Raw genomic sequence first — 288,358 nt, forward strand, 5'->3', positions numbered from 1 at the left:
TGGCGTGGCATGGAGGCGATCAGCCTGTGGCACTGCTGAGGTGTTATGGAAGCCCAGGTTGCTTTGATAGCAGCCTTCAGCCCGTCTGCATTGTTGAGTCTGGTGTCTCACATCTTCCTCTTGACAATACCCCATAGATTCTCTATGGGGTTAAGGTCAGGCGAGTTTGCTGCCAATCAAACACAGTGATACTGTTGTTTGTAAACCAGATATTGGTACATTTGGCAGTGTGGACTGGCGCCAAGTCCTGCTGAAGATTGAAATTTCCATCTCCAATAAGCTTGTCAGCAGAGGGAAGCATGAAGTGTTCTAAAATTTCCTGGTAGACGGCTGCGCTGACTTTGGTCTTGATAAAACACAGTGGACCTACACCAGCAGATGACATGGCTCCCCAAACCATCACTGATTGTGGAAACGTCACACTGGACCTCAAGCAGCTTGGATTGTGGCCTCTCCACTCTTCCTCCAGACTCTGGGACACTGATTTCCAAATGAAATGCAAAATTTACTTTAACCTGAAAAAAACACCTTGGACCAATGAGCAACAGTCCAGTTCTTTTTCTCCTTGGCCCAGGTAAGACGCTTCTGGCGTTGTCTATTGGTCATGAGTGGCTTGACACAAGGAACACGACACTTGTAGCCCATGTCCTGGATACATCTGTGTGTGGTGGCTCTGGAAGCAATGACTCCAGCAGCAGTCCACTCCTTGTGAATCTCCCCAACAATTTTGAATGGCCTTTTCTTAATCATTTCAAGGATGCGGTTATCCCGGTTGCTTGTGCACCTTTTTGTACCACACTTTTTCCTTCCACTCAACTTTCCATTAATATGCTTGGATACAGCACTCTGTGAACAGCCAGCTTCTTTAGCAATGTTTTTTGTGGCTTACCCTCCTTGTGGAGTGTGTCAATGACTGCCTTCTGGACATCTGTCACGTCAGCAGTCTTCCCCATGATTGTGGAGCCTACTGAAACAGACTAAGGGACATTTTTAAAGGCTTAGGAAGTCTTTGCATGCATTTTTTTTTTAAATTATTTTAATTTACTGAGATAATGACTTCGGTTTTCATTGGCTGTAAGCCATAATCAACATTAACAGAAATAAACACATGAAATAGATCACTCTTGTTTGTAATGACTCTACATAATATATGAGTTTAACTTTTTGTGTTGAAGAACTGAAATAAATTAACTTTTTCATGATATTCTAATTTGTGAAAAGCACCTGTAGATGTTGCAAAATGTTGCTGTCTTGTTCATTTCATGCCTAGAAGAGTTGGTGCTGCCCTTCATGGAGGTCATAAACAATACTAAAGGTAGTAATTTTTGATGTGGGGTGTATTAATTTTTGCATCAATTAATTTGGGTAAAGATGAAGATTTTGTATTGAAAGTTACATAACCTTACTTTCATGTGAAGGTTAAAAAATGTTCTATAAAACTCAGTTTTATCAAAATATTGGAAATTGTTCTTGCATTTCGAGAGATATTAAAATCTTGTTTTTTTCAATGTGGTGTATTCATTTATGTGGAGCACTGTATGCATTTAATATGTAATTTCTGGGAAAAAAATTCTGATTAGGTGAGGCATGGAACAAGATTGCCCTCTTAACACTCATGTTACTTCCAATTATTATATTGGAGAATTTTAATGTCAGTATCATAGCCGGACCTCCCATGGTTCAACTCAACCTATCCTAATTAGTGTTAGTATTCGGAGATTTAGTTTTTGGTTACGCAACTGCATGATTTACAGCTATTAGGTAGGCTGAGTACATGTGGGGGTTGCCAGGGAATCCCCACATGTAATCAAGCTGTTCAACAGACGCAAATCATGCAGCTGCAGCAAATGAAAACAATCTCCGAGCAGTCACAAATACTCGGAGATCACCCGAGCAACGAGTACACTCACTTATCACTAATGTGCTTCAAGTCAGGTTATCCCACATTAATGATTCCGTTAATGGGAGTTTCAAGAGACTTAATAACTTTTTTATTCATAAATCTATAATAGCAGTGAATGTTAGAAACCTACACCTCTTTCCTCAATGAAAGTGGTTGGCCACTAATCGGACAACCCTTTTTCAATCTGTATGTTTCCCCCCTAAGGCCGGGGTCACACTTGCAAGAAACTCGCACGAGTCTATAACCGGTACTTGGACCGGAGCGCTCAGCTGCATAAAAATACATGCAGCTGCACACTCCAGTCCCGAGTGCCGGGTATTGAGACACGAGACTCGTGCGAGTTTATCGCAAGTGTGACCCCGGCCTAACACTTAAACTAACCTACGGTGTTAGCACTGTTCCAGCGATGTCGGCACTGTCTCTTCCGGAGATCCGTAACAGTTTGACGTCACGCACACCCTGCAGCCAATCAGAGTCTACTTTACTCTCCCCCCTTCGGACACGTCACATACATCCGGAGGAAGAGAGAGCAGCATTCACTTCCTATGGATGTAACCGATTTGTCGTAAGGCAGGGAGAGTGAAGCGGACACTGATTGGCAGCAGGGTTTGGCACGATTGGCAGTGCCGATGCCGCTGGAACAGAATGCAGATTGAGAAGGGGTTGTCCGTGTATTGGACAACCCTTTTAACAGTCACTTCTTGGATTATGCGCTTATGATTGGGAAGGAGGAAAAAAAGATACAAAGAGAAGCTACTGCAGCTGTTAATGACTAAAGCCAGGAGAAGAAAAAAATGCTAAATAAGGCCAGAAATAAAGCCTTGTACAGTAGGAAATACAGCTCCGAGGGGGTCTAGGTACTCAGATAGGGTCCAACCTCGTACATATAACCGGTATGAAAAGAATCTGGCTCTCAAATGCAAACATGATGGATTATTTATATCAGCAATAAAAAGTGTAAAAGTGGAGTTTTGGTCTAACGATCTTTTATCAGATACTCGGATTGTGGGAGGAACAAAAATATTTCAGTGAATTGTGACATCTGTTGCTGAGGAGCTGGTGTCTGCGCCTCACTGATGGATGATGCAATTTACCGTACTTAGCTTCATCTTTATTACGGTATATTTCTTTTATTCCTTCTACAATCCATAAAATTATTTTTCTACAATACACCAAGCTTACCTCTACTCACGGATACAGAATATTTGCATAAAATTATGGGCATGTTGCAGATTGAACGGCCATGGGATTCCTTCTGGTCTGCACCTTTTTGTCCAGCGGCTTGTACCCAATGTATGAGATTTATCACATTACACGCAAAGTACAAAGGAGTCAGGGCTAACTTCTGGCCATGTGATGGATGATCATGGGATGTTATTAATGGACATACTTATGTTTTAATAGAGCATCTGCTATCATAAAGGAAGCCTGAGCGGCCACAGGGTTTATATACGAAGACTGCAATGAAAAAAAATCCAATTACAGCAACACTTTTAGTTTTAACCTTCCTCTACTTTTGGGTTATTTGTAGTAAGGACTTGTTCTGGCAGAAGCAAACTCTGGCTACATTGCGAGGCAATGACAGTATGTCACAGCACAATAAATCCACTTATTTACTTTGGTATTTGAACAATTATATTTCCAGATACATTAGGTACAATGCATGCACTTTTGTCACATTGCGGGTGACAAATCGAATGTCGGCGCTGTCAATCAGTCTTCTATGGAGGGGAAGCTATTCAGAACCTGTGGAGCGTCACTGATGAAAGCTGCACCTTTCTGTATTCTTCTGTTGTTCCAGTGCAGATTGACAACTTACACAGGCAACAATGTTTGTTCTGCACATCCCCAGCACAATTCTCTGCTTCTGTTAACAACTCAGGATATGAAAGGTTGGCACACAGCTTATTCAGTTTATACAGAGGATGTAGCAAGTCAAGATATAATGTGAAGCAATTCTTACCTCCAGCTGCTAGTATTATCAAATGGGTTACATACAACATTTGTAGCAATTAATTTCAGAATAAACAGTATTTTTTTATAAGGGACAAAGCATTTTTTTGCCCCAAAACATCTCGAGTACAGGTTTTATACAGCTTCCATACCAAACCCTGCATGCATTAAGGTCCCAGCTGCAGTCCACAATATATTTAAAGGGGCATCTCAACAAGACGATCCCAATCCCTATGCCTGTAGAGCCAGCCCAATCATACAGCTACTGTATAAGGCCTCATGCAGAGGTGCTTTTTTTCTGGTATTTCAGAAAAAAAAAAAAACAAAAAAAAACAAAACACCTCACTGGATTATCATTCATGTGTTGGGTATGATTTTCAGTAGGGTCTGTTTTTTTCCCCCCATCAGTTATTTTTTTGAATGGGAAAAAAAAATGGAAAATAAAATAAAACGCTTCTCCTACCTATTACATTGTTAAATATAGCGCAGCACATGGCCTGCAAAAAAAAAAAAAAAAAAAGGCTCAATGTCACAAAGACTACAGAGATCTATGAAAGAGGTAGGGGCTAAAAACAGCACAGATATTCACTAACATTCCGGGCACAACACATGGGAGAAATTCAAGGAAATGTTTACATCACTTTTCTGTTGTACAAAAAAAGGAAAAAACACCGGATTACGTACCGGTAATGCTCTTTTATAGAGCCACGACAGCACCCACTTGAGAGAGGGGATCCGCCCCTAGGAACAGGAAACCCTATGGAGAGATAAAAGGGGCGGTCCCCCTCGCTCCCACAGTTGGGTTACAGAGATTGCGAGGAACCGCCCACCAGATTTAGTAGGCAATATGATTTCATCAATTATCATTAGTTAATTTAGTATGGCTAACTATAAGAACCAAAAACACCCTTAATCGTGCTTTTATAAAAATAACTTAATAGGGTGGGAAGTGAAGGGGTGCTGTCGTGGCTCTATAAAAGAGCATTACCGGTACGTAATCCGGTGTTTTCTCTTCGCCACGACAGCACCCACTTGAGAGACTTTCAGAGATAGTCATTTGGGAGGGATCACAGTGTTAAGAACTGATCTACCAAAGGACAGGTCAGATGAAGAAGACAAATCCAATCTATAGTGATTATAGAATGTAGTAGAAGCCCAGGTTGCGGCCTTACATATCAGTTCTATTGGAACTTCTGCTCGCTCGGCCCAGGATGATGCTATCGCCCGAGTGGAATGTGCTTTTACAGTCTCAGGCGGGTTCTCCCCCTCGGATGAATAGGCCAGACATATTGCATCCCGAATCCACCGAGATAAAGTACCCTTCGTGATTCCATCTCCTTTCCTATGGCCCTGGAAGGAAATAAAGAGAGCCCTGCTCTTCCTCCAGGTGCTAGTTCTGTCTAAATAGGCTAATATGGCTCTCCTCACATCTAATGTGTGGTATTTTTGTTCTTCCTGATTCGTAGGGTTATCATAGGAGGGAAGAAAAATTTCCTGTGACCTATGAAATTTAGTACATACTTTGGGCAAGTAGGAAGGGTCTGTTTTCAGGACAATTCTATCTGGATATACAGACATAAATGGTGGATCTATCGATAATGCCTGTATGTCGCTTACTCTTCTAGCTGACACCAAAGCAACAAGGAGAGCTGTCTTGATGGAGACATGCTTTATGTGAGCTGAATGTAGTGGCTCAAAGGGGTGGTCTGTTAGAGCTTCGAGGACCAAATTAACATCCCAAGGTGGTACATGGGGAATTTGGACTGTTTCTGATCTTTGGCAAGCTGTGATAAATCTAGCTACCCACCTGTCACCTGCAATATCGTGACCATATAAAGCACCAAGCGCAGAAATGTGTACTTTTAAGGTACTGACTGCCAGACCTAAATCGCGTCCTTTTTGAAGAAATTCTAGAATCATAGGGATATGAATTTTGTTTGATAGTGCTGTTGGGTAGAGGTTTAAAAATTTTTTCCACACTCTCACATAAATGGATGTGGTGGATTTCTTCCTACTCAGTAGCAGAGTGTCAATTACTTTGTTAGAGAACCCTCTCATTTTTAGCAGCTGCCTCTCAAATGCCAGGCTGTCAACCGCAGACCCTTCACCTGAGGGTGGTTGAAGGGGCCTTGAGAGAGAAGATCCTGATCCTCCGGAAGGATCCATGGGTCTGAGATTGACATGGCTCTCAGCCAGGAAAACCATGGCCTCTTGGGCCAAAATGGAGCTATTAAGATCACATGAGCTCTGTCTTCCCTTATCTTCCTGATTACCGTTGGAAGAAGTATTAGAGGGGGAAAGGCATATGCTTTCTGGAATGTCCATGGGACTTGCAGAGCATCGAAGATATCTGGATTGTCGGATCGGAACAATGAAGCGAACCTTTTGACTTGTCTGTTGCGTCTCGTCGCAAAAAGGTCTATCTCGGGAGTGCCCCATTTTTTGACTATCATTAAAAAGATACGTCGGCTGAGAACCCACTCTCCTTGGCGAAGAGTGTGGCGGCTGAGGAAATCCGCTCTTGGATTGTCGACTCCTCTTACGTGCAGTGCTGACAAGGATAGAAGGTGCTCCTCTGCTATGGATAGAATGTTGCCAGCTATAAACATGAGAGCTTCTGATCTCGTTCCCCCTTGGTGATTTAAGTATGCCACCGCTGTCATGTTGTCTGAAAGGATTCTTGTATGCTTTCCGTGTAGCTGTGGAAGAAATTTACATATGGCATAATAGATAGCCTTCAGTTCTTTTTTATTAGAAGAATCGTTCGATTCTTCAAGAGACCACAGACCTTGAGCTATTTGATCTCCTAAGTGTGCTCCCCAACCACTAGGACTGGCATCGGTAAAGATTGTTTTTGAAGGTTTAATCACCCAGGGAACCCCACTGGTAAAATGATTGTGATCTAACCACCAGGTAAGGGAATTTAACACGTCTGTTGGTAAAGATAATCTGCTATCTAATTGGCCTTGTAACCTCTCTTCTTGTTGCAGAATGTTGTACTGTAATTTTCTACTATGGTATTGAGCCCATGGGACAGCTGGGATACACGATGTGAAAGAACCCAGAAGGGACATCCCTTCTCTTAGGGAAATTAGGGGGTTATTAATCACCGATTGTACTTTGTTTATGATTGCTATTTGTTTAGAGTCAGGAAGAAAGCACCTCTGACTTGTAGAGTCTAGAATAAGGCCTAGAAATGTTTGTCGAGTTGTGGGGGATAATCTGGATTTTTCCCAGTTTACTAACCACCCTAATTCCTGCAGGGATGAAATTGTATCAAGTACTCGCTGATGGCATTGGGAAAAGGAGTTACCCACTATCAAAAGGTCATCTAAATATGGTATTACAAGTGTGTCTTTTAATCTCAAGTATGACATTACTTCCGACATTAATTTTGTGAAGACTCTCGGGGCTATCGACAGTCCAAAGGGCATTGCTGTATATTGATAATGCCTTACTTGACCTCCCATCATAACTGCCACCCGAAGATATTGCTGATGCTCAATGAAGATTGGTAGATGATAATACGCATCTTTAAGGTCAAGCACTGCCATAAAGCAATGGGGAAACAGAAGCTTAATAGTTGATCGTATAGATTCCATTTTAAAGGTTTGGTTTTCTAGAAAGACGTTTAGTCTTTTCAGGTTAATTATTGTTCTAAACGATCCGTCTGGTTTCGGAATCAAAAAGAAAGGGGAATAAAAACCTCTTCCTCTTTGATGAAAAGGGACTTCCACTAGTACCCCTTTGGACAGGAGATTTATTATTTCTTGTTCCAAGGCCTCTTGTTGTGATTGAGACCTTAAGGAAGTCAATAGAAATGAGTCCGGAGGGACTCGGGCAAATTTCAATTTTAGACCTGTAGAAATGAGGCTAGTTGCCCACGGATTAGAAGTTATTGTCAGCCATTGTGACGAAAAGAAAGACAACCTACCACCAACGGGTAGATCTGTCCTAACGGGGTTTATCCTCAGGCTTAAATGGACGCTTTCCGAAGAACGCTCCTTTCTGTTTAAAGTCTTTATTAGCCCAGCGGTCTTGGTTTTTATAGTCCTTTTTCCTATTAAACATGGGCTTTCGGAACGCTCTCCTGTAGGATGGAAGATAAGTGTTATTGGGGAACGCCTTCTTCCTCTCACCTGCTTTAGTTAATATTTCGTCTAACTTAGTACCAAATAGGTACTCACCCTGGCAGGGAAGACCGCATAACTTAGACTTTGTTTGGGGATCTCCTTTCCACCCCTTTAGCCATAAGGCTCGACGAGCCGCGTTAGTCAGACCTGCCGATTTGGCCGCTAGCCGTATGGAATCAGCTGAGGAATCCGCTAAAAAGGCTGTAGCTCCTCCAATTAACGGCAAGGAAGAGATTAATCTATCTCGGGAAAGGCCGCTTTTTAATCCTTCTTCTAAATCGTTCAACCAGACCAACATGGACCTGGCAGTGCATGTGGCTGATATAGCCGGCCTGAAGGCTCCAGTACAGGATTCCCATGCCCTCTTTAGGAGGGTATCGGCCTTCCGGTCAAGCGGGTCTTGCAAGGAACCGGAATCTTCCACGGGTAATAAAGATTTTCTAGAAGTGGAGGCCACTGCTGCATCCACCTTCGGGGCTTTTAACCATATGGAGAAATCTTCATCGTTAAAGGGATAGCGTCTTTTTGATGAAGACGGTAATCCTCTTTGTCCCTGGCTTTCCCACTCCTTTTTAACTACATTCTTTATTGCTGGAATCACAGGAAAAGAAGGTTTTTTCTTCTCTGACAGGCCTGCAAACATCACGTCCTGTGGAGTTTTAGGGGTTTTTGTTTCCTCAATACCCATGGTGTTACAAACTGATCTTACTAAATTATCGATACTATCTGTGGGAAAGCATGTATCTCTCTCATCATCTGAGGAAATGATCTTTTGGGAACCATCCGAATCTTCAATATCAGAGGACTGTTCAGACCTAGGGGAATTATATTTTCTCCTACTCTCGGGAATTTTTTCTGAGCTTTGGAAGGCCCGCAATTCTTCTCTAATCATACTCCTAATATCTTCCGACCTTACTGAAGATTCCTCACGTAAGGTGGATTCGATGCAAGGTTGGCACAGTTTCTTTAAATAATTATCAGGGAGCGGCTGAGAGCATAACGCACATTGTATGTGTTTTGTTTTCCCCATTCTTTTTGCCTAGGAAATATAGACAAAGAGGGGAAGTGTAATCAGCGTAAAAGGGCACAGACACACACTCACCCAGTGAGGTTGTTTTTTACAATACCGGCTGATGAGGAGGAGACGGAGGCACAGATGGAACTGACCGGCCCGACTTTTTTTCTCTGGCGCTTTTAGAAGAAGACCTGCGGCTGCTGCTTGTGCGGCTGACAGGTGTAATAGCGGTGACTTCGGATGAAGCCATCGCTGGGTCCTGTGGAGATGCCATGATGGACGGCGGAGGATCAGTGCCGGCATCCTTTTCTAATGGGGGCCGCCATCTTGCTTCCTGCCGTACCCGGAAGTGACTGCTACATCCGGGTTGCGGCCATTCTGTATGCGCCTGCGCAGCCACCAGCATCAGCGCAGGCGCCGTCTCTCCTGAGTCACCCCGGAAGTTTGCGGTACTGCTTCCGGGGGATAATACACCGGACCCACGCTGCCTGCGCACCATCCGAGATGGCGCCGCAGGATCACCTTACCCCAGCGTTTCGGTCCCTGCAGGTCGGCTGGGTGAATTTTCGTGAGCCAGGCGACTCCCCGGACCTGGCCTCACGGTACCTGCCAGCAGAGGGGGGAAGCTACCATAGGACCCCCGACGCTGCTTCCAGCTTCTGGAGCCCTTGCCGTCCCATAAAGGTAAACCGCGCAAGCGGCATCCAGGCTGGGTATCCTCTTCTCTCCACGCGTCTCCCGTAGGAACAGGAAACCAACTGTGGGAGCGAGGGGGACCGCCCCTTTTATCTCTCCATAGGGTTTCCTGTTCCTAGGGGCGGATCCCCTCTCTCAAGTGGGTGCTGTCGTGGCGAAGAGAAAAGTTGCATAATTTGTTGCAGACATTTATGCAGTTTTGAGCTACTCTGCATACTATTTGAAACAGCTGATAAAAGTAGGCAGAGTTTTGTGTGAGAGGCATCCAGAGCCTGAACATAATTTGCACAAATCCACACCGTTCAATGCAATTTTCTGTTGCACAAAGATGCACCATATTTATTACAGATGGCTGTGTTTCTTCTTAAAATTTGGCACAACTAACTCCAGGACATTACTGGTTCTGAATGGATTATGAAATTAATTGTGCGTTTTCTATCAGGAGAGAGGAGGGGGAAGAAAAAAAAAAAAAAAAAAAAAAAGACGCTGCCAGGATTGTTATTCCAATGTTTTTTCTGCCGAACAACAGAATTCAAACTACCAGGCAATAATCTTCCCCGACATCTGTCAGAGGAGAGTAACAGTGGGTTTACTCCACCTGGCTTGCAGAACATCGCCGATCGGGCTAGTTTGCTGATAGGCAGTCGTTTAATATAGTACATGTGCACAGTCAGACGGCATTTAATATGCGCACACAACGATTAGTAACAGATTGCTCATGGCGCATAGGCTGCCATTGTTCTCAGCATTGAATGTCCTCTCATCTCGGAAACACAGGATTATGTTGCGTAGAATCGCTATCCAATAGGAAAACCAAAATATAATTTCATCCAACGAATGAGCATTTTGATCTGCAGCTAAATAGAAAAAAAGGATTCTTTACAGTTAGTGTATGCTGTGGCTTGCTCTACCACAAGAGGCCATAATGACAGACACTACAAGAGCATTTGAAAAAGGGCTGGACGATTTCTACATAACAAATGGTATTGTGGATAAATAACGATAGCGATAGAGAACGTATAACTGGTGGAGAAAGGTTGGACTTGATGGACCTATGGATTTGTTTTCAACCTACAGTATGTAAATATTTCTGGTGAGCGAAGCCTGGTTACTATGCCCAATTATTGGTTTGTAGGAGTACTTCTCCCTGATAATCGTGCAGTATAAAGGCGCCTTTAGAAGCCCCACGCACATATATATGGTTGGCTGGGTTGCACATATATATGGTTGGCTGGGTTCTTGTTACTTTGTGTCTGGTGTCAGTACAATAATATTCCAGTGTGAAGACCCTGTTGGATGATGAACACAATAAGTTACAATCTGCACTCCCCTTTAGAAGAAAAAAAACATAGTCTTGTACAGTTTATACTGAGTTTTATTTGCACAGAAAGCAACCCTGCTCAAGAAGGTCAGCACTGCTGTAATGGCATAACATTTCTGACGCCTTCTGCTGCTCCAACAATGAAAGTGCTACCTGTGACATCTTACAGCTTCTGCAGAAAAGAAGCAACATATGGAAACAAAGAAAAACAAAAGAAATGGATGAAAATGTAACTTAGGAAGTGTTAATTTGATTAAACAATTTATCTTTTATCACTTGTGACATCAAGCCATGGATTGCTTCAATTGTTGTTTTGCAACTGAAAAAGAGGAAAAAATAAATAAATTAGTGATCAATAAATGTTACAAGCTGAAAAGTGATGACTTTCAGTCCATCAACCACCTGACCAGCAGCAGCCATGATCCATAATGCAATCACCACCACTGCGACCAGTGATTGGCTGCAGCTGTCAGAAGACTGATGAACTCAGTCATCATTTCGATACCTGTGTGGCAGTGCTGGACTATTGGGGTATTTAATGGGCATAAATTCAGCAGATGTTAGGATGGCACACACAGGCATGACAGAATACCTGTCTCGTGTCGCTTTGGCTAGTTTGTCTTCAGACTTTCTATCATGTGTTTCTAATCCCAACATGAAGCTTCCACGGCCAAGCTGGGCTTCAGATTGCTCTAGTTTCTCAGACAAGTCAAACACCTGTCCTGTCGTGTAATCGGCGTTCTGAGGGTGGAAAACAAAAGAATTAAAGGTTGAAAAGAAGCAGATAAGCCTAAAAGGCAAGAATATTTTATAAGGATTCTATGGCCCATAAGAAACGTTATATAGTTGTGATTTTCTGCTCAGCTGGACAGTCAGGTCTTCACCCAACACACACAGGGAGAAAGCGCAGTCAGGCCGATCGCTCTGAGAAAAGAAGCCAACAGGGTCTGGCCTCTTGGAATCGGCACTTTGTACCCAAAAATGCTTTTATATTTTTTCCCCTTGAACACCACAGCACTTCATAGCAAAATATCGATATTGCTGGTCTCTGATTGATGCTGTCCGTGGCACAGGCAGCATGAAATCAGCCAACAAGGTTGCCTTTAAGAATCACTGTGGCTTAAAGGGGTTGTCTACTAATTGGAGAACTCCTTCAGCAGGATTTCACCCCTCTCCAAATTATTTATATACACAGGTAGCGCTTGCAAAGACAGCTCAGCCATACCATTGGCTAGACAGTTGGTTCCTTGGCTAGCAAGAAAAGGGTGTTTGGACATGTAAATGATGCTGAAGTGCTTTCAGTGAATGGAAGTTCTTCTAAAGTCTCTGCTCTCCAGTGCTAATCCATACCGAACGCCTCCTTCTACTGCTTGACTGACAACCTCTATGCGGTATGAGCCCAAGCAAAGGAGCTCAGTCACTCAAGCAGGAGAGGTCAGCGCTAGGCAGGGAATAGAGCTGGAGTGACCGAGGCTCGGGAAAGCACTTCAGCCTCATTTGCATATTGATCCAAATACAGATTTCTCAGTAGCGAAGGAACGGACTTGTCTAGCTGAAGGCATTTGTGACATGTCTTTGCAAGAGCTATGTGCATGTAAATAGGTTAGGCGGGGGTGGGGGTTAAATCTGCTGACAGATTCCCTTTAAAAGCCTAAGCTTACTGATTATTCAAATAAGAAAAGCCCATATTCACCTTCTTGTTGATGCCGGATCTCCCGATGCTTCTGTTACATTAGGTCATACGAGCACTGCAGCCAATCACTAGTAAAGGCTGCAGCTGGTCAATGGCTGCGGCGCTCCCGAGACATAATATAACGCGAGCACTGGGAAATCTGCGGCCAACATCGCTGGAACAGGTGGGGGAGAGAAGTACTGGGACTTGGGCATTTAAGAAGGGGCTGTCCAACTATTCAACAAAGTGAAAGTTAAAGCTTTAAACTGAAAGATTTTTGTTTGAAAAGAAGGAAAATTATATTTACTGTATATGCAAAAAAAAAAAAAAAAACACATCTGAAATTTTACTACAAAAGCTGCAATCACTCAAAATACTCAAGTCCGTACTGTACCTATAATCATTGCGATATTAAGATGGATTCAAGTTCATTTGTTGTATAAGGAGATAAATGGGTTACAGATCTGACAGAATACAAGTTTACCCGGACACTAATAGACTCCAGGCCAGAGAGAAAGCATTACCGAACACTCACTGTTTGACAAGTACCAAATTAGCCGAAGTGTCTCCTCCCGTCCCTCTGCTGCCCACAATTGCTGCAGTGACCAGAACCGCTCAGTAAACACTACGGTCACTGCTCCCGCTCCGCCTTCAGGCTTCTGCTTTTTAGAAACCTCTAATTTTATTTGATTTTGTCTGAGAATACAATAGTATAGCCGTGAAGGAGGCCAAGAGAAAGACAGAGGGAATTACCGGTGTTTACCTGCCCCTAGAGTTAGTGGCCCGTACACACAAGTTTCCCCCAGGAATGTAGAACAATCCTCGGCGAACTACACCCCGACCTGTCGCATGAAAAGACATCAAATACGGATCACAGAGTTCTCCTTCTGACATCTGTATTAGTATTTGTTCAGTTTTCCTGGTAAATGTTTAGCAATTATTTTTGTGAAGTAGCAGAATCACGGATGATAAGAACAGGACAAAGTATGTACATGAGATCTCATCACTGGACTTATCGACTTAAAGGGAATCTGTCAGCAGGATTTCAGCCCCCTAACTATATGTGTATGTAGCTCTATCAAAGTGAGGTCCAGCAATCCCTTTACATGGCCGGTCCATTGCTCCATCTCTGAGAATCAGCGTTTGCACGGGTATGCACAAGGCAGGTTAGTGTGGTCATGTAGAGAGGCGCTCAAACACAGACCTCAGCAGCTACGTCAGATGGCAAGTGACTGCTTTGTGATTGTCTGCAGCGCTTGTGTGCTATAGTGGGATTGAAGTGCTGCAGCCAAGTCAATGAAGACTGCAAGCAGCAGCAGAGGCAGGTTCCCATTTTGTCATACAACCATATTTTAGACTTGTTCTCTCGTCTCCCCCATCCCCAACAAGATTTTTACAAAAACTGAAGTGGGAAAAAAATAGAACATATGAACATCAAAGTGGTTTTACTGTAGAAATAAGCAGGAAGAGTCACAAGCAGTTTTTGGATCTACAAAAGACTGTGTGCACATAGCTTAAGGCGTTACGTTAATCCATCAGAGAGACATCTCCATGTGACCCTCGTCAGATCATTTCGATCACTTCTTTTGGGGTAACATGAGGAGATGGGTTTCTGGACTAGACAAGGAGAAAACCGAATATTTCTACAATAACAAATTAGGAGGATATGCTCCAAGAAAGGAACAATTAGACAAAATGCACATTTGAGGTACCTACCGTCAAGAGACTGGAAGAGCTCAGCGTATTCACCCAGTACTTATTCCACAGAAGCTCCAGCAGTTTGCGGTCAAGTGAAGACTTGAAATATGTCACTTCCAAAGCGTAATACCTAGGCGAAGGCAAAAAATAATTGGCTTTCAAAGTAAAACATTTAAAATAAATAAAAAAGTAGTCAAACAGAAACGAGGGCCGCACTGCCTGGATTGGTCAGTGGTTGACATGGGGCAGAACAGTGACAGATCGTTACTTCAGGAGTAAATCGGTATATTAGGTAGGCAATTAATGTCATTACAATAGTGTACTACAACGGTTAGATTGTTAGTGCCGTTAAGAATGGACATATGTTCATCAGTGTTATTCCCATCTTCAAAGATGGGTATTGTTGGATGGGGTTTGTTTACTTTTTCAATTTACTGCTTAATAAAATTATCTTTTCTTTACGAGCTTGTAAGCACTGCACATTCTGCTATTTAGCAGTAGTGGTCAGCCTACAAGGCAACAAGCTTTAAACAAAAGTGTCAAAAGGAATCTATCAGCAGGGTTTTGCTATTATTCTGCTCTCAGAGCACATATAGAACAACAGACCCTGATTACATGGATGTGTCACTTACTAAGCTGTGTTGTAATACAATCAATGTTTTATCAGCAGGAGATTATCACTGTCTGAGTAGGTCTCACATGCACGGCAGCCCAGCCAATCTTGTAACCCCACCACCACTTATGATTGGGAGCTTGCTGACAATGTACGCAGTAAACTGCAAATCAAAGGTGTGGGAGGGTGACATGCCGTTCAGTATTCCAACCACTGCTACATTTTGTCAATGAACCTGTGTGAGGGGTTATTTTTTTGTGTGGCAAGTTTATCTTTTCACAGATACCAGTTAGGGGTACATGCAATATTTTCAGATTTTGTTTTTGGTAAGAGGTGTATTGAAGAAGGGAAAAAAAACCCGGAATTCTGGCTTTTCATTTTTTTTTTTCTTATGGTGTTTATATTTTGATTGATATTGTTGCGTCCATTCTAATATGTTTGTCCTCTTTTAAAATAAAAAAATAAAATAAAAACTGGGGACATTTGAATGTTTTTTTTCTTCGTATTATTAGTTTTCTTAAACCTATGTTGTTCTATAAAGAGCAATAGCACAAATATTGCAATATATAGTCAAAACGATTTTCTCCTTTTAAGTTCAGCCTCTGGCTGTAGCGCCATGTGCATGCCACTGTCAGTGTGAAGATGCAGGCTGTGCAACATATCGAGTAGGTTTGATTTGGTAGAGTTGCTTTCATTCGCTCTCATTAGTCCCTTGGAGTTGAACTTGCGATCACTTGCTTTCTACAGAACACTACAATACTGCATTATTGCAGGCTACTGTGCAGTTACCCATACCCTATGAACCCCAGCCTGTAAGCCAACATGTCAGCCATCGATGCCTTCAGTAGTCTACGGGCCGTGGTGGGGGAGCGGATAGGTTTCTGAGCGAAAGCTGCCCCACATCCACCCTGTGCCTAACCTCTCCAAGGGAAGGTACCATGACTTTTTGTTTTGTATTAGTAGCTATTGATTATGGTATCAATTTGTAATACAAAATGAAATACACTGATTTAATAGGTTTTTAATAACTTTTTCTTCAGCTAATGGGGCTGCCATTTGCTGGTATGCGAGTGTCGGAGCACGAGACTTCACACCTCAAATACGGCAGCCCCTGTACATAGGAGACAGCGAACGCAGTCTCCTGCACTGTGGCTGCCTCCAGCTGTGACTTGGGCTGCCCAGGTCACCGCTGTGGGAGCAGATGGAAGACATTTTTTTTTTTTTTTTTTTTTTTTTTACGCCTGCAGTTATGTTGCGAGCTACACTTTCCCCCTGTCACCACCAACAGTGCTCAGTACGAGCGGTGACAGGAGACGACGTGATGAGGAAGTCCGGGATAAGGCGAGTATCTGTTGTGGTGAGCTGTGTTCGGAGACTATCACTAGTACAACACCAGGCTGCTGATCACCGCTCCCCGCCGCCATGTTCAGAGCACAGCAGACATGTGCTCTGAACATCTAATGCCATCACGTGTGGTAGACCCCAGAGACATGTATCTAATGCCACCATAGCCATGTATCTAATGCCCATCACATTACACCACTGCTCCCACTGAAGTGGATGGAGCGGTGCCACACATTAGATACACAATATCTAATCCCATCCTGCGTGATACTGTCTGCTGAGCCTTATATGTGATCGCATCATGTGATACACTACACTGAGCCCCCAGTCTAATCCCAGCACGTGTTACAGTCTGCACATATAACGGGAGCACATGATACAGGCCGCTTATGTAACCCCAGCGCATGATACGATGAGCAGCAGCAACTAACAGAATTGGAGCTGCCAGCAGTCCTTGGTGACACTGTGCACATCTCCGCATCACTTTGGACTCACCAACAGAATTGTTCTGCACTGTCATCCTAAACTTTAAAGTTGAAAATATCAACACCTTTTAAATTATTTTTTATATTTTACTCCTTTTTAAAAACAAGTATTTTTTTTTTATTTAAACGATTAATACTTTACATTTTTTCAGTTGCTGAAAACTTTTTTTTGGGGGGAGGAGGGGCAATTATTTAACTACACCTTCCCACCTGCTTTGTTTCCCTCTACCTCCTCTCTTCTCTGGCTCTATGAAGCCAGTACTGTGAATCAAATAGTGAGATGGTGAAAACAGAGAGAAAACAAGCAGGGGGGCATGGGTATATAAATGTTTGGTCCCACCATGAAGCACAGAGCGGAGGGACTCAGTTTGAACACTCATTCTGTGCAGACACTCGCTTTAAATGCTTTCATCGCGACTGACAGCAGAACTTAAGATGTTATTCTGATCACAGCAGTTAGTGTTGGCTTCCTGCTGTGTAACACAGCCGGCACCTGTGCTGTACAGAGCGAGCTCAGCTCCTGGCACAGCTCCATGCTAGCAGTATGCACAAGAATGTACGGGGGATGTTAAGATTCTCATTTAAATTAATGGGAGTTTAAGAAATTTCACCAATATAAAACTGTTTGATTATAACCAATATACTGATGATACATTAATCAAAATGCTTACTGTTTACAGTGCACACCGAAATCTTCTATTTTATTCAAGGGGATCGTCTGGTATTCTGATGGCCCTTCATCTGGAGGCTTGTACCCCTAATGATCAAACATAAGGCAATATTTGTAAGATCACATATCTAACATATACAGACATATGCTTTATAGCATACAGTAAATGCATAGCACATGTATATATACAATATATAAGTCAGACGACACTGTGCTCAATGTACAGCATTTGCTCTTAAACAGATTACCTTTGGGTAAGTCCTGAAAGCTCCTAGATTGACTTTGCCTGCAGATATTGTCCTGGTTGGATCAATCTAAGAAAGAATTATCACTATGAGTATGTATGTATATTATAGTTTGACAGTTTCTATTTTAATTAAAGATTTCTTCTGAGGGCTTTTCAGCACTATAGGGATGTAGATAGCATCCGAAGACAAGAATACAATCGTTTTCTCACAATTTCTTCCTCGATGTGATTTCATTATCAAGCGCATGATACAATACTCACCACAACAGCCACAAAGGGTTCCTGGAATTGTTGATTTAGCATCTGAGTGCTGACGTCTATTCCTGACAGCCAGCAGCCATAGCCGGGGTGACTGTGGTACCAACCAATTGCATTTTCAAGTCTTCCAACCTGAGGAAAAAAAAAAAAAAAAGAGATTATTAAAGCCTATACTGCCCTCTTGTGGCACAATTATTGTACAGAAAAAAGAATAGCTTATTCTCCATTATAATGGGTTTTCCCCATGAACAGCTACTATGGCATATTAATAGCACTGCTTTGGACCCCTCATTCAAAACAGAGAGGTGCTTTGTATGAGCAAGTCCTGGTAACGGGGATCAAGTACTACATCTCTTACATGATTGGCCACCTCATGTTATTACATTTGCTCTGTAGAATAGGCTGGGATAATCCCTGGCTAGCTGCAAATCCCTGGAAATCCAGATGTCAGATGCTTTGCTGCTGCCAAGTTACTCACCTTCCCCAGGTCCAGCGCTAACGCTCCCCTGGTCTTTGTTGACAGGCTGCAGTGGTGACGGATATAAAGACTACAGCAGATGCAGCCTCTCGAGCAGATCACCACGTCATCTACACTGATAGGACCGATGCCCAATGACTGGATGCAGTAGTCGTGACGCCACCACTGCAGCCTCTCAAAGACCGGGGCAGTGGCAGAGAGGCATGACGTGATCTGGGAAGCACTAATAACCCTTGAGCTTATTATTTTAACCTGGCGGAAGTTGATGGGGATGACTTATTTACTTTTAAATTGGGATCCATTTGCTCATTCACTTCTAGAAACGCATTTTTATGTCACATTTAATGCAAGTTTATTGCATAGAAACCTATAGGAAAATTTACAAACCACAGAAACATGGTTCGACCAGAACCCAATGATGGATATACCACAGTCAAAAGAAAATAAAAATTAAAAAAAAGTTCCCATATTTTCACCCTACATAATCTTAATAGATGCAGATACATTGGGGTTTTACAGAACTGAAGTGCCTATTATTGGGCAATGGAGCTGGGTATTATTATAGACACAACAGTACCTGCTTAGCATTTTCGATGTATGCAGCCATGTACTCGTAGGCAGCCGCCTGGGCGTTCACTCGGGTCTCAGTTCCTTCCACTGGTAAAGCAAAGCTGTCCATAATAATCATGGTTTCTCCATCCACCTTTCCCAACATCAGACCCATCACCTCCAGGTTTCCTCCCGATCTGGCGTGCATGACCATCTTCAGCAGTGCCAGAGCGGAGACTTTGCAATACTTAAAGTAATGATTGCTGGAAAACGAAGAAAAGTTACAGAATCATCAGGAATGATACATCTACAAATCCAAAAACTCTCAGAAACTGATGGCAAACTGTTATTCTAGAACTTTTTCTATTACTAGCATTTTCCCATGTTCACATTCGGGTGGAAAAACCAGATGGTACACTGACTTAAAGGGAACCTGTCGCTAAAAAAACCCCAACAACCACCCACTATTAACCTGCAGATAAGGGGGTTAATAGTGTTGTGAACCTACCCACTGTCTGTACTGAGCGTCCCGCTGCCAGGAGAAAATCAACTTTGTTCAGTCAGTGCAGGGGGCATGGTTACAGCCATTGCCCTCTATATACAGAGCAGTGACTGAAACAGCACCCACGCCGTCCCCATGGCTGAACCCGTATCTGCGCTGAACCCACATCTGCACCGTCCCCGTGGCTCAACCGGCATCTGCACCGTCCCCGTGGCTCAACCCGCATCTGCACCGTCCCCGTGGCTCAACCCGCATCTGCACCGTCCCCGTGGCTCAACCCGCATCTGCACCGTCCCCGTGGCTCAACCCGCATCTGCACTGTCCCCGTGGCTCAACCCGCATCTGCACCGTCCCCGTGGCTCAACCCGCATCTGCACCGTCCCCGTGGCTCAACCCGCATCTGCACCGTCCCCGTGGCTCAACCCGCATCTGCCAGGAGGGATAAAGTTAAATTTCTTCCCAGCAGCAGGTGTGTAAGTGCCTGTCAAGTTCAGAACGCTATTAACCTGCAGATTAGCCTTATATCTGAAAGCCTTTTTCCATGTGACAGGTTCCCTTTAATAGATACGTCTGGAAAACACCATCAGTGACCTTGGGAATCCAGCACAGTTATGTGAGGGTACAGTGGTCTCGTGAAAGTCACATTACTCTATGTACAGAGTCAGGATTGCCTACTTCTGTACACTATAGCAGTCACTGCAATAAAAAAGTCATTTTAAGGGAGTTTCCACCACGTTGCAATACTCGGCACAAGGAGAGAAGCTTCGCTGTCCCAGCGCTCCTACACATGGTCTCTGCCGAAACATCCATCCCTTCAGATACCTGTCTGATTGGCTCCAGGTCAGGTGACTACTGGATGGGGTGTCAGAATTACTGATTCCAGCAGAGACTACAAGAGTAGTGGCGGTCACTGTCTGCAGCAGATCAGCAGCTAAGGCCACGTTCACACATTCAGTATTTTACATCAGTATTTGTAAGATAAATCCAGGAGTGGGACAGTCAGAGGAAAAGTATAATAGAAACATATGCACCACTTCTGGATTTATCACCCACTCCTGGTTTTGGCTTACAAATACTGACTAAATACTGCTAGTGTGACCTTGGGCACAGTGCGAGGCTGGCCTTGGCGGGCTGAAAGAAATGTGATAAATATCTTTGGTGTTAAAACCCCTTTAAAGCTTTGGTGCTCCATCACTATAAGGAGCAGGCTCAGGTCGGCCGTGTTATACAGCAGCCGAGAATCCCTGCAATTATCGGCATTAGCTCTGACTGTTTAACCTCTAAGACACCGCTGTCAATTGTGACGGCAGCACTTAAGAAGTATGGAGGAAGCGTGGAGGGGGCCATCACTGCTGAGATCCATTGCCACATCCCTCTGCAATGGGTTGCCCTCTGGGCATCCTCAGCGCCACCCTAGCCCTCCTGTGAAGCCTAGCCACAGGCTGGAATACATAGGAAACATGATTTTTTACTACATACTGCAATAAAAATAATTTCAATTATCCCTGTTTAAAAAATAAAAAGAGCAGCACTGCTCCTGTGTTATTTCAGCGCTAGAGTGGTGCCACTAACGTAAGTTACTTGTCCATAATCTCATACTGAGCAGCCGCCATCTTTATCTCATCAGCGCAGCTCATGTCGGTCTCCCGCAGGCTGTGACCTGGAGCTCCAGTGTTTGCTGGGAGAGGCGGAAATCATTCCCCAATGTCAGTCTATGAGCGGCAGCACGAGGCCAGAACGCGGCTCTCATAGACGGACACTGAGCGCTTGTGACCGTCACGGTCAGTTATAAGTTGAGGTGACAAGATGGCAGCGTGGGATCGGACTGGTGACGGGGAGAGCAGAAGATGGCAGGTATAATATGAGGGGCACTGATCATACTGCAATGAAGAAAAAAAGGCAACGCTGGAGCGGAGCTTTAAAGAAATAGTAATTTAAAACTAATAAAAGTTTAGGATTTTGTAAGACACTAAAATAATTATTATTATTATCCACCACGATTGCTGTTCGGTATTGCTGGGCTCATACAGACCTGAGGAATCCTACTTCCAGGTCAATGAACATCGTTAAAACAAAACCCCAAAACAACAAACGTGGACTTGCTATCTTTTTTTTTTTTTTCATCTCACTTGGGAATTTCATTTGCTGCTCTGCATTATATGGACGGTGTCATCCAAGACTACAACTCAAAGCCAACAAGGGTCTACTGGAAGAAGGGGAGGAAGAAACGAAAACCCAAAAATGGCTGCAACTCCAAGGGTTAAACGCCCTAGGGCCACAGACCTCACTGTGCGGGGATAGGGGCGTCCACGTCAAAGCCAGCCACGGCCAAAGTGGATCTGACCAGAAAGGTGGATGTGACAGGGGGCAGCTGGACGGGGGCACTGACCAGACACAGGAAGTGATGCCCCCTCCACACAGACAGCAGTGCAAGCAGGGGGCATCTCATGGAGTCCGTGGTCACTGCCCACCCGTCACCATACCAACCCTCCATTATAGAAACCCCTGCCACCCGTCACTGTACCAACCCGCCACTATAGAAACCCCTGCCACCCGTCACCATACCAACCCGCCACTATAGAAACCCCAGCCACCCATCACCATACCAACCCTCCATTATAGAAACCCCTGCCACCCGTCACTGTACCAACCCGCCACTATAGAAACCCCTGCCACCCGTCACCGTACCAACCCGCCACTATAGAAACCCCTGCCACCCGTCACCGTACCAACCCGCCACTATAGAAACCCCTGCCACCCGTCACCGTACCAACCCGCCACTATAGAAACCCCTGCCACCCATCACCATACCAACCCTCCATTATAGAAACCCCTGCCACCCGTCACCGTACCAACCCGCCACTATAGAAACCCCTGCCACCCGTCACCGTACCAACCCGCCACTATAGAAACCCCTGCCACCCATCACCGTAGCAACCCCTGCCACCATATAATATCCCGCCCCCTACCCAGCCTCTCAGACAGCAGCCGCCATCCTCCGCCCTCCGCGGTGCCAGCACTCACTCCTTAGTCCACGGCTTGGCGGCCAGGATCTCCTGCTGCTGCTTCTTGTCGTACTTGTAGATCTCATCAATGCTCTGCACCTCCTGCATGTTATTGGACAGCTCCCAGGTCTTCTGGGCCACACTACCGCCGGCCGCCATCTTACCGGAGGCGAAAGCACCCGTTAGTGCGCATGTCTGTTACCGGAGCAGGACACCAAATATGTAGGGGGATTCTAGCATAACCCGAATGCTTTATTCCATTCGGTATGGCTATGGATACCACACTATACTGTGAAGAACAGAAGCATGATGTAGCTAGACAATGTAATAGACTTGCTGACAGATTTAAAACAGTGTTTACCAGTATTACTACCCCTTGTTACATAGTGGTATGAGCCGTAACGCCACTAATAGAAGCAATTGTGAGAACAGCGCCACCTAGTGACAATCCTGATTACTCGCTGTGTATTGTATATCGTACACCGCAGGAACACACTGGTGTATAGGAGAACAGCGCCACCTAGTGACAATACTGTGTACTCGCTATATATTGTAATGTTACACTGCAGGTACACACACTGGTGTATAGGAGAACAGCGCCACCTAGTGACAATCCTGAGTACTCGCTATATATTGTAATGTTACACTGCAGGTACACACACTGGTGTATAGGAGAACAGCGCCACCTAGTGACAATACTGTGTACTCGCTATGTATTGTAATGTTACACTGCAGGTACACACACTGGTGTATAGGAGAACAGCGCCACCTAGTGACAATACTGAGTACTCACTATGTATTGTAATGTTACACTGCAGGTACACACACTGGTGTATAGGAGAACAGCGCCACCTAGTGACACTACTGAGTACTCACTATGTATTGTAATGTTACACTGCAGGTACACACACTGGTGTATAGGAGAACAGCGCCACCTAGTGACAATCCTGAGTACTCGCTATATATTGTAATGTTACACTGCAGGTACACACACTGGTGTATAGGAGAAGAGCGCCACCTAGTGACAATCCTGAGTACTCGCTATGTATTGTAATGTTACACTGCAGGTACACACACTGGTGTATAGGAGAAGAGCGCCACCTAGTGACAATACTGAGTACTCGCTATGTATTGTAATGTTACACTGCAGGTACACACACTGGTGTATAGGAGAAGAGCGCCACCTAGTGACAATCCTGAGTACTCGCTATATATTGTAATGTTACACTGCAGGTACACACAATGGTGTATAGGAGAACAGCACCACCTAGTGACAATCCTGAGTACTCGCTATATATTGTAATGTTACACTGCAGGTACACACACTGGTGTATAGGAGAAGAGCGCCACCTAGTGACAATACTGTGTACTCGCTATGTATTGTAATGTTACACTGCAGGTACACACACTGGTGTATAGGAGAAGAGCGCCACCTAGTGACAATCCTGAGTACTCGCTATATATTGTAATGTTACACTGCAGGTACACACAATGGTGTATAGGAGAACAGCACCACCTAGTGACAATCCTGAGTACTCGCTATATATTGTAATGTTACACTGCAGGTACACACACTGGTGTATAGGAGAAGAGCGCCACCTAGTGACAATACTGTGTACTCGCTATGTATTGTAATGTTACACTGCAGGTACACACACTGGTGTATAGGAGAACAGCGCCATCTAGTGACAATCCTGAGTACTCGCTATGTATTGTAATGTTACACTGCAGGTACACACAATGGTGTATAGGTGAACAGCACCACCTAGTGACAATCCTGAGTACTCACTATGTATTGTATATGTTACACTGCAGGAACACACACTGGTGTATAGGTGAACAGCGCCATCTAGTGACACTACTGAGTACTCACTATGTATTCTATATCAGGGGTCCCCAACCTTTCTTACCTTGAGAGCCACATTCCGCTATGAAAGTTGGTCGAGAGCCACAATGCAGATAGTCATATAAAAACCTAGAGAAGGCACAAGTAATAACATGCAGATTTTCGCTTTCACTCTATCCTTATGTATTTTACATTATTGTTATGCAAATTGAACTCTAGTGCCACCTATTGGAAGTAGCAATCTTAAAAGTCAATACCCTTTAACAGTCCCATAAGATGCTTCATATATTATTGGCCCCATATATTGCTCCATATGGAATTGGCCTCATATACTGCTCCATATTAAATTGGCCTCATATACTGCTCCATATGGAATTGGCCCCATATACTGCTCCATATGGAATTGGCCCCATATACTGCTCCATATGGAATTGGCTCCATATACTGCTCCATATGGAATTGGCTCCATATACTGCTCCATATGGAATTGGCTCCATATACTGCTCCATATTAAATTGGCCCCATAAGATGCTCCCTATATTACTGGCCCCATAGGATGCTCCCTATATTACTGGCCCCATAGGATGCTCCCGATATTACTGGCCCCATAGGATGCTCCCTATATTACTGGCCCCATAGGATGCTCCCTATATTACTGGCCCCATAGGATGCTCCCTATATTACTGGCCCCATAGGATGCTCCCTATATTACTGGCCCCATAGGATTCTCCCTATATTACTGGCCCCATAGGATGCTCCCTATATTACTGGCCCCATAGGATGCTCCCTATATTACTGGCCCCATAGGATGCTCCCTATATTACTGGCCCCATAGGATGCTCCCTATATTACTGGCCCCATAGGATGCTCCCTATATTACTGGCCCCATAGGATGCTCCCTATATTACTGGCCCCATAGGATGCTCCCTATATTACTGGCCCCATAGGATGCTCCCTATATTACTGGCCCCATAGGATGCTCCCTATATTACTGGCCCCATAGGATGCTCCCTATATTACTGGCCCCATAGGATGCTCCCTATATTACTGGCCCCATAGGATGCTCCCTATATTACTGGCCCCATAGGATGCTCCCTATATTACTGGCCCCATAGGATGCTCCCTATATTACTGGCCCCATAGGATGCTCCCTATATTACTGGCCCCATAGGATGCTCCCTATATTACTGGCCCCATAGGATGCTCCCTATATTACTGGCCCCATAGGATGCTCCCTATACCACTGGCCCCATAAGATGCTACCTATATCACTGGCCCCATAAGATGCTCCCTATATTACTGGCCCCATAGGATGCTCCCTATATTACTGGCCCCATAGGATGCTCCCTATATTACTGGCCCCATAGGATGCTCCCTATATTACTGGCCCCATAGGATGCTCCCTATATTACTGGCCCCATAGGATGCTCCCTATATTACTGGCCCCATAGGATGCTCCCTATATTACTGGCCCCATAGGATGCTCCCTATATTACTGGCCCCATAGGATGCTCCCTATATTACTGGCCCCATAGGATGCTCCCTATATTACTGGCCCCATAGGATGCTCCCTATATTACTGGCCCCATAGGATGCTCCCTATATTACTGGCCCCATAGGATTCTCCCTATATTACTGGCCCCATAGGATGCTCCCTATACCACTGGCCCCATAAGATGCTCCCTATATCACTGGCCCCATAAGATGCTCCCTATATTACTGGCCCCATAGGATGCTCCCTATATTACTGGCCCCATAGGATGCTCCCTATATTACTGGCCCCATAGGATGCTCCCTATATTACTGGCCCCATAGGATGCTCCCTATATTACTGGCCCCATAGGATGCTCCCTATATTACTGGCCCCATAGGATGCTCCCTATATTACTGGCCCCATAGGATGCTCCCTATATTACTGGCCCCATAAGATGCTCCCTATATCACTGGCCCCATAGGATCCTCCCTATATTACTGGCCCCAAATAATGCTCCATATTTGGGCCCCGACTGATGCTCCCCATATATTGCTCCAAATATTTAAAAAAAATGAAATACTCACCTCTCGTTGCTTGTCGCTGCTCTGGACTCTTCACCGTCGGCGTCTTCCTGCTCTCTGTGCTGCGACTGCTCAGGCAGAGGGCGCGCACTGGTGACGTCATCGCGCCCTCTGACCTGAACATCACAGTCACAGGATGGAAGACGCTGCAGCGCTGGAACCGGGAGAGGCAAGTATCGCAAGTGCCGGGGCCCGGAGCAGGCGGGGGGTCCACTCACGGGGGCCGGCACCATAGCACGCCAGTGTCCCTGACGGCGAGTAGGCCCCCTGCCTGCTCAGGGCCCTGGCACTTGCCCGGGTGCTGACGCCCGACCTGGGTGGGTAATACAGGCAGTGGGGCGGCTCCCTGGGGACTTTTTTTCTGTGATCGTCGGCGAGCCACATGTTAGGGGCAGGCAAGCCACATGTGGCTCGCGAGCTACGGGTTGGGGACCCCTGCATTAGGCATCCAGTACAGAGCAGTATGGACATGTGTAAGTGGTCCACAGCGTACTGATCTGGCACAGCTCCGTGTACCAGGGTGCTGCAGATCAGCCCCATCCATTTCATTAGGAGCGGAGCTGCAGAGCCGAAGAATGGCCTCTACACTGTATTCAGAGCTGGTCCCTGATGTGGAGCCCCCACTAATATCCTATCCTAAGGATATGGCACCACTGAGCAATAAGGAGACCTGTGGCCATGTAATAACAGTATAATATATAATCGCAGGTAGCTGTGGAAGGGCAGAAGCCGGCACCACACACACCATTGGTAGCTCTGTTGTAGCTGACATATGCCGTCACGTTGTGAGAGGTGTGAGGCAGCGGCCAGTGCCCAGGGTCCTAGTGCCCCGGGATAGTGCAGATCCTTGTGAGTTACCTCTTTTAAGAACTCTTCAAACTGCTCATCCAACTCCTCCTTAGACAGCCGGTGAGACATGGCTCCTCTATGCAGATATTACACTGCGGTCAGGAACAGCCCCACCATAAGACCAACTGAGAAGAAGTAGAGCGGGAAGCCTCACAGAAGAGGCCCGCGTCACTTCACGTCGGGAACACCGGGCGAAACAACATGACCGGCGCGGGACAGGTAACCGGGACAACGCATCCCTGCCGCTCGCGTTCCCGCCCACTGTAGTTGAGGAACATCCAATCGCTCGTCTCCGCGCAACCACCAATAGCAACACGGGCTTCCTGTAAGCAAGAAGAAGAGTGGGGAGAGGTGATTGGCTGGAAGCCGTAGGCCTTGTGGGTGCCGGTTGGGTTAATGTCAAATGGAGCTTCTCCTGAGCGGCGAGACGTCACGTGAAGAGGCGGGGCCTTACAAATAGCGCTCCCGCGCCACTGTACAGTCCCTAGGGACTTTTTTTCTGTGATAGTCGGCGAGCCACATGTCAGGGGCAGGCGAGCCACATGTGGCTCGCGAGCTACGGGTTGGGGACCCCTGTTCTATATCATACACACCACTCAGTACTCACATATACACATTCAGCGTTGACAACTTCATGTTTTATTTTTTTCTGGACAGCTTAGGATCCCTCAAGCATCCACTCCCCTTTGAGAAAGCAACCACACGAAACTCACGTCAGGGACCGCAAGGAGGGCTTTAGCGGTCCAGACTCACCATGGGTGAGCAGGTGTTTTTTCTGATGGCAGCCTACTCTATCGGTATATAGGTTATATCCTACAATTATTCACAGTGTCTACCACTAGGTGCTGCCAGCACTTCCACTGTGATCTTTTGATCCTGCTTCCCCAGGTCTTAGGCCGGCGTCACACTGGCGTGTTTTACGGACGTATGAGAGGTGCAGAAAATACGGATTGCACACAGTACAATGATTCTCTATGGCCCAGCTCCTATCTGCCGTATTTTACTGATCCGTATTATACGGTCTTGTATGGCCGTAGAAAATCGCAGCATGCTGCGTTTGTCACCGTATTGCGCAAAAAAATCCGCCAATGAAAGTCTATGGGGGAGAGAAAATTACGGATTACACACGGACCAGCAGTGTGACTGGCGAGAAATACGCACCGGTGTTCTAGAGAAAAGCCGGCAATTCAGTGCGGTGTACAGTAAAATCACACTGACAGGATAGAATAGAATAGGTAGAATAAATGTCTACACATAGAATAGGTATATATATATATATATATATATATGTCAGTAAGACACATATATATATTTATATTTAATTCAGCGCTAGATAGCAGAAAAGCCGGTAATTCAATTGCCGGCTTTTGCTCTCTCCTTCACAAACCCGACATGATATGAGACATGGTTTACATGCATCTCATATCCCTTTTCTGAAAAGTTCCCACAGTTGAGTTCATATAAGTTCATCCAGCAGAGGGCGCATCACAGCGACTCGAGGTAACTACAGTACATTCCCCTGCATTCCATTCATTCACCAAGTTTTACAGGCAGGAGCACAGCTGCATTAGCAGAGCTCCTGGGTGTAAAATGATTTAACCCCTTCAGATGGATTTACAGCGTGGGACAAGACTGATCGACGGAAGGTATGGAATATTGTTGTTTGTTTTGTTTAACTTTCAGGTGACAAGGGTCTTCAGGTGGATTGAGAGTATAATAAAATATTAAAACACCCTGTGTCTTTATTTCATTAAAATACTTTTTAATATTGTGTGTGTGTTTTATTAACCATTTCGTACTATTGGATTAATAATGGATAGGTGTCATAATTGACGCCTCTCCATTATTAATCTGGCTTAATGTCACCTTACAATAGCAAGGTGACATTAACCCTTCATTACCCCATATCCCACCGCTACACGGGAGTGGGAAGAGAGTGGCCAAGTGCCAGAATAGGCGCATCTTGCAGATGTGCCTTTTCTGGGGTGGCTGGGGGCAGATGTTTTTAGCCAGGGGGGACCAATAACCATGGACCCTCTCTAGGCTATTAATATCTGCCCTCAGTCACTGGCTTTCCCAGTCTGGCGGAGAAAATTGCGCGGGAGCCCACGCCAATTTTTTCCGGGATTTAACCCTTTAATTTAATAGCTAGAGCTTCAAAATTTTACACACAGACACTTGTTACATTACTAAAGAGGAATATGTAATAAAAAAGGGATATGAGATGTATATATATATATATATATATATATATATATATATATATATATATATATTATATATAGACTGTATATATGTTTTTAGGAATATTTTAGTCGATGAATCCATGATTTGTCCATTTTGCAAGCCTGCGCAAAAAAATCGCCGTACGGAAGACATACGGATGACGCACGGAAGCCATACGGATGACGCACGGATATACATTTGTCTGTAAAAATCGCATCCTCGCATTGAATACGGAACAGTGTTTTGTGAAAATTACTGCGTATTACGGCCGTAAAATACGGACCGTATTTCCCTACGCTGAATGTGACGCCGGCCTTACTCTGATCTCTGTCCTCTCCTTTGCCTACGTTCATGTCTCCTCCATTGTTTTCTACATTTATGCATTCTGTAAAACACCAAAAAACGGAGTATATAAATCCCAAAACACATTATTAATATAAATAATATACTTTTATTAATTTAATCAAGACAGTAACACTCAAGTGAGACAGTACTACAAAATATCTATCACAGGATAAAATGCCAAGGAGGAACCAGATGACAGTGGGGGAGCAGTTAGAGACCATATAACACCACAGGAACTGCTAATATATAATTCATAATAGTTTAAGCATACATATATCCATAGTTAGTTTAATAAAGTAAAGTGCCATAGTGCCAGCCTACACTAAAAAGTGTCACAGTGCGCCCTTAGGCTAAGTGCCTCAGACCGGCAATGGCGAATAAAACTATGTATACCAGAGTACAATTGTCAACACTCCACTATACCAGGTGAAATGCCATAGTATCAACTTATATCCACCGATAAAGTGTCACAGTGCATCTTAAACTAACTACCTCATACTAGTTAACAAATAGCAGCTTACCCATCAGGTTCCAAGTGTCTCAAACCGCTCCGCTCACCGCCCCTTAACGCACGTTTCGCAAATATGCTTTCTCAAAAGGGGTTTGACTAAAACCTGATGGGTAAGCTGCTATTTGTTAACTAGTATGAGGTAGTTAGTTTAAGATGCACTGTGACACTTTATCGGTGGATATAAGTTGATACTATGGCATTTCACCTGGTATAGTGGAGTGTTGACAATTGTACTCTGGTATACATAGTTTTATTCGCCATTGCCGGTCTGAGGCACTTAGCCTAAGGGCGCACTGTGACACTTTTTAGTGTAGGCTGGCACTATGGCACTTTACTTTATTAAACTAACTATGGATATATGTATGCTTAAACTATTATGAATTATATATTAGCAGTTCCTGTGGTGTTATATGGTCTCTAACTGCTCCCCCACTGTCATCTGGTTCCTCCTTGGCATTTTATCCTGTGATAGATATTTTGTAGTACTGTCTCACTTGAGTGTTACTGTCTTGATTAAATTAATAAAAGTATATTATTTATATTAATAATGTGTTTTGGGATTTATATACTCCGTTTTTTGGTGTTTTATAGTTTAGGGAGTATCCTATGCTGTCTCATATGTATAGACAGAAATACGGGAAGAGACTTAACAAATTTGCGCTCTTGGCCACCAATAGATGTTAATCTTTGTGAGTTTTGTGTTGAATTTATGCATTCTGTGTTTAGTCTGATTTTAAATGTGATTTTCTAACAAAATTTATTTGCTTCATTATTTTTAGTGGACTATGTGGTGCCCATAATACCGTATGGAGGACTATGTGGTGCCCATAATGCTGTATGGAGGACTATCTGGTGCCCATAATACTGTATGGAGGGCTATGTGGTGCCCATAATACTGTATGGAGGGCTATGTGGTGCCCATAATAAAGTATAGAGGACTATGTGGTGCCCATAATAAAGTAAGGAGGACTATGTGGTGCCCATAATACTGTATGGAGGACTATGTGGTGCCCATAATAAAGTATGGAGGACTATGTTGTGCCCATTATACTGTATGGAGGACTATGTGGTGCCCATTATACTGTATGGAGTACTATGTGGTGCCCATAATAAAGTATGGAGGACTATGTGGTGCCCATAATAAAGTATGGAGGACTATGTTGTGCCCATTATACTGTATGGAGTACTATGTGGTGCCCATTATACTGTATGGAGTACTATATGGTGCCCATAATAAAGTATGGAGGACTATGTGCTGCCCATATGCTATATGGAGGACTAGGTGGTGCCCATAATACTGTATGGATCAGTATATGGTGCCCATTATTCTTTATGGAGCAATATATGGGACTCATTATTCAGTATGGGGGACTATGTGCTACCCATAATACTGTATGGAGGACTATACTGTCCGGTTTCTGAGCTATTGTAGAATTTACAATAGTTATCACTCATGTAATGTAAGAAGTAAGTGAAATCTTTGGCATTGTTCTATACCTATATCTCTCTACTGTCTCTGTGCATCATGAATCCTGGTAGGTGTTAAAGGGACCCACTGAGATGCTTTCACCTGGGGCCCATGAAAACCCGGAGCTGGCCCTAATTCCTGTACTGACATCACTGTGGGCATTATCCTTGTGTTATACCGATCACACCCCAAAGCACAGTCGATCACACCCCAAGCATAGCCGATCAGACCCTGGAGCACAGCCGATCACACTCCGGAGCAGAGCCGATCACACTCCGGAGCAGAGCCGATCACACTCCGGAGCAGAGCCGATCACACTCCGGAGCACAGCCGATCACACCCCGAGCACAGCCGATCACACCCAGGAGCACAGCCGATCACACCCAGGAGCACAGCCGATCACACCCCGGAGCACAGCCGATCACACCCCGAGCACAGCCGATCACACCCAGGAGCACAGCCGATCACACCCAGGAGCACAGCCGATCACACCCCGGAGCACAGTCGATCACACCCCGAGCACAGCCGATCACACCCAGGAGCACAGCCGATCACACCCAGGAGCACAGCCGATCACACCCCGAGCGCAGCCGATCACACCCCGAGCACAGCCGATCACACCCCGAGCACAGCCGATCACACCCCGAGCACAGCCGATCACACCCCGAGCACAGCCGATCACACCCCGGAGCACAGCCGATCACACCCAGGAGCACAGCCGATCACACCCAGGAGCACAGCCGATCACACCCCGAGCACAGCCGATCACACCCCGAGCACAGCCGATCACACCCCGGAGCACAGCCGATCACACCCCGAGCACAGCCGATCACACCCCGAGCGCAGCCGATCACACCCCGAGCGCAGCCGATCACACCCCGAGCGCAGCCGATCACACCCCGAGCGCAGCCGATCACACCCCGGAGCACAGCCGATCACACCCCGAGCGCAGCCGATCACACCCAGGAGCACAGCCGATCACACCCCGAGCGCAGCCGATCACACCCCGAGCGCAGCCGATCACACCCAGGAGCACAGCCGATCACACCCCGAGCACAGCCGATCACACACAGGAGCACAGCCGATCACACCCCGGAGCGCAGCCGATCACACCCCGAGCGCAGCCGATCACACCCAGGAGCACAGCCGATCACACCCCGAGCACAGCCGATCACACCCCGAGCACAGCCGATCACACCCCGAGCACAGCCGATCACACCCCGAGCGCAGCCGATCACACCCCGAGCGCAGCCGATCACACCCCGAGCGCAGCCGATCACACCCAGGAGCACAGCCGATCACACCCCGGAGCGCAGCCGATCACACCCCGAGCGCAGCCGATCACACCCAGGAGCACAGCCGATCACACCCCGAGCACAGCCGATCACACCCCGAGCACAGCCGATCACACCCCGGAGCACAGCCGATCACACCCCGAGCGCAGCCGATCACACCCCGAGCGCAGCCGATCACACCCCGAGCGCAGCCGATCACACCCCGGAGCGCAGCCGATCACACCCCGGAGCGCAGCCGATCACACCCCGAGCGCAGCCGATCACACCCCGAGCGCAGCCGATCACACCCCGGAGCACAGCCGATCACAACCCGAGCACAGCCGATCACACCCCGGAGCACAGCCGATCACACCCCGAGCGCAGCCGATCACACCCAGGAGCACAGCCGATCACACCCCGAGCACAGCCGATCACACCCCGAGCACAGCCGATCACACCCCGAGCGCAGCCGTCACACCCCGGAGCACAGCCGATCACACCCAGGAGCACAGCCGATCACACCCCGAGCACAGCCGATCACACCCCGAGCGCAGCCGATCACACCCCGGAGCACAGCCGATCACACCCCGAGCACAGCCGATCACACCCCGGAGCTCTCAGCTCAGGCAGAAGCAGGCTGAGCTCCTCCTCTCCACTAGGGGCGCTCGTACACACCTTTTCCCTGCACTCAGCTGAGCGCGGGGGGCGGAGCCTGTCACCACAGAGACACAGCTAACGGCAGTACGTACACATAAGCGGCGGAGAGGAGCAGCTGCGGCCGGAGGGCTCGGTAATACCGCTGTGTGCATGCGTGTTCCGGTGTCCGTGCTGTGTGTGAGCGGAGACGGCTGTGGGGCGGGATATGTAGTGGTGTTGTGTGATATGGAGGACGTGTCCCCGGAGCCGTGGTAACCGGCAGAGCAGTGCTGCCTCTCCTAAGCCGTGATAACATGGCCGCTCCCCGTATCACCGGCTGCAGCCCCGTGCAGTGAGGTCACTAGCTGTGGACATACACGAGGGCCGGCTTTACAGTAACCGGCTATTTCTGACACTTAGTAATTTAGAGGGATTTTCTAGTTTCAAGTAAATACCTTTTAAAAAGGGTTAAAATGAACCAAGTCCCCCTGACCATTCTGGTGCTTCTTGGCCCCCACAAGTCTCTGTGCTTCCAGAAAAGTTCCCTTTTTAAATGATATTTTCTCATCAGTTTTCATGATCTCATGGGAAGGATTCTGTGAGGTATAGACGAGGGACACGCACTGGTGTTTATGGCTGTGTGCCCCTCGTCCTGTGTGTGCCCCTCTAGTCAGCAGCCGGTACCGGGAGACAGTTTGTGTATCGCAGGCAGTCACATAAATTCCCTGCAGACAGCACCTTAATTCTGAAATTGTTGAAGCAGATGTAATGAGCAACACTCCATTTAGACGAGAGACAAAAGACCCGGTATGTACAAAGAGAAGATCTAAATCCTCCTGGCTGCCGTTTAACACCCAATTGGTGTCCATAAATCACAAAGCAGGGACTGGATCGGGGTGATAAAGGCCCCCAGTTTAAAGGGTCTCTCTCAGGACAGAAAGACTGTTCTAACAAAGCACAGGCGCTCGGTGCTTCATGGTGTGGCCAATCATTTATACACATTTTCTATCTGCATGTTTTTCCTCTATCTCCGTCCCCCTCTTCTTTAATAGCTGTGGCTTCATTGGGCCAGAGAACGGTGACCATGAATGGAAACCAAGCAGGTGGGAAGGAGTATTGAAGTGATTGGCCGCCATGATGCACCGAGTGCCTGGACTTGGTTTGAACAGTCGTTCTGTGCTGACAGTCTCTGTAGCCACGTTGATGCAATGGCCGCTCTCCATCACAGCATCCAATGGGTTATGCTACGATCAGAGCAGCTAGCTTCAATCACAGTAGATACTAGCTGTGTAAAACAGCCGGCACCTGCGCTTGTGACTGCTCCATTCACATCCTCCCTATTTCTGCAGTTCACATGGGGATAATGTTGGTAGAAGTAGACAGATGACAGGAGGGTGGGCTATATGTCACCGTGCTCCCCCAACTCATAGGCCACAGAGCAATCATATGGTCTGTTGGCTTTCGTGGTACACTGCTGCACGGGACCCTCAATCTCATGTGAGTGTGGCACCCCAGTGGTCTTACATATATCACACATTCATTTTCTTGACCACAAAAGGTGGACTTGTATAAATTGTGTTTCAATGTAAAATGTCGACCTCTGAAACGAATTCACGGTTGACCGGTAGTCATATTGTATTGTAGAATTCAATATCCCTCCATATTCCTGATCAGTAAATCTATCTATAGTGACACTTTCTCTTCTTATCTCTTGAGCTCTAGAACTTGAGAGATATGAATCTTGTAATACAATACACCATACACCAGTAATGAGCCACACAATGGGGCCGATTCACCAAGGCCTTGATTAGGGGTCGTGCTGGAGTCCTGGAGAGGTGCTTGTCTGTTCATGAACCTGGAGCATCTGATGAATCAGGTACTGGAGTGCGATTTCTGGTGCAGGGAACCATAGCTCATCAGGAATTAGACGAGCCCGCTGCGACCCTGTCCTGCCAGAAACCCGACACTTTTGATCGAGTTGGAAGAAACTGGCGCAAAAAACACAAAAAGTCGCAACAGTTTCAAAACTTTTATGCCAGAATTAGAGTGAAAGCTTTGAATCAGCTAAATGAGTTCTCTTTTCTGTGCATTGGATTATCGCTGTGTTTTGCATTCATTGTGTTAAGTTATTTCTAGATTTTCATTTTTTTTCTATAGAGAGCTATAAACCGGACTTACTCACATTCTTAATACCTCCTGTCGTTTTCTTGTGAATATTGTTCTAACCTTCTGCGGATTTTCTGAAACCTGGTCTGCAATGACAATTACTGTAACACCTACTCATAATTGCATAACTACTTAGAGGGGTTGTCCAAAACTTCTGATGGCTTATTCTAAGACATGTCACCAATATCTGATTAGTGAGGATCTGACAGAATTCCCCCCAACCTAACAGCTGTTTGCAGGTCCTGCCGGATGTAAGCAGTGTATGGCCCCAGTGCACCGCATCTCCTGGATCATGGGAGTCTATTAGTTTAGGATGACTGGTCAGACCAAGTCCAGGTGCTCGAGGCCCCCTTGGCATGGCCAAACATTTAAATGCCACACCCCCCGGCCCCGACTGACAGCCGGCCCCAATGCAGAGCCATTGTCAGTCACAGCCGCTGCTCTGTATACACAGCGGTGTCTGACCCCGCGCCGACATCCCCCCCGTGACTGACACATTGTACTGCAGGACCCCCCAGGGAGGTTGCCGTTCTGGAATATGACAGCACTAGAGGATCATGGATTCCTGGTCGCTTCATGTTTGATTCTTCTCCCATCTTTGGCAGTTAATTTGCATCTTTGTTTCTCCACATTTTTTTTTCTAACTTGTTCTGTGATTAGGCTCCAATATCAAGAGTGCTACATCCCTCTGAAATACTGAACAAGAAAAGAAGAGACACTGCATAAATGTGTGCACACCTATATATCAAAAAAATGAATAACAACTTTATTATAAGACAAGAAAACATACAGAATGCAAAAACATTAAAGACATATCCCATAAGGATCAAACAACAGACACATCATTCTGCTGGATGTATGACAAGAGAGCCACAGCCTAAGATGATGGAAAATACTAGTACAATCCTATGCGTGAATGCCTGGATGAATATGAATACAATCATATAAATATATAAAGGCCGAACGTTTATAACTTGTGCAACTGCAAAACCACAGATCCCGATAACAAATGGGCGTCCCCAGAGTTATCACACCATAAGCCAAATCCCAAACATGTGAAGTAATCACTATATAAATGAAACCCTGTGACTAAGATGGACCATGCATCACAGGGGAAAATTAGGGAAAACGAAGTATATAGGCTGCATCAGCAATGGGGTACATAAAAGCAGGCCACTATGGATGTGTATAAAAAAATCGCAGCTATAGCAATAAAAATGCTACGAGTATGGCTAAGAAGTGAAGCAGCCAGAGACACAACCAAAGGCAGCAGACCGGCTCACAACAAAGAAGGAGGAGCCGAAATAGTAAACTGTCTTACGGCTACCACGGAGAAGACCCCAGTGCTGGCGGTGGGGTCTTCTCCATGGTAGCCGTAAGACAGTTTACTATTTCGGCTCCTCCTTCTTTGTTGTGAGCCGGTCTGCTGCCTTTGGTTGTGTCTCTGGCTGCTTCACTTCTTAGCCATACTCGTAGCATTTTTATTGCTATAGCTGCGATTTTTTTATACACATCCATAGTGGCCTGCTTTTATGTACCCCATTGCTGATGCAGCCTATATACTTCGTTTTCCCTTATTTTCCCCTGTGATGCATGGTCCATCTTAGTCACAGGGTTTCATTTATATAGTGATTACTTCACATGTTTGGGATTTGGCTTATGGTGTGATAACTCTGGGGACGCCCATTTGTTATCGGGATCTGTGGTTTTGCAGTTGCACAAGTTATAAACGTTCGGCCTTTATATATTTATATGATTGTATTCATATTCATCCAGGCATTCACGCATAGGATTGTACTAGTATTTTCCATCATCTTAGGCTGTGGCTCTCTTGTCATACATCCAGCAGAATGATGTGTCTGTTGTTTGATCCTTATTGGATATGTTTTTAATGTTTTTACATTCTGTATGTTTTCTTGTCTTATAATAAAGTTGTTATTCATTTTTTTGATATATAGGTGTGCACACATTTATGCAGTGTCTCTTCTTTTCTTGTTCAGTATTGCATTTTCCATGCATTGTGTAGCACCCTAGTTGATATAGTCTCATATTTGTTGTGCTCCCGACATACTTCTTTATTTTTTTTTACATCCCTCTGAAAGACTTGTAACAATTTTTGACTTGAGAGTCAGATGAATCTCTCTTTTGGCCCATTTTGCCTGAGAAAAATAGACATCACCTGATCTGCTTCATCCAATAAGATTCAAGTTTATACATCTTGGAATTGGAAAATCTGCCTAAAAATGATGATATGGTCCAAATACCCACTTGCCTAATAATTGTACACACTGTATACTACGGTCACGGTGTGTACCAACCATAAAGTCAGTATTTATGGCATGTGACATAAAAGGTTACTGTTGTCCTGTATATTTTCTGCATATGCCTTATGTTTCTCGTGATCTCTGCTTGCAGTCATATAGTAAAACACTTCATTTCTGTGACATCTTCATCTCATCTCTCCAGATCCATGGTCTCAAAGATTAACATTGGCTCTATATTATGGACAGAAAAAAAATCATAAAAAACTGATGTCCAGTCTGCTGATGTGAGCTCGGCTTCGTTCCATCATCTGAACTGTGCGCGGTCCTTGGACTTTTCTTCCTATGCTGGATGGAAGATCACCCCTGATACAATAGTGCGCTCACCTCCATGTACGTAATTGTTCTCTATTGAGTTTGCAATTCACTAAAATATGTTTAATTTATCTTGTACACTTATTATCTGCTATGATACAATTTATTTAGGGTTTTCTTTTACCCATATGTGACTTCTGTGACGAGAAGTCTAGTATTGAAGTCCATGCTTTTATGAAATCAATGCATATCTTCTGATTATTGGAGAGAAGGGACGGTTTTATGGGAAATCCTCCCTTCTGTCCAGTCCATTGATGTTTTGTAAGGTTTCCCACTTGTTATGCATGCAGTCGTCCTTTTTGTTGTGCCCTGTTGCCTTGGAGTGTTCGGGGCCAGGAGCCAGCTGCATGCACGGCTTCCCCTTGTCCTAGCAACCTCTGCTGGATGATCAACACTCCCGGCTTATAGGTGTTTGCTCCTCGCATGGCACATGGTACAGGTCCTTCTCAAAAAATTAGCATATAGTGTTAAATTTCATTATTTATCATAATGTAATGATTACAATTAAACTTTCATATATTATAGATTCATTATCCACCAACTGAAATTTGTCAGGTCTTTTATTGTTTTAATACTGATGATTTTGGCCTACAACTCCTGATAACCCAAAAAACCTGTCTCAATAAATTAGCATATTTCAACCGTCCAATCAAATAAAAGTGTTTTTTAATAACAAACAAAAAAACCATCAAATAATAATGTTCAGTTATGCACTCAATACTTGGTCGGGAATCCTTTGGCAGAAATGACTGCTTCAATGCGGCGTGGCATGGAGGCAATCAGCCTGTGACACTGCTGAGATGTTATGGAGGCCCAGGATGCTTCAATAGCGGCCTTAAGCTCATCCAGAGTGTTGGGTCTTGCGTCTCTCAACTTTCTCTTCACAATATCCCACAGATTCTCTATGGGGTTCAGGTCAGGAGAGTTGGCAGGCCAATTGAGCACAGTAATACCATGGTCAGTAAACCATTTACCAGTGGTTTTGGCACTGTGAGCAGGTGCCAGGAAGCATGAAGTGCTCCAAAATCTCCTGATAGCTAGCTGCATTGACCCTGCCCTTGATGAAACACAGTGGACCAACACCAGCAGCTGACATGGCACCCCACACCATCACTGACTGGGTACTTGACACTGGACTTCAGGCATTTTGGCATTTCCTTCTCCCCAGTCTTCCTCCAGACTCTGGCACCTTGATTTCCGAATGACATGCAAAATTTGCTTTCATCAGAAAAAAGTACTTGGGACCACTTAGCAACAGTCCAGTGCTGCTTCTCTGTAGCCCAGGTCAGGCGCTTCTGCCGCTGTTTATGGTTCAAAAGTGGCTTTACCTGGGGAATGCGGCACCTGTAGCCCATTTCCTGCACACGCCTGTGCACGGTGGCTCTGGATGTTTCCACACCAGACTCAGTCCACTGCTTCCTCAGGTTCCCCAGCCTATTTGTTGAGAAATTTCTTTCTGGGTCTTACCCTCTTGCTTGAGGGTGTCAATGATGGCCTTCTTGACATCTGTCAGGTCGCTAGTCTTACCCATGATGGGGGTTTTGAGTAATGAACCAGGCAGGGAGTTTTTAAAAGCCTCAGGTATCTTTTGCATGTGTTTAGAGTTAATTAGTTGATTCAGAAGATTAGGGTAATAGGTCGTTTAGAGAACCTTTTCTTGATATGCTAATTTATTGAGACAGGTTTTTTGGGTTATCAGGAGTTGTGGGCCAAAATCATCAGTATTAAAACAATAAAAGACCTGACAAATTTCAGTTGGTGGATAATGAATCTATAATATATGAAAGTTTAATTGTAATCATTACATTATGGTAAATAATGAAATTTAACACTATATGCTAATTTTTTGAGAAGGACCTGTATATTGTTAGGCAGATGCTTGATCATCCTCACTGGAGGTTTCCATGGGTCACACCACTCATTTACATTTACTTTGTGAATTCTGAGGGTTATATCATCAGACCATTAAGAGGTCCAGTTAGCACAGAAATGTTTTTTGGCAAAAATCGAAAAGGCTAAACAGCAGCAGATTTTTTCTTTGCTAGCATTGCACTTCCTTTTCCCATCCATTTATTTTGCCTTGTAGTCATCAGTAAAGCATTAGAAATTTCCAAGTAAGGGTGAGGTCCTAGTAGTCCTCAGAGTAAGTGGCCAGGAAATAAATTGCAAAAGGCTGACCGATAATTATTGCCTGCACAGTTTTGCAGAACCAGCATTGCCAGTAACAATAAGCAAAGCATATGCATTACATTTACAAAAATGCACTGTGACATTTAGTCCAGGGCTTCATGGCAGCCGTGACACAAGTTTGCGAAGTGTCGCCGCTACATATCAGCGCAATACAAGTCAGTGGGTCACATTGTGAACCTGAGGGTTTGTCAACAAGCAAGTCATGAAAAATTTTACTTTTCATAACTTTCTTGCTGCACCCACAGTACGCTTTGGGTTGCAATGTGACCCCATTTATTTCTATTGCGCTGCAATGTAACAGCGACACTTTGCAGACGTTGGTCGTGGCCAGAGTCGCCGTATAGCTGCAGCCTTGGGAAGCTACACCTCAAATGTGCCCAACCCTACGTAGGACCCACCCTGATCACATTTCCTTTCACTTATTTTGTACTTACATTTTCAGAGCTCATTAACAACTTAAGGCTAAAGAGACTGGCCAGAAATATATGTGCACACCGATCACCGTCAATGAGATTTTTGAAATCAAATTAATTTTTCTGTTACTGTAAGGGTGCAGGCAGTCAGCCAAACGTATAAATGAAACCGAGATCGGACCTCAATGTTTAGACTGGCCGGCGGGTCTCTCAACATGAGCGTAACAGCTGCATAGAAATATATGAAGCTGTCATGCTCAAGTTGGGACACCACCTGCCAGTCCGAACATTGCGGTCCAATCTTGGTCTGATTTACCGTATACGTCCGTCAGAGTTTTCTTTCTGCATGTAAAACGTAAAAAAAAGCATAAAAAATACAATGTGGGAACAATCCGTTACCCCTTGTGTATTGTTACTCAGAGATTGAAAATGTGGCAATTAATGGACAATTTTCATCTTCAGCACTTATGACACATGCATAATATATCCCATAAAGGGTTTGCATCACTCCTCCTTTTTATGCCTATTTTGACATTGCACCCTTTCCCGGTCGCCTGTGTCTGAACCCTGAAGGGTGCACCTTGGAGACTTTAGACTGTGTTATTGAGAAGTCTAACATTCAGCCTTATGTTTCTGCGACCTCAAGATATGTTATAATTTTTGTAGGAATCCCTTTGAAAATGGGGGAAGAACTTGACCATTTTCTTGAAGAGCAAAGAACCAAACTAGCGCAAGACAAGGCTGAACTGGAAATAGATCCGCCATACATGGAAATCAGGGTAAATCTGCTTTATGATTTTTTTTATTTTGCTTGATCAGTAGAACATGAAAATATTCCCGGAAAACAAATAATTTAAAAAATCCCTTCAGATACAAGCTGATTTAATAAAAAGTATTATTTTATTTACAGACATAATAACCTCAGGATTTCTGAGTATTCAAGATGCTATGATCAAAGAGGTTATCTTATTGTTGCAACCCATTCTATACTGAAGGCAGAGCGGCAATCAGTGCCGAGTCTAGCTTTAAGGGGAATTTGTCAGTATTCTTAACCCTACTATAAGCCGTCTACATGAGCATGAAGCTGAATAGAATTATACTTTGATATCTGCCATCTGATGTCTTATTACAGAGAAATCCCTGTTTCTTATAAGTAAATGAGCTGTTAAGATCCTTGGGTTGGACATAAATCTTCTGAGAATCTGCCTCCAGAGCTTATTGTAATTAAAAGAAGGTGTTACCAGTGTGAGACATGGAATGACTGACTGTTTGCTCTCATAATCATCTCTGCAGTGAGATCAGAACTAACACAGTACAGAACAAGTGAACATTGTCTCATTGCAAAAACATTTTCAGCTGCAGTCATGTCACCTTTCTTCATCTTCCTTCTCACAGGCAGCCGGTGTAGGGGAGAGGCAGTACAGCAGAGCTGCCAGCACTGCGAGAGGACAAGTGCTGCTGTAAATGTGTGTACTGTGACAGTAACTTCTGCTGTACTGTGTTAGTTCGGATCTCACTGCAGAGCTGTGTGTGATTATGGAAGCAGACTGTCAGTCATTACTTGTCTCACACTGGTAAAGCCCCCTTTCATTAAAAATATCCTCTGGAGACAGATTGTCAGGGAGATATATAGATCCATCCCTTGTAGATAGTGAGCCTTCGCGGGCAGGGTCCTCTCTCCTCCTGTACCAGTTATGACTTGTATTGTTCAAGATTATTGTACTTGTTTTTTATTATGTATACCCCTCCTTAAATGTAGAGCGCCATGGAATAAATGGCGCTATAACAATAAATAATAACAATAATGTTAACAGGTCACTTGCATATTAAGAAAAATGTGGAATTCTGTGAAATACGTCATCTCATATATCAAGGTATAATTTTGTTCAATTTTCTATGACCTGCATGCAAATGTACATGGCTTAGAAGGGCGTATTGTGCTGACAGTTTTCCTTTGAAGGGAATCAGCAGGTTTTTGCTATTTAATCTGAGAGAAGCATAATATAGGGGCAGAAAGCCTTATTCCAGGAATGTGTCACTTGATGAGGCGCTTACTGCAATTCAATCTGATAGGTGTTTTATCTGCAAGAGATTATCACTAGAGGACTAGGTGTACCATTCCAGCTAGTCAGGCCAATCTGTGTACCCTCACCACTGATTGGCAGTTTACAGACAATGCACAGTGTACACAGGAGTCTGTCAATTAGGGTTGCAGAGTTATACACGGCTCAGCATTCTGACCATTGCTACATTTACAGCAGAGAAAACAGGGCACCAAGCAGCTGAGTAAGTGATACATCTCCTGAATCAGGCTCTCTTCCCCTACATCATGCTGCTCTCCGATTACATAGCAAAACCTGTTGACATATTTCCTTTAGTGATCACTGTTGAAAATCTGTTTTTAGTGTGGGAAGCTTTTTTTTATACATTTTCCTTGCTTTTCAAGCAAAGGATGGAGTTATACCCAGTGCCATAGCTCTGAGGATTTTAAGGGGATTGGTAGCCTCAAGCACCAAAGTTTATGGGGCGCTAAATTTCAGTGCAGCGTACATGGTTCAGTACAGTCTTCATTTATTATTAAGCTGTGAAGGGACTGTAGTTTGATATCCTGGGGATAGGGGCTCCTTCCCTATCCCTAAAGCTAGGGGCAGCCTAGCTATCCATACTCTCCGGATTACTTCTAATGGTGAAGATGCCGGGGACAATTATCTTGCTGAGCTCCCTAATCCACCCTTATCTGTCCTCCTCCCCCACCCGGGGATGTGGGGAGTAGTTGTATACAAGAATACACAAACCAGACTAATAAGGGAAGATGTACAAGGATAAATAAATATACCAATCATACAAATATGCACTCATAAACAGCAGAGTGGAACAACCAGAAGTAAAAGGAAGGAACTACCAAATTGGAGAGATGAGGATATGCACACAAATAAGTCACCAAGCAACAGTCTTTAGAACAACACTCCAAATGCCTCCTCAACAAACACCTCAAACTCCACACCAGGCAGTATAAAACTATTGCTGGCAATTCTGATTGCCAGAGGCAAATATATATAGCAGAGGGGAGTGGCCAACACTGAACATCTGAGATCATCAAAGCAGGAAAGCTTCAGAGACTCTCAACTGAGCAAATTAAACCTTGCACTGCTTGCAGAAACCTGCACTGTTTAATATGATGGAGAATTGCTTCTAATCAGTGCAGGAGTAGGAGAATTCAAACATTGCTGTCTTCTGGCCCCGCTCTGTCACCGTAAACCCATGGCATAAGCTCTGTACTAAGAGCTGATTCTATATTTTTATTCTTTTTTCTGGGGCAATAGATTGCTTTAACCTCTTTCTGACCTCGGACGGGATAGTACGTCCGAGGTCAGATCCCCTGCTTTGATGTGGGCTCCGGCGGTGAGCCCACATCAAAGCCGCGACATGTCAGCTGTTTTGAACAGCTGACATGTGCGCGCAATAGCGGCGAGTGGAATCGCGATCCACCCGCCGCTATTAACTAGTTAAATGCCGCTGTCAAACGCTGACAGTGGCATTTAACTACCGCTTCCGGCCACGCGGCCAGAAATGCGCTCATCGCCGACCCCCGTCACATGATCGGGGGTCAGCGATGAGTCAGGATAGTAACCATAGAGGTCCTTGAGACCAAAAAAAAGGATTAACTTGATCGCTAAACGGCGTAGCGAGAAAAAAATTAGAAACGCCAAAATTACTTTTATGTCGCTGCAACATTGCATTAAAATGCAATAACGGGCGATCAAAAGGACGTATCTGCACCAATATGGTATCACTAAAAACGTTAGCTCGGCACGCAAAAAATAAGCCCTCACCCGACCCCAGGTCACGAAAAATTGAGACGCTACGGGTATGGGAAAATGGCGCATTTTTTTTTTGTAGCAAAGTTTGGAATTTTTTTTTTCACCACTTAAATAAAAAATAACCTAGATATGTTTGGTGTCTATGAACTCGTACTGACCTGGAGAATCATAATGACAGGTCAGTTTTAGCATTTAGTGAACCTAGCAAAAAAGCCAAACAAAAAACACGCATGGGATTGCACTTTTTTGCAATTTCACCGCGATTGGAATTTTTTTCCCATTTTCTAGTACACGTCATGGTAAAACCAATGATGTTGTTCAAAAGTACAACTCGTCCCGCAAAAAATAAGCCCTCACATGGCCATATTGACGGAAAAATAAAAAAGTTATGGCTCTGGGAAGGAGGGGAGTGAAAAACGAACACGAAAAATGGAAAATCCCAAGGTCATGAAGGGGTTAAAGTTAGGCCTGAGGCAAGTATTAAGCCTTAGGTTAAGATTAGGGATGGGGCTATTGTTATAAAACTGTTACAAAAGAAAAACATATAATAAAAAAAAATACTATATATATATATATATATATATATATATATATATATATATATATATATATACATACATACATACATACATACATACATACATACATATACAGTTCTGGCAAAAATTAAGAGACCACTGCACAGTTTTATAAAAATCAGCTTCTCTACATGTCTGACAGCCATTCCATTCCAGTGTCTGTTGAATTCCGACCAGAGGACACCTCATTCTACTTAATGTGCTTCTGATTAGGTGATCACCTGAACCAAATCTTATTTAAGGACGGAAAGTATAAAAAACACTGCTGTGGTGTTCACAATCCTCTTGCAATAGGACAAGCAGGATGGCAAAACAAGTGCTAGTAATATCTCAAAAGTAATAGGAATGAAAAAATAACTTTTAACCATGCCAAATGAGTTGAAAAGAAAAGTCTTGAGTGAGGAAAAGAAGGGTTCAATTCTGGCTTTACTAGCAGAGGGACACAGTGAGCGTCATGTTGCCTCCATCCTTAAAACTTCTAATATGGCAGTCCATTACAACCAGGTCAAGCAGCAGACATTGGGGACAACGAAGCTACAGACCGGCAGAGGGCAAAAACGACTCTCCACTGACTGGTATGACCACCATCTTATTAGAATTACACTCAGGAACCGCAGGATGACATCAAGTGACCTACAAAAGGAATGGCAGCTGGGGTGAAGTGCAGGGCAAGAACAGTTTGTAACAGGCTCGTAGAGGCAGGGCTCAAGTCATGTAAAGCTAGAAAAAAGCCTTTAATCAATGAGAAGCAAAGGAGAGCCAGGCTGAAGTTTGCCAAAGACCATAAAGATTGGACCATAGAGGACTGGAGTAAGGCAATCTTCTCTGATGAGTCTAATTTTCAGCTTTGCCCAACACCTTTTGGTCTAATGGTTAGACGGAGACGTATGAATCAAGCCGCATACAAGGTTATCCTGGAAGAACTGTTGATTCCTTCTGCTCAAGCAATGTTCCCCAACTCTGAGGACTGGTTTTTCCAGCAGGACAATGCGCCATGCCACACAGCTAGGTCAATCAAGGTGTGGATGAAGGACCATCACATCAAATCCCTGTCATGTGCAGCCCAATCTCCAGACCAGAACCCCATTGAAAACCTCTGGAATGTAATCAAGTGGAAGATGGATAGTCACAAGCCATCAAACAAAGAAGAATTGCTTACATTTTTGTACCAGGAGTGGCAGAGGGTCACCCAAAAGGAGTGTGAAAGACTGGTGGAAAGCATGAAAGCTGTGATTAACCCCTTCCCGACCCATGACGCCACGTAGGCGTCATGAAAACCTGTGCCAATCCGACCTGTGACGCCTATGTGGCGTCGTGGAATGATCGCGTCCCTGCAGAGCGGGTGAAAGGGTTAACTCCAATTTCACCCGATCTGCAGGGACAGGGGGAGTGGTACTTCAGGCCCCCCCCCGTGGCTACGATCGCTCTGATTGGCTGTTGAAAGTGAAACTGCCAATCAGAGCGATTTGTAATATTTCACCTAAAAAACTGGTGAAATATTACATTCCAGCCATGGCCGATGCTGCAATATCATCGGCCATGGCTGGAAACACTGATGTGACCCCCCACCCCACCCCACCGATCGCCCCCCAAGCCACCGATCTGTGGTCCGCTCCCCTCCGTCTTTTGTGCTCCGCTCCCCCGTCCTCCTGTCCGCTCCCCCCGTGCTCCTATGCCACCCCCCCGTGCTCCGACGCCCCCTCCCCCCCCCCCCCCCCGTGCCCCGATCTCCACCCCCTTATACTTACCAAGGCTCCCGGTGTCCATCCGTCTTCTCCATGGGCGCCGCCATCTTCCAAAATGGCGGGCGCATGCGCAGTGCGCCCGCCGAATCTGCCGGCCGAAAGATTCGTTCCAGGTATATTTTGATCACTGAGATAGGTTATATCACAGTGATCAAAATAAAAAAAATAGTAAATGACACCCCCCCCCCCCCCCCCCCCTTTATCACCTCCATAGGTAGGGACAATAATAAAAAAAAGAAAATATATTTTTTTTCTTTTTCCACTAGGGTTAGGGTTAGAACTAGGGGTAGGGTTAGAGCATGGGCACACAGTGCGGATTTGGCTGCGGATCCGCAGCGGATTGGCCGCGGATCCGCAGCGGATTGGCCGCTGCGAATTCGTAGCAGTTTTCCATCAGGTTTACAGTACCATGTACACCTATGGAAAACCAAATCCGCTGTGCCCATGGTGCGGAAAATTCCGTGCGGAAACTCTGCGTTGTATTTTCCGCAGCATGTCAATTCTTTGTGCGGATTCCGCAGCGTTTTACACCTGTTCCTCAATAGGAATCCGCAGGTGAAATCCGCACAAAAAAACACTGGAAATCCGCTGTAAATCTGCAGGTAAAACGCAGTGCCTTTTACCTGCAGATTTTTCAAAAATCGTGCGGAAAAATCTCACACGAATCCGCAACGTGGGCACATAGCCTTAGGGTTAGGGTTGGAATTAGGGCTAGGGTTGGAAATAGGGTTAAGATTAGGCTTGTGGTTAGGGTTACGGATAGGGTTAGGAGTGTGTTGGGGTTACAGTTGTGGTTAGGGTTGGGGTTAGGGTTAGGGTTAGGGTTGGGATTAGGGTAACGGGTGTGTTGGGGTTAGGGTTGTGGTTAGGGGTGTGTTGGGGTTAGGGTTGTGATTAGGGTTATGGCTACAGTTGGGATTAGGATTAGGGGTGTGTTGGGGTTAGTGTTGAAGTTAGAATTGAGGGGTTTCCACTGTTTGGGCACATCATGGGGTCTCCAAACGCAACATGGCACCACCATTGATTCCAGCCAATCTTGCGTTCAAAAAGTCAAATTGTGCTCCCTCCCTTCCAAGCCCCATCGTGTGCCCAAACAGTGGTTTACCCCCACATATGGGGTACCAGCGTACTCAGGACAAACTGGGGAACAACTGTTGGGGTCCAATTTCCCCTGTTACCCTTGCAAAAATAAAAAATTACTTGCTAAAACATAATTTTTGAGGAAAGAACAATTATTTTTTATTTTCACGGCTCTGCGTTATAAACTTCTGTGAAGCACTTGGGGGTTGAAAGTGCTCACCACACATCTAGATAAGTTCCTTGGGGGGTCTAGTTTCCAAAATGGGGTCACTTGTGGGGAGTTTCTACTGTTTAGGCACATCAGGGGCTCTGCAAATGCAACGTGACGCCCGCAGACCATTCCATCAAAGTCTGCATTTCAAATGTCACTACTTCCCTTCCGAGCCCTGACGTGTGCCAAAACAGTGGTTCCCCCCCACATATGGGGTATCAGCCTACTCAGGACAAACTGGGCAACAAATATTGGGGTCCAATTTCTCCTGTTATTCTTGTGAAAATAAAAAATTGCTTGCTAAAACATCTTTTTTGAGGAAAGAAAAATGATTTTTTATTTTCACGGCTCTGCGTTGTAAACTTCTGTGAAGCACTTGGGGGTTCAAAGTGCTCACCACACATCTAGGTAAGTTCCCTTGGGGGTCTAGTTTCCAAAATGGGGTCACTTGTGGGGAGTTTCTACTGTTTAGGCACATCAGGGGCTCTGCAAATGCAACCTGACGCCCGCAGAGCATTCCATCAAAGTCTGCATTTCAAAACGTCACTACTTCCCTTCCGAACCCCGACGTGTGCCAAAACAGTGGTTTACCCCCACATATGGGGTATCAGCGTACTCAGGAGAAACTGGACAACAACTTTTGGGGTCCAATTTCTCCTGTTACCCTTGGGAAAATAAAAAATTGTGGGCTAAAAAATCATTTTTGAGAAAAGAAAAATTATTTTTTATTTTCATGGCTCTGCGTTATAAACTTCTGTGAAGCACTTGGGGGTTCAAAGTGCTCACCACACATCTAGATTAGTTCCTTGGGAGGTCTAGTTTCCAAAATGGGGTCACTTGTGGGGGAGCTCCAATGTTTAGGCACACAGGGGCTCTCCAAACGCGACATGGTGTCCGCTAATGATTGGAGCTAACTTTCCATTCAAAAAGCCAAATGGCGTGCCTTCCCTTCCGAGCCCTGCCGTGTGCCCAAACAGTGGTTTACCCCCACATATGGGGTATCATCGTACTCAGGACAAACTGGACAACAACATTTGGGGTCCAATTTCTCCTATTACCCTTGGGAAAATAAAAAATTCCGGGCCAAAAATCATTTTTGAGGAAAGAAAAATTATTTTTTTATTTACACGGCTCTGCGTTAAAAACTTCTGTGAAGCACCTGGGGGTTTAAAGTGCTCACTATGCATCTAGATAAGTTCCTTGGGGGGGTCTAGTTTCCAAAATGGGGTCACTTGTAGGGGAGCTCCAATGTTTAGGCACACAGGGGCTCTCCAAACGCGACATGGTGTCCGCTAACGATTGGAGCTAATTTTCCATTCAAAAAGTCAAATGGCGCGCCTCCCCTTCCGAGCCTTGCCGTGCACCCAAACAGTGGTTTACCCCCACATATGAGGTATCGGCGTACTCAGGAGAAATTGCCCAACAAATTTTAGGATCCATTTTATCCTGTTGTCCATGTGAAAATGAAAAAATTGAGGCTAAAGGAAATTTTGTGTGAAAAAAAAAAAAGGTACTTTTTCATTTTTACGGATCAATTTGTGAAGCACCTGAGGGTTTAAAGTGCTCACTATGCTTCTATATAAGTTCCTTGGGGGGTCTAGTTTCCAAAATGGGGTCACTTGTGGGGGAGCTCCAATGTTTAGGCACACAGGGGCTCTCCAAACGTGACATGGTGTCCGCTAGCGATGGAGATAATTTTTCATTCAAAAAGTCAAATGGCGCTCCTTCCCTTCCGAGCCTTACCATGTGCCCAAACAGTGGTTTACCCCCACATGTGAGGTATCGGTGTACTCAGGAGAAATTGTCCAACAAATTTTAGGATCCATTTTATCCTGTTGCCCATGTGAAAATGAAAAAATTGAGGCTAAAATAATTTTTTTGTGAAAAAAAAGTACTTTTTCATTTTTACGGATCAATTTGTGAAGCACCTGGGGGTTTAAAGTGCTCACTATACTTCTAGATAAGATCCTTGGGGGGTCTAGTTTCCAAAATGGGGTCACTTGTGGGGGAGCTCCAATGTTTAGGCACACAGGGGCTCTCCAAACGTGACATGGTGTCCGCTAGCGATGGAGATAATTTTTCATTCAAAAAGTCAAATGGCGCTCCTTCCCTTCCGAGCCTTACCATGTGCCCAAACAGTGGTTTACCCCCACATGTGAGGTATCGGTGTACTCAGGAGAAATTGTCCAACAAATTTTAGGATCCATTTTATCCTGTTGCCCATGTGAAAATGAAAAAATTGAGGCTAAAATAATTTTTTTGTGAAAAAAAAGTACTTTTTCATTTTTACGGATCAATTTGTGAAGCACCTGGGGGTTTAAAGTGCTCACTATACTTCTAGATAAGATCCTTGGGGGGTCTAGTTTCCAAAATGGGGTCACTTGTGGGGGAGCTCCAATGTTTAGGCACACGGGGGCTCTCCAAACGCGACATGGTGTCCGCTAAAGATTGGAGCCAATTTTTCATTCAAAAAGTCAAATGGCGCTCCTTCCCTTCCGAGCCCTGCCGTGCGCCCAAACAGTGGTTTACCCCCACATATGAGGTATCAGCGTACTCAGGAGAAATTGGACAACAACGTTCGTGGTCCAGTTTCTCCTTTTACCCTTGGGAAAATAAAAAAATTGTTGCTAAAAGATCATTTTTGTGACTAAAAAGTTAAATGTTCATTTTTTACTTCCATGTTGCTTCTGCTGTTGTGAAACACCTGAAGGGTTAATAAACTTCTTGAATGTGGTTTTGAGCACCTTGAGGGGTGCAGTTTTTAGAATGGTGTCACTTTTGGGTATTTTCAGCCATATAGAACCCTCAAAATGACTTCAAATGTGAGGTGGTCCCTAAAAAAAATGGTTTTGTAAATTTTGTTGTAAAAATGAGAAATCACTGGTCAAATTTTAACCCTTATAACTTCCTAGCAAAAAAAAAAATGTGTTTCCAAAATTGTGCTGATGTAAAGTAGACATGTGGGTAATGTTATTTATTAACTGTTTTGTGTCACATAACTCTCTCGTTTAACAGAATAAAAATTCAAAATGTGAAAATTGCGAAATTTTCAAAATTTTCGCCAAATTTCCGTTTTTTTTCACAAATAAACTCAGAAATTATCGACCTAAATTTACCTCTAACATGAAGCCCAATATATCACGAAAAACATTCTCAGAATCGCTAGGATCCGTTGAAGCATTCCTGAGTTATTACCTCATAAAGGGACACTGGTCAGAATTGCAAAAAACGGCCAGGTCATTAAGGCTAAAATAGGCTGGGTCATGAAGGGGTTAAAAATCATGGTTATTCCACAAAATATTGATTTCTGAACTCCTCCTGAGTTAAAACATTAGTATTGTTGTTTCTAAATGATTATGAACTTGTTTTTTTTCTTTTTTTTGCATTATTTGAGGTCTGCAAGCAATGCATTTTTTTGTTATTTTGACCATTTCTCATTTTCAGAAAATAAATACAAAATGTATTGCTTGGAACTTCGGAGACATGTTGTCAGTAGTTTATAGAATAAAATAACAATTTACATTTTACTCAAAAATATACCGTATATACTCGAGTATAAGCCGAGATTTTCAGCCCATGTTTTTGGGCTGAAAGTGCTCCTCGGCTTATACTCGAGTCATGGGGGTGGGGGGGGTCGGCGGGTGAGGGGTAGTGACGACTGTCACATACAGGGACCGCGCCAGGAGCAGGTGAGTATGTCCAGTGGTCTCCGGCGGCTTCTTCCCCTGTTCAGCGGTCACGTGATACCACTCATTAAAGGGACACTGTCACCTGAATTTGGAGGGAACAATCTTTAGCCATAGGGGCGGGGTTTTCAGGTGTTTGATTCACCCTTTCCTTACCCGCTGGCTGCATGCTGGCTGCAATATTGGATTGAAGTTCATTCTCTGTCCTCCGTAGTGCATGCCTGCACAAGGCAATCTTGCCTTACGCAGGCGTGTACTATGGAGGACAGAGAATGAACTTCAATCCCATATTGCAGCCAGCATGCAGCCAGCGGGTAAGGAAAGGGTGAATCAAACACCCGAAAACCCCGCCCCTATGGCTAAAGATTGTTCCCTCCAAATTCAGGTGACAGTGTCCCTTTAAAGTAATGAATATGGACTCCACTCCCATAGGGGTGGAGCTGCATATTCATTACTGTAATGAGAGGTACTATGTGACCGCTGAACAGAGGAAGAAGCTGCCGGCTCCTGGAGAATGTCTGTCCGGGAGAAGCTGCCAGGGACCGCGCCGGGAGCAGGTGAGTATTTCATATTCACCTTTCCCCGTTTCACCGCCGCTCCGTCTTCCACGTCCTCTGCAGTGACTGTTCAGGCAGAGGGCGTGATGAGGTATTAGTGTGCGTGCCGCCCTCTGCCTGAACAGTCCGTGCGGAGAGACGGGACGCTGAGGGGCAGCGAGAGGTGAGTATGTCATTTTTTTTGCAGCAGCATCATTACATGTGGCACATTGTTATATGGAGCATCTTATGGGGCCATAATGAACTGTATGGAGCGTTACATGTGGCACATTGTTATATGGAGCATCTATGGGGCCATAATGAACTGTATGGAGCGTTACATGTGGCACATTGTTATATGGAGCATCTTATGGGGCCATAATGAACTGTATGGAGCGTTACATGTGGCACATTGTTATATGGAGCATCTTATGGGGCCATAATGAACTGTATGGAGCGTTACATGTGGAACATTGTTATATGGAGCATCTATGGGGCCATAGTGAACTGTATGGAGCGTTACATGTGGCACATTGTTATATGGAGCATCTTATGGGGCCATAATGAACTGCATGGAGCATTATATGTGGCACATTGTTATATGGAGCATCTTATGGGGCTATATTGAACTGTATGGAGCATTACATGCGGCACATTGTTATTCAGTTGTGGCCAAAAGTATTGACACCCCTGCAATTCTGTCAGATAATACTCAGTTTCTTCCTGAAAATGATTGCAATCACAAATTCTTTGGTATTATTATCTTCATTTAATTTGTCTTAAATGAAAAAACACAAAAGAGAATGAAGCAAAACATTGATCATTTAACACAAAACTCCAAAAATGGGCCAGACAAAAGTATTGGCACCCTCAGCCTAATACTTTGTTGCACAACCTTTAGCCAAAATAACTGCGACCAACCGCTTCCGGCAACCATCAATGAGTTTCTTACAATGCTCTGCTGGAATTTTAGACCATTCTTCTTTGGCAAACTACTCCAGGTCCCTGATATTTGAAGGGTGCCTTCTCCAAACTGCCATTTTTAGATCTCTCCACAGGTGTTCTATGGGATTCAGGTGTCTGGACTCATTGCTGGCCACCTTAGAAGTCTCCAGTGCTTTCTCTCAAACCATTTTCTAGTGCTTTTTGAAGTGTGTTTTGGGTCATTGTCCTGCTGGAAGACCTATGACGTCTGAGGGAGACCCAGCTTTCTCACACTGATCCCTACATTATGCTGCAAAATTTGTTGGTAGTCTTCAGACTTCATAATGCTATGCACACGGTTAAGCAGTCCAGTGCCAGAGGCAGCAAAGCAACCCCAAAACATCAGGGAACCTCCGCCATGGTTGACTGTAGAGACCGTGTTCTTTTCTTTGAATGCATCTCTTTTTTTCTCCTGTAAACTCTATGTTGATGCCTTTGCCCAAAAAGCTCTACTTTTGTCTCATCTGACCAGAGAACATTCTTCCAAAACGTTTTAGGCTTTTTCAGGTAAGTTTTGGCAAACTCCAGCCTGGCTTTTTTATGTCTCGGGTAAGAAGTGGGGTCTTCCTGGGTCTCCTACCATACAGTCCCTTTTCATTCAGACGCTGACGGATAGTACGGGTTGACACTGTTGTACCCTCGGACTGCAGGGCAGCTTGAACTTGTTTGGATGTTAGTCGAGGTTCTTTATCCAACATCCGCACAATCTTGCGTTGAAATCTCTTGTCAATTTTTCTTTTCCGTCCACATCTAGGGAGGTTAGCCACAGTGCCATGGGCTTTACACTTCTTGATGACACTGCGCACGGTAGACACAGGAACATTCAGGTCTTTCGAGATGGACTTGTAGCCTTGAGATTGCTCATGCTTCCTCACAATTTGGTTTCTCAAGTCCTCAGACAGTTCTTTGGTCTTCTTTCTTTTCTCCATGCTCAATGTGGTACACACAAGGACACAGGACAGAGGTTGAGTCAACTTTAATCCATGTCAACTGGCTGCAAGTGTGATTTAGTTATTGCCAACACCTGTTAGGTGCCACATGTCAGTTAAGGTACCGTCACACTAGGCGATATCGCCAGCGATCCGTGACGTTGCAGCGACCTGGATAGCGATATCGCTGTATTTGACACGCAGCAGCGATCTGGATCCCGCTGTGAAATTGCTGGTCGCTGCTAGAAGGTCTGCACATTATTTGGTCGCTAGGTCGCCGTGTATCGTTGTGTTTGACAGCAAAAGCAAGGATACCAGCGATATTTTACACTGGTAACCAGGGTAAACATCGGGTTACTAAGCGCAGGGCCGCGCTTAGTAACCCGATGTTTACCCTGGTTACCAGCGTAAAAGTTAAAAAAACAAACAGCACATACTCACCAGCGCGTCCCCCAGCCTCTGCTTCCTGACACTGACTGAGCGCCGGCCCTAAACTGAAAGTGAAAGCACCGCGGTGACGTCACCGCTGTGCTGTTAGGGCCGGAGCTCAGTCAGTGTCAGGAAGCAGAGGCTGGGGGACGCGCAGGTGAGCATGTACTGTTTGTTTTTTTAACTTTTACGCTGGTAACCAGGGTAAACATCGGGTTACTAAGCGCGGCCCTGCGCTTAGCAACCCGATGCTTACCCTGGTTACCCGGGGACCTCGGCATCGTTGGTCGCTGGAGAGCGGTCTGTGTGACAGCTCTCCAGCGACCAAACAGCGACGCTGCAGCGATCGGCATCGCTGTCGCTATCACTGCAGCGTCGCTTAATGTGACGGTACCTTAACAGGTGCTGTTAATTACACAAATTAGAGAAGCATCACATGATTTTTTGAACAGTGCCAATACTTTTGTCCACCCCCTTTTTTATGTTTGGTGTGGAATTAAATCCAATTTGGCTTTAGGACAATTCTTTTTGTGTTTTTTTCAGTTAAGACAAATTAAATGAAGATAATAACAAAGAATTTGTGTATGCAATCATTTTCAGGAAGAAACTGAGTATTATCTGACAGAATTGCAGGGGTGTCAATACTTTTGGCCACAACTGTATAGAGCATCTTATGGGGCCATAATGAACTGCATGGAGCATTATATGTGGCACATTATTATATGGAGCATCTTATGGGGCCATAATCAGCATTTGTGCAGCATTATATGGGCCAAATATCTGTATGGAGCATCTTATGGGGCCATAATCAGCATTTGTGCAGCATTATATGGGACATAATAGTCTATGGAGCATCTTATGGGGCCATAATCAACATTTGTGCAGCATTATATGGGGCATATTTTAATATGGAGCATCTTATGGGGCCCATCATAATTTTTATGGAGCATTATATGGGGCGTATTTTGTATGGAGCATCTTATGGGGCCCATCATGAACTGTATGGAGCATTATATGGGGCTCCTGATTCAATATGGATATTCAAAAACACTTAACCTACTGATGTCTCAATTAATTTTACTTTTATTGGTATCTATTTTTATTTTTGACATTTACCGGTAGCTGCTGCATTTTCCACCCTAGGCTTATACTCGAGTCATTAAGTTTTCCCAGTTTTTTGTTGCAAAATTAGGGGTCTCGGCTTATACTCGGGTCGGCTTATACTCAAGTATATACGGTACCTATAAAGAGATAAATCAGACAAACTGAAAATTTTGCAGTGGTCTCTTAATTTTTGCCAGAGCTGTATATATATTTTCCTCAAACTACAATATGTGTGTATGAGGGATAGGAAGTTTTAACACTGGACTGGTGGAAGGGTCAATGTTAATGTGCATACCCCATAATAAAGCAGTTACCCTAGTTGTACGGATCACAATTTCCAGCCTGCATTATATTTCAGTGTCACATTTAGGCTATGTGCACACCTATTCTGGTCCACTGCGGATTTTTCCGCAGCGGATTTGATAAATCCGCAGTGCAAAACCGTTGCAGATTTATCACGGATTTACCACAGTTTTTCTGCGGATTTCACTGCGGTTTTACAACTGCGGATTTCTATTGGAGCAGGAGTAAAGCCGCTGCGGAATCCGCAGAAAGAAGTGACATGCTGCAGAATGTAAACCGCTGCGTTTCCGGATGTTTTTTTCTGCAGCATGTGCACAGCGTTTTTTGTTTCCCATAGGTTTACATTGAACTGTAAACTCATGGGAAACTGCTGCGGATCTGCAGCGTTTTCCGCAGCGTGTGCACATACCCTTACAATATTTTAAGTTTCAGGGCTAAAATCTCCCAGTATTCCATGCTTGCTTATTGCCTACACATAGCTTGCTCTGTCAATTTATCAACATGGAAAGGTTAATATTTTGCACCAGGCACTATACACAAATTTATAGGGGTTGTCCCCCTTTTCAGTATAATTTATTCTCCCCGGATTCAGTCTCCGCTCTTCACTGCTTCCGTGGTCTCTGTTGTTTGGCTGCAGCACTTACGTCAGGATATCTGGTAGGATATCTAGTTTAGACAAATATTCCATTAAACGGAAGGTGCCACCAGTTTTCTTGTAGTTTGTTTTTTTGTGAAATTAAGCTTAAAATAGTAAATAAAATGTACTAAGGCAATGTTTGCACTGTTTGCAAACAATTCTATATGAAAAATATTATATATTTTCTTACAAATATATATATTGACCACTAGGGGGAGCATTTTCCGTTTTAGACCTCAAGCAGCTATAGTGAGACTTGCCAGCTTTACTGTTAGCTGGAAAATTGGGGCAGTAACTGCTGACATCAACATTTCCCTCCCCTTTTGGGTGGTCTAATATCCCTGGGGCAGAATGAAGAGCAGCATCACAGGGCAGAGCCATTTTGTGTGTGACTGCCCTGTGATCTGCTATCACCAGCAGTTACTGCGTCAGAAGCACAGTTAGTTTATGTGGTGTGTATGGAGCAGCATTGTCTGTGCAGAGCTGTCTGTGACTCATCCCTCAGTAAGATAAGAAGGAGCTCCAGGTCTGCAGTGAATCGCCAGGCAATGTGGAGGGAGGGGAGAGATACACTGTATGGCAGAGAGAGGTGTCAGGTGTCACCTCTCTCTGCTGGCTGTGAATAATGCATGGAGCTCCTGTGATAGAGAGTAAGTGGAGCTGGGCAGAGAGCACTGGGCTATAATAAAATGGCGGCTAGTCACACCTACAGCAGTGAGTTGTGCAGCCCACAGAGGCGTGCCCAGCTCACTGCTAACACCTCTCCAAAGATAGGGTCAGCGCTGGTCTATTATCTCCTATGTCCATGGGGTGCTGTAAAATGACACTGATAGTGTCGTGAACTGCTGTGAAACCAAGATGTCAGCCCCCAGTTCCTTCTTTAAACACATATAACACACGAAATCTGTTTCACATGCATTTAAAACTTGGTTATAGCAGCATGTTATGCTACATTACAGTGATTTATTAATGATCCACAAACGCGGTACCTTACCTTTAAAGGAGTATTCCCATCTCCAAGATCCTATCCAAATATTTAGTAGGTGTAATAATAATAATAATATTAGCAAATACCTCCAATTAGAAATGTAGTATAGTTTTTCAGATTTACTATGTTTCTTTCCTCATGTGCAGGCATTGCAGGACTTTAGCTATCCATGGTTACGACCACTGATAAAGAGATAGCCAGTTGCTTATGGTTGTAACCACGGATACCTAAGGTCCTGCAATTCGTGCTTATGAGGAAAGGAGACCTAGCAAATCAGAAGAACTATACTGCATTTCTAATTGGAGTTATTTGCTAATATTATTACACCTCCTACATATTGGGATAGGATCTTGGAGACTGGAATAACCGATTATGTACTGCTTTCCCTTTTGCACATTGCTTTATGTAGCTACTTTGATTCTTGACATCCAACAAGAATATATGTGCAGTATGTGTATTTTTCAGAGCAAAAGATTTGAGAATTTTCAAGTAGCTGATCAGCCAAGGACTTATGCCAAGGAAAACATTCCACCCAACAGGCAGTCTCAAAAAGAAGCGGCACAGAAGCAAATACCAGGTATGATGGGAAAGTCTGTGCACTCTCCCGTCTGATCATTGCTGTAAGCTTGGTGTATTCAGGTTACAGCTCTTTGGGACAGTGATGCCAAGCTCATATTTCCACTTTTAATTACAGCATTACCTAATTAATGCATTATTGCTATTTGGCAGGAATTTAGGTATTTGTTTTCTTGCTTGTAGCTTTACACTAAAGTTATTCCAAAACTTTCAGATACAGGCTATGGACTGAGTTTACCTCTGGGAGAGGATTATGAAAGAAAAAAGCACAAACTAAAGGAAGAATTACGACAAGATTATCGACGATACCTCAATCAGGTAAATTACATTCTTCTTTATGACACTAGTTGTACACTGGAAGAAATTGTTAAAGGGAATAAGCAGGTATTTGCTACCACATCTGAGAGCAGCCTGATGTAGACAAAGAGACCCTGAATCCAGCAATGTATCACTTAGATTGCTGGGTGCAGCCATTCTGAGACAGAGTTTTTAAATTTAGCAATACAGCAGAGCTAAGGAAGCTGCCCCCACCCCCACCCCCACAAGGCTCTATATATCCAATGTCCATAGACAGTGAGGAGCCTATCACAGGAGGGGCGGAGTCAGACTGCCAGGCACAAGCTGTGTCCAGTAATGATAAGCTCCTGGAGATAAAACAGTCATTGCAAGCTAACAAAACCATAGAGCTTGATAAGAGAGGAATCCCTGAAATCTGTGTTTTAACCCCCACAGCATTCTGTCTTCAGATTACATAGCAAAAACCTGCTGACAGATTTCCTTTAGGGTATGTGCACACGTCCGGATTTCTTGCAGAAATTTCCTGAAGAAAACCGGAAATTTTCTGCAAGAAATCCGCATTTTTTTATTGCGTTTTTTTCCCGTTTTTTCGCGTTTTTTTAGCATTCTGCAAGCGTAATTAGCTTGCAGAATGCTAAAGTTTTCCAAGCGATCTGTAGCATCGCTTGGAAAACTGACTGACAGGTTGGTCACACTTGTCAAACATACTGTTTGACAAGTGTGACCAACTTGTTACTATAGATGCTGCTTATGCAGCATCAATAGTAAAAGATAGAATGTTTAAAAATAATAATAAAAAAAAAAAAATGGTTATACTCACCCAGACGATCACCTCAGCGGCGTCCGTTCCTATAGATGCCGTTGTGGTTCAGGACCTGTGATGACGTCGCGGCTTGTGATTGGTCGCGTGAGTCACATGAGCGGTGACGTCATCACAGGTCCTGAACCACACCATCTATAGGAACCGAAGAGAGAGCATGCACCGGAGAGGCGGGAACACTTCGGGGTCCATCAAAGGGTGAGTATAGGACTATTTTTTATTTTAATTCTTTTTTTTGACCAATTATATGGTGCCCAGTCCGTGGAGGAGAGTCTCCTCTCCTTCACCCTGGGTACCAACCGCACATAATCTGCTTACTTCCCGCATGGTGTGCACAGCCCCGTGCGGGAAGTAAGCAGATCAATGCACTCCTAGGTGTGCGGAATCCCCGCAATTCCGCATTTTTAATGAACATGTTGCTTTTTTTTCCGCGATGCGATTTTTTCGCGGAAAAAATCGCAACATTTGCACAAAAAATGCTGAATACCCTGTAAATAATAGGAGGCATATGTAAGCGTTTTTTTCGCGTTTTTATAGCGAAAAAACGTGAAAAAAACTCGAAAAATTCTGAACGTGTGCACATGGCCTTAAAGAAGCATTCTCCGATAAGGTAGAAATTATCTCCTTGGTTGGTGATGACTTCTAGATCTGTGGCCTTTCAACCATTGAGACCCCAAAAGATTGGCAGAACGGGATGTCTTTAACCTTGTGTGCGAACACAGGTGACTGAGAATCCATTTGCACTGTTGTTCAATTTTACCAGGGATAAAAGTGCTTGATCTTGATGATCGGCACTAAAATGGTAATTGGCACCTATTTCCTTGGATAGGTGAGATTTTCTTCCTACCGGATTGCCACAGTAATAAGTACTACTCTGTCCTGTATTTATATACATACAGTCATGGCCATTGTTGACATCTACATGGATTGGTCTGTTTTAGATTAGTACTTCTGCACTGTTCAAAAGTTTGCACACAGCAGTTCATGCAATGGTTTTCCTTGTTCTTATTGGAACGTGCACATTGTAGATTCAGACTAAAGGCAGAAAACCACAAAGGACATATATGGAAGCAAGGAATAAGGAAACACGTGAAAAAATACAGAATGTGTGTTAAACCTTTGATTCCCCAGAGCATCGCCATTTTACTTTGATGGCAGCTTTTACACTTCCTTGGTATTCTCTCAATTCGTCACCTGGAATAGCTTCCAATGAACAGGTATATCTGAAGAGTTCATTTTTGGAATAACTGACACCATCAGATGCCAGAATATGGCAAGATCTACTCAAGTGGGGGAAAATGACAGCCCAGCATTACTTTGTCAGGCCTGCACAACATATGGTTTGTTGCGGCCTGCAAAAACCGGGAGATGCCGGCTCCCTTCTTCCTATACTCAAATATATTCACATTTTTCAGACGTGAATACATTTGAACATTTGAGGACTGGGGCAGGGGAGTGACCGTCTGCCTCCGCCCTGATGTGCAGTGGCATGATCAGGTCTTTTTTTTTTTGCAGCCCTTGAGATTGGTTCAGTATGGCAATGTGGCCCTTGGATCAAGAAATGTTTTGCGCCCCTACTTTAAGACATGAAGGTAAATTAACCTGGAAAATTGTTAGAACCTTGAAAATATGCTTAAGTGCAGTCATGACAGCCATCAATCACTGTGATGAAATTGGCCATCATGAGGACTTCCTCAAGAAAGGAAGACCAAGAATTACCTCTGCTGGAGAGGAAAAGTTAACCTCAGTTAAAAACCTGAGAAACTTTGAATTAACAGCTGTCATAAATGATGACGTCAAAAAGATATCAAGTAGTAGACACATCTCAACATGAACTGTCAGGAGGAGACTGTGAGACCCACATCTGTATGGTCAAATTGCTGCAGATAAGCCACTACTGAGGACTGTAAAAAGAAGAGATGTGTTTGGGCCAAGCAACACAGGGACTGCTCATTAAATCAGTGGAAATCTGTACTGTGGTCTGTTCAGTCAGAATTTGATAATTTCTCTATCGCCTCTCATTGGGGGACACAGGAACCATGGGGTGTATGCTGCTGCCACTAGGAGGCTGACACTATGCACAAAAAAAGTTAGCTCCTCCTCTGCAGTGTACACCCCACCGACTGGCATTATGCACTTCAGTTTAGCTTAGTGTCAGTAGGAGGTGGACACGGGTCTTTTATTAGACCCTTATCTACCTCAATGTGCGTCGTTTCTCTTTCAGGTTTTTCCGGAGGGATACAGGGTGAACAGTCACACCTGTAATCCCACAATACGGACTATGAGTACGGCGTGTACTGCCACCCCGTATCCTCATAGATCCAACAGCCGGACCAAGATCCTGGCACACAAGCATGCTCAGAAGTCCGGTTCTAGCTCCGTCCCCCACCCACTCGCCCACCAGAGCCTGTCGGTTGGAGGAGACGACGAGGACGTCCATCACCAGTTCCATGGACGTCTAATACCTTCCAAGTTTTAAGGTTAGTACCGGACGGCGTGGGATGTTTAGGTGAGTATCCTTTTCCCTCCCTATCAGTCTCTCCTTGGGGGGTCTCTGCGGATTCTCTGCTACAAGAGTGGGGAAATATGGGCGCTTCCACACTACTTTGCCTGCGGCCGCATCTTTACTCGGCGCGGTGCGGTGCCCTACAGGCAGCCGCGCTGCTGTTACTGCGCCCGCACTTTTTCTGGCACAGACCTCCGCAGTAGCGTTTGCGCGGCGGCCCTGGTGACCGGCCGCGTTGCTTCCTCCACGGCAGCCGCACTTTTACAGGCATTCGCACTGCCTTGCCTGCGACCGCATCCTTGCTCTGTGCGGCGCGGCCCCCTACAGGCAGCCGCGCTGTTTTCCCCGGCGGCCGTACCTTTCGGAGCTGACTCGTGGTCCTCTCCAGCGGCCGCCGGCTGCTAATTTAGTTCCCGGCTTCGGCCGGGGCCTACTTCCGGCGCCGCGACTCCGCCACTTCCAGTTTGCTCGGGCAGGCTTTTCTCCCGCCCGACGACCTTCTCCCCACATTCTCCGCCCACCAGCGCCATCTTGGTGCTCCTGGGCGCTCAGCAGACTCCGCCCACTACGCTGACGCCACACACCGCCGCTCCACCACCTTGCAGAGCGCGCAATCTGACGTTTTTCCTGCGGTTCCTCTTGAATTGCGGCAGGAGCTCTTATCGCCTTCCTGTCAACAGTCTTCCCCGGAGGTCCACCCGCAAGCCGGACGACGTCCTCCACCTGAATTCAGTTTTCGTCTGCCGTGAGTAGCTCTGCACTGCAGACTGACACTCCCCTCTGCCCCTCTGTCCCTTAACCCTCTGGCATTTCTTCAGGGATCCTTCAAAATGTCTACCTCTAAAGGGGGCCGCTTTCGTCCTCCTACTTCTTCCTCTAATTCCTCTGCCTTAGTCAAATATTTTGCATGTTCGTCTTGTAACTGCAAACTTCCCTCAGGTCAGTCCTCTCCACTCTGTCAGGCCTGCAGCAACCCGATTGTTCCCACCACCCAGTATCCCCCGGCTACTCCGTTTGAGAGCGATACCGCCACCCCAGGCTGGGTTTCCTTTCTGTCACAATCGGTGGCGGATCTAACACGGGTGTCTCAAACTCTGGTGTCAGTGCTGGACCGATTACCCCTGCAGACTCGCAGGAAGCTTCGTCCGAGCCCTCCATTGCAAGCCGCAAAAGTTCCAGACAGGAACACCGGTCTGAGTCCTCTTCTCGCTCCATCTCACCACATGGTCCTTCTCTGCGGTCGACTTCCCCCCGGTCCTCCTCCCCTGAGTCAGGCGAGGCGTTCTCAGATGCGCCTTCGGTGGATGTTTCGGAGCTGGATTCGAACCAAATCGCTACCATGAGGGATATGGTTCAGAATCTCATTGGAGCTATAAATCATACCTGTGGCATCAAGGAGTCCTCTACGGAACCCGCATATCAGGTGGTTTCGTTTAGACGGGCTAAACCACCTTCCAAGTTTTTCGCTCCTCACCCGGAATTCGAGGAGATTATGACCAGAGAAAGAGAGAACCCGACCAGACGCTTTCAGAGAGGAAAGCGACTTGGCGTTTTATATCCCTTTTCTCCGGAGCTCACCGCTAATTGGACTGCTTCTCCTTCGGTGGATCCTCCAGTTTCCAGACTGTCCACCAACACGGTCCTTCCACTGTCCGGCGGAGCATCTCTGAAGGATTCTAACGATAGGGTCATAGAATCTTTCGCGAAGTCAGCCTTTGAAGCGGCCTCAGCTAGTCTTTGCCCGGCCTTTGCTTCCACTTGGGTTTCAAAATCTATATCCAAATGGGCCAAACAACTCCGTCGGGGCATTCTGGACGGGGCTCCTCCCGGACAGCTGGCGGAACTTGCCAACCAGATTTCTCACGCGTGTGAATATCTGGTCTCAGCCTCCCTGGATGCCGCGTCTTGTGCAGCTCAGGCGTCCAGCAACGCGGTTGCCATCCACCGGACCGTTTGGCTTAAGGCTTGGCAGGCGGATTTGTCTTCCAAAAAGTCCCTTACCAGCCTGCCTTTTCAGGGGTTTCGTCTCTTTGGTTCTAAGTTGGACCAAATCATTAAGTACACCACCGGGGGCACAAGTTCTCTTCTTCCCCAGGCTAAACCTCGTCGTCCTCCTCCTAGACGTCAATTTCGGTCTTTTCGTCCTTTTCGTCGCTTCGCGGCGTCAAACTTCTTTCCCCAGCAGCAACAGAGGCAACAGGCACGTCAGGAGAAGACGACAGTATCCTTTAGGCCCACTCCTTCCTGGCGTCCTCGCTACTCCCAGGGTAGATCCTCCAGGTCCAGGACTGGAAGATCCCCCTCGGCATGACTCTTGGCAAGACCCCAGCACACCTCCCAGGCTGGGGGGCCGTCTCCTCTTCTTCAGGGTCGTCTGGATCTCCTTAGTAGAGGATGCATGGGTCAGGGACGTTGTATCCTCGGGATACAAGATAGAGTTCGTTTCACGACCCCGGGATCGTTTCTTTGAATCTTGACCTCCAAGAGACCCCGCTCTAGTTCCGGGTTTCTTCGCAGCCATCGCTTCTCTCCTCAAAGCCGGGGTAATCGTTCCCGTCCCAGAAAAAGAACGGTTCACAGGTTTCTATTCAAACCTTTTTATGGTACCGAAAAAAGACGGCAAGGTTCGTCCCATTCTGGATCTCAAATTACTGAACAAGAGAGTTCGTCTGAAGCACTTCAGGATGGAATCCCTTCGTTCAGTAATTGCTTCCATGGAGGCTGAGGAATTTCTGTGTTCCATAGATATTCAGGACGCCTACCTCCATGTCCTGATATTCCCGGGACATCACCGACATCCTGCGCTTTGCGGTGCTCCAGGAACATTTTCAGTTCGTCGCCCTACCGTTCGGTCTTGCAACCGCCCCAAGAGTTTTCACGAAGATCATGGCGGCGCTGATGGCCATCTTGAGGGTCAGAGGCCTGGTTCTGTTTCCATACCTCGACGACATCCTCATCAAGGCTCCGTCCTTTTCTCAAGCTCACAAAAGCCTGTCCATCGTTCTCGACACCCTAGCCCGTTTCGGGTGGCTGGTCAACCGGAAGAAGTCCTGCCTTATTCCTTCTCAGTGCATCATATTTCTGGGCATGGTCTTCGACACTCGTCAGACCAAAGTCTTTCTTCCCGAAGACAAGAGATTCATCCTTCGTCGGGACATACGCTTGCTCCAGGGTCCTCGGCCCCCGTCCTTCCGATCGGCCATGAAGGTTCTGGGGAGGATGGTGACAACATTGGAAGCGATTCCCTTTGCCCAATTTCATTCGCGACCCCTTCAGCAAGCCATTCTGTATCAGTGGGACAGGTCTGTCTTCTCCCTGGATCGTCCGATCCGACTCTCTCCCCGGGTCAAACGGTCTCTCAACTGGTGGCTGACGTCACCTCTCATCTCCCAGGGCAGGTCCTTCCTTCCAGTTCACTGGCAAGTGGTGACGACGGACGCCAGCCTGCTCGGCTGGGGTGCGGTGTTTCGCCACCTGACTGTTCAGGGCCGTTGGTCGGCGCAGGAGTCATCTCTGCCGATCAATGTCCTCGAGACTCGGGCCATTTTTCTGTCCCTCCGTCACTGGGAAAGGATTCTCAAGGGCCTACCAATCCGTATCCAGACGGACAACGCCACGGCTGTGGCTTATGTCAACCATCAGGGGGGGACTCGGAGCTCCTTGGCCCTTGCCGAGGTATCCAAGATCCTCCTCTGGGCAGAGGCAACGGTTCCGGTGATATCTTCGGTGCATATCCCCGGCATGGACAATTGGGCCGCCGACTTCCTCAGTCTCGAGGGTCTCACGGCAGGAGAGTGGTCCTTGCACCAGGAAGTATTCCATCAGATTTGTCTTCGATGGGGGACTCCGGATGTGGACCTCACGGCGTCTCGTACGAACAGGAAGGTTCCTCAGTTAGTCTCCAGGTCTCGCGATCCTCTTGCAGTGGGCGTCAATGCTCTGGCCATTCCTTGGTCACGGTTCGTGCTGCCCTACCTGTTCCCACCCCTTCCCTTGCTTCCCAAACTGTTGAAGAAGATCAAAGCAGAAGGGGTGCCGGTCATTCTGATTGGCCCAGGAGAGCTTGGTTCGCAGAGATCGTCAACCTTCTCGCGGACGCCCCCTGGCGCCTTCCAGACAGGCCCGATCTGCTGTCTCAGGGTCCGATCTGCCATCCAAATTCTCAGTCGCTCAGTTTAACGGCTTGGCTGTTGAGACCGCGGTTCTAAGAGCGTCCGGCCTTTCGGACCGGGTGATTCACACCATGATCCAGGCTCGGAAGCCTTCGTCTTCCAGGATCTACTATCGTACCTGGAAGGCTTTCTTCCGTTGGTGCGAGTCCAACCGCGTTTCATCTATGTCCTTTTCCCTGCCTTCCATCTTGGCCTTCTTTTAAGCAGGACTGGATTCGGGCCTTGCTCTTAGTTCCCTAAAGGGCCAGGTTTCTGCGCTCTCCATCCTTTTTCAGAAGACTTTATCTTCTCGGCCACAGGTTAAGACCTTCCTTCAAGGAGCAGCCCATGCTGTCCCTCCATATAGGGCCCCGGTGGATTCATGGGATCTAAATCTGGTACTGGACGTTCTGAGGGTTTCCCCCTTTGAGCCTCTCAGGGAGGTTCCCCTGTCAGTTTTATCGTGGAAGGTGGCCTTTCTTGTGGCCATCACTTCTATCCGCCACGTTTCCGAGTTGGCGGCCCTCTCTTGCCGACCTCCGTTCTTGGTCATTCACCCAGACAAGGTGGTCCTCAGGCTTCCGCCTTCCTTCCTTCCTAAGGTGGTTTCCACCTTCCACCTCAACGAGGACATCGTTCTCCCTTTTTTTTGTCCAGCTCCGACTCATCCTCTGGAGCGATCGTTGAACAAGCTGGACCTCGTCGGGGCAGTGAGGATCTACCTGGATAGAACGTCCGCTTTCCGGAAGACGGATTCTCTTTTCGTCATTCCTGATGGCACGAGTAGAGGACTACCGGCTTCTAAAGCGACTATTGCTCGCTGGATTAGAACGGCAATTCTGGAGGCTTACCGGGTCAAGAACAGAGTGCCCCCTCCTGGGATAAAGGCTCACTCTACCCGGGCAGTCGGCGCCTCCTGGGTGGTGCACCGCAGGGCTTCCGCCCTACAGCTTTGCAAAGCGGCAACCTGGTCTTCCTTCCACACGTTCGCCAAATTTTACAAGGTCCATACCTACGCTTCGGCGGACACCAGCCTAGGCAGAAGGATCTTGCAGGCGGCAGTGGTGAGTCCTCTGACCTGATGGAAGTCTGTTTTTCCCACCCTAGGGACTGCTTTGGGACGTCCCATGGTTCCTGTGTCCCCCAATGAGAGGCGATAGAGAAAACAGGATTTTTGGTTGCTTACCGTAAAATCTGTTTCTCGGAGCCTCCATTGGGGGACACAGCACCCTCCCAATGTTTCTCAGTTTCTGTTGTTTTATGTTCTATGACTGTTCTCACATTTACAGTTCTCATGTTTGTGGTTATGTTTCAACCTTGTTGTTTTTCTCCTACTGCTTTCTCACTAACTGAAGTGCATAATGCCAGTCGGTGGGGTGTACACTGCAGAGGAGGAGCTAACTTTTTTTGTGCATAGTGTCAGTCTCCTAGTGGCAGCAGCATACACCCCATGGTTCCTGTGTCCCCCAATGAAGGCTCCGAGAAACAGATTTTACGGTAAGCCACCAAAAATCCTGTTTTTGATGCCAATCTGCATGTCTTTAAGAGACGCAGAACAGGTGAGGGGATGGTTTCTTCTTCTCTGGAGCCCACAGTGGAGGGAGAGGTGTGAGATGTGAGGATGCTGATCCTGTTAGTGAGTTATTCCAAATTCAAGGCGCTATCGCAGCATTCTGCACTGGCATCCCATCCCATCTGGTTTGCACTTAATGGGACTGTCATTTGTTGCAACCTTCAAAACATCTCCATGCTATGAATGACCATGGCGGAGACCAGAGGAATTGGACTGCTATGCTTAGTAACTCTAGGAACACTTTCAAGACTATTGGATGCCTTTCCAGGTGATGACCTAATGAAGCTGCTCTAGAGAATGTTAAGGGTTGGTAAAGCTGTCATCAGATTAAAAGAATGGTACTTTGCGTAACTAAGGTTGAACGCATATTCTGGTTTGTTTTACTTGTGTTTTTTTCCCTCTTGTTCCCATATGTGTTCATTTGTGATTTTTCTGTCTTGATTCTGAATCTACAATGTGCACATTCCAATAAGCACAAAGAAAACCATTGCATGGAGAGGTCTGTCCAAGGTTTTGACCTGTGCTGTATTTTGACCTGAGAAATGGGGCTTTCAGCTGCTTTCTGTGGTCCCAGTTATTTCTATGGAGAATGGGTGCCCAATTATGAGCTAAGGCCAAATTTCTAGTCACAAACTTTCAGTAAATTTTCAGTAATACAGAGAATAAACACATATTAAAGTGAACCTTTCAGCAGGATTGCGCTCAGTAACCTACACACAGTGTCATGTCAGCGCTCTTATACTGATTACAATGATACCTGGTGATGAAATCCGTCTTGTGGTTGTTGTGTAATCTTTATTTGTAGTTTTGAGTTAGTGATATGCTCGTGTTCCAGGGCGGCCTGTGGGGGGTCTTCATGTGGTGCTCTGCTTAGCTATTCATGCTGATGGCTTCTGACAGGTCACTGGTCCATTTTTTGACCTGCCCCCTGTTTTACATACTGATTATTATATGATCGCATGTATAATATGTATTAAATTGTTTTGCTTAGTCTTTTACATTGATTCTGAAAAGAAAATGAAATATTTCTCAAAATGGCGGCAACCACGCCTGCACAGTACCATCTATCTATTGGCGATATGCTACTGCGCTGGCTCCATTTTGCTAGAGGAAAAAAAAAATTGTCTCCATCAAGATGGCGTCACCTGTGCAGTAGGATCTATCGGATATAAAATAGGGAGCAGGTCAGTGAGGGATCAGTGACCTGTCAGCAGTCTGTATTATGAATACCTAAGCAGAGCACCACATGAAGACCCCCACAGGCCGCCCCGGGGCACGAGCATATCATTCACTCAATACTGAAAATACAGATTACACAACAACCACAAGACGGATTTCATCAACCAAGGTATCATTGTAATCAGTATAACGGCGCCGACCTGACACTTGTCTGTACGCTACTGTGCACAATCCTGCTGACAGGTTCCCTTTAATTGATTTAGCATGTATGTGAAATAAAATCAGAAATCTAGAACGATAGGCCTTGGCTAAAGTCAGGAGTTTAAATACAGAAATGTGCAAGTCTTTCGATCTTTTGGTTGTTTTTTTCCTCCCTTGCTCTGGGTTTGGGCTTACAAACGCTGATCGAAAATACTTAGATACATTATTGCTATGTATAAGTGGCCTTATGCCCTTATCAAATCTTATGTCATAACCCTAGACTAAATCTACAAAAGTCTTGCTGCTCCATTCTGCTCTTCCTCCCCAATATCACTGTGGCCAAAGCAAAGAATCCTTATTGTGACCTGTCTTCACAGTAAAGTTTCATTTCCATGTAATAGTTTGCTGTATTTTCATGACTTCTAGGGAAATGCTCAGGCCAAACGAAAGGTAGGAGGCTGGTGTCTGCTTCACCCTGGTGTCTGCGCATGTGCCACAATACATTAATGAACATTTAATCCTAATAACTTCTTTTACTAACCTGATCTGCAACCAGAGTTGATTTATATAGTTTTATAACCAGCCTTTGCTTTTATTAGCCGGCTCACACAAGGCAGTTTAGATGCTATAATATTTTTAGTATTATTATTTAAAAAAAAGAGAAATTAAACCTGCCCCGTATGAGACTTGATGCTAGTTTTCTCATTGTGTGGCTTATTATCACCCGCCAATCAATGCTCCGTTGCTCACAGTCCATTTTTGCTGAAGCATTTCTGTCTTCTACTGGCTGCGCTTTCTCCAGTCATTATATAATCATGTAATACATTGAAATTTGCTGCATGATTTCATAGCCGATTAGTCCTTGCCTGCTTATGTATGGATGTAAATATATTGATTTTATTTATCCACTTTTTGTTGGCAATCAATAACTATTGAGATTTGTGCTACTTTAGCATTTTTTTGTATATAAAAAATATAAAATATAGCCTCGAGCAAAAAAAATTCTGATTGCTGTAATGCTAACGGGAAAAATAATTGTTCTGGACCGCAGACCTATTGGCTCGATCCTTAATGGTATAAGTGTGATCATAAAGGAAGTAATACTTGGGTAATGGAATTAATGTGTAGGTTTTGGTACCATTAATTAACATGTTGCTTAAAGTAATATTGGTTAGTATTTTATTATAGCATTCTCTTCTGATTTAGAAGCACCTGAGATCTACGGGTGAAGTGGACCCAGTCACCCATGGATTGTCTCTGCCCATAGGTGAGCGGCTGTCAGCCCAGGTAAGTCGTCTTCTTAGAATCATCTGAGCAGCACCGACTACAGGAGAAGTGTGCACTGTCACCAAGGAACACTTGTCACTGATAATATATTATCCCTTTCATTCTCCATGACGTGTATATATACATCATGGAACGTGTCATGGCTTAGAAGCCCGCGCCACAGTGGGTAGATGCCATTTACCGCTAACATCAGTGATCGGCACACCTGCCTATCTCTGCTTTTAACCTCTTATATGCTGCTGTCAATCACTAACAGCAGCATTTAAAGGGAATCTGTGAGTAGGGTCATCACTTTTTAGCCATCTATATAGGCATGTTGGTCATAGGAAGCTGAAAAAAATTATTCCTTGATATCTGCGGTCTGACATCTTATTTCATAGAAATCCATGTTTTTCTCATATGTAGATGAGCTGTTCCAGGACTACAGGGCAGACACAGGGGGGAGTTGTTGTCAGTGTGATGTGTGATGGCCGCACTCTGCTCTCCTGATCTCACTGCAGAGCTGTGTGTGATGATATCTGACACATCTGCAGGTTCTTCTCAGCTTCTTTCTCACAGGCAGACAGGGCTGCAATATTGTTACAATTCAGCAGAGCTTAAGAGCTGCAAAATATGTGTTTACAAGAAGACAAAGTTCAATTGGACTTTTCTGTGTTGGTTACATGTCTCACCCTCCCTCATTCATTTAGAATAATCTCTGGAGGTAGATTCTCATACAGATCAGTAACGTGCCAGAGCCTGACACAGCTCATTTACATATAAGGAAAAAGTGGACTTCTCTGGAATAAAACAAAGTATCGCAGATATCAAGGTATTATTTTATTCAGCTTCCTATGACCTACATTTCCATACAGACATCTTAGGAGGGTTCATTCTACTGACAAGATTCCCTTTTAGCACTACTATCTGACACAGACATAATCTGGGGTGCCCATCAGCAGTGACATGTTCACAGGAAGCTGATAGGTAGCTTTGAGAGCCGGCTGCAGGACCCTGTGCCTGTCATGTGAGCTCTTCTGTGAAGTCTGGCCTGTCGCTGGGCATCATAGCAGACTGTCATTTTTACAATGTACAGCAATACATTAGTATTGCTCTATATCACACATGTTAAAATCTGGCCACAGGGTGATTATATTTGGCCCATGATGCCGGCACGGTCCCCCATCCTCTGCCCAGCATCACACTTTCAACTGTCAGCATTCTGTATGGAAGGCAATGTGGGGTCCATAATACTGTATGGAGGACTATGTGGGGCCATTATACTGTATGGAGGACTATGTGGGGCCATTATACTGTATAAAGGACTATCTGGGGCCCATTATATTGTATAAAGAACTATCTGGGGCCATTATACTGTATGAAGGAGTATGGGAAGCCAATTAAACGTTATGGAGGACTATGTGGAGCCCATTATACTGTGTGGTGGGCTGTGTAAGAATCACAGTTGGGGCATCATACTGTGTTGTGGCCACCATACCGGGGAAGTTGAGGGAGGGGGGTACAGGAGAATCATCATATCACTGTGGTGATTTCATATTGTGTTGGGGGGGGCATTTTTATTGGCAATTGGCACTTTGAGGACAATTGTTACTGTATTGACTTAAATAGGAGGAAAATTATTTTGTAAGGTCTGCAAAGCTGTGGGTTATGCTCTCCTGTGACCCCCGCTGAATATAACGGTTTGGTTTGTATTTTTTTGGGGGGGAAGGTGCCCAATTAGAACTTCTGCTAGGGGGCCTTATAATTTCTATGTATACCCCTGCCTGCAATGAAATACCCAGTGCTCCAGTCATGTACTTTGTTCATGGTTCACCGTTATATTTGATAAGGAAAAACTTCCTCAATTGTACAAATTTTTTTAACTAAATATTAAAGTTGCATGTAATTTTGTACTAGTTTTTAATTTTGACCTTCTTTGTATTTGAGTTTCACATCCCTGCCGTATCTAGTACAAGTGATCAGATGATCACAGGTTCAAGTCCCCTAAGGGGAATAACAAAGTAAAAAGTAGGGAAAAACGTTTTTCAAAAATATAAACCTTTGAATTGTCCTCCCCACCCCCTTTTTCCAAAGTTAAGGATAAAAAAGGGAGATATTTGGTATCAATGCTTCCTGAAAATTAGACCTTTCAAAATTAGATTAGGCTGATCAGTAAACACTGTAGAGAAGAAAAAATAAAAACACCAGAATTGTGTTTTTTTTGGTTATTGTAATAATGCAAAAAATGAAATAAAGAAGCGATCTAAACATAGTGTGTTCCTCAACATTGAATGAATAAATACACCATCTTCCCACACAAAAAAACAAGGCATGACACAGCTCCATTTATGGTAATATAAAAAAAAGTGTGGGGTCCCGGAAAATGGTGACAAAGCAAAATTATTACTTTTTTTTTTACAAAGCTCTGAATGTTTTTAAACTAACAAGATAATTAGAAAAAAACGATACATGTGTCTCCGTAAACTTACTGACCTGGAAAATCATGTTTCCAGTTTGAACTTTGCATACATATTGTTCATCTCTCTCTTTATTCTTTTAGTCATAAGCTTTTCCCAGTTTAGGATCTTGTGTACATTAATGTATGACAGTGTCATTTTTATTATGCTTATATATTTTTAGGAACGACTGCGCCTCGAGAGAAACCAGGAGTACAATCAGTTCCTCAGAATGAAGGATGATGAACAGGAGAGGATACACAAAGCTGCTCTGGAGGGAGAAAAACATGTTCTGGTAATCCAAAATTAAAAAAAGAAATCACTGTAGTTCAATTATTCTACAAAACCCAGTGCTGATTTACGTGGGAAGCTCGGAGCTGATGGATCAGTGATTTGCTTTTGTTAAAACATAATATTTTTTTTTTTAGTTCTTAAATGGGATTTCCTTGCTCAGAATATTTATGTTCTAATCTTAGAATCAGCCATTATTATATGATTGGTGGGGTTCTAACACTTGATACCCATCCTATTCACTTCAATGGGGCAACTTTCCAATACGCAGCCCAACCATTATTATGTAGGCGGCATGCAGGTAAACCGCTCAGAAGAAGCTACAGCGCTTGACACACCACCGCTTGGATATTCTAAACCTTGAAAAATCCAAATATACACTGACTTCAGACTCATGGAAGCAAAACCAAGAAGGAACACACTTGGAAAAAACTGATAAAGAAACAATTGGGAAACAAACCAGAATGTGTTAACACTTAGTCGTCAAAGTACCCCCCTTTTACTTTTGTGACAATTTTACCTTCCCTCAAGTCGCTTCATATGGTAGTCACCTGGAATGGCTTCCAGTGAACAGGTATGACTCGTCAAGAGGTTGTTCATGGAGTCACCGGCGTTCAGAAACAGTTTTCAACCATCAGGTATGTTTTGCAGAGACAGTGCTGGTACACAGCTCCATACAGTGCTGATCCCTGGTCCACAACTGTACTAAGCCAAAATATGGCAAACACCACTCAACTGATCAAAGAGAAACAACAGTCCATCATTATTATAAGACTAGAAGGTCAGTCAATAAAATAAAATTGCTAAAACCTTGAAGGTATTCTCAGTTGTAATTATTTAAGTTATCAATTGGTGAAACTACTTCTCATGTCTGCCCCAGGAAGGAATACCAAGAATTACCTCTGCTGCAGAGGATTAGTTAAGTAGAGTTACCAGCCTCAGGAGCTGCAAATTGACAGCACCTCAAATAACAGCCATCATAAATGATGTGCAGACATCAAGAAGCAGACACATTTCAACACCAACTGTTCAGAGGAGACTGTGTGCAGATCTGTATGGTCAAATTGTTGCAAAGAAGCCACTACAGAGGACTCTAGAAAGAAGAAGAGACTTGTTTAGGCCAAGCAACAGAACTGGACATTACATAACTGGAATTCTGTACCGAGGTCTAATGATTCAAAATTTGAGATTTTATATACCGACTGTCTTGTCTTTCTGCCTCGCAAAAAAGTTGATCAGATGGTTTCTATGTACAGTGTGGGAAGCAAGTATTTGATACACTGCTGATTTTGCAAGTTTTCCCACCTACAAAGACTGGACAGATCTATAATTGTTATCTTAGGTAACTTTCAACTGTGAGAGACAGAACCTAAAAATAAAATCCAGAAAATCACATTGTATGATTTTTACATACCGTATATACTCGAGTATAAGCTGACCCTAGTATAAGCCGAGGCACCTAATTTTGCCACGGAAAACTGGGTAAGCTTACTGACTCGAGTATAAGCCGGGTATGCATTGTCCCCTCATCCCTGTCCTGGTATGTGTGTCTCCCCCTGTTGTGTGCATGGCTTCTCCGTCCTCCCCCTGCTGTATGCATGGCTCCTCCGTCCTCCCCCTGTTGTATGCATGGCTCCTCCGTCCTCCCCCTGTTGTATGCATGGCTCCTCCGTCCTCCCCCTGTTGTATGTATGCTCCTCCGTCCTCCCCCTGTTGTATGCATGGCTCCTCCGTCCTCCCCTGTTGTATGTATGCTCCTCCGTCCTCCCCCTGTTGTATGCATGGCTCCTCCGTCCTCCCCCTGTTGTGTGCATGGCTCTTCCGTCCTCCCCGTTGTGTGCATGGCTCCTCCGTCCTCCCCCTGTTGTGTGCATGGCTCCTCCGTCCTCCCCCTGTTGTGTGCATGGCTCCTCCGTCCTCCCCCTGTTGTGTGCATGCCTCCTCCGTCCTCCCCCTGTTGTGTGCATGGCTCCTCCGTCCTCCCCCTGTTGTGTGCATGGCTCCTCCGTCCTCCCCCTGTAGTGTGCATGGCTCCTCCGTCCTTCCCCTGTTGTGTGCATGGCTCCTCCGTCCTTCCCCTGTTCTGTGCATGGCTCCGCTCGGCTCCCCCCGTCCTCCATCCTCCTCACCCTGCTCGCGCTGTCGCTGCGTGTCCCTGCATCTCTCTGTTGTCCTAGCGAGGCAGCTTCTTCCTGTGTTCAGCGGTCACGTGGTAACACTCATTAAAGTAATGAATATGTGCTTCACGCCTATGGGAGTGGAGTCACATCCATATTCATTACTTTAATGAGCGTTACCACTTGACCGCTGAACACCGGAAGAAGTTGGCTCGCCGGGACAGCAGAAGGATGCAGGGAGGACTTGCAGCGATCGCGCTTGGAGTGGGTGAGTATGATGTGACAGCACAAAAATGTGCTGAAAATCACGGCTTATACACGAGTATATATGTTAATTAAATTGCATTTTATTCAATTAAATAAGTATTTGATCATCTCTCAGCCAGCAAGAATTCTGGCTCTTCCAGACCTGTTAGTATTTCTTTAAGAAGCCCTCCTACTCTGCACTCATTACCTGCATTAATTGCACCTGTTTGAACTCATTACCTGTATAAAAGCCACCTGTCCGCACACGCAATCACTCCAACCTCTCCACCATGGCCAAGACCAAAGAGCTGTCTAAAGACACCAGGGACAAAATTGTAGAACTGCACAAGGCTGGGATTGGCTGCAGGACAATAGGCAAGCAGCTTGGTGAGAAGGCAACAACTGTTTGCACAATTATTAGAAAATGAAAGAAACACAAGATGACTGTTAATCTTCCTCAGTCTGGGGCACTGTACAAGATCTCGCCTTGTGGGATAAGGATGATTTTGAGAAAGGTCAGGAATCAGACCAGAACTACACTGGAGGACATGGTCAATAGCCTGAAGATAGCTGGGACCACAGTCTCAAACATTACCATTAGTAACACACTACGCCGACATGGATTAATATCCTGCAGAACACACAAGGTCCTCCTGCTCACACCAGCACATGTCCAGGCCCATTTGAAGTTCACCAATGACAATCTGGATGATCCAGAGGAGCCATGGGAGAAGGTCATGTGTTCAGATGAGACCAAAATAGAACTTTTTGGTATCAACTCCACTCCCCATGTTTGGAGGAAAATGAAGGTTGAGTGCAACCCGAAGAAAACATCATACTTTGGGATACTTTTTTTTTTGCAAAGGTGACAGAACCCCTGCACTGTATTGAACGGAGGATGGTTGGGGTCATGTAGCGCGATATTTTGGTCAACAACCTCCTTCCCTCAGTAAAAGCACTGAAGATGGGTCGTGGCTGCGTCTTACGTCATGACAATGACCTGAAACACACAGTCAGGGCAACTAAGGAGTGGCTCCTTAAGAAGCATTCCAAGGTCCTGGGGTGGCCTAGCCAGTCTACAGACCGGAACCCAATAGAAAATATTTGGAGAGATCTGAAACTCAGTGTTACCCAGCGATAGCCCCAAAACCGGAAAGATCTGGAGAAGATCAGTATGGAGGAGTGGGACAAAATTCCTGCTGCAGTGTGTGCAAACTTGGTCAAGGACTGGGAAACATCTGACCTCTGAAATGCAAACAAAGGTTTCTGGACCAAATATTAAGTTCTGTTGATCTATTATATCAAATACTTATTTCATGCAATAAAATGCAAGTTAGCTATGTAAGAATCATACAATGTGATTTTCCGTGTTTATATATATATATATATATATATATATATATATATATATATATATATATATATATATATAAATTATAGATCCCTCCATTCTTTGTAGGTGGGAAAACTTGCAAATTCGGCAGTGCATCAAATACTTATTTCCCCCACTGTGTATGTTTCCCTCCCTAAGACATGGATGGGGTGATGATACGGTGTGCTTTGCTCGTGACACTGTTGGTTATTTATTCTGAACTCAAGGCACATGTATCTGGCATGGCTACTACAGCATTTTGCAACAACATGCCCTCCCGTCTGGTTTACACTTAGTGGGATCATGTTTTATCTTGCTACAGGACAATGACTCAACTGCGTCACTGCAAAAATATCATACAATTGCTATAAAAGCAAATCTGTGGAAACTCCAGTTCATATTTTTAACACAAGGTCCTCTCCCAAGTCAGTTTAGCATTTTAGGAGCAGTGATAGATTTTTGTCTTTCATTGTGTAAAAATAACACATTTACATGTTTTCTCTTATATGTGACAGAATTATAAAACCCAGAACAGAGTGGAACCTGAACAGTACCCATCGGTGCCAATATCTAATCAAGACCAAGCTTTTCCCAAGAAGGATGCATATACTTCCATGGAGGTTTATGAGCAGCTCCTTAATAAAAGGCGATCTGAAGCTGAGAGGACAGCTAGAAGAGATAATGAAACTGAAACCGAGAATCGTTTTACCCGGAGACCAGATGTGGATAATGACGTGATGGATCGTCCCCGATACCTTTCTACAGATTGGGAGCCGGAAAGAAGACCCCACAGACTTAATTTAAGTAATGAGGCTGAAGACAGTAATACTAGTAGATTGAAATATGACAGGGAAGTAGAAGACAGAAGGCCCATGAGATATAACCCACATCCTGAAAGGTACTGGATTTACTGCTGAATTGAACACTGTTGCATATAATGCTTTATTGCCCAAAATACATGTATGTAAGTGAAGGTGTCAATATCCTTTAGTAGAATATTACAGTTTCAACAAATAAAGCTTGTTCATGGTTTAATGACATGTAAGCAAATTCCAAATATACAATGGGAAGATTTATCAAGTGATATGTTTTCATTTTCTAATGATAAGAAAGTCACAAATTTTGGTGCATGTGTATTTTGTGAGCAAGTTTGCAACTTAGTTTTTACAACGCTCTTGATGCTTTTATTTTTTTTAGGTTTGTGGAGCATAGCAGGAAGGGCATAGGCTTCCTCAGACCGACAAATTCACTATCATTTATGTAAAAAAAATGGCATATAGAGAAAAATAGTTTTCAATGCTAATGCAAATAAATTGGTAACATCTCTGTCAATGTATTTCGCCAACTATGGCCAGGCTTAGTTTTGCTATCCCGGCAGAGGGATGCTACAACTACAGGTGCTTCTCACAAAACTAGAATATCATCAAAAAGTTAATTTATTTCAGTTCTTCAATACAAAAAGTGAAATTCATATATTATATAGAGTCATTACAGACCAAGCGATCTATCTCAAGTGTTTATTTCTGTTAATGTTGATGATTATGGCTTACAGCCAATGAAAACCCAAAAGTCATTATCTCAGTAAATTAGAATAATTAACAAAAAACTCCTGCAAAGGCTTCCTAAGTGTTTAAAAAGGTCCCTTAGTCTGTTTCAGTAGGCTCCACAATCATGGGGAAGACTGCTGATTTGACAGATGTCCAGAAGGCAGTCATTGACACACTCTACAAGGAGGGTAAGCCACAAAAAACATTGCTAAAGAAGCTGGCTGTTCACAGAGTGCTGTATCCAAGCATATTAAGTTAAGTGGAAGGAAAAGGTGTGGTAGAAAAAGGTGCACAAGCAACCGGGATAACTGCAGCCTTGAAAGCATTGTTAAGAAAAGGCCATTCAAAAATTTTGGGGAGATTCACAAGGAGTGGACTGCTGCTGGAGTCATTGCTTCAAGATCTACCACACACAGATGTATCCAGGACATGGGCTACAAGTGTCGCATTCCTTGTGTCAAGCCACTCATGACCAATAGACAACGCCAGAAGCGTCTTACCTGGGCCAAGGAGAAAAATAACTGGACTGTTGCTCAGTGGCCCAAGGTGTTGTTTTCAGGTTAAAGTAAATTTTACATTTATTTTGGAAATCAGGGTCCCAGAGTCTGGAGGAAGAGTGGGGAGGCCACAATCCAAGCTGCTTGAGGTCTAGTGTGAAGTTTCCACAATCAGTGATGATTTGGGGAGCCATGTCATCTGCTGGTGTAGGTCCACTGTGTTTTATCAAGGCCAAAGTCAGAGCAGCCGTCTACCAGGAAATTTTAGAGCACTTCATGCTTCCCTCTGCCAACAAGGTTTTTGGAGATGGAAATTTCATTCTCCAGCAGGACTTGGCACCTGTCCACACTGCCAGAAGTACCAATACCTGGTTTATAAACAACAGTATCACTGTGCTTGATTGGCAACTCACCTGACCGTAGTAACCCCATAGAGAATCTATGGGGTATTGTCAAAAGGAAGATGAGACACCAGACCCAACAATGCAGACAAGCTGATGGCTGCTACCAAAGCAACCTGGGCTTCCATAACATCTCAGCAGTGCCACAGGCTGATCGCCTCCATGCCACGCTGCATTGATGCAGTAATTGATGCAAAAGGAGCCCCAACCAACTATTTCAGTAGGCCAACATTGCGGATTTTAAAATCATTTTTCAAGCTAGTTTTATAAAGTATTATAATTTACTGAGATAATGACTTTTGGGTTTTCATTGGTTGTAAGCCATAATCATCAACATTAACAGAAATAAACACTTGAAATAGATCACTCTGTTTGTAATGACTCTATAGAATATACTAGATGGTGGCCCGATTCTAACGCATTGGGTATTCTAGAATATGTATGTCCACGTAGTATATTGCACAGCCCACGTAGTACACTGCACAGCCCACGTAGTATATTGCCCAGCCACGTAGTATATTGCCCAGCCATGTAGTATATTGCCCAGTTACGTAGTATACAGCACAGAGCCACGTAGTATATTGCACAGCAACGTAGTATACAGCACAGAGCCACGTAGTATATTGCCCAGTGACATAGTATACAGCACAGAGCCAAGTAGTATATTGCCCAGCCACGTAGTATATTGCCCAGCCACGTATGTCACAGGATAAAAAATAAACATATACTTACCTTCCGAGGGTACCCTTGTAGTTCTGTCGCCTGTGTGCGGTGCAGGCAGCAGCTTCTGGTCCCAGGGTGTGATGACGTCGCGGTCACATGACCGTGACGTCATGGCAGGTCCTTCTCGTGCAGGACCTGTGATGACGTCGCGGTCACATGACCGTGACGTCATGGCAGGTCCTTGTCGCACACCATCCTTAGCACCAGAACCTGCCGCTTGCATGGAGCGGTCACCGGAGTGTCGCGAGGAGCGGGAAAGGCGGCCCGAGGTGAGTATATAATGATTTTTTTTATTATTATTTTTAACATTAGATGTTTTTACTATTGAGGCTGCATAGGCAGCCCAATAGTAAAAACTTGGTCACACAGGGTTAATAGCGGCGGTAACGGAGTCAGTTACCCGTGGCATAACGCGGTCCGTTACCGCTGGCATTAACCCTGTGTGAACCGTGACTGTGGGGAGTATGGAGCGGGCGCCGGGCACTGACTGCAGGGGAGTAGGGAGGGACTAATCGGACTGTGGCCATCGCTGATTGGTCGCGGCAGCCATGACAGGCAGCTGGCGAGACCAATCAGCGACTTGGATTCCATGACAGACAGAGGCCGCGACCAATGAATATCCGTGACAGAAAGACAGACAGACAGAAGGACAGACAGAAAGACGGAAGTGACCCTTAGACAATTATATAGTAGATGAGTTTCACTTTTTGTATTGAAGAACTGAAATAAATTAACTTTTTAATGATATTCTAATTTTGGGAGAAGCACCTGTATATGGAAGGTCTGTGCCTCAATGGATAAGCTTTATCTGCTGAAACTGGAAAACATCTTAAATATTCATGAAAAATAAATCCACTTCATGGCTGTAGGTAAAAGTTAGACTTTTCAACAAGACAGTAAATTGTTATTTTACATTGCTGTTCTTTGTCCTTATGAATGTTACTAAATGTGCCTTAATTGGTTTAGGATCCTAAATAACAGAACTCTTTTTACAGAATAGTACATCAGCATGGTGATGTTAGGGAGAACCGTGAATACCGTCCAGACCGATCATCTTACTTTCAGATCGAAAGGAGTGATCTCAGGTCGGAAAACCTCATTAACTTCTGTTTTAGTTAGTTAAGAAGACATTTTTTTTACTATATGTCAATGCTGTTGTAGCTATCACATTGGTGTGAGGTTGGCTCCCAGCACCACCAGGAAGCTGTTGATTTTCTGCAGTAAAGTGCAGCTGGCTGCTCAGTTTGCCTAATGTGGCTGCTGTGTGGCACATGTAGTGGCCCAGTGCACACTGCTTCACCGTGGCTCCTTTATTTAGCTTGTCATCAGGGACCCAGAGGAATGGCCCACACCAACCAGAGAGTGATGAGGACTATATGCCACCATTTAAAATTTTATTTTGAAAATTATTATCATGCAGGACTTTGCATAATAATAGTAGGAGGCAATATCCTGCCCTGTCATCTAGGCTTTTGCTTTCAGAATGAGAACAACTAATCTGGACCTTGTTTGTGTTATCACATTTAAAGAAAATATTTTCTTGCTCACGTCATTTGTGACACAGAAGAGAATAGCCACTGCTACTAGGAGCCACACCAAGCACAAAAAATACTGATCGGTTTTATTATCTTATAGGGAATCTCTCACCAATTTGTTGCTAGTTTATCTGAGAGCAGCTTGTGATAGGGGCAGAGACCCTGATTCTAGCATTGTATAACCTAATCCTAGTTGCTGCAGTTTTGATTAAAAACTGTTTTCTCTGCTGCAGATCTAGCAGGTCACTGAACACGGAGTCCTGCATTACCCCTCCTACACCACTGATTGGTAACTTTCTGCCTATACACAGGAATCTGCCTAGTTGGTAGCCTTATTTATTGACCGCACCTTTTGACCAACGTTCATCTCTTTATTCTCAGTCCAGATTTAAAGCCTTTTTTGGAAAATGATTCTTTCCATTATAGTGTATAGTCTCACTCTGTCTTAAGTGGTATCCAACTCTCATTAGTATTCCTGGATGCCACTTGTGCTTACTGTTGTTTTTTGGATCTACTGTTTTCTCTCGGCTGACTGACAGATCATTGTGTTGGTCCTGCGCAGATCCCCAGCCACCCCGAGTCTGCTGTCCCCACACCGCTTGCCTCTGTTTCTGTCCATACTGGGTTCTGTAGGGTGCACACCTTTGCATCCTATGATGTTTTTGTTAGTCGCAGCAGATGACCAGTTCTATGCTCTTTTCCTTCCACTGGAACTACTATAAGATGTCCCATGGCTTCTGTGTCCCTCAATGACACAAGCAAGAAAATAACATTTTCTGCTTCTCACCTGTAAAAATCTTTTCTTGCTGAGTTAATTGGAAGATAAAGCTTCAACTCTCTAATTTTGTGGGCATTCTTTGGCGTTAACGAATGCGTTCCTCTGATTCTCAGTCCTTACCTATACAGAGGCTTCTTTTGGGATCATGGTTTACCTTCTGTTGGCTTCTTCTGTATACTCCTATGCACACGGATTAGCTTGGCTTCTGCAGGAGGGGTATAGTCTATGTAGAAGGAGCCAAGACTACTTGGCTTAGTGTCCACCTCCTAGTGGCAGCAGCCACAGCCAAGCTCTTCTGTGTCCTATAAAACTCAGCGTGAAAAGCATTTTACAGGTGAGTAACACAAAATCCTCCTCCTTATAGAACTCGGGTACAAATTAGACTGAGCTCTAAGTTTCCTTATTGAAATCATCCACTCTGTTATCTCCACTTGTTATATGTGCCCACTGCACATGAAATGAACGGGAAGTAGATGCTACACAATAAAGTTAAATCATCTTTTTGGGACGAAATATAGGCCACATAAAGACAGGAGAGATCGAGAATATCCAGTGGACGATGAAGATAATTTTCGGGAGCAATCAAATCGAAGGCCTGCTACATCACTTATGAGGAACAGGTAAATTTAGTCCCCTATCTAAATGAGCAGATCTCGCCACAAAGTAGAGAGGAATCATTTTACATTTTCTTACGGAATATTTATTTTGTCTCTACTTAGATTTAAAGAGGACCTTTCATAAGATCAAAATTGGCTAGTTTTTGCTCTTAATTTTTTCCTTATGCTCCCCTGAGTATTTATTTTCCTTTTTTTTTCTTTCTTTCTCTCTGTCTTTCTTCCTTTCTCCCTTCCTTCTTTACTTCCTTCCTCCCCCACCATACAATTCCAGAGATACTGGCTTTTATATTTAATGCTAATTTTAAAGGACTTTACTAAGGGAGTGTTGTTTAGAAAAAAAAAAGAGCAGGGGTGGGTAATTAATTTCCCCAAGGGGCCACATGAGAGACCGTGACTGTTGTGGAGGGCCAAACAAATAGGCTGAAATTAATTCTGCTCAATATTTGTTATAATTATTTTTTATTAAAATGAATTGTATCACTTAATATTGAGCAGAATTAAGTATGATTACTTTCCCCATATACCGTAAAAGCCCACACATGAGCCCCCCACATAGCCTCCAATATACAGCATGAGCCACACATAACTTCCCATATACAGAATGAACATCACATAGCCTCCCATATGCACCATGAGCCCCACATAGCCTCTGTATATACAACATGAACCCCACATAGCCTCCCATATACAACATGAGCCCCACATAGCCTCCCTATATACAGCATGAGCCCCACACATAGCCTCTGTATATACAACATCAACCATACATAGCCTCCCTATAGACAGCATGGGCCCCACATAGCCTCCCTATAGACAGCATGAGCCCCACATAGCCTCCCTATATACAGCATGAGCCCCACATAGCCTTCCTATACAGCATGAGCCCTACATAGCCTCCCTATATACAGCATGAGCCCCACCCACATTGCCCCTATATACAGCATGAGCCCCACATAGCCTTCCTATATTTAGCATGAGCCCTACATAGCCTCCCTATATACAGTATGAGCCCCACATTGCCCCCTATATCAGCATAATCCCCACTTAGCCTCCCTATATATAGCATGAGCCACACATAGCCTTCCTATATACAGCATGAGCCACAGTCTCCCTATATACAGCGTGAGCCACAAACAGCCTCACTATATACAGTGTGAGCCACACATAGCCTCTCTATATCCAGCACAAGCCCCACATAGCCTCCCTATATACAGTGTGAGCCACACATAGCCTCCCTATATACAGCGTGAGCCACACATAGCCTCCTTATATACAGCATAAGCCCCACATAGCCTCCCTATATCCAGCATAAGCCCCACATAGCCTCCCTATATACAGTGTGATCCACACATAGCCTCCCTATATACAGCGTGAGCCACACACAGCCTCCCTATATACAGCATAAGCCCCACATAGCCTCCCTATATACAGTGTGAGCCCCACATAGCCTCCCTATATACAGTGTGAGCCCCACATAGCCTCCCTATATACAGTGTGAGCCCCACACAGCCTCCCTATATACAGTGTGAGCCCCACATAGCCTCCCTATATACAGCATAAGCCCCACATAGCCTCCCTATATCCAGCATAAGCCCCACATAGCCTCCCTATATACAGTGTGATCCACACATAGCCTCCCTATATACAGCGTGAGCCCCACATACCTACTATGTGCATACAAACATCCCATACACATGAAAAAATCAAAACACTACACACTCACCTTGCTCCTGTTTCCCCGACACTCTGCGTCTGCTCCTGTCTCCGATGCTCTGACTGGCCGCAGTGCACAGCTGATGCGATAGAATGACGTACTCACGTCAGCTGGCTCACATGTTGATTGATGGAAGAAGGGGCTGGGGTCTCCTCCTCCACCAATCTATTCACTGGTGTCTGCATCCCGAGGATGTGAATAGTGGTGACGGCGGTGGGTGGGTGGGGGAAGGCACTGGGCAGCCCATGGGCCACTGTTTTAGCCTTTTTGCTTTTTTGGTTCACGGACTAGAACAACCAGAGGGTCGGATGTGGGTCCAAGGGTTGCACATTTCCCAGGTCTGCAGTACAGAAAGTACTGTAGGGCGATGCTCCATATGGAGTTATAAGTAAGATCTGAAGTAAAGAATAGTAAATAATTTATTATCTATAATTTCACAAACTGTGTGTTTTGGCTTTTTAAGTCCAGTTTTGATCAAAGAAATAACCTGATTGAAGCCAATTGACAATACTTTTGAAACCTTGTTTTTTTTACCTTTCAATTAAATTTGTTTTAGTTTCTTGTGAACTTTGGGAAGTTTAGGAGAAGCTTAAAGGGAACCTGTCACCTGAATTTGGCGGGACCAGTTTTGGGTCATATGGGCGGGGTTTTCAGGTGTTTGATTCACCCTTTCCTTACCCGCTGGCTGCATGCTGGCCGCAATATTGGATTGAAGTTCATTCTCTGTCCTCCGGAGTACACACCTGCGCAAGGCGGTATTGCCTTGCGCTGGCGTGTTCTCCGGAGGACAGAGAATGAACTTCAATCCAATATTGCATATTGTAGGGCCAGAGAGCCTGATTCCAGCTATGTATCACTTACTGGGCTGTTTGGTGCAGATTTGATAGAAACTGTGTTTTCTCTGCTGTAGATGTAGCAGTGGTCAGAATGTGAATTGTGTATAACCCCACCCACACCCAAGATTGGCAGATTCCTGTGTACACTTTGCATTGTTAGCAAGCTATCAATCAGTGGTGGGGCGGGGTTACACAGATTAGCCTGACACCTACTCCTCTATCGATAATCTCCTGCTGATAAAACACTAATTGTATTGAAACTACAGCAAGATGCTGAGGAAATGATACATTCCTGGAATCCGGTTCTCTGCCCCAATATCATTCTGCGGACAGTTTCCCTTTAAGGCATTTTATGGTAAGTAATTTCCCACGGAAAATTATGTTTTGTTTAGGTGATTTTTTTTATTTACTATCTAGGACAAAAATTGAACACCCAGTTCAGCAGATAGAGCGCTCAAAGTCTGCCCACATCAAGGATGAAATTTTCTCTACAGGCCTTCTACTTGGTAAGACACATTTACATACAGAAAGCAAAATTCCAATTTCACATACATTATGTTTTGTATATTTTATTCATAATGAATGCACACTGGTTAGTACCGGGGTATGGAAACCTGTGTGCTGTACAGGGCAATATTTTTTTCCAACTCATTTTAATGAAGATTTTACAACATAATAAGGTTACATCATGGAACAAAAGAACAAGGAATTCTCATAGCTAATTAATACTGTGGTAAATGTAACCTTGCCCTTAACATACTATGGGTCTAATATATTAACCAAAATCCTTGTCAGGCACCAAATATCACACACTTTAATCATGAGAGAATACTCCTCATCGCCTGGGGACTAATGAGTCCAAGGGGAATCGAACCTAGGCTTCTATACCTTACCCGATTTTTGAGGACAATGTCTATCATAGGGAGGTGCAGTATTTACTGTATTGACCCAGTGTGAGATTCGCGGAGTCTTCTTTGGTACAGGTCAATATTTCCGAGATATTTTTCGCAGAAGAAATGCTTTAACGGGACAGTACTATTTTGAACAGAAAAGAATGCATGCAGATGTAGATATCTGCGGATATGTAGAGATGTAGATATCTGCGGTCATCAACTTGGAAGGTGTATAAAGCTAAAAAACAATCTTACTCATAAGTCTCAAAGGGAATCTGTCCACAGGTTTTTTTTCTGTTTAATCTGACAGCAGCATGATGTTTGGGCTGAGAGAGAGATTCAAGTGATGTGTCACTTATTAGGCTGTGCGTTGTTGTTTCATTAAAATCAGGAGATTATCACTTCAGGACTGGCTGCCTTGTGCCTCCTAGTGAACTGCTCTGTATAACCTTGCCCCAACCAATGATTAGCAGCTTTCTGCCTATGCACAGTGTACACAGAAACTTGCCAATCAGTGGTGTGTGCGGGGTTATACAGAGCTCAGCATTCAGAGAACTGCTAGATATGCAGCAGAGCAATAATATATATTGATACCATGTAATACTGAAACTCTCCTTGTTCTACTGATCTCTTTTTGTTTGTAAAAATGTTATTGTGTAATTTTCTAAATATAAATGATCTGATTTAAAAAAAAAAAAAAATCAGCAGCGAAAACAGCGATTGTATCAAAATGACAGCGAAAAGTCCAGTAAGTGACACATTGCTGGAATCAGGGGTCATGCTGCTGTCTGATTACATAGCAAAACTTGGTGACAGATTCCCTTTAATCAGCTCTCCAAATACCAAATTAGAGATGAACTGGTTGTTAGAACATCTTCGATTCTGTGTTGTATGTATGGCCACGGTGTAGAGAGCATGTGGAGATAAGCAGTAACTGTAAATTGAGACACTATCTATAATTTGGAAAAATATTGGTCTAACAGATTGGATCGTCAGGACAGTATGACATTTGTATTTGTTTCATAGGCGGAGCAGATAAAGATGAGGCTCAGAAGAGAAGGAAAGAGCGTTACAGAGAGGAGCTAATGCAGCAAATGGCTGAACAGCAAAGAAACAAAAAGCGGTACATGTGTATTTAATGACTATACTCTAATGTAGGAAGGGAAATAGCAGCTGCCATGATGTAGTGGTCACGCACGCATTACCAACGCTGGAGTAACCTTCATTATAACTCCACATTGTGCCATATTTCTATTATCCCCTGGAAATGTATGAATATACTGACAATTAGATGTGGCCATTTTACTTTTTCAATTCTTCACATTGACTCCCCAGCTGAGCCTCAATAACCATTAAGGGGCCCCGCACTGACATTGCTTTTAATGAGCCACATGTCATGCTTCCATTTTTACTTGTAAAGGTGCAGCGGTGGGCCTGAACACATGGCCAGGGTCCGCCACAAAGTGAAAGTTATCACTGGAGTTCTACTGTATTTGTAGTAAATTGTTGTGGTCAACCTATTTACTAATAATGCTGTTCTTCTGTTATTAATAAGAGAGCCATCCTGCCATCGATTACAATTCTTTATCATGTTTGATCTGAAGTAATTATAATCCTTTCATGTTTATATTTATGGTGACATCTGTTTTTCCAGGGAGAAGGAACTGGAACTGAAAGTTGCCGCCTCTGGAGCCGTAGATCCTGAGAAGCAAGTGAGAAATTCCACTTTCCTAGTGTGCTCTCTCTCCATTTTAAGAGGATCTGTCGGTTCACCTGCTGTGAATCTTGTAGTAAATACCTGCCTCCCTAATACAACAGCAATTCTGTCTTTTCTTGGAGCTCTGTTTGTGCTGTTCCTCTTTCATTCCTCCTAGAAAGTTATGAATAAATAGACAATGTTATGGGGTTGTCCATTACTCAGACTACCCCTTCTCAATCACCATATTCCTCCACGTAATATAATAACAGCCTGTACTCCCCTCCGGTGCCATCGCCATTCCGGTGACGGCGGCGCCAGGTCCCCTGGTATTGTGCAATGTTGCTCTGTCACGTGAGCCCTGCAGTCAATCAGTGGCCGCTATGGGCCACTACACTCTCACTTCCTTTGGAAGAACTGAGAGGTGCTGCACTCTGACCTCCTCCAGATGTCATCTTCGTCTGATGGAAGTGAGGGTGAAGCAGCCCAGTAGCAGCCACTGTTTGCAGGGCTCACGCGACATAACGTCATGGGAGACCTGGTGCCGATGTTGCTGTAACAGCACTGTCACCGCGAGGTGAGTACGGACTGTTATTTTACATGGTGGAATATGGTGATTAAGAAGGTTTTGTCCGAGGAGTGGACAACCCCTTTAAGGGCTCATTTCCACTGGCGAGAGACAAATCGGCCCGTATTCTGGACTGAAAAAAGGGATGTAGCGTATGCGATTGTCATGCGATTTTTAATCGCATCATCCGTATGACATCAGTATGACATCCGTATTGCTGTCCGACTTTTACGCACCAGTGTCCTTTGAAAAGCCGGCAATTCAGCGCGGTGTACAGTAAAATCACACTGACAGGTTAGAATAGAGTAGATATATGCACATAGTATGTGTATATATACATATATACATGTCAGTGAGACACCTATATATGTATATTTATATTTAATGCAGCGCTAGATAGCTTAAAAGCCTCTAATTCAATTGCCGGCTTTTTCCTTCTCCTTCACAAACCCGACAGGATATGAGACATGGTTTACATACAGTAAACCATCTCATATCCCCATTTTTTTTGCATATTCCACACTACTAATGTTAGTAGTGTGTATGTGCAAAATTTCTGCGCTGTAGCTGCTAAAATAAAGGGTTAAATGGCGGAAAAAATTGGCGTGGGCTCCCGCGCAATTTTCTCCGCCAGAGTGGTAAAGCCAGTGACTGAGGGCAGATATTAATAGCCAGGAGAGGGTCCATGGTTATTGGCCCCCCCGTGGCTAAAAACATCTGCCCCCAGCCACCCCAGAAAAGGCACATCTGGAAGATGCGCCTATTCTGGCACTTGGCCACTCTCTTCCCACTCCCGTGTAGCGGTGGGATATGGGGTAATGAAGGGTTAATGTCACCTTGCTATTGTAAGGTGACATTAAGCCAGATTAATAATGGAGAGGCGTCAATTATGACACCTATCCATTATTAATCCATTTGTCTGAAAGGGTTAAAAAACACACACACACACACATGATTAAAAAGTATTTTAATGAAAGAAACAAACAGGTTGTTTTAATAATTTATTGCTTTCTCAATCCATCAGCAACACCCTCGCTTGGCAAAATAATAAACACACAATATACATACCTTCTGATGTCCTATCACGTCCCACGAGGAAATCCATCTGAAGGGGTTAACTAATATTACAGGCATGAGCTGCGATAAACCACTCGCTCGTGCCTGTAATCCCCCGGGTGCTGAAAGGAAAGCTGGATCTGTACTTACATTGAGTCGCGGTGATGCGCCCCTGCTGGATGTTCTCATGAACTGCAGCCTGGGAACTTTTTCCCCACGCTCCAGGTCATATGAGGACATCCACCAGGGGGCGCATCACCACGACTGAAGGAAATGTAGGTCAATGACCTACATTTCCTTCATTCTCCGGGGAATTACAAGCACGAGCACAGCTGCCTTTGCAGGGCTCCTGCTTGTAAATTATTTTAACCCCTTCAGATGGATTACCTCGTGGGACGTGACGGTTCAACAGAGGGTATGTATCTTGTGCATTTATTGTTTTGCCAAGTGAGGGTCAGCAAATGGATTGAGAGAGCAATAAAATATTAAAACAACCGCTGTGTTTATTTCATTAAAATACTTTTAAATCGTGTGTGTGTGTGTGTTTTTTAACCCTTTCAAACAATTGGATTAATAATGGATAGGTGTCATCATTGACGCCTCTCCATTATTAATCTGGCTTAATGTCACCTTCCAATAGCAAGGTGGCATTAACCCTTCATTACCCCATATCCCACCGCTACAGGGAGTGGGAAGAGAGTGGCCAAGTGCCAGAATAGGCGCATCTTCCAGATGTGGCTTTTCTGGGGTGGCTGGGGGCAGATGTTTGTAGCCAGGGGGGGCCAATAACCATGGACCCTCTCCTGGCTATTAATATCTGCCCTCAGTCACTGGCTTTACCACTCTGGCGGAGAAAATTGCGCGGGAGCCCACGCCAATTTTTTCCGCCATTTAACCCTTTATTTGAGCAGCTACAGCGGCCAAATTTTGCACATACACTCTACTAACATTAGTAGTGTGGAATATGCAAAAAAAAGGGGATATGAGATGGTTTACTGTATGTAAACCATGTCTCATATCATGTCGGGTTTGTGAAGGAGAGAGCAAAAGCCGGCAATTGAATTAGCGGCTTTTATGCTATCTAGCGCTGCATTAAATATACATATATAGGTGTCTCACTGACATATATATATGTATATATACACATTCTATGTGTATATATCTAGTCTATTCTAACCTGTCAGTGTGATTTTACTGTACACCGCGCTGAATTGCCGGCTTTTCAAAGGACACCGGTGCGTAAAAATCGGACAGAACTCGCATGGTGCGAGTGCTGTGCGATTTTTTTTTTCTCGCACCCATTGACTTGCATTGGCGAGTCTCGTCCGAGACTCGCAGCAAATCGCAGCATGCTGCGATTTTTTTCTCAGTCAGATTTCGGCAGAGAAAAAAAATCGCAAATGAAAAGACACCTATTGAATAACATTGGTCCGAGTGCAATCCGATTTTTTATCGGATTGCACTCGTCCGTTTTCCTCGCCAGTGGAAATGAGCCCTTAGGCCCTATTACACACTAGATAAGTGTGCATCTATGGAGGCCTCCCGGCGCTCCCCCTACAGATTATGTCAGGAGAGAGCTGGATGCAGCAGCTGCAATTTCACCTGTCGACACTTGTGTTTGGTGCTGAGATAAGCCGCCATCAGATGAGTTGAGCGGCCCAGTGCATGGAGGAGTCGGGAGAGGCAGCCAAGCCATCATTCAGCTATCTAATGTGTATGGTGTGAGTACCAGCTTTATTACTACCCTTCTATTTGTACTAACATGTCCTGATAGTCACACCCATTTGTCAATTTATGGATATATTTATAAGAGGAGCAACAGAGTAACTGCACAATATGGAGTTCTAAAAAACATACTGCCGCTGTCTACTGAACCAGACCCCACAGAAGAGCGCTATGGTGTACTCCTCTAGTATATTAGTGGCATTATTGGCCACACTTCCTCATTGTGGAGGGGCTCACGGAAAGAGACGCCAGGATTCCCAGGGCCACTACTGGGACCTTTATCACCTGTTTGTGGGTAGTAATTTACACTAGGGGCTTCATTATATCTCTTATATTATGTTTTATCCTAAGTGTATTATTTTGCTAATTATTGTTACGTGCTTTTTCTAGCTAAATGAAGTGGAGGTAAATTGAGCAGATTTTTTAAAACGTTCTTTCTTTTGTTTGTTTCTATTTCTCTAGTGCAGGGACGCTTTACAAATGCTAATAACTTTCCTGTGTATTCTTTTGCTTGCATGTTGTAGTAGTTTGGACGATGTAGACCTGAGCACGTTGTGAATATTTGCATGGATTTGGAATTAGTTTGAAACACTTCCACTGGAAGCAAGAGACTTGTGATTATAAGCAACTTGTTATTATACCTGTCCACTGTCCTTGTGAGGGGCATTGGTATCTTTTTTGGGAGTGTAAGAGATTGCCAGCTCTTGGCTCAGATGCTTCAGGAGTCACGGAGGTTTCACCGTGCCCTGAGAGGAGATCATGTCCTCATACTGTTAGAGACGAGATTTTCTCTCTAATGGAAACCAACCTCAGGTATTGTTCGATAGGTACCTATAGTATGGAGAAATAAATCAGAGAGACAGACAACAGTATGTCTTTGAGAGATATATCTGCTTTATTGCCGCCCCAGCCTTCTTTTATAACCCAAAAGTCACAAGGGGTATAGGTTACAAATATTTGGCAGAAAACACACTTTTCTAGACGACCTGTCACCGACTCCCAAGATAGAATGCGGGAATGTTTTTCACATATTTCTTGTCAACAAGGGATTTAGCCAAAATATGCTGATTACCTTGAAAATAAGGGTGAACCAGATGTACTTCCTTGAAAGGATATCTACTCCCAACCTATTAATGTTTCTCCCAGAATAACTGACCTTTTCCCGAGAGGAGTCTAGGGGAACAGGACTATAGGAGACTTAGATGATAATACTGACCCTTCATATATAAAGTATATTTTATTTATTCCAAGTTAACCATTTCTTTCACAATTCCCCTCTTTTTATCATCTAATTCATCTTTCCCTATCTGACCTCTTCCTACCACTAGGTCTGCAGGATAGCCCTACTTCACGAAATACACAGCTTATCTAATGTATATCATGGGATGCCAGTCCTGCTGCGCATCCATTCAGACTATACCTGGGGATCAGACCCACTTTCCCTTGTTAACCCTGATTAATACAGAAGGCACTAACTATGGGGAATTGCTATATGCAAAGATATTGGGTTAATACAGTAATACATATATGAGTAGAATAAACAAGATAAATAGATATATATTTTTAGCGTATAAATGCAAAGTTCAAGTTTATATTTGAGAAAAGTTCATTTTTAAAAGAATTCTTGTTAAGGTCTTGTAAGCATCCTTCTTTCCATTAGACCAACGGCTTTCCACATTGCATACAATCCGTCAGGTCCACGGAAGTTTGTTTGTTGCAGAAGATGCATTCACGTTGGAGTGAAGTTATAAAGGTAGTCATCATTACTTGGGTGGACTTTATTTCTGAATCGGTATCGATCTTTAATTCACGTTTACCTGGAAAACAGTTGCATTTAGAACTGAGAATTTTCTTAATCAGCAGTACAAACAGCTTAACAGCTACCACTAGGATCAAAATAGCAAACACAACTTGAATAAGAAAATGCATTATTCCTGACAACCATCCGCCTATTCCCTTGAACCAATTTAAAGGATTTAGCCAAGAGAGCCACTCAGGGAAGGGCAAATTTTCTAGTGAATTAGCTTTTCGCACTCCTTCCTTGATAAGCCTTGCTTGCTCTATATCATGGCTAACTCTCATAAGTCCAGTAGGATCTATATAGTGACAGCATGCAGGTCCCACCACCTGACAGAATCCTCCCTGTGAGGCAGTGAGATAGTCAAGGACCATAGAATGCTGGTTGGTAATTACTATGAGCTGTTTGGTATATGCGGATTCGACATTAAGTGCGTCAAATAAATATTCAGTTACATTATCAAAGATATCTCCCAGTTCTTCTATCATCTGAGCATTTCTCACAGTTCCAAACATAAGTCCAAGGGGACCTGTCATTATCATTCCTGTTTTAAGAAACCAGGGGGTTTGCATTAAATGGCCTTTTTGGTTTCGTGTAGATGGCACACTCCGTTTTATTATCATGTGGTCTGGGATATTATGGTATGGGAAATCTTTTTCTTCCCACACCCATGTAGCAGGCTCTAGTCTGGCCAAAGTACAGGCGCCTTCTGCCCCCCGGGGAATCCACCTATATGCATTGTTTCCGCATACTATATATATTCCCTTGGGCAGTTCAAACTGAAATTCACTTGTGAGAGCCACTGCTATTGAAACCAGGAGTGTGGTGTCAGAATATAGGCACCAGGAGTCATCTAAATCGGTTGTGACTGACTTATAGTATCGTAATGGTTGACATTGGGGAGTAGTATTAATGCTTATAGACATTTCAGCTGCCCCATCCCCAAGCTGGCCCTCCCTGGTCTCCTCATCTATGTGGACAGCTTCTCTTTCTTTACATAGGTTGGTGTCTCCTCCCATAAAGAAATAATTTCTTGACCAGTTGGTGCTATGCAACATCCGTTCTAGACAGACTCCCCTGTAGCATTGGAGTTTATCTTCCTTGGGGAAAGGGACTTTGGCAGCGAAGCTAACTCTCAGCTCCTGATCTGGAACCTTTCCTATATAGTTTCGGTCTACTTCTCTATTTCCCCAAGTGCCATCATTGTCCTTGAATTCAAACAGATTATTTGTACGTTTACTTGAAGGATCTTGGTTTCCCGTAAGATTGAATTGAAACCATGGTTGTCTAGTCCATCCTGTGATGGGCAAAGCAGCGGCTGTTTTACTCTGCTGTTCGGACAGATCTAAAGGCCGCATGTCCCAACATCCCCTTATGAACAGGTCTTGTTCAGATAATGGAGTTACAAAATAAGGCATAGTCTTAGCAGCTATAGGGGCATGGGAACAGATCCAACAATTAGACAAGTTTCGGGCCTGTACAATATAATTATGATACTGGACAAATTTATTAGTCCATTGTTTTGACAGATCACTATCCCAAACCTCAGGTAGCTCATTGCTTAGTTTACCATGTACCAAGGAGACAAGCATGAGAAATATAAAGGGATAGTACTTTCCTAGCATCATTTCTTCTCAGTTCTTGTGGAATCTTTTACAATGAGATGCGTGGATCCAGGCAGGCTTTCCTTCCAACTTGACTGAAGTTGGTGTGGTCAGCTGGACTTGGTACGGTCCCTCAAATCGGGGGTCAAGGCTTTTTCTCAGATGCTTTCGTGTCACCACCCAGTCTCCAGGCTTGAGATCATGTGAACCTGGCAAGGAGGAGGGATCTGGAATGGAACTAAAAACACGGGTGTGAATTTGCTGCAATATTTGTTGCAATGCGCCGACATAAGCTGTCATATTTGAATGAGAGACCTGCATCTGCTGAGGAAAATACAACCCTGTTTTTGGAGGTCCCCCAAAAAGAATCTCATATGGGCTTAGGTTGGTCTTTTTAGTTGGTGTAACCCTTACAGTGTACAATGCAATGGGAAGACACTCAGTCCATGGTTTACCCGTTTCTGCCATTGCTTTCTGAATTTTCATTTTAAGAGTACCATTCAACCTTTCCACCTTACCACTACTTTGTGGATGGTACGGAGTGTGGAATGATTGTTCAATTCCCAGGGCTCGAGTGATTTCTTGACACACCTGTGAAGTAAAGTGACTACCTCTGTCACTTTCAATGACCTCAGGTACTCCAAATCTGCAGACTACCTCTGATAACAATTTCTTTGCAACAGTGCGTGCATTGGCACAAGCACAGGGCCAAGCTTCTGGCCAGTTGGAAAATAAATCAATGCACACTAGCACATACTCATAGGTGCCTACCCTGGGAAGCTGTATAAAATCAATTTGCACTCGCTGAAAAGGGTACAATGGTCTGGCGGTGCACTTTGGCGGCACCTTCACCGTTTTTCCTATGTTATGGCAGGCACAGATTACGCATCCCTGTATGAATTTAGCAGCAGCATAGTGGAAACCTGGAGCGACCCAACTTGCTTTTACCTGACTTACCATTGCGTCTTTAGACTGATGCGTTTTACCATGAGAGAGAGAGCACATCATGGGGAACAATGCCCTTGGAAGGCAGTACTTACTGTTGACTCCCCACAGGCCATCTTCTTCCTTCACACATAGGTGCCTTTGCCATTCTTCTTTTTCTGGTGTAGAGGCCTGTTCTTGCAGGCTCTGGAGTAGTTGTAGATCCATTCCCCCGGACACCTGCACAGTGTATATTTCTGCGGGGAGAGGAAAAAGTGCAGCAGCTTTTGCTGCTATGTCAGCTCTATTATTGCCTTCGGCTTCTCTAGTGCGCTCTTTAGTATGAGCTTGCACCTTGACTATTGCAACTCTCTTTGGCAGTTCCAGTGCTCTCAGGAGTTGGGATACCAATTCTGCATTTTTAATGGGTTTACCAGAAGAACCAATAAACTGTCTGCTTTTCCATATGGGACCGTAATCATGGCAAATGCCAAAAGCATAGCGACTATCTGTATAAATATTTGCTATTTGATGTTCTGCCATTATACACGCTTCAGTGAGTGCCCTCAGCTCAGCTTCCTGAGCAGACATTCCAGGTGGTAGTGCTTCACTTTTTACTACATCATGTTGGTCAACTACAGCATACCCCGTGTGGGGTACTCCATCCTGATAAAATCGTGACCCATCTACATAGAGCTCTAGGTCTGCATCAGGAATCATTGTCTCTTGCACATTGGCAAGTGGTTGTGTTTCTGCATCCATTAGCTCAAAGCAATCATGCTGAGCTTCAATTTCTTGGTCATCATTTGTATCAGGCAACAAAGTGGCTGGGTTCAAAACCGTACATCTTTTAATTGTGACATTTGGAGGTGTCAGCAAAGCCACTTCGTATTTTGTTAGCCTGTTCATGGACAAATGTTTTGTCCTGGCTTGGAGCAATAGCTCCTGTACAGAGTGTGGTACTAAAATTTCCAAAGGATTGTCCAGTACCAAATCTGCAACTTTTTCTTTTAGTACTGCACATGCAGCAACTGCTCTGATACATGTAGGTGCTCCTTTGGCAACTATATCCAATTGAGCGGAATAGTATCCTAAAGGACGATGTTTTCCTCCATGTTCCTGTGTTAATACACCTTTAGCATGTCCTCCCGATTCATGACAGTACAAACGAAAAGGGAGGTCATAGTTTGGTATTCCTAGTGCTGGGGCTGAGAGAATGGCTCCTTTCAGGTCCCTGAACCCCTCTTTGGCTTCCGGGGTCAGTTGGTATGGCTGCCCCTTGTTACATGTGGACAAAACGTCAAAGAGGGGCTGCATCAATTGAGATGCAGCAGGAATCCACTCTCGGCAATAGCCTATCAGTCCCAGGAATGTTCTGAGTGCAGGGATTGATGCGGGTTCTACTGCTTGGCTAATAGCCTTTTTCCTTTCTGGTGTTATGTGTTTCAACTGTGATGAGATGCAATGTCCCAAAAACGTGACCTTTTCTTTTGCTATTTGCAATTTTTCCTTGGACACTTTGCATCCCTCATAATACAAAAAGATTAGTAGAGAAACTGTTTCGCTTAAGCAAACTTGTCTGTTAGGGGTGCACAGTAATAGATCATCAACATATTGAAGTAAGTTGTACCTCACCATTTTCAGGGTGCCAGGAGAGTAAAATCCCCGCCATTGCCTCAGAAAACAAAGAGGGAGATGTTGCTCCTCCTTGAGGCAGGCGCGTCCAACAATACTGTTTACCGGCATGGGTGAAGGCAAACAGCAGCTGGCTTTCCTCATCAATTGGCACCGAGAAAAAGGCATTACTTAGATCTATTACAGTGAAACATTTTGCATTACTTGGAATTTGATTTAATAAAGTGTGTGGGTTTGGCACTATGGGTAAGTCAACAATCATTAGTTTGTTAATTTCTCTTAGATCATGTACCATGCGGTAAACCGCTGGTTGTCCCTCAATCTGTTTCTTCTTTACCGGAAAAAGAGGTGTATTATATACGGATTTTCTCTCGGTCAATATTCCTGCTTTCAGATACGTTGATACCTGAGTTGAAATGGCCTCTGTCTGTTCTCTACTTAGAGGGTATTGGCGGATACGTACCGGCACTGTTCCTGGTCTTAATTTTATGGACACAGGTGATATTCTTAACAGTCCTACATCAGTTTTATCTTTTACCCATAGTGCTGATGGTACTTGCTCAAGCATCTGCTGGACTTCCATATCTTGCTCAATGGGCAGATTCTCGGCATCATTCAGCACAATCATTGACATCATAGTGGAGAGAATTTCTTCTGACAATGGGCCTGTAACAGTAATACCTTTCTTTCCAAATTTAATAATTGCATTTACTGCAGTTAGAATATCTGCACCTATTAAATTTAGTGGACATTTGTCTGAAACTAATAATTGAGCACACAAATCAGTAGTATGTGCTATTCGTACCTTCATAGGCTTGGTTTCATACAAAGGATGAGTTGTTCCTCCAGCTCCCAGCCCTGGAATTGTTTTTCCTGTCATGAATCGCTGTGGCATATCATTTTTTACGTATAATAGTACGGCTCGCCCCCGTATCAATCAGGCAGTCTAATTGCTTCCCATTAGGAAGTTGTAATTGCGTGATGGCCATTGGACCATCGCGTGGGGGAACCACTATTACAGATGTATGCCGGGGGCTGCCAAATTCCTAGTCTGAAGTATTTCCGTCCTCTTCTGTCATTACCAGTGAAACATGGGTTGGGTCTGGTTTGGTTGCTTTTCGTCGGAGACAATTTCTCTTAATATGCCCCCTTTGACCACAACCAAAACAGAGCCCTTTCTTTTTGCATTCCTCTGAGTCAGGTACCCCATATCGTCTTCCCTGAGTACCCTGCCATGTTCCTCTGTCCTGTAATCCCGCTGCCTGCACTGCAGTTTTAACAGCATTATTGAAAGCATCAGGGGGTATGTTGACCATGACTGGAGCTGGCTTCTGCTGCTTCTTTGCCTTTTTATTGTTAATCTGATCCTCCACCCCTCTAAACATGGGAAGGGACTGGTCGAGGGTGGCATAAATGCACTCTGGTCTTACACGCATTACTTCTGTACGTATTTCTTCCCTTAGTCCTGTCATGAACATATTTTTAAGAAATCTGGCTTCTCTAGGATTCTTTAAGTCATAGTCATGGTCTGTAAACACTGCTGTACATCTAGCATAGAATCTGTCAATTGGCTCATCTGCTCCCTGAAATACCTCTGGTAATCCTGATGCTAGTTCCTCTGCTTGCTTTTTGGCAACTACCAGTAATCTAGCAAGGAACTGCAGTCCTGAGTCTCTAGTTTTCTTATCTGCTGGTATATCCTGTATTGCAGCATCTACTTGGACTGCTTTTACCTTTTCAACAAGAGGCACTCCGGCAGAAATACGACATAATGGTTCTAAGTCATTCCATGCAGCATCATAATTATCAGCTGCACTTTCCATAGCTTTGTAAAACCCAAGAGGATTTTTGTACGGGTCTGGAAAACTATTGGCCATAGTAAGCTGTTCAGATCTACTCCATGGCTTATACCAAGTAGTGGTATCTATCTTTGCTTCCTCTCCCCCGTCTGGTGGTCTACTGGTTGTTTGTGTGATGACTGGGAGGGCTGTTGCCATGTCACCTTTCTTTGTCGCAGAACAGGAGTCACATTTAGAGTTTGCCTTATCATTTTGTTTATGACACTTATCACAGATCCAAGTACTGGATCTCATTGCCCTCCTTTCTTCCAAACCAACCTGTAGACCACTCACTGGGTACGAGGGTGCAATTTCTTTGGGCACCGCTTCTTTTTCACATGACTGTCCAGTGTTTGAACATATCCATCCGTTGTTTCCCCTAGTTAGAACTATCTTTTCTATACTTCGTTTGTCACCTAGGGATTCAATCTCTCTGGGAGAGGGCGTGGGGGTAGTAAATAAACGAAAATGGCTGTTGCCCTGTTCTGGAGAGACCCCCTCATGACTTGGACTATGTTGTGGGGTAGTAAAACTGTCAGGGGATCCTTTTGGCAATCCTGGATAATGATCTGCGGACGAGTATTGAGGAGGGGACAAGTCATGTGCTGGGTAATTCAACTGTACCTGTCCTAGAGTCTGTGTGCTGCAAGGTCCTAGCCTTGCTATTCCCAAAGGAGATGTAAATGATGGGGAAGAAATAAAACTGTCAGGCAAGTAAGGTATTGTGCTGGCCCCTGAAGTGTTATCTGAGGATTCAGTGAAGCCAGAAGGCATCTCTTTTTGGCACCAGGTTACTCCTTTTCCTTGCGTACTGGAATCAGGAAGAATCTGATCCCTTCTATCTGGGGGGGCGGAGGGAGATATGTGCTCCAGCTGGTCATGTAAAGGAGGGGCCGCCTTTCCCAGCTCCGATGAGACCTGTAAGGAAGGGGGGCCCAGTGCCTGCGGGGGAGCTGAGGATCTATTCACATACATTCTACCTCTCATGTGGGCTTCATCACTTTCATCCTCATCATTCTTTTCAGTATTATAATACGGATCATGACGTTCAGAAGTTCTGATCCATGCAGCCACCTGTTCTTCATAACCATGCTTGCCAATCCACTCAGTATGCTCTCTGCTAAACCGCTTCCATCTCTCAGCGTCTAAACAACCGGTTTTAGGCATTCCTGCCTTTTCTAAAATCCTTGCTGCATTCCTGACAGCCTTTTTACCATGCTCTAGAGACACCAGGTCCTTCATTGTATATCTTGGATCCATATCTTGTCCTGACCTAGTAAATCTAGCACCCATAACAGCTGTCAAAGGGAGCGACCCCTGTCTTCAGTCCTGCTATGTACTCACAAGAATCCACTGTCCTTTCAAAATAATCAGTGAATCCTGTGTCTATGGCAATTAGCTGTACTGCAGCTCTCTATTCTTTCCTAACGCTGGAATAAATCCTTTCAAACAGATAAATGCATACCCATATGAATATCGCTATTCCAAAAACCAGTGCTATATATTCATCACCCAACATTAGAGATCCCACAACAATATGAATTTGGCAAAACAATTTAAGAATTAAAATAATATTCATGAGTAACCATATCCTGCCACCGAGGCATATACCATCTAGTATTTATGATGTGTGTCCAACTTTGACTCAACGCCTGAGGATGTGGGACTATGTGACAAGAGAACACTCTATGTAACTTATTCCTTCGGCTATACTGATGTGGAAATACAGGTAACAAATGCACTTTCTTTAAAAACCAATCTTCCTCACTTCCTACTCGCTTCTTAACTATGGTGACCGAACACAAACAGTTTGTACAAGGCATACAGCATGAGCAGACGAAAAAAACTTTCCTAATTTCCAGCAACTTATGGATGACACAATTGGATAGTCACTGAGTGCTTTTCCTGAACTACTTTAGATGTTACAAGATATGTAAACAAACTTAATACTCATGGTCATCCAAACAAACAACATTACAGTAGTAAACCATAATAATGTGATCAATCAACAAGTACACAGCGAAAATAGCACTGACAGAGAGATAAAGAGAGCACATATAACAAGGCATAATAAGAATTAGTCCTTGAGACAAATTTTAGCAGTACTGCACAACAAGATATAAAAACAAAAACCTGGAACCAGTTTGAATGAGGTATTTTGTGAATGCCCAACGTGGACCATAGTACACAATGCAGACAGGACACGTAGTTTTGACAAATGACAACACTCAGCGGCAACGTTTAACGGGACAAATGGGCTTGCAAGTAAATTTGATTACAGTGCCACAATTTAAACATACAAGCAAAATCATCAGTGACGGATAACGGATTATAAAGACTATCATTATATAAAAGAATATGACAACACAAATAAACAGAAAAACAGATGTTATCACAAATAACACAGATATTTTCTACCTGAAGGGATTCCCGTTAGAAAAACCCTGCAGACTGACCTTCTACCGGCCTCCCCGTCCGGAGAGACAGGAAAAGAAGTGCGAGCAATTGCTCACTTACCCGGGTTCTAATTTTCCCCTCTCTCGGACCAGGTGGTGGGCAGCCTTTGTTCAGTCCAGAATGGTAGTCGAAGGGGAATGGAGTGGAAATCTCGCTGGGGCCTCCAAGTTGTTAGAGACGAGATTTTCTCTCTAATGGAAACCAACCTCAGGTATTGTTCGATAGGTACCTATAGTATGGAGAAATAAATCAGAGAGACAGACAACAGTATGTCTTTGAGAGATATATCTGCTTTATTGCCGCCCCAGCCTTCTTTTATAACCCAAAAGTCACAAGGGGTATAGGTTACAAATATTTGGCAGAAAACACACTTTTCTAGACGACCTGTCACCGACTCCCAAGATAGAATGCGGGAATGTTTTTCACATATTTCTTGTCAACAAGGGATTTAGCCAAAATATGCTGATTACCTTGAAAATAAGGGTGAACCAGATGTACTTCCTTGAAAGGATATCTACTCCCAACCTATTAATGTTTCTCCCAGAATAACTGACCTTTTCCCGAGAGGAGTCTAGGGGAACAGGACTATAGGAGACTTAGATGATAATACTGACCCTTCATATATAAAGTATATTTTATTTATTCCAAGTTAACCATTTCTTTCACAATACCTAAGGAGGTTACCAAGTCTGCTTCATTCTAGGCCTTTTTCAGAACTGCCCCGCTAATTTTATTTTTGATAAGTAAATTCTTCTGCCATTTTTTTTTTTTTTTAGGTGCACTGAAGCAACATGAATGTGTCAATGCCTTTTGTTTGTATTTCTCTTGTACTCAGTGATGCTGTACACATTTTACTAGCTTTTTACAACTAATGCTTGTAGGTTGCCTGTAAGCCATCTCCAATATCGGCAGCAAGGGTTAGCCGTTCAAACAGGTTTTTTAAATTCAGTTTTACATTCAATCCTATAAATCCCACTGAGTTTGTCTAAAGTGCATTAATTATACCTCTTGGGGTATGTTCACACCTTGTAAATATACTGTGATTTACTGCTGGAAAATCTGCAGCGTATTACAGAAGCAGCAAAATCTTTGCAAAAGAAATCAACCTGGCATTTATTTTTAATCCACAGCATGTCTGTATATGCCGCATATTTTCACCTGGGATTTCCTCCTTCAAATACACAACAAAAAAATCACTAGAAATCTGCTTGGAACCGTGGCACAATCCACAGCAGGAAGATGTGTTCGTGTTATTAATGCTAAAAATCCTTTTTCTAAAATATAAAACTAACCTGAAAACCTTTGCTAACATTTGTTTGTGTTTCTTTGAAAAGCCTGACCGCTTACGTCAGTTTGGGGCAATAAATCGCCACCAGGAAATGTCCGATCGAAATGTCCCCTATCGTCCTGGAATACTTGTGGACCCCCAGAAAACAAGCAGAACAGCTATGGAAGAAGAAAAGTCCCCACCGGAAAGACCAAGAGTGGCTTTTCAGACTCCTCTCCCTGAGTCCTCTGTCCCTGGTAATGCCTTTCCTACAGCTTTTAATCCCGCCAACGAAGAATACCATCGAGGAATATCCAACACCCTTGGAGAAATCGTTGCCCCCAGGTAGATCTATGTGTTGAACTATGGATCTTTATTGTGTTTTTATTGTATATAGCAATGGCTGAAGACGTAGATAAATAAGCTGTCCGAACACTTGTTTGGCCTACAGCGACTCCTGCAGTAGCAAGGTAGCAGGGATGTTAGAATCCAAGATGTGTGCATCCTCTTGTTTTCCAGTATGGCTTACGGAAGGAAAATCAAGTCCAAACTACTCCTACACTTTGCAATGTTAAACACGAACAGCACGTTAATGTGCTGTACTTTGTTATACCGACCCATAGACTTGTACCGGCTCTTGTCATTCGTGCTGCTGGTAAAAAATGGACTTGTCTCCACGTGGTTTGCAGGAACATACGGTCCATGCAAATACTCGGACATGTGTACAGTACCATAGATTATAATGGGTATGTGTGGGATCTGTGAAAAAAAAAACGTATGCCACACATACCTTAGGCACAGATATGTGAAGGAGGCCTAAGGCAGAATGGGAAACAAAAAGGGCACCATTTCTAGTTGACTTTTCCATAAATGAAATTAAATAGAAGCCGGACTGAGGAGTTGAGGGGTTATGTAATAGAAGACAGCTCAGCTTCTGTTTTATATTCAGTCCATGATGCAATATCTCCAGAGTTGAATCCTGACATGAGGTGCATTATTAGAATCTTATTATGGTAAGTCCTCCATGATATTCTGCTTACCTTCAACCTGACAGCTGATTCATGCTGCCCAAAGCTCAGGCAGCATACATCAGAGTCCGCCTGGTTATTGCAGCAATGCATGTCTTCCTCTAAGTCACTACAACGTTTTAGGTAAAATATATTTTTAACAGTTGACTGGGGACTTTGCATCTCAGATGGCTATCCCCAGAGTCATGCTTCTTCCCTCTCTGTCGCCATGACTGACCTTTCTTTCCCAATACACTGCTGCATTCGAAAGTGTAACATACATGTCTGCAATAACTGAGGTATGCTTCCCACTGTCGGCGGTATGGATCAGCTGTCAGCCTCCCTTCAAAGTTAAGTGAGGACCCCTTTGGTTTCATACTTTTTGTATTCTATCTTTTATAGGATTGCAGCCGTGCCTCCACCTCAACCTCCAGTTCTAGTAGATAACTATCGAACTCCTTACGATGATGCTTATTACTACTATGGTGCTCGCAACCCGCTGGACCCAAACCTTCCTTATTGTAAGGAAAAATCATTTCATGTGATAGGAGAAACTTATTGTTGGTGATATATAATACATTCAAAGCAAGATATACTGTCATCAGTCAATATATACTGCTCAAAAAAATAAAGAGAACACTAAAATCCCACATCCTAGATCTCACTGAATGAAATATTCCAGTTGTAAATCTTTATTCACTACATAGTGGAATGTGTTGAGAACAATAAAACCTAAAAATAATCAACGTAAATCACAACTAATATCCCACGGAGGTCTGGAGTTGGAATGATGCTCTAAATCAAAGTGGAAAATGAAGTTACAGGCTGATCCAACTTCAGTGAAAATGCCTCAAGACAAGGAAATGATGCTCAGTAGTGTGTATGGCCTCCCCGTGCCTGTATGACCTCCCTTCAATGCCTGGGCATGCTCCTGATGAGGCAGCAGATGGTTTCCTGAGGGATCTCCTCCCACACCTGGACTAAAGCATCCACTATCTCCTGGACAGTGTGTGGTGCAACGTGATGTCCCAGATGTGTTCAATCGGATTCAGGTCTGGGGAACAGGCGGGCCAGTCCATTGCTTCAATGCCTTCATCTTGCAGGAACTGCTGACACACTCCAGCCACATGAGGTCTAGCATTGTCCTGCATTAGGAGGAACCCAGGGCCAACCGCACCAGCATATGGTCTCACAAGGGGTCTGAGGATCTCATCTCAGTACCTAATGGCAATCAGGCTACCCCTTGCGAGCAAATGGAGGGCTGTGCGGCCCTCCAAAGAAATGCCACCCCACACTGTTACTGACCCACTGCCAAACCGGTCATGCTGAAGGATGTTGCAGGCAGCATATCGCTCTCCATGGCGTCTCCAGACTCTGTCATGTCTGTCACATGTGCTCAGTGTGAGCCTGCTTTCATCTGTGAAGGGCACAAGGTGCCAGTGGCGAATTTGCCAATCCTGGTGTTCTGTGGCAAATGCCAAGCGTCCTGCACGGTGTTGGGCTGTGAGCACAACCCCCATCTGTGGACGTCGGGCACCCACACCATCCTTATGGAGTCGGTTTCTAACCGTTAGTGCAGACATATGCACCTTTGTGGACTGCTGGAGGTCATTTTGCAGGGCTCTGGCAGTGCTCCTCCTGTTCCTCCTTGCACAAAGGCTGAGGTAGCGGTATTGCTGCTGGATTGTTGCCCTCCTACGGCCCCCTCCACATCTCCTGGTGTACTGGCCTGTCTCCTGGTAGCGCATCCAGCCTCTGGACACTACGTTTACAGACACGACAAACCTTCTTGCCACAGCTCGTATTGATTTGCCATCCTGGATGAGCTGCACTACCTGAGCCACTTGTGTGGGTTGTAGAGTCCGTCTCATGATACTACGTGTGTGAAAGCACAACCAACTTTCAAAAGTGACCAAAACATCAGCCACAAAGCATTGGTACTGAGATGTGGTCTGCGGTCCCCACCTGCAAAACCACTCCTTTATTAAGTGTGTCTTGATTATTGCCAATAATTTCCATCTGTTGTCTATTCCATTTGCACAACAGCATGTGAAACTGATTGTCAAACAGTGTTGCTTCCTAAGTGGACAGTTTGATTTCACAGACGTTTGATTTACTTGGAATTATATTCTGTTGTTTAAGTGTCCCCTCTATTTTTTCGAGCAGTGTGTATGTATGTATGTATGTATGTATGTATGTATGTATATATATATATATATATATATATATATATATATATATATATATATATATATATATATATATATACACACACACAGTTGTGGCCAAAAGTATTGACACCCCTGCAATTCTGTCAGATAATACTCAGTTTCTTCCTGATAACGATTGCAAACACAAATTCTTTGTTATTATTATCTTCATTTAATTTGTCTTAAATGAAAAAACACAAAAAGAATTGTCCTAAAGCCAAATTGCATATAATTCCACACCAAACATAAAAAAAGGGGTGGACAAAAGTATTGGCACTATTCGAAAAATCATGTGATGCTTCTCTAATTTGTGTAATTAACAGCACCTGTAACTTACCTGTGGCACCTAACTGGTGTTGGCAATAACTAAATCACACTTGCAGCCAGTTGACATGGATTAAAGTTGACTCAACCTCTGTCCTTGTGTGCACTACATTGAGCATGGAGAAAAGAAAGAAGACCAAAGAACTGTCTGAGGACTTGAGAAACCAAATTGTGAGGAAGCATGAGCAATCTCAAGGCTACAAGTCCATCTCCAAAGACCTGAATGTTCCTGTGTCTACCGTGTGCAGCGTCATCAAGAAGTTTAAAGCCCATGGCACTGTGGCTAACCTCCCAAGTTGTGGACGGAAAATAAAAATTGACAAGAGATTTCAACGCAAGATTGTGCGGATGTTAGATAAAGAACCTCGACTAACATCCAAACAAGTTCAAGCTGCCCTGTCCGAGGGTACAACAGTGTCAACCCATACTATCCGTCGCCGTCTGAATGAAAAGGGACTGTATGGTAGGAGACCCAGGAAGACCCCACTTCTTACCCCGAGACATAAAAAAGCCAGGCTGGAGTTTGCCAAAACTTACCTGAAAAAGCCTAAAACGTTTTGGAAGAATGTTCTCTGGTCAGATGAGACAAAAGTAGAGCTTTTTGGGCAAAGGCATCAACATAGAGTTTACAGGAGAAAAAAAAAGAGGCATTCAAAGAAAAGAACATGGTCCCTACAGTCAAACATGGCGGAGGTTCCCTGATGTTTTGGGGTTGCTTTGCTGCCTCTGGCACTGGACTGCTTGACCGTGTGCATGGCATTATGAAGTCTGAAGACTACCAACAAATTTTGCAGCATAATGTAGGGCCCAGTGTGGGAAAGCTGGGTCTCCCTCAGAGGTCATGGGTCTTCCAGCAGGACAATGACCCAAAACACACTTCAAAAAGCACTAGAAAATGGTTTGAGAGAAAGCACTGGAGACTTCTAAGGTGGCCAGCGATGAGTCCAGACCTGAATCCCATAGAACACCTGTGGAGAGATCTAAAAATGGCAGTTTGGAGAAGGCACCCTTCAAATATCAGGGACCTGGAGCAGTTTGCCAAAGAAGAATGGTCTAAAATTCCAGCAGAGCCTGTAAGAAATTCATTGATGGTTACCGGAAGCGGTTGGTCGCAGTTATTTTGGCTAAAGGTTGTGCAACCAAGTATTAGGCTGAGGGTGCCAATACTTTTGTCTGGCCCATTTTTGGAGTTTTGTGTGAAATGATCAATGTTTTGCTTCATTCTCTTTTGTGTTTTTTCATTTAAGACAAATTAAATGAAGATAATACCAAAGAATTTGTGATTGCAATCATTTTCAGGAAGAAACTGAGTATTATCTGACAGAATTGCAGGGGTGTCAATACTTTTGGCCACAACTGTATACATATAGTATTTTACATTTTTTTACCATCTAATTTGTTAGATTTCAGGTACTCTGTAAATAAATTAATGAATTTATTTTTTGTCAAGCAGATGCTCCGGGTATGATGGCCATGCAGGCCGCTGCAGGTATTAACATGCCTGCCACACATGTCACCCAGCTTTATCCAGGGGATCACCATCAGTAAGTAACTATGATCAAAATGCTTTTTTGTAATCTGATACACACATTTACACAGCAGTATAATAGGTTGTGATTGAGTGGTTAGCACTGCAGCCTTGCAGCGCTGGAGTCCTGGGTTGAAATCCCATCAAGGATAACATCTGCAAGGAGTTTGTATGTTCTCCTCGTGTTTGCATGGGTTTCCTCCGGGTTCTCCGGTTTCCTCCCACTTTCCAAAGACATACTGATAGGGAATTTAGATTGTGAGCCCCAGTGCCATATAAAAATAAAGATTATTATTATTATGCATAATTTTCAGGGCTTTCATAGAGCATTGGCTCAGTAGTTAGCATTCTTTTTGGGTTTGCTGAGGTTCAGTTGGATACTGAATTTTTGGATTTGGTCACCTATCTTATAAATATACCCCTTACAAATATGGGGAAATCTGAAGCCAGACTGCTCCTACAACAGTATTTGCAAAGGCTAACAGTGGCTGATTGATGGCACTCTTCCAGAGGCGAGGAGCCCCATCTTCCATAAGTTTCTGGAGAATTTGTTTGCAGATCTCCTTCACAACACAGTGGATTAGTTCTCCTAGGCATATGAGGATTATGAGGACATGAAGTGATAATGATGCTCCAAGTATATTAGGCTCTGTATCATTAGACCTTGTAAGTTTTTGAGAGAAATAGATGTAGATCTGTCTGCCTGGCACACCTGTATAAGGCAAATGTAGCACCGCTGTCAAATTACCCAATAAAAAGTGTCTTTCTGTCTGACCCAACTTTTACTTATATATTCTTTCACTTTTTTTTTTAATTTTTATGTTCTAAAATTGTAAAACCAATAAAAATATAGTTGGAAATTAAAAAAAAATTGTCTCCAAGGGATAATAAACAGAGGCCGGGAGCTGGAAGGGGGGCCAGTTTAGGAGTATTTCCAGAAGAAAGGCCACGACAGACCCGAGAGGCTGTTATTTCGTATCAGGAGGAACTGGAACGGCAGGTTTGTTATTTATCGCCTTAAAGGAATATTCTCAAATTGCTGTTGAGGAGTTCAGAGCAATGCAGTCTCCTTACTCACTAGTTTCTGGTAGGGAAGGCTTTCCTCCTTGAGCGACAGCTCTGGGGATTAGTAATACTGTAGAATTATTAAACCCAGCATAAGTTCTGCTATAACACGTTTAGCTCTCAGTGGCTTGTCCTGAGTCTTCACTGTTCTTCCTGTATTTACACACAAAAGATAACATCATTTGTCCAAGCACACAAGTCACAGGTCTGGACATGAAGAGCAGAGAGCGAGATTAGGAGACCTGCTGTGAAAGCTGCTGGTCTGGTGACTTATAACTGCATCTCTTCAGAAGATGAGGGTGAGAGGAGGGAGGTAAGCTGCTAGCTGCTGTACAGAAATCAGTGGACTGGAGAAAGCTGGCTGGGATGTTAAGAGTTAACCCCTCTCCTGGAGTGCAAGTACTGGGCACTAGAGGCCAGCCTAATCCACTGGTGACAGAATTGGTTGTGGATCAAAAAACAAGTTTTCTATTTTGTTAAAAATAAAAATTGTGCCAACATGTAATGGCAAATTAATCTGATGTATTCTATTAATGGGCCGGCCTTACTTGTCACCTTATAATTTAGTCTCCATAGTGAACTTGAACCTGTTATCAATGTTATGGTATAACGGGGTTGTCCCATTTGGACAATGCAGAGAGCCCATGTGTTGGTCTCTCAAATAATTTGAAGGCTCTGCAGATTTTGGAACTGCACATGTGCGACCACCTATTGACTATCAGTGGTGCACAATGGGGGCCGTACTTGATGCAGATGTATGTAACCTATCGATATGCCTTAAATGTCCAAAGTGGGAAGAAACGTTTAATTGTTCAAATTTATTTTCAATGCGTTACTATGCAAATCCTAACACTGTTCTAAGATTAATTAAAAGAATTTTTTTTATGTACAGATAAGGGAAAGAAATGACAGACGCAGAAAGGAAAAAGAAGAAAGAGAAAATTATGATGCTAAACTGGAAGCCGATATGAAGAGCTACAACCCATGGGGTAAAGGAGGTGGAGGAGCCCCACTGAAGGATCAGAAGGGAAATCTGATTAGTAAGTGCCCTTCTCCGGCTTCTGGCAGGGGTCCACTTGGTACAATTTGTCTGGCATTGTACTCGTGTATTTGTCATGGCTGTGAACAGAAGATGGTGTCTGATCAACACTGGCTGGATGATTTGGCATTTGACCACCTATAGATACCCAGTGCCCTAATCTCTTCGTGAAATTGTGAGGGCTTCTAATCGCTGGAGGTGTTTTTGGATCTGTTAATAAAATAGAATGACACACTATCAAAATTATAGAGAATTTTCAAGGCACGCTAAACTTAATAATAATAATTTTATTTATATAGCGCCAACATATTCCGCAGCGCTTTAAACTTCAATAAGTTTATAAAAAAAAAATATGAATATGCCTGTGAGACTTTCAGCAAGTGCAGGAACAAGCAGTCTTTCTATAATTCAGCAAACAGTTCTCACCAGCTGATATTAGGATGGAGCACTAACTCGAATTTCCTACTAAAACTGGAAGCTCGGGAAGGAGTGGGTGAGACTATTAACTATCGAGTCTGTTATCTGGGGTTAGTGCGGTGCACGCATGACTACAGAAGAGGGTGAAATGGTCACTGTCGTTTCAACAAACTTGGCATAAATCAATAGTACAAGTGAATATATGAAACTTATTAGCTAAATCTGCTTCTTTCCCTCCTTCCAGCCTCCTCAACTCACGATGCCTAAAATTCTTTGGTAATGCAAAGATGTGTGGCAACGTCAAACAGCTGTTATATTCCACCCATTAGTTCAGAGAGAACTGAAAACTAGAAAAAAATGCAGGATACAAGTCATATACTGGCCAGAGATAGTTATTCCTCGTGTATACACAGATGATGACTTATTTTGAAAAGTTACCTGAAATGATAGGGGCACTTTAAAATGGGATGGGTAAATGGACAGTCCACTGCAGTATGGAAGTACTGAGGAATCGCAGATTCAAGTCCAATAGTCAAAAATAAAAACAAAAATATGAGGATTAAATCGCCTACGTTTTCCATTTTTAACAAAGAGTTCTAGCAAATATACACATTTGTTATTGCTTTGTCCAGAATGGTCTCAACTGTTAAAATATTACATTGTACAGCCAACATGGTAAACCCATTCCTGTGGAAGCCATGTTTTGTTTTGTTTTTTGTGGTTTGTTTTTACCTTCTCTTTTTCTAAGATCCATAACAATTTTCTGTTTCTGTCATCATAGCTGTATGAGGGTTATAATTTTTTTTTTGCAGAACAACTGGTAGTTTTTAATTTACTGTGCCATATAACATACCAATATTTTTTTGGGTTTTGTTATTACGTTATTCAGTGTGTATTAAAAATGACCATAAACAACTTAACCCGCAAAAAACAAGCCCTCATACAGCAATAATGACGGGAAAAAAAAAGTTATGGCTCTGGGAAGAATGGGAGCAAAAAACGAGAAAACAAAAATGAAAATTGCAAGGTCGTGAAAGGGTTAATAATGTGAGCACTTTAAAAAAAAAAAAAAAAGTTTGTGTGACACCCAGGATTTTTTCTCTTATACTGATGGAATTATACGAGCGCTTGTTTTTTTGTTTGTTTTTATTTCATTGATTGAAAAAGCAGCAATTCCAGCTTTTTAATGTATTTATCTATGGCATTTGCTGTTTGGGTTAATTAAATTTATGATTTGATATATTACACTTTTACAGCTTTCTCAATATCAAATATGCCTTTTTTATTTATTTTTGGATTGTGAAGAGAGGGGCGATTTTAACCATATACATTTTTTTGATTATGTTTTATGTCTCGTGGATGGGGCTCCACAATGCCCGGCTCCTGGGTTTAAGAGCCTCATTCTTGGGATCACTGTTGGACACTCCTAGATCTGTCTTGCTTTTCTGAGAATAACACTTTAAGCTATTGTATAATTTAAAGTTCTCATATAAGTAATAATATCCTTCATTATTATTTTAGCTGATCTTAAGCAAATGCATAAGATAAATGAGGATGCTTATCAAAATCCTGAGGTTAGAGCCTTTGAAGACAGGAGGGCAGTTGTTGCAGTCGACACCAGTCTAGCTGATCATACTACTTCTACAGGTAAAATACCAGGTAAGTAATCATTCTATTTATATAACGTCAACATATCCTGAAGCAAATTACAATTAAGTGAGGACTTATAATTACAGTACAAAGTAACACATACAGTGACATGTAAAAGTTTGGGCACCCCTGGTCAAAATTACTCATATTGTGAACCGTGAAGCACGTTGAAGATGAAATAATCTTTAAAAGGCCTAAAGTTAAAGATGACACACTTCCTTTGTATTGTAGACAAATACATATATATTCATCTTTTACATTTTAAAAATTAAAAAAAAAATGGTCCTATGCAAAAGTTTGGGCACCCTTAAAGATTTGTGTTCTCAGATAAGTTTGACCAATGTTTCAGATCTTAATTAGCCTGTTAGTTGTGGCTTGTTCACTATCATCATTAGGAAAGGCCAGGTGATGTAAATTTCCCAGCTTTGGGTGGATCAGTCATGCTTTGGGGTTGTGTTGCAGGCAATAGCATAGGGAGCATTTCACGGGTAGAGGGAAGAATGGATTCAATCTATCCATGTCCCCTCGCTATTGCCCGGCCTCTCCCCTCTGTCAATCCCTTCACTGGCTCCCCATTAGCCAGAAACTCCAGTACAAAAGCCTAACCATGACATACAAAGCCACCCACAACCTGTCTCCTCCATACATCTGTGACCTTGTCTCCCGGTACTTTCCTGCACGCAACCTCCGATCCTCACAAGATCTCCTTCTCTACTCCCCTCTTATCTCCTCTTCCCACAACCGCATACAAGATTTCTCTCACGCATCACCCCTACTCTGGAACTCTCTACCACAACACATCAGACCCTCACCTACCATCGAAACCTTCAAAAAGAACCTGAAGACCTACCTCTTCCGGCAAGCCTACAACCTGCAGTAACCACCGATCAACCAAACCACTGCACGACCAGCTCTATCCTCACCTACTGTATTCTCACCCATCCCTTGTAGATTGTGAGCCCTCGCGGGCAGGGTCCTCTCTCCCCCTGTACCAGTTGCGACTTGTATTGTTCAAGATTATTGTACCTGTTTTTATTATGTATACCCCTCCTCACATGTAAAGTGCCATGGAATAAATGGTGCTATAATAATAAATAATAATAATAATTCAATCAAGTTTACACCATCTGTAAAAAAGCTGAAGGTGAAAAGAGGATGGCTTCTAGAAATGGATAAGGATCCTAAACACACGTCAAAATCCACAATAGACTGCCTCAAAAGGTGCAAGCAGAAGGTTTTACAATGGCCCTCACAGTCCCCTGATCTGAACCTCATTGAAAATCTGTGGATAGACCTCAAAATATCAGTGCATGCAAGCCGACCCAGGAATCTGATAGAACTGGAAGAATATTCCAAGGAAGAATGGATGAAAATCTCTCAAACAAGAATTGAAAGACTTGTCTGGCTACAAAATATGCATTTTATAAGGCAATGACACAACAAGTTTTGCAGTGTTCAGAAAATCTTCAATTTTTTAAAACCAAATTAATAGGAAGCCATTTACTTTATCTAGAGGCATTGTAATTTACGAGACTGCCAGGACTGGTATTTTGGACTGCACACAATAGAGCTTCCTATGTAGCACTGGTGTATTAATGATTTAGGCATGCATTATAACATGATACATACCTCACTTTCTGCTAAAATGTATAAAATATTTACAACCAATGTAACAAATGAACATGATAAATATTACTTTATACCTTTTGTACGTAAATGTCCTAGTCCATTCACCCAGACAGTGACTCTCTCCATAACTATGTGAAGTTCCATGCAGATTCTATGTAGATATAGTAATAGTTTTTCTCATTTTTACTGATGTCTTTGTGATTTTCACTTATTTTTTTCATTTATTATCAGGGTTTTCTTTTGCAAATAATTCCCAGTTTGCAAGGGGCAACATATTTTCTGAGCCAGTCACCGAACAGCAGGTACAGCAACAAGAAACCTACAAGAACTTCTTACGCCAACAGGTAACTAGTTATAAACAAAACCAAAGAAAACACAATGTGCATATACCCTAATGAAAATAAATAAGTAAAAAAGCAAGTGCATTAACCACTTAGTGACAGCCAATTTGGTACTTAATGAATTTTTACAATTCTGACCACTGTCACTTTGAGGTTATAACTCTGGAACGTTTTAATGGATCCCGCTGATTGAGACTTTTTTCGTGACATATTGTAATTCATGTTAGTGGTAACATTTCTTCGATATTACTTGCGATTACTTATGAAAAAAACGGAAATATGGCAAAAAAAATTTAAATTTTGCAATTTTCAAAGTTTGAATTTTTATGCCCTTAAATCAGAGAGATATGTCACACAAAATAGTAATAAGAAATAAATAACATTTCCCACATGTCTACTTTACATCAGCACAATTTTGGAAACAAAATTTTTTTTTGTTAGGAAGTTATAAGGGTTAAAAGTTGACCAGCGATTTCTCATTTTTACAACAAAATTTACAAAACCATTTTTTTTAGGGACCATCTCACATTTAAAGTCACTTTGAGGGGGTGTACATGGCAGAAAATACCCAAACTTGACACCATTCTAAAAACTGCACCCCTCAAGGTGCTCAAAACCACATTCAAGAAGTTTATTAACCCTTCAGGTGCTTCACAGCAACTGAAACAATGTGGAAGGAAAAAATGAACATTTAACTTTTTTTTGCAAACATTTTACTTCAGAACCAATTTTTTTTATTTTCAAAAGTGTAAAAACAGAAAACGAACCACAAAATTTGTTGTGCAATTTCTCCTGAATATGCCAATATCCCAAATGTGAGGGTAAACCACTGTTTGGGCGCACGGCAGGGCTTGGAAGAGAAGGAGCACCGTTTGACTTTTTCAGTGCAGAATTGACTGGAATTGAGATCGGACGCCATGTCGCGTTTGGAGAGTCCCTGATGTGCCTAAACAGTGGAAACCCCCCACAAGTGACACCATTTTGGAAACTAGACCCCTTAAGGAACTTATCTAGATGTGTGGTGAGTAGGGTTGAGCGAAACGGGTCGTTCATTTTCATAAGTCGCCGACTTTTGGCAAAGTCGGCGTCTCATGAAACCCGACCCGATCCCTGTGTGGGGTCGGCCATGCGGTACGCGATCTTGGCGCCAAAGTCACGTTTCGTATGACGCGATTAGCGCCATTTTTTCAGCCAATGAATGAGCGTGGGCAGAGTGATGACATAGGTGTTAGGGGAGTGAACGCCTATCGTCATGTTATCGCTTGTGCGCAGTAGCGATTTGGAATGTGCAAATCGAAATTTTCTGTTCTGGGACGGAGGGGAGAGAGAGAGAGAGAGAGAGAGGGGGAGGGGAGATTAAAAACAAACAAAAAAATATCTTCACTGGGTTTCGTGTTTCGGCCGAAACCCGACTTTTCACTGTGGTCGGCCGATTTCACTCGACTCGACTTTTAAGACAGTCGGGTTTCACAAAACCCGACTCGACCCTAAAAAACTAAAGGTCGCTCAACCCTAGTGGTGAGCACTTTGAACCCCCAAATGCTTCACAGAAGTTTATAACGTAGAGGCGTGAAAATAAAAAAAATCGCATTTTTTACACAAAAATGATATTTTTGCCCACAAATTCTTATTTTCACAAGGGTAACAGGAGACATTAGACCATGAAAGTTGTTGTGCAATTTCTCCTGAGAATGTCGATACCCCATATGTGGGGGTAAACCGCTGTTTGGGCGCACGGCAGAGCTTGGAAGAGAAGGAGTACCGTTTGACTTTTTCAATGCAGAATTGGCTGGAATTGAGATAGGACATCATGCTGCGTTTGGAGAGCCCCTGATGTGCCTAAACAGTAGAAACTCCCCACAAATGACGCCATTTTGGAAACTAGACCCTTTAAGGAACTTGTCTAGATGTGTGGTGAGCACTTTAAACCCTCAGGTGCTTCACAGAAGTTTATAACGTAGAGCCGTGAAAATTAAAAATTGCATTTTTTCTACAAAAAATGATCTTTTCTCCCCCAAATTTTTATTTTCACAAGGGTAACAGGAGAAATTGGACCCGAAAAGTTGTTGTGCAATTTATCCTGAATACGCTGATACCCCATATGTTGGGGTAAACCACAGTTTGGGCGCATGGCAGAGCTTGGAAGAGAAGGAGTTCCGTTTGACTTTTTGAGCGCTGTGGTTTAAGTACCCTTAACTGCCGCCGTTAAAAGGTGTATCAGCGGTCGTTAAGGGGTTAAATAACATAGGGTATTTAGTAGACACTGTTTTTGATCAAAAAAAGCAATAAAGCTGTCCCACCACGGCAAGGTGTACCCAATTGGCACAGGAACTACACTCTCTAATGTTAAAATCTACCTAGTGTGAACAGTGGCAGAGAGTCACAGGGTCCCAATCGGACACCCAGCTTTGGAGGGACTATATATGAACAGCGAGCTTAGTGAAATGGGGGCCACACCCTATTTGTACTGAATACAAAAATACTGAAGAAAAACAGAAAACTGTCCTTCCTGAGCGCTTTTGGTGATCCTCGATTAACCGAAAAATGTTGGAAACGTGGCCATACATGTACTGATGTTTCAGGCAGTCCATAATACGCCTATAGTAATTGAAGTGCCTGCAGTGTTTCTCAGCAGGACTTTCGGTTCAATAATAATCTACCGTGTATACTCAAGTATAAGCCGACCCGAGTATAAGCCGGGGCACCTAATTTTACAACGGAAAACTGGGTAAGCTTATTGACTCGAGTATAAGCCGGGTATGCATTGCCCCCTCATCCCTGTCCTGCTCTGCATGGCTCAGCATCCTCCCCCTTCTATGCATGGCTCCACGTCCTCCCCCGTCCTCCGCCTTCTGTGCATGGCTCAGCATCCTCCCCTTCTATGCATAGCTCAGCATCCTCCCCTTCTATGCATGGCTCAGCGTCCTCCCCTTCTATGCATGGCTCAGCGTCCGCCCCCTTGTATGCATGGCTCCACGTCCTCCCCTTTCTATGCATGGCTCAGTGTCCTCCCCTTTTATGCATGGCTCCATGTCCTCCCCTTCTATGTATGGCTCAGCATCCTCCCCTTCTATGCATGGCTTCATGTCCTCCCCTTCTATGAATGGCTCCACGTCCTCCCCTTTCTATGCATGGCTTCACGTCCTCCCCCTTCTTTGCATGGCTTCACGTCCTCCCCCTTTTATGCATGGCTCCATGTCCTCCCTCGTCCTCCCCCTTCTATGTATGGCCCAGCGTCCTCCCCCTTCTATGCAGGGCTCCGCGTCCTCCCCCGTCATACTCACCCTCCTCGCGCGGTCCTGCACGTCCCTGCATCTCCGTTGTCCGGCAGCTCTCCTCTCCTCTGCTCAGCAGTCATGTGGTACAGCTCATTAAGGTAATAAATATGCGCTCCTTGCCCATTACCTTAACCCTGCTGTTCTGTTTAGATTTCACATACACTTGTACTGTTCCCGGTCATTTTTGACCGTCCTTATAAAATAATCATTTTTAGCTAATCTAAGTGGTTTTTTTAAACAGTTTTTGCACTATTATATTGCTTGTGAAGATGGTTGTTCAAATACCAGAAAAAAAAATAAATACAAAGCTTGTTTTATATTTTTTTTATATCCAAAAGGGAACATGGTATTTTTTCGATTTTTGTAAAAATTGATTATTTTTGCAGATAAAAAAAAAAATCTTGATCTAAATGTTAACTATAAGTAATAATATCAAACATTATGTAGATATACTTTTTTCAAAGGCAAAAAAAAAAAAAAAAAGCTTTTTTCTCTATAAAATGCCAAAAAACGTTGTTTTTTATACACTTACGGTATACTGTTCCCGGTCATTTTTGACCGGACCTAACAAAGTTGTGATTTGTACCTAATTCAAGTGTTATTTGATTACCTGTTGCATTGTTTTACTGTATGTGAACATGGTTTTCAATAATCAGATGAAAAATTAAATCAAAAACTTTTATTTTTTGAATCAAATAAATTAACATTTATGTACAGTGTAATACTGTACAACCAGCAAACACATGGAAAATCAGAAAATCATGATTTACAATATGAAATGTTGACAACTGAATGGAACTAGATCTATATGAACAGCAGGGTAAATAAAAACCAGTGAAATAAATTGCGCATAGCTATACTGGAAGCGAATCCGTCGGCTGTATCGCAACTTGAAAATGTTGGTATGTGTAAATCTGTTCTGACCAAAAGTAGTCAGATACATTGATAAATAGTAGTAGATGCAATATATAGTTCAAAATGAGGTGATAGCACCTTTATTTTTGTCAAAAATTGTCTGGAGAGCTGAATAAAGGCCTATCGGTCATTTTTGACCGAACAGTACAAGTGTAAAAAAAATTGTACCAAATAAAGTAAACAAAAATTAAAAAAAAAAAAAATTCCCACAGAGAGTACCCCCCTAATGACGAAAAGTCAGGGAGCCTCAAGTCTCAGAATCACACGCTGAATTTTTATAACATTATAGAATTTCAAAAACGGTCATTTTTGACCTAACAGAACAGCAGGGTTAATGAATGGTACTACGTGACCGCTGAGCAGAGGAGAGGAGAGTTGCCGGACAACAGAGATGCAGGGACGTGCAGGACCACGCAAGGAGGGTGAGTATGATGTCACAGCCGCTGGCTCCTGCTGCTTCGCCCCCTCCCCCGCCAGCTTTCTCGGACTGTGACTTGTGTATAAGCCGAGGGGGGCGTTTTCAGCACACAAAAATGTGCTGAAAATCTCAGCTTATACACGAGTATATATGGTAAGTACAGTTCAGTAAAACTGCTATAGACCATGGGAACTCTGACAGTAATTTGGGCACCAAGGGGACGTTATTATGCCATGTAAAGTCTAGGCTGTCATAGATTCTACATGAGATTGATGATGTAGGGTTTCTCGCAGTAATGCCCTCCTAGTTTTTCAAAAGGTACATTGGAAAAACACGGTAATGAATACTAATAATACACGCATTGTAGATTGTGAGCCCTCACGGGCAGGGTCCTCTCTCTTCTTGCACCACTCGAGACTTCTATTGTTAGGGATTACTGTACTCGTTTTTATTATGTATACCACTTTTCACATGTAAAGCGCCATGGAATAAATCGCACTATAATAATAATGATAGTGAATACGACCCTTCTCCAAAACAGATTGAAGAAAAGAGACGAAAAGAAGAGGAAGAGCGAGAACGAATTCGTCTTGAAGAAGAAAGAGAAGAAAAGCTTCTAGTTGAACAGAGGGCCAAGATTCAACGAGAATTTGAAGAGGAAAAAAACAAGAAGAAAATTAAGGAAGAAGAGGTAATAGAAACTGATATTAAGCATTAGTTCAAATTGTTAATGTTAGTAACTACCGTAATAACTGTTTTATTGCCTAATCTGAGAGCTGTAATCCGACTGGCTGCAATATACTACTAACGGAATTTCGATGTTTCTCAAATCTCTGCAGCGTGGTTACCTTAAGGAGACTTGTAGATTCCTCTCACAGCACTTTATCTATCTATCTATCTATCTATCTATCTATCTATCTATCTATCTATCTATCTATCATCTATCTATTTATTTATCATTTATCTATCTATCTATCATCTATCTATCTATCTATCATCTATCTATATCTCATTTCTATGTATGTATGTATCTATCTATCTATCTATCTATCCCATATCTATCTATCTATTTATCTATCATCTATCTCATTTCTATCTATCTATCTATCTATCTATCTATCTATCTATCTATCTATCTATCTATCTATCTATCTATCTATCCCATATCTATCTATCCATCATCTATCTATTTATCTATCATCTATCTCATATCCTATCTATCTATCTATCTATCTATCTATCTATCTATCTATCCCATATCTATCTATCTTCTATCTATCTATCTATCTATTGTCCAGAGAAATGAAGGCAGCACTCCAATAGATAAAATAAAAGTGGTTTATTGGCCCATGTGCGACGTTTCAGTCCAGGATGTGGACCTTTCTCAAGCATCCTGGACTGAAACGTCGCACATGGGCCAATAAACCACTTTTATTTTATCTATTGGAGTGCTGCCTTCATTTCTCTGGACAATAGTATGAGGTTTGGCATATACCTGGAAGGATTTTTTGCACCCTTTGTTTTCTTTTGGTGCTGCTTTTTGTTTTCTTTTTCTATCTATCTATCTATCTATCTATCTATCTATCTATCTATCTATCTACCTATCCCATATCTATCTATCTATCTATCTATCTATCTATCTATCTATCTATCTATCTATCTATCCCATATCTATCTATCTATCTATCATCTATCTATCTATGTATCTATCTATTATCTATCTATCTCATATCTATCTATCTATCTATCTATCTATCTATCTATCTATCTATCTATCTATCTATCATCTAACCTTGAAAAAAGGTTCACATCTACCAGAACCGAAACATTGCTGAGATGGGCTAATAAAAGTAGCTCCTGCTTTTTCCACTACTAATGGTGTGCTGCCTCCGTTTTTTGGATTCCTACATTTGAAATTTGGTCTATGCCTGGGGGGGGGGCTCTGCACCCGACTCTATTTTTCTATTTTCACTTTTGTGTTTTTTTCTCATATCTATCTATCTATCTATCTATCTATCTATCTATCTATCTATCTATCTATCTATCTATCTATCATCAGAACAGGTGCTGTGACTGAACTAGATTCGTACCAGAGGAATACAGCAGCACAAGGTATACTCTAAGATCTATACAAACATTAAATATGTGACATTTGAACTGCATTACTGCTATAAATGAAGGTACTTGGCACACAATTTGTCCAATTCTTGTGTGCCCACCAGCCACAAAAAGGTGACCTATCTCTGCTGAGACTCCAGCCAATTCTATCAGACATCCCATTCCCAGGCCAGCAGCCTACAAATATAATGCTAGTGTCCAATGCTAATTGACAACAGCCTAAGACCGAATTAGTTTAATTTAATGCGTCTGTCTTGGCGTATCTTGGGGGCACACAAGAGTTTTACACTAAGCACCTCAGTTTTATAAGTATAGTCTATATAGCAGTAATGCCTTTCAAATATTCAGTGTTTGCATACATCTTAACACAGTGTGCTGCTGCTGCTGCTGCACTGTTAAGTTTATCTATCTATATAATCGTCTAAGGGTCACTTCCGTCTGTTTGTCTGTCACAGAAATCCCGCGTCGCTGATTGGTCACGGCCGTCTGGCCGCAACCAATCAGCGACGGGCACAGTCCGGCCACGAATTCGCCCTTCCCTACTCCCCTCCAGTCAGTGCCCCCTCCCTACTGCCCTCCAGTCAGTGCCCCCATAGCGGTTTAGCAGTCCGTTAAACAGACTGCGTTACACCGCGGCATAACGAGGTGTAATGCAGTCTGTTAACGCTGCTATTAACCCTGTGTGACCAACCTTTTACTATTGATGCTGCCTATGCAGCATCAATAGTAAAAAGATCTAATGTTAAAAATAATAAAAAAAATAAAAAATCATTATTTTCTCACCTTCCGGCGCCTTTCCCGCTCCTCGCGACACTCTGGTTCCAAGAATCCATTGCGGCAATGACCGGAAATGACGTAGCGGTCTCGCGAGACCGCTACATCATCACGTGTTATTGCCGCAATGCATTACTGGGAAGGAGCATCGCTAAAAGCCTGGGCTGGATTCGGGGGCCGCCGGAAGGTGAGTATATAACTACGGTATTTTTTATTTTAATTCTTTTTTTAACAGGGATATGGTGCCCACATTGCTATATACTACGTGGGCTGTGTTATATACTATGTGGGCTGTGTTATATACTACGTGGGCTGTGTTATATACTACGTGGGCTGTGTTATATACTAAGTGGGCTGTGTTATATACTAAGTGGGCTGTGTTATATACTAAGTGGACTGTTATATACTACGTGGGCTGTGTTATATACTACGTGGGCTGTGCTATATACTATGTGGGCTGTGCTATATACTTTGTGGGCTGTGCTATATACTACACGGGCTGTGCTATATACTACGTGGGCTGTGTTATATACTACGTGGGCTGTGTTATATACTGCGTGGGCTGTGTTATATACTGCGTGGGCTGTGTTATATACTACGTGGGCTGTGTTATATACTGCGTGGGCTGTGTTATATACTGCATGGGCTGTGCTATATACTACTATACAGGTCCTTCTCAAAAAATTAGCATATAGTGTTAAATTTCATTATTTACCATAATGTAATGATTACAATTAAACTTTCATATATTATAGATTCATTATCCACCAACTGAAATTTGTCAGGTCTTTGATTGTTTTAATACTGATGATTTTGGCATACAACTCCTGATAACCCAAAAAACCTGTCTCAATAAATTAGCATATTTCACCCGACCAATCAAATAAAAGTGTTTTTTAATACCAAACAAAAAACCCATCAAATAATAATGTTCAGTTATGCACTCAATACTTGGTCGGGAATCCTTTGGCAGAAATGACTGCTTCAATGCGGCGTGGCATGGAGGCAATCAGCCTGTGACACTGCTGAGATGTTATGGAGGCCCAGGATGCTTCAATAGCGGCCTTAAGCTCATCCAGAGTGTTGGGTCTTGCGTCTCTCAACTTTCTCTTCACAATATCCCACAGATTCTCTATGGGGTTCAGGTCAGGTTGTGGAGAAGGACCGATTCCAGACCTTGGGGAACCTGAGGAAGCAGTGGACTGAGTCTGGTGTGGAAACATCCAGAGCCACCGTGCACAGGCGTGTGCAGGAAATGGGCTACAGGTGCCGCATTCCCCAGGTAAAGCCACTTTTGAACCATAAACAGCGGCAGAAGCGCCTGACCTGGGCTACAGAGAAGCAGCACTGGACTGTTGCTAAGTGGTCCCAAGTACTTTTTTCTGATGAAAGCAAATTTTGCATGTCATTCGGAAATCAAGGTGCCAGAGTCTGGAGGAAGACTGGGGAGAAGGAAATGCCAAAATGCCTGAAGTCCAGTGTCAAGTACCCACAGTCAGTGATGGTGTGGGGTGCCATGTCAGCTGCTGGTGTTGGTCCACTGTGTTTCATCAAGGGCAGGGTCAATGCAGCTAGCTATCAGGAGATTTTGGAGCACTTCATGCTTCCTGGCACCTGCTCACAGTGCCAAAACCACTGGTAAATGGTTTACTGACCATGGTATTACTGTGCTCAATTGGCCTGCCAACTCTCCTGACCTGAACCCCATAGAGAATCTGTGGGATATTGTGAAGAGAAAGTTGAGAGACGCAAGACCCAACACTCTGGATGAGCTTAAGGCCGCTATTGAAGCATCCTGGGCCTCCATAACATCTCAGCAGTGTCACAGGCTGATTGCCTCCATGCCACGCCGCATTGAAGCAGTCATTTCTGCCAAAGGATTCCCGACCAAGTATTGAGTGCATAACTGAACATTATTATTTGATGGTTTTTTTGTTTGGTATTAAAAAACACTTTTATTTGATTGGTCGGGTGAAATATGCTAATTTATTGAGACAGGTTTTTTGGGTTATCAGGAGTTGTATGCCAAAATCATCAGTATTAAAACAATCAAAGACCTGACAAATTTTAGTTGGTGGATAATGAATCTATAATATATGAAAGGTTAATTGTAATCATTACATTATGGTAAATAATGAAATTTAACACTATATGCTAATTTTTTGAGAAGGACCTGTACATATTCTAGAATACCCGATGCGTTAGAATCCGGCCACCATCTAGTGTGTGTATATTTGGATTAGAAATCTTGCAGTTTTCACAGTGGCCACCAGGAGGCTGTTTTTAGACTCATTTTTCCTGCTTCTGAGTCACAAGCAGGATTACAGTGATACGTAACAGCAGGACGGGCAGCTTATAACACAGGGTCCACCACTCACAATAGATGAAATCACAGCTGACCTTGCTGTACCTCCCGTCTCTCCCACGCTCTACCTCACATCTCTCCCGCGCTCTACCTCACATCTCTCCCGCGCTCTACCTCCCGTCTCTCGTGCGCTCTACCTCCCGTCTCACGCGCGCTCTACCTCCCGTCTCACGCGCGCTCTACCGCCCGTCTCTCGCGCGCTCTACCGCCCGTCTCTCGCGCGCTCTACCGCCCGTCTCTCGCGCGCTCTACCGCCCGTCTCTCGCGCGCTCTACCGCCCGTCTCTCGCGCGCTCTACCGCCCGTCTCTCGCGCGCTCTACCGCCCGTCTCTCGCGCGCTCTACCGCCCGTCTCTCGCGCGCTCTACCGCCCGTCTCTCGCGCGCTCTACCGCCCGTCTCTCGCGCGCTCTACCGCCCGTCGCTCGCGCGCTCTACCGCCCGTCGCTCGCGCGCTCTACCGCCCGTCGCTCGCGCGCTCTACCGCCCGTCGCTCGCGCGCTCTACCGCCCGTCGCTCGCGCGCTCTACCGCCCGTCGCTCGCGCGCTCTACCGCCCGTCGCTCGCGCGCTCTACCGCCCGTCGCTCGCGCGCTCTACCGCCCGTCGCTCGCGCGCTCTACCGCCCGTCGCTCGCGCGCTCTACCGCCCGTCGCTCGCGCGCTCTACCGCCCGTCGCTCGCGCGCTCTACCGCCCGTCGCTCGCGCGCTCTACCGCCCGTCGCTCGCGCGCTCTACCGCCAGTCTCAGTCTATTGCTGCTAGTGTATTTGTTGATCGGAAGGACAGGAAGTATGAGTTACACTGGCCCCAGCATCCTGTGTTTTGTTTAATACAGATTTTGATGTGAAACAAAACAAAACATTAGAATATTTAAAAATAAATGTAACATAACCTTATTTATATAGTAGGACATTTTCTGATGACACCTTCACTTTAACCCCTTAGCAAATATCACTTACATGTACGTGAAATCAGGGATAATTCAGGAGCTGAGCTTTCTCTACCTCCTGTCCCGTCTATGTTAACTAGCCTGCATCTGTCGCTAGCATTCTTGGCAGCTTCAAATGCGGCCGAGATTTACACTATATACTGCAGTACTGTGGTCTTACAGTATATAGTATAAGCAATTAGGTGATCACAGGTTCAAGTCCCCTAAGGGTACTAAAAGATCCACATGGTAATATGTCACAGTAATGCATTGTCTCAGCTGTATTATCTGACTATACACAACAGTATAACCACGTGTAATCTCTGCAATAATGCATAATTCATATATTTCCACAGCAAAGCAGATGTTTTTGTAATGGAGGCCACAAAATGAAGGATCTTTTTACTTTATTATTATTTTTAGCAACGTCAAAAAAATGAAGAACTGGTTCGTCTGGCTGATGACAGACGGAAAGAAGCGGAAAGGAAAAGGAAAGAAGAGGAAGCAAAACATGAAGAAGAGATGAAGCGATTATATGAGCAGGAGAGAGCAGTTAATGTAAATGAAGAACTAGAGAGGGTGAGTGGAAACATGATGTTAAAGGCACATGATGACTGAATAAATCAGCCATTATCTCCCGGGAAAGATGTCTGGGAAATGACATATTACTTAAATGGGTTAAAGGGGTTTTCCAGTACGGTACTTTGATATTGTCAACCTATTCATAAGATAGATTAGCAATATAAGATCGGTGAGGGTTAGATACCTGGTATGCCCCAGCGATCTGCTGCTATCAGCTCAGGTCAGTAGTCGCTGGCTGGGAGCTCTGGGAATCTCCCACCTTCTGGGATCCATGGCGCGGCTTTGATTAGGTGGGCTGGAATGACGTCATCTGTTCATCATTCTGCAATGATGACATCACGATAACTAATCAAAAGCCGTGTCGGGGATCCCAGAAGGTGAGAGATTCGCAGAGCTCCAACAATCTTAATTTGCTGACCTATCTTAGGGATAGGTTGTGAATATAAAAGTATTAGAAAACCGCTTCTATGTATCTTTCTACTCCTGCTATAGACTTTATTTGGAAAGTAATTCTGTAAACTTCCATTAATGACAAGTAATAGTACCCACGTACCCCTGCGCAGTCTATACGGCACATACATGAATAATGTGTGTGCTGACGGCATAGCATGTCCAGTGCTTCAGGATTCTGGTGCTGCTGAAAAGAACTGTTGTATTAAGCATTTTAGACTCCATTGGGTCCCGCTTGGGGTATGACAACATGATCCTACATTGTACCGAAATTAGCCAACCAACCGGTGCTGTAATCTTTGATAAATGAGGTGCATTTTCAGACTATTTACGTTTCCACTGAGTGAACATTTGACAGGATTGGTGAATGTGCAGTATTTTGTATCTTCTACAGCCTTCCACTTCATTAAAAATGAATGGATAATACCTCCGCTTTCCGTCTGATTAGTAATGCAGAGTGCTATGAAAGCCATTTGGTTTGGTGATCAGCACTGCATTTCTATGCCTGATAGATGCTTCCATAATTAACTGTATTTTCTGTTACAGCCTCCAAGGCAGCCGTCCCCAGTGATCCCAGCGTTACAGCACAAACTCTCATCCCGTACGCAGAGGCCACCAACGGCAGAGAGCGTCGCCTCTGTCCAATCACATGTATGTTTTCTAGACAGCAAATCAGCATCAGCTACATAAAGCAGAGTGGCTTCAGTTATTCCTAGAAAATGTTTTCTTAAATTGGTGGTTCATAGCTTATTGTCCAGAATACATTTACCTGCTCATCCCTTTATAATCCTGTATATGACACCATCTCCCAATGATGACTGTGTTGTTGGAGAACTAATATCTATCTGATTTATAAAACAGGGTGACTCGCATTCCAGAACGGGTTCCCCACCAGTCCCCGCTAGAAGAAATCAGCTCCGAGCTTATGGTATGTATAGCAAATTGTAAGAAGTAATTATCTGTAAAAGAATCATTGCATCATTAGGAGTCTTGTCCAGGTTCGGACTGGCCAACAGCGGAATGGGAGAATTCATTGGTGGGCCCCCCACAGTACAGTACACTGGATGTGCTATATACCGGCAGCATCTCCTCATTTATTTATTCATTCAATGTATTGTTATATAGAAGGCTGAAGTTAGCACATTACATGGTATTCTCCATCTTCGGGCCTCTCCTCAACTGTGCTGCAGGGTCCCCTTTACCACCAATCATTTTGCAGCTTCTATAGACAGCTTATTAAGTTAAAGGGACTCCTAGCACAAGGCAAATACCAGTAATCAGACCTAATGATGAATAATGTCTGTCCTTTCCTTCTAGGTAATTAAATTTAGTTCATTTTTATAAATTATTGTTATCACTTTCCTCTCCATGGGAAACTATAACTCCCAGCGTGCCCTGACAATGGCACACCTTTAGAACATTCTGGGAATTGTCATTTTTTTCTCTAAATTTCTCAAAGGCTCTTTTGGTAATTTGCATGTAGCAGAAGAGAGGGCCCTGGGAATCGGCATTAATATTAGTATGTTTTTTTATTCTTTTACCAATAGATGAAAAGAAGAGTGTGATCAGCGAGCTGACGGAACTGAGGAAGCAACTGCGAAGTGAGCAGAGACGCTTAGAGGGCCGCCTACAAGATACGGAGCAAGATAATGAGTCATTACCTTCCATGAGCGGGTACTGTACTCCAAAATGATTGCATTAATATACACTGCATAAAGAAGGTATACATCAGCATCCAGCTAATGGATTCATATGTGGAATGACCCATTTTATTTAATGTGATGGGAATGGGCCATAGAAATATCTTCTGTGATAAGGCCTTACTGTGCTTTAAAGTGGTAGGATTCAAGAACAGCTGTTTGGTGCAAGCGTATTTGTCATGTTTCCAGCATTCTGCACCTATAATCAGTCCTCTGGTCTTTCACTGTGTTAAAAACCATGATCTGGTTTCACACTATATTCATTTTGTACTTTAGAAGAAGAAAGGAGAAGACCTCAGCAGATGTCTTTGATCTGGCCAGACTGAGGCTGCAAGCTACTGTACGGAGGCCGTCTTTAAAGGGTCCAGAGAATGTGAACATGCAGAATATCAGAGACTTCAATGACCTAAAATATAGGGGTACGTTCATAGTCAAGACAACAGATATACATTAAACCACAGGCATTCATCAAGAGTGACGTAGTGCAATACATGGCACCAAATCCATTAAGTGGCATACAGCACTTAGTGAATTCAGTGCCTCTACTGAGTGGTGTGCGCCAGAGGGACTGGAGTAGCATTTCTGGCATAGAAGCCCTCCGCAGATTCATTCAATTGGCTGGGTGAGCATGACCTGAGTCCTCCCATTTCAGCAGAGCTGATCCAAAGTGTCACGGAAATACCAAGTCATACTTTTTTTTGCACAGCACCAGATTGTACAAAAAACTGCAAGTTTTCAAGGCGTTGACGTCACTTTTGTGGCTTAAGAAGTTTTGATTAATTGGTCCCATAGTCTTGTATTTTGCATAAAAAGCCTATAGATAGCTCTATTGAAACAAGCTATTCACATAGTTATTTTAAAGAGAATCTTTCAGCAGAATTTCGCCCCTCAAACTTTTTATATATGCATGTACCTCTTTCAAAGACAAGTCCAGCAATAGTTTTGCCTAGAGTCTATATATATAAATGATGCTGAAGTGCGCGTCCCAAGCCTTTGTCATTCTGGCCCTATTCCCGGCCAGGATCACCTCCTCCTGCTTAACTGACAGGTCATTGGCTGTGTTACTTCAAGCAAAGGAGCTGTCAGTCAAGCAGGAGGAGGCGGCGTTGGACAGGGAATAGAGCTGGAGTGACGGAGGCGTAGGAAGAACTTCCACATGCCAAAGGCCCTTCAGCCTCATTTGTATAGTGATGCAAACTCTGATTTCTCGGTAATGGAGGAACGGACCAGCCATGTAAAGCTATTGCTGGATTTGTCTATCAAAGGCCTATATGCACATATAAATAGTGATGGGAGAAGTGAAATCCTGATGACAGATTCCCTTTAAGATAGGTTGAGTTCCATATTGCACAGTGTATTGATCAATGTATTAAAGTCACAGAACCTCATGTTGTTTGATTAATTTGTGTGACACTTCGGACCTCGCCTCTTTTCCCACTAGACCATGCTCACTTCCACTTTTGAACGAGTCAGTAAAAGTGTCTCAAATGGGGTATTCTGGTAATGTACATTTATAGCCTCAGCACATGTATGGTAGATGCAGGTCCCACCAAAGGAGCCTCCATTTATGTAGAGACCGGGGTCCTGACTTGCTCTGATGCAGTGAGCTCTATTCATTCCCACCAGATTACCACCTCCTCTCCACTGTCAGCACATGACGAGACCCTGTTCTCGAGGTGGAGACAAGTCTCATTGGCAGCACCTTCCTATTCTGTGGATATGTCATAAATGTGTGACATGGGAATACCATACTTAGGCTTGGATTCTGTCACATTAAGCTGAGCCCATCTCCCACACTGGCTTTCATCACTCCACAGAAGCTATTGCAAGATTCTGAATAAAAGATCTATAAAGTTATATTTTCTCTATGGTCCTGAAATGGCAAAACCAGTGATGTTCGCACCCATCTTGGTACGTAGGAGTGTTGGAGTCAGAGGCACATGTCTCTTAATGAACCAGGAATGTCTGACAAGTGGCGAGCGCTTCTGTGCTTCTCTACAAATCTTACTCCAGTCAAGGACTGAGTAAGATTTCTGGCATAAGGAACGCGGCAGCTCGTCATACGTTAGATGATCTGTGGTGTCATGCCCAACAGCCATTTTGGCGGAGCTGGGCTATATTGGCTTGAAAGTGGCAAAAGTCGCAACAATTTTGCAAAACTGCACATTGCGCAAACATTTTCCAACTTCTCACAGTGGTTTACTTCAGAATTCTGTTGCCCTAGCTTTGATAAATCTCAGCCCATGCTTTGGCTTGGGTATTGGAAAGGAAGACATAGTTTTTCTTGGTGGCAAAATGCAGAAAAAGCGTTGGGAGGAGGTTTCTTCTACGTCCTAACGAGAGACAAAGTAGCACAAGCTCCTCTCCTTACTCCTAGTGCTCTCGCAGAAATATCCGTTCCCTTGGCTTCTGCTACAATTAAACAGGTTCTTTTTTCCCAAACAGACACTGACACTCGTGAAGGTGTTCGCATCATGTTTCCTGACCCTCCGAAGGATGACCAGACACTCGAGATCCAGCAGCAGGCGCTATTGAGGGAGCAACAGAAGAACCTGAACAAGATAAAGAGGAGAGCAGCAATCCCTGACGGTAAGAGGGGATCTGGCCAGGGATTTATATGATCAGTCCAGTATTCTTGTTCTTCACTCTGGTTTTCAGCATTCAGCTCTAAATATTGGTCTAACTATAACATTTTTATATAATTTATAGCATTTCTAACATATCTTTCAATGGAACAGATGACAAATCAGAAAAGTGTTTCAACATCAAGGTGTAGAAATCTAGGCCTAAGTGCGTCCACACTAGTGTTAGTCATTTCACATGCATATCCTGTATAATCTTACGATTTTTCTAATCGCATACACGGCTATATTGCCTGGTGGGAAGCTTTCCTCCCTCCGTCTATACAAGCCACATCTGTTAGTTGTCTCTAATAATATCAGACGTCTCTCTCACGAAACGTTCCCAGATTTGGTGAATAGAAATACTGCTGTAGAATAACATACCATCGAATCAATATATTCTGATCACTTTAGTAATATAACACCTCTGTGTCCTACCTTTTAGATTTCGGACCAGTCCCTGCGTACAGCCTCCATCGTCCTGGCATGGTAAGTGACTGTGTTACCAAAGATCTGTATATCCATGACTTCTGACACTGGTAGCTAATTATTCTTAAGAGGTTAAATCCCATGGGATCAGCTGATAAATGGAACCTTTTATAGCTGTAAGGGCCCATTTAGGCAAAGCGATGGAGGCCATATACAACTACTGATAGGGCTATGTACAAGCTGGTCGATAGTTGTGTAATGGCCTGTTTACACAGACCAAGTAGAATTATATGCGCAGACAATGATTGTTAGTACAATTGTTCTGTGCCTATAGAATATCCTCATTATATGCAGCACATCACCTCTTCACAAAGGACAATGTGCTGAGCGAATTATGATTTTAATACCGACATATATGATGAAATCGCCTTATGAACCAGCATTTTTCTAGTTCAGTGGGTGATTGCTGACATGGTTATACATGCCGATAACCAGTGAATAAACATCCTAATAAACGCCTGTTCCCAATTATCGTCTTGTTAAAACGAGCCCTTGCGGTCCCCATCCTACTTGGAAAATGGGAAAAGTACTGAACGCATTTATTCTCATTGTAGTACTAATATTCTTCTCTGACCACAGCTTAGTGACCAATCTAAAGACCTTCTGAAGACCTCGCTGCTGGAGTCTGAGAGCGCTTTCATAGGTAATAATTCCCAGTGTGTCAGTCCAGGAGTCATTCTGTCTATGCGCATGTCATATGTTTGGGGGGAGTGGGGGGCTCAGGACACTCAATTGCCCACATGTCATGAATGTCGATATTGATGCAACAATATACAGTATATGTGTGTATATATGTATATACTGTAAGAATTTATGATAATAATAATCTTTATTTATTGTGTAGCCGCTTGGAACACGAAATTCCAGGTTTTTTATATCACACACAATAATGTTTATTTCCACTTGTACAGTACCAAAGCAAAACCATAAATGTAAAATCCCTTGCCTTCTGTAGGCCCTAACTAAACAATAAAGCCCAGTTCGGTCACACAAAACAGATACTGGTATCTTCCGTAGTAGCCAGTGATACTTGCAGTTTGGTGCACACAGTCTGTGCAGACTTCTCAGAGGGATTGTGGCTTGTCTCTCTGCAGCAGCTCCCTCACAGCCCACTATGCTCCGCTTCCCCCAGCTGCCTGAGCGGGGAACAGGGCCTGGCTGTAGTCATAGCTAACCGGGTGCAGCTAATCAAGACGTGTAGTGTTAGAATTTAACCTCGGCCTACCTGACTTTGCTAATATATATATATATATATATATATAATAATCAAACTGAAGTCTATAGGCTTCTTGTCAAATAGCATAAATACAATTAAACAGGCTACTACTGAATTTCTACAATTGTAGACTAACTCATTCTAAGGGACGTTCTCTTGGCTATGTGCAGTGACTATGGAGTCACTCATCCAGCTGTACATGGCACATAGCGGCTGTGCCCTTATCAGGGCTCTCTACAGTGCCAGCTCCAGTGGTACATGTACACGTCTCTATATGTATATGTGCAGGTAATAGTGAACACTTTGGGACTGGCACATTGTGGATCAGTCTCTGTGGCAAGGCTTATTTAAAAAATAATAGGGTTGGTGTTTTCCTGAATTGCCATGTAAACAGAAATACTTTATGGTATATTTGTAACAAGTATGAATGGATATTTTATTATCATTGTGAAAAAATATTCAGCCATTTTCGTATAAAAAAAAAAATGTGCACAGCATATATAATATAGGCTCGATGTATACCACAGTCATTGTAGCATGAGCTATCACATCGACAGCTACAGGGTATAAACCGGGAAGCAGGGAATGCATACAGTGACTTTGTTGGGAGGAATGAGGGACATTGCGGCATCCGCCCTCATAGCGCGCACAGTGTATTCTGCCCCCAGCGCTGCTTGTGCTGGTATATAGCGGCATGGTGTGCAGCATTACTGATCACAGTGCTGCACTGCCCACAGATGTGCCGCGTCCAGGAAACGTGGGGCCGGTGACTCTACAGGGGGATCACTGATTCTTACAGAGATTAATAGAAACGCGGCTCTGCCTGATTGACGGGTCTCTTCCTGTACACATAAGGGGCTTGGAGATGCCGGCAGGTGTCCGCTCCTGGGACAAGTCGTCTTCCTCACCTCATTCCTACTCCTCGTTTTCAACAGTATTTTCTCTGACACAACACAGAGTTCTAGAGTAAAAGTTATTTGTAAAGAGAGGTTTGTGAATCACAGAAGAGGACCCTTTTACCTTTTTTATGCCTAGTGTAATGATGGTAGTGACATATTGTGAGGATCTCTCCTTCCTCCACCAACGACACAAAAAGCTCCGTAACAGAAAATCTCATCAGGGTCCGGCTTTTATTTCTCCTACGCCTCATTGGGGGACACAGACCGTGGGGTGTTATGCTGCTTGCCACTAGGAGGACACTAAGTGATACAAAGAAAGTTAGCTCCTCCCCTGCAGTATACACCCTCCTGCTGGCCCTCAGCTAACCAGTTCTTGCTTAGTGTCTGTAGGAGGCACTTGGGTCTGTTTTCAGACCCCAACTTTCTTATTTTAATTTTAATTTTTATTTTTCTGTAAATTTTTATTTTTTATTCAACGGAGTGAAGGGGGCGACGGATCCTTTTTTATGGGACCCGCTCTCCCCCGAACCAGCAACAGGCGAGCACGGCGAGTATACCTCCCCGTCCCTCTCCTGCGACGTTGGAGCACGCCAATTTTGGGGCGACGGTTCCCTCCTTGGTTCCGATCTCCCTTCCCCCCCTGCAAAACGGCGAGCACATAGAGCCTGGCTCTAATGTTCCTCTCCGGGGCCCGACAGACAAGGCCCACATTATATGGCGTTTGCACACTTCCATCTGGAAGAAGAATTCTCTCCATTCACCAAGGTGCATGGATTGAGAGCGTACACTCACTGTGTCAAGGGGACCTGCGCATCTGGAGGCTGTGAGTACATACTCCCCCCCCCCCCCCCTCCTCCTCCCTTTCCTCCACGCTCCGGAGCTCTTCAGGAGGATGTTCTGGCGGCATGAGGTACGGTCCGGGTCCCTGGGGAGAGGCGCCGCCAGCAGGGGTCAGCGGCGGTTAGCGGCGCTCCATCGCGGCCGACACCGCGCATCGCCGGGCAGGCCCTCAAAATTTAGTCCCCGGCTTTCCAGCCGGACTAGGCCGCAGTGATTAGATCCGCCCACGGCCGTAACTCCGCCCCCTATATCGGCGCTTCTCGTCTGGGACGAGAGGCGCCCCGCAGATCTCGGGGGCCATGCTTCCTCACGCTGCCTGCCTGGAAGATGCGGTCCTGGGGGTGCCACTGGCCGGTACGCCAGCGGCAATCATTCGGCGCGCGGCCCGCCGACGCGCTCCACCGGCAGGCTCCATAAATTTAGTCCCCGGCTTTTGCAGCCGGACTAGGCCGCAGTGAAATCCCTTTCAGGAGCGGAGGTGCTTTCATGGTCCCGATGGGCTGAACTTCGTGGATGTACAGAAGCCCCTCTCCATGGTCCGGGCAGCCTCCACCACTGTGAAAGCGGACAAGGAGGCGGACGGTTCCTCTCCACCTCCCTAACAAAGGGATGATGGATTGAGGTTTATCTCTCTACCCCTGCACCGTCCACGCTGCAATACCCGACATCCGCGGCGGCTCCATGCCGGGACGCGCACCGTTGGTAAGTGGATCCTGCCAGCAATGGGCTTCTGCAGCGGGATATTGACAGGCAGTCTCAGACTTCCCTGTGGCCACCTCCCTGAGGTAACGCTCCAGCCGGCTAACAAATTTAGCTCCCGGCTTCGGCCGATGTGTAGTCCGCACCTCCAGAAGCGCACTGTGTCGCCTCAAGGCGGCTTAGCCTTTTTTCCCGGCGCTTAGCGCCTGACGCGGAAGCGCTCAATTTTCTCGAGCAACGGGTGACCACCCCTAACTCTTACGCTGACGCCGGCTGCAGAAATTTACGCCCCGGCTGGGGCCTATCATGGAAGTTTCGAGGCTCCGACCACATCGTGCCTGTAGCTCCGCCCCCTAAATTGGCGCTTCTCGCTCGCTGCGAGATTTTACCTAAACCCGCATGACCAGTATTCCCGGTCTTAAAGTCACACGACCAGTATTCTCTGGTCTTAAAGGCACGTGACCAGTATTCCCTGGTCTTAAAGGCACGTGACCAGTATTTCCTGGTCTTAAAGGCTCGTGACCAGTATTCCCTGGTCTTAAGGGTACGTGACCAGTATCCCCTGGTCTTAAGGGTACGTGACCAGTATCCCCTGGTCTTAAAGGCACGTGACCAGTATTCCCTGGTCTTAAAGGCACGTGACCAGTATTCCCTGGTCTTAAAGGCGCGTGACCAGTATTCCCTGGTCTTAAAGGCACGTGACCAGTATTCCCTGGTCTTAAAGGCGCGTGACCAGTATTCCCTGGTCTTAAGGGCGCGTGACCAGAATTCCCGGGTTTTAAAGGCACACATCCAGTTTTCCCTGGTCTTAAAGGCACGCGACCAGTATTCCCTGGTCTTAATGGCGCACTACCAGTATTCCCTGGTCTTAAAGGCGCACGACCAGCATTCTCTGGTCTTAAAGCCACACGACCAGTAATCCCTGGTCTTAAAGGCACACGACCAGTATTCCCTGGTCTTAAAGGCACACGACCAGTTTTCCCTGGTCTTAAAGGCACACGACCAGTTTTCCCTGGTCTTAAAGGCACACGACCAGTTTTCCCTGGTCTTAAAGGCACACGACCAGTTTTCCCTGGTCTTAACGGCACACGACCAGTATTCCCTGGTCTTGAGGGCACCATGACCAATCCGAAACTGGTCATAGATGAGGAGCCCTCTGCCGCCGATCCCAGTTTATCCCAGTGTAACTAGTTCCCTCAGCCTATACTCCCTCGTAGAGCTTTTGCCATCCAGTCCGGATATGCGATTCACTGGACAGAAGCCTCTACGCGGGACGCTATGCCTGGTCTGATTTTTAAGGGCGACAGGCACTTTAAAGGGCGCCGGTCTCCCCACACCATCAACAGACGGGCACTCGAAGGCCCAGGCCTAACGCCAGACAGCCTGTCCTGTCCACCCGGAGACCTGTACTCTGTGGATGTACAGAGGCATCCGCTTTTTCGGGCGTCTGAGCACCCCTCTCTGCATCACCACTATTTAACAGAAGATGCAAGTAGGCGAATTTCCCTCTCCACTTCCTTGTTAAGAGGATGGTGGATCGAGGCTCCTAATTTTTAACTCTGCAATGACCTGATGGAAGCAGCGGCGCATTCTGCCACTCGGCAGATTAACCGGGTACAATCTCCTATGGGTTACCTACCAGTATCCCTGCCCGATATGTCCTCAATTAAAAATGCCACGATCTGTCAAATAGCATCCAGCCCTTTAACCTCCCTATCCGCCGCATGGATGCTAGAGCAACGGTCTCCTGCTTAGAGCCCTTAACTACTTTGATTCACACCAGTATCCCTTTCCTGAAGACAGTTCAGCTGGTCAATCATATTCTTGAGCGGGGGACTAACGAACAATCGTACGTTTCCGCAGCCCCGACCAACAGTGAAAGGGTTGTCCAGGACAGTCTAGATCTAAGGGATCTTGGTTACTAAAAGGTGGAACGATAAGTAGGACCGATTCCGGACCTCAAACTTCTAACAATCTTTTCACAAGGTTCTTCTTCTTCTTCGAATGGAGTCTCATCCGCTCAGCCATTACTTCAACAAAAAAGGTGCAGTTTCGGGCATCCATCGACATTCGGGATGCCTAACCTCTTCAAAAATTCCTTTGCTTTTCCATTCGTGAATAGCATTTAAGTCACGACATTGTTCTTCGGCCTTGCTACCGCATCCAGGGTGTTCGCAAGGGTCATGGTGGCTGTCATCTTGCACCTAGAGGCGTGGTCGTCCTATCCTGTTTGACCGACTGTTTACCCACCCTTGCAGGACTACGCTAAGTCGTCTATATCTCTTGCGATACCCTCTCACCTGGGCTGGTGGCTAGACTTAGACAACTTCTCATTTCCAGCCCAGCAGATATCCTTTTTGAGGATGATCCAATATTCTTCCAGAAGGGTGGTAAATCTCCCTCCGGACAAGGTCATGGTTTTTCAACAGGGAGCTCGCGCTCTTGCTCACTCATCCCCTCATTTCATTCGATTTGCTGGGAGGGTTCAAAAAAAAAAAAAAAAACGGAGACGACAATGGAAACAGTTTCCTTTGCTCCGTTAGTTTTCAGCAAGTCAAGCAGCCTTTCAGACGATAGTCTCGGAGTTCCTTCTTCATCCGGAGTTTTTTCTCCCGGTTCCATGGCCGTTAGTTTTCAGCAAGTCAAGCAGCCTTTCAGACGATAGTCTCGGAGTTCCTTCTTCATCCGGAGTTTTTTCTCCCGGTTCCATGGTTACTAGTAACTTCCAATGCCAGTCCTCTTCTCCCGATCATTGCTCTGGAGATCTCAAGGGTAGTCCTATAGTAGGTCCACTCCTTATGGCGGGTCAACCCATCAGAATTCAATTTGACAATGCCACGGCTGTGTCACACGTCAATCATTTAGCGAGTACCCACGTTCAAGCACCATGGCCAAAGTACCTCACATGGGCCGAGATCTATCACTCGGTGATATTGGCAGTTCATATCCCAGAAGTAGAACTCTGGGCTGCGAACATATTTAGTCGTCAGGGTTTCATCTCAAGTGAGTGGGAACTTCACCGGAAGTATTCCATCAGACCCGCCTTCACTGGAGCTCTACAGTTGTAGCTCGGATAGCGTCCTGACTATCGCCGGCGTACTGGAGTTGGTTGTTCGGCCTCGAGATCCAGGAGCCTTCGCACTGCTTGCTCCGGTTATTCCGTGGTACCAGTTTCCACTTCCGAAAGCTTTTCAGAAGCAGAAAGGGCCCCAGTGATCCTCGTAAATCCGTACTGACCACGTCAGTTCGCTTGCGGAGCTGGTAGCTTTCTGTATTTCTGCAACAAAACTGCAAGTAGGGACCACCTCGCAGGATGTTTTTCACATGTAGTTCTTCCCTATTGCATACCGTTAGATCATTGGGATCTATTCTATTAGGGAAGGTTGTCCTTTTCTCTCGGCTATATCCTCATCCTGACGAGTCTTCGGTGCTAACGGGTCTTTTCAGACTTTTTTCTCTTATTTCCTTCAAGGCAAGGTTGTCCTCAAGCCTTCCCTGTCCCTAGTTACCAAGGTGGTATTGTATTACTACTGTCATGAGGGCATAGTTTCTCCCTCATCTCTTTTGGCACCACTCCACAAAATGGAATGAGGTCCCCATATTCCGGACAGAGCAAGTGCTCTGACTAGGCATGTCTTGAGGACGGCGTCCTTCCGAAGGTTGGACACTGTATCTTGGGTTTCCTACCGGTAAGAGGAAGGTTTCCTGACTTTTACAGGAAGGGTTTGGCCGTCTCCATCGGCCATTTAGCCTGGTGTATTCTTTCAACATCCAGTAGTCCTTCCGTGTTAGATGACAGCCTATCTCCCCGTCTATCGTGGGTTCCAGGCACCAGGCGTCAACAAGACACGCCTGCATGTTTGCGGATTTGTCCAGTCCGCATGCATTCTTGAAGCATTATAATTCCCAGACTTCCACAGATGCGACTCTGGGCAGGCGGACTCTGCAGGCCGCGGTGGCGCACTTGTAAGTAGCGGTTACACAGAGCCTGATCTGATGTTGTCCCCACCCAGGGACTGCTTTGGTACGTCCCACGGTCTGTGTCCCCCAATGAGGCGTAGGAGAAAAGGAGATTTTTGTTTACTTACCGTAAAATCTTTTTCTCCGAGCCAATCATTGGGGGACACAGCTCCCACCCTAGTATTGGCTTATGCTTGTTTTTACAATCCGATATGCTATACTCTCATATATAATATGACATGCTGTAAGCTAATATGTTGTTACTGATCTCCTACTGCTTTTTGCACCGAACTGGTTAGCTGAGGGCCAGCAGGAGGGTGTATACTGCAGGGGAGGAGCTAACTTTCTTTGTATCACTTAGTGTCCTCCTAGTGGCAAGCAGCATACACCCACGGTCTGTGTCCCCCAATGATTGGCTCGGAGAAAAAGATTTTACGGTAAGTAAACAAAAATCTCCTTTTCTTCCCCTGTAAGCTGGTCGGATGCTATCAGCAAAAAGTCTGACAGTTTGGGTAAATGAGGTCTGGTGAAGATTCGGCCATGTTCTTTTGGTACTATATTAATGGTGTTACCTGATATCCGCGCATGTCATATACATTGCTATTACCATTATGTGTATTTCTTTTTAAGGTGAAAATGGAGAACCTTATCCTGCATTATTTGATGCATTCCCTGATCCACAAGCATTACCTTCAGCCCGGGAGCGCAGAAGACACAAGAATAAGGTTTTGGACTACGATGTATGATACTGTTACTTGTACACGTCACTTGTACAATATGGGGCTGAAAACAGACAGAAAATACATTACAAAGCCGACCTCAAACCCTGAAAACAGAGGACGACTCCAATTAAAAGCAGCCCCTCTCCCCCATTATGCTAAACTTATGGTGGTCCAAGAAGCTGAGATATGAGGAGTAGTATGTCTTTCCTTCCCTGTGACAGTATTGTAGAAGGGACATCTTTGTCATCATTAATTTTCTTATCTTGTCAAGAAAATTGTATGGTCCAAGCAATACATGAGTATAATGACATTGGGGGTATAGAGGGATATTGGGCTTGAATGCAGATGTAAAAGTTTTACAACCTGTACATTTTTTTTTCCCTTTATAAATAGTAATTGATCAAATAACCCAACTAGAACAATACAATACTATTTTAATAGCATGTAAATAATTATAGTGAATTAAATGTATCAGAGGAATAAAGTGACAGCCTTCCCTAAATGGCAAAGTAAAGCTGCCCCCAAGGGTCAGGGTCATTTCTGGCATATGCCCTGGAGCCCCCACCATAAGCAGAGCGCCTGATCCCGGTTTGGAACATCAGAACTGCAGATTGTTCCCATAACTTCCATCAGTTCAGTAGACTGCTGCTTGGCCATTTCTCCCCAGCATATGTCCTGGAGAGAAACCATGTGCTGGTATAAATCTAGAATCATTGAAGAGTTGTTAGTTAGCAAGATATAACATGGTAAAAATCCTTAGTCATTTACTGATTTATTGATCCAGGTTATCTAATAAGTTTTTAACCTTGACCAAATATGTATCTGCAGAATGACTTTCCTCATGTGCCTCCCATCCCCCTAAATCAACCAGACCGCTACTCACTAAACTCTGCTGCTAGCTTAAATGTCGACGAACTGAGGACCAGGAACGATGAGCGTCTTAGAAGATTAAGTAATCTCCAGAAAAGCACAGTCAGCATAGGTAAGATTCAGTAAGAACAAGAGGTACACACGCTTTACTCATTGTAGACTCTTGGTCCAATTCATTAATACTGCCATTTTGTATGTCAGTCTTAAAGAGAATCTGTCACCAGGTTTTTGATATGTATTCAAATATCATGATGTAGAGGAAGAGAGCCTGATTCCAGTGATATGTGACTTACTGGGCTGTCTTTTGCTGTGTCAATACAATCAGTGTTTTATCTGCAGGAGATTATCACTACAGGACAACTGTCCTTGTGCCTCCTAGTCCCACCACGCCCCCAGCACTGATTAGCTGCTCTCTGTCACTATACAATGTACACATAAAGCTGTGGTGTGGGTGAGTTATAGACAGCTCCACAACTGATCTGCAGCTGAGAAAACTGTCACTCCAACAGCTGCTTCCAATAAACTAAGTGACATATTACTGGAATCAGGGTCTGTCCCTACCTAAAGCTGTGGTCACATTAAATAGGAGAAACCTGCTGAGAGATTCCCTTTAATGAAAGAATCACTGGAGAACGATGTGCTGAACTAACTAAAAGCGTGCATCTCTTTAATGAATTGTTTGCATTTTTTTCACTGATTTGCGCTACGGCCATAAACGTTCCCCAGCCAATGTCTGGAGTAATTTTCTGGTGTAAATTAAAATGAATGTATTGGGCGGGCTTGGCATAAAAAAAAATTTTCGGCCAGCTTCGATTTGCAGAAAAATTGTTGTAACTCTCAAAGTAGTTTTCCTCCAGAAAACTCCTTTATTAATAGTGGCCATTGTGCTTGTATTGTTTAATTTCCAACAAAAAATGTCTAGCTCTAAAAGATTTTGTCTACATTTGTCTGTTTGGTTCCTAATCCATTGTTTTTCTAACCTTAAGATGATGCTTCTGATGGCTTTGAAAACGCAGAGGATTTTGTGAAACCGTTTCCTACAAAACCTAATGACAGACCCCAGTCAGTGGACACGGTCGCAACAGATCCATGGATGCGTCCTGGCACATCAGAGACTCTGAAAAGGTTCATGGCGGGGCAAATGAGCCATGATAAATCTACCAGTGACAATGCCTTACCCTTCAACTGGCAGGGGCTGTCCACGGCTCATGGGTAGTGCGCAGTCGATGCTTTCTTTCCCAATGTGATTTCTCACCCTTTATTGTGGTTGGATTAGAGGAAACGCACACTTTTACCTGTCTCAGATCTGACCTCTCCGCACAGCCCTTTGTGCCTTTTCATACAGACTGAATGTCGATCACTAATGCACTTTCCTTATAATAAAGCGTAACCCTATACATACAGATGATTGATAACTAGACTGGCGTATTTGCCGCTTTTACAGGCCGACCTGTAACGCAGACATGATTCCAGTTCAGTTCCTCAGGCTGCTATACAGCACATGTACTATACTTAGAGCATGACATTTTTTGGTACATCAGCATTTCTTTTTAAACGTCGATATCCTTCCTCTAGACAATGATGTAATGAAGAAGACTTAATCGTAACATGTACTGTACATCGTTCACATAACCATCCTTTGTGTGATGATTGTAGATTTGCTAAAAGCTGAGAACATAGGAGCATGAAGCATAAGCCATGTGTAACTCCAGCAGCTTCCTCTCTTCAGCTTGGATAGTTTATGCTAAACTACTGACATCTGCTTGGTCCAGCCCCTGTCCGATATCTTTAAAGTAATCTGTCAGCAGATTTTGTATATTTAATCTGAGGACAGCATGAAGTAGGGGCTGAGACACTGATTTCAGCGATGTGTCACTTATTAGGCTGTGTGCTGCTGTTCCAATACAATCAGCGTTGTATCAGCTGGAGATGAACACTACAGGACTACAGCTCCAGTGCATCCTTGTCCAACTCCACCCCCAGCACTGATTAGCAGCTTTCTGTCAATATACAAAGAACATAAAAAGATGTTAATAAGGGGTGTGAGCGGGGGGCAGCTTTCTGAGCTCTGCTACATCTAAAAACTCTTGCTGCACCCAGTAACCTAAGTGATAAATCTCTGGAATCAGGGTCTCTTTTCCTACATTATGCTGCTCTCAGATGAGATAGTAAAAACCTGACGACTGTTCAAACCAAGTGCAGACACTCGGTGCACCCTCGGAGGGGCCAAAGATTTTAGTGCACCTTGTCATCAACTTAGTTTCCCTCTATCTCCCTCCTTCTTCTTGATTGACAGCTTTTATTTTATAGAGCCAGAGAAAGATGTAAATAAGTGGTAAAAAAGTAGTTGGGAGGGGCAGTAAAGTCTTTGGCCACATCAAGCGCCTGTACTTGGTCTGATCGGTTATTCTGCGCTCACCGATTCCCCTTAGTTGGCTTACTTCCCCTAAATGTATTGAACCAGTCCAGTCTTAAATCTCCGGCTGTGTCCTTTCACAAATTGATCAGCTCGGCCACGCATTGACTCCATGGTGAGCATCTGTATCATTTGGGTCAGATGGTGGCTCCTAGTAGATGCATGGGCAGTGCTTAAAGGGGTATTCCATCTAATACCTTAATAACATCCATGCCTTAAATGGATAAATGATGGAGGTCCCACAAATAAAACCTGTGTTTATCTCGATTGCTTGACTCTGTCAGTGGAGATGTGGACAGAATTCCCATTCCTTTGTATGGGAATTCCACCCTACATTTATGGCATGTGCTGGGGATAGGTCATAAATGTACGAGATGAGAATAGCCCATCAAACCAATAGCTTAATAAAACTTGAAGCATTCCCTACATCTGAGCAGTATTAATGCTTGTAATTCCAGATATTACGTACTTGAATTTTAGTGAGATTTTGGCGAGGAACAAAGCTTTACGGGTACCTGCATAAGGCTGCTGTCATGCACAACCACAATCAGATTCAGCAGGGAAAAAGGCTATAGCTTGGTTTTGACACAGTGTAAAAGGAAAAAAACACAAAGCAACAAATAATAAAACGTGACCGCTAATGTGAGACAGTGGTCTAAACCCATCGGGTGTTCTGATGATAGTTTACGGGTTTCTAATCCTAGAAACAACACCAGGTGAATCATAAGCTAGTATTGGCATTACATAATGGACTTTTGTTATTGTATATACGTGTTTGTTGTTTGCTCTTGTTTGCACTGAAACTATTTTATTATTAAACTAAGGCTGTTCTAAGAAAGTATGTTTTCTAACTTAATAAAATTTATATTTTATTACCTTCAATCAGATCAATTTGTCTTCTTTACTGTTTCTGAAAACTCTATAACATAGCAAAGATCCTAAGCAGCTGATCGCAGACTTTAAGATGAGTGCACAGATTGTGTCACCATCATGGCATTATGCACAAAACCTTAAAGGGAACCTGTCACCTCTTTTGGCTGATTTAAGATACGGCCACTGCCTTTCAGGGCTTATCTACAGAATTCTATAATGTGGTAGATAAGCCCCCGGTCTGACCTGAAAGATAAGAAAAATAAGTTTTATTATACTCACCCGAGGTCCGGCCCGATGGGTGTCGCAGGTCGGGTCCGTTGCCTTCCATCTTCTTGTGATGCTGCCCTCCTGTTGCTTCATCGCTTTCCGGCTTCTGCGCAGGCGTACTTCCCTGCCCTGTTGAGGGCAAACCAAAGTACTGCAGTGCGCAGGCACTGGGCCTCTCTGACCTTTCCCGTCGCCTGCGCACTGCAGTACTTTGCCCTCAACAGGGCAAATCAGTACACCTGCGTAGGAGCGCGATCCCGGAAAGCGATGAAGCAACAGGAGGGCAGCATCACAAGAAGATGGGAGGCACCGGACCTGGACCTGCGACACCAATCGGACCAGATCCTCTGTTGTGATGGAGCCACTTATATTTCCAATCTGGGGACAGGAATCGGACTGAGTAACGCACGTCATTGGCTTGTTTCTTAACAATTTCTAGTGTGACGGCACGAGAGAAAGGGTACCGTCACATTAAGCGATGCTGCAGCGATATAGACAACGATGCCGATCGCTGCAGCGTCGCTGTTTCGTCGTTGTGTGGTCGCTGGAGAGCTGTCACACAGACAGCTCTCCAGCGACCAACGATACCGAAGTCCCCGGGTAACCAGGGTAAACATCGGGTAACCAGGGTAAACATCGGGTTACTAAGCGCAGGGCCGCGCTTAGTAACCCGATGTTTACCCTGGTTACCAGTGTAAATGTAAAAAAAAACAAACACTACATACTTACATTCCGGTGTCTGTCGGGTCCCCCGGCGTCCGCTTCCCTGCACTGTGTAAGCGCCGGCCCTAAAGCAGAGCGGTGACGTCACCGCTGTGCTCTGCTTTATGGCCGGCCGGCGCTGACACATTCAGTGCAGGTTAGCCGCCGGCGGGGGACGTGACAGACATCAGAAGGTGAGTATGTAGTGGGTTTTTTTTACTTTTACAATGGTAACCAGGGTAAATATCGGGTTACTAAGCGCAGCCCTGCGCTTAGTAACCCGATATTTACCCTGGTTACAAGTGAACACATCGCTGGATCGGTGTCACACACACCGATCCAGCGATGACAGCGGGTGATCAGCGACGAAATAAAGTTCTGGACCTCTAGCTCCGACCAACGATATCACAGCGGGATCCAGATCGCTGCTGCGTGTCAAACACAACGAGATCGCTATCCAGGACGCTGCAACGTCACAGGTCGTCGTCGTTCTCGCTGCAAAGTCGCTTTGTGTGAAGGTACCTTTAATGTGGTAGATGTTAAAAATGAAGTCTATGGCTCTGGCTATGGGGCAGTCATGATAAAATCTCAGGTTACAGCAGCTAACATATACAGTGGGTGAAATAAGTATTGAACACGTCATGGATTTTCTATGTAAATAAATTTCTCCTTCGCCTCATTGGGTGAAACAGGACCATGGGTGTTATACGGCCGCCACCAGGAGGCTGACATTAAGTAGACACAAAAAGTATTAGCTCCTCCTCTGCAGTATACACCACACACACTGACTCCAGCCTAAGCAGTTTAAGTTTAGTGTCAGTAGGAGGCACATGTGGTCTGATCTTCAGACCACATCTATAGCTTTTTTTATTTTTTAACTTCAACATCTTCAAGGATTACAGGGGCGACGGATCCCTTAAGGGCTCCGCTCTCCCCAAACCTACAACAGGCAGGAACGGGAAGTGTCGCCGCCATGTACCCCCTCCTGCAACGTTTTTTCTTCGCCATGCCTGAGATGTTTTAGGGGCGATGGGTCCCTTCAGGGCACTGCTCTCCCCACACCTACAACAGATGGGAACATGGAGTGTCGCCTCCATGTACTATCCCTCTGCATCCAGGCTTTCATAGTCGGACCAACAGCCTTGTACCATCCAAGGGCATTTAACCCCTTGGATGTATAGAGGCTCTTATGTGTCCGTGTGGCCTCCACTGCATCACCACTGACTGAACAGCGGCGATGAATGGAGGCCAGACGGTCCCTCTCCACCTCCCTGTAAAAAGGGTGGTGTATTGAGGGTTTCCTGCACCGTCCACAATGCAGCTGACCTGAAGGCAGGAGCATCTCTCAGTCTGGGTCTTGTGCTGCGGCGGTCTCCAGACCGGGACGCATACCACCAGTAAGTGTGGACCCAGGACGTGGTGTGGAGAGTGCAGCGGCACTGGCGAAGGGCTCCGGCACCAGCGGGTGAAGCACTAGCTCCATGGCCTCCACCGGGCATGTGTCGGCCGCCACGAAAAATGTAGGCCCCAGCTTGGGCCTTCTCTAAAAAAGCTCCAGCCCCTTTTCCTGAAGTCGCAGCGGTTCTCCTCCCATTCCATGAGGTAGTGGCACCAGTTCCGCCCTCCTCTTGGCGCGTCTCATTTTCCCCTGCAGGTCTCGGCGGCCATCTTTCACCACCGGTCGCATCCATCGGGTAGCAGCGCTGTCAGCGCCTTTTTTTTACCGCGTCTCACACACGGCGAGACTTCCTGACAGCAGCCATTGTTTCCCACCGGCAGCACTCTGCATCTGCAGCCTGGTCGTACATGGTGGCATTCCCCACGGCTCATCTACAAATCCGGTTGCATCGGACCCTTCTATCAGGCCGGGTCCCTGCTACAGCCTGCCTATTCCTCTGCAGGAGGACCGCTCATTCGGGGCCACAGGACCAGGGTAAGATCTGGACGGCGCCATATACATTACCCCTTCTCTGCAATTGTCACTGGGCTTTGTTTCACACTATCCTCCTTATTGGAGCATATCAGTAGCAGCAATATACTGGGGTACACCATGTCTCTCCCTAAAACATCCAAAAAAGCTAACAAAAAATAGTGTTTTTCTCCTCTTGTACCTCCTGCCAGTCTGCGTTACCACGGGGACAGAGTACGCCTCTCTGCAAGGCCTGTGATCCCAATTGCGCTCAGGAGCCCTCCGCCACCACTGAACCCATGTGTACCTAGCCCCCGAGTGGGCTTTGTCACTGTCACAGGCAATGGCTTCTCTGACTAAAGCAATTGAGTCCCTCCAAGATCTGTCTATGGGTCAGGGCATTTGTCCGCCTATCTTAGACGGTTCCTCTACCTCACAGGAGCCGCCGGCCAACAGAGACCATTCTCAATCAAAAACTCCAGAGGCATCTAGGAAACAGGTCCATAGCTCGTCTCCCAGGCCCTCTCGCGCCTTGGCATCTGTGAGTTTAGGTTTCCGCTCTCCCTCACCAGAGGTTCGTAGTAACCAGGACTCTTGAGTCTGATTCCGATATACCGCTTGACTTAGATTCCCTGGAGTATCAGGCGACAGTGGATAGCCTCATTGAGGCCATCTTTGAAGATTGACGAGGACTCTTAATTCCATCCCAGATCACGCGGTGTCCTTCAAGAGGACCAAATGCTCTCATAAGGTTTTCTCTAACCATCCCGAATTTCAAGACATTGTTCAGCGTTCAGTTTTTGAAGCATCAGGCTCAGCTCTCCGTCTTTCGCCACAACGTGGGTAGCTAAGGCTATGGTCTCTTGGACAGATACTTTGACCAGAACCATTCAGGATAGTGACCTTCCCCGGGAGGCAGCAGATCTGGCAAACCAGATATTTTTAGCTGGGGACTATTTGGTGCACGCTTCCCTGGACTCAGCTAACTGTGCCGCTCTTGCAACTGCAAGCACCATCTCCATTAGATGAGCATTGTGGCTCATGGAATGGTGAGCGGACTTTGCCTCTAAAAAATCCTTAACGTCTCTGCCTTACCAGAGTGGTCATTTATTTGGAGAGAAGCTGGATCAGCTCATCTCGGACGCCACAGGAGGGAAAAGTAAATTCCTTCCCCAACAGACTAGGCGACCATTTCGTCTGCAACAACAGACGCGGTTCTGATTCTTTCGCAACCTCCTGTCTGGTCCAATAGTTACCTCTTCCGGCTCGGGGCACTCATCCCGTGGAGACAGGGGCCCCCAGGTTGCGTATGAGTCCAACCAGTCCTGGGACGTTGGTTGCGTATGAGTCCAACCAGTCCTGGAAGAAACTTCCCAATCAATCCAGGTCAAAGAGAGCCAGGTCCCATAGATTTTCAGCTCAATGACTCGCGGCATTACCCGGTCAACACCAACCGGGTAGGCGGCAGTCTACTCCTATTTTGCCATGCCTGGCTCTCGGTCATTCACAGCGAATGGGTCAGGGACCTGGTGTCTTCCGGTTACAAGATAGAATTTTTTTTCCCACCCTCCAGTCCGGTTCTTCCCCTCTCGTCCCTCCAAAACAAGAAGCACAGGCACGGCCTTTCTTCCGAGCCATCAATTTTCTGTGCTAAAACTGAGTCATTGTTCTGGTCCCAGAAAATGAAGTTCGAGGGGTTCTTCTCAAACTTATTGTGGTTCCGAAGAAAGACGGGACGGTGGAGCCCATTCTGGACCTGAAACTCCTAAACAAGTTTGTAAAGGTCCGGCAATTCAGAATGGAGTCCCTCTGTTCTGTCATCTCTTCGATGGAAAAGGAGTTCCTGGCATCCATTGACATTCAGGACGCTTACTTGCATATCCCCATCTTTCCACCTCATCAACGGTTCTTGCGCTTCACCGTCCACGAGGAACAGTTAATTTGCAGCCTTGCCCTTCGGCCTCGCCACCACTCCCAGAGTGTTCACAAAGGTCATGGCGGCCGTCATGTCCATTCTGTACTCTCGGGGTGTGGTCATTTTACCTTACCTAGATTACCTCCTTGTCAAGGGTCCGTCTTTCCAAGCATGTGCAGAGTGTGTACGTATCACTTTGGACACACTTTTGTGCATGGGCTGGCTGATAAACTTAGACAAATCTTCCTCGGTCCCAGCTCAGATTTCTGTTTTAGGAATGACCCTGGACACCTCCCGAGGGTTGGTGCCTCTCCCTCGAGACAAGGTTTTCGCCCTTCAACAGGGAGCCTGGGCACTTTATCACCCAGGCCCTCTCCATCTGATTCTGTATGAGGGACCTGGGTAGGATGGTAGCAGCAATGGAAGATGTTCCTTTAGCCAAGTTATACCTTCAGCCATTACAGCATGCGCTTCTGGCAGCCTGGGACAGGAACCCGTTCTCTCTCGACCGGCTGTGCCGCTTGTCCCCACGGGTCAGGCAGACGCTTAGGTGGTGGACGTTGCGGTTGTCCCTCACCCAGTGAAAATCTTTCCTTCAGATCCAATGGCTGGTGGTCACCACCGACTCCAGTCTCACAGGCTGGGGGGCTGTTTCCTCAAGAGACACTTCTCCCAATCAACATTCTGGAGATCAGAGCGATTCGATTGAACCTATGACGGTTCCATCACTTCTTAGCTAGTCGCCCCATCTAAATACAATCGGACAATGCCACAGCCGTGGCATATATCAACCATCAGGGGGGCACCCGCAGCAGGGCGGCTATGTGCGAGGTGAAGCACATTCTCCATTGGGCCAAGAGAAACCACTCAGTCATTTCAGCAGTGCACATTCCGGGGGTGGAAAACTGAGCGGCAGACTTCCTCAGCCGCCAGGGTCTAGCTTCGGGGGAGTGTTCTCTGCATCCGAAGATCTTCCATCAGGTTTGTCATCACTGGGGGACTCCGGACGTCGATCTGATGGTATCATTCATAGCTCGGTTCCCGGATCCACAGGCCATTGGGGCGGATGCACTGGTCCTTCCGTGGCGTCAGTTCCGTCTTCTGTATGTGTTACCCCCACTTCCGTTGCTTCCGAAGGTCATCAGGAAGATCAAATCGGAAGGAATTCCAGTGATCCTAGTCGCTCTGGACTGGTCATGCCAAATGTGGTACGCGGAGTTGGTGCAGCTCGTCACCGACATTCCCTGGCGACTTCCGGATTGACCAGATTTGCTCTCGCAGCAACCGATTTACCACCAGAACTCAGGGGCCCTGTGTTTAACGACATGGCCGTTGAATCCTGGGTTTTAACCCAAGCCGAGTTCTCTCAAGAAGTGGTTTCCACAATGATTAGCACCCGGAAACCTGCGTCTGTGTGCATTTATCACCGTACTTGGAAATTTTCACCTTAACGAGGACATTGTTCTGCCTTCGTTTTGCCCGACTCCAGTGCACCGATTTGAGAGAGCTCTTCACACCCTAGATCTGGTGAGGGCTCTCAGAAGGTATGTCTCTTGAACGGCGTCTTTCCGTAAGACGAATGTCTTATTCGTTCTTCCTGAGTGTCACAGAAAGGGACTCACCGCTTCTAAGTCCACAATAGCCAGGTGGATCCGGTTGGCTATTCAAGAGTCTTACATGTCAAGAACAAGGCCTATCCCAGCGGGGATTAAGGCACACTCCACTTGTGCAGTGGGGGCCTCCTGGGCCATTCGGCACCAGGCATCGGCGGAACAGGTTTGCAAGGCTGCGAATTGGTCCAGTCTGCACACCTTCTCGAAACAACTACAACATTCACACTCAGGCCTCAGCAGATGCGAGACTTGGAAGACGATTCTTGCAGGCGGCGGTAACGCATCTCTAGGCGGCTGGTGTGTGAGGTTAGGTCTGTCCTGTCAGTGTCCCCATCCAGGGACTGCTTTAAGATGTCCCATGGTTCTGTTCTGGTTCTGAGAAACAGGGATTTTTGTGTACTCACCGTAAAATCCTTTTCTCCGAGCCACTCATTGGGGGACACAGCACCCAAACTGTTGGCCTATCGGCTTGAGTATGTTCTTTGGTTTGACATTAGTATACTCTAATATATTGTTCTTGTTGTTTTCTACTGCTGTCACGGAACTGGTTTGGCTGGAGCCAGTGTGTGTGGTGTATACTGCAGAGAAGGAGCTAATCTTTTTTGTGTCTGCTTAGTGTCAGCCTCCTAGTCGCAGCTGCATAACACCCATGGTCCTGTGTCCCCCAATGAGTGGCTTGGAGAAAAGGATTTTATGGTGAGTACACAAAAATCCCTGTTTCTAAAGGTGCTATTGACATGAAATACCAAGAGTCGGTAACGACCCATCCAATCCACACAGGCAAAAGAAATCACACTATAAATGTCCATAAAATAAGTTATGTATAATAATAACAAAATGACACCAGGGAAAAGTATTAATCACACTTACTGAAATTTTAATTTATAATTCGTACAAAAGCCTTTTTTGAAGCATATTAAATATAAATAAATTAATGATGTACCACCATGGAGATAAAAAGTAGCAAATATGCAGAGGACTTATTGGGGCCAGCTGCCAACAATAATTATCAAAAAGAGAACGAGAACCAAGCAGCCATGAAGTCCCATAAAATAGTATACTTTATTGAGCAATATTAAAACCACCAAATAAGATACAGTGATGCAACATAGGGGAATAAACATGCATTCCTAATGGCCATAAATAGCGGGCCAGGACACCAACACAAAACCTGCTGTAATATAATGATAAGCCTCATTGTAATAAATGCCCATAGCTACAAAACAAATATTGGATCAGTGCCATTGCTTGGGAGAAATTGATGTCAATCACCCGGCATAAGTACATACCCAGTATACGCAGGATGAATGGGTGAACGGACCAGGACCCGACGCGTTTCGGAGCGGTCAGCTCCTTCATCATGACCCCCTGATGAAGGAGCTGTCGGCTCCGAAACGCGCGTCGGGTCGGGTCCGTTCGCCCATCCATCCTGCGAATGTACTTATGCCAGGTGATTGACATCAATTTCTCCCAAGCTATGGCACTGTTCCAATATTTGTTTTGTAGCTATGGGCATTTATTACAATGAGGCTTATCATTATATTACAGCAGGTTTTGTGTTGGTGTCCTGGCCCGCTATTTATGGCCATTAGGAATGCATGTTTATTCCCCTATGTTGCATCACTGTATCTTATTTGGTGGTTTTAATATTGCTCAATAAAGTATACTATTTTATGGGACTTCATGGCTGCTTGGTTCTCTTTCTCTTTTTGAAAAGCCTTTGTTGGAGATGACAGCTTCAAGACGCCTGTGTGGAGAAACTAGTTGCATGCACTGCTCAGGTGTGATTTACACCCATTCTTCCACACAAACAATCTTCACATCCTGAAGGTCCCGTGAGCCCCTCCTATTAACTCTTAGTTCTTTCCATATATTTTCTATTGGATTCAGGTCAGGTGATTGGCTGAGCCATTCTAGCAGCTTAATTGGATTCAGAGAAAGAAAATAGAGTTTCCTTGGTTGTGTGTTTGGGTTCATTGTCTTGCTGAAATTGTCACCCCTGTTTCAACTTCATCATCCTGGTAGATGGCAGCAGATTTTTATCAAGAATGTCTCTGTATATTTGTCCATTCATCCCTCAATTATATGAAGTTTGCCAATGCCACATGCTGAACACCAGACCCACACCATGGTATTTCTACCTCCAAATTTTACTGTTGTTATGGTGTGATATGCAGTTATTTTGGCCTCCAAACATGGGGTGTATTATCGCATCCAAGGAGTTCAATTTTGATCTCTTCTGACCAGGTCTTTCCCCAGCTTGTCTAAATGTTGTTGAGCAAACTTTAAACGTGCTTGAACATGCTTTTTGTTTAGCAATGAAATCTTTTGTGGTGAGCGTGCATATAAGCCATAGAAGTTGACTGCATTACGTATTGTTTTCTTTGAAGCAGTCGTACCTGCTGATTCCAGGTCTTTCTGTAGCTCTCCACAGGTGGTCCTTGGCTCTTCCACTTCTCTTCTGATGATTCTTTTTACTCCTCTGTCTGAAATCTAGTGGGGAGCACCTGGTCGTGGCCAGTTTATGGTGAACTGTACTTCCGGATTATGGCCACAACAGTGCTCACTGGAACCTTCAGTAGTTTAGAAATCCTACTGTAAACAATGCCATCAGTATGTTTTACAGCAATAAGGTTGCAAAGGTTTTGAGGCAGCTTACTAGTTTTACCCATCAAGAGATGTTTCTTGTGTGGCACCATGGTAATGAGAAACACCTTTACAGCCCATCAGTTGAACCAGCTCATATTATTATTTTTCACTAAGTGGCAAGATTGCTGTCTAATTACTAGTATATTTCAGCTGGTGTAATGACTTTCCGTGGCTTTTTGCACCTATCTTTCTTTGTGTTCAATAATTTTTTCCGGTGTCATTTCTCATTGTTACACATAACTTAATTTATGGACATCTATGGTGTGATTTCTTTGCCTGTGTGGATTGGATGGGTTCTTACTGACATCTGGTGAGAATTTCATGTCAATAGCACCTTTAGAAATTTTAAGAAGAAAAATAGAACCCCAGCACAGGCTGTCTCATTTCTACTGCAGGCTTTACTGCTTGTACAGCATACAGCAATTATTATTCATCATTGATCCACCTCATGTTCTGAGGAAGGCCGATTAGGCCGAAACGTCAACGCTTTTTTTTTTAATGTGGATCTTTCTGTTTTTTTTTTTTTTATTTGTGCAATAAATATATTATTACAGCATTGAAAAAGAGTACCAAGTTCCATTTTTCTTCTTGTATATGGACTGGAACCCTCCTTGAGCACTCCAAATAAGCCTAATACAAACCTTTAGAAATATATTTACTTAGAAAATAGGTGACATGTTCAATACTTATTTCACCCGCTGTATCTACAGTGCAATGATTCCGTGTGGGGAAGAACTTGCAAAATTCCTCAAATGTTTTATGGAGTTACAGACCACTTTACTACTCGTTCAGGTGCAGAAGCTTTTCACTTGTGCTGATTTAGAATACAAGTAAAAAAACAAACAAACAGATCATCTACGGCATAATGAAATTTGTTAATCGGCTCTGGTCCTCCCAAATACCATCCACTGTATCTTCCTTAGGATGAATAAGACAGTGCAAAGTGGGATGGAAACAAGCATAATATAGGATCAGGGATAAAATACCAAGTCCCAAAGTCACAACTGTAGCAATACTGAGCACTGCAAATATAAAAGTACGAGCAAACGCCGGTCTGAGGAAGAAGCACAAGGCGAGGATCCCTGCCGTGCTGAAGCATCGCACAGAATAATAAACAGATATGGGGATTCTTGTTTTTGATCCTTTTACATTAAAAAAAGTAAAAACGAGAATGATTCCAACAACAGCCCTATACAGAATTTCCATTCTTTTGGTTTTGCAGAAATCCGTGTCTTGCTTCCAAGCCCAACAAAAGCCAGCGACACCTAACGATGTCACGAGACCAGCAAAAATATAAATATTGCAAGTTAGAAGGAAAACTACGCTGACGATCCAGGAGGTCAAAGTAAAAAACTTGTAGAACGTGTAGGAGAGCAAAGGAAGCCCCACACTTATTCCCTTCTGTCCTGGTAGAGATTTTCGTAAAGACATCTGGTAATCCACAGTAGACCATGAAATACTGAAAATAGATGCCACGATGGAGATATCTAAAAAGTAGAGAGAAATATGAGAATGTGAAAGACCACAGAGAAGAATATTTTCTTTTGTTTTCCTATGATTTGCAATGAGAATACTAAACTGAGCGCTCTCATAAAAAACCCACCTTTCTTCAAGGGAACCTGACACCCCGTTTTTTCCGTATGAGATAAAAATACTGTTAAATAGTGTGCTGCGCGTGTGCAGATTTTCCCGAAGCAGAGATGCGAACTCTGCTTCAGGAAAATGGCCGCCGCGATCTCCATTTGCGCACGCCGCGGCCATTTTCCTGAAGCCCCGGGCAGCAGAGCGCTCAATCTGCGCACGCACGGCCACAGGAAGATGGCCGCCCCCACCGATCACCAGGGGAATAGCACAGATCGCGCTCTTTTCCCTCCCCTGTGCAGTGGATTCTGGACTTGGGCATGCGCAAACCACTACACCACCAATGGAAAACTAAGCAAGATCTGAGGGAAGACACCACGCCCATCTGACCAGACCAGCCTGATTGACAGCCGAAAACGGCTACTTTGGTAACGTATTTCGGCAGCATAGGTGGGGAATCGGGGTCCACAAAATACACTATTGTAATGCACAGCTCAGGCCCTATTTAACAGTATTTTTGTCTCATACGGAAAAAACGGGGTGACAGGTTCCCTTTAAATGTATAAGGGTCGTCTCATCACACAACCCCCTTCATCATGTGGTCACTGCAGCAATCTGCTGATCTCTCCGAATAAAAACATTGCATTATGTATCAGCCATTAATAGGATTGTAATCTATATGTAACGTGTATGTTGGACATATCGGGGGGCTGATTTATCGAATTATTCCGTTGTAAAATGGTTTTAAATTTTACAATTCTTTTCACAAGTCATATTTGCGCAAAAGATGGCAACTGTTGGCATTTTTATACCAACCCTGGCATGTTCATGAGACTTTTTTGAAAAGTTAGAGGAACTTAGCTGGAAGGGGATGTGGTCAAGCGCTGCTGGCAAATTCAGAATTTACACCACAAAAGTGGGGACAATTACCACTGATCAGTAATCCAGTCCCTAACTTTTCAGGCAATGTGCACACGCTGCGGATCTGCAGCAAATTTCCATGAGTTTACAGTACCATGTAAGGGTATGTGTACACGCTGCGGAATGGTGTGCGGATTTTTCTGCACTGATTTTGGTAAATCCGCAGGTAAACCGCACTGCAGATTTACGGCGGAATTACAGGTTTTTGTGCGGATTCCACCTGCGGTTTTACACATGCGGATTCCTATAATGGAATAGGTGTAAACCACTGTGGAATCCACACAAAGAATTGACATGCTGCGGAATATAAACTTCTGCGTTTCTGCACTTTGTTTTCCGCAGCATGTGCTCTGCGGATTTTGTTTTCACTAGGTTTACATGGTACTGTGCACCGAATGGAAAACTGCTGCAGAACCGCAGCGTCAAATCCGCTGCAGATCCGCAGCAAAATCCGCAGCGTGTGCACATAGCCTAAACCTATGGAAAACAAAATCCGCAGTGCACATGCTGCGGAAAAAAATGCGCGGAAACGCATTTACCTACGATTTACCAAAATCAGTGTGGAAAAATCCACACACCATTCCGCAGCGTGTACACATAGCCTTATGGTGGTGCACAGCAGCTGAAAAGATGTGCCAAATCCATTTAGAGGAGAACAATTCTTAAAGGGAACCTGTCACCCCCAAAATGACTGGTGAGGTAAGCTCACTGGCATCAGGGGCTTATCTACAGCATTCTGTAATGCTGTAGATAAGCCCCCGATGTTACCTGAAGGAGTAGAAAAAGACGTTAGATTATACTCACCCAGGGGCGGTCCCGCTGCGGTCAGGTCGGATGGGTGTCTCCGGTCCGCTCCGGCGCCTCCCATCTTCATTCCATGACGTCCTCTTTGGGTCTTTACGCCGCGGCTCCGGCGCAGGCGTACTTTGTCTACCCTGTTGAGGGCAGAGCAAAGTACTGCAGTGCGCAGGCGCCGGAAAGGTCAGAGAGGCCTGGCGCCTGCGCACTGCAGTACTTTGCTCTGCCCTCAACAGGGTAGACAAAGTACGCCTGCGCCGGAGCCGCGGCGTAAAGACCCGAAGAGGACGTCATGGAATGAAGATGGGAGGCGCCGGAGCGGACCGGAGACATCCATCCGACCTGACCGCAGCGGGACCGCCCCTGGGTGAGTATAATCTAACGTCTTTTTCTCCTCTTTCAGGTAACATCGGGGGCTTATCTACAGCATTACAGAATGCTGTAGATAATCCCCTGATGCCGGTGAGCTTACCTCATCATCGATTTTGGGGGTGACAGGTTCCCTTTAAAGAGAATCTGTTATCAAGATTTTACCCCCAAAACTATTTATATGCACACGTAGCTCTTCCAGTCCAGCAATATCTTTACATGGCCGGGTACGTTTTTTGCACTTTCAATTTCTTCCAAGAGCCGTGACTTTTACTTTTTATATCTACATAGCCATCTCAGGACTTGTTTGAATTGCAGTTTTAAAATTTCACCATTTACTTTTGTGCAGTGAAATAAAACTCAATTCCACCATTGCTTTTTTTTTGTTGTTGCAACGTGATTTTTCAGGTCAATCTGATTTCAATGATAGCAAACTAATTTTTTTTTTATTTATGTGGTGAGTAAAAACTTGGAAAACTGTAAAAAAAAAAAAGAAAAATTTGATTGTGTGCCCATTTTCTGAGACCTGGAATTTTTTTTATTTTTCCAATAAGACAATAAAAAATACAGTGCAATAGCCTTTATGTGATAAGTGTCCATAGTCTTTAGATAATCTATGACACCAGAGAATTCACCGCAGAGTAAAAAAACTGCATTAACTTACACTGAAATATAGTAATGTGCCCGTGCTCCATGAGTATGTAGAGCTGAAGAATGAACTGCGGCGTACTTTCCAAATATGTTTTAAAGCACCTCAGCATGCTCAAGTCCGTCATGTCGAAGACTGCCTTCTTCTTGGCATTCTCACGATCCTGTGTTCGGTCACATGTCGCTCGATAACCATGTTTTACTGCATACCAGTATCTAGAGGTGAACACAGGGTATACATGATGCAGCAGCAGAAAATAATACAACATCTTATAAATCCTATAAAATGAACACAGGGTTATAATCATAGAAACACAGAGGAAGACAATATGTAGGTCTGTTCATGTGATCGGCCCAAAGGATGCAATATTTTCATTTCTACTTTGTACAATGACCCTGGAAATAAAGTCAAGCCACGATTCACAGGCAGTGAAGTGAGCACTATAAAAGGCATTAATCAACTGGCTGGCTAATTGCTCTCTCCACTGTACAGTGCACCATGTACACCACCTACCTGTACTATATGCACTGTACGGCTCTATTCCTTTACTACATGTACTGTGCTTCACCTATACTGAACGTACTGTCCTGCTCTCTTCCTGTACTATATGTATTGTACTGCTCTATTCCTTCACAACGTGTACTAGACTGCAAGCTACCTGCACTGCACTGTGGTCTACCTTTACTTTATGTACTATACTACACGGTAGACAATTTATATGGATACACCTAATTAAAATGGGAATGGTTGGTGATATCAACTTCCTGTTTGTGGCACATTAGTATATGGGATGGGGAAAACTTTTCAAGATGGGTGGTGAGCATGGCGGCCATTTTGAAGTCAGCCATTTTGGATCCAACTTTATTTTTTCCAATGGGAAGAGGGTCATGTGACACATCAAACTTATTGAGAATTTCACAAGAAAAACAATGGTGTGCTTGGTTTTAACGCAACTTTATTCTTTCATTAATTATTTACAAGTTTATGACCACTTATAAAATGTGTTCAAAGTGCTGCCCATTGTGTTGGATTGTCAATGCAAGCCTCTTCTCCCACTCTTGACACACTGACAGCAACACCGCAGAAGAAATGCTAGCACAGGCTTCCAGTATCCGTTGTTTCAGATGCGGCACATCTCGTATCTTCACAGAATAGACAATTGACTTCAGATGACCCCAGAATCCACTTCCAGCTTGCACCATACATGTACAGCGCATGTACATCCACCTGCCAAGACCTAAGCTTTTCCAGCATCGCCCAGAACATTAATCTGATTTTGTTGACTTGCTCTTTTTCTATTGTATGTGGCGTAGCCATTTTTCCTCAGGTAAGCAATGCTCAAGTACCCAGTTATCCACATAAAGTCGAAGAAATGTGTCAGACCAGGCCACCTATCATCGCTCCATGGCCCAGTGCTGATTCTCACATATTACTGGAAGGGTTTTCAGCAATGGACAGAGGTCAGAGTAGACACCCTGACTGGTCTATGGCTGAACAGCCGCACATACAGAAAGTTAATGTTCTGATATCTTAACCAACATTAATTTTTCAGCAATTTGTGCTACAGTAGATCTTATGTGGAATTGAACCACATTGGCTATCTTTCACTCCCAACCACATGCAGATGTCCTCACCACTTATAACTCTTTTGCCAGTTCACAAGTTCCCCTTCCTTGGATCATTTTGGATATTAACCACATGTTGAGAACACCCCACAAGGCCATATAAAGGGGTTTTCTGGACGGACCAGGGTTACCCTGGTAGGAGTGAATGATGCCAAAACAAATAAATAACAAACAGGACCATAGAAATGCATCAACCTTTGTAAAACGAGGAACAGAAGGAGCAATGTCAGACCCCTCCAAAATGACCTCCCAGCGGGATACTAATGTACAAGTCTCTGAACAAAGGCTGAAAAATATTCCATAAGGATGGCATTCAGCCTGACGTCCTGTAGTCGGACCTGTGCTCACAGCCTAGCACCATGAAGCTCATTAGCAATGGTTATGGAACATAACTTCAAGTGGTAGGCCCACCATTGGTGCTTCATTCTCTTCACAGATAAGAGCTGGTTCACACTCAGTATGTGATAAAGAGTTTGGACATGTCATGGTGAAAATAATGCTGCCCTCAACATTATCCAGCATGATTGATTTGGCTGTAGGTCACATTGCCTGGGAAGTCATATCCTCAGAGGAGAGTTGCACAAACCCCCAAGAGACCATGGTAAGGTGTCAGGATGAGATTCTCAGAGCCTTTATCAGACCTTACACTGGTGCAGTTGGCCGTGGGTTTCTTCTGGTGCAGACAATGCCTGCCCTGTAAGCCCAAGTCCAATTGAGACCTTCTGTGACATCACATCTTATCCGAGTGCTCACTGCTAAGTGGGGCCATAGGTTGCTCAGAAGCCCAATGATGTCCTGCTTCAGATTTGGAAGGTACCCCAGGGTACCACTCAACCACAATATGAGTTGTCAAGATGACATTCATGCAAATTTTACCCACATGTGATTTCAATGTTTTCCTTTGATTTTTGGAGCGATATGGAATCCAGGCCTTAATTGGCTAATCAATTTGGTTTTCATTTTCTTCTCAATATCAGTAAAGATCTCCAACTTGAATTTTTCGTTCATCAACATCCGATATGCAAGTTAACCGTTCCCTAATTTTTTTTGAGCAGTACATGTACCTTTATGTATGTATGCCTGTACATACGTATGAATGTGTGTGTAGGGACTGTGTGAGAAAAAACAGTTCATGATGTGCAGAGGTTCACTTACCTGAGCAAGGTCCCAGCCAGAAAGAGATGAATAACAAGGATGCATTTCATACTCTCATCACTGCCCTCAACAAAGTCATCTTTAAACCACGTGTAACTAAAAGTCTGTACAATTAGTGTGGACAAAAGAGCAAAAAATATGGTTAAAAGTCCAAAAAGATAAAGTTCTTGTTGAAAGTATTTAAATGAAATCCATAAATCTACTCCAATATCAAACAGAAAGGAGAGGATCCCGACTATGGTCATAATAAAATTCCATTTTGTGAAGCTCATCCTCCTAAGCCCTGGTGGGATTGTGTGTTACATCGTCTTAGCGTCACAGTGACTTCTTCACATCACAACAGCAGATATGCCTGAGAATGTTCATGATCTCACAGTCATTGTGTTGCATTTAATACGTATTTTCCGTAATACATATATATATATACTCTTGCTTTATTATGAAAAGTTCTACAGTTTTCTGAAGTCTGATAATTCATGATTCTGGCTTAATTAATTCTTTTTGATTCCATTGATAAACTGATGAACCTGAAATACAAAGAGAAAAAAGTAAGAACTAAATAAGTCCTCATTTATCAAGTCTGACAAAAAACGATCTTGATGCCCCTAATAACCAATTAGGACACATTTTGCATTTCTTAAAGTGCTCTGAAAAAATAAAAGCTAAGTTCTGGTTGGTTGTGTAAAGCAAATAAGGACAGGTCTTCTATTGGACAACTTTGATAACGTTCTACCATTGTAGGCTGAACAGTCTCAACCATAAGTATTTTGTCCTAAATTTCCATTTACAAATTCTTCTAAGTTGGGTGACGAGCACCAAAGTCAGGGAAGTGGGGTTGAAATCCCCATAGACAAGTATGGCTCTCTCCATTCATTTGCATGGGAATTCTGTCCACCGTCAGGACTCCATTCTCAAGATGGACGTACGAGATCGGAACACCCTTTTTAATAAAAATGCCTCCATATACATTTGATTCACATAATGGCTGGTGCTTATGGGGGCCTTCCGCTTTGGATCATCAGTTATTCTAAAATGCAAATAAAGAAGTTCTTACGCTTTGGACCCTCATCTACTGTGTAGCATATGGGCTGCAAAGAATGTTTCTCGATCCAGTGGACCTGGCATGTTTATAAAATGTTACACCGTGACCCATTAATATCACCAATCTGTGCATGACAGGAAAAACCTCCCAACAGATTTTCCCACAGATAAGGAGGCTCACTAGGGTTTATATTCAGAAAGACATTTTCAAATCAAACCCCTTTCTGGTGAAGGGTTTAGCTGGGAGGGTCACCGGGGCATGTTCCCCATAAGAGAGGTGCTGGGGGAAGGTCAGAAGACACTCCGCTATGAAAATTGCAACCGATCATTCCTCTTTGTGCTTTTAATGCATAGTGTACTATTACTAGGTGTGGCTCTCAGTTTTATTTTGTGTACCTAATGCCCACCTCTGTAATCACAGCATTCTGCAATGCTAATTATAATAATCAAACTCTGTAAAAAATGATGGTGCAGACACTAGAGGCACCAGTATCCCAATAAAAACAACCCCCCCAGGACCTTAAAGAAGTTCTCAACTACTTGGACTTGTTGTCATACCCCTCGCTTGGCCCTCATGAAATAATAAGGCCATGTTCACACTTTGCGGGTTTTACCGCGGATCCGCGGCGATTCTGCAGCTGCGGGTCCGCAGCAGTTTCCATTGCATTTACATGGAAACTGCAAACCGCTGTGCACATGCTGCGGGAAAAACCGCGCAGAAACGCAGCGGTTTACAACCCGCAGCATGTCACTTCTTTGTGCAGAATCGCTGCGATTCTGCACACATAGGAATGCATTGATCCGCTAACTTCCCGCATGGGGCTGTGCCCACGATGCGGGAAGTAAGCGGATAATGTGCAGATGGTACCCGGGGTGGAGGAGAGGAGACTCTCCTCCAGGCCCTGGGAACCATATTTGTGTGTAAAAAAAAAATTAAAATAAAAAATAATGTATACTCACCTCTCAGCGCTGCACGCGGCCGTCCGGTCTGGGTTGCTGTGCGAGCAGGGCCTGAGATGACATCGCGGTCACATGACCGTGACGTCACGAAGGTCCTTCTTGGCACAGCACCTTTGGAACCGGACCGCCGCGTGCAGCGCCGAGGAGATCGGGACGTCAGAGGGTGAGTATATAACCAATTTTTATTATTTTTAACATTACTATTGATGCTGCATATTGCTGCATATGCAGCATCAATAGTATAGGAGTAAACCCGCAGCGGAAACCGCAAAACAAACCGCAATAAATCTGCAGGGATAACCGCAGCGGTTTTGCCCTGCAGATTTATCAAATCCGCTGCGGGAGAACCCGCAGAGGACGCCGCAAAGTGTGCACATAGCCTAAAGCGTATACTCCTCTCCCGTGCCGGCGCAGTTCCCGCACTCGCTCTTCCCAGGGATCTTGTGTGGTGTATGACACATGACGCCGGCGCCCAATCAGCACTGGCGTCACAGTTTCCGCCTTCGGACAAATCGAACATGAAGAGGAAGTCCGGGATCAGCTGCAGCCCTGGCTTCCTCTTCATGATCAATTTGTCCGAAGGTGGAGACAGTGACGCCGGCGCCCCATCAGCGTGTCATACACCGCACAATAGCCCCGGGGAGAGCGGCTGCCGACACGGCGGGAACGGCGCCTGCACGGGAGGCGAGTATAGGATTTATTATTTCATCGGGGCCAAACATATTGATCAAGAAGCGGTTGTCCTAGTAGTGGACCACGCACCATTGTAAATTTACAATGCAGGAGAATCTGTGATTCCCCGACCCCTCTGCTGCCTCCGGTGTTTGAATGACAGGCCACTGCTGTGACTTCAGAGGAGGCAGGTGATTCACAGACCGGAGGCAGGTGGAAGGGCCGGGGAACCACAACCAGCGAGGAGAAGACATAGTGTACAGTCTGCCCCTGTGCACCAGAATCCTATGAGCATTGTTTCTGCATTTACAACACCAAAAAAATTATTGAAACTACTTTGCAATTTATACATACCCAAGAACAGTGCTAAAAACAATATAATTTGTCCCACGTAAAACAGCTTTAAACAGCCATGTCAATGGAAAAAAATAACAAAAGCTATGGCTGCTAAAATGAGGAGAGGCAAAACAAAAAAAAGTCCAGTCATTAAAAGGGTTGTCCAGTCTCAGAAGGAAAGTGAGTGCAGGCTGTCGAACAATAACAATGTGATGCGCACATGTATTTCCCGTGACCGCATGTGATTTGTGTATATGCAGACACATGCAGACTAGTCTCATCTGACTTGAGAGAAGCACAGAAGTCTAGTCGGCACCTGACCAGAAGTATACAAACCATATACATGTGAAGACGTAATCTCCCACCTGCACTGGAAATACAGGGGAATTGTGACAGTGTGCACATCACGCAGTGTCATGGTTTGACTGTCTGCAGTCATATAAAGAGACTGGACCACCCTTTATTGCCCCCATAGTGACCAGACCTGAATGACCCATACTCAATTGTACACTAATTTTAATAACAGAAAGTATGGATTTTCATCTCGCTATTACATCCTCTAATTGGAAGTATTCCCAGGTAGAATCGCAGCGGATAAAATGCAGTCATGGCCCCATATTAAAGTATGGTACACTGGTTACATGTAATATCTGGGTCATATACCCAGAACCTCCACCATTAAACAATCAGTAGATTTGGTTTCCAGTACCATCTCTATACTGATGACACCCAATTATACACCTCTACTCTTGACATCACGCCTGCATTATTAGGCTGCCGTCACACTAGCAGTATTTGGTCAGTATTTTACATCAGTATTTGTAAGCCAAAACCAGGAGTGGGTGATAAATGCAGAAGTGGTGCACATGTTTCTATTATACTTTTCCTCTATTTGTTCCACTCCTGGTTTTGGCTTACAAATACTGAGGTAAAATACTGACGAAATACTGATAGTGTGATGGCAGCCTTACAGAACACCAGTGATTGTCTTACCACTGTCTCCAACATCATGTCCTCCCTCTATCTGAAACTAAACCTCTCAAAAAGTGATCTCCTTGTGTTTCCTCCCTCCACTAACCTACCTTTGCCTGACATTGTCATCTCCGTGTGCGGTTTCACCATTAAGGTACCTTCACACGAAACGATATCGCTAGCGATCCGTGACGTTGCAGCGTCCTGGCTAGCGATATCGTTTCGTTTGACACGCAGCAGCGATCAGGATCCTGCTGTGATGTCGCTGGTCGCTGAATAAAGTCCAGAACTTTATTTGGTCGTCCGATCGCTGTGTATCGTTGTGTTTGAAAGCAAAAGCAACGATACCAGCGATGTTTTACACTGGTAACCAGGGTAAACATCGGGTTACCAAGCGCAGGGCCGCGCTTAGTAACCCGATGTTTACCCTGGTTACCAGCGTAAAAGTAAAAAAAACAAACAGTACATACTCACCTGCGCATCCCCCAGCGTCTGCTTCCTGACACTTACTGAGCGCAGGCCCTAAAGAGAAAGTGAAAGCACAGCGGTGACGTCACCGCTCTGCTGTTAGGGCCGGAGCTCAGTCAGTGTCAGGAAGCAGACGCTGGGGGACGCGCAGGTGAGCATGTACTGTTTGTTTTTTTAACTTTTACGCTGGTAACCAGGGTAAACATCGGGTTACTAAGCGCGGCCCTGCGCTTAGCAACCCGATGTTTACCCTGGTTACCCGGGGACCTCGGCATCGTTGGTCGCTGGAGAGCGGTCTGTGTGACAGCTCTCCAGCGATCAAACAGCGACGCTGCAGCGATCGGCATCGTTGTCGCTATCGCTGCAGCGTCGCTTCGTGTGAAGGTACCTTTACTCCCCAGCAACATGCCCGCTGTCTGAGGGTCATACTTGATTCAGAGCTTTCATTCACCCCCCACATCTGATCACTGGCTCGCTCTTGTTATCTGAACCCAAAAACATTTCTAGAATTCGCCCTTTTCTTACTTTCGACTCTGCAAAAACTCTTACTGTTTCTCTTATTCGTTCCCGTCTGGACTATTGTAATCCTCTACTAATCGGCCTACCTGTTACCAAACTCTCCCCTCTCCAACCTGTCCTGAAAGCTGCAGCCAGGATCATATTCCTCACCAACCGTTACACCGATGCCTCTACCTTGTGCCAGTCATTGCACTGGTTACCCATCCACTCCAGAATCCAGTACAAAATTACTACCCTCATCCACAAAGCACTCCATGGCTCAGCACCACCCTACATCTCCTCCCTGGTCTCAGCCTACCACCCTACCCGTGCCCTCCGTTCGGCTAATGACCTGAGGTTAGCATCCTCAATAATCATAACCTCCCACTCCCGTCTCCAAGACTTTACATGTGCTGCGCCGATTCTTTGGAATACACTACCCAGGTTAATACAATTAATCCCCAATCCCCACAGTTTTAAGAGTGCCCTAAAAACGCATTTCTTCAGACTGGCCTACCGCCTCATCTCATTACCCTAACTATCCCTGTGTGGCCCATCCAAAATTTTCTTCATAACCAGGTTCCTCATATCATGTTCTCACATGCTTTATGCATTCATAGCCCTCTGTGTTATTATTTATTATAGTGCCATTTATTCCATGGTGCTTTACATGTGAGGAGGGGTATACATAATAAAAACAAGTACAATAATCTTAAACAATACAAGCAACAACTGGTACAGGAGGAGAGAGGACCCTGCCCGCGAGGGCTCACAACCTACAAGGGATGGGTCTGTACTTTTAAACATTCTGGTTGGTAACCGGTACATGCACCTTTACATGAACACCCGATTTATTACATTATAGCTGGTCAGAACTATGAAAGCAATTGTTACCATCCACCTCTCGTGTCTGCCCTATTTCCTCATAGATTGTAAGCTTGCGAGCAGGGCCCTCATTCCTCTTGGTATCTGTTGATTTATGTGATTATTGTTATGCTGTAATGTCTATTGTCTGTACAAGTCCCCTCTAAAATGTAAAGAGCTACGGAATATGTTGGTGCTATAGAAATAAAATTATTATTATCTCTGTACCGGAAGGTACTGACCTCATATACCGTACGTGAAGCCTATTGGTTTCTCAGCATTGATCGTAGAAATAAAAGTGTGAAGACAGGCTCTTACCTCGCAGATGGTATACTTTGAAGGAGAAGTGTAGGATGATAATGCGAGAAGTGACATGAAGGAGGAAGCAGAGAGCACACACCGTAAGAATGAAGGAAGTGCGGCGTGGGCCTGGCCGGGGCTGGCCCTGTCATGGTGTTCTCAGTTACTGTGGTGACAGCAACGTCAAGGCTGCACCTCCAGGAAACTGCACGCTCCCGTGTGTCAGGGCTGGGGGACGCTCCACATCCATGGATTCGGAGCTTGGGTCACAAGTTCTGTTTCTGGTGATGACTGTAGTCAGAGGTGTTTGATGTGTAAATTAAAGGGGTTTTCGCCAAGAATTAAAATTATCCCCTATTATTAGAGGGTAAGTTTCTTTCTTGGAAACCCCCCTTTAATATCTCTGTGTGTGCGGAGCTTGTTTAGGTTTTTTTTTACTGAAAAGTTAGGAGTGACTGCTGCTTTCAATGAAAATGTGAGGAATTTTAGTTTTGTCATGTAGAAAGGGATCATACGTATTATTTGTTCCTTCTCCTCCCCTGGGCAACAATACTAATAAAAGTGTGGAGATCCCACCCAAGAGCGGGCAGATGTGAGGGGAAAAGACCCGATTACCGAGATCGGAACCAGTGTCACCAGATCTCACAATCCACACTGCACACATTATTAAACAGAGGTCAGACCTGATGGGGAGGTTGTATTTATTTCCAAATTCCAGAACTGTATAATCCCTTCTGAAATCTTAAATCAATGTTAGCCCACCTACCCTGACTGCCCGCTCCTCAGTGTCCCTCCTCCCTGCTGGACACACCACAACTGAGCTAAATGAAAGTCTGGAACAAATACTTTTATGTTGGAACTATTTTTATGGTGAGGTTGCATTTTGTTACTTTTTTGTGACTTTTATATATCTGACACATTGGTATTCGGTGCTTTTCTAGAATTGGGAATTGTATTATTTAACTCCTTCATGACCAGCTACTTTTGAAAGACACCATTAATTTTATCCTGTGATGCAGTGGAAAGAGGTAAAAAATTTAAAAAATTGGAAAAAAAAAGTGCAATTCTACAATATTTTTTTTTTAATTTGCCATGTTCACTAAAAAGTAAAACAGTCCTAACAATATAATTCTCCTGGTCAGTATGATTACACAGATACGAAGAATGTCATTTTTTTTTTACATAAGTGGTAAAAAAAAGCTCAGAACTTTGTAAAAAAAAAATGTTTGCTTCTGTCATTAACACTTTTGGTTTTCGGGATCTGGGTGACGGCATATTGTTTGCGCCTTGAGCTGATGTTTTTAGTGATTCCATTTTGGGGTGGATACGATCTTTTAATAGCCCATTATTGTATTTTATTGCAATGTTGTGGCGGCCAAAAAAAAGGTAATTCTGATGTTACTATTTTTCCTCTCGTTATGCCGTTTACCGATCGGATTAACTTATTTTATATTTTGATAGATCGGACTATTATGAACTCAGCGATACTAAATAAGTGTATTTTATTCCTTTATTTTTCATGGGGCAAAAGGGTGGAGGATTTGAACTTTTGTGTTTTTTTATTTTTTAACATTTTTTTTTTACTGTATTCAATAGTCCCGAGGGGACGTAAATCTGCAGTCATCCGATCACTTGTACTACACATAGCAGTGTCTCCTAGGAACGCCATGACGAGCACGGAGGTCTTCAGCACACTCACCATTAACATGTTAACAGGCTCCGCTCCGAGGCAGATAATGGCTGAATAAAAAAGCAAAAGCCAGAGAATCACCAGCAGGGGCGGTCCGTGACTGCTCCGTGCTGGCAGACATCGGCGGGGGGCACAACAGGCAGGTAGTTAGCGATGTTCTCAACCCCATGGGGAAAATTATCAAAGTCCTGAATAACCCCTTTAAAATGTAAAAATCCACACTTTGCTTAAAATGTCAGCATTGATGAAACCAGCAACAATGGTCTCCTGCTCTAATGTAACACTGGAAACTGCACTAAGATGCTTAAACGTTGTTCTGGCGTAATTTGCGCCAAGTTCATGATTAACCTACTGGACACACCCTTCTTAATAGATTTACGGCACAGAAGATCATAACACTTCATACTTAGCTCCTAGATCGGTGCCAATCCTATGATGTCAGAGATTTGTCTCCCACTGGTCACATGACATTGTGTCATGTGACAGCTGCAGCCAATCAGTGTCTGCATCTTTTCACCAGAGTAGAAGTCTGCTCTGATTGGCTGCAGATGGCACATGATATAATCATGTCACATGACTGCCGGGAAACAGTTTTGTCCCGTGCAGTGGAGATGTAATATATATGGAGCAGTGGAGTAAAAGTGAGTGCACAGAAGATCCAGTGCTGGTTACTGCATTCTGGAGAAATATCACCACTAAGGTTCTACACACTGATTCTCCAGGAAGAAGGCGACATCTGAAGCTCCAGGCAGCTATCGCATGCGCCTCAGACCCCACCCAGCTGCGGCCACCAGTGAGTGCGTGCGTCTGCGGTAACACTGAGGTGCAAACCCAAGCGTCCATTCGTCCCTGCGGGTGAGCATGGCTGCTGCAGACTGAGTGTATTTTCTGGATGCTGCCTCCCGATTATTATTATGGGGTCATATCAGATACATTCCACTGACATGAGTGGCGCTGTGTCTGGGGAAAAACAGGACCTATTTATCTAATCATGGCATCGCCAAGCAGGACAGAATGGGGTGCAAGAGGAGGTGGTCTTCCAAAAAGGGCGCATCAACTGACAGGGCATAGGGGCATTGGTTATAGGTATTTGGTTATAGAGGCACTGTTAGTAGGCCCACAGGTTATAAGGTCACTGGTTATAGGGGCACTGGTCATAGAGGCACTGGTAGAAGGCCCACAGGTTATAGGGGCACTGGAAGTAGGCACACAGGTTATAAGGTCACTGGTTATAGGGGTACGAGTCATAGGGGCACTGGTAGTAGACTAGGCACACAGGTTATAGGGGCACTGGTCATAGAGGCACTGGTAGAAGGCCCACAGGTTATAGGGGCACTGGAAGTAGGCCCACAGGTTATAAGGTCACTAGTTATAGGGGTACGAGTCATAGGGGCACTGGTAGTAGACTAGGCACACAGGTTATAAGGTCACTGGTCATAGGGGCACTGGTTATAGGAACACTGGTAGTAGGTACGCAGGTTATAAGGTCACTGGTAATTGGGGCACTGATAGTAGGCACATAGGTTATAACGTCACTGGTCATAGGGGCACTGATAGTAGGCACACAGACTATAAGGTCACAGGTCATAAACACTGGTAGTAGGCGGAACACAGGTTATAGGGGCGCCTCTAGTATTCAGTGGACGAGGCGAATATACGAGAGGCAGACGAGCACACACTGATCTCCGTCCTCCCCGTGCAGCGCCATTCCCGGGTCAGGCTCCGGTGTGTGTCGTTCGCGAACGAGCCGACACAAAGAGCCGGCTCCCTGCTGTGAACGATGGGAGCCGGCACACCAGTGAGAGCCACTAAAATCCCTGAATGGCTCTCACTGGGCGTAAAATCCCGGACTTCGGGAGGCGTAACTCCGCCCACCTGGGCGAAACCCCGCCCATTCTTCATTTTAATTGTCTATCTAAGAAGTGGGCGGAGTTTTTGCGGTAGGTGGGCGGAGTTTGGGACGCCTGAACAGGTACTCAATAGGGATCTAATACGATCCAAAAAGAGCCAGTTCACGAGCCGAAAGAGCCGGCTCTTTTTGGTGAGCGGAGCCATGAGAGCCGGACCACCAAAAAGAGCCGGACTGCCCATCACTTACACTCCTCTTCTCGCAAGCATGCTGCACCATGTGACCTTACTTGTCACGTGATGTTCTGACGTCAGAAGGGTAAAGTGCAGGTCCATATTGGAATCCGGGATGGCGCTGTCGTTTCTGCCCCGTATAGAGCACTTGTCCTCCCGGGTGATCCGTGTGCTGGGATGTAACCCGGGGCCCATGACCTTACAGGGCACTAACACATACCTGGTGGGCACCGGCCGGAGGTCAGTATGTGTCGGCGTTACACGGCTGTGGTGGACAGCACAGCGCCTCCAGTGGTCACCTGTAGAAAGACAAGCGACTCCTGACCCTGTGACTATGACCGGAGTGACAGGCAGTGCTGCGACTTGTAGTGCTGCCTGTGCCTCCAGCCCCTTGTAGTGTAGCCGAGCATCCTGCTTATAGGGACATGTGCAGATTACCACAGAAGGCACGAGGACTGACGCTTTTTTGATAAACTTGGTGGATTTTTAGCATAGGGAGTCTACACCCCACAGGCAGAGGATGCCGCCATTCCCGGCTGCCACAGAGTCCTGACATGGACGCGGAGCCGCACGATGCTGTTTGACATATAGGGCGCTGCTGCTGTGGACACCGCCAGTCACCTGTCTGCCAGTCACTGCTGAGGACCGCCCCCCGGACTCCTAGTCCCACAGACTGTAGCTGCACTCTGTAGTGCTGTACTATAGCATGGAAGACGAACTGCATTACTGCTCTAGAAAATGGGAAATAGCACAGTTTCCCAGCAGCCATGACGAGGCGATCTTCTTTATTGGGAACCTGTCTAATGCTACATTACAACACCCCCCATCAGCCTGTGTTGGTGTGAAGCACAGCAGGATGCTACTTACCCATAAATGTAGGCTTCAGCCCAGGAGAGGAATTACATTAGGTAGGATCGCCTTGTCGTGGCTGTTGGGTACACATGAATTGGCCAAATTCTGTGCTAATTCTCTCCATTTTCTCCTATTTCCTACAGCAGTGATCATATTTCATATAGTTCATGTTTGCATGCTCTTGTGTTACGGAGTGCTACTTTATTTGTTGGTTATGTCTGGAGATGGTAGTCTTGCCTCGTATGATATCTGTACACACCAGCTTTCCGTTTGGAAGTGACGCTCAGGCTTTGATATTTTAGCACAGGATGCTCCTAGTTGTTTTCCATCTTTCTCTACCCTTTGGTTGTATAAAGTCAGATCTGTCAATCAAAGATGGGGGATAAATGAATACCAACAATGGAGAGAAGGTGCACTTATAGCACCTCTGTGGTTTGTTATTTCAGCGCTGGAGTGGTGCTAGTCATCCATGTTCCCTGCCCCTAGTAATCTACTTACCAGCTGCCGTCTTCACCTATTCCCAGCAGTGCGCCTCCATCTTGTGACCGCAGCTCCTGAGTGACCGGACGTCACAAGCTCTCAGTGTTAGGCTGCCGTCACATTAGCAGTATTTGGTCAGTATTTTACCTCAGTATTTGTAGCCCAAACCAGGAGTGGAACAATTAGAGGAAAAGTATAATAGAAACATATGCACCACTTCTGCATTTATCACCCACTCCTGGTTTTGGCTTACAAATACTGAGGTAAAATCCTGACCAAATACTGCTAGTGTGACGGCAGCCTTAGTCTACGAGAGCCGCGTTCTGCCCCTCACAGAACTAGGGCTTAAGACGTCCATGCAACTGGGCCTGAGATCGGACCGCAATGCATGGACTGACCCCAGCGTGACAACATCCTAGAAACACATGAAGCTGCCCGGCTGGGATCAGGAGACCTGCGGGCAGTCCGTGCGTTGCAGTCCGATCTCAGGCCCATTTGCAAGGACGTCTTAATGAGCCCGTAATCTGGGATGGGATCTCCGGCTCGCCCAGCAGACACTGGAGAATTCGGCAGGTCACAGGCTGCAGAAGACGACCGGAGCGGCACTGAGAACAGCAGAAGATGGCGGCTGGTAAGTATACGGCTGGGCTGAGTGGTGCTTTGAATGTTTGGTCCCACTGTGATGCCCCGAGTGCCTGTACTCAGCTTGGACAGTCATTTTCTGCTCCTTAACCCCTTCCCGACCTGTGACACAGCGTATGCGTCATGAAAGTCGGTGCCAATCCGACCTGTGACGCATATGCTGTGTCACAGAATGATCGCGTCCCTGCAGATCGGGTGAAAGGGTTAACTCCTATTTTACCCGATCTGCAGGGAGAGGGGGAGTGGTACTTCAGCCCAGGGGGGGTGGCTTCACCCCCCCGTGGCTACGATCGCTCTGATTGGCTGTTGAAAGTGAAACTGCCAATCAGAGCGATTTGTAATATTTCACCTAAAAAACTGGTGAAATATTACAATCCAGCCATGGCCGATGCTGCAATATCATCGGCCATGGCTGGAAATACTGAAGTGAACCCACCCCACCGATCGCCCCCCCAAGCCACCGATCTGTCCCGTAGTCCCCTCCGTCCTGTGCTCCGCTCCCCCGTCCTCCTGTCTGCTCCCCCCGTGCTCCTATGCCACCCCCCGTGCTCCGACGCCCCCCCGTGCCCCGATCTCCCCCCCCTTATACTTACCGAGCCTCCCGAAGTCGGTCCGTCTTCTCCATGGGCGCCGCCATCTTCCAAAATGGCGGGCGCATGCTCAGTGCGCCCGCCGAATCTGCCAGCCGGCAGATTCATTACAAGTACATTTTGATCGCTGTGGTAGGTTCTATCACAGCGATCAAAATAAAAAAATAATAAATAACCCCCCCCCTTTATCACCCCCATAGGTAGGGACAATAATAAAATAAAGAAAATATTTTTTTTTCTTTTTCCACTAGGGTTAGGGTTAGAACTAGGGGGGTAGGGTTAGGGGTAGGGTTAGGGTTACGGGTAGGGTTAGGGTTACGGGTAGGGTTAGGGTTATGGCATGTGCACACAGTGCGGATTTGGCCACGGATCCGCAGCGGATTGGCCGCGGATCCGCAGCGGATTGGCCGCTGCGAATTCGTAGCAGTTTTCCATCAGGTTTACAGTACCATGTACACCTATGGAAAACCAAATCCGCTGTGCCCATGGTGCGGAAAATTCCGTGCAGAAACGCTGCGTTGTATTTTCCGCAGCATGTCAATTCTTTGTGCGGATTCCGCAGCGTTTTACACCTGTTCCTCAATAGGAATCCGCAGGTGAAATCCGCACAAAAAAACACTGGAAATCTGCTGTAAATCCGCAGGTAAAACGCAGTGCCTTTTACCTGCAGATTTTTCAAAAATCGTGCGGAAAAATCTCACACGAATCCGCAACGTGGGCACATAGCCTTAGGGTTAGGGTTGGAATTAGAGTTAGGGTTGGAATTAGGGCTAGGGTTGGAAATAGGGTTAAGATTAGGCTTGTGGTTAGGGTTACGGATAGGGTTAGGGGTGTGTTGGGGCTACAGTTGTGGTTAGGGTTGGGATTAGGGTTAGGGTTGGGATTAGTGTTAGGATTAGGGTTAAGGTTGGAATTAGGGTTACGGGTGTGTGGGGGTTAGGGTTGTGGTTAGGGGTGTGTTGGGGTTAGGGTTGTGATTAGGGTTATGGCTACAGTTGGGATTAGGATTAGGGGTATGTTGGGGTTAGTGTTGAAGTTAGAATTGAGGGGTTTCCACTGTTTAGGCACATCAGGGGTCTCCAAACGCAACATGGCGCCACCATTGATTCCAGCCAATCTTGCGTTCAAAAAGTCAAATGGTGCTCCCTCCCTTCCAAGCCCCGACGTGCGCCCAAACAGTGGTTTACCCCCACATATGGGGTACCAGCACACTCACAACAAACTGGGCAACAAATATTGGGGCCCAATTTCTCCTGTTACCCTTGTGAAAATAAAAAATTGCTTGCTAAAACATCTTTTTTGAGGAAAGAAAAATGATTTTTTATTTTCACGGCTCTGCGTTGTAAACTTCTGTGAAGCACTTGGGGGTTGAACGTGCTCATCACACATCTAGATAAGTTCCTTTGGGGGTCTAGTTTCCAAAATGGGGTCACTTGTGGGGGGTTTCTACTGTTTAGGCACATCAGGGGCTCTGCAAATGCAATGTGACGCCCGCAGACCATTCCATCAAAGTCTGCATTTCAAATGTCACTACTTCCCTTCCGAGCCCTGACGTGTGCCCAAACAGTGGTTTACCCCCACATATGGGGTATCAGCGTACTCACAACAAACTGGGCAACAAATTTTGGGGTCCAATTTCTCCGGTTACCCTTGTCAAAATAAAAAATTGCTTGCTAAAACATCTTTTTTGAGGAAAGAAAAATGATTTTTTATTTTCACGGCTCTGCGTTGTAAACTTCTGTGAAGCACTTGGGGGTTGAACGTGCTCACCACACATCTAGATAAGTTCCTTGGGGGTCTAGTTTCCAAAATGGGGTCACTTGTGGGGGGTTTCTACTGTTTAGGCATATCAGGGGCTCTGCAAACGTAACATGATGCCCGCAGACCATTCCATCAAAGTCTGCATTCCAAAACGTCACTACTTCCCTTCCGAGCCCCGGCATGTGCCCAAACAGTGGTTTACCCCCACATATGGGGTATCAGCGTACTCAGGAGAAACTGGACAACAACTTTTGGGGTCCAATTTCTCCTGTTACCCTTGCAAAAATAAAAAATTCTGGGCTAAAAAAATATTTTTGAGGAAAGGAAACACATTTATTATTTTCACGGCTCTGCGTTATAAACTTCTGTGAAGCACTTGTGGGTTCAAAGTGCTCACCACACATCTAGATAAGTTCCCTTGGGGGTCTAGTTTCCAAAATGGAGTCACTTGTGGGGAGTTCCTACTGTTTAGGCACATCAGGGGCTCTGCAAACGCAACCTGACGCCCGCAGAGCATTCCATCAAAGTCTGCATTTCAAAACGTCACTACTTCCCTTCCGAACCCCGACGTGTGCCAAAACAGTGGTTTACCCCCACATATGGGGTATCAGTGTACTCAGGAGAAACTGGACAACAACTTTTGGGGTCCAATTTCTCCTGTTACATTTGGGAAAATAAAAAATTGTGGGCTAAAAAATCATTTTTGAGAAAAGAAAAATTATTTTTTATTTTCATGACTCTGCGTTATAAACTTCTGTGAAGCACTTGGGGGTTCAAAGTGCTCACCACACATCTAGATTAGTATCTGGGGAGGTCTAGTTTCCAAAATGGGGTCACTTGTGCGGGAGCTCCAATGTTTAGGCACACAGGGGCTCTCCAAACGCGACATGGTGTCCGCTAATGATTGGAGCTAATTTTCCATTCAAAAAGCCAAATGGCGTGCCTTCCCTTCCGAGCCCTGCCGTGCGCCCAAACAGTGGTTTACCCCCACATATGGGGTATCATCGTACTCAGGACAAACTGGACAACAACATTTGGGGTCCAATTTCTCCTATTACCCTTGGGAAAATTAAAAAATTCTGGGCTAAAATTCATTTTTGAGGAAAGAAAAATAAATTTTTATTTTCAAGGCTCTGCGTTATAAACTTCTGTGAAGCACCTGGGGGTTATAAGTGCTCACTATGCTTCTAGATAAGTTCCTTGGGGGGGTCTAGTTTCCAAAATGGGGTCACTTGTAGGGGAGCTCCAATGTTTAGGCACACAGGGGCTCTCCAAACGCGACATGGTGTCCGCTAACGATTGGAGCTAATTTTCCATTCAAACAGTCAAATGGCACGCCTCCCCTTCCGAGCCTTGCCGTGCGCCCAAACAGTGGTTTACCCCCACATATGAAGTATCAGCGTACTCAGGACAAATTGGACAACAAAGTTCGTGGTCCAGTTTCTCCTTTTACCCTTGGGAAAATAAAAAATTTTCGCTAAAAGATCATTTTTGTGACTAAAAAGTTAAATGTTCATTTTTTACTTCCATGTTGCTTCTGCTGCTGTGAAACACCTGAAGGGTTACTAAACTTCTTGAATGTGGTTTTGAGCACCTTGAGGGGTGCAGTTTTTAGAATGGTGTCACTTTTGGGTATTTTCAGCCATATAGAACCCTCAAACTGACTTCAAATGTGAGGTGGTCCCTAAAAAAAATGGTTTTGTAAATTTTGTTGTAAAAATGAGAAATCACTGGTCAAATTTTAACCCTTATAACTTCCTAGCAAAAAAAAAATTTGTTTCCAAAATTGTGCTGATGTAAAGTAGACATGTGGGAAATGTTATTTATTAACTATTTTGTGTCACATAACTCTCTGGTTTAACAGAATAAAAATTCAAAATGTGAAAATTGCGAAATGTTCTAAATTTTTGCCAAATTTCCGTTTTTTTCACAAATAAACTCAGAAATTATCGACCTAAATTTACCACTAACATGAAGCCCAATATGTCACGAAAAAACAATCTCAGAATCGCTAGGATCCGTTGAAGCGTTCCCGAGTTATTACCTCATAAAGGGACACTGGTCAGAATTGCAAAAAACGGCAAGGTCATTAAGGCCAAAATAGGCTGGGTCATGAAGGGGTTAAAAGCATTAATTCCAACTTATACTGAATCGCTGTAACACTATATACAGTATCACTCTGCTCAGCTCGTCCTGCTCCATAGCTCGGTGCCCCCATATGGAAGCACATGGCGACAGGTTTGCTTCTAGCATGTTTGTCTTCAAATAAGTAAAGGTAAGGTGAAAACCAACTTTCATGTTTAAGTACTGTAATTTGGCTATTATATTTCTCTCCACTACACTGATTTTTTTTTTCACGTTAAAAGATGATTTGTTACCAGATTTGAATATTTAAAGTTTTCTTTCTCAACATCCTAAATAGATAAAATTGCAAAACACTTTTAAAAATAAGCAACTTTGCAGCTTATTTGTTAATAATCCCTTCTGTTCTCAACAATGGAAGGATTTTTCATTTTATTGTTTAGTGCTTGTTGCTTATTTTGTCCTTCCTTGCAGATTTGTAACTTGAACCATCAAAGCCTTTTTTCCAATCTGCAGCATGTCAGTTCTTTCAATGTTTTTCACCCATTTAAATTAATTGGAAAAATCTCACTTAAAAAACGTGCGTATCTGAGGCCCCCTACACAAGTCCCGATGATATGGTTATAAGGCCCTTCTCAGCCTAAAAATACCAGCCTGGAGCTGCGCCAGAAGTAGCGCATCACACAAGGTGCTCAAATTCTGGCACGTTACCTTGGTTTTTCCCGATTGCCCTGGTGCTTTGGCAATCGGGGTAATGGTAGTTGGGGGTTGATGTCAGCTGTGAGTTGTCCAAAAGCACAGCTGACCTCAAACCCTGATGTTGGTAATGGAGAGGTATCTATCAGACACCCCATTACTAAGGCAGTAGTTAAAAGAAGAAAAAAACAAACAAAAGTACTTTGTTTGGAAAAAAAAAAAAAAAACACTCCCCAACACTTTCCCTGGTTCATCAATCCATTAAAAAAAATATAAATGTATATATACATATATATACAGTACAGAGGAAAAGTTTGGACACACCTTCTCATTTAAAGATTTTTCTATATTTTCATGACTATGAAAATTGCACATTCACACTGAAGGCATCAAAACTATGAACTATGAATTCACACATGTGGAATTATATACTTAACAAACAAGTGTGAAACAACTGAAATTATGTCTTACATTCTAGGTTCTTCAAAGTAGCCACCTTTTGCTTTGATGACTGCTTTGCACACTCTTGGCATTCTCTTGATGAGCTTCTAGAGGTAGTCATCGGGAATGGTCTTCCAACAATCTTGAAGGAGTTCCCAGAGATGCTTAGCACTTGTTGGCCCTTTTGCCTTCACTCTGCGGTCCAGCTCACCCCAAACCATCTCGATTGGGTTCAGGTCTGGTGACTATAGAAGGCCAGATCATCTGGCGTAGCACCCCATCACTTTCCATCTTGGTCAATTAGCCCTTACACAGCCTGGAGGTGTGTTTGGGGTCATTGTCCTGTTGAAAAATAAATGATGGCCCAACTAAACGCAAACCGGATGGAATAGCATGCCGCTGCAAGATGCTGTGGTAGCCATGCTGGTTCAGTATGTCTTCAATTTTGAATAAATCACCAACAGTGTCACCAGCAAAGCACCCCCACACCATCACACCTCCTCCTCCATGCTTCACGGTGGGAACCAGGCATGTAGAGTCCATCCGTTCACCTTTTCTGCGTCGCACAAAGACACAGTGGTTGGAACCAAAGATCTCAAATTTGGACTCATCAGACCAAAGCACAGATTTCCACTGGTCTAATGTCCATTCCTTGCGTTCTTTAGCCCAAACAAGTCTCTTCTGCTTGTTGCCTGTCCTTAGCAGTGGTTTCCTAGCAGCTATTTTACCATGAAGGCCTGCTGCACAAAGTCTCCTCATAACAGTTGTTGTAGACATGTGTCTGCTGCTAGAACTCTGTGTGGCATTGACCTGGTCTCTAATCTGAGCTGCTGTTAACCTGCAATTTCTGATGCTGGTGACTTGGATAAACTTATCCTCAGAAGCAGAGGTGACTCTTGGTCTTCCTTTCCTGGGGCGGTCCTCATGTGAGCCAGTTTCTTTGTAGCGCTTGATGGTTTTTGCCACTGCGCTTGGGGACACTTTCAAAGTTTTCCCAATTTTTCGAACTGACTGACCTTCATTTCTTTAAGTAATGATGGCCACTCGTTGTTCTTTACTTAGCTGCTTTTTTTTCTTGCCATAATACAAATTCTAACAGTCTATTCAGTAGGAGTATCAGCTGTGTATCCACCAGACTCCTGCACAACACAACTGATGGTCCCAACCCCATTTATAAGGCAAAAAATCCCACTTATTAAACCTGACAGGGCACACCTGTGAAGTGAAAACCATTTCCGGTGACTACCTCTTGAAGCTCATCAAGAGAATGCCAAGAGTGTGCAAAGCAGTCATCAAAGCAAAAGGTGGCTACTTTGAAGAACCTAGAATATAAGACATAATTTCAGTTGTTTCACACTGTTTTGTTAAGTATATAATTCCACATGTGTTAATTCACAGTTTTGATGCCTTCAGTGTGAATTTACAATTTTCATAGTCACGAAAATACAGAACAATCTTTAAATGAGGTGTGTCCAAACTTTTGCTCCGTACTGTGTGTATATGTATGTATATATATATATATATATATATATATATATATATATATATATATATATATATATATATATATATATATATATATTATATATATCCCACACAGGTCCAACGTCTTCCACAAATGATAACCTGAGAAACATGAAAAGAAAAAGAAAAATAACAAACTGTCCCTCGTTCACCAATTTATTATAAAAAACATTCCCATACAGATCAGACGTAGTCCAGTGCTTCCCATGACGATCCCCGAATCTGTCGTTCAAAGCCTTTGGAGCTTTGTTCTGAGGCTCCATAGACTTTATCAGCAGCCACTCCAGGCTCACGTGTGGAGCACCATAGATTATAATGGGTACGTGTTGTGAATTCTGCTCTTGGGCTCCCTCCGGTGGTTATAAGTGGTAGCGCTGCTGTCTTTGGATCGCAGCATTCTTCAGGTGTTTCCATTTTGTGCAATTCTGACTGGGCTATTTAGTCTGGCTTGACCCTTTGGTCAGTGCCAGTTGTTCATTGTTTCTGGAGGATTCACATCCCTTCCTGGTCTCTCCTGCTTGCTGTTCATTTCAACAAAGATAAGTTCTGCTTGTTTTTGCAGCCCACATGTTGTGGGCCTTATTGTTCAGTGCATTTCATGTTTTTTCTTGTCCAGCTTAATCTGTGTAAGGATTTATGCAGCCAAGCTGGAATCTCTGGAGAGGCAGATATACCCTCCATGTCTTTAGTTAGATGTGGAGTTTTTTGTATTTTCTGTGGTTGATATTTTCTAGTATTTTAATACTGACCGCATAGTACTCTGTCCTATCCTTCCTATCTAGCTAGATTGGCCTCCTTTGCTAAATCCTGTTTTCAGTCTGTGTATGTTTTTTACTCTCCTCTCACAGTCAATATTTGTGGGGGGCTGTCTATCCTTTGGGGATTTTCTCTGAGGCAAGATAGTTTTCCCTTTTCTAACTATAGGGTTAATTAGTCCTCCGGCTGTGTCGAGGTGTCTAGGATTGGTAGGTACATTCCACAGCTACTTCTAGTTGCGGTGTTAAGTTCAGGGTCTGCGGTCAGTACAGGTACCACCTTCTCCAGAGTACGTCTCATGCTGCTCCTAGGCCACCAGATCATAACAGGTACGTGTGGTATCTGTGAAAATAACGGTTGCCACACGTACCTGAAACATGGACATGTGAAGGAGATCTTTGGTTGCTGGGTTTCGCTCCTATTGAGCTACTCTTTTCAGGTCCTTCCACAAGATTTCTATAGGATTAAGGTCAGGACTTTGACTTGGCCATTGCAAAACATTAACTTTATTTTTGTTTATCCCTACTTTGTAGAACGGCAAGTACTTTTTGGTTGACTTGACACTATTACTCTTTGTATTCTGTTGATGGATGTTCTGATTGTTTTTTTAGTATAATTCAGAATTCATTGTTCCATAAATGATGACAAGCCATCCTGCCCAAATGCAGCAAGACAAGCCCAAACCATGATATTACCACCACCATTCTCACAGATATGAGTCTTTTTTTGTAATGCAATGTTTTTCTTTCCCCAAACATATCTCATTTTTGTCTCATTTATCAACAAAACATCGTTCCAATGGTCTCCTCGCTTATCCAGCTGGTCTTTAGTAACCTTCAAATGGGCATCAATATTATTTTTGGAGAACAATAGCTTTTCCCTTGCAATGCTACCATTCACATTGTTGTTCAGTTTCCTCCTGATGGTGGACTCATGGACATTAGCTAATAAAGGAGAGGCCTTTGGTTACTGAGGCCTCTTTCACATATCTGTGTCTCCAGTACATGTGGTGACCGTTTTCACACGTACCTGACACATGTAGACCCATTCAAAAAGAATGTGTCTGTGCACATGTCAGTGTGTTTCCATGGACCGTGTGTCCGTGTGCCCCCCCATGTAGACATGCCAGTTTTTTCCCATCAGCACGGGCCGCAAAACGTCCCACACGCATGCACATGGAAAACACACATGGATGTCATCGGTGTGACACGCATCGGCAGGTGGGGGCTTTTGGGACTATTACTCCCATCAACCTATACCTGCTGCCGCTAATAACAGTGACCTCACCCGCCGCCTGCGATATAGCGAAATAAATGAATGAAAAACCCAGCGTGGGTTCCCCCCTATTTTTGATAACAAGCGAGGCAAAACATACAGCTGCAACCCTCAGCAGTCAGCTTCAGCAAGGCTAGTTATCAAGAATAGAAGGGTCCCCACGTTGTTTTTTTTAATTATTTAACTAATTTTAAAAAACAGCGTGGGGTCCCCCCCCATTTTTGACAGCCAGCTTTGCTAAAACAGACAGCTGGGTACTCGTTTTCTCAGGCTGGTAAGGGGCCATTGATATAGGCCCCCCAGCCTAAAAACAGCAGCCCACAGCTGCCTGGAAAAGGCGCATCTATTAGATGCGCCAATTCTGGTGCTTTGCCCAGCTCTTCCCACTTGCCCTGTAGTGGTGGCAAGTGGGGTTCATACTTCTGGGGTTGATGTCACCTTTGTATTGTCAGGTGACATCAAGCCCATGGCTTAGTAATGTCTATAATACACCCATCCATAACTAATCCTATAGTTATATTATAACTAAACACACAGCCAGAATAAAGCCCTTTATTAGAAATAAAACAAAACACACTTTTCCTTTTTTATTTAAAAATAACAAACACAGTTATACTCACTTAACGCCTAATTCCACCGAAGCCCTTGATCTCCTGTAATAAAACAAAAATAAAAAAACAATAATATCCCTCACCTGTCCGATGTTCTGTCCCATGTCGTAATCCATGTCTGGGGATAATTAGTTTTCAACCTGGACAGTGCCAAGATGCGACCGTCAAGGCTGAGAACCACTGGTGAATGAGCTGCTGCGAGCCCAGCGTCAGTGACGTGTGAAACCAGCCTTAGAAGGTACATTGGGTTCCTTTGTGACCTTGTGGACTATTAGGGTATGTTTCCACTGTCAGGACGGCCGGCGGTATCGCCGCAGCGGCGAAGCCGCTCGGCGCTAAGCCCCGCCCCCTTTCTGGGACGCGATCGTGTCGGATGTGTTAACTTTTCACATCCGGGATGATCGCTCTCTCCCATAGGGCCCTGTGATATGCCTTGCGGGGACGCTGCGTCCCCGCAAGGTGTACGGACATGCTGCGATCTGAAAAGACGCGCAGCATGTCCGGAGTCGCAGGGCCGCCGCGTGCGGGTTTCCACGCATAGTGGAGAAGGGATTTCATAAAATCCCCTCCACTATGCTGGAACATCTGGACGCTGCTTGTTTGACGCTGCAGCTCTGCGCAGCGTCAAACAAGCAGCGTTTCCTGACCGTGGAAACATACCCTTATGCACCTTGCTTTTGGAGTGGTTTTGTTGATTGACCACTCCTGGGTAATAATGGTCTTGAATTTTCTCCATGTGTAAACAATGGCTCTGATCCAGAAAAGTGTTTACATCAGAAAACTGGAGTAAACCACTTTGAAAAGTTGCAAAATATTTGAGCAACATAGAGCTGTGCAAACAGTTTGGTACTTTTGGGGTTTTCACACCAGATTCAGCAGCTCCGCCAAAATGTGCTTACCCGAGTAGGAGGCATGACAGGTCATGGTGAAATTCATCAATAAATTTTACCCCAGAAACGTTACTTCACTCCATGACTGAAGTAGCAAGACACAAGGAGGTGCACGCAGCTCTGAAGGGGTGCCGAATTAATTAACTGGTGTGCGCCTCTTAACAAATTGGGCGCATCCTACTCCAAAACGCCCCTTCACTAAGATTGGTGGAGTACATGGTCTTGAGAGATGGTATTGTAACCTTTTCCAGCCTTATGAGTTTCACCAAATTTTCTTCTGAGGTTTGCAGATATCTCATTAGTTCTTATCATGATGAACTTTCACAAACTTGTTTTGTGAAGAGCAGACCTTTGATAGATCCATGTTCTTAAAAAAACCCAAAACAGGTCGCCCACTCACAGCTGATTGTCGTCCCATTGATTGAAAACACCAGAATTCAATTTCATCTTCAAATTATCTGTTAATCCAAAAGGTTCACATAATTTTGCTACTCACAGACCTGTGATATTTGATAATATTTCGCTTTAATTGTCTATTCTGAAGGTTTCACAAACTTTCAAACACTAGTGATAATGCCTTCTACTATTTCCTATACAATGGACATTTCATTGCTGCTTATAAAGATTTGTTGTTACTGTGATGCATCCGTTTAGGAGGATTCTCATAGACACAGGAGAGCCATCAGTACCAGAATATATCAACACTCTGAAGCAAGTCCTGCAGGACTCCAGCACTGCCATCCAAGAAATCCTCGTCACTCACTGGCACCTCGACCACTCCGGGGGCATAACGGACATACGCAGAGATATCACGAATGGTAGGCTGTCATCCTGTAATGTTAGATCTGGAAGGTTTTATTACTGATGACACTAATACACACGCATTGTCGCTTAGGGAAGATTTGTGGAAATAATGTAAAAGTCTTAAAGGGATTGTCCAGGCATATAGTATTCATGGCCTATTTCTAGTCCAGATCATCAATATTCTGTTGGTAGAGATCCGATACCCGGCACCCCCATGGTTAGCTGTTATTAGCACTAGCAGTGGCTGGCAGAAACACTGAACAGTGCAACTTTTTTTTAAACTGATTTTCTGGGACTTTGCTTTTTTTTGTATGAGGCTTATAGACATTATATATATATATATATATATATATATATATATATATATATATATATATATATATATATATATATATATATATATATATATATATATATATATATATATATATATATATATATATATATAATTTTTTTTTTTTTTTCTGGTGAGTCCATATCTCTTTGTAGAGTTTATAGCTAACAGACGAGCGCACAGCTGCGTTTTTGGTTAACTATTTAGTGGTTTTATATTAAAAAACTAATTATTCTTTAAAACTATTGCACCTTCCTAATATCCTTTATGTAATAACTCAAGAGTTCTGCATGCTGTCAGTGGGTGGAAACATTTGTGATTATATTCAGAAACTGCAAGCAATGCTAAAAAAAGGTGTTGTACGTCTGTATATGTGCATCCCTTGTGAAGACACTGACGGTGAGCAGAGAAAGTGAATATAGTCAAGGATTCCCATACAAGGTATACAGGTGTTTCTCACAAAATTAGAATATCATCAAAATGTAATTTTTCAATACAAAAAGTGAAACTCATATATAGAGTCATTACAGAGTGATCTATTTCAAGTGTTTATTTCTGTTAATGTTGATGATTATGGCTTACAGCCAATGAAAACTCAAAGGTCATTATCTCAGTAAATTAGAATAATTAACAAAAAACACCTGCAAAAGCTTCCTAAGCATTTAAAAAGGTCCCTTAGTCTGTTTCAGTAGGCTCCACAATCATGGGGAAGACTGCTGACAGATGTCCAGAAGGCAGTCATTGACACACTCCACAAGGAGGGTAAGCCACAAAAGGTCATTGCTAAAGAAGCTGGCTGTTCACAGAGTGCTGTATCCAAGCATATTAATGGAAAGTTGAGTGGAAGGAAAAAGTGTGGTAGAAAAAGGTGCACAAGCAACTGAGATAACCGCAGCCTTGAAAGGATTGTTAAGAAAAAGCCATTCAAAAATTTGGGGGAGATTCACAAGGAGTGGACTGCGGCTGGAGTCATTGCTTCAAGAGCCACCACACACAGATGTATCCAGGACATGGGCTACAAGTGTCACATTCCTTGTGTCAAGCCACTCGTGACCAATAGACAACGCCAGAAGAGTCTTACCTGGGCCAAGGAGAAAAAGAACTGGACTGTTACTCAGTGGTCCAAGGTGTTGTTTAAAGATGAAAGTAAATTTTGCATTTCACTTGGAAGTCAAGATCCCAGAGTCTGGAGGAGGAGTGGGGAGGCCACAATCCAAGCTGCTGGAGGTCTAGTGTGAAGTCTCCACAATCAGTGATGGTTTGGGGAGCCATGTCATCTGCTGGTGTAGGTCCACTGTGTTTTATCAAGACCAAAATCAGCGCAGCCGTCTGCAAGGAAATTTTAGAGCACTCCATGCTTCCCTCTGCTGACAAGCTTATTGGAGATGGAAATTTCATTCCCCAGCAGGACTTGGCACCTGTCCACACTGCCAAAAGTACCAGTACCTGGTTTATAAGCAACAGTATCACTGTGCTTGATTGGCAGCAAACTCGCCTGACCTTAACCCCATAGAGAATCTATGGGGTATTGTCAAGAGGAAGATGAGACACCAGATCCAACAATGCAGACAAGCTGAATGCTGCTATCAAAGCAACCTGGGCTTCCATAACCTTTCAGCAGTGCCACAGGCTGATCGCCTCCATGCCACGCTGCATTGATGCAGTAATTGATGCAAAAGGAGCCCCGACCAAGTATTGAGTGCATTTACTGAACATACATTTCAGTAGGCCAACATTTCAGATGTTAAATTCATTTTTCAAGCTGGTGTTAAAAAGTATTATAATTTACTGAGATAATGACTTTTGGGTTTCCATTAGCTGTAAGCCATAATCATCAACATTAACAGAAATAAACACTTGAAATAGATCAGTCTGTAATGACTATGTAATATGAGTTTCACTTTTTGTATTGAAGAACTGAAATAAATCAACTTTTTGCTAATCTAATTGTGTGAGAGTCACCTTTATGTATATAAGATTTATTATAAGATGGATAAGTTTTATTTATAGAAAATTATAACGTTTCTGAACACTTTCAAAACATTAGATTATCTTCCTTGCTGCAGATTCAGACTTCAGCGTCAGTAAACTTCCTCGCATCCCATATCAAGAAGAGGTCATCGGGGTAGGAGAGCAAAAGTACAAATATCTGAAAGATGGAGATGTGATAAGAACAGAGGGAGCGACCCTGAAGTAAGTACACCCACCAACCACACAAACTGAAACCTCAGGAAGCAGATCACGTCACACATAGATCACAAACCATTGCTGTCTGCTGGAGCAACAGGGAAAACGTGCTTGGCTAGATATGGAAGCAAGGAGACTGCTAGACATTTCTAAAAATAAAAATCTTCATATTCTTATCTTAATATATACTTCCCTTGTAACGTCTTCACATCCTGTTCCGTCCAGATCCCAGAATTCCAAGCGGCAGAAGTTCACCGACCTCCATATTGGAACACCCAAGTGATGGGTGTCTCAATATGGAAACTTCTGGTGGTATCAGCCTCTTGCGCGATACCACCAGAGGAGCACCGTCACATCACACACACACACACACACACACACACACACACACACACACACACACACACACACACACACACACTATACGCCGTATGCACCACACACACACACTATATGCCGTATGCACCACACACACACACTGTATACGCCATATGCACCACACACACTGTATACGCCATATGCACCACACACACACACTATACGCCGTATGCTCCACACACACACACTGTATACGCCGTATGCACCACACACACACTGTATACGCCGTACCCAATCTCCTGCGCGGTACCACCAGCGGAAACACCGTTGTGATCATGTCGCCGCCGGGATCAGCCAAATGATTCACTGACCACTGCCATCTGTGTACAGGAGGAGCGCATGCGCAGTTTTAATGTGGTCACCGCTATCTGTCTGTACAAAGATGGCGGCGGTCTGATGTACTGCGTCTGCACGAATTCCACGAAAGTGCAGTGAATCATTCAGCTGATCCCAGCAGCAGATGCGCGACGTGTCTGCAGGCAGATGAAGGGGTTTTCCCACGGACGAAAGTTCATTTTAAAAATTGCTTGTGTCTGACTGTGTACGAGAGCACATGGGGTGAACAAAGAAGTGATGACATGAGAGGAGAAGACAGCAGATGGGGGAGAGAGAAAGCGCACAGGGGGAGACAGCTCAAACGGGACAGCACGTGAGGGGAGAACAGAGCACAGGAAGGAGAGAGACAGCAGACAAGGCGGATAGCACATGGGGCAGACAGGTCAAAGAACAGAGCACAGACGGGAGAAGTCAGCACATGGGGAAAGAGAGAGTGGATAGGTGGGTGGAGAGATTCTCAACGCTGCAAAGCCTGCCCCCATCGTGACATTACCGCCCTCCCGATGCGATAGCACCAGGCCTCCATCTAGTCTGTATTATAAATATCATAATTGTGGAAGCAGCATGACTGTAGCCTTAGCAGATCAGATGCGTCTTTGGCTACTAATGAGCTTCTGTGCTAGGATATATTGGCTGTTATCAAGGAAAGGGTTGAATAGCATAACGCTATATATATAATATATATATATATATATATATATATATATATATATATATATATATATATATATATATATATATATATATATATATATATATATGTAGAAAAATAGCGCTTGGAAAAATAGTCTGTGGATGGTATACCGATGTCCTGAGTTGCATAATCTGGAGGGCCCTACACAACTCTCTCATCACATGAACGGCTTTCCTTGGTCCATCAAAATCTCCTTTGGAAGGCCAGTCCAGGAAAAGATATGGACCAGTTCTCAGGATTTACTTCTGGTGGAGGAATTTCTTAGGGGTACCGCCTCTGGGCACCTTGTCAGACCTGTTTTCCCTGGGTCCCCTCTTCCACGAGAATTCTCATTTTATGGCATGGCTACTGAAGCCCCAGCCTTGTAGACCGCTGGTTTCTCCTACCAGGTTTCCAAACTATGATAAAAACGAGGTAACCTTCTTCCTCCCACATATACTGTCCAAGTTGGAAGGCTGTTTTTTTTTAGTGGTGCTAGACCAATCCGGTCACACCGCTATTTTTTTTTCTCTTCCCTCTCTCCTGATCTTCCTACAGTCAGGCCTAGACTCTGGTCTATCTCTCTGCTCCTTAAGGGGTAAGGCATCCACCCTTTATATCCTCTTCCAGAAGAACTTGGCCCTCGTTCCCAAGTCAGGACATCCTACAAGGAGTTGCTCACTCCCACCATATCAGCCCTCCTGGGCCCACTGATTCTCTTTTGTGGTCTTGTCCGTTCTTCAGATTTTGCCCTTTGAACCCAGGGAGAATCCTTGCCTTCCTGGAAGGTTTTGTTCCTTGTAGCGATCATCACCCTCAGGCATGTCTCCAGTCTTGATGCTCTTCCTATTATTCGTCTTTTCCTGTGCCTTCGAGTATAAGGGAGTCCTACGTCCTGTTACATCCTTCCTTCCTAAGGTGGTTTCTCCCTTTCCCTTAATGAGTACTTTGTACTTCCTCCCATCATTTGGAGTGGTCTCTTCTCAGTCTGAATCTTGTCATAGCTGCGTCTGCACGTTTCCAGGACAGGATCCTTCCGATGTTCGGATTCTCTTTTCACGATTTCTGAAAGAGGTCTTTCTGCTTCAAAGACTTCCATCTCCCGGTGCATTCGTTCTCCCATCATGGAAGTGTACCGAGTGAAGAAAAGACCAATGCCGCTCATGATCACTGCTCATCACACATGGCAGTGGGAGCTTTATGGGCTATTTGTCATAGGGGCTGCTTCCTGGTCTTTGGTCCATACTAGTGATGAGCGAGTATACTCGTTACTCGAGATTTCCCGAGCACGCTCGGGTGTCCTCCGAGTATTTGTAAGTACTCGGAGATTCAGTTTTCTGCGCCGCAGCTGAATGATTTACATCTGTTAGCCAGCATAAGTACATGTGGGGATTCCCTAGCAACCAGGCAACCCCCACATGTACTTATGCTGGCTAACAGATGTAAATCATTCAGCTGCGGCAAGAAAAACTAAATCTCCGAGCACTAAAAAATACTCAGAGGACCCCCGAGCGTGCTCGAGAAATCTCGAGTAAAGAGTATACTCGCTCATCACTAGTCTATACCCTTTCCAAGTTCTACATGGTTCTCCACTATGCTTTGGTGAACACCAGCCTGGACAGAATGGTCCTACGCGCAGCAGTTGATCTGCCTTAGATTCTGGAGTAGCTGTTTCTTCCCTCCCTTTGGGACTGCTTTAGGATATCCCATGGTTTCCTTTGTCCCCAATAGAAAAAAGAGATTTTTATGGCAAGGACCCCAAATCTTCTTTTTCTGACAAACAGCTCCTTGCATAGAATATAACATACTTACTCCTTGCAGTCACCACTAGAGGGAGCTTAGGAGCTTACTGCATACTGTCTATGCATTGAACGCAATAAGCTCCCTCTGGTGGTAGCTACTGGTAGTTATTTTAAATTTACTTGTATACAAGGGGTTGGGAGCTTTTTAGCAGGAAAACTGAGCACACACTGCTATAAAGATATTTAGGAAATTAGCACAGTACACAATTTTGAACCTAAAATTGACAAAGTTGAATGCTGAGTGTAGATTCACTTTGACCTGAATAATCTATATATATAATTGTCTAAGGGGTACTTCCGTCTGTTTTGTCTGTAACTTCCGTCTGTCTGTCTGTCGCAGAAATCCCGGGTCGCTGATTGGTTGTGGCCGGCTGGCTAAGACCCATCAGCGACAGGCACAGTCTGGCAGCGAATTGGCCCCTCCCTACTCCCCTCCAGTCAGTGCCCCCTCCCTACTCCCCCCCAGCCAGCGGCCACATAGGGTTGTAGCAGTCCGTTAAACGGACTGCGTTACACCGCGGCATAACGCATTGTAACGCAGTCCGTTAACGCTGATATTAACCCTGTAAGTGTGACCAACTGTTTACTATTGATGCTGCCTATGCAGCATCAATAGTAAAAACATATAATGTTAAAAATAATAATAATAATAATAATAATTTTAAAAAATCATTATATTCTCACCTCCCGCTCCTCGTGACGCTCCGGTCCCAAGAATGAATTGCGGCAATGACCGGAGATGACGTAGCGGTCTCGCGAGACCGCTACATCATCACGTGTTATTGCCGCAAAGCATCACTGGGAGAGGAGCATCGCTAATGGCCTGGGCTGGATCCGGGGGCCGACGGAAGGTGAGTATATAACTATTTTTTATTTTAATTTTTTTTTAAGAGGAATATGGTGCCCACATTGCTATATACTACGTGGGCTGTGCTATATACTACGTGGGCTGTGCTATATACTACGTGGGCTGTGCTATATACTACGTGGGCTGTGCTATATACTACGTGGGCTGTGCTATATACTACGTGGGCTGTGCTATATACTACGTGGGCTGTGCTATATACTACGTGGGCTGTGCTATATACTACGTGGCTGTGCTATATACTGCTTGGGCTGTGTTATATACTGCGTGGCTGTGCAATATACTGCGTGGGCTGTGTTATATACTACGTGGGCTGTGTTATATACTACGTGGGCTGTTATACTACGTGGGCTGTGCTATATACTACGTGGGCTGTGCTATATACTACGTGGGCTGTGTTATATACTGCGTGGGCTGTGTTATATACTGCGTGGGCTGTGTTATATACTGCGTGGGCTGTGTTATATACTGCGTGGGCTGTCTTATATACTGCGTGGGCTGTCCTATATACTGCGTGAGCTGTGCTATATACTACTTGGCTGTGCAATATACTACGTGACTGTGCTATATACTACATGGCTGTGCAATATACTACGTGGCTGTGCAATATACTAAGTGGAAATCTTCATAAATAAACTACATACATATTCTAGAATACCCGATGCGTTAGAATCGGTCCACCATCTAGTGTACAGTAATTAGCTACACATACAATTATTTAGCTCGTTTATCGTGATTGAAGGATAATGATCATTGAGCGGGAGCAGTATTCAGTATATCACCTGTTGTCTTGCTCATAGGAGAGTGGTTATGGCTTTGTGTAAAGCCATGTCTTTCCCCACTGCAGTAAACTTACATGATGAGAAGAATATAGAGCCAGGTAATATTGAACATTTTTACGTCACGTTTGGAAACACGTGAGATGCGTCCAAGTTCAGTGCTCTGATCTGTAATCCTTGCTCCACTATATATGTATATAGATATATATATATCTTCACTTTCACCCTGAAAACCATCTCTCGGCACTTCTGCTCTGGAAGATCCCAATGTAATCCTGTAAGCTTCATCTGTATATTGGCACCAACAAAGGCCGTTCACTCTTCCACAAATACTAATGCTTCCATTATGTGTTGTGTTCAGGGTCCTGTTCACACCCGGACATACAGACGATCACATGGCTCTGGTTTTATTGGAAGAAAATGCCATTTTCTCTGGGGACTGCATACTTGGAGAAGGAACAGCTGTGTTTGAGGACTTGTATGACTATATGAAGTCTTTGGAAAAGCTGCTTGATGTGAAGGCTGACAAAATTTACCCAGGTTAGTACATTAGTGTGTGACTTGTCAACCGTGGGTCTGTAACTTCTCTGTGTGTCCCAGGAAGTCGGCTAAATCTCCTAACAATCTTCAGTCTGTCTGTAAGGCTGGCATCCTGCAGATCGGCTGAACTCTCATCTGGCAGACAGGTCCTTGGGGGCCAAATAGTTTAGTGCATCCTCACCAATTACTTGTCTATTCATGTATCCCTGCCTACCTTTCCCCTGATTGATAGCAGGGGCTTTACAGGAGTCAGAGAAGGAGGAAATACAATTAGGTGGGAAGGTGCAATGAACTGTTTGGCCACGCCAAGGGGGCACCGAGCGCCTGCTGTGCTGAGAGACTCCGTCTAATGGGTAGAGGGAAATAACTTGCTGCCAGACACCTCTAGCAATGGGACATATTCTATGGAAACCATCAGGCATGTTAATATCCTAATTATTCTTTACCCCTACGTCTGTCGCAGTGGTCGTGATGCTTCCACATACATGAGCTGTTTAGTTATAACCACCAGTGGGTTGGTTGAATTGTCTCTAATGTGTATGGACACCTTATAGTCGATCTTCCAGTGACATACGGTATTACAACATATTCCTTATGACTGCTGCAGTCAATCACTGGCCTCAGCGGTTTATGGCACAAGACTGCTGAGGCAAATGATTGATTGCAGCTTTTTCATTAATTTGAAAACCTCCTTTATGACAACTGACTGCAGATGGAGCCTCCTTCCTCTGCTCCGTGTGTTTTTTAGGACGCAAAGATCACAAAGTCCCTAAGCTGTTCACCAACCCAAAGTGGAGCAATTTGGTCAAAATTTATCTGACGCTTACTTTTAGCAGTAATTTCTAGATTTCGTGGTCAAGGATTTATATTTTGTTTTATCAAATGAAAGTTCATTAGTTTTTTACTAGACTCTCAACCACTGTCCCAAGTGCTGACATTTTGTTGTTGCTACATATTCCTACATACTCAATATAAAAAAAAAGTACCCATATAAAGAAACAGATTCGGGGCAAAAAACTCAGATAATATATATAACAAGGAGAGGGTAATGAAAAAACCCACAGAGCATATACCCTATATAAATAGAAAACACTACTAATTACAAGCTGCAGAAATCAGTAGCTATCAAACAAGTGATTGAAACACCAGTCCTAAAGTACTGCAGTATTTAGAGGGTTAAACAGGAGAGACTTGGAAGCAAGTAATACACTCACATGTGTGAAACTCTGCTTTTTGTAGTGTCCCTGCCGCCCCAACGCATGTTTTCGTTAGAACTTCATCAGGAAGCGTGTCTCGCATCTCCTGATTAAGTTCTAACGAAACGTGCGTTGGGGCGGCAGGCACACTACAACAAGCAGAGTTTCACACATGTGAGTGTATTACTTGTTTCCAAGTCTCTCCTGTTTAGTTTACTAGGGAAATCTAAACCCTCTAAATACTTCAGTACTTTAGGGCGTGTGTTTGAATCACTTGTTTCTACTTATGTCTGCTGCCTGTATTTGCTAGTGTTTTCCCTTCAACAATGCTCAGCAGCCTCTATGTTACCTATCTATTTGTTTTACCTATTTCAATAAAAATCTATTTTAAGCGTAAATACTCTGGTTTTTTCACTACCCTCTCCTTGTTGCGATTTATATTCCTACATACTGTATACTCTCCATACTGTGTGTACATACACATTTGTAAGATTAGCAGGCAGGTTGAGAATGTTAAGTTGTATATATAGGAAAATTAATCTTTATTTAAATCATTAATTATATTTTCCATTCACTTGCTGGGTGTCTGCTTATTCCATTTCCTCTGCTTATACCCTCTGGAGGTTTTTAAAAGTGTTTTGCGAGAATGTAATAAAATGGCCCCTGTTACCAAGTTCAAACTGCAGCCCATCCTAGTCATGTGTCAGAATGGGCTGCAGTCTGAAGAAACACTGCTCGCAGACCTGTGTCTCAACTGACAGAAGAGCTGAATTGTAAGCACACATGCAGTGAACTCCGGGAGTATGGATGTGACAAGCAAAGAAATAAATCTTCTCCTTGGCTGACAAGGAGCACAAAGGATTTTTTTTCTCCATCCTCAATCCTCCGTGTGCAGTCAGCCAAGAAGAAGAAGATTTATTTCTTCTCCTGTCACAGCTTTTTTCCGGCAGCTAACTGGTTCATGTGTTTACAGTTCAGCTCCTCTGTCAGCTGAGACTGCGGTCTCAGTAGCTGTGTTTGACTACTGCAACCCATCCTGACATGCAAAAAGTACAGGCTGCTGTTTGAATTACATAACGGGATTAATTTATCACATCCTTGGAAAACCCCTATAATTGCATCCATCGTTTCTTGCTCGGTTTCTTCAATGAGATATTACCAGAGATCATTTATACCTTTTATTTTTTTACCTACAGGTCATGGCCCAGTTATTGAAGATGCAAGAGCTAAAATTCAGGAGTATATTTTGCATAGACAAGCTCGGGAACAGCAAATTCTTCAAACAATACAAGAGAATTCTGGGAAATCTCTGACTGCCATGGAACTAGTTAAAATTGTGTACAAGGTAAGTGACTCTGCCAATGCTAATTCCTGGAGCTTCTCCTTTGCAAAGCTGGTGAAGGTTCAGGTGACTGCTACAGTGGCCGTTCTCGGCTCGCTTCTCACACACCGTGATGGAATAGCTTGGGTGATATTTAGTATCGGCCGACGGTCGGGGAAGCTGACAATTATTGGTCAGGAAAGCTGTAGATTGCACATGTTCGGACTGCCGATCTCATTGTTCTGAAGATAAGCCACCGACCACCATTTCAGATGGTGGAACACTCAGCAGAATGAGCGCTCCTGTGTATGGGAGAGTCGGCTGAGATGACTGTCGTCCAAACGATTGTATCTTTTGGTCAACAACATATCCAGTATTGCCTGCTTAAGTCTTACAGGGAACAAAAAGGGTTAATCTCCTGCTGATCAGTGCCATTTTTGGCCAGCTTGCTGACTGAAGCCAGCTTTTGTTCTGCTGCAGACAGGGCACAGCATGGAGGTTTTATTTTTGCTGTAGCTAGTTGTATTAAGGCGCATTTACACTGGCTGATAACTTGTCCGACTAAAGGTAACGATCTTCCTTCACGAGAATTATAATGGGCTAAGTGTACAAAATTCCTTGTTCAGCATGCGTGAACTCATTTAGCTGGGCGACAAAATTCTCGTTCATCATTTGAAGATTGTGTAATGTACATGGTGATGGCTCGTTCAATGATAACCAATAAGGAGGAGTGGAACGATCGCTGTTCAACCATGTCATTCATGATTCTCATCCTGTATAACACTTGGGTGACATTACTTGCTGTTCATGAGTTACTATCGCATTAGTCATCGCTTAAACCATTATCTGCTCGTGTGAATGAACCCTTACACAGGACAGCGAGGAGAAGGGACAGTGGTGAGCGACTAGGAAGATTTTTTTTTTCCCTATATTTTTACATTATAATATAAGACAAAATCATGTCAAAGAACAGGAAATTATTTAAGGGAATCAGTCATTGGGTTTTGCTACCTCATCTGAGAGCAGAGTGATTTAGGCAAAGAGAGCACGAATCCAAAGATGTATCACTTAGATTACTGGGTGAAACCTTTCTGACACAATCAGCGTTTTTAGATTTAGCATGAAGCAGAGCTGAGGAAGCTGACCCCGCCCACACCAGGCTCTGTACATACAATGTCCATAGACAGTGAGGAGCCTATCACAGGAGGGGGCGTGTCAAAGCTGCTGTATCCAGTAATGATAAGCTCCTGGTGCTAAAACAATCATTGCAAGCTAACAAAACCACAGAGCTTGGTAAGAGAGGCATCACTGAAATCTGTGTTCTAACCCATACAGCATGCTGTCTTCAGATTACATAGCAAAAACCTGTTGACAGATTCCCTTTAAGGGAGGAATTGTTGGGATTATTTTGTTGCTTGTGCATTCTCTGTGTTTAGTGTGCCCCTAATCTCATATGTATGGACAACTTTAAACTTCCACAAGATTCCCTGGACTTCTGCTGCTTGTGAGTGCCCTGAGGAAGTTGCCATTAGAGAAGCCTTTCTGGCCACAAATTGCAAATATGACCTCTGTGTGGGGCTGGAGCCTGCCGTTGTCTCTCCTAACCAGGCTTTCTGGATATGCTGCAGCTGTGTGTAGGAAGATCTGTGGCAATCAGTGTAGTGAGAATACACAACTCTCGGATACCATGGGAAAACTGCAGTGTGATTTCACAGAAAGTTTTTTTAACATCTCAGTACAACCACTAGGGGGCCCAATTTGCAGAGAGTTGTTGAGAAATGTTTCCAAGGATAATGAAAGAACTGCAGTTTGCATTGAAAAATAATATTTTTTACTAAATGGACTAGTTTTTCTGAATTTTAATAGTGTAGTACTCCGGCAATATGTTTTCTTATGGTACATATAAAAGAATAATGTAGCATCTCTCTCTAATGTATGCCATGTGTATAAATGTTTTAGTCATTTCTGACCATGGTGATTCCTTCTTTTTTTTATGTACAGTGGGTACGGAAAGTTTTCAGACCCCTTTAAATTTCTCACTCTGTCTCATTGCAGCCATTTGGTAAATTCAAAAAAAGTTATTTTTTTCTCATTAATGTACACTCTGCACCCCATTGTGACTAAAAAACAAACAGAAATGTAGTAATGTTTTCAAATTTATTAAAAATGAAAAACTGACATATCACATGGTCATAAGAATTCAGACCCTTTGCTCAGTATTGAGTAGAAGCACCTTTTGAGCTATTCTATATAGAATTAATTTCTCTTGATGTCTCTGGCTTTGCAGTGGTAAGAGTCTCATCACATTACACTTGCTCTAAATCCTATCTAATAGTAGCAGTGATAGCTCAGTGACATAGAACAGCTGTCCTCTACTCACAAAGCACAGTCTTAGTGAATCATATGTAATGCAGGTTCAGTCTTTTTCCTCTGCCTTGTGCTTGTGATAGGTTTTAACCTGTCAGCTCTTACAAGCAGGAGACAACAAGATAGGCTTAAGCTACAAAACATAGGATACACTGGAATTTCAGCACACAGATAGTGTAAGCAGAGACAGTGTGAGTCTGGCAAAGTGTTCTACAGCTAATTGTTGAAGACACTTACGGTATGTACTATACAACTGATCTCTTATCTAAAGTAGGAGGAACGGCATACAAAGGAAGGCAGAGGGCAGAGTCTGACAAGGAAGGTAGAGATCTGAGCTGCCAGGAGAGATTTTATAGGTGATGAATTAATCCTGTAGATAACAGGAAGTCAGAGACTGACTTCCTGTCCACACATGAGAGCATGTACTGGTCTGGTTGTCTGACGAGAAATCACATGTCACAGGTCTCTATAATGAACGGGTTCATAGTGCATGAATGCAATTAATCTGGTATGCAGAAAATTACAGTTATAGAATATTGCTGATGATTTACCATTGTATGTGTAAAACAGTGTGTTAAAGTGCCACTTTAGCAATTAAGATATTTTGTTTTTTAAAGCAGGTTCTATACAAGATGGATATGTTTTGTGAGAGTTGTATTTTGTATTGGGCCTTTAAAATATGTTTTTAAAATATTGTTGTTCCTACAGGATATCCCGGAGTATTTGCATGAAGCTGCAGAAGTCAACCTAACTCATCATTTACACAAACTAAAGAAAGATGGAAAAATAAGTAGGTTTTATAATCTCAAGTCTTATCTTTGATGTGATTGCTCAGACTGCTAAATGTTCAAAGTTGTAGTTTTCTTGTGGATTCCGCTGCCTGTGCTACAATCATATCACCTCCAACTTTCACATGCTCCATTTATCATTCAGTCGCGGGAACAGTATGTGTTTGGTCCCCTGCAGGGTTTGGCTTAGATCAATAATAACATTTTGTCCATCAGAAAATATACTAACATTTTATTCAGAACATAGAACTTTTCCTATTTAAAGTCTCTTTTGCCTTTTGTAAAACCATTGCATCAATGTCATCACATCAATCGGTAATGGTCTGACAGCCGGCATCCTCACTGATGAGCTGTTATTACTTCTAACTCCGTGGCTGGGTACTGTATATCAGCTTCCATTGAAGAGAATACGAGCTGAGCTGCAGAACCCCACAGTATGTAAGGAGCTGAGCTGCAGGACCCCGCAGTATGTAAGGAGCTGGGCTGCAGGACCCCGCAGTATGTAAGGAGCTGGGCTGCAGGACCCCGCAGTATGTAAGGAGCTGGGCAGGAGAACCCCCCAGTATGTAAGGAGCTGAGCTACAGAACCCCACAGTATGTAAGGAACTGAGCTGGAGAACTCCACAGTATGTAAGGAGCTGGGGTGCAGGACCCCGCAGTATGTAAGGAGCTGAGCTACAGAACCCCGCAGTATGTAAGGAGCTGAGCTGGAGAACCCCCAGTATGTAAGGAGCTGAGCTACAGAACCCCACAGTATGTAAGGAACTGAGCTGGAGAACTCCACAGTATGTAAGGAGCTGGGGTGCAGGACCCCGCAGTATGTAAGGAGCTGAGCTACAGAACCCCGCAGTATGTAAGGAGCTGGGCAGGAGAACCCCCCAGTATGTAAGGAGCTGAGCTACAGAACCCCGCAGTATGTAAGGAGCTGAGCTGGAGAACTCCGCAGTATGTAAGGAACTGAGCTGGAGAACTCCACAGTATGTAAGGAGCTGGGGTGCAGGACCCCGCAGTATGTAAGGAGCTGGGCTGGAGAACCCCACAGTATGTAAGGAGCTGGGCTGCAGGACCCCGCAGTATGTAAGGAGCTGAGCTGGAGAACCCCGCAGTATGTAAGGAGCTGGGCTGCAGGACCCCACAGTATGTAAGGAGCTGGGCTGCAGGACCCCGCAGTATGCAAGGAGCTGGGCTGGAGAACTCCACAGTATGTAAGGAGCTGAGCTGGAGAACTCCACAGTATGTAAGGAGCTGAGCTGGAGAACCCCGCAGTATGTAAGGAGCTGGGCTGCAGGACCCCGCAGTATGTAAGGAGCTGGGCTGGAGAACCCCACAGTATGTAAGGAGCTGGGCTGCAGGACCCCGCAGTATGTAAGGAGCTGGGCTGGAGAACTCCACAGTATGTAAGGAGCTGGGCTGCAGAACCCCGCAGTATGTAAGGAGCTGGGCTGGAGAACTCCACAGTATGTAAGGAGCTGGGCTGCTGGACCCCGCAGTATGTAAGGAGCTGAGCTGCAGAACCCCGCAGTATGTAAGGAGCTGAGCTGCAGGACCCCGCAGTATGTAAGGAGCTGAGCTGCAGGACCCGGCAGTATGTAAGGAGCTGAGCTGCAGAACTCCGCAGTATGTAAGAAGCTGGGCTGGAGAACTCTACAGTATGTAAGGAGCTGAGCTGGAGAACCCTGCAGTATGTAAGGAGCTGAGCTGTAGAACCCCGCAGTATGTAAGGAGCTGAGGTAGAGAACCCCGCAGTATGTAAGGAGCTGGGCTGCAGAACCCCACATTATGTAAGGAGCTGAGCTGTAGAACCCCGCAGTATGTAAGGAGCTGAGCTGCAGAACCCCGCAGTATGTAAGGAGCTGGGCTGCAGAAAACCACGTTATGTAAGGAGCTGGGCTGCAGAACCCCACATTATGTAAGGAGCTGAGCTGTAGAACCCCGCAGTATGTAAGGAGCTGGGCTGCAGAACCCCGCAGTATGTAAGGAGCTGAGCTGTAGAACCCCGTAGTATGTAAGGAGCTGAGCTGCAGAACCCCGCAGTATGTAAGGAGCTGAGCTGTAGAACCCCGTAGTATGTAAGGAGCTGAGCTGCAGAACCCCGCAGTATGTAAGGAGCTGGGCTGCAGAACCCCACATTATGTAAGGAGCTGAGCTGTAGAACCCCGTAGTATGTAAGGAGCTGAGCTGTAGAACCCCACATTATGTAAGGAGCTGAGCTGTAGAACCCCGTAGTATGTAAGGAGCTGAGCTGTAGAACCCCACATTATGTAAGGAGCTGAGCTGTAGAACCCCGTAGTATGTAAGGAGCTGAGCTGTAGAACCCCGCAGTATGTAAGGAGCTGGGCTGCAGAACCCCGCAGTATGTAAGGAGCTGAGCTGTAGAACCCCGTAGTATGTAAGGAGCTGAGCTGCAGAACCCCGCAGTATGTAAGGAGCTGAGCTGTAGAACCCCGTAGTATGTAAGGAGCTGAGCTGCAGAACCCCGCAGTATGTAAGGAGCTGGGCTGCAGAACCCCACATTATGTAAGGAGCTGAGCTGTAGAACCCCGTAGTATGTAAGGAGCTGAGCTGTAGAACCCCACATTATGTAAGGAGCTGAGCTGTAGAACCCCGTAGTATGTAAGGAGCTGAGCTGTAGAACCCCACATTATGTAAGGAGCTGAGCTGTAGAACCCCGTAGTATGTAAGGAGCTGAGCTGTAGAACCCCGCAGTATGTAAGGAGCTGAGGTAGAGAACCCCGCAGTATGTAAGGAGCTGAGGTAGAGAACCCCGCAGTATGTAAGGAGCTGAGCTAGAGAACTCCGTAGTAGGTAAGGAGCTGAGCTGCTGTACTGTTCTGCTCCATTCGCTGTGTGCAGCCAGCTGCCCCTGGAGATATCATTTACCCCCCATGTTATCAGACTATCACAGATCTTATATTGGTGATCTTTTGTTTTACATCATCAATGGAAAAGTAGTGGGCAACCCCTTTAAAGGATAGTTACCTTCAGTAGGTGGAACTAAAGCAATTTTTTCCCTCATAGGGAGAACTAATTTGCAATCCATCCTCAATTTAATGTGCTATGTTCTATTTTTTATTATTTTTTATTTCTTAAGTTGGGCCCCCTTCTTTTTCCAGCTTTGTATTCTGCCTCCCCCCCCCCCCCCCCCTCCATCATAGCTGCTTTCTTGCAGTATTAATAAAGATGTGACAGGTGAAGCCCCCTGTTACAGCCATAGCACAATTATACAGCTGTCACCCATATTGGCTTGTAACTTCTAGGTCCCTTGGTGGCCTTCCTCACTAGTGTCCTCCTCGCAATCACACCTCTTAATCTTTTATCACAGTTGCTTTGATTTAATAGTAATCTTGATTCTTCCTGAAGGAGATTTAATTACTGGTATACTCCTTTCATTCCAGTACAAGAACAGTCACCAAGTATCAGATGGAAAAGTCACTTATAAGGAAGCCGCAAAGGAGTCGGAATGAATCTACAGAATGCGTCACTGAATGGAGAATGCCCAGAATTTCTTTAAAACTTTTTAAAGAAGATTTAAGAGGTTTAATTGTATTTGACCTAATAACACATATAATGTGATATTATAATGACTAATTATATTTTCAATAAAATAAGTAAAGAAGAAAAATGTAGGAATGTTTTAGAGATCTCTGTTATAGTCACTCCAGGCAAACTGAGCAGCTACACAGAGCTGCCCCTAAGGGCTTGTTCACACTGTAATGTTTGCTGGCGTCTCCGCATGGTTTCCCCTTGCCCCTCCATGCGGTGAAGCCAGCTTACTCACTGCAGCGGCGTGGTCCTCAGCATGCTCCTGCCTCTTGCCCCCTGCTTCTGTGCACGCCTAGAATGCTCGTATGCTGCCCTCCCAGGTATTTAAAGGGGCAGCGCACATATACTAAATGCCCTCAGTTTGTTCTTGAGCAGCATTTAGTATAATGTAGTACATCTGCAAGATGACTGCCTGCCAATAGTGTATAAAATACTTCCGCTGCCCTAGATGGCTGAGCAACCACTATAGTTGTGCAGCTGTATATTGCCAGGTCCCCTGTCCCGTAGTCTATTTATCCTGTGTCCCGTTAGTTCACTATATTCCTTGCTCCTGTGTCCGTACCCTGAAACTGCATCGACAGTACCTGAGACCAATGTGTATAACCTGTCTGAACCTGTCCCTGTGGTTGTCCTGTCTGCTATCCGGACACTGTACAGGCTGAACCTGTCCCTGTGGCCGTCATGTCTGCTATCCAGAAACTGCACAGTCTGAACCTGTCCCTGTGGCCGTCACGTCTGCTATCCGGAAACTGTACAGTCTGAACCTGTCCCTGTGGCCGTCACGTCTGCTATCCGGAAACTGTACAGTCTGAACCTGTCCCTGTGGCCGTCACGTCTGCTATCCTGAAACTGTACAGTCTGAACCTGTCCCTGTGTCCGTCACGTCTGCTATCCGGAAACTGCACAGTCTGAACCTGTCCCTGTGGCCGTCACGTCTGCTATCCAGAAACTGTACAGTCTGAACTTGTCCCTGTGGCCGTCACGTCTGCTATCCAGAAACTGCACAGTCTGAACTTGTCCCTGTGGCCGTCACGTCTGCTATCCAGAAACTGCACAGTCTGAACCTGTCCCTGTGCCCGTCACGTCTGCTATCCAGAAACTGCACAGTCTGAACTTGTCCCTGTGGCCGTCACGTCTGCTATCCAGAAACTGCACAGTCTGAACTTGTCCCTGTGCCCGTCACGTCTGCTATCCAGAAACTGCACAGTCTGAACTTGTCCCTGTGCCCGTCACGTCTGCTATCCGGAAACTGCACAGTCTGAACCTGTCCCTGTGGCCGTCACGTCTGCTATCCTGAAACTGTACAGTCTGAACCTGTCCCTGTGTCCGTCACGTCTGCTATCCGGAAACTGCACAGTCTGAACCTGTCCCTGTGGCCGTCACGTCTGCTATCCAGAAACTGTACAGTCTGAACTTGTCCCTGTGGCCGTCACGTCTGCTATCCAGAAACTGCACAGTCTGAACTTGTCCCTGTGGCCGTCACGTCTGCTATCCAGAAACTGCACAGTCTGAACCTGTCCCTGTGGCCGTCACGTCTGCTATCCAGAAACTGCACAGTCTGAACTTGTCCCTGTGGCCGTCACGTCTGCTATCCAGAAACTGCACAGTCTGAACTTGTCCCTGTGCCCGTCACGTCTGCTATCCAGAAACTGCACAGTCTGAACTTGTCCCTGTGCCCGTCACGTCTGCTATCCAGAAACTGGACAGTCTGAACCTGTCCCTGTGGCCGTCACGTCTGCTATCCTGAAACTGTACAGTCGGAACCTGTCCCTGTGGCCGTCACGTCTGCTATCCAGAAACTGCACAGTCTGAACTTGTCCCTGTGCCCATCACGTCTGCTATCCAGAAACTGCACAGTCTGAACTTGTCCCTGTGCCCGTCACGTCTGCTATCCAGAAACTGCACAGTCTGAACTTGTCCCTGTGCCCGTCACATCTGCTATCCAGAGACTGCACAGTCTGAACCTGTTTCCAGCGCATCCGCTGCCCCATTGTGAGGTGCGGGGAGGCAGGGGCGGAGTTCCAGCCGCGCATGCGCGGTCGGAAAAGACGGGTACGACGCACCAAAAAACGTTACAAGCAACGTTTTTTGGTGGCGACGGTCCGACGCACGACGGTTGCGACGTGTGGCAATGCGTCGCACTGCGTCTCTAATGCAAGTCAATGGAGAAAAAACGCATCCTGCAAGCACTTTTGCAGGATGCGTTTTTTCTACAAAAGACGCATAGCGACGTGCAGTGCACGACGCTAGTGTGAAAGTAGCCTAAGATAGTGCAATGGCGCCCACACCACACTGTAGCTTACCCTGAATTTCCTGAGAATCGCTAGAGAAGCAGTTCCCTAAGGAATAAAAGAATAACACACAAAGCAACTGCAACATGTCTGTATAGCGCTGCGGAATAAGATAGCCCTATATAAGCAAAGCATAATAATAATGACAAAAGGAAATCAAACAAATGAGCCTCTTTTTATCAAAAATCTGCAAAGTCTTTTTTTAAGTTTTTTTTTTTTTTTTACGGTATTTTTAACTACATTTTTTAGCTGTGTTTTGTGTACCCAGATGTAATAGTGTATACTGCAACTACGCCATTTTTTCCAATTTCATAGATAAATAAAAATCAAAGAGAAACTCAAAAGGACTCTAAAGTTGCATGTTTTTGGTTCTGTAATTGACGTCTATAGCTCTTTCAGGTGCATGTCTGAACTTTTTCAGGGGCTCAAATGGCACTACAGATGGAACCGTGAATGTGTGGCAAAAATGTGGTGTAATCCGGGCCTAACCCTGAGGGCCCCATTCAGCATTTACATTTTTAAGTAACTTTCTTTTTTTATCTTGTGGTATTTGCTAACATTTATTGCGCCAAATTATCAAAATTCTACATCATGAATTTTGTGAACATTCAACAATGGTAATTCTTTTCTGGTCTTTAATTATTTTTGCAATTTTTAGAGTAAAAAGTTTAATTTTTTTTTTTCAAATGTCACAAAAATTGCAAAAAATGACCGCCTTACATAAAATCTGGACATTTGCGACAAATTTTGCGATTTGTTGTACAGTTGCACATGATGGATCGTGCGATATAATCTGTGAACCACTCTCTGTAAACCACTCCTATCATGTGAACAAAAACAGAACAAGCAGGCAAACACATGAAAAAATAGGCTTAAAAAGAGGCACAAATGAAAAGATGGCAAAAACAGGGACAAATGCAATATTGGATATGACCCTTTTGTATTTGCTTCTGCACCTGTGGGAAACTTTTAACCTGTTATGGAGTTGGGATAGGTATTCTAGGAAAGCGTAATAATAGCTTGTGTTTCCAAGCCTTAATGTTTATCTAGGTACAGGTTTGCATTTGTACTTGTGACTATGTATGGTCCTGTAGGTCAACACGATCCACATGGATTTTTAAAAGAATACCCTAATGTTAGACATTAAGGTAAATCAGGGTCAAGTATGTTGGATTTTAACATGACCTGATGAATTAAAATGAACTGGAAAATTTGTATTGATTCCGAATAAAATATGTTCTGATTGTTATCCAAGTGACAATTATTGACAAACACAATCTAACTCAATCTACAACGATAACATTCGTTCAAATTCTACCGCTCATGTATTTTTGTATTGAAAACAGTAAGTAAACATTCACAATGCAGGGAGGAGAAGTAAGTGAACCCTTGAATAAATCAACCTGCAGGACACTTGTAAACTAACCTTCAGCCCTCAGATGTCAGCTGTGTTTAGCAGTGTTCTAATATAAGAATAGCCGTGAAGTCATAAATCGCATTCATAACTACAAATATGTCAGAATATAAAACAACAATGGAAACAATATAATTATAATTAATCAGATAAAACAATTTACTGGGCACGGCTGCAATAAAATGTCATTGAAACGTGAATCCAAAGAGTGTTAGTTTTGGCAAGATCTTGCAATCTGGATGTGTTATAGATTAACCAGTATAATGAGCGATTACAAGGCATTTTAGGCTGCGTTCACACTCGGCCGCACAGGGCTTTTGCTTAGGGTATGTGCACACGTCCGGATTTCTTGCAGAAATTTCCTGAAGAAAACCGGAAATTTTCTGCAAGAAATCCGCATTTTTTTTTTGCGTTTTTTTTCCGGTTTTTTTGCGTTTTTTTAGCATTCTGCAAGCGTAATTAGCTTGCAGAATGCTAAAGTTTTCCAAGCGATCTGTAGCATCGCTTGGAAAACTGACTGACAGGTTGGTCACACTTGTCAAACATACTGTTTGACAAGTGTGACCAACTTTTTACTATAGATGCTGCTTTTGCAGCATCTATAGTAAAAGATAGAATGTTTAAAAATAATAAAAAAAATGCTTATACTCACCCGCAGACAGCTGATCTCCTCACCGGCGTCCGTTCCGTATAGATGGTGTGTGCGCGCAGGACCTTCCATGACGTCGCGGTCACATGAGCGGTCACATGACAGTGACGTCATCACAGGTCCTTCACCGCACACCAGCTACAGGAACCGAAGCGGCAGCATGCAGCTGAGAGGCGGGAAGACATCGAAGGTGAGTATATCACTATTTTTTATTTTAATTCTTATTTTTTGACCACTTATATGGTGCCCAGTCCGTGGAGGAGAGTCTCCTCTCCTCCACCCTGGGTACCAACCGCACATAATCTGCTTACTTCCCGCATGGTGTGCACAGCCCCGTGCGGGAAGTAAGCAGATCAATGGACTCCTAGGTGTGCGGAATCCCCCGCAATTCCGCATTTTAATGAACATGTTGCTTTTTTTTCCGCGATGCGATTTTTTCGCGGAAAAAAAGGCTACATTTGCACAAAAAATGCGGAATACACTGAAAATAATGGGAGGCATATGTTAGCGTTTTTTTCGCGTTTTTATCACGTTTTTATAGCGAAAAACGCGAAAAAACCGCTAAAAATACTGAACGTGTGCACATGGAAAGCTGCAGTATGACCACTGCGTCTAAACGCAGCCTGAATACAAAGTTAAAAGCTATCACTTTTTTACAAACTTCCTGATTGTTATTCACTTGTACAATAAAGGAATGTTAATTTCCTGGAAATTAAATAGAGGCAAGAGCAATTAGTGGTACCTCAGAGCAAAGAAAGTATAGACTGAGAAATACTGAATGCAGGATCCAAGGTGGGTGGTGCGTGACACAGGAATTGAAAGAACATCAAAAAACGTACCTGCCAACTCTCCCACTTTACACATCACCCTCAATTATCCCTAAAAGTTGGCAAGCCAACAGTCAGGCACCATACAGACCCTGCTCGGGCACAGCACAATCTATACATTTTGCCCGCAGTGTTGAAATTTAGATGCAAGTGTAATATGAATTGACATCTGTCAGAATTAGACATCCACAAACATATTCAAACTTGTCCAGTTCAGTCCTCCGTGGCAGCTGGACCAGGGCAGTGGTCACTTCTGTGTCCACAGAAAAAGAACTGGACTGTTGCTCAGTGGTGCAAGGTGTTGCTTTCGGATGAAAGTAAATTTTGTATTTCATTTGGAAGTCAAGGTCCCAGAGTCTGGAGAAAGAGTGGAGAGGCCAGAATCCAAGCTGCTGGAGGTCTAGTGTGAAGTTTCCACAATCAGTGATGGTTTGGGGAGCCATGTCATCTGCTGGTGTAGGTCCACTGTGCTTTATCAAGACCAAAGTCACCGCAGCCGTCTACCAGGAAATGTTAGAGCACTTCATGCTTCCCTCTGCCGATGAGCTTTTTGGAGATGGAAATTTCATTCTCCAGCAGGACTTGGCACCTGTCCACACTGCCAAATGTACCAATACCTGATTTATATACAACATTATCACTGTGCTTGATTGGCAGCAAACTCGCCTGACCTTAACCCCATAGACCCAACAATGCAGACGAGCTGAAGGTGGATTTGAAAGCAACCTGGGCTTCCACAACACCTCAGCAGTGCCACAGGCTGATCGCCTCCATGCCATGCTACATTGATGCAGTAATTGATGCAAAAGGAGCCCAGACCAAGTATTGACTGCATTTACTGAACATACATTTCAGTAGGCCAACATTTTGGATTTTAAAATCATTTTTTCAGCTTGTGTTATAAAATATTCTAATTTACTGAGATAGTGACTTTTGGGTTTTCATTGGCTGTAAGCCATAATCATCAACATTAACAGAAATAAACACTTGAAATAGATCACTCTGTTTGTAATGATTCTATATTATATAGGAGTTTCACTTTTTGTATTGAAGAACTGAAATAAATTATCTTTTCGATGATTTTCTAATTTTCTGAGAAGCACCTGTATATAGAGAGTGACGATCCTCTGATATATCGCCACTTCTATCCTCAGATATATGCAGTATCAAGTTGGTGTTCCTTGCAACTGACACCATGTTGATTTGTGTTATCTCTATGAACAGTTCACTTCCTTCCCCCTAAACGTTTGCAGAAATTTACTAGTTTATCTCTTCTGTATCTTACTGAAACAATTTATTTTCTGTTTGTTTTGGTTTTTGTATCCCAAGATGACAAATGCAGTGTGTTACAAAACATTTATTACATTTGTGTTATGGTTCATGATAAATTAGTCTTGATACTAAATTCTTACATGTTACACCTACAGGAGCTTATATGACTTCCCATTTTATATACATAGGCATCAATATGGAGCTGGTTATTGATTCAAAAGAATAGCAGCTTCCAGTCTTCTTGGAAGCATCTTTACAAGATTGTAAAGTATGTCTCTTGGAATTGTTGTCCATGCAACCAGAAGAGCATTTTAAGTCAAACACTGATGTTGGACAAGGCCTGGGCTCACAATCTCCGCTGTAGTTCATCCCAAAGATATGGGGTTATGGTTAGTTAGGGTTGAGGTCCAGGCTCAGCGTGGCCAGTCATATGAGGTTGAGGTCCGGGCTCAGTGTGGCCAGTCATATGAGGTTGAGGTCCAGGCTCAGCGTGGCCAGTCATATTGGGTTGAGGTCTGGGCTCAGTGTGGCCAGTCATAGGGGGTTGAGGTCCTGGGCTCAGTGTGGCCAGTCATAGGGGGTTGAGGTCCGGGGCTCAGTGTGACCAGTCATATGGGGTTGAGGTTCGGGTTCAGTGTGGCCAGTCATATAGGGTTGAGGTCCGGGCTCAGTGTGGCCAGTCATATGGGGTTGAGGTCCGGGGCTCAGTGTGGCCAGTCAAATTTTTCCCAGCAAACTCACCCTGCAGTGCCTTTTTGGAACTTGCTTTGTGCGCTGGGGCACGGTCTGTTTGCAACGTTTGCCGTTTTCACACCAATATTCGGCAGCTCCCAAAAAATTGGTGGGGCTGGGGAGCAGCCAGGGTATTGCTTTGCCTTTCTGTCAAAATGCAAAAGCTCTGCCTCTTCTTTACTAGAAATCCATTAAAAGGATGTAAAAATGTAATCACCATTGGCTACAGATTTATGGGTTTCTGGCTCACACAGCGCTCTTAGTCACAGTCTAACACACTGAACCATGGGAAACTATTTAAAAACAACACTATCCTGTGATATTAAAGCATAGATTAACCTCTCAATTAACAAACCATAAAATATACAGAATAAATACAAAATTAGTTTGACCAATATGGGTACATTATAAAAAAAAAGGTATAGACGAGTAATATGAAATTCAATAAATAAAGGCGAAATCATGTTTGCAATTCTGTTATGATAGTGTAGCAACTCACTCGGGAAAAGAGATAACACACTAAAAACTGCAACTGATCCTGCCGGATCCTGTACTACAGACTAGCGATCCTGATTAGTGATGAGTGAGTATACTCGTTGCTCGGGTTTTCCCGAGCACCCTCGGGTGATCTCCGAGTATTTGTTAGTGTTCGGAGATTAAGTTTTCATTGCGGCAGCTGAATGATTTACAGCTACTAGCCTGCTTGAATACATGTGGGGATTCCCTAGCAACCAGGCACCCCCACATGTACTCAGGCAGGCTAGTAGCTGTAAATCATTCAGCTGCGGCGATGAAAACGTAATCTCCGAACACTAACAAATACTCGGAGACCACCCGAGCAACGAGTACACTCGCTCATCACTAATCCTGATTCCACAGTTCCTAGTGTTTCCTGCGTGAGCTGAGAAAGCCCTGACCACAGACGTCACAGACCAGATGATGGTGACTCGGACCTATGCTGCTTGAAAGGCCGTCGAGCACTTCATGTTCCTCCTAAAGAACCGGAGGACAGAGCAGAGTGCAAATTACCTACAGAAGGGAAAGTGTGTTGAAATAGAGATTCCAGTGAGTAACACAAACCGCGAAATACAAAATAAAAGTATTATGTACTGTGAGGCAGTGACAGGTGTTATATGCGAGGGTCGCTATGTGTCCCCCAGGATGCGCATAGAAGGGTATTACGGCCGCTGGAGTGCACTGCAGTCACAGACATAGCTGTGGTTGCAATGCAGAATAAAAGTAAGTGTGGTCTTGGATAAGCTATTCGCCCAAGGCAGATCTAAGAAAATGGGGTTTTATTTTTGGAGCGAAGTACAGGATGGTAGTGGGGCAGTTCGCTCCTCCAGCCGGGTCTTACAAGTGGCCCATGGCCACAGATTCCATTTAAGACCCCTGCAGAAAAGGTTTGGGTGCGTCAGTCTTGGTTTGCAAACTGCAGAGCGGGTGGCTCTGCAAGGCTCAGTCTAAGTGAAGTAACATGGAGCCAAGCAAAGCCAAAAGGCCTGGCACCCCTCAGCGTGACACGGTGGTGCAGTCGCCCACGGCAACTGGTCTCGGATACAGACTGTCTTGATTCCTCTGGCTGCGATCCGGAGGATATAATTTGTTTTCCGTTTGTGAGTATGTTGGACATTAAAGACACTTTGTTTTTGAACTTTCCTGTGGTCACTGCCTGTCTGTCACACTGCACCAACCCCACTGCTCTACAGTATATACTGTTAGAAAACACACCGCCTACTTCCTAAAAAGAAACAGAAGATAGGTACAGGGTAAATAACATAAAAAGCAAAGCAATAAACCCAATCTGATCTTTCACTGACTGGCTTAAACTATGGCAGTATGGCTGGGCATTCAAATGAGACTATCACCAGCAGGAAATACGAGCAGGGGAAAGAATATAAAGCCGCACCTGAAAGGTAATAGGGCAAACAAATGAGTAAATGAAACATCTGTTACACTAAAAACACCAAAGCAAGGATAACAGAAACTAACCACCTGGAGAAAAGGTGTATATGCTGTGTTTCAGTGGACAGAAAAGCCAACCACAAAGCACAGGCTCAAGGGTTCCAACCCAGACACCTGACAAATTCATGCCATCTGGCAATATAGAATTTAAATGTAACCTCCATGACACCTCCCTATTAGCAGGTGTATCCGCCAATCACCACCACACACTGGACATTCCAGTTTCGCAATTCCAGAAAAATCTCAAATTTGTTATATCACCATGGTGATAGGCACGTTACACAGTTTTTTTTACATTATATCTACAAACGGGCTGGGAAACAAAATAGCTCCCAAATATTTGCCTCTTGGAACTATTTGACAACCATTAGTCCTTATTTGTCTCAGGGTATCATCCTGATAGACGACAGGCAGATACAGCTGCGGCTACTCTCTCATTTCCTACTGATGTTCGATTTGTCCGAAGGCGTGGACAATGACGCCAGCGCTGAGCGGACGCAGGGGTCATGTGACTCATCGCATGACATCCCCGAGACAGCGCATGCCAACACCACTGGAACGGCATCGGCACAGGAGGCGAGTATAGCGCCACGTGCACACATTGAGTATTTCAGTTTTTTACATCAGTATTTGTAAGCCAAAACCAGGAGTGGGTGATAAATGGAGAAGTGGTGCATATGTTTCTGTTATACTTTTCCTCTAATTGTTCCACTCCTGGTTTTGGCTTACAAAAACTGATAATTAAATTAAATTAAAAAAATGTCCTATGTAAGTGAAGGCACTTCGATCAAAATGAAAGAACAAAACCCCCAAACATAAGATAGATATGGGAGAACAAGAAGAGATCCAAAAATTGCCGTAAAATAATTATTTTTATTAAATTGTATTAAAACCACAATATAAAAAAGCAGAGGCAAAAATGCTGTTTAGGGGAAGCCGAGCAAAAGGGAGGGAAGGAAATAGGATATATTGGATAGCAATAATAGTACAATGACTCCCCCCTAACCAAATAACAAACCACAATGTATAAATAAATCCACTCAAAAAAACCTTACTATGGTGGCAGACTTGCAGGCAAATCTAATACCAGTGAGACAGGATGATAAATTCTATTATATATCTTCTAACATCATAGATAGGATAAGGCTGAATCAGGGGGTAAATGCTGACATGAACAATGCAATACTATCCACCTAGTACAGAGCGTGTCAGCGGTATATAGTACTAGATAATTACTACCTGTATGGTGAAAGCCCGTCACTGGAGGTCTGCTCTGCCGTCCCTTCACCCCAACATGCGTTTCACCCCCTGCTATTAAATGGCAGTATTAGGCTCTGTATGGTGATATTACATTGGCACTGTATGGCAGTATTAGGCTCTGTATGGTGTTGTTATATTGGCAGTATTGGGCTCTGTATGATGGTATTATATTGGCACTGTATGGCAGTATTAGGCACTGTATGGGGTGTTGTTATATTGACAATATACAGTGGGTACGGAAAGTATTCAGAGCCCTTTAAATTTTTCACTCTTTGTTTCATTGCAGCCATTTGGTAAATTCAAAAAAAGCTCATTTTTTTCTCATTAATGTACACTCTGCACCCCATCTTGACTGAAAAAAAAAACAGAAATGTAATAATGTTTGCAAATTTATTAAAAAAGAACAACTGAAATATCACATGGTCATAAGTATTCAGACCCTTTCCTCAGTATTGAGTAGAAGCACCTTTTGAGCTAGTACAGCCATGAGTCTTATAGGGAATGACGCAACAAGTTTTTCACACCTGGATTTGGGGATCCTCTGCCATTCTTCCTTGCAGATCCTCTCCAGTTCTGTCAGGTTGGATGGTGAACTTTGGTGGACAGCCATTTTCAGGTCTCTCGAGAGATGCCCAATTGGGTTTAGGTCAGGGCTCTGGCTGGGCCAGTCAAGAATGGTCACAGAGTTGTTCTGAAGCCACTCATTTGTTATTTTAGCTGTGCGCTTAGGGTCATTGTCTTGTTGGAAGGTGAACATTCGGCCAAGTCTGAGGTCCAGAGCACTCTGGAAGAGGTTATCATCAAGGATATCTCTGCACTTGGCCGCATTCATGTTTACTTCAATGACAACCAGTCGTCCTCTCCCTGCAGCTGAAAAACACTCCTATAGCATGATGCTGCCACCACGTTTCACTGTTGGGATTGTATTGGGCAGGTGATGTGCAGTGCCTGGTTTTCTCCACATATACCGCTTACAATTATCACCAAAAAGGTCTATCTTCCTCTCAGAAGACCAGAGAATCTTATTTCTCATAGTCTGGGAGTCCTTCGTGTGTTTTTTTAGCAAACTCTATGCAGGCTTTCATATGTTTTGCCCTGAGGAGAAGCTTCCGTCGGGCCATTCTGCCATAAAAGCCCAACTGGTGAAGGGCTGCAGTGATAGTTGACTTTGTGGAACTTTCTCCCATCTCCCTACTGCATCTCTGGAGCTCAGCCACAGTGTTCTTGGGGCTTTTCTTTACCTCTCTCACCAAGGCTCTTCTCCCACGATTGCTCAGTTTGGCTAGACAGACAGGTCTAGGAAGACTTCTAGTGGTCCCAAACATTTTCCATTTAAGGATTATGGAGGCCACTGTGCTCTTAGGAACCTTGAGTACTGCAGAAATTCTGTTGTAACCTTGGCCAGTTCCATTGACCTCATGATTCTCATTTGGTCTGACATGCACTGTGAGCTGTGAGATCTTATATAGACAGGTGTGTGCCTTTCCAAATCAAGTCCTATCAGTTTAATTAAAGGGAACCTGTCACCAGGTTTGCCGATATAAGATACGGCCACCTCCTTTCATGTCATGAGTAAGACTGCCTATTGCAGTCGAAACGCGTCGACTGGGTCATGTCGACCATGTAAATTTTTTTGTATGCACCATAATTTCTTTTGAAAAAGAAAAAGGAAAATCCAGTCCTGTTAAGCCAGAATTTTTTCTACTTTTTGTATAGTGTTGTTATATGGCAGTATGAGGCTCTGTATGATGGTATTACATTGGCACTGTACGTTGGTATTACACTGGCACTGTATGGCAGCATTAGGCACTGTATGGTGTTGTTATAGTGGCAGTATTAGGCACTGTATGGTGCTGTTATATTGGCACTATATAGCAGTATTAGGCTGTGTGGTAATATTACACTGGCACTGTATGGCAGCATTACGCACTGCATGGTGTTATAGTAGCAGGCTATGGCATTATTAGGCAGTATTAGGCTCTGTGTGGTGATATTACATTGGCTCTGTATGGTGATATTACATTGGCACTGTATGGCAGTATTAGGCTCTGTATGGTGATATTACATTGGCACAGTATGGTGATATTACATTGGCACAGTATGGCAGTATTAGGCTCTGTATGGTGATATTACATTGGCACAGTTTGGCAGTATTACACTCTATATGGTGATATTCCATTGGCACTGTATGGCAGTATTAGGCTCTGTATGGTGATATTCCATTGGCACAGTATGGCAGTATTAGGCTCTGTATGGTGATATTACATTGGCACAGTTTGGCAGTATTACACTCTATATGGTGATATTCTATTGGCACTGTATGGCAGTATTAGGCTCTGTATGGTGATATTACATTGGCACAGTTTGGCAGTATTACACTCTATATGGTGATATTCCATTGGCACTGTATGGCAGTATTAGGCTCTGTATGGTGATATTCCATTGGCACAGTATGGCAGTATTAGGCTCTGTATGGTGATATTACATTGGCACTGTATGGCAGTATTAGGTTCTGTGTGGTGATATTACATTGGCATAGTATGGCAGTATTAGGCTCTGTATGGTGATATTACATTGGCACAGTATGGCAGTATTAGGCTCTGTATGGTGATATTCCATTGGCACAGTATGGCAGTATTAGGCTCTGTATGGTGATATTACATTGGCACTGTATGGCAGTATTAGGTTCTGTGTGGTGATATTACATTGGCATAGTATGGCAGTATTAGGCTCTGTATGGTGATATTACATTGGCACAGTATGGCAGTATTAGGCTCTGTATGGTGATATTACATTGGCACAGTTTGGCAGTATTACACTCTATATGGTGATATTACAATGGCACAGTTTGGCAGTATTAGGCTCTGTATGGTGATATTACATTGGCACAGTATGGCAGTATTAGGCTCTGTATGGTAATATTACATTGGTACAGTATGGCAGTATTAGGCTCTGTACGGTGATATTACATTGGCACAGTATGGCAGTATTATGCTCTATATGGTGATATTCCATTGGCACTGTATGGCAGTATTAGGCTCTGTGTGGTGATATTACATTGGCACAGTATGGCAGTATTAGGCTCTGTGTGGTGATATTACATTGGCACAGTATGGCAGTATTAGGCTCTGTATGGTGATATTACATTGGCACTGTATGGCAGTATTAGGCTCTATATGGTGATATTACATTGGCACAATATGGCAGTATTAGGCTCTGTATGGTGATATTACACAGGCACTGTATGGCAGTATTAGGCTCTGTATGGTGATATTACACAGGCACTGTATGGCAGTATTAGGCTCTGTATGGTGATATTACATTGGCACAGTATGGCAGTATTAGGCTCTGTATGGTGATATTACATTGGCACAGTATGGCAGTATTATGCTCTGTATGGTGATATTACATTGGCACTGTATGGCAGTATTAGGCTCTATATGGTGATAATACAATGGCACAATATGGCAGTATTAGGCTCTGTATGGTGATATTACACAGGCACTGTATGGCAGTATTAGGTTCTGTGTGGTGATATTACAATGGCACAGTATGGCAGTATTAGGCTCTGTATGGTGATATTACATTGGCACAGTATGGCAGCATTATGCTCTATATGGTGATATTCCATTGGCACTGTATGGCAGTATTAGGCTCTGTGTGGTGATATTACATTGGCACAGTATGGCAGTATTAGGCTCTGTATGGTGATATTACATTGGCACTGTATGGCAGTATTAGGCTCTATATGGTGATATTACATTGGCACAATATGGCAGCATTAGGCTCTGTATGGTGATATTACACAGGCACTGTATGGCAGTATTAGGCTCTGTATGGTGATATTACATTGGCACAGTATGGCAGTATTATGCTCTGTATGGTGATATTACATTGGCACTGTATGGCAGTATTAGGCTCTATATGGTGATATTACAATGGCACAATATGGCAGTATTAGGCTCTGTATGGTGATATTACACAGGTACTGTATGGCAGTATTAGGCTCTGTATGGTGATATTACACAGGCACAGTATGGCAGTATTAGGCTCTGTATGGTGATATTACATTGGCACAGTATGGCAGCATTATGCTCTATATGGTGATATTCCATTGGCACTGTATGGCAGTATTAGGCTCTGTGTGGTGATATTACATTGGCACAGTATGGCAGTATTAGGCTCTGTATGGTGATAGTACACAGGCACAGTATGGCAGTATTAGGCTCTGTATGGTGATATTACATTGGCACAGTATGGCAGCATTATGCTCTATATGGTGATATTCCATTGGCACTGTATGGCAGTATTAGGCTCTGTGTGGTGATATTACATTGGCACAATATGGCAGTATTAGGCTCTGTATGGTGATATTACATTGGCACTGTATGGCAGTATTAGGCTCTGTGTGGTGATATTCCATTGGCACTGTATGGCAGTATTAGGCTCTGTGTGGTGATATTACATTGGCACAGTATGGCAGCATTATGCTCTATATGGTGATATTCCATTGGCACTGTATGGCAGTATTAGGCTCTGTGTGGTGATATTACATTGGCACAGTATGGCAGTATTAGGCTCTGTATGGTGATAGTACACAGGCACAGTATGGCAGTATTAGGCTCTATATGGTGATATTACATTGGCACAATATGGCAGCATTAGGCTCTGTATGGTGATATTACACAGGCACTGTATGGCAGTATTAGGCTCTGTATGGTGATATTACATTGGCACAGTATGGCAGTATTATGCTCTGTATGGTGATATTACATTGGCACTGTATGGCAGTATTAGGCTCTATATGGTGATATTACAATGGCACAATATGGCAGTATTAGGCTCTGTATGGTGATATTACACAGGCACTGTATGGCAGTATTAGGCTCTGTATGGTGATATTACACAGGCACAGTATGGCAGTATTAGGCTCTGTATGGTGATATTACATTGGCACAGTATGGCAGCATTATGCTCTATATGGTGATATTCCATTGGCACTGTATGGCAGTATTAGGCTCTGTGTGGTGATATTACATTGGCACAGTATGGCAGTATTAGGCTCTGTATGGTGATAGTACACAGGCACAGTATGGCAGTATTAGGCTCTGTATGGTGATATTACATTGGCACAGTATGGCAGCATTATGCTCTATATGGTGATATTCCATTGGCACTGTATGGCAGTATTAGTCTCTGTGTGGTGATATTACATTGGCACAATATGGCAGTATTAGGCTCTGTATGGTGATATTACATTGGCACTGTATGGCAGTATTAGGCTCTGTGTGGTGATATTCCATTGGCACTGTATGGCAGTATTAGGCTCTGTGTGGTGATATTCCATTGGCACTGTATGGCAGTATTAGGCTCTGTGTGGTGATATTACATTGGCACAGTATGGCAGTATTAGGCTCTGTATGGTGATAGTACACAGGCACAGTATGGCAGTATTAGGCTCTGTATGGTGATATTACATTGGCACAGTATGGCAGCATTATGCTCTATATGGTGATATTCCATTGGCACTGTATGGCAGTATTAGGCTCTGTGTGGTGATATTCCATTGGCACAGTATGGCAGTATTAGGCTCTGTATGGTGATAGTACACAGGCACAGTATGGCAGTATTAGGCTCTGTATGGTGATATTACATTGGCACAGTATGGCAGCATTATGCTCTATATGGTGATATTCCATTGGCACTGTATGGCATTATTAGGCTCTGTGTGGTGATACTCCATTGGCACAGTATGGCAGTATTAGGCTCTGTATGGTGATAGTACACAGGCACAGTATGGCAGTATTAGGCTCTGTATGGTGATATTACATTGGCACAGTATGGCAGCATTATGCTCTATATGGTGATATTCCATTGGCACTGTATGGCAGTATTAGGCTCTGTATGGTGATATTCCATTGGCACTGTATGGCAGTATTAGTCTCTGTGTGGTGATATTACATTGGCACAATATGGCAGTATTAGGCTCTGTATGGTGATATTACATTGGCACTGTATGGCAGTATTAGGCTCTGTGTGGTGATATTCCATTGGCACTGTATGGCAGTATTAGGCTCTGTGTGGTGATATTCCATTGGCACTGTATGGCAGTATTAGGCTCTGTGTGGTGATATTACATTGGCACAGTATGGCAGTATTAGGCTCTGTATGGTGATAGTACACAGGCACAGTATGGCAGTATTAGGCTCTGTATGGTGATATTACATTGGCACAGTATGGCAGTATTAGGCTCTGTATGGTGATAGTACACAGGCACAGTATGGCAGTATTAGGCTCTGTATGGTGATATTACATTGGCACAGTATGGCAGCATTATGCTCTATATGGTGATATTCCATTGGCACTGTATGGCATTATTAGGCTCTGTGTGGTGATACTCCATTGGCACAGTATGGCAGTATTAGGCTCTGTATGGTGATAGTACACAGGCACAGTATGGCAGTATTAGGCTCTGTATGGTGATATTACATTGGCACAGTATGGCAGCATTATGCTCTATATGGTGATATTCCATTGGCACTGTATGGCAGTATTAGGCTCTGTGTGGTGATATTCCATTGGCACAGTATGGCAGTATTAGGCTCTGTATGGTGATAGTACACAGGCACAGTATGGCAGTATTAGGCTCTGTATGGTGATATTACATTGGCACAGTATGGCAGCATTATGCTCTATATGGTGATATTCCATTGGCACTGTATGGCATTATTAGGCTCTGTGTGGTGATACTCCATTGGCACAGTATGGCAGTATTAGGCTCTGTATGGTGATAGTACACAGGCACAGTATGGCAGTATTAGGCTCTGTATGGTGATATTACATTGGCACAGTATGGCAGCATTATGCTCTATATGGTGATATTCCATTGGCACTGTATGGCATTATTAGGCTCTGTGTGGTGATACTCCATTGGCACAGTATGGCAGTATTAGGCTCTGTATGGTGATAGTACACAGGCACAGTATGGCAGTATTAGGCTCTGTATGGTGATATTACATCGGCACAGTATGGCAGCATTATGCTCTATATGGTGATATTCCATTGGCACTGTATGGCAGTATTAGGCTCTGTATGGTGATATTACATTGGCACAGTATGGCAGTATTAGGCTCTGTATGGTGTTATAGTGGCAGGCTATGGCATTATTATGCTCTGTGGTGATATTACTTGGGCAGAGCAGTCTCTCTCGCACTCACTTCCCACTTGCTTTCCCATTCCTTTTCCAGGCAACATGTCTTTTTATTCTCCGTCTCCATAGCTCGCACGTGCTGCCCCCCACGGCTCCGGTTCTTTATGCCGTGCTCTGTCCGCACTGCACACTGTGACCGGGCACTGGTTGGGGTGACCCCCGCGCTGGCCCCTCAGCACAGTCACACAGATAACTGCAGCATGTGACTGTGGCCTGGCTTCTCATACAAGACACCATAACAGTACGGGAGACACCGTTGTACGACGTGTTACTCGCTGCAGCCAAATAGCCAATCACAGAATACCACATCCTTACTGGCCCAGAGCGGGCCCCTCCCCGTTACGTCACTGCACGTACACCACGTACATCAGAAAAGTGAAACGTCCCAAATACAGAAAACGACGTAACGCACCGTTCAGCCATCTTTATTGTGGGCGCGCGGCTTAGGGCAGCACGTTAACGTACCATGAAAACAATGAACAACAAAAACGCGTTAACTTGTTGTTTTTTTCCTTCGGTGCTGATAAAGTTTACGTACAACACATTGTATATTGTCTTTTGATCAACTTCATACAACTTTCTCCATGTTCAATTTGCCCAGAAGTAAGATGGCGGGCACGAGGACAGCAGCCGTTGTCTGTCACGTGACTCATGGAGGACGTTGCTCCTCCCCGCAATGCTGACGTGGTGTCAACAGCAGTAGAGTCTAGCGTCATCTCAGAGGGAGAGGAGGAGGCGGCGCGCCCGGTGCTGCCCCAGTTGTCCCTGGTGTGTGCGACAGACGAGCGCCATCCGTCAGCATGGGCATCCGCAAGAAGAGCAGCAAGACGCCTCCTGTGCTGAGCCACGAGTTCATCATCCAGAACCATGCGGACATCGTCTCCTGCCTGGCTATGCTCTTCTTACTCGGGCTTATGTTCGAGGTGAGTGCGGCCTGAGAGGCCGGGGAGAACTACAAGTCCCAGCAGTGGCCGGTGCATGGTGTGGTGGAGTCACTCACTGCTGACGTGTGCCCGCAGCTCCCCTGCACCCCGCAGCTCCCCTGCACCGGTCCCGTCCCGGCTCCGCTCTTTTCCTGCTTCTTTCTTACTTTTCTGCACTCCTACCATCTGTCCCCGGGTATATATCGCGGGTCTCGCCTCTGCCCGGTTTCCCTATTAGTACAGCCCCGGTGTTAACATTCTTCTGGCAGATTCCACATCCAGCACCACTAGATCAATCCTTGACCTGATGGGGCTGGTGTACTTACATTGAGAATCCATGTAATCATGGCTGTATAATCCCGTTAGGACGTTTTCCTGCCTGCTATTAAAATGTTTACATGTGTACAGCCATCTTGACGTGGGTTTTCCGGTAAGTACACCAGGCTCATCTGGTCTTAAAGATTTTTTTTTTTTTTTTAAATAACACAAATAGTTTTGTATTGTGAGTTGCTAAACAACAAGTAGCGGTGTCCTCCGCACTGAGCAGTCGGTGCCCAGGACTTGTCACCATCTTGTACACACAGCTGTATGTCTGTGATCGGTAATAAGTAAAGCTGCACCATCCGGTCCTGCACTGAGCAGATCCCTAGGGGGTAGGGCATGTGCACACCTGGGTATAACATTGATGTAACCCCCCACTGCTGATTTGGATCTTTGGGATCTCTCCCTGTAATGCACCGTGACACTCTTTCTACACAAACAGAAATTCATGCAGAAATGCTCGTCCGTCAGACTGGGGACCCCGTCACATTCACTGCGGATTTAGGCACCGACACTGATGAGCGAGGCTTCCAGTCCTCTGTGGCAGCAGGTCTCAGCCCAACATCCAGGGCCATTCCCCGTGATGTAAGGGCCAGATGCCAGGGCAACCCCAAATCGCATGGCGCCCCTCTAGTTTCCATGTGAGATCTGGCCCGTGTAATGAACAATAGTGATTGTTTGGGGGAGTCTGCATCATGTCTAGGACGTCTGGCTGTTCTCATCGATTTAATCACAGACTGGAATATATTTTTCTATAATCGATGCTTCTCTAGCTGTTGCCATAGTGCGGATACATGCTGGGGGTTGTAGTCTTTGTGCGAGCAGGTTGTTCATCACTGGTGCTCGGATATGATCACTTCCATATGTTACATAACATAATGGCCACATTTGCTCTCAATCATCAGATTCATAAAAGAAAAAATGTGCATCTTTTCTACAAGCCGGGACAGAAAGTTCTGCTTCCAGATGTAGAGAACTGTGAGGACTGAAAAGCAGCCTGCTCGTTCCTCTATTTCTCAGAGCGGCCGGTGACTTCACTGTGCAGCCATAGTGTTGTGTGCATTGTACACGGGTAGATGAGGCCAGAGCCGCCGATACTAGGAGTGAGCTCCTCAGAGGCCGACTGTCGGGATAGCAGAATGACTGCATCACTCCGCCATGGTTTTCATGAGGAGCCAGCTGCTACCAGACCCCTACCTATAGGAACACACAGGCTTGGCCACACTTACCTGTTTCTGGTGGAGTCTGCACAGGTAGAGGGGTTTGAGCTGACTTTTGCAGGTGTATATCTGGCATTAGAATTAGAAGATCTCCCCTGTCCATAAGGTAGGTGCTAACTGGCTGATTAGTGGGGGTCTGACCTTTGGGACAAAACATGTGTACCACCGCTATATTTCTTCTCTAGGACTGCTCCAGATGGCATGGTACATCGCTCTTCTTTTACTGGTAAAGAATGAATGGCGCAGTCTTGCACGTACCTGGCCACTAGTGATGAGTGAGCACGCTCGGGTGGTCTCCAAGTATTTGTAGTTCTCGGAGATTTAGTTTGTCGATGCAGCTGCATGATTTGCGGCAGCTAGACAGCTAATATATGTGGGGATTCCCTAACAAATGGGCAATCTACACAACAGCTGTATAAACTGGTCCAGTTTTTTAGCCCATATAAGTGGAGCGTGACATCCTGATTAGATTTATGACCTCCATTTTTCCCCTGTCTGTGAGGATAATGGAACAGTACGTTTCCTGTAGTCTGAGTAATTGCGTGCAGCACATGTGATCACAATTGCCATTTTCAGTATTATCCCTGTATTTCTGTGCTTTAGTTAATATGACTATTACATTTTTATGCATCTGATATCTGGCTATTAGATGAATGAGCTGATGTTGTGACATGGCTGGTGGCCTTGTGCAAGGACTGACCTCCTACACACATGCAGATCTTGTGTAGCCCCCCATTCTGTACAGGGTATAGCTGCTCTGGCTTTGTTCTGATGAGTCACCTGAGCCAGGAGTAGGCAGCTGGAGCCTGGGTGGCCGGCGTGCTCCGGAGGCTGCAGCGTGCTCCCCTGGCTGTGTGCCTAGAACTACAAGGAGATGTGAACGTGGCAGCACAGTTTGGCTGCGTCCTGTCATGAAGAAGTGTAGCTTGTGGCCATGAAGTCAGTAGCAGTACATGATAACCCCTGCAATGTCAGCTGCTTCATTAACCGCTCTATTAATATACAATCATAACCCCAGAATTGGGGCCTCTATAATTACTGATCTATTGTCAGCTGCAAAGAAGTCTTGATATTCAGGGCTTGTGCACATGGGCTCTAGATGTATAGATATGCTGCATATTCTGTATACGGAGACTTGTACTCCTCAGCGTGTGCACTGCTGCTGCACGACGCCACTGATGACATGTCCCAGCCGGTGTGCACGGAGACCTGTACATGTCCCACCACGCTCCTCCTGTCACTAGCCCTAGTTGTGTGCGCGCAGTCGCCATGATGGATGAGAATAAGCAAATGGCTATGGAATACTGGAGACGGCTTCGTGTGACTCGGGTCTAACAGCCACGGGCATCAGGTCGGTGTCTTGTGTTCTGCATATCTACACCACCTCTACGTCACCTTTCTGCTCCTGCCAACATGGCGTTAGTTTCCTGTATCTGGAGTGGGGCTGCCGGCCGTGAGAAGCCGTGTCTGGTAATGCTGGTGGGTCTAGTTCTCCAGACTCTGGTTATTGATATTTTCGCTGGTGTCTGTGCTTGTTGAGAACAGTAACCGTAACTCTTGTCATTTTTCTTCTTCTCTTTAGATTACAGCAAAAGTGGCCGTCATGTTTGTCACGCTACAGTATAACGTCACCATTCCAGTGGAAGGTAAGGAGATTCACGCAGCATCGCAGCACTTAGAGGAGCCGTCACCAGGTTAAAAGTAGACGGCGTTACTCTTATTTTATGGGCTCATACTCGCGTGAAATACGGCCGAGTCTCGCATGGTAACACCCGGCTCTGCCGCCGGCACTTGGGAGCGGAGCGTACAGCTCCATGTATTGCTATGCAGCCACACGCTCCGCTCTGGAGTGCTGGCGGCAGAGCCGGGTTTTAACTTGCGAGACTCGGCCGTATTTCATGCAAGTGAGTATGAGCCCTATCACTGATGCTCGCCTGAGTGTTTCATTTTATTATGGTGCTTGAACCTCCTAGGTTCAAGCAACATATTGTAATCCGATTTCTTATATTTTATTCTTCTTCTTCTCCGCGTTTTCCGCAATTAATGCGGCCCGAACCGCTCGGCGCAGAGACCCCGTTCAGGCGGCGTTTCGAAGGCCTCGGTGGGGACAGGTGTGCTATGACTTTTATAGTCGATCCGATATGTAGATTTTATTTAAATCGCATTTAAAAAAAAAAATTTCCCATAGCAAATAATGGCGAACTTTCCATTACCCCGAACTTGACCTTCCAAAGATGGCAGCTATGCAAATGTACGGTGTCCATTTTAGGACATGATCATTTATCAAAGTCAAACATCAGAATAAAGTGACTATGACACCCTCTCGTCCCGTGTGTGAAAAGTAAGTGCCCCCCGGCCCCGTGTGTGAAAAGTAAGTGCCCCCCGGCCCCGTGTGTGAAAAGTAAGTGCCCCCCCGGCCCCGTGTGTGAAAAGTAAGTGCCCCCCCGGCCCCGTGTGTGAAAAGTAAGTGCCCCCCCGGCCCCGTGTGTGAAAAGTAAGTGCCCCCCCGGCCCCGTGTGTGAAAAGTAAGTGCCCTCCCGGCCCCGTGTGCAAAAGTAAGTGCGCCCCCGGCCCCGTGTGCAAAAGTAAGTGCGCCCCCGGCCCCGTGTGCAAAAGTAAGTGCGCCCCCGGCCCCGTGTGTGAAAAGTAAGTGCCCCCCCGGCCCCGTGTGTGAAAAGTAAGTGCCCCCCCGGCCCCGTGTGTGAAAAGTAAGTGCCCCCCCGGCCCCGTGTGTGAAAACTAAGTGCCCCCCCGGCCCCGTGTGTCAAAAGTAAGTGCCCCCCCGGCCCCGTGTGTCAAAAGTAAGTGCCCCCCCGGCCCCGTGTGTGAAAAGTAAGTGCCCCCCCGGCCCCGTGTGTCAAAATAAGTGCCCCCCCGGCCCCGTGTGTGAAAAGTAAGTGCCCTCCCGGCCCCGTGTGCAAAAGAAAGTGCGCCCCCGGCCCCGTGTGCAAAAGTAAGTGCGCCCCCGGCCCCGTGTGCAAAAGTAAGAGCGCCCCCGGCCCCGTGTGCAAAAGTAAGTGCGCCCCCGGCCCCGTGTGCAAAAGTAAGTGCGCCCCTGTGTGCAAAAGTAAGTGCGCCCCCGGCTCCGTGTGCAAAAGTAAGTGCGCCCCCGGCCCCGTGTGCAAAAGTAAGTGCGCCCCCGGCCCCGTGTGCAAAAGTAAGTGCGCCCCCGGCCCCGTGTGCAAAAGTAAGTGCGCCCCCGGCCCCGTGTGCAAAAGTAAGTGCGCCCCCGGCCCCGTGTGCAAAAGTGAGTGCGCCCCCGGCCCCGTGTGTGAAAAGTAAGTGCCCCCCGGCCCCGTGTGTGAAAAGTAAGTGCCCCCCGGCCCCGTGTGTGAAAAGTAAGTGCCCCCCGGCCCCGTGTGTGAAAAGTAAGTTCCGCCCCGTGTGTGAAAAGTAAGTGCCCCCCGGCCCCGTGTGTGAAAAGTAAGTGACCCACAACTCTGACCTGTATATAGGAGTCTGTATATAGGGGGATGTCTGTATATAGGAGTGGTGTCTGTATTTAGAGGGATGTCTGTATATAGGAGTGATGTCTGTATATAGGGGGATGTCTGTATATAGGAGTGGTGTCTGTATATAGAGGGATGTCTGTATATAAGAGTGGTGTCTGTATATAGTGGGATGTCTGTATATAGGAGTGGTGTCTGTATACAGAGGGATGTCTGTATATAGGAGTGGTGTCTGTATATAGAGGGATGTCTGTATATAGGAGAGGTGTCTGTATATAGAGGGATGTCTGTATATAGGAGTGGTGTCTGTATATAGGGGATTGTCTGTATATAGGAGTGGTGTCTGTATATAGAGGGATGTCTGTATATAGGAGTGCTGTCTGTATATAGAGGGATGTCTGTATATAGGAGTGATGTCTGTATATAGGGGGATGTCTGTATATAGGAGTGGTGTCTGTATATAGAGGGATGTCTGTATATAAGAGTGGTGTCTGTATATAGAGGGATGTCTGTATATAGGAGTGGTGTCTGTATATAGGGGATTGTCTGTATATAGGAGTGGTGTCTGTATATAGAGGGATGTCTGTATATAGGAGTGGTGTCTGTATATAGAGGGATGTCTGTATATAGGAGTGATGTCTGTATATAGGGGGATGTCTGTATATAGGAGTGGTGTCTGTATATAGAGGGATGTCTGTATATAAGAGTGGTGTCTGTATATAGGGGGATGTCTGTATATAGGAGTGGTGTCTGTATATAGGGGGATGTCTGAATATAGGAGATATGTCTGTATATATAGGGATGTCTGTATATAGGAGTGGTGTCTGTATATAAGGGGATGTCTGTATATAGGAGTGGTTTCTGTATATAGGAGGATTTCTGTATATAGCAGTGGTGTCTGTATATAGAGGGATGTCTGTATTTAGGAGAGATGTCTGTATATAGAGGGATGTCTGTATATAAGAGTGGTGTCTGTATATAGAGAGATGTCTGTATATAGGAGACATGTCTGTATATAGAGGGATGTCTGTATATAGGAGTGGTGTCTGTATATAGAGGGATGTCTGTATAAAGGAGAGGTGTCTGTATACAGAGGGATGTCTGTATATAGGAATGGTGTCTGTATATAGAGGGATGTCTGTATATAGGAGTGGTGTCTATATAGGGGGATGTCTGTATATAGGAGTGGTGTCTGTATATAGAGGGAAGTCTGTATATAGGAGTGGTGTCTGTATATAGAGGGATGTCTGTATATAGGAGTGGTGTCTGTATACAGAGGGATGTCTGTATATAGGAATGGTGTCTGTATATAGGGGGATGTCTGTATATAGGAGTGGTGTCTGTATACAGAGGGATGTCTGTATATAGGAGTGGTGTCTGTATATAGAGTGTTGTCTGTATATAGGAGTGGTGTCTGTATATAGGGGGATGTCTCTATATAGGAGAGATGTCTGTATATAGAGGGATGTCTATATATAGGAGTGGTGTCTGTATATAGAGGGATGTCTGTATATAGCAGTGGTGTCTGTATATAGAGGGATGTCTGCATAAAGGAGTGGTGTCTGTATACAGAGGGATGTCTGTATACAGAGGGATGGCTGTATATAGGAGTGGTGTCTGTATATAGAGGGATGTCTGTTTATAGGAGTGGTGTCTGTATATAGGGGGATGTCTGTATATATGAGTGGTGTCTGTATATAGAGGGAAGTCTGTATATAGGAGTGGTGTCTGTATATAGAGGGATGTCTGTATATAGGAGTGGTGTCTGTATACAGAGGGATGTCTGTATATAGGAGTGGTGTCTGTATATAGGGGGATGTCTGTATATAGGAGTGGTGTCTGTATATAGGGGGATGTCTGTTTATAGGAGTGGTGTCTGTATATAGAGGGATGTCTGTATATAGGAGAGATGTCTGTATATAGAGGGATGTCTGTATATTTGAGTGGTGTCTGTATATAGAGGGATGTCTGTATATAGGAGAGATGTCTGTATATAGAGGGATGTCTGTATATAGGAGAGATGTCTGTATATAGAGGGATCTCTGTATATAGGAGTGGTGTCTGTATATAGGGGGATGTCTTAATATAGGAGAGATGTCTGTATATATAGGGATATCTGTGTATAGGAGTGGTGTCTGTATATAGGGGGATATCTGTATATAGGAGTGGTGTCTGTATATAGGGGGATTTCTGTATATAGGAGTGGTGTCTGTATATAGAGGGATGTCTGTACATAGGAGCGGTGTCTGTATATAGAGGGATGTCTGTATATAGGAGTGGTGCCTGTATACAGAGGGATGTCTGTATATTGGAGTGGTGTGTGTATATAGGGGGATGTCTGTATATAGGAGTGGTGTCTGTATATAGGGGGATGTTTGTATATAGGAGTGTTGTCTGTATATAGAGGGATGTCTGTATATAGGAGAGATGTCTGTATATAGAGGGATGTCTGTATATAGGAGTGGTGTCTGTATATAGAGGGATGTCTGTATATAGGAGTGGTGTCTGTATATAGGGGGATGTCTGAATATAGGAGAGATGTCTGTATATATAGGGATGTCTGTGTATAGGAGTGGTGTCTTTATATAGGGGGATATCTGTATATAGGAGTGGTGTCTGTATATAGGGGGATTTCTGTATATAGGAGTGGTGTCTGTATATAGAGGGATGTCTGTATATAGGAGTGGTGTCTGTATATAGAGGGATGTCTGTATATAGGAGTGGTGTCTGTATATAGAGGGATGTCTGTATATAGGAGTGGTGTCTGTATATAGAGGGATGTCTGTATATAGGAGTGTTGTCTGTATATAGAGGGATGTCTGTTTATAGGAGTGGTGTCTCTATATAGGGGGATGTCTGAATATAGGAGATATGTCTGTATATAGAGGGATGTCTGTATATAGGAGTGGTGTCTGTATATAGAGGGATGTCTGTATATAGGAGTGATGTCTGTATACAGAGGGATGTCTGTATATAAGAGTGGTGTCTTTATATAGGGGATGTCTGTATATAGGAGTGGTGTCTGTATATAGAGGGATGTCTGTATATAGGAGTGGTGTCTGTATATAGAGGGATGTCTGTACATAGGAGTGGTGTCTGTATATAGAGGGATGTCTGTGTATAGGAGTGGTGTCTGTATATAGAGGGATGTCTGTATATAGGAGTGGTGTCTGTATATAGGGGATGTCTGTATATAGGAGTGGTGTCTGTATATAGAGGGATGTCTGTATATAGGAGTGGTGTCTGTATAAAGAGGGATGTCTGTATATAGGAGTGCTGTCTGTATAAAAAGGGATGTCTGTATATAGGAGTGGTGTCTGTATATAGAGGGATGTCTGTATATTGGAGAGGTGTCTGTATATAGAGGGATATCTGTATATAGGAGAGGTGCCTGCATATAAGAGTGGTGTCTGTATATAGGAGTGGTGTCTGTATATAGAGGGATGTCTTTATATAGAAGTGGTGTCTGTATATAGGGGGATGTCTGTATAAGGGAGAGATGTCTATATAGAGGGATGTCTGTATATAGGAGAGATGTCTGTATATAAGAGTGGTGTCTGTATATAGGGGGATGTCTGTAGATGTCTGTATATAGTGGGATGTCTGTATATAGGAGTGGTGTCTGTATATAGAAGGATGTCTTCTATATTGTAGTGGTGTCTGTATATAGAGGGATGTCTGTATATAGGAGTGGTATCTGAATATAGAGGGATCTCTGTATATGGTAGTGGTGTCTGTATATAGAGGGATGTCTGTATGTAGGAGTTGTGTCTGTATATAGGAGTGGTGTCTGTATAGAGGAGTGATGTCTGTATATAAGAGGATGTGGCCAAAGTGGCTACCGAGAGACTGTGTGCTCCAAAGTGGCTACCAAGGATTCCTGCATGCCAAAATGGCTACCAAGGGGCCAAAGTTGCTAACAAGGGGCCCAGCACATCAAAGTGGCTACCAAGGGGCCAAATTGGATTCCCAGGGGCAGGGCCCTGCATGCCAGACTTGCTCCTGAGGTTCATTGGCAGCTGGCAGCGCTGTTCAAGCACCATGTATTTCCTTCAGGAAATGCCCATCTAGTTATGGTGCTTGAACCCTCCTAGGTTCAAGCAACATATTGTAATCCGATTTCTTATATTTTATTCTTCTTCTTCTCCGTGTTTTCCGCAATTAATGCGGCCCGAACCGCTCGGCGCAGAGACCCCGTTCAGGCGGCGTTTCGAAGGCCTCGGTGGGGACAGGTGTGCTATGACTTTTATAATCGATCCGATATGTAGATTTTATTTAAATCGCATTTTTAAAAAAAAATTTCCCATAGGAAATAATGGCGAACTTTCCATTACCCCCCAACTTGACCTTCCAAAGATGGCAGCTATGCAAATGTACGGTGTCCATTTTAGGACATGATCATTTATCAAAGTCAAACATCAGAATAAAGTGACTATGACACCCTCTCGTCCCGTGTGCAAAAGTAAGTGCGCCCCCGGCCCCGTGTGCAAAAGTAAGTGCGCCCCCGGCCCCGTGTGCAAAAGTAAGTGCGCCCCCGGCCCCGTGTGCAAAAGTAAGTGCGCCCCCGGCCCCGTGTGCAAAAGTAAGTGCGCCCCCGGCCCCGTGTGCAAAAGTAAGTTCGCCCCCGGCCCCGTGTGTGAAAAGTAAGTGCGCCCCCGGCCCCGTGTGTGAAAAGTAAGTTCCCCCCGGCCCCGTGTGTGAAAAGTAAGTGCCCCCCGGCCCCGTGTGTGAAAAGTAAGTGCCCCCCGGCCCCGTGTTTGAAAATTAAGTGCCCACCGGCCCCGTGTGTGAAAAGTAAGTGACCCACAACTCTGACCTGTATATAGGAGTCTGTATATAGGGGGATGTCTGTATATAGGAGTGGTGTCTGTATTTAGAGGGATGTCTGTATATAGGAGTGGTGTCTTTATATAGGGGGATGTCTGTATATAGGAGTGGTGTCTGTATATAGAGGGATGTCTGTATATAGGAGAGATGTCTGTATATAGAGGGATGTCTGTATATAGGAGTGGTGTCTGTATATAGAGGGATGTCTGTATATAGGAGTGGTGTCTGTATACAGAGGGATGTCTGTATATAGGAGTGGTGTCTTTATATAGGGGGATGTCTGTATATAGGAGTGGTGTCTGTATATAGAGGGATGTCTGTATATAGGAGAGATGTCTGTATATAGAGGGATGTCTGTATATAGGAGTGGTGTCTGTATATAGAGGGATGTCTGTATATAGGAGTGGTGTCTGTATACAGAGGGATGTCTGTATATAGGAGTGGTGTCTGTATATAGGGGGATGTCTGTATATAGGAGTGTTGTCTGTATATAGAGGGATGTCTGTATATAGGAGAGGTGTCTGTATATAAAGGGATGTCTGTATATAGGAGTGGTGTCTGTATATAGGGGATGTCTGTATATAGGAGTGGTGTCTGTATATAGAGGGATGTCTGTATATAGGAGTGGTGTCTGTATATAGGGGGATGTCTGTATATAGGAGTGGTGTCTGTATATAGAGGGATGTCTGTATATAGGAGAGGTGTCTGTATAGAGGGATGTCTGTATATAGGAGTGGTGTCTGTATATAGGGGGATGTCTGTATATAGGGGGATGTCTGTATATAGGAGTGGTGTCTGTATATAGAGGGATGTCTGTATGTAGGAGTGGTGTCTGTATATAGAGGGATGTCTGTATATAGGAGTGGTGTCTGTATATAGGGGGATGTCTGTATATAGGAGTGGTGTCTGTATATAGAGGGATGTCTGTATATAGGAGAGATGTCTATATAGAGGGATGTCTGTATATAGGAGTGGTGTCTGTATATAGAGGGATGTCTGTATATAGGAGTGGTGTCTGTATATAGAGGGATGTCTGTATATAGGAGTGGTGTCTGTATATAGAGGGATGTCTGTATATAGGAGTGGTGTCTGTATATAGAGGGATGTCTGTATATAGGAGTGGTGTCTGTATATAGAGGGATGTCTGTATATAGGAGTGGTGTCTGTATATAGGGGGATGTCTGTATATAGGAGTGGTGTCTGTATATAGAGGGATGTCTGTATAGGAGTGGTGTCTGTATACAGAGGGATGTCTGTATATAGGAGTGGTGTCTGTATATAGAGGGATGTCTGTATATAGTAGTGGTGTCTGTATACAGAGGGATGTCTGTATATAGGAGTGGTGTCTGTATATAGAGGGATGTCTGTATATAGGAGTGGTGTCTGTATATAGGGGGATGTCTGTATATAGGAGTGGTGTCTGTATATAGAGGGATGTCTGTATATAGGAGTGGTGTCTGTATATAGGGGGATGTCTGTATATAGGAGTGTTGTCTGTATATAGGGGGATGTCTGTATATAGGAGAGATGTCTGTATATACAGGGATGTCTGTATATAGGAGTGGTGTCTGTATATAGAGGGATGTCTGTATATAGGAGTGGTGTCTGTATATAGAGGGATGTCTGTATATAGGAGTGGTGTCTGTATATAGAGGGATGTCTGTATATAGGAGTGGTGTCTGTATACAGAGGGATGTCTGTATATAGGAGTGGTGTCTGTATATAGAGGGATTTCTGTATATAGGAGTGGTGTCTGTATATAGAGGGATGTCTGTATATAGGAGTGGTGTCTGTATACAGAGGGATGTCTGTATATAGGAGTGGTGTCTGTATATAGAGGGATGTCTGTATATAGGATTGGTGTCTGTATATAGGGGGATGTCTGTATATAGGAGTGGTGTCTGTATATAGAGGGATGTCTGTATATAGGAGTGGTGTCTGTATATAGAGGGATGTCTGTATATAGGAGTGGTGTCTGTATACAGAGGGATGTCTGTATATAGGAGTGGTGTCTGTATATAGGGGGATGTCTGTATATAGGGGGATGTCTGTATATAGGAGTGGTGTCTGTATATAGGGGGATGTCTGTATATAGGAGTGGTGTCTGTATATAGAGGGATGTCTCTATATAGGAGAGATGTCTGTATATACAGGGATGTCTGTATATAGGAGTGGTGTCTGTATATAGAGGGATGTCTGTATATAGGAGTGGTGTCCGTATATAGAGGGATGTCTGTATATAGGAGTGGTGTCTGTATATAAGAGGATGTGGCCAAAGTGGCTACCAAGGATTCCTGCATGCCAAAATGGCTACCAAGGGGCCAAAGTTGCTAACAAGGGGCCCCGCACATCAAAGTGGCTGCCAAGGGGCCAAATTGGATACCCAGGGGCAGGGCCCTGCATGCCAGACTTGCTCCTGAGGTTCATTGGCAGCTGGCAGCGCTGTTCAAGCACCATGTATTTCCTTCAGGAAATGCCCATCTAGTTATGGTGCTTGAACCTCCTAGGTTCAAGCAACATATTGTAATCCGATTTCTTATATTTTATTATTATTATTATTATTCTTCTCCGCGTTTTCCGCAATTAATGCGGCCCGAACCTCTCGGCGCAGAGACCCCGTTCAGGCGGCGTTTCGAAGCCCTCGGTGGGGACAGGTGTGCTATGACTTTTATAGTCGATCCGATATGTAGATTTTATTTAAATCGCATTTTTAAAAAAAAATTTCCCATAGGAAATAATGGCGAACTTTCCATTACCCCAAACTTGACCTTCCAAAGATGGCAGCTATGCAAATGTACGGTATCCATTTTAGGACATGATCATTTATCACACGGCCCCGTGTGCAAAAGTAAGTGCGCCCCCGGCCCCGTGTGCAAAAGTAAGTGCGCCCCCGGCCCCGTGTGCAAAAGTAAGAGCGCCCCCGGCCCCGTGTGCAAAAGTAAGTGCGCCCCCGGCCCCGTGTGCAAAAGTAAGTGCGCCCCCGGCCCTGTGTGCAAAAGTAAGTGCGCCCCCGGCCCCGTGTGCAAAAGTAAGTGCGCCCCCGGCCCCGTGTGCAAAAGTAAGTGCGCCCCCGGCCCCGTGTGCAAAAGTAAGTGCGCCCCCGTCCCCGTGTGCAAAAGTAAGTGCGCCCCCGGCCCCGTGTGCAAAAGTAAGTGCGCCCCAGTCCCGGGTGTGCAAAAGTAAGTGCGCCCCGGTCCCGGGTGTGGAAAAGTAAGTGCTCCCCTGGTCCCGGGTGTGGAAAAGTAAGTGGCCCCCCTGTCCCGTGTGTGAAAAGTGCTGCTGTAAAGCTGGCAGCGCTGTTCAAGCACCATGTATTTCCTTCAGGAAATGCCCATCTAGTTATTATTATTATTCTTCTCCGCGTTTTCCGCAATTAATGCGGCCCGAACCGCTCGGCGCAGAGACCCCGTTCAGGCGGCGTTTCGAAGGCCTCGGTGGGGACAGGTGTGCTATGACTTTTATAGTCGATCCGATATGTAGATTTTATTTAAATCGCATTTAAAAAAAAAAATTTCCCATAGGAAATAATGGCGAACTTTCCATTACCCCAAACTTGACCTTCCAAAGATGGCAGCTATGCAAATGTACGGTATCCATTTTAGGACATGATCATTTATCACAGTCAAACATCAGAATAAAGTGACTATGACACCCTCTCATCCCGTGTGTGAAAAGTAAGTGCCCCCCCGGCCCCGTGTGTGAAAAGTAAGTGCCCCCCCGGCCCCGTGTGCAAAAGTAAGTGCGCCCCCGGCCCCGTGTGCAAAAGTAAGTGCGCCCCCGGCCCCGTGTGCAAAAGTAAGTGCGCCCCCGGCCCCGTGTGCAAAAGTAAGTGCGCCCCCGGCCCCGTGTGCAAAAGTAAGTGCGCCCCCGGCCCCGTGTGCAAAAGTAAGTGCGCCCCCGGCCCCGTGTGCAAAAGTAAGTGCGCCCCCGGCCCCGTGTGCAAAAGTAAGTGCGCCCCCGGCCCCGTGTGCAAAAGTAAGTGCGCCCCCGGCCCCGTGTGCAAAAGTAAGTGCGCCCCCGGCCCCGTGTGCAAAAGTAAGTGCGCCCCCGGCCCCGTGTGCAAAAGTACGTGCGCCCCCGGCCCCGTGTGCAAAAGTAAGTGCGCCCCCGGCCCCGTGTGCAAAAGTAAGTGCGCCCCCGGCCCCGTGTGCAAAAGTAAGTGCGCCCCCGGCCCCGTGTGCAAAAGTAAGTGCGCCCCCGGCCCCGTGTGCAAAAGTAAGTGCGCCCCCGGCCCCGTGTGCAAAAGTAAGTGCGCCCCCGGCCCCGTGTGCAAAAGTAAGTGCGCCCCCGGCCCCGTGTGCAAAAGTAAGTGCGCCCCCGGCCCCGTGTGCAAAAGTAAGTGCGCCCCCGGCCCCGTGTGCAAAAGTAAGTGCGCCCCCGGCCCCGTGTGCAAAAGTAAGTGCGCCCCCGGCCCCGTGTGCAAAAGTAAGTGCGCCCCCGGCCCCGTGTGCAAAAGTAAGTGCGCCCCCGGCCCCGTGTGCAAAAGTAAGTGCGCCCCCGGCCCCGTGTGCAAAAGTAAGTGCGCCCCCGGCCCCGTGTGCAAAAGTAAGTGCGCCCCCGGCCCCGTGTGCAAAAGTAAGTGCGCCCCCGGCCCCGTGTGCAAAAGTAAGTGCGCCCCCGGCCCCGTGTGCAAAAGTAAGTGCGCCCCCGGCCCCGTGTGCAAAAGTAAGTGCGCCCCCGGCCCCGTGTGCAAAAGTAAGTGCGCCCCCGGCCTCGTGTGCAAAAGTAAGTGCGCCCCCGGCCCCGTGTGCAAAAGTAAGTGCGCCCCGGTCCCGGGTGTGGAAAAGTAAGTGGCCCCCCTGGTCCCGTGTGTGAAAAGTGCTGCTGTAAAGCTGGCAGCGCTGTTCAAGCACCATGTATTTCCTTCAGGAAATGCCCATCTAGTTATGGTGCTTGAACCTCCTAGGTTCAAGCAACATATTGTAATCCGATTTCTTATATTTTATTATTATTATTATTATTATTATTATTCTTCTTCTTCTCCGCGTTTTCCGCAATTAATGCGGCCCGAACCGCTCGGCGCAGAGACCCCGTTCAGGCGGCGTTTCGAAGGCCTCGGTGGGGACAGGTGTGCTATGACTTTTATAGTCGATCCGATATGTAGATTTTATTAAAATCGCATTTTTTAAAAAAAATTTCCCATAGGAAATAATGGCGAACTTTCCATTACCCCAAACTTGACCTTCCAAAGATGGCAGCTATGCAAATGTACGGTATCCATTTTAGGACATGATCATTTATCACACGGCCCCGTGTGCAAAAGTAAGTGCGCCCCCGGCCCCGTGTGCAAAAGTAAGTGCGCCCCCGGCCCCGTGTGCAAAAGTAAGTGCGCCCCCGGCCCCGTGTGCAAAAGTAAGTGCGCCCCCGGCCCCGTGTGCAAAAGTAAGTGCGCCCCCGACCCCGTGTGCAAAAGTAAGTGCGCCCCCGGCCCCGTGTGCAAAAGTAAGTGCCCCCCCGGCCCCGTGTGCTAAAAAGTAAGTGCGCCCCCGGCCCCGTGTGCAAAAGTAAGTGCGCCCCCGGCCCCGTGTGCAAAAGTAAGTGCGCCCCCGGCCCCGTGTGCAAAAGTAAGTGCGCCCCCGGCCCCGTGTGCAAAAGTAAGTGCGCCCCCGGCCCCGTGTGCAAAAGTAAGTGCGCCCCCGGCCCCGTGTGCAAAAGTAAGTGCGCCCCCGGCCCCGTGTGCAAAAGTAAGTGCGCCCCCGGCCCCGTGTGCAAAAGTAAGTGCGCCCCCGGCCCCGTGTGCAAAAGTAAGTGCGCCCCCGGCCCCGTGTGCAAAAGTAAGTGCGCCCCCGGCCCCGTGTGCAAAAGTAAGTGCGCCCCCGGCCCCGTGTGCAAAAGTAAGTGCGCCCCCGGCCCCGTGTGCAAAAGTAAGTGCGCCCCCGGCCCCGTGTGCAAAAGTAAGTGCGCCCCCGGCCCCGTGTGCAAAAGTAAGTGCGCCCCCGGCCCCGTGTGCAAAAGTAAGTGCGCCCCCGGCCCCGTGTGCAAAAGTAAGTGCGCCCCCGGCCCCGTGTGCAAAAGTAAGTGCGCCCCCGGCCCCGTGTGCAAAAGTAAGTGCGCCCCCGGCCCCGTGTGCAAAAGTAAGTGCGCCCCCGGCCCCGTGTGCAAAAGTAAGTGCGTCCCCGGCCCCGTGTGCAAAAGTAAGTGCGCCCTCGGCCCCGTGTGCAAAAGTAAGTGCGCCCCCGGCCCCGTGTGCAACAGTAAGTGCGCCCCCGGCCCCGTGTGCAACAGTAAGTGCGCCCCCGGCCCCGTGTGCAAAAGTAAGTGCGCCCCCGGCCCCGTGTGCAAAAGTAAGTGCGCCCCCGGCCTCTTGTGCAAAAGTAAGTGCGCCCCCGGCCCCGTGTGTGAAAAGTAAGTGCCCCCTTGGCCCCGTGTGTGAAAAGTAAGTGCCCCCCGGCCCCGTGTGTGAAAAGTAAGTGCCCCCCGGCCCCGTGTGTGAAAAGTAAGTGCCCCCCCCGGCCCCGTGTGTGAAAAGGAAGTGACCCACAACTCTGACCTGTATATAGGAGTCTGTATATAGGGGGATGTCTGTATATAGGAGTGGTGTCTGTATTTAGAGGGATGTCTGTATATAGGAGTGGTGTCTGTATATAGGGGGATGTCTGTATATAGGAGTGGTGTCTGTATATAGGGGATTGTCTGTATATAGGAGTGGTGTCTGTATATAGAGGGATGTCTGTATATAGGAGTGGTGTCTGTTTATAGAGGGATGTCTGTATATAGGAGTGATGTCTGTATATAGGAGTGATGTCTGTATATAGGGGGATGTCTGTATATAGGAGTGGTGTCTGTATATAGAGGGATGTCTATATAAGAGTGGTGTCTGTATATAGAGGGATGTCTGTATATAGGAGTGGTGTCTGTATATAGAGGGATGTCTGTATATAGGAGTGGTGTCTGTATATAGAGGGATGTCTGTATATAGGAGTGGTGTCTGTATATAGGGGGATGTCTGTATATAGGAGTGGTGTCTGTATATAGAGGGATATCTGCATAAAGGAGAGATGTCTGTATATAGAGGGATGTCTGTATATAGGAGTGGTGTCTGTACATAGAGGGATGTCTGTATATAGGAGTGGTGTCTGTATATAGAGGGATGTCTGTATATAGGAGTGGTGTCTGTATACAGAGGGATGTCTGTATATAGGAGTGGTGTCTGTATACAGAGGGATGTCTGTATATAGGAGTGGTGTCTGTATATAGGGGGATGTCTGTATATAGGAGTGGTGTCTGTATATAGAGGGATGTCTGTATATAGAATTGGTGTCTGTATACAGAGGGATGTCTGTATATAGGAGTGGTGTCTGTATACAGAGGGATGTCTGTATATAGGAGTGGTGTCTGTATATAGGGGGATGTCTGTATATAGGAGTGGTGTCTGTATATAGGGGGATATCTGTATATAGGAGTGGTGTCTGTATATAGAGGGATGTCTGTATATAGGAGTGGTGTCTGTATACAGAGGGATGTCTGTATATAGGAGTGGTGTCTGTATATAGAGGGATGTCTGTATATAGGAGTGGTGTCTGTATATAGAGGGATGTCTGTATATAGGAGTGGTGTCTGTATATAGAGGGATGTCTGTATATAGGAGTGGTGTCTGTATATAGGGGGATGTCTGTATTTAGGAGTGGTGTCTGTATATAGAGGGATGTCTGTATATAGTAGAGATGTCTGTATATAGAGGGATGTCTGTATATAGGAGTGGTGTCTGTATATAGAGGGATGTCTGTATATAGGAGAGATGTCTGTATATAGAGGGATGTCTGTATATAGGAGTGGTGTCTGTATATAGAGGGATGTCTGTATATAGGAGTGGTGTCTGTATATAGAGGGATGTCTGTATATATGAGTTGTCTGTATACAGAGGGATGTCTGTATATAGGAGTGGTGTCTCTATATAGGGGGATGTCTGAATATAGAAGATATGTCTGTATATAGAGGGATGTCTGTATATAGGAGTGGTGTCTGTATATAGAGGGATGTCTGTATATAGGAGTGGTGTCCGTATATAGAGGGATGTCTGTATATAGGAGTGGTGTCTGTATATAGAGGGATGTCTGTATATAGGAGTGGTGTCTGTATATAGAGGGATGTCTGTATATAGGAGTGGTGTCTGTATATAGGGGGATGTCTGTATTTAGGAGTGGTGTCTGTATATAGAGGGATGTCTGTATATAGGAGAGATGTCTGTATATAGAGGGATGTCTGTATATAGGAGTGGTGTCTGTATATAGAGGGATGTCTGTATATAGGAGAGATGTCTGTATATAGAGGGATGTATGTATATAGGAGTGGTGTCTGTATATAGGAGTGGTGTCTGTATATAGAGGGATGTCTGTATATAGGAGTGGTGTCTGTATATAGAGGGATGTCTGTATATATGAGTTGTCTGTATACAGAGGGATGTCTGTATATAGGAGTGGTGTCTCTATATAGGGGGATGTCTGAATATAGAAGATATGTCTGTATATAGAGGGATGTCTGTATATAGGAGTGGTGTCTGTATATAGGGGGATATCTGTATATAGGAGTGGTGTCTGTATATAGAGGGATGTCTGTATATAGGAGAGATGTCTGTATATAGAGGGATGTCTGTATATAGGAGTGGTGTCTCTATATTGGGGGATGTCTGTATATAGTAGAGATGTCTGTATATAGGGGGATGTCTGAATATAGGAGTGGTGTCTGTATATAGGGGGATGTCTGTATATAGGAGTGGTGTCTGTATATAGAGGGATGTCTGTATATAGGGGAGGTGCCTGCATATAGGAGTGGTGTCTGTATATTGGAGTGGTGTCTGTATATAGAGGGATGTCTTTATATAGAAGTGGTGTCTGTATTTAGGGGGATTTCTGTATATTGTAGTGCTGTCTGTATATAGGGGTATGTCTGTATAAAGGAGTGGTATCTGTATATAGAGGGATGTCTGTATGTAGGAGTTGTGTCTGTATATAGGAGTGGTGTCTGTATATAGGAGTAATGTCTGTATATAAGAGGATGTGGCCAAAGTGGCTACCAAGGATTCCTGCATGCCAAAATGGCTACCAAGGGGCCAAAGTTGCTAACAAGGGCCCCCGCACATCAAAGTGGCTACCAAGGGGCCAAATTGGATACCCAGGGGCAGGGCCCTGCATGCCAGACTTGCTCCTGAGGTTCATTGGCAGCTGGCAGCGCTGTTCAAGCACCATGTATTTCCTTCAGGAAATGCCCATCTAGTTATTATTATTATTCTTCTCCGCGTTTTCCGCAATTAATGCGGCCCGAACCGCTCGGCGCAGAGACCCCGTTCAGGCAGCGTTTCGAAGCCCTCGGTGGGGACAGGTGTGCTATGACTTTTATAGTCGATCCGATATGTAGATTTTATTTAAATCGCATTTTAAAAAAAATATTTCCCATAGGAAATAATGGCGAACTTTCCATTACCCCCTACTTGACCTTCCAAAGATGGCAGCTATGCAAATGTATGGTGTCCATTTTAGGACATGATCATTTATCAAAGTCAATCATCAGAATAAAGTGACTATGACACCCTCTCGTCCCGTGTGTGAAAAGTAAGTGCCCCCCCGGCCCCGTGTGTGAAAAGTAAGTGCGCCCCCGACCCCGTGTGCAAAAGTAATTGCGCCCCCGGCCCCGTGTGTGAAAAGTAAGTGCCCCCCAGACCCGTGTGTGAAAAGTAAGTGCCCCCCGGCCCCGTGTGTGAAAAGTAAGTGCCCCCCGGCCCCGTGTGTGAAAAGTAAGTGCCCCCCCGGCCCCGTGTGTGAAAAGTAAGTGCCCCCCCGGCCCCGTGTGTGAAAAGTAAGTGACCCACAACTCTGACCTGTGTATATAGGAGTCTGTATATAGGGGGATGTCTGTATATAGGAGAGATGTCTGTATATAGAGGGATGTCTGTATATAGGAGTGGTGTCTGTATATAGAGGGATGTCTGTATATAGGAGTGGTGTCTGTATATAGGGGGATGTCTGTATATAGGAGTGGTGTCTGTATATAGAGGGATGTCTGTATATAGGAGTGGTGTCTGTATATAGAGGGATGTCTGTATATAGGAGTGGTGTCTGTATACAGAGGGATGTCTGTATATAGGAGTGGTGTCTGTATATAGAGGGATGTCTGTATATAGGAGTGGTGTCTGTATACAGAGGGATGTCTGTATATAGGAGTGGTGTCTGTATATACAGGGATGTCTGTATATAAGAGTGGTGTCTGTATATAGAGGGATGTCTGTATATAGGAGTGGTGTCTGTATATAGAGGGATGTCTGTATATAGGAGTGGTGTCTGTATATAGGGGGATGTCTGTATATAGGAGTGGTGTCTGTATATAGGGGGGTGTCTGTATATAGGAGTGGTGTCTGTATATAGGGGGATGTCTGTATATAGGAGTGGTGTCTGTATATAGAGGGATGTCTGTATATAGGAGAGGTGCCTGCATATAGGAGTGGTGTCTGTATATAGGATTGGTGTCTGTATATAGGGGGATGTCTGTATATAGGAGTGGTGTCTGTATATAGAGGGGTGTCTGTATATAGAGGGATGTCTGTATGTAGGAGAGATGTCTGTATATAGAGGGATGTCTTTATATAGGAGTGGTGTCTGTATATAGAGGGATGTCTGTATATAGGAGAGATGTCTGTATATAGAGGGATGTCTGTATATAGGAGTGGTGTCTGTATATAGGGGTATGTCTGTATATAGAAGTGGTGTCTGTATATAGGGGGATGTCTGTATAAAGGAGTGGTGTCTCTATATGGGGGGATGTCTGTATATAGTAGAGATGTCTGTCTATAGGAGTGGTGTCTCTATATAGGGGATGTCTGAATATAGGAGTGGTGTCTTTATATAGGGGGATGTCTGTATATAGGAGTGGTGTCTGTATATAGAGGGATGTCTGTATGTAGGAGTTGTGTCTGTATATAGGAGTAATGTCTGTATATAAGAGGATGTGGCCAAAGTGGCTACCAAGGATTCCTGCATGCCAAAATGGCTACCAAGGGGCCAAAGTTGCTAACAAGGGGCCCCGCACATCAAAGTGGCTACCAAGGGGCCAAATTGGATACCCAGGGGCAGGGCCCTGCATGCCAGACTTGCTCCTGAGGTTCATTGGCAGCTGGCAGCGCTTTTCAAGCACCATGTATTTCCTTCAGGAAATGCCCATCTAGTTATTATTATTATGGTGCTTGAACCTCCTAGGTTCAAGCAACATATTGTAATCCGATTTCTTATATTTTATTATTATTATGGTGCTTGAACCCTCCTAGGTTCAAGCAACATATTGTAATCCGATTTCTTATATTTTATTCTTCTTCTTCTCCGTGTTTTCCGCAATTAATGCGGCCCGAACCGCTCGGCGCAGAGACCCCGTTCAGGCGGCGTTTCGAAGGCCTCGGTGGGGACAGGTGTGCTATGACTTTTATAATCGATCCGATATGTAGATTTTATTTAAATCGCATTTTTAAAAAAAAATTTCCCATAGGAAATAATGGCGAACTTTCCATTACCCCCCAACTTGACCTTCCAAAGATGGCAGCTATGCAAATGTACGGTGTCCATTTTAGGACATGATCATTTATCAAAGTCAAACATCAGAATAAAGTGACTATGACACCCTCTCGTCCCGTGTGCAAAAGTAAGTGCGCCCCCGGCCCCGTGTGCAAAAGTAAGTGCGCCCCCGGCCCCGTGTGCAAAAGTAAGTGCGCCCCCGGCCCCGTGTGCAAAAGTAAGTTCGCCCCCGGCCCCGTGTGCAAAAGTAAGTGCGCCCCCGGCCCCGTGTGCAAAAGTAAGTGCGCCCCCGGCCCCGTGTGCAAAAGTAAGTTCGCCCCCGGCCCCGTGTGTGAAAAGTAAGTGCGCCCCCGGCCCCGTGTGTGAAAAGTAAGTTCCCCCCGGCCCCGTGTGTGAAAAGTAAGTGCCCCCCGGCCCCGTGTGTGAAAAGTAAGTGCCCCCCGGCCCCGTGTTTGAAAATTAAGTGCCCACCGGCCCCGTGTGTGAAAAGTAAGTGACCCACAACTCTGACCTGTATATAGGAGTCTGTATATAGGGGGATGTCTGTATATAGGAGTGGTGTCTGTATTTAGAGGGATGTCTGTATATAGGAGTGGTGTCTTTATATAGGGGGATGTCTGTATATAGGAGTGGTGTCTGTATATAGAGGGATGTCTGTATATAGGAGAGATGTCTGTATATAGAGGGATGTCTGTATATAGGAGTGGTGTCTGTATATAGAGGGATGTCTGTATATAGGAGTGGTGTCTGTATACAGAGGGATGTCTGTATATAGGAGTGGTGTCTTTATATAGGGGGATGTCTGTATATAGGAGTGGTGTCTGTATATAGAGGGATGTCTGTATATAGGAGAGATGTCTGTATATAGAGGGATGTCTGTATATAGGAGTGGTGTCTGTATATAGAGGGATGTCTGTATATAGGAGAGGTGTCTGTATATAAAGGGATGTCTGTATATAGGAGTGGTGTCTGTATATAGAGGGATGTCTGTATATAGGAGTGGTGTCTGTATACAGAGGGATGTCTGTATATAGGAGTGGTGTCTTTATATAGGGGGATGTCTGTATATAGGAGTGGTGTCTGTATATAGAGGGATGTCTGTATATAGGAGAGATGTCTGTATATAGAGGGATGTCTGTATATAGGAGTGGTGTCTGTATATAGAGGGATGTCTGTATATAGGAGAGATGTCTGTATATAGAGGGATGTCTGTATATAGGAGTGGTGTCTGTATATAGAGGGATGTCTGTATATAGGAGTGGTGTCTGTATACAGAGGGATGTCTGTATATAGGAGTGGTGTCTTTATATAGGGGGATGTCTGTATATAGGAGTGGTGTCTGTATATAGAGGGATGTCTGTATATAGGAGAGATGTCTGTATATAGAGGGATGTCTGTATATAGGAGTGGTGTCTGTATATAGAGGGATGTCTGTATATAGGAGAGATGTCTGTATATAGAGGGATGTCTGTATATAGGAGTGGTGTCTGTATATAGAGGGATGTCTGTATATAGGAGTGGTGTCTGTATACAGAGGGATGTCTGTATATAGGAGTGGTGTCTTTATATAGGGGGATGTCTGTATATAGGAGTGGTGTCTGTATATAGAGGGATGTCTGTATATAGGAGAGATGTCTGTATATAGAGGGATGTCTGTATATAGGAGTGGTGTCTGTATATAGAGGGATGTCTGTATATAGGAGAGGTGTCTGTATATAAAGGGATGTCTGTATATAGGAGTGGTGTCTGTATATAGAGGGATGTCTGTATATAGGAGTGGTGTCTGTATATAGGGGGATGTCTGTATATAGGGGGATGTCTGTATATAGGAGTGGTGTCTGTATATAGAGGGATGTCTGTATATAGGAGAGGTGTCTGTATAGAGGGATGTCTGTATATAGGAGTGGTGTCTGTATATAGGGGGATGTCTGTATATAGGGGGATGTCTGTATATAGGAGTGGTGTCTGTATATAGAGGGATGTCTGTATGTAGGAGTGGTGTCTGTATATAGAGGGATGTCTGTATATAGGAGTGGTGTCTGTATATAGGGGGATGTCTGTATATAGGAGTGGTGTCTGTATATAGAGGGATGTCTGTATATAGGAGAGATGTCTATATAGAGGGATGTCTGTATATAGGAGTGGTGTCTGTATATAGAGGGATGTCTGTATATAGGAGTGGTGTCTGTATATAGAGGGATGTCTGTATATAGGAGTGGTGTCTGTATATAGAGGGATGTCTGTATATAGGAGTGGTGTCTGTATATAGAGGGATGTCTGTATATAGGAGTGGTGTCTGTATATAGAGGGATGTCTGTATATAGGAGTGGTGTCTGTATATAGGGGGATGTCTGTATATAGGAGTGGTGTCTGTATATAGAGGGATGTCTGTATAGGAGTGGTGTCTGTATACAGAGGGATGTCTGTATATAGGAGTGGTGTCTGTATATAGAGGGATGTCTGTATATAGTAGTGGTGTCTGTATACAGAGGGATGTCTGTATATAGGAGTGGTGTCTGTATATAGAGGGATGTCTGTATATAGGAGTGGTGTCTGTATATAGGGGGATGTCTGTATATAGGAGTGGTGTCTGTATATAGAGGGATGTCTGTATATAGGAGTGGTGTCTGTATATAGAGGGATGTCTGTATATAGGAGTGGTGTCTGTATATATGGGGATGTCTGTATATAGGAGTGGTGTCTGTATATAGGAGTGGTGTCTGTATATAGTGGGATGTCTATATAGGAGTGGTGTCTGTATACAGAGGGATGTCTGTATATAGGAGTGGTGTCTGTATATAGAGGGATGTCTGTATATAAGAGTGGTGTCTGTATATAGAGGGATGTCTGTATATAGGAGTGGTGTCTGTATATAGAGGGATGTCTGTATATAGGGGGATGTCTGTATATAGGAGTGGTTTCTGTATATAGGGGGATGTCTGTATATAGGAGTGGTGTCTGTATATAGGGGGATGTCTGTATATAGGAGTGGTGTCTGTATATAGGGGGATGTCTGTATATAGGAGTGGTGTCTGTATATAAGAGTGGTGTCTGTATATAGGGGGATGACTGTATATAGGAGTGGTGTCTGTATATAGAGGGATATCTGTATAAAGGAGAGATGTCTGTACATAGAGGGATGTCTGTATATAGGAGTGGTGTCTGTATATAGAGGGATGTCTGTATATAGGAGAGATGTCTGTATATAAAGGGATGTCTGTATATGGGAGTGGTGTCTGTACATAGAGGGATGTTTGTATATAGGAGTGGTGTCTGTATATAGAGGGATGTCTGTATATAGTAGTGGTGTCTGTATACAGAGGGATGTCTGTATATAGGAGTTGTGTCTGTATACAGAGGGATGTCTGTATATAAGAGTGGTGTCTGTATATAGGGGGATGTCTGTATATAGGAGTGGTGTCTGTATATAGAGGGATGTCTGTATATAGGAGTGGTGTCTGTATATAGAGGGATGTCTGTATATAGGAGTGGTGTCTATACAGAGGGATGTCTGTATATAGGAGTGGTGTCTGTATATAGGGGGATGTCTGTATATAGGAGTGTTGTCTGTATATAGGGGGATGTCTGTATATAGGAGAGATGTCTGTATATACAGGGATGTCTGTATATAGGAGTGGTGTCTGTATATAGAGGGATGTCTGTATATAGGAGTGGTGTCTGTATATAGAGGGATGTCTGTATATAGGAGTGGTGTCTGTATATAGAGGGATGTCTGTATATAGGAGTGGTGTCTGTATACAGAGGGATGTCTGTATATAGGAGTGGTGTCTGTATATAGAGGGATTTCTGTATATAGGAGTGGTGTCTGTATATAGAGGGATGTCTGTATATAGGAGTGGTGTCTGTATACAGAGGGATGTCTGTATATAGGAGTGGTGTCTGTATATAGAGGGATGTCTGTATATAGGATTGGTGTCTGTATATAGGGGGATGTCTGTATATAGGAGTGGTGTCTGTATATAGAGGGATGTCTGTATATAGGAGTGGTGTCTGTATATAGAGGGATGTCTGTATATAGGAGTGGTGTCTGTATACAGAGGGATGTCTGTATATAGGAGTGGTGTCTGTATATAGGGGGATGTCTGTATATAGGGGGATGTCTGTATATAGGAGTGGTGTCTGTATATAGGGGGATGTCTGTATATAGGAGTGGTGTCTGTATATAGAGGGATGTCTCTATATAGGAGAGATGTCTGTATATACAGGGATGTCTGTATATAGGAGTGGTGTCTGTATATAGAGGGATGTCTGTATATAGGAGTGGTGTCCGTATATAGAGGGATGTCTGTATATAGGAGTGGTGTCTGTATATAAGAGGATGTGGCCAAAGTGGCTACCAAGGATTCCTGCATGCCAAAATGGCTACCAAGGGGCCAAAGTTGCTAACAAGGGGCCCCGCACATCAAAGTGGCTGCCAAGGGGCCAAATTGGATACCCAGGGGCAGGGCCCTGCATGCCAGACTTGCTCCTGAGGTTCATTGGCAGCTGGCAGCGCTGTTCAAGCACCATGTATTTCCTTCAGGAAATGCCCATCTAGTTATTATTATGGTGCTTGAACCCTCCTAGGTTCAAGCAACATATTGTAATCCGATTTCTTATATTTTATTCTTCTTCTTCTCCGCGTTTTCCGCAATTAATGCGGCCCGAACCGCTCGGCGCAGAGACCCCGTTCAGGCGGCGTTTCGAAGGCCTCGGTGGGGACAGGTGTGCTATGACTTTTATAGTCGATCCGATATGTAGATTTTATTTAAATCGCATTTTAAAAAAAAAATTTCCCATAGGAAATAATGGCGAACTTTCCATTACCCCCAGCTTGACCTTCCAAAGATGGCAGCTATGCAAATGTACGGTGTCCATTTTAGGACATGATCATTTATCACAGTCAAACATCAGAATAAAGTGAATATGACACCCTCTCGTCCCGTGTGTGAAAAGTGCCCCCCGGCCCCGTGTGTGAAAAGTAAGTGCCCCCCCCGGCCCCGTGTGTGAAAAGTAAGTGCCCCCCCGGCCCCGTGTGTCAAAAGTAAGTGCCCCCCCGGCCCCGTGTGTGAAAAGTAAGTGCCCCCCGGCCCCGTGTGTGAAAAGTAAGTGCCCCCCGGCCCCGTGTGTGAAAAGTAAGTGCCCCCCCGGCCCCGTGTGTGAAAAGTAAGTGCCCCCCCGGCCCCGTGTGTGAAAAGTAAGTGCCCCCCCGGCCCCGTGTGTGAAAAGTAAGTGCCCCCCCGGCCCCGTGTGTGAAAAGTAAGTGCCCCCCCGGCCCCGTGTGTGAAAAGTAAGTGCCCCCCCGGCCCCGCCCACCAAATCGGAGGCCGAGGGTCCCCGGCCACCGAATCGGAGGCCGAGGGTCCCCGGCCTCCAAATCTGAGGCCGAGGGTCCCCGGCCACCGTATCGGAGGCCGAGGGTCCCCGGCCACCGAATCGGAGGCCGAGGGTCCCCGGCCACCGAATCGGAGGCCGAGGGTCCCCGGCCACCTAATCGGAGGCCGAGGGTCCCCGGCCTCCAAATCGGAGGCCGAGGGTCCCCGGCCACCAAATCGGAGGCCGAGGGTCCCCGGCCACCAAATCGGAGGCCGAGGGTCCCCGGCCTCCAAATCGGAGGCCGAGGGTCCCCGGCCACCAAATCGGAGGCCGAGGGTCCCCGGCCACCAAATCGCAGGCAGAGTGTCCCCGGCCTCCAAATCGGAGGCCGAGGGTCCCCGGCCTCCAAATCGGAGGCCGAGGGTCCCCTGCCTCCAAATCGGAGGCCGAGGGTCCCCGGCCACTCAATCGGAGGCCGAGGGTCCCCGGCCTCCAAATCGGAGGCCGAGGGTCCCCGGCCTCCAAATCGGAGGCCGAGGGTCACCGGCCTCCAAATCGGAGGCCGAGGGTCCCCGGCCTCCAAATCGGAGGCCGAGGGTCCCCGGCCACCGAATCGGAGGCCGAGGGTCCCCGGCCACCGAATCGGAGGCCGAGGGTCCCCGGCCACCGAATCGGAGGCCGAGGGTCCCCGGCCTCCAAATCGGAGGCCGAGGGTCCCCGGCCACCAAATCGGAGGCCGAGGGTCCCCGGCCTCCAAATCGGAGGCCGAGGGTCCCCGGCCTCCAAATCGGAGGCCGAGGGTCCCCGGCCACCAAATCGGAGGCCGAGTGTCCCCGGCCACCAAATCGGAGGCCGAGTGTCCCCGGCCTCCAAATCGGAGGCCGAGGGTCCCCGGCCTCCAAATCGGAGGCCGAGGGTCCCCGGCCTCCAAATCGGAGGCCGAGGGTCCCCGGCCTCCAAATCGGAGGCCGAGGGTCCCCGGCCTCCAAATCGGAGGCCGAGGGTCCCCGGCCTCCAAATCGGAGGCCGAGGGTCCCCGGCCACCAAATCGGAGGCCGAGGGTCCCCGGCCTCCAAATCGGAGGCCGAGGGTCCCCGGCCTCCGATTAAAGTGGCTACCGAGGATTCCTAAATGCCAAAATGGCTACCAAGGATTCCTGCATGCCAAAATGGCTACCAAGGGGCCAAAGTTGCTAACAAGGGGCCCCGCACATCAAAGTGGCTACCAAGGGGCCAAATTGGATACCCAGGGGCAGGGCCCTGCATGCCAGACTTGCTCCTGAGGTTCATTGGCAGCTGGCAGTGCTGTTCAAGCACCATGTATTTCCTTCAGGAAATGCCCATCTAGTTATTCTTCTTCTCCGCGTTTTCCGCAATTAATGCGGCCCGAACCGCTCGGCGCAGAGACCCCGTTCAGGCGGCGTTTCGAAGCCCTCGGTGGGGACAGGTGTGCTATGACTTTTATAGTCGATCCGATATGTAGATTTTATTTAAATCGCATTTAAAAAAAAAAATTTCCCATAGGAAATAATGGCGAACTTTCCATTACCCCAAACTTGACCTTCCAAAGATGGCAGCTATGCAAATGTACGGTATCCATTTTAGGACATGATCATTTATCACACGGCCCCGTGTGCAAAAGTAAGTGCGCCCCCGGCCCCGTGTGCAAAAGTAAGTGCGCCCCCGTGTGCAAAAGTAAGTGCGCCCCCGGCCCCGTGTACAAAAGTAAGTGCGCCCCCGGCCCCGGGTGCAAAAGTAAGTGCGCCCCCGGCCCCGGGTGCAAAAGTAAGTGCGCCCCCGGCCCCGTGTGCAAAAGTAAGTGCGCCCCCGGCCCCGTGTGCAAAAGTAAGTGCGCCCCCGGCCCCGTGTGCAAAAGTAAGTGCGCCTCCGGCCCCGGGTGCAAAAGTAAGTGCTCCCCCGGCCCCGTGTGCAAAACTAAGTGCGCCCCCGGCCCCGTGTGCAAAAGTAAGTGCGCCCCCGGCCCCGTGTGCAAAAGTAAGTGCGCCCCCGGCCCCGTGTGCAAAAGTAAGTGCGCCCCCGGCCCCGTGTGCAAAAGTAAGTGCGCCCCCGGCCCCGTGTGCAAAAGTAAGTGCGCCCCCGGCCCCGTGTGCAAAAGTAAGTGCGCCCCCGGCCCCGTGTGCAAAAGTAAGTGCGCCCCCGGCCCCGTGTGCAAAAGTAAGTGCGCCCCCGGCCCCGTGTGCAAAAGTAAGTGCGCCCCCGGCCCCGTGTGCAAAAGTAAGTGCGCCCCCGGCCCCGTGTGCAAAAGTAAGTGCGCCCCCGGCCCCGTGTGCAAAAGTAAGTGCGCCCCCGGCCCCGTGTGCAAAAGTAAGTGCGCCCCCGGCCCCGTGTGCAAAAGTAAGTGCGCCCCCGGCCCCGTGTGCAAAAGTAAGTGCGCCCCCGGCCCCGTGTGCAAAAGTAAGTGCGCCCCCGGCCCCGTGTGCAAAAGTAAGTGCGCCCCCGGCCCCGTGTGCAAAAGTAAGTGCGCCCCCGGCCCCGTGTGCAAAAGTAAGTGCGCCCCCGGCCCCGTGTGCAAAAGTAAGTGCGCCCCCGGCCCCGTGTGCAAAAGTAAGTGCGCCCCCGGCCCCGTGTGCAAAAGTAAGTGCGCCCCCGGCCCCGTGTGCAAAAGTAAGTGCGCCCCCGGCCCCGTGTGTGAAAAGTAAGTGCCCCCCGGCCCCGTGTGTGAAAAGTAAGTGCCCCCCCGGCCCCGTGTGTGAAAAGTAAGTGACCCACAACTCTGACCTGTATATAGGAGTCTGTATATAGGGGATTGTCTGTATATAGGAGTGGTGTCTGTATATAGAGGGATGTCTGTATATAGGAGTGGTGTCTGTATATAGGGGGATGTCTGTATATAGGAGTGGTGTCTGTATATAGGGGGATGTCTGTATATAGGAGTGGTGTCTGTATATAGGAGTGGTGTCTGTATATAGAGGTATGTCTGTATATAGGAGAGATGTCTGTATATAGAGAGATGTCTGTATATAGGAGTTCTGTCTGTATACAGAGGGATGTCTGTATATAGGAGTGGTGTCTCTATATAGGGGGATGTCTGAATATAGGAGATATGTCTGTATATAGAGTGATGTCTGTATATAGGAGTGGTGTCTGTATATAGAGGGATGTCTGTATATAGGAGTGGTGTCTGTATATAAAGGGATGTCTGTATATAGTAGTGGTGTCTGTATACAGAGGGATGTCTGTATATAGGAGTGGTGTCTGTATATAGGGGGATGTCTATATAGGAGTGGTGTCTGTATATAGGGTGATGTCTGTATATAGGAGTGGTGTCTGTATATAGAGGGATGTCTGTATATAGGAGTGGTGTCTGTATATAGAGGGATGTCTGTATATAAGAGTGTTGTCTGTATATAGAGGGATGTCTGTTTATAGGAGTGGTGTATGTATATAGAGGGATGTCTGTATATAGGAGTGGTGTCTGTATATAGGGGAATGTCTGTATATAGGAGAGATGTCTGTATATAGAGGGATGTCTGTATATAGGAGTGGTGTCTGTATATAGAGGGATGTCTGTATATAGGGGGATGTCTGTATATAGGAGAGATGTCTGTATATAGAGGGATGTCTGTATATAGGAGTGGTGTCTGTATATAGAGGGATGTCTGTATATAGGAGTGGTGTCTGTATATAGGGGGATGTCTGTATATAGAAGTGGTGTCTGTATATAGAGGGATGTCTGTATATAGGAGTGGTGTCTGTATATAGGGGGATGTCTGTATATAGGAGTGGTGTCTGTATATAGAGGGATGTCTGTATATAGAGGGATGTCTGTATATAGGAGTGGTGTCTGTATATAGAGGGATGTCTGTAAATAGGAGAGATGTCTGTATATAGAGGGATGTCTGTATATGAGTGGTGTCTGTATATAGGGGGATGTCTGTATATAGGAGTGGTGTCTGTATATAGAGGGATGTCTGTATATAGGAGAGGTGCCTGCATATAGGAGTGGTGTCTGTATATAGGAGTGGTGTCTGTATACAGAGGGATGTCTGTATATAGGATTGGTGTCTGTATATAGGGGGATGTCTGTATATTGTAGTGCTGTCTGTATATAGGGGTATGTCTGTATAAAGGAGTGGTATCTGTATATAGAGGGATCTCTGTATATGGTAGTGGTGTCTGTATATAGAGGGATGTCTGTATGTAGGAGTTGTGTCTGTATATAGGAGTGGTGTCTGTATATAGGAGTAATGTCTGTATATAAGAGGATGTGGCCAAAGTGGCTACCAAGGATTCCTGCATGCCAAAATGGCTACCAAGGGGCCAATGTTGCTAACAAGGGCCCCCGCACATCAAAGTGGCTACCAAGGGGCCAAATTGGATACCCAGGGGCAGGGCCCTGCATGCCAGACTTGCTCCTGAGGTTCATTGGCAGCTGGCAGCGCTGTTCAAGCACCATGTATTTCCTTCAGGAAATGCCCATCTAGTTATGGTGCTTGAACCTCCTAGGTTCAAGCAACATATTGTAATCCGATTTCTTATATTTATGGTGCTTGAACCTCCTAGGTTCAAGCAACATATTGTAATCCGATTTCTTATATTTTATTATTATTCTTCTTCTTCTCCGCGTTTTCCGCAATTAATGCGGCCCGAACCGCTCGGCGCAGAGACCCCGTTCAGGCGGCGTTTCGAAGGCCTCGGTGGGGACAGGTGTGCTATGACTTTTATAGTCGATCCGATATGTAGATTTTATTTAAATCGCATTTAAAAAAAAAAATTTCCCATAGGAAATAATGGCGAACTTTCCATTACCCCCAGCTTGACCTTCCAAAGATGGCAGCTATGCAAATGTACGGTGTCCATTTTAGGACATGATCATTTATCACAGTCAAACATCAGAATAAAGTCAATATGACACCCTCTCGTCCCGTGTGTGAAAAGTAAGTGCTCCCCCGGCCCCGTGTGTGAAAAGTAAGTGCCCCCCGGCCCCGTGTGTCAAAAGTAAGTGCCCCCCGGCCCCGTGTGTGAAAAGTAAGTGCCCCCCCGGCCCCGTGTGTGAAAAGTAAGTGCCCCCCGGCCCCGTGTGTGAAAAGTAAGTGCCCCCCGGCCCCGTGTGTGAAAAGTAAGTGCCCCCCCGGCCCCGTGTGTGAAAAGTAAGTGCCCCCCCGGCCCCGCCCACCGAATCGGAGGCCGAGGGTCCCCGGCCACCGAATCGGAGGCCGAGGGTCCCCGGCCACCGAATCGGAGGCCGAGGGTCCCCGGGCACCGAATCGGAGGCCGAGGGTCCCCGGCCTCCAAATCGGAGGCCGAGGGTCCCCGGCCTCCAAATCGGAGGCCGAGGGTCCCCGGCCACCAAATCGGAGGCCGAGGGTCCCCGGCCTCCAAATCGGAGGCCGAGGGTCCCCGGCCTCCAAATCGGAGGCCGAGGGTCCCCGGCCACCAAATCGGAGGCCGAGGGTCCCCGGCCACCAAATCGGAGGCCGAGGGTCCCCGGCCTCCAAATCGGAGGCCGAGGGTCCCCGGCCTCCAAATCGGGGGCCGAGGGTCCCCGGCCTCCAAATCGGGGGCCGAGGGTCCCCGGCCTCCAAATCGGGGGCCGAGGGTCCCCGGCCTCCAAATCGGAGGCCGAGGGTCCCCGGCCTCCAAATCGGAGGCCGAGGGTCCCCGGCCTCCAAATCGGAGGCCGAGGGTCCCCGGCCTCCAAATCGGAGGCCGAGGGTCCCCGGCCACCAAATCGGAGGCCGAGGGTCCCCGGCCTCCAAATCGGAGGCCGAGGGTCCCCGGCCTCCAAATCGGAGGCCGAGGGTCCCCGGCCTCCAAATCGGAGGCCGAGGGTCCCCGGCCACCAAATCGGAGGCCGAGGGTCCCCGGCCTCCAAATCGGAGGCCGAGGGTCCCCGGCCTCCAAATCGGAGGCCGAGGGTCCCCGGCCACCAAATCGGAGGCCGAGGGTCCCCGGCCTCCAAATCGGAGGCCGAGGGTCCCCGGCCTCCAAATCGGAGGCCGAGGGTCCCCGGCCTCCAAATCGGAGGCCGAGGGTCCCCGGCCTCCAAATCGGAGGCCGAGGGTCCCCGGCCTCCAAATCGGAGGCCGATGGTCCCCGGCCTCCAAATCGGAGGCCGAGGGTCCCCGGCCTCCAAATCGGAGGCCGAGGGTCCCCGGCCTCCAAATCGGAGGCCGAGGGTCCCCGGCCTCCAAATCGGAGGCCGAGGGTCCCCGGCCACCAAATCGGAGGCCGAGGGTCCCCGGCCTCCAAATCGGAGGCCGAGGGTCCCCGGCCACCAAATCGGAGGCCGAGGGTCCCCGGCCTCCAAATCGGAGGCCGAGGGTCCCCGGCCTCCAAATCGGAGGCCGAGGGTCCCCGGCCTCCAAATCGGAGGCCGAGGGTCCCCGGCCTCCAAATCGGAGGCCGAGGGTCCCCGGCCTCCAAATCGGAGGCCGAGGGTCCCCGGCCTCCAAATCGGAGGCCGAGGGTCCCCGGCCTCCAAATCGGAGGCCGAGGGTCCCCGGCCTCCAAATCGGAGGCCGAGGGTCCCCGGCCTCCAAATCGGAGGCCGAGGGTCCCCGGCCACCAAATCGGAGGCCGAGGGTCCCCGGCCTCCAAATCGGAGGCCGAGGGTCCCCGGCCTCCAAATCGGAGGCCGAGGGTCCCCGGCCTCCAAATCGGAGGCCGAGGGTCCCCGGCCTCCAAATCGGAGGCCGAGGGTCCCCGGCCTCCAAATCGGAGGCCGAGGGTCCCCGGCCTCCAAATCGGAGGCCGAGGGTCCCCGGCCTCCAAATCGGAGGCCGAGGGTCCCCGGCCTCCAAATCGGAGGCCGAGGGTCCCCGGCCTCCAAATCGGAGGCCGAGGGTCCCCGGCCTCCAAATCGGAGGCCGAGGGTCCCCGGCCTCCGATTAAAGTGGCTACCGAGGATTCCTAAATGCCAAAATGGCTACCAAGGATTCCTGCATGCCAAAATGGCTACCAAGGGGCCAAAGTTGCTAACAAGGGGCCCCGCACATCAAAGTTTCTACCAAGGGGTCAAAGTTGCTAACAAGGGGCCCCGCACATCAAAGTGGCTACCAAGGGGCCAAATTGGATACCCAGGGGCAGGGCCCTGCATGCCAGACTTGCTCCTGAGGTTCATTGGCAGCTGGCAGCGCTGTTCAAGCACCATGTATTTCCTTCAGGAAATGCCCATCTAGTTTATTATTATTCTTCTTCTTCTCCGCGTTTTCCGCAATTAATGCGGCCCGAACCGCTCGGCGCAGAGACCCCGTTCAGGCGGCGTTTCGAAGGCCTCGGTGGGGACAGGTGTGCTATGACTTTTATAGTCGATCCGATATGTAGATTTTATTTAAATCGCATTTAAAAAAAAAAATTTCCCATAGGAAATAATGGCGAACTTTCCATTACCCCCAGCTTGACCTTCCAAAGATGGCAGCTATGCAAATGTACGGTGTCCATTTTAGGACATGATCATTTATCACAGTCAAACATCAGAATAAAGTCAATATGACACCCTCTCGTCCCGTGTGTGAAAAGTAAGTGCTCCCCCGGCCCCGTGTGTGAAAAGTAAGTGCCCCCCGGCCCCGTGTGTCAAAAGTAAGTGCCCCCCGGCCCCGTGTGTGAAAAGTAAGTGCCCCCCCGGCCCCGTGTGTGAAAAGTAAGTGCCCCCCGGCCCCGTGTGTGAAAAGTAAGTGCCCCCCGGCCCCGTGTGTGAAAAGTAAGTGCCCCCCCGGCCCCGTGTGTGAAAAGTAAGTGCCCCCCCGGCCCCGCCCACCGAATCGGAGGCCGAGGGTCCCCGGCCACCGAATCGGAGGCCGAGGGTCCCCGGCCACCGAATCGGAGGCCGAGGGTCCCCGGGCACCGAATCGGAGGCCGAGGGTCCCCGGCCTCCAAATCGGAGGCCGAGGGTCCCCGGCCTCCAAATCGGAGGCCGAGGGTCCCCGGCCACCAAATCGGAGGCCGAGGGTCCCCGGCCTCCAAATCGGAGGCCGAGGGTCCCCGGCCTCCAAATCGGAGGCCGAGGGTCCCCGGCCACCAAATCGGAGGCCGAGGGTCCCCGGCCTCCAAATCGGAGGCCGAGGGTCCCCGGCCTCCAAATCGGAGGCCGAGGGTCCCCGGCCTCCAAATCGGGGGCCGAGGGTCCCCGGCCTCCAAATCGGGGGCCGAGGGTCCCCGGCCTCCAAATCGGGGGCCGAGGGTCCCCGGCCTCCAAATCGGAGGCCGAGGGTCCCCGGCCTCCAAATCGGAGGCCGAGGGTCCCCGGCCTCCAAATCGGAGGCCGAGGGTCCCCGGCCACCAAATCGGAGGCCGAGGGTCCCCGGCCTCCAAATCGGAGGCCGAGGGTCCCCGGCCACCAAATCGGAGGCCGAGGGTCCCCGGCCACCAAATCGGAGGCCGAGGGTCCCCGGCCTCCAAATCGGAGGCCGAGGGTCCCCGGCCTCCAAATCGGAGGCCGAGGGTCCCCGGCCTCCAAATCGGAGGCCGAGGGTCCCCGGCCACCAAATCGGAGGCCGAGGGTCCCCGGCCACCAAATCGGAGGCCGAGGGTCCCCGGCCTCCAAATCGGAGGCCGAGGGTCCCCGGCCTCCAAATCGGAGGCCGATGGTCCCCGGCCTCCAAATCGGAGGCCGAGGGTCCCCGGCCTCCAAATCGGAGGCCGAGGGTCCCCGGCCTCCAAATCGGAGGCCGAGGGTCCCCGGCCTCCAAATCGGAGGCCGAGGGTCCCCGGCCACCAAATCGGAGGCCGAGGGTCCCCGGCCTCCAAATCGGAGGCCGAGGGTCCCCGGCCACCAAATCGGAGGCCGAGGGTCCCCGGCCTCCAAATCGGAGGCCGAGGGTCCCCGGCCTCCAAATCGGAGGCCGAGGGTCCCCGGCCTCCAAATCGGAGGCCGAGGGTCCCCGGCCTCCAAATCGGAGGCCGAGGGTCCCCGGCCTCCAAATCGGAGGCCGAGGGTCCCCGGCCTCCAAATCGGAGGCCGAGGGTCCCCGGCCTCCAAATCGGAGGCCGAGGGTCCCCGGCCACCAAATCGGAGGCCGAGGGTCCCCGGCCTCCAAATCGGAGGCCGAGGGTCCCCGGCCTCCAAATCGGAGGCCGAGGGTCCCCGGCCTCCAAATCGGAGGCCGAGGGTCCCCGGCCTCCAAATCGGAGGCCGAGGGTCCCCGGCCTCCAAATCGGAGGCCGAGGGTCCCCGGCCTCCGATTAAAGTGGCTACCGAGGATTCCTAAATGCCAAAATGGCTACCAAGGATTCCTGCATGCCAAAATGGCTACCAAGGGGTCAAAGTTGCTAACAAGGGGCCCCGCACATCAAAGTGGCTACCAAGGGGCCAAATTGGATACCCAGGGGCAGGGCCCTGCATGCCAGACTTGCTCCTGAGGTTCATTGGCAGCTGGCAGCGCTGTTCAAGCACCATGTATTTCCTTCAGGAAATGCCCATCTAGTTATGGTGCTTGAACCTCCTAGGTTCAAGCAACATATTGTAATCCGATTTCTTATATTTTCTTATTATTATTATTATTCTTCTCCGCGTTTTCCGCAATTAATGCGGCCCGAACCGCTCGGCGCAGAGACCCCGTTCAGGCGGCGTTTCGAAGCCCTCGGTGGGGACAGGTGTGCTATGACTTTTATAGTCGATCCGATATGTAGATTTTATTTAAATCGCATTTAAAAAAAAAAAATTCCCATAGGAAATAATGGCGAACTTTCCATTACCCCAAACTTGACCTTCCAAAGATGGCAGCTATGCAAATGTACGGTATCAATTTTAGGACATGATCATTTATCACACGGCCCCGTGTGCAAAAGTAAGTGCGCCCCCGGCCCCGTGTGCAAAAGTAAGTGCGCCCCCGGCCCCGTGTGCAAAAGTAAGTGCGCCCCCGGCCCCGTGTGCAAAAGTAATGGCGCCCCCGGCCCCGTGTGCAAAAGTAATGGCGCCCCCGGCCCCGTGTGCAAAAGTAAGTGCGCCCCCGGCCCCGTGTGCAAAAGTAAGTGCGCCCCCGACCCCGTGTGCAAAAGTAAGTGCGCCCCCGGCCCCGTGTGCAAAAGTAAGTGCCCCCCCGGCCCCGTGTGCAAAAGTAAGTGCGCCCCCGGCCCCGTGTGCAAAAGTAAGTGCGCCCCCGACCCCGTGTGCAAAAGTAAGTGCGCCCCCGGCCCCGTGTGCAAAAGTAAGTGCCCCCCCGGCCCCGTGTGCAAAAGTAAGTGCGCCCCCGGCCCCGTGTGCAAAAGTAAGTGCGCCCCCGACCCCGTGTGCAAAAGTAAGTGCGCCCCCGGCCCCGTGTGCAAAAGTAAGTGCGCCCCCGGCCCCGTGTGCAAAAGTAAGTGCGCCCCCGGCCCCGTGTGCAAAAGTAAGTGCGCCCCCGGCCCCGTGTGCAAAAGTAAGTGCGCCCCCGGCCCCGTGTGCAAAAGTAAGTGCGCCCCCGGGCCCGTGTGCAAAAGTAAGTGTGCCCCCGGCCCCGTGTGCAAAAGTAAGTGCGCCCCCGGCCCCGTGTGCAAAAGTAAGTGCGCCCCCGGCCCCGTGTGCAAAAGTAAGTGCGCCCCCGGCCCCGTGTGCAAAAGTAAGTGCGCCCCCGGCCCCGTGTGCAAAAGTAAGTGCGCCCCCGGCCCCGTGTGCAAAAGTAAGTGCGCCCCCGGCCCCGTGTGCAAAAGTAAGTGCGCCCCCGGCCCCGTGTGCAAAAGTAAGTGCGCCCCCGGCCCCGTGTGCAAAAGTAAGTGCGCCCCCGGCCCCGTGTGCAAAAGTAAGTGCGCCCCCGGCCCCGGGTGTGGAAAGTAAGTGCCCCCCGGCCCCGTGTGTAAAAAGTAAGTGCCCCCCCGGCCCCGCCCACCAAATCGGAGGCCGAGGGTACCCGGCCACCGAATCGGAGGCCGAGGGTCCCCGGCCTCCAAATCGGAGGCCGAGGGTCCCCGGACTCCAAATCGGAGGCCGAGGGTCCCCGGCCTCCAAATCGGAGGCCGAGGGACCCCGGCCTCCAAATCGGAGGCCGAGGGTCCCCGGCCACCAAATCGGAGGCCGAGGGTCCCCGGCCTCCAAATCGGAGGCCGAGGGTCCCCGGCCTCCAAATCGGAGGCCGAGGGTCCCCGGCCTCCAAATCGGAGGCCGAGGGTCCCCGGCCACCAAATCGGAGGCCGAGGGTCCCCGGCCACCAAATCGGAGGCCGAGGGTCCCCGGCCTCCAAATCGGAGGCCGAGGGTCCCCGGCCTCCAAATCGGAGGCCGAGGGACCCCGGCCTCCAAATCGGAGGCCGAGGGTCCCCGGCCACCAAATCGGAGGCCGAGGGTCCCCGGCCTCCAAATCGGAGGCCGAGGGTCCCCGGCCTCCAAATCGGAGGCCGAGGGTCCCCGGCCTCCAAATCGGAGGCCGAGGGTCCCCGGCCACCAAATCGGAGGCCGAGGGTCCCCGGCCACCAAATCGGAGGCCGAGGGTCCCCGGCCTCCAAATCGGAGGCCGAGGGTCCCCGGCCTCCAAATCGGAGGCCGAGGGTCCCCGGACTCCAAATCGGAGGCCGAGGGTCCCCGGCCTCCAAATCGGAGGCCGAGGGTCCCCGGCCTCCAAATCGGAGGCCGAGGGTCCCCGGCCTCCAAATCGGAGGCCGAGGGTCCCCGGCCTCCAAATCGGAGGCCGAGGGTCCCCGGCCTCCAAATCGGAGGCCGAGGGTCCCCGGCCTCCAAATCGGAGGCCGAGGGTCCCCGGCCTCCAAATCGGAGGCCGAGGGTCCCCGGCCACCAAATCGGAGGCCGAGGGTCCCCGGCCTCCAAATCGGAGGCCGAGGGTCCCCGGCCTCCAAATCGGAGGCCGAGGGTCCCCGGCCTCCAAATCGGAGGCCGAGGGTCCCCGGCCTCCAAATCGGAGGCCGAGGGTCCCCGGCCTCCAAATCGGAGACCGAGGGTCCCCGGCCTCCAAATCGGAGGCCGAGGGTCCCCAGCCACAAAATCTGAGGTCCCCGGCCTCCAAATCAGAGGCCGAGGGTCCCCGGCCACAAAATCTGAGGTCCCCGGCCTCCAAATCGGAGGCCGAGGGTCCCCGGCCACCAAATCGGAGGCCGAGGGTTCCCGGCCTCCAAATCGGAGGCCGAGGGTCCCCGGCCACCAAATCGGAGGCCGAGGGTCCCCGGCCACCAAATCGGAGGCCGAGGGTCCCCGGCCTCCAAATCGGAGGCCGAGGGTCCCCGGCCTCCAAATCGGAGGCCGAGGGTCCCCGGCCTCCAAATCGGAGGCCGAGGGTCCCCGGCCTCCAAATCGGAGGCCGAGGGTCCCCGGCCACCAAATCGGAGGCCGAGGGTCCCCGGCCTCCGATTAAAGTGGCTACCAAGGATTCCTAAATGCCAAAATGGCTACCAAGGATTCCTAAATGCCAAAATGGCTACCAAGGATTCCTAAATGCCAAAATGGCTACCAAGGGGCCAAAGTTGCTAACAAGGGGCCCCGCACATCAAAGTTTCTACCAAGGGGCAAAAGTTGCTAACAAGGGGCCCCGCACATCAAAGTGGCTACCAAGGGGCCAAATTGGATACCCAGGGGCAGGGCCCTGCATGCCAGACTTGCTCCTGAGGTTCATTGGCAGCTGGCAGCGCTGTTCAAGCACCATGTATTTCCTTCAGGAAATGCCCATCTAGTTATTATTATTATTCTTCTCCGCGTTTTCCGCAATTAATGCGGCCCGAACCGCTCGGCGCAGACACCCCGTTCAGGCGGCGTTTCGAAGGCCTCGGTGGGGACAGGTGTGCTATGACTTTTATAGTCGATCCGATATGTAGATTTTATTTAAATCGCATTTTTAAAATAACATTTCCCATAGGAAATAATGGCGAACTTTCCATTACCCCCAACTTGACCTTCCAAAGATGGCAGCTATGCAAATGTACGGTGTCCATTTTAGGACATGATCATTTATCAAAGTCAAACATCAGAATAAAGTGACTATGACACCCCCCCGGCCCCGTGTGTGAAAAGTAAGTGTCCCCCCGGCCCCGTGTGTGAAAAGTAAGTGCCCCCCGGCCCCGTGTGTGAAAAGTAAGTGCCCCCCGGCCCCGTGTGTGAAAAGTAAGTGCCCCCCGGCCCCGTGAGTGAAAAGTAAGTGCCCCCCGGCCCCACGTGTGAAAAGTAAGTGACCCACAACTCTGACCTGTATATAGGAGTGGTGTCTGTATTTAGAGGGATGTCTGTATATAGGAGTGGTGTCTGTATATAGAGGGATGTCTGTATATAGGAGTGGTGTCTGTATATAGAGGGATGTCTGTACATAGGAGTGATGTCTGTATATAGGGGGATGTCTGTATATAGGAGTGGTGTCTGTATATAGGGGGAAGTCTGTATATAGGAGTGGTGTCTCTATATAGGGGGATGTCTGTATATAGGAGAGATGTCTGTATATAGAGGGATATCTGTATATAGGAGTGGTGTCTGTATATAGGGGGATGTCTGAATATAGGAGAGATGTCTGTATATAGAGGGATATCTGTATATAGGAGTGGTGTCTGTATATAGGGGGATGTCTGAATATAGGAGAGATGTCTGTATATAGAGGGATATCTGTATATAGGAGTGGTGTCTGTATATAGGGGGATGTCTGAATATAGGAGTGGTGTCTGTATATAGAGGGATGTCTGTATATAGTAGTGGTGTCTGTATATAGAGGGATGTCTGTATATAGGAGTGATGTCTGTATATAGAGGGATGTCTGTATATAGGAGTGGTGTCTGTATATAGAGGGATGTCTGTATATAGGAGTGGTGTCTGTATATAGAGGGATGTCTGTATATAGGAGTGCTGTCTGTATACAGAGGGATGTATGTATATAGGAGTGGTGTCTGTATATAGGAGTGGTGTCTGTATACAGAGGGATGTCTATATAGGAGTGGTGTCTGTATACAGAGGGATGTCTATATAGGAGTGGTGTCTGTATATAGGGGGATGTCTGTATATAGGAGTGGTGTCTGTATATAGGGGGATGTCTGTATATAGGAGTGGTGTCTGTATATAGAGGGATGTCTATATAGGAGTGGTGTCTGTATATAGGGGGATGTCTGTATATAGGAGTGGTGTCTGTATATAGGGGGATGTCTGTATATAGGAGTGGCGTCTGTATATAGGGGGATGTCTGTATATAGGAGTGGTGTCTGTATATAGGGGGATGTCTGTATATAGGAGTGGTGTCTGTATATAGGGGGATGTCTGTATATAGGAGTGGTGTCTGTATATAGAGGGATGTCTGTATATAGGAGTGGTGTCTATATAGAGGGATGTCTGTATATAGAGGGATGTCTGTATATAGGAGTGGTGTCTATATAGAGGGATGTCTGTATATAGGAGTGGTGTCTGTATATAGAGGGATGTCTGTATATAGGAGTGGTGTCTGTATATAGAGGGATGTCTGTATATAGGAGTGGTGTCTGTATATAGGAGTGGTGTCTGTATATAGAGGGATGTCTGTATATAGGAGAGATGTCTGTATATAGAGGGATGTCTGTATATAGGAGTGGCGTCTGTATACAGAGGGATGTCTGTATATAGGAGTGGCGTCTGTATACAGAGGGATGTCTGTATATAGGAGTGGTGTCTGTATATAGGGGGATGTCTGTATATAGGAGTGGTGTCTGTATATGGGGGATGTCTGTATATAGGAGTGGTGTCTATATAGGGGGATGTCTGTATATAGGAGTGGTGTCTATATAGAGGGATGTCTGTATATAGGAGTGGTGTCTGTATACAGAGGGATGTCTGTATATAGGAGTGGTGTCTATAGGGGGATGTCTGTATATAGGAGTGGTGTCTGTATATAGGGGGATGTCTGTATATAGGAGTGGTGTCTGTATATAGGGGGATGTCTGTATATAGGAGTGGTGTCTGTATATAGGGGGATGTCTGTATATAGGAGTGGTGTCTGTATATAGAGGGATGTCTGTATATAGGAGTGGTGTCTGTATATAGAGGAATGTCCGTATATAGGAGAGATGTCTGTATATAGGGGGATGTCTGTATATAGGAGAGATGTCTGTATATAGGCGGATGTTTGTATATAGGAGAGATGTCTGTATATAGGAGTGGTGTCTGTATATAGAGGGATGTCTGTATATAGGAGTGGTGTCTGTATACAGAGGGATGTCTGTATATAGGAGTGGTGTTTGTATATAGAGGGATGTCTGTATATAGGAGTGGTGTCTGTATATAGGGGGATGTCTGTATATAGGAGTGGTGTCTGTATATAGGGGGATGTCTGTATATAGGAGTGGCGTCTGTATATAGGGGGATGTCTGTATATAGGAGTGGTGTCTGTATATAGGGGGATGTCTGTATATAGGAGTGGTGTCTGTATATAGGGGGATGTCTGTATATAGGAGTGGTGTCTGTATATAGAGGGATGTCTGTATATAGGAGTGGTGTCTATATAGAGGGATGTCTGTATATAGAGGGATGTCTGTATATAGGAGTGGTGTCTATATAGAGGGATGTCTGTATATAGGAGTGGTGTCTGTATATAGAGGGATGTCTGTATATAGGAGTGGTGTCTGTATATAGAGGGATGTCTGTATATAGGAGTGGTGTCTGTATATAGGAGTGGTGTCTGTATATAGAGGGATGTCTGTATATAGGAGAGATGTCTGTATATAGAGGGATGTCTGTATATAGGAGTGGCGTCTGTATACAGAGGGATGTCTGTATATAGGAGTGGCGTCTGTATACAGAGGGATGTCTGTATATAGGAGTGGTGTCTGTATATAGGGGGATGTCTGTATATAGGAGTGGTGTCTGTATATGGGGGATGTCTGTATATAGGAGTGGTGTCTATATAGGGGGATGTCTGTATATAGGAGTGGTGTCTATATAGAGGGATGTCTGTATATAGGAGTGGTGTCTGTATACAGAGGGATGTCTGTATATAGGAGTGGTGTCTATAGGGGGATGTCTGTATATAGGAGTGGTGTCTGTATATAGGGGGATGTCTGTATATAGGAGTGGTGTCTGTATATAGGGGGATGTCTGTATATAGGAGTGGTGTCTGTATATAGGGGGATGTCTGTATATAGGAGTGGTGTCTGTATATAGAGGGATGTCTGTATATAGGAGTGGTGTCTGTATATAGAGGAATGTCCGTATATAGGAGAGATGTCTGTATATAGGGGGATGTCTGTATATAGGAGAGATGTCTGTATATAGGCGGATGTTTGTATATAGGAGAGATGTCTGTATATAGGAGTGGTGTCTGTATATAGAGGGATGTCTGTATATAGGAGTGGTGTCTGTATACAGAGGGATGTCTGTATATAGGAGTGGTGTTTGTATATAGAGGGATGTCTGTATATAGGAGTGGTGTCTGTATATAGAGGGATGTCTGTTTATAGGAGTGGTGTCTGTATATAGGGGGGATGTCTGTATATAGGAGTGGTGTCTGTATTAAGAGGGATGTCTGTATATAGGAGTGGTGTCTGTATATAGAGGGATGTCTGTATATAGGAGTGGTGTCTATATAGGGGGATGTCTACATATAGGAGTGGTGTCTGTATATAGGGGGATGTCTGTATATAGAAGTGGTGTCTGTAAATAGGGGGATGTCTGAATAAAGGAGTGGTGTCTGTATATAGAGGGATGTCTGTATATAGGAGTGGTGTCTCTATATAGGGGGATGTCTGTATATAGTAGAGATGTCTGTATATAGGGGGATGTCTGTATATAGGAGACGTGTCTGTATATAGAGGGATGTCTGTATATAGGAGAGGTGCCTGCATATAGGAGTGGTGTCTGTATATAGGAGTGGTGTCTGTATATAGAGGGATGTCTGTATATAGAAGTGGTGTCTGTATATAGGGGGATGTCTGTATATAGGAGTGGTGTCTGTATATAGGATAGATGTCTGTATAAGGGAGAGATGTCTGTATATAGAGGGATGTCTGTATAAGGGAGAGATGTCTGTATATAGAGGGATGTCTGTATATAGGAGTGGTGTCTGTATATAGGGGGATGTCTGTATATAGTGGGATGTCTGTATATAGGAGTGGTGTCTGTATATAGAAGGATGTCTGTATATTGTAGTGGTGTCTGTATATAGGGGTATGTCTGTATATAGGAGTGGTGTCTGTATATAGAGGGATGTCTGTATATAGGAGTGGTGTCTGTATATAGAGGGATGTCTGTATATGGTAGTGGTGTCTGTATATAGAGGGATGTCAGTATGTAGGAGTTGTGTCTGTATATAGGAGTGGTGTCTGTATATAGGAGTGATGTCTGTATATAAGAGGATGTGGCCAAAGTGGCTACCGAGAGGCTGTGTGCTCCAAAGTGGCTACCAAGGATTCCTGCATGCCAAAATGGCTACCAAGGGGCCAAAGTTGCTAACAAGGGGCCCCGCACATCAAAGTGGCTACCAAGGGGCCAAATTGGATACCCAGGGGTAGAGCCCTGCATGCCAGACTTGCTCCTGAGGTTCATTGGCAGCTGGCAGCGCTGTTCAAGCACCATGTATTTCCTTCAGGAAATGCCCATCTAGTTGATTTTTGTTGTTATTGTTTTAAATCCTCATATGGGTTTAGTTAGCTTTTTTTATATGGTGCTAACCTCTACGGTCATTGAGTGGGTGGGGTTCTCATGGTGGCGTGTCCTCTGGGGGTGTGGCTAGTGTGGTTCTTTGGGGGCGTGTCTTTAGGCAGCTCGGGATAATTATCCTGTGAGCATTGTCTCCTTGGTGAAGACCATAAAATTAGGATTAAATAAAAAGGCCCATACCTCTAGAATCCTATGACGGATTTAAAGGGAACCTGTCACCCCAAAAATCGAAGATGACCTGCGGCCACCGGCATCAGGGGCTTATCTACAGCATTCTGTACTGCTGTAGATAAGCCCCCAATGTATCCTGAAAGATGAGAAAAAGAGATTATACTCACCCAGGGGCGGTCCCGTTGCGGTCCGGTCCGATGGGCGTCACGGTCCGGTCCGGGGCCTCCCATCTTCTTACAATGACGTCCTCTTCTTGTCTTCACGCCGCGGCTCCTGCGCAGGCGTACTTTGTCTCCCCTGTTGAGGGCAGAGCAAAGTACTGCAGTGCACAGGTGCTGGGCCTCTGTGACCTTTCCCGGCACCTGCGCACTGCAGTAGTTTGCTCTTCTCTCAACAGGGCAGACAAAGTACGCCTGCGCCGGAGCCGCAACGTGAAGACAAGAAGTGGACGTCATCTTCAGAAGATAGGAGGCCCCGGACCGCGATGCCCATCGGACCGGACCGCCCCTGGGTGAGTATAGTCTAACCTTTTTTTCTCATCTTTCAGGATACATCGGGGGCTTATCTACAGCATTACAGAGTGCTATAGATAAGCCCCTGATGCCGGTAGCCGCAACTCATCTTCGATTTTTGGGGGTGACAGGTTGCCTTTAAAAAACAAAACAGAACACTGAAGGGAGCAGCAGGAATAAAGTAAGAGTATAAAAACCCTGGGCACGTTTAACCTGGGGGTCCTCTTTAAGACCATAGATACTCATAATAAACCTGACCGCACATATGACAGAACTGTCAGCCAAACATTTGTTTAAATGCCGACCATCTTCCCCGGCTCTCCCCATACGCGAGTGCACTCAGCTGAGTGTTCAGGTGCTCTTTATAGCCACAGAGGTGACAGGTGCTGCCAGACCTGCGGCATATCTACCCCTGTAACAAAAGGACTTCTTTTGGAATTCCAACCACTTGATCCTTTTATCTGTCACTGTCAGGGGATGCCAAAAACCACATTGGATGGTCGGCCAGACACACTGAAATTGATGGGCTTAGCAAATTTTCACATATAATGCATATGGGGGTCTTTAGCTATAGAAAAAAATATCATGCATACAAAATTAATCTAATTGTTTTTCTTTTCCCCCATTTTACATATCTTTTGAAAATCACTTAAATGTTCTTTTAAAAAAAAAAAAAAGTCCTGGTGGCCCACCCAGTTTTCTTTTTTTCCAAAGCTACCGACATGTGACTGCTGTGGGCTTGTGCCGTATTTTATGCCACTACAGCTCAATTTAATTTCAGTAGCACACCACTGACTGTGAGGCCACTGATTGTCTGCAGTGGTCACTTGATGGCAAACAAAAACGGAGAGGACCACCTGAGCATCAGGCTATGGAATGGAGAGCAGAGTAGTGTTCTTATTTATTTATTTTGCTTTATAGCATTTGTTGCTGTTTTTATTTATTTAGGTTGGAGAAGACTTTTAGGCCATGTTCACACTCTGCGGCGTGCTCTGCGGGTTTATCCCGCAGCGGAATTGATAAATCTGCAGGGCAAAACCGCTGCTGTTATCCCTGCAGATTTATCGCGGTTTGTTCCGCGGTTTCCGCTGCGGGATTACTCCTGTACTATTGATGCTGCATATGCAGCAATAATGCAGCATCAATAGTAATGATAAAAATAATAAAAATTGGTTATACTCACCCTCCGATGTCCGGATCTCCTGGGCGCTGCACCCGGCGCTCCGGTTCCAAAGATGCTGTGCCGAGAAGGACCTTCGTGACGTCACGGTCATGTGACCGCGGCGTCATCACGGTCATGTGACCGCGACGTCATCTCAGGCCCTGCTCGCACAGCAAACCGAAGACCGGACGGCCGCGGGCAGCGCTGTGAGGTGAGTATAGCATCATTTTTTATTTTAATTCTTTTTTTTTTTACACTATTTATGGTTCCCAGGGCCTGGAGGAGAGTCTCCTCTCCTCCACCCCGGGTACCACCCGCACATTATCCGCTTACTTCCCGCAACGTGGGCACAGCCCCATGCGGGAAGTAGCGGTTCAATGCATTTCTATGGGTGCAGAATCGCTGCGATTCTGCACAAAGTGACATGCTGCAGGTTTTAAACCGCTGCATTTCTGCACGGTTTTTCCCGCAGCATGTGCACTGCGGTTTGCAGTTTCCATAGGGTTTACATGTTAATGTAAACGCTATGGAAACTGCTGCGGACCCGCAGCATCAAAATCACCGCGGATCCGCGGTAAAAACCGCTAAGTGTGAACATGGCCTTAATATGACTTATACTTCTCCTCTCTGATGGGTTGTACCCTACAGGGATGTAAATATATGTGGACACTAAAATAATAATATAAAAGACTCAAGCCCCAAAATAGAGTGGTTGCTGGTGGTGGTGGTGTGTGTTATTTCTGGGCTTTGCACGGGTGTATGGTTGGGCAGCCCACCAGGCACACACTTAGGAAGCGTTAATTAGGAGGTTGTCATTATATAAAGGAGCAGAACTCTGCTGCCGCACTACTCTAGTGATGTAGCCACAAATGTCAGGAAAGGGTCTGTCCGTATCTACACATGGTCTCTGCTGGGAGCCACATTAATAAGAATTGAGGCCCTATGTTTCCTGATTGATGGCTCTCCACTGTCTGTCAGCCCTATAGACAATAAATGGCCACAGTGTGCACATGCAATCGCCGATCCACTCTAAAACCCACCATAAACATGAGCTGGCCCTACCATACACCCGCTCCACCGAGCCTTCCTGAGTATTCAGCGAGGCGACAGCTGTGGCAGCCACTTATCTTCCATGAATAAAGGGATTGAGTGTTAGAAATACAATTGCCTGATCCTTCTTGGGGTACAGTTGGAAGCCCCCTATACACATCAGATGGTCGGCAGGTCCTGCCTTCTTTCATCTAATGTATATGGGGGACCTTAACTGGGGTGAAATATGACTCCCATCTTTGTAATTGGTGGTAGCCCCCAGCTGTCGTTATTCTGTGGGTAGGCGATAAGGGATTTATCCCACAATTACAACTTGAGGCTTACGTACGTTTTCCTATATTACAGAGGACGGTTTATTCTTATCTTCCAGGTTTTCTCGCAGAACCAGTTTCATTATATCACTATGGCATCAAAGATGTGGCCACCGTTTTCTTCTACATGCTTGTGGCAATAATATTACACGCTGTTATACAAGAATATGTGTTGGACGTGAGTAATTTACTATCCGATCCAAAAATCCATCTAATCACTCATGAAATATTGCCCAAAAGCAAAATGATTCTGATCTACATGTAGGAAGGGCGGCAGTATTTTCCTTTCTCATATATGCTGGCTTTTTTCAGCTATTTTAAATGCTTGGTAATAATAATATCTATTTTTTGGGGGGATTTTACTAGAATAGTTTTTTGATTACTGTATCGCCTGTTACGATCAACTACTTTGATTATATCATTGGTCCTGAGCCTCCTGAATCAGGGGCCTGTATTTCTGTCCACAGAGTTGGTGTTGTATGTGTAGCCACGTGCCTTAGGATGAGCTTGCAATATTCGATAGCAGCCGCTAAATGTGCAAAATTGTAAACTGATTTAGACAAGCCGACCGTACTATGAGCACAGAACAATCGTTAGTATAATTGTTCAGTGCCTGTAGAATATCATTGTACCTGTCTGATTATTTACACAGGACAAGGTGCTAATGAGTATAATAGTTTTTTTTTTTTTTTTTTTTAAGGAAGCTTAAAAATTATTTCACCTGGCAAATGACTTTTGCTTATTCGTAGGGTGATTGGTAGCCTGTTCACATTGCCCAAATGTCTGGAACAAGTAGTGTTAGACACGTTCCCAATAGTCAGCAATGCAGATTTAGTAAAAGTGAAATTGTTGGACTCCTTCCATTGTATATCTTGTCTTGGTTATTCCTTAAACTTTCTGTCTTTTAGAAAATTAACAGGCGCATGCATTTTTCCAAGACAAAACACAGCAAATTCAACGAGTCTGGGCAGCTGAGTGCTTTTTACTTTTTCTCTTGTGCCTGGGGAGCAAGCATCATCGTCTCGGTAAGCCATTTTGTCTACTAATAGGATGTGGTTGTATTTTGAGATTCTGTGATTCTTGATTAGATTACTGAACCGCTCGTCTGCCTCTGAACACTACCGTTCACATCACTGCTCCAGTGGTAGCGCTGTCAATATTTCACTAGTTGTATGGCTCTAAAATGACCAGAATTAACCCTGCGGATACTAACTAGTAGGGAACGGGTCTTGCTGTCACCTCCACGCAAGCGTGGGGCCTAATGAAGATCTCCAGCTCTGCCTCCTGGGTACTATAGTGCCATTATAAGGAACATTGTACGTACCCTCAGATATCATCAGAAATACTGTTCGCCTTGAAAAGTAAAAAAAAAAGTCCCATCATGCGGCTGGCTTGTGGGAAAAAATAATCAAATAAAATAAAGGTGACTGCTTGTGGAACGTGGAGCTGAAATGGGGTTCACATTGGAAATGGTGTTTGGTTTTGTACAGATTTTGTTGTGAAGAATGCAAGACCCGTGCAAATAAGTGTGTGATCAAGCACTTAAGAATTAACGATAATTCTGACTACGTAACTACCCTCTACACCTAATGGCTGAGAGTCTTCTCTAGGACTAGCTGCCTCCTGAAGGCATAATGATGTCATAGATGGGACAAATCAGATCGTTTTGGGGTTTTCTCCAGTACATGACCATTGTAATCGTACAGTCCACTTTTAGCGCTTGTTTTTATCCAATGTACCTTACAGGGAATTAGAATTGTTGACTTGTCCAATGTTACATGAATGGTGGGTGATCAGTAAAAATTGCATGTCCTCTTTCCCAGTGTTTTGCCCATGATTTGCTCTGGTGTACTTGTTTTTATAATTGTGGCCCCTGAGCCGGTCAGCGGTGTGTAGTTGTCATTCCTATGTGTATACGGCAGGGCATTGTTCTCCCGCTCGGCTTTCTGATCTCTGTGCAGTAAATGGTCCGGGAACTTGAAGGAAGTATGGTTGATCATTACAGACTGAGCTGCAAAGCCGGCAGTGTTTGTGGTATTAGTGTTCCCATAGTAACCACCTCTGAACGATAATGTTATTTTCGGCAAAATCACTACCTGCACAACCACTAATTAAAATGTTTGGATACTGCGCTAATGGTTGAAGAATGCCGTCTAATTCACCGATGGAAGGGGATTAGCTTTTGCTGAGGCTTTAAGCTATGTTTGTTTTTTTAATATACGGATTTTCTATTTTTTTTCTTTTCATAGGAGAACTACCTTTCAGATCCAACAAGTTTATGGAAAGGATACCCCCACACTTATTTTCCGTAAGTATTATCTTCATGTGAGTGCATCTACACTGGCTGATTATCGGGGGTTCCTCCGTACGCTCTCTTCCCGATAATCGGTGAGTGTAAACAGGTCTCCAGGCATAACGAGCGACGAATAAGCAAAATGCCACTTCATCATCTGAAATTGTTTGTTTTTTTGAACTGTACATTTTTATTAGTTTTACCAAATTTTTGACCAAGAAACATAAACCAGGACAAACTTTTACAATACAAAAAATGAGGAAATAAGAAGGACAATGATTCTCCAACCAAAATAAAAGTAAGCATATACAAATTATCGTACATGTAACCTTAAATTATAGGAACAATTAGACAAGACACACACACCATAAGGAAAGGGGAGGGTCAAGCATTCGAGGACTGACCTAATCTATTCTCTGAGCCCAAAAGTAATCCAATGGAGACCAAACCGAGTCAAAATGAAATTGTTTTTGAGCTTGCTTAAAGGGGTCACTACTGTCCAAAAAGTAACCTATTGTTTAAATCAGGTTTTCATGTTACATGTATTTTTGGGGGGGCAATCTTTATTACAAATTAGAAATTTTGCAATTTTAGTTTGGTCACTGAGGCTTGTGTTTAGACTCTTCGTTTTATATTAGGAGCAAATGTGCATATACATAGCTACAACGGTCAGACTGGCCCCATCTGTTGCATTGAAGCATCAAATGAGATCGTTAAAAGGTCCTTGTGAAGGAGGGGAGCCGAGGGAGCTGTGACATCTCCTGCTGTGATTGGTGGATCCTGTGTTATCAGCTGTGTGTAGGGGTGTTGCCTGTCAGTATAAGGGTATGTTCCCACTTGGCATTTGCAGAGCGCTTTGGACGCAGCGGACACCCGCCCTTTCCAAAGCGCTGCCGGCTTTTGACCACCGGTGATTCCGCATGTGTTCATTGAACACATGCGGAATCGCTGCGTCCTATACAGAGAATGGTGCTATTTATCTTGTGGAGACTGAGTGTCTCCGCAAGATAAATAGACATGCTGTGGTCTATAAAGACGCACCACATGTGCGTATACGCAGGTCTGCCACCTGCATCTTTGTACGCATAGTGGATATGGGATTTTATAAAATCCCCTCCACTATGCTGTAACATCTGGACGCTGAGCAGCAAATACGCCATGTGGAAACATACCATAATCCTACCCAGATGATTACGAGCCTGCTGAAAACTCTTCCTGAAAGGGCAGGACATATGAGTCTTTAAAAAAAAAAAAAAAAAAGCGCCAGTATCAAAATTGCGAGATAACCAATTTTATTTTGTAGTAATAATTGTGATATAAATACATGTTACATAAAAACCTGATTTAAAAAAAAAAAATAAAAAAATCTATTGTTTAAATCGTCTCTTTTGGCAGCTCATTGTCATGTGTATATAGACGATGTGCTGCCGAGAACAATGCAAGTCTATGTATATGGAATGTTGTGTTACCATTTGTTCTGAGCGCTCCCCAGATCCTCTGCTGCTGCTGCTCCGGGCTTAGGTGGCAGGCTGCAGTGATGTCATGGCTACCAGGTTCAGCAGCTCTGCTGATAAAGGCAATACAAGCAGTTGAGTTTAGTGACTGGCTGCAGCGTTTTCCAGTGCTGTAGATATGACATCTTTCTGCAGCCTGTTAATAAAGACCAAGGCAGCCCTGAACCTGGGGATCATGTTTACAAGTAAGTTTAATATCTTCTACATGGAACCTTTTAGAGAATTTTTTTATAATATATGTTCTGTAATCACAACCTGTTTAAAGGGACCCTGTCACTAGAATCATGCTGTCCGAACTTGAGATTGCACCAGGTATGTTGTACGCTGACTGGTGACTGAAATATGGCGTTTGAAAATCAAAGGGTCTGAGGCCGTAGAGAGATGTGACAAGTCCAGCGCCTCTCTCTTATGTACACATGGAAGAGACCTGTCCATTAGTGATGAGCGACCGTGCTCGGGTGCTAGCCTAGTGTGTACTGTATGTGTGCATGTGTTGCGGCGTTCGAACAGCCGCTGGGACTCTAACGTATTTTTAGAGCATGCCAAAGTCACTCTTGTTAGCACCCGAGCATGGTTGGATTGCACCTTATTCGATCACATTAGCTCATCACCACGGTCAGTCAACTGACCAATGCAGGAAGAAACCAACTGGGGGCAGCACTGAGCTAGGCAGGTCTATCCCTATGGTCCCCGGCGAGCTTTTCAAGCTTTCTACTCCCTGAACCGCTGCAGTGTGCCTTGGCCAGCCTGAATCTAGAAACAGGCACTTTTTTAATCTGTCCTCCTGTAGACAAGGCTGAGGTGGCCATGCTATCACTAGGGCTAAGATTGTTCATTCCACCTGTCCGCACCGAATGCGCAGCCAGTATAGTAGTGCAGGCCCAGCCAATGAAATGAAATGAAATGTTGCATTTGTTACAGCACAGGCTGGAGGATATTAAATAATGACAAGCAGCCGTGCACAAGCTCCAGCTATTGCCCATTACAAAAGGGAAAGGGGTCCACCATGTCCGATTTTCCAGTAATTCTTGTCAGAATAATGGGTGCCAATCTAATTGTAGACCTTCAAGTGAGTGCATCATGAAGAAATGGAGGAATGCAGCACATCCATACTTCTTAAAGTCAGTATCTCTTTATTTGGAATCTATATAACAAAATGGCAAATGCTTACAATGTGGATTTTATGATCACTGACTTACTGACACATTTCTGGCATCTCCGCCTTTATCCATATATATACTATAAACAAGGGTGCAGAGTCGTCAGAACACATCAGTGATCATAGCCATCATATTATGTGTTTGCCATTTTATTATTGATTCCCAATAAAGAAATATTGCTTATCAGAAGCTTCAATGTGCCATATCGTACCTTGTTTTCATGATTGTGCGTTACCCGTGTTTTGCTAAAACATTCTTTTGGGCTGAGAAATTAACGTGTGTTACAGCTCTTGTATAGAAAACTGACATTTTTCTTTTTGTTTCTTTTTAGATTCCAAATGAAATTTTTCTACATTTCCCAATTAGCTTATTGGTTTCACTCCTTCCCGGAACTTTATTTCCAGAAAACAAAAAAGGTAAATGTTATAATGCATCTGCGTAACTTCTACATGGCACAATGGTTTTGTGTGTATATAGAGGAGTATTGATCACCTTAGTCTATCGAGCTGTTAGAATTGGGTAGAAAAAAAAAGCTAGTGCTCAAATGTAATTTTTCTTTCAGGAAGATATTCCTCGCCAGCTGGTTTACATTGGACTGTACCTCTTCCATATTATCGGCGCTTATGTCCTAAAGTAAGTTGAACTGAGAACATCTTTAAAATGATGATGTGACTAATAATTGATACGATACTGACTTCCTGTCACTGCTCCACTCCACTTCCAGTTATTAAGGTACCCTGGTTTGCCTATAATTCTGATTTAAGATGCATTTAGATGGGCAGATTTTTGTTGATCAGCGCCCGTTTACCCTGTAATGAGAGAAAGCATTCATTAATGTCGGTCAGACCAATCTGTTTAAACTAAGCACATAGGCTTGTCAGGGGCATGGCTCCTATAAAAATCGCTGGGTCCTATCACTGGAGTGTATCCATCTGCCAGTGACATTTAAGTGATGTCCTTACTGGTGTGCAGATGCATCGGGTCTCATTGGTCCTGAGATAGCGGGGAGCTGATGGGTTTTTATAGCTGCGTGGGGCCTGAAGGCCCTCGTAACTGACGTGTTGGACCTCGTGCGTAGCTCAGCCATGGGCTGAGCTTCATTAAGACCATCACAATTTCACTATATACTGCAATAAATTGCAGGTTCAACTACCCTAAGGAGCCAAAAAACTTAAACTAGCGGAAAAAAAGTAAAAAAAAAAAAATTATAAGTTTAACCCCCCCCCTCCAAAAATTAGTAAACAAAAAAATGAAAAAGGAAGTTTTTGACATCATGTCCAAAAAGGGAAGTCAGATCTATCAAAATATCAACTTATTTTCATGATGTTAAACATGGAAGAAAAAAAATGGGGCAATAAGATTGCTGTTTTTAATAGCATCCAAGAAAAAAATCAATAGAAACATCAACTGATGGTGCAAAGAAACAAGCCCTCACACAGCTCCAGCAACAAAAAAATAAAGTTTGAGGTCTTGGATAATGGAAACAAACAATTTTTTTTTTTTTCACAAAAACTACCATGATAGAAGGACAAGTGTGATATCCACATAATCGTACAGACGTGGAGAATCAGGTTACTCTGTCACTTTAACCACACAATGATTGCTGTAAAAACAAAGTCCGAATAACGATGGTGTGTTTTTGTTTTTTTTTGTTTTTTTTTACTTTAACCTCAGTTGGATTTTTTTTTACCACATTCTTCAACACATTACATAGTAAAATTAATTGTGTAATTCAAAACTACAACCTGCCCCCCAAATAAAAAAAAAACCCTCGTACGGCTTAGTGAACAAAAGAATAAAAAAGTTATGGCACTTGGAACGAAGGGAAGATTACTTAAAGCATAAAAACGTAAAATTCTCTGGTCCTTAGTGTTCACTTGCAGTTGGTGTGTGACGTGTGTCGCTCATTCCTGACAGTCAGGGATTTGTGCTAATGGTCTTTTTCAATTCTATTACAGCCTCAATCATCTTGGTCTGGTTCTTCTGGTCCTCCATTACTTTGTAGAGTTTCTTTTCCACATCTCTCGCCTTTTTTACTTCAGTAATGAGAAATACCAGAAAGGGTAAGTTATTTTCTGAGTGCTGCTCGAGCTTTACAGGAATCCATCATCCGCTATCCGACTGTTCATTAATGTTGCTCATGGCACATGATAAAAGTGGCGGCCGGATAGAATTCTGAATTGTCCAAAGTATTAAGATAATGGGAGCACTAGAATAGAAAATAGAATTTATCTGCCTGTAATTTAGCGGATCTACAAAATGTAAACCCAATGTCCCCTTAAAGGTCTAGATCGGCATCCTTCTGGGAGCTGTGCCGTGTGTAAGTGCTTACCAGTGTCCGCTTCTCCCTGTGCGCAGGTTTAGTCTCTGGGCCGTCCTGTTTGTTCTGGGCCGCCTTCTCACACTTATCCTCTCCGTTCTCACTGTTGGATTTGGACTTGCTCGCGCAGAGAATCAGGCTTTGGACATAAGTTCTGGAAATTTCAACATTCTGACAATAAGGTACGTGTTTGCATGAAAATGGCCTCTGAGAGAGGAGACTGCAGTGTAGACTGATCTGAAGGAAAGGTAGTGCATCGTTACTGCTATTTCCTGCTATTTTATCTATTTCCAATTCCACAGTATAGTGGACATTTACAGATCTGCCTCGGCTAATGTTTGCTAGCACCCCTCTGAATTGATTTCGACAGGATCCACCAATGGTCTTACTGGGACAGCCCAGTAGAAGGCAGTATTGTGCATGTGAACATTTTACATACTTAAAGGGAACATGCCATGTTTGATAACACTTAACCTTCAGGGTAATAGTTCAGGGTAATAGCTTTAGGAAAGTGCCCGGCCATTGTACTGAAAATGCAGCACCCAGGAAAAAATAAATGTACCGTATATACTCGAGTATAAGCCGAGATTTTCAGCCCAAATTTTTGGGCTGAAAGTGCCCCCTCGGCTTATACTCGAGTCACGGTCGGCGGGTGAGGGGGAGAGGGCGCCCGAGGCATACTTACCTAGTCCCGGCGATCCTGACGCTCCCCCTGCCCGTCCCACGGTCTCCGGGTGCAGCAGCTCTTCCCCTGAGCGGTCACATGGGACCGCTCATTAGAGAAATGAATAGGCTGCTCCACCTCCATAGGGGCGGAGCCGCGTATTCATTTCTCTAATCAGCGGTGCCGGTGACCGCTGATAGAGGAAGAGGCTGCGGCACCGAAGACCAGCTGTCCGGGGGAAGGAGCGGGACGCCGGGAGCAGGTAAGTATGTCATATTCACCTGTCCTCGTTCCACACGCCGGGCGCCGCGCCATCTTCCCGGCGTCTCTCCGCACTGACTGTGCAGGTCAGAGGGCGCGATGACGCATATAGTGTGCGCGCCGCCCTCTGCCTGATCAGTCAGTGCAGGGAGACGCCGGGAAGATGGCGCCGAGGAGCTGCAAGCAAGAGAGGTGAGTATGTGTTTTATTATTTTTATTGCAGCAGCACAGCTATGGGGCAATAATGGACGGTGCAGAGCACTATATGGCACAGCTATGGGGCAACGGTGCAGAGCACTATATGGCACAGCTATGGGGCAACGGTGCAGAGCACTATATGGCACAGCTATGGGGCAACGGTGCAGAGCACTATATGGCACAGCTATGGGGCAATAATGGACGGTGCAGAGCACTATATGGCACAGCTATGGGGCAACGGTGCAGAGCACTGTATGGCACAGCTATGGGGCAACGGTGCAGAGCACTATATGGCACAGCTATGGGGCAATAATGGTGCAGAGCACTATATGGCACAGCTATGGGGCAATAATGGACGGTGCAGAGCACTATATGGCACAGCTATGGGGCAACGGTGCAGAGCACTATATGGCACAGCTATGGGGCAACGGTGCAGAGCACTATATGGCACAGCTATGGGGCACTAATGGTGCAGAGCACTGTATGGCACAGCTATAGGGCAATAATGGTGCAGAGCACTATATGGCACAGCTATGGGGCAATAATGAATGGTGCAGAGCACTATATGGCACAGCTATGGGGCAATAATGGTGCAGAGCACTATATGGCACAGCTATGGGACAATAATGGTGCAGAGCACTATATGGCACATCTATGGGGCAATTATGAACGGTGCAGAGCACTATATGGCACAGCTATGGGGCAATTATGAACGGTGCAGAGCACTATATGGCACAGCTATGGGGCAATTATGAACGGTGCAGAGCACTATATGGCACAGCTATGGGGCCATAATGAACGGTATGGAGCATCTATTTTTATTTTTTAAATTCACCGGTAGCTGCTGCATTTTCCACCCTAGGCTTATACTCGAGTCAATAAGTTTTCCCAGTTTTTTGTGGCAAAATTAGGGGGGTCGGCTTATACTCGAGTATATACGGTATTCCTCCTGGAAGTCACCAGCTTTCAGTCATACAGGCGTGACCGGAGCAGTTAGTCACTGCTCACAGGACTGGCGGCTGTAATATGCAGTGGCACTGACTGACGGCTCTGGACTGATACATTGTAGAGCTGGCTGTCAGTCAGTGCTGGTGCAGCTTACAACTCTCAGTCCTCTTAGCGCTGACTGTAATTTCTCAGTGCACGTGACTGAAAGCCAGTGGCTCCCAGTAATGAAAGATCATTTTCTTCCAGGTGCTGCACTTTCAGTATGATGGCCAGGCATCTTCATAACTTTATTACCCTGCAGATTAATCCTATAACTGCAGGTTAATAGCTTTATCGGACATGACAGGTTCCCTTAAACTCAGTTTGTCCCATTTTCAGCCTTTCTTCATTGGATGCTGTCAGTAGCTATACCTGAAAAACTCTTTTCTAAATACAACCCTGTAGCAGTCCTAGTAACAATCCTTTATGCCTCTTAAACTGATGTATCTGATTCTGACATGATCGGCGCTCCTGATGAGTGCGACGTATAACCCCGCTTCTTGTGCTCCCTCTTTCTGCTTCCAGAGTCAGTGTGCTGGCATCTATCTGCATAACTCAGGCCTTTATGATGTGGAAGTTCATCAATTTCCAGCTGAGACGATGGAGAGAACATTCATCTCCACAGCCTTCGCAAAAAAAGAGACCTGTTGCTTCTAAAGGCAAATCGTCACGGAAGGAAAAAGGTGAGCACTCCATGGTCTGTGACATCCTGCAAGAAATATGTGAAGCCAAGGTGTAAAAGCTTAAAATTCCCACTGCCCATTCACCATTCATGGAGAAAAGCAGATATCTAATAACGGCATATCGCACCGTTCCTCTTCTTGGGCTGTCTGTACAGGTGATTCACTGTTATTGTAAATCTGAATATTGTGAGCAAACGTTCCTAGGAACACTACCTGTAACAGCATAAATCGGCTGCCCATGAATCAGCAAAGCGCTCATTTGGCTGGTTAAATTATTGTTAAGCAAGTTACCGTAAATCATTGTTCTCAGCAGCACATCTTCGTGACAAATAGCAGTCTATGTGCACAGAACAATCCGTCAGTAATTGTTCTGTGTATGCAGAAAATGCAGCTGAACTGTCCAAACAGGCTAATGACGATGGCCAATTGGCAAACAAGTAGCTGATCGGTGGTCGCGTAATTCCATAAGCCAGGTGGTGTAAACCTATCCTAGCTCTGCATGTATATTTTGTCCAGCTTATGCTTAATTTAGGCCTTGCTAAAAGAACCAGGGGTTATTGGCATGTGCTACGTCTCCATTTGTACTGTGCATATTGCAGAAAGTAAGGGAGACAAGCAAACGCTGGTCTCAGGGATCGCGTGACATAATGTCATGCAATCTCTGGGAGAGCAAGTGACGACACCGGAGAGGAGTATACGTGTGATTTATTTTACAAAAGTTGGAAACATGAAGACTGAGACAAGGTTATAGGAGTAGCGGACAACCCCCTGTAACAGTTTAATTCTAGTTTTAGAATGGACATGTTGTATACTGTAAAGCCATGCATGCTGAAACTGGTTTTAAATGCTGACACTTTCCCCCCCATTTTATTTTTTTCAGAGAATGGAGTCAACGGAACAGTAACCTCTAATGGAGCAGATTCCCCTCGCAGCCGTAAAGAAAAATCCTCTTAAGTTTAAGAAATGAAATCACGTTAAAAGAAAATAATTTTCAATTGATGCACTCTGCTCCCAAAGAGAAGTTGCCTTGTGCTGTCCAGAGCCCCGCAGCACTAGAAATCTTACTGTTACAGCAGATAATGCAAAGTGTTTCCAAAAAAGTATATAATGCCACGGTCTCCAGACTGTACAGGGAGGGGTTTTTTTGTTTGTTTTTTTTGTTTGATTGTTTTTTCCATTTTAATTTTCAATTTTTCTTTAGCATTTATTTAATGCTAGAACTGTCACAATCAGAGCAAAGAAGAAAAAGTGGGCTGTATCTCAAAGTAAAAGAAAAACAAATCGGCTTTACCTGTTTTACACTGGTCAGAAAAAGACCAACTGCACCCGTCCTGCCAGACACCAGATCAAGCAAAGGAGACCAAGCCAAATCTACCAATCAATATTCCTGTGTAATGACAATGAGAAGTGATGAGGGGGAAGGAAGTGCAAATCCTCATTCATTTTGACATACTTGCAAGTCTTGCTAGTAATCCCTGTCCCATTGTACAGTTCCAGCATCCTACTCTTTTGATATGCCAACTGAAATGTTTAAAAGATGTAAATGCTGTGATAAATGTATTTTCACTTCAGTTTTTTATAAGCCAACTTTTGTTTATTTGATTAAAAACAACAAAATAAAAAAATTGAATTGTGATTAGGTTAATGTTTTCTTTTTTTTGTGTGTGGGGGGGTTAAACTGCAGATTTTTTTTTTTTCTATATATAAATTAGTAAGTAATGAATGTGATATGTAATGCATTTTCCGCAGGGACATGCAGCATGCGGTCTACACTTTTATGCTTTCAGGCGTTCTATAAATTCCCGGTCTTATTAATATCTGCTGCTGGTCTGTATATATGGACACTGCACCTAGGACTGAAAGTACACCCAGCACACGGGACAGAACTGGTGCTATGCAGTATCCATATATGCACAAAATAGGAGCAAATAACAAGAACTACATCCAGCATACAGTACAGGTACTGTGCAGTGTGCAAACACAGCTCATAAAATAATAAAGGGAACCTGTCATGTAAAAAAAAACACTATTAACCTACAGATATGAGGGTCTGAAGCTGTGCCACAATGGTACTGAAAGTATGGCTACTGGGAGGAAATTAATTTTATTCCTCTTGACAGCCTCCGGCTTTCCGTCCTACAGGTACAGCTTCAATCACTGCTCAGTACACTAGGTGGCGGTGACTGTAAGTACGCCCTGACACTGACTGACAGCCGGCTCACTAGTGTACTGCAGGGGCAAATAGGTGTGGCCACGTGCAAGCATATGTGCGTGTGAGTGCGCTTCCTAGGTGTGGCATGCTGCAGACAGTCAAAGGGGTTGTTCCTTTCAATAAAAGTTCATCCCAGCTTGCAGGCTATTAGAAAGCAACAAACCGCCCTGTACTCACCCTACCCGGGTCCACCGGAGAGTCTCAGCGCTGCTCTAGGTCTGTGGCATTGGCTGCGATGCTGACGTCACATCGGCAGCCGATCAGTGAGCTCAGCGTCTCTGAGCGGGGCGTTCTGCCTACAAACCCTTTAAGGGAGACAGCAAAAAAGTGAAGAGAAAGGAAAGCACAAAAGGGCCTCTTGCTGAGCACTGGACAGGACAGCCAGACTGCAAAGTAGAAAAGCAGCAAGTGAGAGGCTTATTTCTGCCTACGGCCACACCATCCTGAACACGCCCGATCTCGTCTGATCTCGGAAGCTAAGCAGGGTCAGGCCTGGTTAGTACTTGGATGGGAGACCGCCTGGGAATACCAGGTGCTGTAGGCTTTTGCTTTTTCCTTCCTTCCACCAGCAGGGGTCACTCTCCTCTATGCCTTTTTTCCATTCCCTTTCACAAGGGCACACATGCTTCTTTCTTCTTGTCATTGGCTTTCACTCTTGCACTATTCCATCCTTGCAAAATGCCAGCATCCTTCTCATCACCGTGGGCCTCCAGCATTGTTGCTTATTTACTTTTAATACTAGGCTTCTTTTCAACAGGACCAGCGCCTCCTGCGGGCTTGGAAGCAACCGCCGGCAACCTGGTGGCCAGTTTACAGGCCGAAGCAAGCAGAACACCTTTGTAGGCAACACGACCCCCCTGAAGAGCAGCTCACAGTCACTCGCAACCATCTCACCCTCTTCCTTCATTCGCTCCTGGACGTCTCGATCCACCTCAAGTTGCTGCTCCAGCTTGCTCTTTCTGTCACGTCCCCCCCAAGATGAATGGTTTAGCCTGCAGGAGACCCTGCGTCGAGCCATTTTTAAAGACACCTGATGCTCAGGCCCTGCTGCGGCAGGTGTTTCACTGCAAAACAAACAACGCCTATAGGGGCAGCCCAGCCTTTGCATGGGCCCTTCGGAGCCCGCCTCCACATGGTCAGAGTTCTCGCCACCACGCGAGCCTGAGGAAGGCTGGCCAGGCGATGGGCCAAGCAGCGTCTACTGGCCACACCACCCTGGATACGTCCGATCTCAGAAGCAAAGCAGGGCTGGGCTTGGACAGTACTTGGATGGGAGACCTCCTGGGAACACCAGGTGCTGTAGACAGTTTTGATGACATTTTGCCCCCTTGCCCAGCTCGGCTCTTATAGAGCGGCGCCTTGCCAGACACCGACCTTACGTAACCTACAGTCATGGACAAAAGTCATGGACAAAAATTTTGAGAATGAGACAAATATTAATTTTTCCAAATTCTGCTTCATTTTTTATAATGGCAATTTGCATATACTCTTGAATGTCAGAGTGATCAGCTTAACAGCAATTACTGTACTTGCAAAGTTAAAATTTGCCCAGAAAATGAACTTTAACCCCCAAAACACATTTCAACATCATTGCAGTCCTGCCTTAAAAGGAGCAGCTAACATCGTTTTAGTGATTGATCCATTAACACAGGTGTGGGTGTTGATGAGGACAGGGCTGGCGATCAATCAGTCATGATTAAGTAAGAATGACATCACTGGACACTTTAAAAGGAGGCTGGTGCTTGGTATCATTGTTTCTCTTCTGTTAACCATGGTTATCTCTAAAGAAACACGTGCAGCCATCATTGCACTGCACATAAATAGCCTTAGGGTATGTTTCCACGGTCAGGAAACGCTGCTTGTTTGACGCTGCGCAGAGCTGCAGCGTCAAACAAGCAGCGTCCAGATGTTCCAGCATAGTGGAGGGGATTTTATGAAATCCCGTCTCCACTATGCGTGGAAACCCGCACGCGGCGGCCCTGCGACTCCGGACATGCTGCGCGTCTTTTCAGATCGCAGCATGTCCGTACACCTTGCGGGGACGCAGCGTCCCCGCAAGGCATAACACAGGGCCCTATGGGACAGAGCGATCATCCCGGATGTGAAGAGTTAACATCCGGCATGATCGCGTCCCGGAAAGGGGGCGGGGCTTAGCGCCGTGCGGCTTCGCCGCTGCGGCGATACCGCCGGACATCCTGACCGTGGAGACATAGCCTAACAGGGAAGAGCATCGCAGCTACAAAGATTGCACCTCAGTCAACAATCTATCGCATCATCAAGAACTTCAAGGAGAGAGCTTCCATTGTTGTCAAAAAGGCTCCAGAGCACCCAAGAAAGACCAGCAAGCGCCAGGACCGTATCTTAAAACTGTTTCAGCTGCGGGATCGGACTCCCAGCAGTGCCGAGCTTGCTCAGGAATGGCAGCAGGCTGGTGTGAGTGCTTCTGCACGCACTGTGAGGCGGAGACACTTTGAGCAAGGCCTGGTTTCAAGGAGGGCAGCAAAGAAGCCACTTCTCTCCAGAAAAAACATCAGGGACCGACTGATATTCTGCAAAAGGTACAGGGAGTGGACTGCTGAGGACTGGGGCAAAGTCATTTTCTCTGATGAATCCCTTTTTCGATTGTTTGGGACATCTGGAAAACAGCTTATTCGGAGAAGAAGAGGTGAGCGCTACCACCAGTCTTGTTTCATGCCAACTGTAAAGCATCCTGAAACCATTCATGTGTGGGGTTGCTTCTCAGCCAAGGGAATCGGCTCACTCACAGTCTTGCCTAAAAACACAGCCATGAATAAAGAATGGTACCAGAATGTCCTCCAAGAGCAACTTCTCCCAACCGTCCAAGAGCAGTTTGGCGCCCAACAATGCCTTTTCCAGCATGATGGAGCACCTTGCCATAAAGCAAAGGTGATAACTAAATGGCTCATGGAACAAAACATGGAGATTTTGGGTCCATGGCCTGCAAACTCCCCAGATCTTAATCCCATTGAGAACTTGTGGTCAATCATCAAGAGACGGGTGGACAAACAAAAACCAACAAATTCTGGCAAAATGCAAGCATTGATTATGCAAGAATGGACTGCTATCAGTCAGGATTTGGTCCAGAAGTTGATTGAGAGCATGCCAGGGAGAATTGCAGAGGTCTTGAAGAAGGGTCAACACTGCAAATATTGACTTGCTGCATTAACTCATTCTAACTGTCAATATAACCTATTGGTACTCATAATATGATTGCAATTATATTTCTGTATGTGATATAAACATCAGACAAACACTAATAAAAACCAGAGGGCAGCAGATCATGTGAAAATATAATTTTGGTGTCATTCTCAAAACTTTTGGCCATGACTGTAGAGGCTGGAAGCCCCAAGCCCCACAAGTCCTCTGAGACTGTTTGCATCTAAGGACGCCACCCTGCCACCTCCTTGCATGCCTCACACTGAGATCCCTGCCATGGCTAGGAGTGCTTATTGACCCCGCAGCCCGCCTTCTGGAAATGATGGCGTTATAAGCATCCCGGACCGTGAAGGGGGCAGATTTTCAGCAGGCGCCCCAGGGATGATTTTTAGAGGCCGGCTGGCAGAAGTAACGTCTTTTTCTGCAAAGAAGCTTGTGTAACTAACCCAATCAGATGGCTGCCCAGGACCCCAATTCAGGGCTGGGAAGGAGCGGGAGGGAATTGGGGTGTTTTCCTGCTAAGACACAGAAATATTCATAATAATAAGACAAACAGGAGAGTCTGACGCATGGTGGCGCTGAGGCTGCAGGGGCAAATAGGTGTGGCCACGTGCAAGCATATGTGCGTGCTCGCTTGCGTGTGAGTGCGCTTCCTAGGTGTGGCACGCTGCAGACAGTCAAAGGGGTTGTTCCTTTCAATAAAAGTTCATCCCAGCTTGCAGGCTATTAGAAAGCAACAAACCGCCCTGTACTCACCCTACCCGGGTCCACCGGAGAGTCTCAGCGCTGCTCTAGGTCTGTGGCATTGGCTGCGATGCTGACGTCACGTTGGCAGCCGATCAGTGAGCTCAGCGTCTCTGAGCGGGGCGTTCTGCCTACAAACCCTTTAAGGGAGACAGCAAAAAAGTGAAGAGAAAGGAAAGCACAAAAGGGCCTCTTGCTGAGCACTGGACAGGACAGGGCAGCCAGACTGCAAAGTAGAAAAGCAGCAAGTGAGAGGCCTGTCCCTGCCTACGGCCACACAACCCTGAACACACCGATCTCGTCTGATCTCGGAAGCTAATAGTACTTGGATGGGAGACCGCCTGGGAATACCAGGTGCTGTAGGCTTTTGCTTTTTCCTTCCTTCCACCAGCAGGGGTCACTCTCCTCTATGCCTTTTTCCCATTCCCTTTCACAAGGGCACACATGCTTCTTTCTTATTGTCATTTGCTTTCACTCTTGCGCTATTCCATCCTTGCAAAATGCCAGCATCCTTCTCATCACCGTGGGCCTCCAGCATTGTTGCTTATTTACTTTTAATACTAGGCTTCTTTTCAACAGGACCAGCGCCTCCTGCGGGCTTGGAAGCCTCCGCCGGTAACCTGGTGGCCAGTTTACAGGCCGAAGCAAGCAGAACATCTTTGCAGGCAACACGGCCCACCTGAAGAGCAGCTCACAGTCACTCGCCACCATCTCACCCTCCTCCTTCATTAGCTCCTGGACGTCTCGATCCGCCTCCAGTTTCGGCTCCAGCTTGCTCTTTCTGTCACGTCCCCCCCCAGATGAATGGTTTAGCCTGCAGGAGACCACAAGCAGGTGTAATACGTAGTCCACATCACCTGCTAGGCTTTGTATTAGGCTATCCACTATTTATTATGTTTTATTATGAATATCTCTTACAATACACAACAAGGTTGCCTATAAGTAGGCTGAACATGTGTACTATATGCTACCCGCCAGGTTCTTACCAGGATATTTATCTCCTATTATTTTAATGTGCCTTAATTGTTTTAACTAATGAAATACATTTTCTTTTAATATTCCTTCAGGCATAGTCTACCTGATTTTTAGGTCTACACAAATTGTTTTTAGTTTACGGTATATTATTAATTAAATATTGTTTTTTTAATTTAGCAAAATCTACATTCAATAAAGTATCTTTCGTTCTAACCTCAAGCACAATTCATATTTTAAATATGGTATATGTAGCAAGTATTGATTTTATTACAAAAAGGGCATATCTTCAGTATAAAAAAAACATGCGTCCCCTTTTTTGATGCAACAAATGCTCCATAAATATACCCTGTATATCTTCTTTTTGAACATTCAAGATAATCATTGCATGCTTTAACACCACAGGGGTGTCAAACTGCATTCCTCGAGGGCCGCAAACAGGTCATGTTTTCAGGATTTCCTTGTATTGCACAGGTGATAATTTAACCCCCTGCACAGATAATGATTCCTGCACCTTGTGCAATGCTAAGGAAATCTTGAAAACACGCATGGTTTGAGGCCCTCGAGGAATGCAGTTTGACACCCCTGCTTTAATATGTGTTTCATACCCATTTTCTAAAGGCAGCTAGAAGAAACTTTTTAGCATGAACGCAGGTCATTCCAATTAATTACAAAATCTGCTACACATAGCACCTAATTAAGCAGCAGAGGCGACAGGTGGGCGACACTGTAGAAGGACGGGCTATACAGGGGAGACATATAGTCCTGACGAAGAAGGAACATATCGTTCGAAACACGTTGGACTAATCTGGCCCCTGCACACGCCCGTCTTATCAGCCGTGTGACATTTCAAAATCTTTTTGACACGCCGCCTCCGCACTCCGCCACAGCCTCGGCGTTCCTTCCGGCTGGGGCACGCCTGAAGCCGGTGGTTCTCTGTGGCCAGCCAGGAGGACCCCTTTGGAGGGGAGGACGCTCCCGCATCATTCCCTGGTTGCTACGGCGCTCCATGCCATTCTGAACCGGAAGGTTTGTTATCTACAACCCTGCAGTACACTAACATTGGGTCCTAAGAACGGACTCTGCACTTGTCATCATGAAAGCACCTCACCGCTACCAACAAACTTGGGCTACTTTCACACTTCCGTCTTTTACAAGATGTTGCAATGCGTCGTTCTGTGTAAAAACCGCACCCTGACAAGTTGCCCGCAGGATGCGTTTTTTTGCACATAGACTTGTATTACCGACGCATCGCGACGTACGGACACACACTCCATACGTCGTGCACTGGATGCGTCGGTATTTGGCGGGCCGTCGTATCGAAAAAATGTTAAAGGGAACATTTTTTCGTATGTCGGGTCCTGCATTTTAAACTGCGCATGCGTGACCAGAACTCCATCCCCTCCTCCCTGGGACTTCACAATGGGCAGCGGACGCGTTGAAACACTGCGCCCGCTGCCCACATTGTGCTAAAAAACTTCAACGTCCGTCGGTACCTCGCACCGACGCTTAGTGACGGCCGCGTACCGACGGAAGTCTGAAAGAGGCCTAAGTCTATAAGCGAATTAACAGCATCATTCTGCTGTTTGCTCCGCTTTTATTATTAACAGGCCCCCTCCAGCACAACTTCTGTGCAATTGACACCACAAACATCTACATAGTAGGTCCTGGGTAGTCAGTTTCTCTATATTCCCAAAACTAAGGTTTATTCTTTAGCCCGGGTGATCACTTCTTTCTACTACTTATTATTTCATTTACAGAGAGGGTGGTACACAGACCCTGTCACATCACCAGCAGCTTCTGCCACTTTTATGTATTCTCTTCCTTCTTCTCAGGTGAAGCGCCAGTGTGTATTTATTTGTATTCTAAATAATAACAATAATAGATACGTCTGTCTTTGTGGTGTATGTGTGGCTGCTCCCGCCTTCAAACATGTCAAGACGCAGGGATAACAAAGCGTTAATGGCCGGGACCACCCCAGTTCTAGGCGGTAGTAGCAGAGTGAGACCAGCAGCTGGCAAATGCGCGGTAAATCAGGAAGCCGGCTCTATCACTGTGGTAACGTGGTTGCGTCTAGTTTGGAGCTGATTTTTTGTGGTCCTCAAAAAGTCAACTCCATTCTAGCTGATTCACTAATGAGCCGTCTAGATCGGAGTTGATTTTTTGAGGCCTCATTTTATCAACTCCACTCTAGACGGCTCACTACTGAAGTGACTAGATCAGAGTGGATTTTTTGTGGCTCCATGCTGCAGCCCCTCGGTCCTCTCCTCACACGGCTGCATGCAGCAGCTCCTCCGTCCTCTCCTCACACGGCTCCATGGTGCAGCCCCTCAGTCCTCTCCTCACACGGCTCCATGGTGCAGCCCCTCCGTCCTCTCCTCACACGGCTCCATGCTGCAGCTCCTCGGTCCTCTCCTCACACGGCTCCATGCTGCAGCCCCTCGGTCCTCTCCTCACACGGCTCCATGCTGCAGCCCCTCGGTCCTCTCCTCACACGGCTCCATGCTGCAGCCCCTTGGTCCTCTCCTCACACGGCTCCATGATGCAGCCCCTCGGTCCTCTCCTCACACGGCTCCATGCTGCAGCTCCTCGGTCCTCTCCTCACACGGCTCCATGCTGCAGCCCCTTGGTCCTCTCCTCACACGGCTCCATGCTGCAGCCCCTCGGTCCTCTCCTCACACGGCTCCATGCTGCAGCCCCTTGGTCCTCTCCTCACACGGCTCCATGATGCAGCCCCTCGGTCCTCTCCTCACACGGCTCCATGCTGCAGCTCCTCGGTCCTCTCCTCACACGGCTCCATGCTGCAGCCCCTCGGTCCTCTCCTCACACGGCTCCATGCTGCAGTCCCTCGGTCCTCTCCTCACACGGCTCCATGCTGCAGCTCCTTGGTCCTCTCCTCGGACGGCTCCATGCTGCAGCTCCTCGGTCCTCTCCTCACACGGCTCCATGGTGCAGCCCCTCGGTCCTCTCCTCACACGGCTCCATGGTGCAGCCCCTCGGTCCTCTCCTCACACGGCTCCATGGTGCAGCCCCTCGGTCCTCTCCTCACACGGCTCCATGGTGCAGCCCCTCGGTCCTCTCCTCACACGGCTCCATGATGCAGCCCCTCGGTCCTCTCCTCACACAGCTCCATGCTGCAGCCCCTCGGTCCTCTCCTCACACGGCTCTATGCTGCAGCCCCTCGGTCCTCTCCTCACACGGCTCCATGATGCAGCCCCTCGGTCCTCTCCTCACACAGCTCCATGCTGCAGCTCCTCGGTCCTCTCCTCGGACGGCTCCATAGAGCAGCATTTCATTTCCCGCGTCTCTTCTCCAGCAGCAGCAGCCTCAGCAAAACGCAACTTCTAGCTATCGGCTCGTCATTGGACTAAAGGAGGCACCGCCCCTTCCGGTGACATCATGATTTCAATCGTGTCAATCAGTGCCAAGGAGTTACAGCCACCTATCGCTATGTACTGAGCAGTGACTGAAGCTGTGCCTCGGTGACTGAAAGCCAGAGGTTGCTGGGAAGAACAGAATTTATTTGACATATGTCCCCTGGTGACCAGAAAAATGCCCATATGGAAAATTGCCCACATGGAAAATTGCCCACACGGAAAATTGCCAATTGCAGCATCACAAAGTTTCAGATCCATGATATTTGAGGTGCAAGGTGAAGAATGCCCACAGAAAATTGCCCACAGGCTGAATTATACGTTAAATGCTGTGTAGGACAGGGGGATAGTATATGCATGTATACATGAGATGCTCTGCAGGGCAGAAGAATAATATATAATAGGTGAGACGCTCTGCAGGACAGAGAATAGCAAAGAGATATAGGTTAAATGCTCTGCAGGACAGGGGGATATTATGCAGGTATACATGAGATGCTCTGCAGGGCAGAAGAATAATATATAATAGGTGAGATGCTCTGCAGGACAGAGAATAGCAAAGATATATAGGTTAAATGCTCTACAGGACGGGGAGAGTATGCAGGTATACGTGAGATGCTCTGCAGGGCAGAAGAATAATATAGAATTGTAGGTGAGATGCTCTGCAGGACAGAGAATAGCAAAGATATATAGGTTAAATGCTGTGCAGGACGGGGATATTATGTAGGTATACGTGAGATGCTCTGCAGGGCAGGAGAATAATATAGAATTATAGGTGAGATGCTCTGCTGGACAGAGAATAGCAAAGAGATATAGGTTAAATGCTCTGCAGGTCAAGGGGATATTATGCAGGTATACGTGAGATGCTCTGCAGGGCAGAAGAATAATAAAGAATTATAGGTGAGTTGCTCTGCAGGATAGAGAATAGCAAAGATCATAGGTTAAATGCTCTGCAGGACAGGGGGATAGTATGCAGGTATATGTGAGATGCTCTGCAGAACAGAGAATAGTATAGAATTATAGGTGAGATGCTCTGCAGCACAGAAGAATGTTGGCAAAAATTGCCCACATAAAAAACTACCAACAAGTTTATTAAGAACAGTTTATTAAGGAGTTCTAATAACAACAATAACTTAAGTTTATTAAACCATCATTGCACACCTGCAAATAATTAGCTGCCGGGTGATTGTCCTTGACTTCCATGGGCTCCATTAAAATACAGTACAGCACAACACAGGCAGCAAAGAAAATGCAGAATGGATTTCAACAAAGGTCTCTGAGCCCAGTTTACTTCTCCAGGTTCTCCAGGTTCGGTTCACTCATCCCTAGTCCCAGAGTATGGATTCTGTTCTTAGGAGTTGTCATTCCACTGTGCTAACAGTAATTCTACTCTCATTGTGGTGTGTGTGGGCCTAGAGACCCTTAGGCTATATTCACACGCTGCGGATTTTGCTGCGGGTCCGCAGCGGTTTCCCATGCGTTTACAGTACAATGCACATGCTGCGGAAAAAAAACGCGCGGAAAAGCAGTGGTTTACATTCCGCAGCATGTCAATTCTTTGTGCGGAATCCGCAGCGGTTTTACACCTGCTCCATAATAGAAAACCGCAGTGGAATCCGCACAAAAACCGCGGTAATTCCACAGTAAAACCGCAGGAAAAATGCGCAGTTATTGCCCTGCGGATTTATGAAATCCGCTGCAGAAAAATC

At 45.5% G+C, this 288,358-nt stretch overlaps 5 protein-coding genes, 1 long non-coding RNA gene, 1 other non-coding gene and 1 pseudogene across 14 annotated transcripts; 5 read left to right on the top strand and 3 right to left on the bottom strand.

Moving 5' to 3' along the window:
- Positions 1 to 11,054: 11,054 nt before the first annotated feature.
- Positions 11,055 to 22,763, bottom strand: COPS5 (COP9 signalosome subunit 5). Its single transcript, XM_077270619.1, has 8 exons — positions 22,562 to 22,763; positions 19,064 to 19,298; positions 18,012 to 18,140; positions 17,752 to 17,817; positions 17,505 to 17,590; positions 14,410 to 14,521; positions 11,614 to 11,762; positions 11,055 to 11,340 (listed from the first exon to the last, which is right to left on the bottom strand). The coding sequence occupies exons 1-8, from the start codon at positions 22,699 to 22,701 to the stop codon at positions 11,256 to 11,258; spliced, it is 1,002 nt and encodes a 333-aa protein (XP_077126734.1). The 5' UTR covers positions 22,702 to 22,763; the 3' UTR covers positions 11,055 to 11,255.
- Positions 22,764 to 33,784: 11,021 nt separating this feature from the next.
- Positions 33,785 to 143,703, top strand: CSPP1 (centrosome and spindle pole associated protein 1). Of its 8 annotated transcripts, none has more exons than XM_077270610.1 (33): positions 33,785 to 33,906; positions 38,385 to 38,572; positions 41,824 to 41,936; positions 58,654 to 58,765; positions 58,979 to 59,082; positions 69,918 to 69,941; positions 70,698 to 70,778; positions 73,398 to 73,508; positions 77,755 to 78,137; positions 81,403 to 81,492; positions 83,239 to 83,340; positions 86,305 to 86,393; positions 87,807 to 87,903; positions 88,435 to 88,492; positions 103,416 to 103,693; positions 104,758 to 104,876; positions 108,340 to 108,433; positions 109,300 to 109,417; positions 110,375 to 110,522; positions 112,460 to 112,597; positions 114,449 to 114,561; positions 119,711 to 119,860; positions 125,777 to 125,932; positions 126,932 to 127,036; positions 127,247 to 127,313; positions 127,933 to 128,059; positions 128,362 to 128,504; positions 130,531 to 130,674; positions 131,152 to 131,195; positions 131,775 to 131,838; positions 139,440 to 139,549; positions 140,360 to 140,513; positions 141,388 to 143,703. In XM_077270610.1, exons 3-33 carry the CDS (start codon positions 41,838 to 41,840, stop codon positions 141,615 to 141,617), a joined length of 3,852 nt encoding a protein of 1,283 aa, XP_077126725.1. In that variant the 5' UTR covers positions 33,785 to 33,906; positions 38,385 to 38,572; positions 41,824 to 41,837; the 3' UTR covers positions 141,618 to 143,703. The 8 variants fall into 8 exon arrangements, with proteins under 8 accessions (XP_077126725.1, XP_077126726.1, XP_077126727.1 ...); XM_077270611.1 differs by having other exon boundaries at positions 108,343 to 108,433; XM_077270612.1 differs by having other exon boundaries at positions 139,440 to 139,534; positions 141,388 to 143,697.
- Positions 143,704 to 153,383: 9,680 nt separating this feature from the next.
- On the bottom strand, positions 153,384 to 166,092 carry XKR9 (XK related 9). Its single transcript, XM_077270620.1, has 4 exons — positions 165,973 to 166,092; positions 159,844 to 160,370; positions 157,079 to 157,278; positions 153,384 to 154,232 (listed from the first exon to the last, which is right to left on the bottom strand). Exons 2-4 carry the CDS (start codon positions 160,113 to 160,115, stop codon positions 153,601 to 153,603), a joined length of 1,104 nt encoding a protein of 367 aa, XP_077126735.1. The 5' UTR covers positions 160,116 to 160,370; positions 165,973 to 166,092; the 3' UTR covers positions 153,384 to 153,600.
- Positions 166,093 to 169,811: 3,719 nt separating this feature from the next.
- Positions 169,812 to 200,322, top strand: LACTB2 (lactamase beta 2). Its single transcript, XM_077270621.1, has 7 exons — positions 169,812 to 169,966; positions 182,981 to 183,144; positions 185,531 to 185,657; positions 190,846 to 191,024; positions 193,417 to 193,565; positions 196,617 to 196,698; positions 200,092 to 200,322. The coding sequence occupies exons 1-7, from the start codon at positions 169,842 to 169,844 to the stop codon at positions 200,133 to 200,135; spliced, it is 870 nt and encodes a 289-aa protein (XP_077126736.1). The 5' UTR covers positions 169,812 to 169,841; the 3' UTR covers positions 200,136 to 200,322.
- A 421-nt stretch (positions 200,323 to 200,743) lies between these two features.
- LOC143782775 (uncharacterized) lies at positions 200,744 to 201,256 on the bottom strand. Its single transcript, XR_013217045.1, has 3 exons — positions 201,154 to 201,256; positions 200,904 to 201,103; positions 200,744 to 200,853 (listed from the first exon to the last, which is right to left on the bottom strand). It is a non-coding gene; the product is annotated as an uncharacterized LOC143782775 (long non-coding RNA).
- A 17,235-nt stretch (positions 201,257 to 218,491) lies between these two features.
- On the top strand, positions 218,492 to 277,809 carry TRAM1 (translocation associated membrane protein 1). Its single transcript, XM_077270622.1, has 11 exons — positions 218,492 to 218,782; positions 221,906 to 221,969; positions 266,153 to 266,271; positions 267,002 to 267,118; positions 268,343 to 268,401; positions 271,392 to 271,476; positions 271,623 to 271,693; positions 273,019 to 273,123; positions 273,419 to 273,562; positions 276,016 to 276,173; positions 277,054 to 277,809. The coding sequence occupies exons 1-11, from the start codon at positions 218,660 to 218,662 to the stop codon at positions 277,125 to 277,127; spliced, it is 1,119 nt and encodes a 372-aa protein (XP_077126737.1). The 5' UTR covers positions 218,492 to 218,659; the 3' UTR covers positions 277,128 to 277,809.
- Positions 277,810 to 278,810: 1,001 nt separating this feature from the next.
- On the top strand, positions 278,811 to 278,929 carry LOC143783814 (5S ribosomal RNA). The gene has a single exon (XR_013217482.1). It is a non-coding gene; the product is annotated as a 5S ribosomal RNA (ribosomal RNA).
- Positions 278,930 to 279,581: 652 nt separating this feature from the next.
- Positions 279,582 to 279,691, top strand: LOC143784074 (5S ribosomal RNA; annotated as a pseudogene).
- The last annotated feature ends 8,667 nt before the right edge of the window (positions 279,692 to 288,358 follow it).

Source organism: Ranitomeya variabilis, chromosome 6 (assembly GCF_051348905.1).
Source record: "Ranitomeya variabilis isolate aRanVar5 chromosome 6, aRanVar5.hap1, whole genome shotgun sequence".
NCBI classification, from domain to species: Eukaryota; Metazoa; Chordata; class Amphibia; order Anura; family Dendrobatidae; genus Ranitomeya; species Ranitomeya variabilis.

Bases quoted from the DNA above. Each gene is read 5' to 3' on its own strand.
- LACTB2 (XM_077270621.1), top strand. From the start codon at position 169,842: ATGGCGCTGTCGTTTCTGCCCCGTATAGAGCACTTGTCCTCCCGGGTG. The intron at 185,658-190,845 runs GTAAGTACACCC...TGTTGTGTTCAG, and splicing joins ACAGAGGGAGCGACCCTGAA to GGTCCTGTTCACACCCGGAC. The intron at 191,025-193,416 runs GTTAGTACATTA...TTTTACCTACAG, and splicing joins GGCTGACAAAATTTACCCAG to GTCATGGCCCAGTTATTGAA.
- COPS5 (XM_077270619.1), bottom strand. From the start codon at position 22,701: ATGGCGGCCGGCGGTAGTGTGGCCCAGAAGACCTGGGAGCTGTCCAAT. The intron at 17,591-17,751 runs GTAATCTGTTTA...TTTGATCATTAG, and splicing joins CTTTCAGGACTTACCCAAAG to GGGTACAAGCCTCCAGATGA. The intron at 11,763-14,409 runs GTAGGTACCTCA...TTCCACCCTCAG, and splicing joins GCTCTTCCAGTCTCTTGACG to AACGCCGATTACACGACAGG.
- XKR9 (XM_077270620.1), bottom strand. From the start codon at position 160,115: ATGAGCTTCACAAAATGGAATTTTATTATGACCATAGTCGGGATCCTC. The intron at 157,279-159,843 runs GTAAGTGAACCT...GTTCACCTCTAG, and splicing joins CTGGCTGGGACCTTGCTCAG to ATACTGGTATGCAGTAAAAC. The intron at 154,233-157,078 runs GTAAGTTAATGC...TCTACTTTTTAG, and splicing joins GCACATTACTATATTTCAGT to ATATCTCCATCGTGGCATCT.
- CSPP1 (XM_077270610.1), top strand. From the start codon at position 41,838: ATGGGGGAAGAACTTGACCATTTTCTTGAAGAGCAAAGAACCAAACTA. The intron at 83,341-86,304 runs GTAAATTTAGTC...TTTACTATCTAG, and splicing joins ACATCACTTATGAGGAACAG to GACAAAAATTGAACACCCAG. The intron at 108,434-109,299 runs GTAAGTAACTAT...ATTGTCTCCAAG, and splicing joins TATCCAGGGGATCACCATCA to GGATAATAAACAGAGGCCGG.
- TRAM1 (XM_077270622.1), top strand. From the start codon at position 218,660: ATGGGCATCCGCAAGAAGAGCAGCAAGACGCCTCCTGTGCTGAGCCAC. The intron at 266,272-267,001 runs GTGAGTAATTTA...TCTGTCTTTTAG, and splicing joins TACAAGAATATGTGTTGGAC to AAAATTAACAGGCGCATGCA. The intron at 271,477-271,622 runs GTAAATGTTATA...TTTTTCTTTCAG, and splicing joins ATTTCCAGAAAACAAAAAAG to GAAGATATTCCTCGCCAGCT.